The sequence below is a fragment of the Schistocerca americana genome, chromosome 5 (genome assembly GCF_021461395.2).
Source record: "Schistocerca americana isolate TAMUIC-IGC-003095 chromosome 5, iqSchAmer2.1, whole genome shotgun sequence".
Taxonomy (NCBI): Eukaryota; Metazoa; Arthropoda; class Insecta; order Orthoptera; family Acrididae; genus Schistocerca; species Schistocerca americana.
In genome coordinates this window covers 247,972,775-248,225,155 of record NC_060123.1, presented here as the reverse complement: position 1 = coordinate 248,225,155, position 252,381 = coordinate 247,972,775, and the positions used below count along the sequence as shown (strand labels likewise).

General features: G+C 41.0%; 3 protein-coding genes across 6 annotated transcripts; 1 reads left to right on the top strand and 2 right to left on the bottom strand.

The window, feature by feature from the left end:
• Positions 1–21,858: 21,858 nt before the first annotated feature.
• LOC124616295 lies at positions 21,859–23,067 on the bottom strand. Its single transcript, XM_047144598.1, has one exon. It carries the CDS (start codon positions 23,065–23,067, stop codon positions 21,859–21,861), a length of 1,209 nt encoding a protein of 402 aa, XP_047000554.1.
• Positions 23,068–95,478: 72,411 nt separating this feature from the next.
• On the bottom strand, positions 95,479–161,414 carry LOC124615791 (protein tamozhennic). The gene is made up of 5 exons (XM_047143913.1): positions 161,369–161,414; positions 160,986–161,280; positions 138,286–138,485; positions 112,427–112,606; positions 95,479–98,666 (listed from the first exon to the last, which is right to left on the bottom strand). Exons 2-5 carry the CDS (start codon positions 161,107–161,109, stop codon positions 96,651–96,653), a joined length of 2,520 nt encoding a protein of 839 aa, XP_046999869.1. The 5' UTR covers positions 161,110–161,280; positions 161,369–161,414; the 3' UTR covers positions 95,479–96,650.
• Positions 161,415–162,063: 649 nt separating this feature from the next.
• On the top strand, positions 162,064–232,347 carry LOC124615790 (casein kinase II subunit alpha). Of its 4 annotated transcripts, none has more exons than XM_047143911.1 (9): positions 162,064–162,180; positions 162,807–162,984; positions 163,058–163,169; positions 163,491–163,703; positions 178,636–178,830; positions 178,917–179,119; positions 179,201–179,349; positions 192,497–192,574; positions 230,754–232,347. In XM_047143911.1, the coding sequence occupies exons 2-9, from the start codon at positions 162,890–162,892 to the stop codon at positions 230,858–230,860; spliced, it is 1,152 nt and encodes a 383-aa protein (XP_046999867.1). In that variant the 5' UTR covers positions 162,064–162,180; positions 162,807–162,889; the 3' UTR covers positions 230,861–232,347. The 4 variants fall into 4 exon arrangements, with proteins under 4 accessions (XP_046999867.1, XP_046999865.1, XP_046999868.1 ...); XM_047143909.1 differs by having other exon boundaries at positions 162,097–162,308; XM_047143912.1 differs by having other exon boundaries at positions 162,099–162,308; positions 192,497–192,590.
• Positions 232,348–252,381: the final 20,034 nt, after the last annotated feature.

Below are 252,381 nucleotides of genomic sequence, written 5' to 3'. Positions count from 1 at the left end.
GTAGGCATGTGGAGTATTAAGCAAAACTGTCATATTGGAAGCAGAATCAAACACATTTGTTACGTTACTTGATTTTTCAGGAGAAAAAGGCAATGTTGCTTCTTATTAGTATAATACTTTCAGAGTCACAGCTGTGTTTGACCAACCATAACTCATGCTGAATGTGCATGTCGTCATATAATGCGAAGGGCTTATTTCAATAGTGGTACTAGTCCATTACCTCCACTTTTCTGTCTATAATGTTTCTGAAATTAATGATCCAAACAAACATAAATAAAGGTTCATCTCTAGCAAGAAGCCATATGCTTGAATATTTCTGGTATCTCAACTGCAGATTTTTCAGCGCTCATTTAACTGTACGACGCTGTATCTCAAAATGAACAAAAATGGACTTGTACCACTAATGAAATAAGTCCTTCATATGCACACACAGCACACCGATCTCGCGAGGCACAAGGCTCTCATACGAAGTACGTACGTCGGTCAACAGATGGCACTAGGAAAAGAATGTTAACTGCGCTTTTTAGTTGCTACTTGCGACTCGTAGTTGCGATTTGTCACAGAAATCGCAGTTTCTCGGTAGCGAATAGCGTAGTATGAACTTTGCTCAACAGATGGCACTGCTAACTGCGCTTTTTAGTTGCTACTTGCGACTTGTCACGGAAATCGCAGAGATGGACGTAGTACGAACTTTGGCCAACAGATGGCACTGTTAACTGCGCTTTTTAGTTGCTACTTGCGACTCTAGTCGCGACTTCTCACCATGGAGGTAGAATAATTTTTACCTCCATGCTTCTCACGGAAATCGCAGTTGGACTCGACTGCGAATCGCAGAGACGAGCGTAGTACAAACTTTGGCCAACAGATGCCACTGTTAACCGCGCTTTTTAGTTGCTCCTTGCGACTCTTAGTTGCGACTTGTCACTGAAATCGCAGAAAGCAGTGCTAAATTCGACCAATAGTTGCTCACGTCTTTGAATGTGAAATACTACTTGCGACTGCTAACTGTGACTGAAATCGCAGTTAGATTCTGTAAAGTTGTTATTGTGATATCTGCGACTTCTCAGTCACTGTTATTTCTAACAGATACGCGATTTCCTGCCCACCACTACACAGTCAGCTTGGAACTATCACCACAGTCTAACATAACAGTCGCGACACTTCGTCTCGATTTTGTTGCCTACTGCGCCAGCAACGCCCCAAGCGGCCAATGAATTAAACTGGGAGTTCGGCGCGATCATGAAAGCGAATAGTGGTTGTTTATTTTGATTTCTGCAATGGGTTTTACAAGTGGGAGCGTTTGTAGCGCAATAAAATGCAGCAACAACAGGAAGAAGACACAACAGCTGTCTTTTTTTAGGTTTCCTAAGGATCCTGAGAGGTATATACCATCACGTTACTTTTATTTTATTTATTTATTTATCCCTGTAAATCTCTTTTTCAGTACATATATTGTGCACAGGTTATTGGACAGAAAACCTTTTTAGCTATTGGTTTTTCAAACGTCAAAAATACATTATTTTAATTTTTATGGCAAATTGGATCTATACAGTTAATAATTACAAATTTTTGAAATACTGTATATTTATAACTTATTTCCTACATTATTATTATTTTTATTATTATTATTATTACTATTTATTTTATGGCCTTCATTGGACCACTCTGGTCAAAAATACAAAGTTGTAAACAAGTTGTTACACAGGGATACCATTTGGCTCAACAATAACTTTATATGGTATTTAGGTAATGTAATTATTAGAGTCTATTCTTATATGAAAGGTGTTTTGCTCTTCTGTCTGTCCAATATTTCTTCATTCTTTCAGATATTTTCTTTCTTTCTTCATCTGAGACCACTCCTCCTGTACTCCTTTTATTGATTTTCATTTGAAGTCTGGTTTGCGGGTCTTGCAGTATTCTGGTTTTCTCTGTCTTGTTTTTTAGGTCATCTACTGTAATTTGGAGTTCTTTTATATCTTCCTTAATTTCTGTGATCCATTTAATGTCGCTCTTGCTATTCCACAATTTTTTTACTAATTCTGTTTTCTGAAGTTCTCATCAGATATCCAAAGAATGAGATGCATTTCTTCCTGATCGTGCTCATGACTGGTTCTATTTTCTTATATACTGTTTCATTTGATGCTATTCTCCAATGTCCATATATTTTATACAGTTTATTTATACATGTCCTAATTATTCTTCTTTCTATTTTTAGTATTCTGTCAGTTTCTGCTGTATTAGTTGTTTTGAAGATAGTTTCAGCTGCATACGTTATTTCTGGTTGTGTAACTGTTTTATAGTGTTTTAATTTTGCATCTATCGATAGGCTTTTTTTGTTGTATGTAGTTTTGGTAATGTAATTTGCGTAGTTCAGGTCTTTTATTCTATTCTGCCATGATGGCTTCTCATTTTGATTGTATGTTATTATTTCGCCTAAATATTTAAATTTATCAACAATTTTGATTTCCTGTCCTCCTATTGTAATTTTGTTTGCAAGTGGATCAGTTAGCATAATCTCCGTTTTTTCAAATGATGTTCTAAGGCCTACTTTCTCTGCTATTTCTAGTAGTGATTTCACTTGTTGCCTGGCTTCTTGAACGGTGTTGGCTAGGAGAGCAAGATCATCAGCGAATCCCAAGCAGTTTAAGCTAGTTCATCTTTTGCGTAGTTCAGGTCTTTTATTCTATTCTGCCATGATGGCTTCTCATTTTGATTGTATGTTATTATTTCGCCTAAATATTTAAATTTATCAACAATTTTGATTTCCTGTCCTCCTATTGTAATTTTGTTTGCAAGTGGATCAGTTAGCATAATCTCCGTTTTTTCAAATGATATTCTAAGGCCTACTTTCTCTGCTATTTCTAGTAGTGATTTCACTTGTTGCCTGGCTTCTTGAACGGTGTTGGCTAGGAGAGCAAGATCATCAGCGAATCCCAAGCAGTTTAAGCTAGTTCATCTTTTGCACTTCCAATTCTTATCATCTTTGAATTGTCCTTATACCATTCTCTCATTATGTATTCCAGTGTGCAGTTGAACAGTAATGATGATAGGCAGTCACCTTGTCTTAAGCCTGTTTTTATGAGGAATGGTTCCGAAATTTCTCCTCTAAACTTCACTTTTGATTTGGTGTTGGTTAGAGTGAGTTGTATTACTTTCATTAGTTTTGGATGGAGTCCTAGATTCCTTAAAATTTTTAATACTGAGGGTCTGTGGAGACAGTCATATGCCTTCTTAAAATCTACAATGATTTCCTACAATTAAATATACAAATCACATTTTTTTCTTGCATAAGATACTGTGAGCTTGAATAGTAGCAGTTTTTCAGAAGGTAGGTTGTCACAGACGTTATAATGCTTTGTAGTTGAGGAAGAGATTTTATATCTCTTTGTAATCTGTTGTAAAGTTTTGTTCCTGCATGATATACACCTTTTTGGCATAATGTGGTGTTACAATGATTAACATGTATGTCACTGTCTGACCTGGTACTGCAATCATGGACACTATTGTTCCTTTTCTGAGTATGCTTTTTTTGTCATGCATGACTACTCCCAGTATATAAATGCAGGGAAGGGGTAGGATCTTTAGATCTTTAAAGAAAGGTTTGCATGGTTTTCTGCTGCTGACTTGTTTCATTATTCTTATAATTGCCTTTTGTTTCCTGAAAACTGTTATGACCTGGTGTACATTTCCCCAGACACTGATACCGTACTTAAGTACTGAATGTACACGAACAAAGTATACAGCCCTAACTGTTTCAGCACTAGTATTGTTGCAGAGAATTCTTACTACATAGCTCATTTTTGCTAGTTTTGAATTTATGGATGTGATACGAGTGCTCCATTTAAGATTTTCCTGGATATGAATCCCAAGAAATTAATTTCATTGACAGCACTAATGTTTTGGTTATCTATGCATATTACAGGTTGTGCTGGATTTTTATTTTGATCAGTGTGTAAATTCATGAGTACTATTTTTTGGGGATTAACTATTAGCCTGTGTCTGGTAAACCATTCAGACACTCCTTTTGTAATATATTTTCCAGATGCAAAAAGATTTTCTTCTTTATTCCCTTAAATCAACAGACTGGTGTCATCTGCAAACAGTTCTGGTTCAAAATCCCCAACGTGTGATGGGAAATCATTAATGTAGACCAAAAAAAAGAAAGGGACCTAAAATGAAGCCCTGTGGAACACAATGACTTAGTACACATAGTTCTGAAACGTGTACCTGGAGTTCATTTCCTTCCATGTACTTAATTTCAGTTACCTGAGAGCGATATTCCAAATATGATTTAATCCACTGATTTGGCACACCTCTTACACCATACCATTCAAGCTTCCTCAGGAGTATAGAATGATCAATCACATCAAAAGCTTTTGTTAGGTCCAAGAATAAACTGTATCATCAGGATTCACTTGCAAACTACATATGTATTAATGATTAATGTTTCGTTTTGGGAGCAGAAAATGGCTAGTTAATAGCGGACGAGAAGACCTTATGAAAATACACCCAGTTTACCTGTATAATAATATTAGATTTTGTTCGTTACATTCCAAACAAAACCAGTTCATGAAGGCAGACAATAATAAACTCGTGTGGAATGCAGTACCCACACTGTTTGACATCCCAAATAAGCCACCTCAACTGATGACGAAGAGGAAACTGCCACAAAGATTCGACAATCCATCCAAAGCTGTAAAATAGTCCTATGACACAGTCAGTTCAACTCTCCATGTATCAATGCCAGATTCGTGTGAATCGTCAACACAGACCTGCTTTGACGATGAAGTGGTTAGTTAAGTGCAGTTATTCGTAACTTAGAAAAGTGTAATGTTTGGTATGTATTTCATTCACTTCTGTTGTTAGTTGCTTAATTTTACTTGGTTCCTTCATGTGATAACATTATTTTGTTAGCACCTTGTTCACTAACATATTGTTTGAAAATCATTCAAATATTTGGTTTTGCGTGAAATGTAATGTAATCAGCTCATTATAATGTTTTCAACATATTTCTCCCACTATTTGGCAGTTGCTTGTCCCACTTAGAGTAATGTAAAGATGAAGGTCGTACTTGTGGCAACAGGTGACAATCACAAACACAGTAGGCCTACAGAACGATAAATGAGCTGTCGATCGCTTATGCATGTAGAGGTACATATCTGTGCTTCTTACGTGTGAATCTGTGTGGTTATATTCTTTTGATATCAACGTGGTAAGCTGCAATTCTATCCAACGTCACAAGTGTTTCTTCACGAATGTGTTGTAGTTTGCCACTCGATTCATGGTTTTTGTACATACTTGCACTTATTTTAGAATCATTTTTAGACACGTATATGTCTTCTGATACTACACAAACACTTGGAGGCAAGAAAATAACTCAAATATTTCGTAAATTACGTAGGAAATGGATGCCAAACAAACATTATGCTTATGACGCTTCTGACGTTCACCTTACTCGCCGCTTGGAGCGCTAGTGTCGCTCTATCTGTCAAACGCTTACAACTTTTACAGCAGTGAGTGTCACGACTGTTATGTTAGACTGTGCTATCACTTCAATTGTTTTTAACTTTGATACAATCTAGTTGGTGCAAATGCAACCATGTGTCTGGGCAAATATCTTGGCATGTAGTATGCCCGCGCACCACAGACGTAAATTACTATTGCTGTGAACTTTGGATACAATTTTATAGCAAGAACAGCACTTTTAGGGACAAAGAAATTCACACAACACAAAACCAAGCACCACCATAGGAGAGAACAGGAAACACACAGTTCTGATTTATTTGCTGTAACACTTTGCTCCAAAATCCAACTGTTGTCCACTAAACCACTTTTAAATAAGAAATAAGAGGTCAAAACACATTAGTTACCAATCCTATCTTGGTACACATGGCTTTAATTTTTTTTATTTTGTAGGCTTTGTAAACATGTCACCAAGCTAATTTTCAGAACATACATATTCCACATTGATATCCTCATTTAGTCAGTTCCGACGCAAAATAATATTCTATTTCACTGTGCTTAGAGCGTTTGTGGAACTCTGCATTTTTCACTAAATTTATGGCACTCGCATTGTCAGTGATCAATACAGGAGTGTTTCTTTTTCCACTAATCTCCAACAGCAGTCTATTAAGCCATGCTAATTCCTTGGCTCCGTCACTTGCGGCAAAGAACTCCACTTCAGTGGTGGACAGTGCAGCTGATTTCTACAGCTGAGATGTCTATGATACAGTTGTGTCACCAGTCATTGAAACAAAATCATTTGTTGGTCGTTTTGTTTCAGTGTTGCCAGCAGAACTGCCAGATGAAGTATAGCAGAAACGTAAGTCTGAAGTGCCATGCAGATATCTGAAAATGTGTTTTAGAGCGTTCCAGTCAGGAGAAGTGGGCTTAGACACAGATAGAGCCACTTTTGAAACGGCATAAGTGAGATCTGGACGAGTACAGCATGCCAGGCTCATAAATGATCCCACTGACGAACAAGAAGGAACGTTGTTGTCAAGAGTATTGCTATATTCATTGTCTAATTTTTCACTATTACGGGGAGGTTTTAATGGTTTCGAATCAGCTATGTTAAAAAGGATGTAGAATTTTCTGTATGTATACAGGGAGCGAAAGGCTATTTACAATTTGTACAGAAACCAGATGGCAGTTATAAGAGTCGAGGGATATGAAAGGGAAGCAGTGGTTGGGAAGGGAGTAAGACAGGGTTGTAGCCTCTCCCCGATGTTGTTCAATCTGTATATTGAGCAAGCAGTAAAGGAAACAAAAGAAAAATTCGGAGTAGGTATTAAAATCCATAGAGAAGAAATAAAAACTTTGAGGTTCGCCGATGACATTGTAATTCTGTCAGAGACAGCAAAGGACTTGGAAGAGCAGTTGAATGGAATGGACAGTGTCTTGAAAGGAGGATATAAGATGAACATCAACAAAAGCAAAACGAAGATAATGGAATGTAGTCTAATTAAGTCAGGTGATGCTGAGGGAATTAGATTAGGAAATGAGACACTTAAAGTAGTAAAGGAGTTTTGCTATTTGGGGAGCAAAATAACTGATGATGGTCGAAGTAGAGAGGATATAAAATGTAGACTGGCAATGGCAAGGAAAGCTTTTCTGAAGAAGAAAAATTTGTTAACATCGAGTATAGATTTAAGTGTCAGGAAGTCATTTCTGAAAGCATTTGTATGGAGTGTAGCCATGTATGGAAGTGAAACATGGACGATAAATAGTTTGAACAAGAAGAGAATAGAAGCTTTCGAAATGTCGTGCTACAGAAGAATGCTGAAGATTAGATGGGTAGATCACATAACTAATGAGGAAGTATTGAATAGGATTGGGGAGAAGAGAAGTTTGTGGCACAACTTGACCAGAAGACGAGATCGGTTGGTAGGACATGTTCTGAGGCATCAAGGGATCACCAATTTAGTATTGGAGGGCAGCGTGGAGGGTAAAAATCGTAGAGGGAGACCAAGAGATGAATACACTAAGCAGATTCAGAAGGATGTAGATTGCAGTAGGTACTGGGAGATGAAGAAGCTTGCACAGGATAGAGTAGCATGGAGAGCTGCATCAAACCAGTCTCAGGACTGAAGACCACAACAACAACATGCTCGCTGTAAAATAAATGAGCCAGACTTTCGTTACTGAATTTGCATACTTAAAAATGAGACTAAAGATCTCACTGTTATTTTGAATTCTTACTGAAACATATCTAAAAATGAATTCGCTGCACTTTGTGTTGTTCCCTGCAAACGCACTCTCCCTAAATTTTAAGAAAACACAGTATATACAGTTCCATACACTAAATGGCATAACACCATTGATAAATATAGACTTTGAACAGAAATCTGTTGCTAAGACAGAATATTCAAAATTTCTGGGTGTGTGCATCGATGAGAAATTGAACTGAAAGAAACACATCAATGATCTGCTGAAACAGTTAGGATCAGCAACCTATGCTATTAGGGTTATTGCAAATTTTAATGACAAACATGTCAGTAAATTAGCCTATTATATCTATTTTCATTCACTGCTTTCATATGGCATCATATTTTGGGGTAATTCAACACTGAGACAAAAAGTATTCATTGCACAAAAGTGTGTAATGAGAATAATAGCAGGAGCCCACCTAAGGTCAGCTTGCAGACATTTATTTAAGGAATTTGGGATATTCACATTACCTTTGCAAAACATATATTCAGTTATGAAATTTGTTATTAATAACCCATACCAGTTTAAAAATAGCACATAAAGGGCTGTATTATGCTGCCACAAATTAAAAGAATTTCTCAATGACAACTCCTTCTACTAGACAGATGATTATGTTAATGTGTCATGTTCTGCATCATTACGAAATGTCGTATTCATGATCTATGGAACAATTATTAATTTATGTATGCACGCAAGTATGTTCCTGTGATAAGTCCATCATTGACATAAATAGCAATCAGCAATTTTACTGTTTTGCTTCATCGAAAATAAATGCAAGGATCTGGCGTCGAACTAATGAAGCCAACTTTTTTCATGAATGAATAAATTTATTATTGCTTAAATCCATACAATGATTTCTTGATGCGACAAACACGACCTGTCCCATCCTCGAAACCTTCTGCTGAGTCGTGTATATTTGTGTATCCAAGTCACCACATAAAAATGCAGTTCTAACGTCGAATTGACCAAGTTTCAAATGTTCTTCTGTTGCATTCGCTACCACAGCACGAATAGCTTCATAACGAGCAACTGGACTAAAAGTCTCACATGTTGAAACACACTGCGCATCGATCAATCGATCCATCAGGTTTATATTTGATACGAAGTACCCATCGACTATCGATAAGACTTTTCCATTAGGCAGTTCAACCAGGTATCATTTTCTTCAAATGCCTTAATTTCCCTTTCATCGCATTAAACCATTTATTGGAATTACTACTTTCCATAGCTTTTGTTGAAGTTTGTTGGTGCAAGCTCTTTGTGGATTGCTTTTGTTAGGCGAACTAATGCATTTGCTTCTTGAGATTGGTGAGACTCGTATCCTAATTTGTAGTCACTAAATTTTACTGGGGGACGTATTTCACGAACTGGACGTTGATTTGGTAACTCATTTGACTATTCTTGATCACTAGTTTCAATCTGTTCAACAGTAGATTCGCTTTTCTCTCCTGTTTCTTCAGCTATGGCATTAAATTCCAACTCAGTCAGTTTAATATAGCTTTTTGGTTGAAAATCAACATTGTGTGATTTGATCACACGATGTTTTGATAGAATCCACACTTTGTAACCATCTTCGTCACTCACGTAGCCAATGAAATGGCCAGGTATAGCCTTATCATCAAACTTAGAACGAAATTTCTTTGACGAACAAAAAAGCATTTTGATCCAAAAATACATAGATAGCTAAAACTGTTAAACACTTTGCCAGTCCACAATTTGAAAGGTGTTTTACCTTCAACACTTGACTTACCAGTACGATTAAGTAGAAAAACAGCTGTGTCACATGCAAGAGTCCAGAATGATTTAGTTAACTTGCTAGATGTTAGCAATGAGCGAGCTAATTCAACTATATGTTGATTTGCTTGTTCAGCAACACCATTTTAGTCAGGAGTGTCTAGACACATAAGACGAAACTCAATACCACGTTCTAAAAATGGTTCAAATGGCTCTAAGCACTATGGGACTTAACATCTGAGGTCATCAGTCCCCTAGACTTAAATCTAACTAACCTAAGGACGTCACACACATCCATGCCCAATGAAGGATTCGAACCTAGCAGCAGAGCGGTTTCAGACTGAAGTGCCTAGAGCCACTCGACCACAGCGGCCTGCTACCGCGGTCTCATAGCACTGCTGCTGCCATGTTACAATTAAACTCTCCTCCACCACCACACTGAAATGCTTTTACTTGATGACCAACAGCATCAAACTCCTTCATAAATATTTTCAAATTGTCAGCCAATTCAGATTTATTTCGCATGAAATATATCCAAACGAAACGAGAATAATCATCTATGAAAATCACATAGTAACAAAAACCATTTATAGAGTTAACAGACATGGGTCCATTAACGTTTGCATTGATCAACTCACTGACGGTTTGTGGACGATCTCTGCAATGGCTAAATGGTTTGTGGTGGGATTTGCCCAGTACACATCCATCACAAAACGACGTATTATCAGGGCACTTAAGTGATATACCGAAACGAGAGAGCACATCTCGTACATAACGTTTATCTTGATGACCAAGTCTCTCATAGCAGGTTTGATTATTGTCACGGTCATCAGTTGCAGTGGTTAATAAAAAAGAAAAAGAGAAGAAAAGAAAAGGTTGAAAATGTGGGAAGAAATGGTGAATAAAAAGGGGATTTTAAAATCATTAATGACCGTGAAAAAGGGAAAGAATGAAATGCAAATCGGACTTCATATTACCGAAAAGCTATTGGACTTAGTGATTCGGAAAAGCTATTGTTGGGGTGGTCCTTGTGGCGTTTCTGAGCAAAGGTCAAACCAATTTCCACTACAAAATTATTTGAAAGAGAACAGAGAATAACAAAATGTGATTAACAGGGGGAAATGATGTATATAAGAGTTCATTCATTACCAAGTTAATATGTCTTCTCTCGTGCGCCTTCTGCATGAAAAAGTCGTAGCTGCTCCAAAATCTTGCAGTAAATTTCATCGTCATACGAATTAAAACTATCTCGATATTGAATGCAATGTATTTTACGGCTGCTTCCATCCTCCAAATTTCATACAAGCTTCCACAATACAATAAGTCTGCACATCAATAAGTTTTTACGTCTTAATCAGACCAAGACTAACGAATAAGTTTTTACGTCTGAATAATACCAAGACTAGCGAATAAGTGAAGTTAAGCTTCCGCTCTCAAGAGACAAGAGCAGGTAGAAAACAAAAAGAGTTACCTTTTTTTGTACCTTCATTTTCTTATAAATATTTTCTCTGCCGTCGAGCGCTCATACAGCTGCGACGGTATAGTTTATATCTGAGGGAACGAGTGTAGCGCGCCGAAATTCAAAGTCCCGCTACAGGGTTCATTAACGTTTGCATTGATCAACTTACTGACAGTTTGTGGACGATCTCTGCAATGGCTAGATGGTTTGTGGTGGGATTTGCCCAGTACACATCCATCACAAAACGATGTGGTATCAGGGCACTTAAATGATATACCGAAACGAGAGAGAGCGCATCTCGTACAAAATGTTTATCTTAATGACCAAGTCTCTCATGCCAAAATTGTAATTTTACTTCTGAAGTTGCTGAGTTAATCATTACTTCTGAATCCCGTTTATCTTGATGACCGAGTCTCTCATGCCAAAATTGTATTTTTTCTTCTGAAGTTGCTGAGTTAATAATTACTTCTGAATCCAGAGGACAAAATAGCATGTTCATAATGTATACTGAACCAACTAGTCTTCCTGTGGCGACTATTTCACGATGTCGCCGAATGATAATAACTTTGTTATCGCAAGTCACATTACATCCACTTTGAGCAGCTTGACAGGCAGAGAAGAGTTGGTGTCTGACATCAGATATGCACCAGATATTTTCAAGCAAAGCAGGTGTCCACCTTTTGTTTGTGAATATTTCATTGTCAATACTACACAGATCCATGTGCAAAAATAACTTCTTTGCCAGTTGACTGTACACTTTGTGGAAACAGAAACTTTTAGAATGTAGCGAAGTGCTATTTAATTGGTGAAATATGATGTATCATGCTAGAGTCCGAAACATAAGAATCTGCACTATCAAAACTAACAAGAAACAACAAGCTAGTGGTTAGAAATGTATTTGGTTAGCTGCTCACTTTTAAACTGGAACTCGAATTATTACTGTTGTTAAGCTGTCGCTTTTGCTTCTTCTGTGATCATGCGCTTGCGGCAGTTTGCGATAATATGCGCAGATTTCCTGCAATACGGCCATGTACGACTTTCAGTCTCCTTTGACTCACTCCCCTTTGCTGCAAAATTCTTCTGTTTTTGATATTGGTCATCCGATTTTGATTTCGCATAGAAATCACCAGCTGCCTCTGTAACTAGCTAATTCTCAATCGAACGCAAATTCTCAATAAGAAGCTTTGTGCCCCCCCCCCCCAATGAACCATGGACCTTGCCATTGGTGGGGAAGCTTGAGTGCCTCCGCAATACAGATAGCCGTACTATAGGTGCAACCACAACGGAGGGGTATCTGTTGAGATGCCAGACAAACGTGTGGTTCCTGAAGAGGGGCAACAGCCTTTTCAGTAGTTGCAGGGGCAACAGCCTTTTCAGTAGTTGCAGGGGCAACAGTCTGGATGATTGATTGATCTGGCCTTGTAACACTAACCAAAACGGCCTTGCTGTGCTGGTACTACGAACGGCTGAAAGCAAGGGGAAACTACAGCTGCAATTTTTCCTGAAGGCTTGCAGCTTTACTGTATGGTTAAATGATGATGGCACCCTCTTGGATAAAATATTCCGGAGGTAAAATAGTCCCCCATTCAGATCTCCGGGTGGGGACTACTCAGGAGGACATGATTATGAGGAGACAGAAAAGTGGCGTTCTATGGGTCGGAGCGTGGAATGTCAGATCCCTTAACCGGGCTGGTAGGTTAGTAAATTTAAAAAGGGAAATGAATAGCTTAAAGTTAGATATTGAGGGAATATAAGATGAACATCAACAAAAGCAAAACGAGGATAATGGAATGTAGTCGAATTACGTCGGGTGATGCTGAGGGAATTAGATTAGGAAATGAGACACTTAAAGTAGTAAAGGAGTTTTGCTATTTGGGGAGCAAAATAACTGATGATGGTCGAAGTATAGAGGATATCAAATGTAGACTGGCAATGGTAAGGAAAGCGTTTCTGAAGAAGAGAAATTTGTTAACATCGAGTATAGATTTAAGTGTCAGGAAGTCATTTGTGAAAGTATTTGTATGGAGTGTAGCCATGTTTGGAAGTGAAACGTGAACGATAAATAGTTTAGACAAGAAGAGAATAGAAGCTTTCGAAATGTGGTGCTACAGAAGAATGCTGAAATGAGATGGGTAGATGACATAAATAATGAGGAGGTATTGAATAGAATTGGGGAGAAGAGGAGTTTGTGGCGCAACTTGACTACAAGAAGGGATCGGTTTGTAGGACATGTTCTGAGGCATCTAGGGATCACCAATTTAGTATTGGAGGGCGGCGTGGAGGGTAAAATTCGTAGAGGGAGACCAAGAGATGAATAGACTAAGAAGATTCAGATGGCTGTAGGCTGCAATATGTACTGGGAGATGAAGAATCTTGCACAGGATAGAGTGGCATGGAGATCTGCATCAAACCAGTCTTCGAACTGAAGACCCCAACAACAACAACAATGTAACTTCCTGGCAGATTAAAACTGTGTGCCAGACCGAGACTCGAATCGGTCCGGCACTCAGTTTTAATCTGCCAGGAAGTTTCATATCAGAGCACACTCCGCTGCAGAGTGAAAATCTCATTCTGGAAACAACAAGAATGTTTTGAAAATACGATGGTGGAGCAGCGAAAGGGGCAAAGTTACATTTGGATTAATTTTGTTCAGTTCACTGCACAAGTTATCGAAAATGTTTGCCAGTAGCGTCGTGTACTTTGTTACAGACATAATATTATTTTTTGATGTTTCAAAGAAACAATCGAATACTGTGTATAGCGGCTGCAATGAAAATTGTTCATATACTGACGTAAAGATGTCTCAGATTTCTTTTGTGTCAGTCTTCTTTCTTACATGAATAGCAGGTTCCTTATCAAACGCCCTTCCAATTATACGAACTGCCCCAACATTGTCCTGTTGCCAGCGCCGATATGCGTCGGATGGTTCGTCTCCTTCTCCTAATGACGGACACTGACGTGTACCATCTATAATCGAATAAAGAGAATGTTCCTTTAAACAAAGTTTAATCTGCCATTTCCATGTTTTCCACCGATCTACTGTTGACAACTTGAGAATGTTTGTACAGCTACTGTTATCACTCAATTGAAGCACTGTGTCTGTCACTCCACATATTTTTCAGTCTCTCGACTATCCTAGTAAATGGAAAAAACAGTCTAGCGAATGAATACTGTAATTTTCACAACCTGAAGCTTTCAAGTCTGGGCCCATAACCTGTTGTGATGAACCTAGGATATATAATTTTATAGCAGGAACACAACACTTTTAGCAACAAAGAAATTCACACAACACAAAACCAAGCACCACCGTAGGCGAGGACCAGACACACACAGTTCTGATTCATTTACTTTATCAATTACTAGACTAGCAACATTATTGGTATCACTGAAGCCGACACTTAATCATAGTGATATGGCGGTGAACACAAACGACTTGTAAACAGCTGTTTATTAACTGATAAAACACTCGTAAGAAATGGGAATAATCTGATACAACCACGTTACCTTTACAGTTTTGACGTAATGGTCAATACATGTGTCGTGTTTGGCTGTATTTTTTCGTACAGCCGACGGAGATAACTAGGAAAGAAACACGTATCCAATCTTGGGAGCGATGATCTCGTTGTTTGGTCCGTTCCACTAAATCAACCAAACATTAATCCAATCATAACTAGAAACATCTTTCGTATTCTTGCACTGAACGTAAGCCTAAATAATTACATCACAGTTTGCCTTATCCGAAATACCGGCAGTATTGAAATAATTTACTTCTATTTTAGGGGGTTTAATAATTTGGTATTAACAGACACAGCTTAATCATGTGCCTTTAACGAGTTTTGATCAACTTCGGCTTTTCTACGAATGGTATGCTTGTTATGAAAGTGCTCCTACAAGTAGAATTTGCTATTTGTCGTTGATAACAAATATCTTTTTCCATTTGAGTGTTCTTAAGAAAACTACAGTTTGCTTTAAACGTGCACGCACGTAAATTGATTCTATTCTCATATCATGATTCTACATTGAATGTGTTAGACTCAATTAGTACACAAATGTTTGATCAACTCTAGAAATTCTTTAAGCCACCTCGTAAAGCTTACGATGCCACCTCCTATTTTCGTTTCAGAAAAGCGTGTTAGTATCACACACAAACTTCTTGATGCCACCACCTTACCTCCTTAGAGGCTACGTCTTTGCAAATCTAGTCTAGTAATGTATGTCTCTGTAACGTGCAAACAAGTGTCTTTATTTACGTATGCGTCTAAGGCGCGTGCTTTTTTTCTGTTCAACATTCCACACAAGCTTACATTTCTACAGTGCAACTTTGCATGAGGATTTGTGCAAGTGTAGTTTTCTTGAAATGTTGTCCAAGCGTAATTTTTTTGAAATGGGGGCCATGCACAATTACAGATTTCATCCCAGGTTAGGTGAGAATCTCTTGCACTTTTTAACAGACCACAGTTAATAGGGACGTGGGGTTCATGTGTGTTTTGTTGTGCAGTACGCTAAGGATATATTCGAGAACAGGGCCATTCAACAAAGTCCAACGGGATAACGGAGCCACAAGAAGCAAACAGAGTGAAGGCGAGAGCAACAGAAATAATGGGAGCTGTTTCGGACACCAGTTCCACCCGTGAGTGCAGAAGCAGCAAGCAGCTCTAACATCAGGCCCTCAGTACCACCTTGTTTTAATGCTGCAAGGGTGGATCAATCCCTTTTACTGAATATGATGGTCGTGTAAAATGTATAGTGTGTAACAAGGTATTAAACTTATTAAATAAATTCAATTCAAAATTTCATTATGCAGTAAATCATGCAAGGGTGTACGTCAAACATGTCGAGGAAGAACGAAAGATAGTAATCCTTGAATTGAAAGCTGGGTTTTCAAATAAAGTAAAGGGCGACTCTCATTGGCCATCATGTCATGTCATGTCCCATCCCATCAAAACAGTCTGCAATGAATTTCAAATGCTGGCATCCACACTGGCCATCCTATCATGTCAAGTCACGGCACAGCAACATTAAGGTCTCTCTGGAGGAAAGTTCTGATGAGTGACGTCATCCGTAGGGTTGCTTATCACGTGACTCACAATCTCATTACCGCCTCATACATGGTGATGCGCAGATCTTCATATTTCGTTTCGTCGTGTTTTTCGAGGCTGATATCAGCTGTCTATTGTTTGTTATTTGCTATAAATTGTTTCGTTTCGTTACTTATTTTGTTGACATATATAATAAATGACGACAGATTAATTGAAGCAGTGAGACTGCAGTCTGAATTGAATGACATGAGCATACTACATTACTTGCCCTCTACTATATTTATAAAATTTATTTTTATAGATACTTGTACCACATTTAATATTTTACGCTGAAGTAGATTGCAACACACCTGGAACATGAGGAGAAAAAAGTACTGTTGGTAGAATCAGATTCATCAGCATATGGAATTTATATGTATGTTGTCAGGGATTTGTAGTGCTACATAAAAAGTTGTTTGCTTAAACATACATTTGTGGCAGGCTTATTTATTTTTGAATGGCTCTCTGTATGTGAAACAGTTTTGCAAGTATCAGTGGTCAATATTTACATGGTTTCACGAGGTAACCCCAGTACAAATAAGGCACTCGAACTAGTAAAAGCCAAATACAACAGGTAAAGAAAATCTATATATCTTGAAGGGAAAGGTGTTGAGGTAGCCAGGACGATTGCACAAAAATTTGCACTGGACTATCAACTAAACTTAACTTTAAACATACCAAATATTCACAGGATGTTATGGTATCTCGTAAAACTATCTTCCTTTTAGTAATTCTTGGTGTAAGTTGATGTAAAAAATGAAAAACTGATGCTTTCACTTTCCAAACTATAATATACCGGTTCCTCTTCCTTAAGTTCCTTGTATAATGTGTGAAACTCACCTTTTGTACTACATAATTACATTTTTTCGGATCCACGCAATTTGTTTGTATTATTTTGCACTCCTGTCTCCTTTCTCTCACATACAAGCAATCCCTGCAAGCTGCAAATCATTTGCATCCAACAAATGACATTTTCATACGAATGTGGACTCCAGCATCCTCATATATAACCTGCAGAGTTGTGAAGGCGCACTTCACGTGTCAAAAAAATTGAAAATCATCTTGCGAAAATAGTAATTCCCGCGAAAAGAACAGTTGAGGAGACCAATACGAGTTGAGTTCATTTGACATGAATTGACTTGGCGTGCCATGACGTGATGGACAGTGTGAATAGACTGTGATGTGATGGTGCCACAATGTGATGGTGCCGTGGTGGACAGTGTGAATCGACCTTAACTTACCGCTTAATAATACATCTTGTTTGTTTGATGGTGGCAGTAGAAGGAATGAGACAAGATTGCTTCACTTCAACAATTACTATTTCAGTTCTGAGGGCTTGTGATACTGATATAATTTTACAGAAAATTTCATATTATTTGCAAGACGTTGATCATCATGGAAGAGACTCTTCCATGAGAATTATCTATAATATTTCTCATCAGATAGTTGTGCACTTATAGCTGTTTGCTGAATATTAATTTATTAAAGATTGCCTTGTAATAGCTGTGAAAGAGATGTGTCCACAACTGGTTCCTCAGCGACAGTCTGTATCACTTTCTCGAGCCACTGTAACGCCCCAAGTCGAAAAATTAGCAGAAGATTTGGAGGCTCAGCTGACAACGAATACTGAAGACAGTGTTGCATTTCCTTCGTCTTTGGATTACGCTCTTGACTTGTCAGACACAGCAACACTGGCAGTTTTCACTAGGACAGGAAACAGAATGCTGGAGTTTCACGAGGAAATGTTAGATCTCATCCCATTGAGGGTCACAACAATAGGTGAAGGCATGTTCAATGCATTCTAAGTAGTTGTGGAGAAGCTTGGTCTGCTGTGGGAATTACTAACTTCCATAGCAACAGCTGATGCTCCAGGTATGAGTGGCGAAATCGGTGGAGTCCAGAAACAAACGAAGAATCATAATCGCCTGTTTATCCCTATACATTGCCTGAGTCATCAACAACATTTGTTTCTCAAAAGGGTAAAACTGAATACTGTAATGAGCTATTCAAGTAAAAGAATCCAATCATCGCTTGTTCAAAGCGTTTCTGGATGATGTCGGTTGTGAATATGGAGATTTACCTTATCACTGTGAGGTTCTCTGGCTTAGCCATGTTAAAGTTCTGGAGCGCTTCATGGGACTGTGCCAAGAAATATCATTATTCATGGAAATGAAGGGAGAAAGTGTTGCTGAACAGATGATAGATGGATTTGTGATTTAGCCCTTTTAACTTATGTGACAAGGCGTCTTCACAACTTATGTGTATCACTTCAAGAGAAGGATATTCTCATCGTCTGTTTGTGTGAAAAAATAAAGGCATTCAAGACGAAACTGTCGTTCTGGGAAAGGCAGATAGAGGCTAGAAATATCTCTTACTTTCCAAAACTGTCAGTATTAACAAACATTGCCTTTTCTGCAGATGTTTGAAAACATACAGGTGTTTTAAGAAAATTGCATACTGAATTTGTAAAAGTATTTACTGATGTTTTGCGCTTGGAAGCAGGTGAATTTTTGCTTCTCTGTACTGTGTGGACATCTGTAAGCCACCCTCTCTAAATGCAAATCATAGATCCTCGATTCAGAACTAAAAGATAGATCACAGAGCAGAAAGATATTAAGTGACTTTTACAAGCATTTGACACAGAAGTGTTATCCAAAACTTCATAGACTTCCAGCACTGACGCTTAGTCTGTTCAGATCAACACACAATTGTGAGCAGTTCTTTTCCCTAATGAAACTGTAAGACATGACTAAGTTTCTCCATATCAGATTATCATCCGAAATTTGTCTTGAGACTGAGGTGCACTGAATAAATAATTCCAAACACAGAAACTCTTATGCAAAGAAAAGTAAAGAATTGTAGAAAGCAGCAATAGAAAACTGATCTGGATTAATTTAGTATATTTTCTATGTTATTAAGTTTTCTAGTTTTGCCTTCCAGTTTGCCTCCATCCATTAACTTTTGTGATTAGGGTGTATTTACATTTATTTTGTTCTTTATTTACTACCAATGTTTTCTTGAATTCGAAAATCTGTTTGGCATTAAGACCAATTGCTCACCAGAATATTGATTTACTTGTTACTAAACAGTTTAAAGTTCTGTCTTCTGTTTACGAATCCACAGTCTACCATGAAAGGAGAATATGCCAACTTTGGCTGCGCCGCTTGGTTGTCACTATTAAGCAAGCAGTCAACTGCTCTGCGCTATCATTCACGGAGCTCCAACAGAGCCAGAGCAAAGAGTAGTGATGAAAAATATTATTTTAAAGACAAGAAAACATTTTTTTAGCTTTATAATTACACCCTGGATATGAAAAAAACAGATTTACTGAAAGAAAACACAGAAGTTACACAAAAGCCAAGAATAATGGTATTGACAGCAGAGTCATGGAGCACCACATAAGCATAAACCCCAAGGAATTTATTCTTTTCTCTTAACACTTCCTCCAAAAGAAAAAATCATGAAATTATTGCTTTGCTCTCTGCAACTGACTTGTCCATGACACTGCACCACCTGAGTACTTTGCAAGAATTCCAGTTGTTGAGCGCCTTGCCCCGTTATCACATGCGAAATCTGCATCAGTGTAAATCTTTAATTCTTATTTTTCATTATATACAATTCCAAAATTTAAGGTCCCTTTCAAATACCGGAAAATGCGCTTTACTCTATTCCAGTCTTCAGTGGTTGGTTTCTCCGTAGCTCGAGCAGCTTTATTGACTGCAAAAGTGATGTCTGGACGAGTTACTGTTGAAAGGTACATGAGACAACCAATTGCTTCACGGTAGGGTACAGAAGACGAAACATCTTCGTTTTGACTATTGTCCTCACGTCCAATAGGAGTTGAGATTGTATTGCATTCTGCCATTCAAAATCATTGCAAAATTTCTTCTGTGTATTTCTCTTGACTTATCATTATTGCTCCATCTTCATATTGCTTTATTTTTATGTCAACAAAATTGTCAAGACTGCCAGTTGTTATTTCGAATTCATGTTGTAAAACATCCATAAAAACAGCAATTTCTTTCTTGTTACTGCCGACAATCAGGCCATCATCAACGTAGATTGCCACATAAAGGCTATTTCCATTTTGTTTACGATAAAATAGGTATGGATCTGCATCATTGTTTGAAAAACCAGCTTTTTTCATGAACTCAGCAAAACGTTTGTTCCAGCAACGTGGCGCTTGCTTCAACCCATAAAGACTCTTTTTTAAGAAACACATTCGACCTGTACCATCTTCGAAACCTTCTGGTTGTTCCATATACACTTCATCTTCAAGTATTCCATTCAAAAAAGCTGTCTGTACATCGAATTGTTCTAGCAGCATTTTCTTTGAAGCAACTACAGTCAACAGAGTTCGTATGGTGTCATAACGTGCCACAGGACTAAAGACGTCGTCATAATCAATTCCTGCTTTCTGAATACAGCCTTTTGCAACCAATCTGGCTTTAAAGCGAGTACCTCCATTGACTGCGACCTTTCGCCGTAGAACCCAGCGGTTTTGCAATACTTAGGCATTCTTTGGACAGTCAACCAGCACTCAGTTATTGTTTTTCTTTAGTGATTGAAGTTCTTCACTGATAGCTTGCATCCATTCTTCCTTCTCATTTGAATCCAATATTTCTGAAAAACAGTTTGGATCTTTGAGGAGGTAACTTTTGTTGCCATACAAGATTCACCACTTTCCATCCAGGTTGGTTTTATTTGTTGTCTTTTATTCTTCTGTTTGTGTTCATTAGAAGATTCAGCAGCTTCTGCTTTTAGAAATTCTGTTAATCATTTATTTTCATCGGATTCACTTGACTCTTGACTTTCTCTAGGATCGAGAGTGCCAGTTTTTTCTTGAGTTTGACTTCCTCCAGAAGTGTACAGTCTAGGAGATTTACGTTGGTCATCTTCCTGAGGGACTTCAAATTCAACATGATCACTATGTAAGTCACAAACAATTTCTGGCTTAAATTTCACAACGTGACTCAACACCACTTTTCTTTTAGATGGAATCCAAACTCTAAACACATCCTTGTCATTAACACATCCAACAAGTCGTCCAAAAAATGCCTTATCATCAAACTTGGAACGGAATTGTTTGTTAATGTGAACATAGCAGCCTATGCCAAAAATTCTGAGATGATCAAGTCGTCCTACTGGTCGATTAAACCATAGTTCATAAGGGGTTTTGTTTTCAACTGAAGATTTTCCAGTACGATTTATTAGGTAGACTGCTGTGTTACATGCCTCTTCCCACAACCCTTTAGGTAATTTACTCGGATTTAGCATTGACCGGGCAGCTTCAACAATGGTCCTGTTTTCCCATTCAGCCACACCATTTTGTTCAGGAGTGTAAGGAGGAGGAATCAGAAGCTCTATTCCCCTGTCTGCAAGCAGTTCACTGGCATTCTTACTGTTAAATTCATTGCCACCATCACATCTAAGTTGTTTGACAACATGTCCATGAGTTCGTGCTTCATTTAAAAACTGCTTAAGCACAGTACACACTTCACTTTAGTGTCTTAAAAAGAAAATTCGACGAAATTTACCAAAATCGTCTTTGGAACATACATAATAATGCTTACCTCCAAAAGATTTCGTGCTCATTGGTCCATTGACATCTGCGTAGATTAGTTCACCAGTACTGGTAGAGTGTATTGTTCGTGTTTTGAATGGCAGCCTATGCATCTTTCCAACTGCACAGCCATCACAAAATTCACTCTTGGCATCTTCCACATTAAAGTTCATTCCTTTTAAAATATTCTTCACATGTTGTTTATTTTGATGACCAAACCTTTCATGGTACACTTGCAATGTTTCGGATGAAGTCATTAAGTTCACATGATTCATTTTGGCATTTCTAACAACACACATGTTCAACACATAAAGTCAATTTTTCACATAACCTGTCATAACAATATTGCCATTGACTTGTTTTCGAACACAGACATTACTATAACTTAAATTGGTACTGTAGCCTCTGCAGGCAATGGCTCTCACAGAGAACAGATTAGCACCTGCATCAGGCATATACAAGATATTGTCCATTCTAGCATTGTTTCGTCGATTTTGGACGTAAACTGTTCCTTGACTGTACGCACACATTTTGACATCTTGTTTTCCCAATGAAATTACTTGAGGATCATCAAATTCACTATACGAAGCAAAATACTGTTTGTTGGGAGTGATAGGATTTGTAGCGCCACTGTCGCAATACCATTTATTTGGGTCACTGTGATTACTGGTACACACACCCATAGCATATGAAGTAAATGCAGCGTGTTCACTTTCTCGCTTCTTCTCTTTTCTTTTACTGCTGTCACGAGTGTTCTGTGGACACTCTGCTGCCCAGTGGCCTAAATGTTTGCATATGTTACACGGAAACTTCTGTTTTAATTGTGACTTCGTCATCTTTAAAAGCTGATTACTTGTTTGCCGTTTTCTTGTTTTAGAAACGACGAAAGCTGCACTTCCATTAATGTCTTGTTCAAGCAGTTCAGCAGTAAAGAGTTTTTCAACTAATAAATTCAAGCTTTGCTTTTCTGTCGGTATCGTATCCCAGAGATCCTTAAAACTGTCGTAGTCTTTTCCCAGTGTAGACAAAATTCGACCATTTAAGATTCTTTCAGATAGCGTATTTTCTTCATGTTTTGCTAATTCATCGTTCAGGTCCACAAATAACTTTTGCAGTTTGGCCACATGTGCACTAATATCTTCCGTTTCTTTACGTTTAACACGGAAAAATGTTTCAATCAACATATTCAAACGCTGAGAACTGCTACGTTCAAATCGGGCGCGTAATTTGTCCCAGATTTCTTTAGCATTCTTGCATGTTAAGACGAGTTCTGCAACAGGTTTACTTAGCGCACTTGCTATAAGACTTCCTGCCTTTGCGTCGTCCTTGTGCCATTCCACATACGCTTCTTTTTGTGCACTTGTCGCATCTTGCGGCAACTCTACACGTTCACGTGTACCGTTAATAATATCTTCTAGTCGATATGAACACAGAACCATAGAAATATGCCATTTCCATTTGGCCCAGTCCTCAGGTCCTTCAAGCTTATCAATGCTGATCTTATAATCGCCGCTAGCAATCATGTTTCTTTACAGACATGGGCTCATTTAAAATACTGTTTTAATTAAACTATGTTGTTTGCCTTTACACGTGTACTGGGACCATAACCTGATGAAAAATATTATTTTAAAGGCAAGAAAACTTTTTTTAACTTTATAATTATACCCTGGATAAGAAAAAAACGGATTTTCTGAAAGAAAACATAGAAGTTACACAAAAGCCAAAAATAATGGTATTGACAGCAGTCATGGAGCAGCACATAAGCATAAACCTCAAGGATTTTTTTCTTTTCTTTTAACAAGTAGAATCACAGAGTTCCACAGGGCGGAATCTTGAACGGCGCTGTCCTAGGGTAACTGATGTGTAATAATGTCTGTTGACTCCAAAGATAGCACACTGAAATTTATAGAGGATTATAGACAAAGAGAAGTCATATGTAATGCCACTTCCAAATAGTATTTGAATAGAACTTTGAGATTTGTGCACCGAGCGTCAAGTACGTACTAGATAAACAATATCGGATCAAGGAACTGTAACGAATTAGATAAGTCTCGAAGTAGGGAAACAGAGCAGAAGAAGCCCACACATTTATTAGAAGTGTACCTACATGAAAACTGTGGACGACTTTAAGGCGGGTCCACATGCAACGACCTATCTGCGCAAAAGTCTGCGCGTGCAACAGATTGCTGCAAATGTTGAAAATTCACATGATAGAAGTTCCAATCTACTGCTCGACCGCCATCTGCCGGTGTAGAAAAGAAAATTCAGTGGCAGCGACTACACTCTCGTACAGTAACCTCAAAATTTATTTCATTTATTCAGAAATTGAGGAAATTCTATTACGTTCTGTGTTCACAACTTGCGTTGCAAAAAGCAAAAAGCAAACAAAATGCCAGAAACAGAAAAACATGTCAAAATGGTCTACATAGTGGCTACTAAGAAAGGTCAGTTTTCGCACATAAATACATCATGAATTGCATGGCGAACTTGAAAACTGGAGTAATTATTTGAGGAAAGGTTTGGAAATGAAAATTATCTTTTGACCTTCATAATTCCTACTATAACACAGGAAAACCTTGTATGAGGAGAGAAATTTCTCCATTTGAGTGACTGATGGTGACGTTTAGGTCCGTGGCAATAGGATGTAGATTTTGTGCAATTTTGAAACAAGCATTGAGTGAAAACAGACCCAACCCACATGAGCTATTTATACCGCCACGAAGGACCATTTCATAAAGGCAAGTACGTTACTGTACAGGTACCTCCAGTCTGAAAAGTTACAGATGATATTTTTATAATTTTAGACGTGTTTGAGTCATAGTATATTCTTAGAAGTTATATAAATGGGCAATGAGCTATAGTTAATTTTGTTTCTAAGATGATATTTTTAATGCCCTTCTGGAAGTCTAACAGCAACAGTTGCACCAGAATGTAACATTCCATTCTCAATTCTAGATATAGACTCATAATATATCTGGAAAGTGTTCCTTGAAGTATTGTGGTAGTGAATTCTACAGTTCACCTTTAAATCACAATTGTTATGTATTACATATTATATAAACGAAACGTAAATAAGTAATAATAACTAGGTCCCTCATGTCACTGTTCCAAGATCTCCCATTATAAGCTTAACACAATATGTTGACTGCACTCTTCCTTAGAAAAATTAGGACCTACTATTTGTTACTACGCTGTCACAACTCAGTTAATGGCATAGGGCAGCACTGATCGAAAGTATGCTACCAATCCCATAGCACCAGACCGTATAGATTTCGTTACTTCGCTTAGCTCTTTGCAGTAAAGAGTTCGAAACGAATGTTTTAGTATTATTATTATGCATCCTTTCCCTGTTTATCGTTATGTCATCCGCTCGTAATTTCTCTGTTAAACAACTATAAACAGCTGTCTTCTTATTCCTCTCACTGTTTTCCCTCCTTTTATATTTTCCACAACTATGTACGACACCCAAACGATGTGTCTACATCTACATATATACTCCGCTAGCCAGTCCCTCCCCCCCTCTCTCTCTCTCTCTTCCACTAGCGGATCGCACGAGGGAAAAACGACTGTCTGAACGCCTCAGTGCTACCTACATCTAACTTCCCTTATCTTTGAGTGGTGGTCATTGCGCGATTTGAACGTTGCTGGTAATAATACATGCTCTACATCCTCGACGAAGATCGGATTTCGTAATTTCATGAGCAGCCCCTTCCGTTTAGCGCATTGTCTATCTGCAAGTGCATCCCACTTCAAACTTTCTATGACATTTGTAACGCTCTCGCGATGGCTAAATGTACCAGTCATGAATCTTGCTGCTCTTCTTTGGACCTTCTCAATCTCTTGAATGAGACCCAACTGGTAGGGATCCCATACAGACGAACAATACTCTAAGACTGGACGAAGTAACGTATTGAAAGCAATTTCCTTTGTTGAAGGACTGCATCGCTTCAGGATTCTACCAATAAACCGCAATCTAGAGTTCGCCCGTTACTTGTGTAATCTGATCATTCCATTTGAGTTCATTTCGAATAGTGACACCCAGATACTTGAAGGATGTTACTAATATTGAGAGATAACTGCTAGTCATTGCACCACGCATTTATTTTGTACAAATCCTCATTGATTTGTTTACAACTTCCGTGTTTTCGTGTGATACTACTTTCCTGTAGACTACAACATCATCGGCAAACAGTCTAATGCCGCTGTCAATACCCTCAGCCAGATCGTTTATGTGTCTGCACAGATTGTGATGTGCTCAGACAGATGCGCAAACAGATCGTTGCGTGTGAATGGGCCTTTATAGTACAACATCTGAGAAGCCTGACATCTGTATAAAAAAAAAAAAAAAAGATCGGGTATGTCTAGCTCCTCGCTCCTCAACAAAGTACTAGAAATTGAAATGATGGACATTGATATTATTTTAAATTGGGCTAAACTTGTAAATACTTTGACATGTCTTATATCCTTGTAAAAAGAGATCTATGGATGAATAACGCTACTACTACTACTACAAGAAATAAAAAACTAGAAAACGTAATCAGTGTTCTAGTGGTTTCTGAAGTCTGTGACATTCCCGAATTTGTTGAGTCCTAGGACGTTAATCGATAAATAAACTTCTGTGCACAAACAACTTTTTGATAAAATAAAATACAAATGACATAGTGAAAGCCAATTAACGTTCACACAATGACTAAGAACTGGCCCTAAGTATTTCTTAGTTTCTGGAATAATCACAAAACTCCTTTGTCTTGAAATGGAAAATGAATAGCTCATCTGGAATATAAGTCAGCAGTTACTTTCTACGAAATGTTATTTCCAGCTTTATCGCTGCAGTTTCCCAAGCAGAAAATATAAAATCTTGCTATGACCTTGTAACTGCCATAACACAGTATATTTACTGGCGCTAAAACAATGTAGCTTAACAATATGTATAGATAGTTTTCAGTATATGACTACATAGCTAATCACACAAGGTCACTTTTTTTTTTTTAGACATTTTTGTTGTTTTGTTAGTCTTTCCAAATCCATAAAACTAAAATGTTCTGTTCCAGTTTCAATCACTGTGATCTCTATACTATATCCTCGCTATTAACGAAGTTACGAATTAATACATGGTGTTGAAGACAACTCCTTATTAAAGATCAATGTAAGATTCAAACGAAACAAATATAAAGCATACAGGAATGACAAAAAATGGTACAAAATCACTAAGTACAAATGCTACAAATGAGATAATGATATAATTAAAAGAAACTGTTTACAGTGTCTGAAATGATAGTTCATTAATCCTCAACATAGATGAAGTGATCCAAGAATCGAGGTGGAAACCTAAGAGTCTTTCCTGACTTCGATACTCTGATATTTCGAAGAGGTTCCTCTGGAGAATATTTCCTGTTCCCTTTTCCGTAAAGGGATGGACTGGTTTAAGTCTATCCATTGACACATTTATGTGTTTGCATTTCCTCTCAACAGTGAAATATTTTTCATGCATTGCTATGACAGGCAAAGGACCACCATATCTAGATTCTAATGATTTTCTAATCCTATTGCATCTCAGAAAAATGGGGGAGCATGTCCCAGGTTCTTGGGACAAATACCGATCCTGATGTACTTGTAGCTCTATTAGCTCAGATTAACATTTGGCCTTGTAATTCAGATGCAAACGAACCAGGGTCAGTTTTTGTAGTTTCAACTTCAAAAAATTCGCTAGGAAGTCTTATAGGCTTTCCGCATACTATCTGTGAAATAGAATGTTTCGATGTCTCTTGTACTGCAGTGTACAGGCCCAGCAGAACAGTAGCTAGAATTTCTGTCCAGTTAGAAATGTTATGGGTCGTGATTTCAGACCTCAAAATTCTGTATAGTCGCTCAACCTTACCAGTGCATTGAGGCTGATATGGTGTTGTGCATTGAATTTTCGTTCCACAGCCAATGCCCAAATTATTAAACTACTGGAATCTAAACTGTGTTCCTTGGACGGTAATTATCTGAGGTGAAATGCCGAATCCTATGATCCAGTTTTGGTAAAAGGCCTTTCCTATTTTTTCAGCTGTGATATCTTCGAGTGATATGACATCCATTCAGGATGTGAAACGATCAATACAAATCAAGCAGGAAGTCTTGCAATTAGAAGGAAGCGATGATCCGACGATACCAATGGGTAGGAAACTGAAACATTCATCGGGTTCTACAAATATTTCGAATTGCGATATTGTGGGGCGAGTGATCTTGATTTCCTTTCACTAATATAGGATTTAGTCCACTGTTGCACATCACTTCTTACGTTTGACCAAATAACTCAAGTATTTAGTAGTTTCACTATAGTATTTTATGCCAGGATGATGTAAACTATGAAAATGGAGAAATATTTGATAATGAAAAGCTTGAGCAATGTAAGGTCTGATATTTGCAGTTGAAGTGTCACACCACAGTGTTTTTTTCTATTGGAAGCTGAGACTACTTGAAGTTTAAAGCATTGTTTCCCATTCAGTATTGTAGAAATTCTTTATCTTACAGAGGGTTGTCAGCGATTTCATCATTGTCGAATATTGTTACTTCAACAGCTCTGGATAGGGCATCCACTATAATATTGTCATGGCCACTGACATGACGAATATCAATCGAAAATTGTGAAATGTACTGCAGCTGTTTCATCTGTCGAGGAGATGAATTTTCATTGATTGCTTAAAAGTAAATGCGAGTGGATTGTCGTCAGGGAAGATTATGAAGGCCCTTTCTTCTAGTAAATGCTTAAACTTTTTTAGATAAAGATAAACTCCCACCAATTCGCGGTTGTAGGTACTGTAAACCTTCTGAGATTGACTAGGTACTTTGACAAATAATGCACCCAATTTCCAAATCTGATGTGTTTGTACATAGTGCTAAAGGTAACTCCAAGTTAAGAAAAATCAATAATGCAGCAACTGCACTATCATGTTTACATATCTCGAACAATTTTTTCAGTTCCTTGGCCCACTGAATTTCTCTACATCCTTTATTTTCACTTCTTTAAAATAGTCATGCATTTGCACCACATCTTTAAGGTAGCAGCAATAGTAGTTGACAGTATCAAGAAACATATGGGGCTCATGGAGTTTGTCAGGTATTTGTACTCCATAATTGCTTGTACTTTCTCATAAAGTGGAAGGGATCGCTCTGGTGTTGTCCAGTATACCAGAAATTTTATTTGATTTACTCCCAAGACTAATTTTGGGTTGTTAATTTGAAGTCCATAATTACACAATCGCTCGAACACTAGTCTGAGGTGTGCTCCACGTTATTCAGTACTGAAGGAAGTGACCAAAATGTCATCAAGGTAAGCAAACACAAGATCCAGTCCAAACATAACCTCATTACTGAATCACTGGACTGCTAGGGAAGACGCTTTCCACAGTGCAAAACTCATTGCATTAAATTAATACAATCCAAATGATGTGATTATAGCTGTCTTGTGGTAATTTTCTTCAGCAATGGGTATTTGATAACAAATCTTAAGCAGATCAGGTATGTAAAAGATGTTTTTGCCTTGCAGAATCCAGTGGATATCTTTTAGTTGAGGTACAGGACAATGATCAGGACTGTTCTTTCATTTAACTGTCTGTAATATCCAGATGACGTTTCAAGTCATACTCCTTGAGTACTGGTACTCCATGCAGAGGACTAGTTCACATATATTTAGATGTCCTAATGATGTCATTGTCTAACAAGAATTTACGTTCTTGTTTTGCCACTAGGGCATTCCTTTGGGCCTACCTTGCCCTATAAATCATGGGCAGGCCTTCAGGGGTAATGTAGTGTTTCATATTATGCTTATTTTGCTGGGTACCAAATTAGGTTGTGCTATATCTGGATACTGCAACAGTAGGTCTATAAATTTTGTATTTTGAATCATGGCACTTACTACATTTTCCTCTTTTAATCTCTTATTATGGACATCTACTAATAATTGAAATTCATTCAAAAAATCGGCTCCCAATATAGCTTTATTGATTTCTGCAATGATAAATGGCCTTTGAAACTGATGTTACAGCCTGGAAACGATGGTATGAAATTCAGTCCTGAATGTAGGAACTGTGGTACCATTAGCAGCACACAATTTACACATGTGTCAACATTAACCTTTGGAATTACAGAAACATCAGCCCGATTGTCAACTAAAAATTTGCAATCTCGTTTTACTCAGTTACAAATAGGCACAAATAGGCACTTATTCATCTACTGGGTCATGTTTCCCTTTTGAGACTAGCTACATGGAGGTATAGATTTTTCATGTTTTCAGTGCTGTCCAGTAACAGTAAGTAATAACAATACTTGCTCTTGTGGTTGTATTTATTTTGAGATTTATTGTAGCTATCATGAGGTCAGTGGTCGCAGCTTCTATTACGAGACCTGCCTGAGTAAACAGTCGACAATACAGCTATTTGTTGCTCTAACACTGTAATTCTTGTCATTATGTCACTTATTGTTATCAGAACATCGTGTTGGTTGCAAGCATCACTATTCACGATGAACAGTTCGTTACAGAGATTCATTTCTATTATTGTATCAGCCATTAGCGCCACTTTCTCGAGTCCCTCTACAACTACATTTAAAATGTTCGTTTTAGAATCTGAAACCTTTTTCAGTCAGAGCATCTTAAGGCTCTTTTCTAACACACCTACTCCTGCGAAGACTTGCATCTTATTTAATAACTGGCGAGAGGCTTTTGGTCTCCCAAATCGATTCCAGTATCCAGTCTCTTAACGTGCATACCTTCGGTTACTTTGAATATATTATGTAGACATTGCTTAGTCAATGGATATTTATTTATTTCAATTCCAAAAACAATCCGCCAAATATTCACCATGTATTGTTACACTAGATGATTATATTTAGTCTTTTTTGTAACAATTTAGCAAATACTAAACTATGCCTCTACCTGATAGAACCAAATTTCGAGTTTTTCACCCCAGAAAGGCGAATATTGATGCTAACCTTATTTGCTTCCAGTCGATCCTCGGGCATGCTTCCATTTGTCATGATATCTTCTTATCATCATTTCAGGATTACCAATTAAAACTGCATAATGCTGTATATTTAATGGAGCTAAAAAAAGTAGCTTAACAACATTTATTAACAGTTTCCAATATACATGACTAATCACACAATGTCACTTGGTTTTTTCCTTTCAAACATATTTTGCCGTTTTATTGATCCTGCCAACTTCATAAAACTTAAATGTTCCTATTTCTATTCCTGTGATCTTCACAACCACTTTCTGTAATCTACAAACAAAATGTCGCCGACACTTTGCATTTCTCACACGTCTGTTATTTCTAAACTTTTTTTACTGATAGTCAACTTTGTGTTTTTTTCCGTCGCCCTTCCATCATAATAACGCTGCACAAACTCGCAGTCAAAGAAAAGGATGCATAGCGGACTGCTTGAGCAATGAGGCAATGTGAGGGCACAAGAACGCACATGCAGATGTACTTTATTTCCACTAATGTTTGAGTATCGACTTTAAATCCCGTGCACCTGCGACTGCATCCGAAGAAAGAGGCATCATGCGGACAAGAGAGATACTGTGGCTCTACTCCAGCTTTCTGCATTACCTGGGTGTAGATATCTGATCTCACAGCTTGGAAATTTGGCGTGCATACAGAATCTTGTCGTCTGCATAGTCCGCCATGTTGTAGCTGGATAAAAAAATTCCACAGATCTGTACATGATAAAGAACTCTCTACTTACTTTGGCTTTGAACTTTATATCAGTGTGTAATGAATTGGCTGACGTGGTAGCAGAATCGAGAAAAAAAAAGTATTTTTCATTTTCCATTCTTGTGACATTTTGTGGCAGCCATGTTGTCATTAGGCAAGACCCGAAAAATGAACACCTTTGGGCATCATGTTCAGACAGCTGGGATACGACAGCCACATAGTATAGAGATCACTGCTCCACTCTTTTCAAAGATGTACTTTGGCTGAAGCTACTGGAGACACCTTATTGGATTTTGTCAAGTTCGTATTTAGTTTGTTTTATATTATAACTTATGTACTGTGAGCATACTGAGGATCTCATGAAAAGATACAGTTACACTATTCCAAAACCAGTCACATTGAGGCTCTCTCGAAAAGGTACAGTTTGTTGCAATTAAATGTCAGGTAATGAGTTATTGGTGTTTAAAGGCTTTAGGTGACCTGTGACACAGGACAAAGTGATAATTCCTACATGTGGTGCCGTGAATGTAGACATGGAGTTCTGAATTCGAAAACTCTGATTTTCATCCTGCCATCCAAAAAAATTTTATTATTCACCTCTGCATTTTTGAAAGATTCCGAGACCTTTCTTATTACTTCAACAGAGGTGTGTTCTGTAGCACTCCATGTCAAGCACATGTAAGAGGAGTAAGCGGTCATTGTAAATTTTTTACAAATTAAGCTTCAAACACGAAAATGAGAGTAAATATTCGAATCACGTTGGTTATCTGGTAAAACAAACTACCAATCAAATAAAAAACATAGAATAGACCGACATTTGTGGAAAAGAATCAAAGGTAACATAGTCTGAACCATCTCTGAAATGTAAAAGAAAATTTACAGGCTAGTTATCTTAGGAGGCTTCTTTACCGAACAGTAGTGGCTTTAGTTAAAGTACATTTGAGGTGCGTGAGAAAAGTAATGAGACAACGATAGTGTTCCCTTCAAAGTAGGCAGGCATACACCAGGGGTGTAGTTGTTCCCAGTGTTGGTAGCAGCACCGTAAGGATTCAACTGGTAGGGGATTTAACGCGTCGGTCATGTTCTTTTCAATGTTCTCCATTGTCCCGAAACGCCGTCCTTTTACGACATTTTTCAATTTCGGGAAAAGGAAAGAGTCACAAGGACTCAGATCAGGTGAACAGGGGGCCTATGAAAGAGCAGGAACGCCTTTTTAGGTCAAAAATTCCGTGATAGTAGTGGTCGTGTGACAGAGGGCATTGTCATGACGTAGCATCCACTTATCTGAAATGTCTTCTCTTATACAATTCACCCTTTTCCTGAGTCTTCCAAGAACATATTTGTAGAACATTTAGTTCGCAGTTTGTTCTGGAGGAACAACTGTTCGTGCCTTTGCTCTTAGGCAGGTATCCTCTAAGCAGTGGAGAAACAGGCGTGGAGAATTCAAGTGTCCATCAACATGGCCACCACCTTCAATTGGTGGCTGGTACCTTGCATGCACAGGTAATGAACACTTTGCTGAAAGGAGGTTCTGAGTACATTGCAATGGACTATAAGCAATGGCTGTGTGTTCTGTTGCTACGGCTTCTGGCAGCTAGATGTTCACTGCCTCCATTACTGCTGCACAAGATGACAACCGTTTGAACCACTGCAATTCCTGCAGTTGCTCTGGATTTACATACAATGCTGCTGTGATCTTCTCTTCGAGTATCACTGAGCAATTGATCCAAAGGTTAGGCATGATCCACAACTATCTCTACAAGTGATTGCAGACCCTGATGAAAGCCGCCGTTTTCAATTCGTCTTGTGATGGTTGCATATTCGTCACAGTCCTCTACGCAGTATAGACATTTAAACTGCAACAACAAAATTATTGCAACGAATACGAAACGTTCAATTTGTTACTCAACTATCTAATTATATCACTTCGCGATTGGTTACACTGTTTACATATCTTGCTTTTGACAACAATCAGTGTAGCCAACAATACAACACCAAAATATCTCACTGAGCTCATGGGACATCTCGAGAGCAGCGCAGCTTTCGTGCTACGTGTTCTTGGCCACACTGAACGCAGTTACAGCGTTGCCACACCGTTGATCTTTAATTCTTATTTCTATTAAATCTTCTGGTGGGACTAGGTTTCGCTAGATGCACTTTTGTCTTGAAATGAGATGAGGACTCGCATGGCCACAACCGAATGTAGCACTTTTTTCTTCGCACTGTAATCTGGTATTTTCCAGGAATGTTCTTGCTAGTGTATTTTATCATTGTGTCAATTACTTTCAAAGGAAGAAGTTTCCTTTTCTGGCAACAGATTGTAGTTTTTCGCAAAAATTAGGACATACTTCAAACTACTAGCGGAAGTTCCTCCTTAGCTACTTTTCGTAATACATACCACTTTGTAAATAACAAGTATGAAGTTGGCAGGTTTCCACTTTAAAAGAAGAAAGGACAGCAATACCTTCCGAATCCGCAATGAATGGAGCACCTTAACACATTGCACCCTGTTAAGAACAGTGACACGGTTCAAAAATACAATGAGAAAACTCGACTTAAACAGTTCTATAAACTTACATTAAAATAGTATAAGCTTCCTTTAAATTTCAAGTAAGTGTTGTTAATAGTAAAGTCCATTACATTTTTCGATTATGTTGGGGCACTCCACTAGTGTCATTGCCGTTTTTTAACTTGAGTCACTTTTCTTGCTGGGGTACGATATAACGAGCAGTCACGACGATACCTTGACAACTATCTGTGGGTTCGAGAAAGCCAATGTACAAGGGGCATTCAGTAAGTAATCTAACAATTTTTTTCTCGGCCAATTTCGGTTGAAAATGTGGAATTTGTTGTGGGACATTGTGTATGGTGACCAGATGCAATTGTTTAGAAAGGGGGACAAACAGCTTCAAAAAGGAGGACAAAGGAAGAAAAAAAGAGGACACATCAAACGGGTCAACTGCAGATGAGAATAATACCACTCGTCAGCTTTGGACAAGTCACGTGACTGCCGGGAATTACCGGTAAAACTAGTGGTTAATTGTTATTGATGGTCAGGTGGTGGTTAACTGAGTAATACAGAAAAAATTAAAAACATTAATTGTGGTGACAATGTGGCACCAATTGTTTTGTAATGTCAGCAACACGGAATTGTTTACAAACCGAAAAACGTAAGACCATTCACCTCCCTTCATTCGACGCACCCTTACCAACATCTACAATTCAAGCAGCAGCTGACGACATGTAAACTGCACTTTAACCTTCCGAATAAAAATAAATTGAATGACTATTAAACAATGAAATAAAACCATGACAGTTAATCCGTCGAGCTATTTCTTACCTTTATTGGCTACTGAGACGTACGTTCCAGCTCCACATATCTTACTTTCCGCTTCAAATTCATTTCTCCCTTTCTTGAAAGCCGGATATTTGCAGGAAAGGACATCAGAAAATGTATACTTTCGTTTAGGCATAGCCAAATATTTTACGTAACTCACTCGGTTAAAAATACACTCACAAATCACACGTGCACTACAGGAAGCCAAGAGAAGATACGAAACGAAAATTTTAAATAATCGATATTTGCATTCGCTTATAGGTCGATCAACGATAACATCGACAATCCTGGTGCCACCTTCTAACATCGCCTTCGTGCGTGTTTATCACGAAGGTTGTGCCAATAGTTAAAGTATTTAAGAAAACAGCAATAGAACTGGACGAATTGTAAATTTAGCTGTATTACGCTCAACTTTCCGAAAAAGCTGGACACTGTAAAAATCCGCCCGTACCCCGGACAAAGAGCTAAAAATGAGGACATGTCCGGATTAATCCGGACGTCTGGTCACCCTAACATTGTGGAACATTCCCACTTCGGCCCCTATGAAGTTGCAATAGGTGGCAGCGTTATACGTAGCCTTCAAAATGGCATCTGTAACGGAGGTGCGTTCGACGCAGAGAGCTGTCCTTGAGTTTCTTTTGACGGAAAACCAGAACATCGTAGATATTCACAGGAACTTGGAGGATGTCCACGGAGACCTTTCTGTGATTAAAAGCAGTGTGAGTCGTTGGACGAGGCACCTGTTATCTCGCAACAAGGTCGTGCAAACCTGTCCGATCTCCCATGTGCCAGACGGCCGCATACAATTGTGACTCCTGCAGTGTTGGAAAGGGCAGACAGTCTCAATCGAGGTGATCGACGAATCTTATTCCAACACCTCGCTGCACGACTGGATGTTTCTGTTGTCAGTGCTGACACACTCGTCCACCAGTTGTGGTACTCGAAGTTGTGTGCTTACTGGGTTCCTTACCACCTAACAGAAGACCATAAAGAGCAGTGAAGGATCATCTGTGCAGAATTGCTTGCGCTGATAGTGACAGTTTTTTTTTGTTGAACATCATCACAGGCGATTAAACATGGATTCATCACTTCGAACTGGAAACAAAACGTGACCCATGGAGTGGCGCCATCCCATGTCTCCTCCAAAGAAACTTTCATAGCCACACCTTCAGCCCGTAAAGTCGTGGCGACGGTCTTCTAGGAGTATGACGGGGTTATTCTGTTTGATGTCCTCCCTCATGGTGCAACTATACTACTGGCAAGTAAAACTGTTACACCAAGAAGAAATGCAGATGATAAACGGGTATTCATTGGACCAATATATTATACTAGAACTGACATGTCATTACATTTCCACGCAATTTGCATGCATAGTTCCTAAGAAATCAGTACTCAGAACTACCATCTGTGGCCGTAATAACGGCCTTGATACGCCTGGGCATTTAGTCAAACAGAGTTTGGATGGCGTGTACAGGTACAGCTGCCCATGCAGCTTCAACACGATACCACAGTTCATCAAGAGTAGTGACTGGGGTATTGTGACGAGCCAGTTGCTCGGCCACCATTGACCAGGCGTTTTCAACTGGTGAGACATCTGGAGAACATGCTGGCCAGAGCAGCAGTCGAACATTTTCTGTATCCAGAAAGGCCTGTAATGGACCTGCAACATGCGGTCGTGCATTATCCTGCTGAAATGTATTGTTTCGCAGGAGTCGAATGAAGGGTAGAGCCACAAGTTGTAACAAATCTGAAATGTAACGTCCACTGTTCGAAGTGCCGTCAATGCGAACAAGAGGTGACCGAGACGTGTAACCAATGGCACCCCATACCATCACACCGGGTGATACGCCAGTATGGCGATGATGAATGGCTCTGAGAGTAGAGGGACAACCTATGTGTCAAGACACGCTGCATTGTTGCCAAACTTATTCAAGATGGCGGCGATGACGTCATCCAAGATGGCGGCATGTTAACTTGCCAACATCGCATGACGTCATCCAAGATGGCGGCTTTTGGCGGAAAATAGGCCAATTGTGCTACGTCCACTAACCTAACCTTCAGAAAAAATGGTGGGAATTTTGAATTTTGGGGGGAAAATAGCCCAATTGTGCTATGTCCACTAACCTAACCTCAAGAAAAATGGCGGGAAGTTTGAATTCCAACAGGATAACGCATGCAAAGACCGTACTTGTCTTTTTATTATTATTGATTATCATTTATTAACATTCATTATAATTTATTATTATTTATTATAATTTATTATTATTTATTATTATTCATTATTATTGACCTGCCTCCACTAGAAAATTCCCTCCCTGAAAGCAAGGGGAAACTACAGCCGTGATTTTTCCCGAGGGTATGCAGCTTTACTGTATGGTTAAATGATGATGGAGGACTCTTGGGTTAATTATTCCGGAGGTAAAATAGTCCCCCACTCGGATCTCCGGGCAGGGACTACTCAAGAGGATGTCTTTTTTAGGAGAAATAAAACTGGCGTTCTACGGATTGCAGCGTGGAATGTCAGATCCCTTAATTGGGCAGGTAGGTTAGAAAATTTAAAAAGGGGAAATGGATAGGTTAAAGTTAGATATAGTGGGAATTAGTGAAGTTCGGTGGCAGGAGGAACAAGACTTTTGGTCAGGTGAATACAGGGTTATAAATACAAAATCAAATACGGGTAATGCAGGAGTAGGTTTAATAATGAATGAAAAATAGGAGTGTGGGTAAGCTACTACAAACAGCATAGTGAACGCATTATTGTGGCCAAGATAGACATGAAGCCCATGCCTACTACAGTAGTACAAGTTTATATGCCAACTGTCTCTGCAGATGATGAAGAAATTGATGAAATGTATGATGAGATAAAAGAAATTATTCAGGTAGTGAAGGGAGACGAAAATTTAATAGTAATGGGTGACTGGAATTCGAGAGTAGGAAAAGGGAGAGAAGGAAACATAGTGGGTGAATATGGATTGGGGGAGAGAAATGAAAGAGGAAGCCGTCTCGTAGAATGTTGCACAGAGCATAATTTGTCATAGCTGACACTTGGTTCAAGAATCATAAAAGAAGGTTGTATACATGGAAGAATCCTGGAGATACTAAAAGGTATCAGATAGATTATATAATGGTAAGACAGAGATTTAGGAACCAGGTTTTAAATTGTAAGACATTTCCAGGGGCAGATGTGGACTCTGACCACAATCTATTGGTTACGAACTGTACATTAAACCTGAAGATACTGCAAAAAGGTGGGAATTTAAGGAGATGGGACCTGGATTAACTGACAAAACCAGAAGTTGTACAGATTTTCAGGGAGAGCATAAGGGAACAATTGACAGGAATGGGGCAGAGAAATACAGTAGAAGAAGAATGGGTAGCTCTGAGGGATGAAGTAGTGAAGGCAGCAGAGGATCAAGTAGGTAAAAAGACAAGGGCTAGTAGAAATCCTTGGGTAACAGAAGAAATATTGAATTTAATTGATGAAAGGAGAAAATATAAAACCCAGTAAATGAAGCAGGCAAAAGGGAATACAAACGTCTCAAAAATGAGATCGACAGGAAGTGCAAATTGGCTAAGCAGGGATGGCTAGAGGATAAATGTAAGGATGTAGAGGCTTATCTCACTAGGGGTAAGATAGATACTGCCTACAGGAAAATTAAAGAGACCTTTGGGGAAAAGAGAGCCACTTGTATGGATATCAAGAGCTCAAATGGAAACCCAGTTCTAAGCAAAGAAGGGAAAGCAGAAAGGTGGAAGGAGAATATAGAGGGTCTATACAAGGGCGGTGTACTTGAGGTCAATATTATGGAAATGGAAGAGGATGTAGATGAAGATGAAATGGGAGATACGATACTGCGTGAAGAGTTTGACAGAGCACTGAAAGACCTATGTCGAAACAAGGCCCCGGGAGTAGACAGCATTCCATCAGAACTACTGACAGCCTTGGGAGAGCCAGTCCTGACAAAACTCTACCATCTGGTGAGCAAGATGTATGAGACAGGGAAAATACCCTCAGACTTCAAGAAGAATATAATAATTCCAATCCCAAAGAAAGCAGGTGTTGACAGATGTGAAAATTACCGAACTATGAGTTTAATAAGTCACAGCTACTTTTCTAGCATTTGTGGACTTAGAGAAAGCTTTTGACAATGTTGACTGGAATACTCTCTTTCAAATTCTGAAGGTGGGAGGGGTAAAATACAGGGAGCGAAAGGCTATTTACAATTTGTACAGAAACGAGATAGCAGTTAGAAGAGTCGAGGGGCATGAAAGGGAAGCAGCGGTTGGGAAGGGAGTGAGACAGGGTTGTAGCCTCTCCCCAATGTTATTCAATCTGTATATTGAGCAAGCAGTAAAGGAAACATAAGAAAAATTCGGAGTAGGTATTGAAGTCCATGGAGAAGAAATAAAAACGTTGAGGTTCGCCGATGGAATTGTAATTCTGTCAAAGACAGCAAAGGACTTGGAAGAGCAGTTGAACGGAATGGACAGTGTCTTGAAAGAAGGATATAAGATGAACATCAACAAAAGCAAAACGAGGATAATGGAATGTAGTCGAATTAAGTCTGGTGCTGCTGAGGGAATTAGATAAGGAAATGATACACTTAAAGTAGTAAAGGAGTTTTGCTATTTGGGCCGGCCGAAGTGGCCGTGCGGTTAAAGGCGCTGCAGTCTGGAACCGCAAGACCGCTACGGTCGCAGGTTCGAATCCTGCCTCGGGCATGGATGTTTGTGATGTCCTTAGGTTAGTTAGGTTTAACTAGTTCTAAGTTCTAGGGGACTAATGACCTCAGCAGTTGAGTCCCATAGTGCTCAGAGCCATTTTTTTTTGCTATTTGGGGAGCAAAATAACTGATGATGGTCGAAGTAGAGAGGATATAAAATGTAGACTGGCAATGGGAAGGAAAGCGTTTCTGAAGAAGAGAAATTTGTTAACATCTAGTATAGATTTAAGTGTCAGGAAGTCGTTTCTGAAAGTATTTGTATGGAGTGTATCCATGTATGGAAGTGAAACATGGACGATGAATAGTTTGGACAAGAAGAGAATAGAAGCTTTCGAAATGTGGTGCTACAGAAGAATGCTGAAGATTAGATGGGTAGATCACATAACTAATGAGGAGGTATTGAATAGAATTGGAGAGAAGAGGAGTTTGTGGCACAACTTGACAAGAAGAAGGTACCAGTTGGTAGGACATGTTCTGAGGCATCAAGGGATCACAAATTTAGTATTGGAGGGCAGCGTGGAGGGTAAAAATCGTAGAGGGAGACCAAGAGATGAATACACTAAGCAGATTCAGAAGGATGTAGGTTGCAGTAGGTACTGGGAGATGAAGAAGCTTGCACAGGATAGAGTAGCATGGAGAGCTGCATCAAACCAGTCTCAGGACTGAAGACAACAACAACAAAAACCTCCACTAGAAAATTGCGCCAAATTCAAATTCCAACTCGATAATGTCTCAAAAACTGTACTTCTATTTAATATTCTTATTTATTATTTATTCAAGATGGCCGAGTTTCTCGGCGAGAAAGCCATCTTCCTTACATCTATAACAAAAATCTATCACAAGTTCAAATCCCAACACCATAATTGATCACACTTACGAATTTTCTCCGTCACTAATCTTTTTTCACTGGTAGCCTGTCATAATCGCATCAAATAATGAAATGCACTTATAGTAACGTAAGTCATGTCCTGTGATTTTGCAGGGGGGAAGGGACTGAAGACTTTATTTCAAGCAGTACGGTCATCACTTGTTCTCCAACACAGTCAGCACACATATCTTTGATATCGCAATGCAGTCGCCACGACGTCCACGCTCCAACTGAATTCGTTCAAATCCTCGCCACCCCCTGGCCAGCAAGGGGAGACACTGTCGACGCCTGTCTCGTGAGGCGGCCGGCCACTCGTGGTGGACTGGCGGTACGCTGGGAGCGAGCCCAGCGATCGCTCCCACATCATAAACATGTTTTCGCTGGACACTCTGGAACTTGCCGAGTTTGACGTCACAGCGTCCCCTTGTCCGCTTGCCACGTGTATTCGTCGCCTCCGCACGTTTCCCGCCAAAATTGTTTGCCACGGAGCTGAATCACACAACAGTCGGCCGTTTCCCTACAATACTTTCAGCGCCAAAGTTGTTTTTCCTGGGCACGTTCAAACTTGTCGATCCTGACCGCTCACTGTCCACCACATGTCCTTGTGCAAGCGAGAAAGCAGTGCTACACTTTTGGCGGCAAAGTTTGCTCGACAGTGGAATCCGCCATGACCATATAACAGCACGTTTGGTCGGCACTAGAATGCTCGCTAATTGACTCTCTCTCGGGCTCGCGTCATAACTGTATGATCGCTGCTCCGCCGCCCCGCTTACGTCACACACCCTCCATACATGCGACGGACATAGTCTTCTGTAAATACCTATGTACTTAATTCCATTTCGATTTTAATCATATTAAATAATTCAATTTACAATTTCATGTACGTATACAAAGGTGTTCATCTACCTAATATCAACTACTTTTCGAGGACCAGACAGCCACCTCTTCCTAGGAACCAGCGCCGAGTTAGAATTCTGGCAGTAAAGAAAGGGCACTTGTACCAACCTCCTAGGAACCAGCACAAAGTTTGAAATCTGTCAGTATGCAAAGCACACTTGTGTTCCCACTACCACCTAAGAAAGTTGTTGCAAACGAAGCTCATCGCCACTAAACTAAGCCACCAGCACTCAACCTCTTCATACACGTTTTGGCTAAAAGGACTCACGCTGCACTAGGCCCATGCATGGAGGAACCAATTTACTTTATTTAGGAATGGAGTGTATGTATCACAGCGGCATGTTCCACACCATACAGACCTGCAAAACACTCCTACATAATTCATTTATAATGCTCCAGACACACGCTTGCTAGTTGTAAACAGTTAAAAATAACTCATAGCACAGCCTACAGACATGCGAACCCCTCATAAATAATGGAAATCAATTACGTCCAAATAGCCAAACAACTGCTAATTTTCCCCAATAATTCCAGTGCATAGGCTGATGGAAGGAGGAAGGAGTGTACTTTATTTATTTGGGACATATCTTTTTGAAACTTTTGCATCTCATAGGTTTCGATATGTAAGCCTGACATAAGGCAGTTTCTGAACTCCAGTAGTGCACTACACGTGGCAACACATCCACACCCATCAAGATATTCATTCCAATCCAGACCTCTAACTCCTCTACAGATAAAATTTGTCCAGTTATTTGTTGACCCACTCAGAGTCTGACCAGATTGCAGTTTTTGCGCAAAAACCACTCACACTGTGCCGTGCTGCTCGGGGAAGTAGGGAAGGGCTGCACTCTATTTATTTGGAGCCCTTTTATTTAGTCATGGAGTATATTTGTCACAAAACACTCGCACTGATCCGACTGTGGTCATCTGACACAGGCCACAAACACGTAAACAACTCCTAATTTCACCACACAATAGCAAACAGCTCTTAAATAATGCAGTACACAATATCAGCAGACGAGCTCTGTACTGTTAAACTCTCCAAATAAAGCACCGCACAGTGCACAGACATGTTCGCAAAATAAAGCAACAGACGCGCCCAAACACCCCGAGTTGCCAAACCGACCAAAAGTCTCTGCTCGGCCTCCCCCAAACATGACCTCAACACAGTCGCATTCGCACCTATCACCGGAGAAACTGATATCGCCTATGCGCCTTAGATTACGCTCCAAGGCAGGTCGCGCGCGCGTGCGGTCGGCGGGGAAGGGGGTTCCAGAGTCTCCAGCCAAGTTCAGCTTTCTTGCGCTCGTGACAGCCGACACATGTGAAAGCTGCATTGTCCTTCTCATGTATACCGCCGGCGTCTCAGGTCAGGGCCTGCCTTCACGTCTATTGTCGGAATAGCTCATGGCTCGTTGACACACACGATTAACGTAGCCTGGGAAACATCTACTACTCGCATGCAACCGAGATGGTGACCGGAAAACCAATTACTCTGATCTGCGCTGCAGGCGCGTGTAATCATTGAGAACCCTCTATTTATTTTTTCGAACAACTTATTTAACCATACAGTGTCTCTATCACGCTATCACAAAACACCCACCCAGATGTGCCCTGGGCCATGTTGCACAGCCCACAGACACGCACCTAATCATAATTTCAGTACACACCATAGCAAACTGCTACTAAATAATACGCTCAGTACTCGTAAACTATCCTAATAACGCATAGCAGAGCCTGCAGATCCACTCGCAAAATAACTCTGCAGACGTGCGCAGGTATCCCCCACTCCGCACCCTTCCCACAGGATCTTGAAGTCACCCATCCGTCTGATACCTCGCACAGCCCCTGCTCGGCTTCCGCAAGCGTGAGTTGGCGCGGTCAACGCGCTCGTTAGCGGTCAAAGCACACACATACGTCCGTCCAGGACCGCAATCCATCACAACCCCGAGCCGCTACCACCGAACGCGGGTGAAAGTCAACTTTATATTAACGTAGCATAATTATCAAAGCGCAGCCTCCATACCCTAGATACATCATAGAGCACATGTCTTTACCTCCTATGACTCTGTAGCACACTGCGCATTGCTCCTCACACGACATTACACGGCCCTTTAACTAAACATAACTACACATCCCTGCTCTCGCCTCGTCGCGTGACCAGCCATCTAAAACCTTCTCAATATTATTCTTACTTTACAACATTTTAAAAAAAAATAAGATCTAATTTACACCTCCCACCGCACCTAACCTCACACCCGTCCCACAATCAACATACGCAAACGTCCTCAACCCTATCTTGACACTCATATATCACCCCACAAACCATGTCCATCAATAATTTACCATTCTCATCCCCTCTTTTCGAATTACAAACGTAGCCTCTATCTAAACACCAATCAACTCATCTTTCTCGCACTTTCAACAGTAAAATTAATTTTACACACACCCAGAAATACCAAACGCAATTAAAGAGTCAAACTTTTACACAGAGCATCAAGCACATACGACACTCACACCAATATTCAAAGCCTGGTCCATATTTACCACCTCCACCTTGAATTAAATACTATTACCATTGCCGCAACATTCTGCCAGCGCTCGATTTGGACCTATTATTCCGCTCTTAACTGTTGTCACTAGCGGTCGAATATCACTATCTATAGATTGCATAAATTTCCACATAAAAAAAAATCTCGCGCCGCCGTTTGGAGGCTCCTATATCCGAACACATATCATCATTCAACACCTATCACTTCCTCTTATCTAATAACTCATCCATCAGGTCTGGGGGCAAGGTCACCCCTTTCTTTCTTTCTTTCTTTCAGCAGCAGACAGCTATTTTTTACAGTGGTAGCTAAATTGCGCCATCAACTTAACATCACCAATCGCGAAACACATCTTCAAATACATAAACACTCTTACTCAATTACACAGCGGTCCCGCTGAGGACATGACCTTCAATATTACAGTTCTTAATCCAATAACCACCTAAACAAGTACTAAATGCTCAGACTAGTCCCATAGCGCCATACAAAGCGAGCGTCCGAGCGCCGCCGGCGGCATGTCAAAGCGACATATATGTCCATCTAAACAGCCATCCACTCAGCCCCAGGACCAGCATGCTGCAGTGGGCTCTCTCTATATGTCCATCTAAACAGCCATCCACTCAACCCCAGGACCAGCATGCTGCAGTGGGCTCTCTCTATACCTGCTCTCCAGCTATTGTATAACGACATACAGTGCACAAATGGATTCCTGAATAGCACAGATCTCTATCCTCCCCCTTGCATCTCCAGCAGGACATGTAAACAGTTTCTCACCCAGCCAGCAAACACGACGTCATTCACCCTTCGCTGACAATTTCGACTCACAATTCTTAAACACTCGCATATATAAAACCATATTCACTCCTGCCAAAACGGTGAACCCGTCGATCATCAGAGGACGTCCACCTAATGTGTGATGAAAGTTCACACATTCCTCTAAACGCACTTGATGTTGTAACGTCAGAATAATATTGAGAAGGTTTTAGATGGCTGGTCACACGACGAGGCGAGAGCAGGGATGTGTAGTTATGTTTAGTTAAAGGGCCATGTAATGAGGTGTCAGGAGCAATGTGTAGTGTGTCATAGGAGGTAAAGACATGTGCTGCTGGTGCTATGATGTGTCTAGCGTATGGAGGCTGCGATTTGGAATTATGCAACGTTGGTATAAAGTTGACTTTCACCCACGTTAGGTGGTCGCGGCTCGGGGTTGTGATGGATCACGGCCCTGGACGGACGTATGTGTGTGCTTTGACAGCTGAAGACCACACCGACCGCGCCAACTCACGCTTGCAGAGGCCGAGCAGGAGCTGTGGGTGGTCTGTAATCAGATGGATGCGTTACTTCACGATCCTGTGGACAGGGTGCGGAGGGGGTACCTGCGCACATGTGTAGAGTTATTTTGCGAGAGGATCTGCAGGCTCTGCTATGCGTTGTTGGATAGTTTACGAGTACTGAGCGTATCTACACATCTGTGTGAGGAATTATTTAGTAGCAGTTTGCTCTAGTGTGTACTGAAATTATGATTGGGTGCGTGTCTGTGGGCTGTGCAACATGGCCCAGAACACATCTGGGTGGGTGTTTTGTGACAGCATGATAGATATACTGTATGGTTAAATAAGTTGTTCGAAAAAATAAATAGAGTATTCTCAATCATTACGCGCGCCTCCAGCGCTGATCAGAGTGATTCGTTTTCCATCACCATCTCGGTTGCATGCGAGTAGTAAATGTTTTCCCGGCCGCGTTAATCATGTGTGTCAATGAGCTATGAGCTATTCTGACAATAGACGCGAAGGCAGGTCCAGACCTGAGACGTCGGTAGTACACATGAGAAGAACAATGCAGCTTTCACATGTGTCAGAGGAGAGTGCCCGTTCTGGTCGGCTGTCACGAGCGCTCGGAAGCTTAACTTGGCTGGAGGCTCTGAACCCCCTGCCCCGCCGACCGCACGCGCGCTCGGCCTGCCTTGGAGTGTAATCTAAGTCGCATAGGCGATATCAATTTCTCTGGTGTTAGGCGCGAATGCGACTGTGTTGATGACATGGTTGGGGGAGGCCGAGCAGAGACTTTTGGTCGGTTTGGCAGCTCGGGGTGTTTGGGCACGTCTGTTGCACTATTTTGCGAGCATGTCTGTGCACTGTGCTGTGCTTTATTTGGAGAGTTTAAGAGTACAGAGCCCGTCTGCTGATATTGTGTACTGCATTATTTAAGAGCTGTTTGCTATTGTGTGGTGAAATTAGGAGTTGTTTATGTGTTTGTGGCCTTTCTCGGATGATCACAGTCGGATCAGTGTGGGTGTTTTGTGACAAATATACTCCACGACTAAATAAAAGGGCTCCAAATAAATAGAGTGCAGCCCTTCCTTACTTCCCCGAGCAGCACAGCGCAGTCTGAGCGGTTTTTACGCAAAAACTGCTATCTGGTCAGACTGTGAGAGAGTCAACAAATAACTGGACCAATTTATTTTTAGAGGAGTTAGAGGTCTGGATTGGAATGAATATCTTGATGGGTGTGGTTGTGTTGCCTTGTGTAGTGCACTCCTGGAGTTCAGAACCTGTCTTATGTCAGGCTTACATATCGAAACCTATGAGATGCAAAAGTTTCAAAAAGATATGTCCCAAATAAATAAAGTACACTCCTTCCTCCTTCCATCAGCCTATGGACTGAAATTATTTCCGAACATTAGGAGTTGTTTGGCTGTTTTTACGTAAATGATTTCCATTATTTACGAGCGTTTGTAATGTCTGTAGGCTGTGCTATGCGTTATTTTTAACTGTATACAATTAGCAAGCACGTGTCTAGAGCATTATAAATGAGTTATGTAGGAGTGTTTTGCAGGTCTGTATTGTGTGGAACATGTCGCTGTGATACATATTCTCCATTCCTAAATAAAGTAAATTCATTCCTCCATCCATGGGCCTAGTGCAGGGTGATTCCTTTTAGCCAAAACGTGTAGGAAGAGGTTGAGTGCTGGGGGCTTAGTTTAGTGGTTATGAGCTTCGTTTGCAACCACATTCCTAGGTTGGTGGCGGAAGCGCAAGTGAGCTTTGTTTACTGGCAGAATTCAAACTTGGCACTGGTTCCTAGGAGGAACTGGCGGTCGAGTGGCTGAGGTTAGTACAAGTGCCCTTTCTTTGGAACAATTTTGTTAGGTTGGTAGAGAAAGCGGAAGTGACCTTTCTTTAGTGCCAGAATTGAAACTCGGCACTGGTTCCTAGGAAGAGGTGGCTGTCTGGTCCTCAAAAAGTAGTTGAAATTAGGTAGTTGAACACCTTTGCATACGTATATGAAATTGTAAATTGAATTATTTAATATGATTAAAACTGAAATGGAATTAAGTACTTAGGTAATTGATAGGTTAGATGAGCGATGTGGGAGTTAGCATATTTACAGAAGACTATGTCCGTCACGTGTATGGAGGGTGTGTGACTAAAGCCGGGCGGCGGCGCTGCGATTGTCCAGTTATGACGCGAGCCCGAGAGAGAGTCAATTACCGAGCGTTCTAGTGCCGACCAAACGTGCTGTTATATGGTCATGGCGGATTCCACTATTGAGCAAACTTTGGCGCCAAATGTGTAGCACTGCGTTCTCGCTCGCACAAGGACACGTGGTGGATGGTGAGCGGTCGACATCGACAGGTTTGAACGTGTCCAGGAAAACAACTTTGGCGCCAAAAGTGTGGCAGGGAACGGCCGACCGTTGTGTGATTCAGCTCCGAGGCAAACAAATGAAACAATATTGGTGGGAAACGTGCGGGGGCGACGAATACATGTGGTGAGTGGACAAGGGGCCGCTGTGACGTCAAACTCGGCAAGTTCCAGCGTGTCCAGCGAAAACATGTTTACGATGTGGGAGCGATCGCTGGGCTCGCCCCCAGCGCACCGGCAGTCCAGCGCGAGCGGCCGCCTCACGTGACAGGCTCCGCGCGCTGGCCGGCGGGCCCAGGGGGTGGCGAGGATTTGAACTAATTCAGTTGGAGCGTGGACGTCGTGGCGACTGCACTGCGATATCAAAGACGTGTGCTGATTCTGTTGGACAACAAGTGATGACCGTACTGTTTGAAATAAAGTCTTCAGTCCCTTCCCCCCTGCCAAATCAAAGGACGTGACTTAGGTTACTATAAGTGCAGTTTATTATTTGACGCGATTCTGATAGGTTACCAGTGAAAAAAGATAGGTGACGGAGAAAGTTAGTACGTGTGATCGATTATGGTGTTGGGATTTGAACTTGTGATAGATTTTTGTTATGGATGTAAGGAAAATGGCTTTCTCGCCGAGAATATCAGACATCTTGAATAAATAATAAACGATAATAATAAAGAGAAGTTCAGTTTTCGAGACATTATCGTGTTGGAATTTGAATTTGGCGCAATTTTCTAGTGGAGGTAGGCCTACAATAATAAATAATAATAATAATAAATGATAATAAGTGACAATGAATGTTAATAAATGATAATGAATAATGAAACTTCCTGGCAGATTAAAACTGTGTGCCCGACCGAGACTCGAACTCGGGACCTTTGCCTTTCGCGGGCAAGTGCTCTACCAACTGAGCCACCGAAGCACGACTCACGCCTGGTACTCACAGCTTTACTTCTGCCAGTATCTCGTCTCCTACCTTCCAAACTTTACAGAAACATACCCCAGGCTGTGGCTAAGTCATGTCTCGGCTATATCCTTTCTTTGAGGAGTGCTAGTTCTGCAAGGTTCGCAGGAGAGCTTCTGTAAAGTTTGGAAGGTAGGAGATGAGATACTGGCAGAAGTAAAGCTGTGAGTACCAGGCGTGAGTCGTGCTTCGGTAGCTCAGTTGGTAGAGCACTTGCCCGCGAAAGGCAAAGGTCCGGAGTTCGAGTCTCGGTCGGGCACACAGTTTTAATCTGCCAGGAAGTTTCATATCAGCGCACACTCCGCTGCAGAGTGAAAATCTCATTATGGATAATGAATAATAATAAACAAAAGTAAAGTTTTGCAGCCATTATCGTGTTGGAATTTGTATTTGGAGGGAATTTTCTAGTGGATGCAGGTCAATAATAATAAATGATAAGAAATGATAATGAATGATAATAAATGATAATGAATGATAATAAATGGTAATAAATAATAATAAAAGCCAAGTACAATTTTGCATGCATTATCCTTTTGTAATTCAAACTTCCCGCCTATTTTTTCTGGAGGCTTAGGTAAGTGGATGCAACCCATTTACTCTATTTTCCCGACAAAATTCAAAATTCCCGCCATTTTTTCTGGAGGTTAGGTTAGTGGGCATAGCACAATTGACTTATTTTCCCGCCAAAAGCCACCATCTTGGATGAAGTCATGCGCTGTTGCCAAGTCTACATGACGCCATCTTGGATGACGTCATCGCCGCCATCTTGAATAAATTTGGCAACAGTGCAGTGTGTCGTGATGCGTAGGTTGCCCTACGACTGTCAGCTACTGAAGAAGGCCCCTCCCGCAATTCTATTGCCTTATAAGTATGTATGTTTGTGATTGTGTACTAGTGGTAATGAGACTTGTCCGATACAAGTACACATGTTCTTTTACACTGCAGCGGCAGGCTTGAACTTTGTTGCATTGCTTCCAAAGCATAAGAACGGATGAAAGTCGCACTATTGACAGTGTGCATGATGGAATCTGACACAAACCTTGAACACCAAACATAATGATCACTTGAAACGAACTATCAATAGAACCTTGTTCACATGTTACATTAAATTATACATAATGTATAAATGCATTAATGAATAATCTATTACTCCCAAGACACAAGATTATAAGTCTGCAGGAACTCAAGAGTAAAAGAAACTGGCACACCTGCCTAATATATAGGGCCTTCGCAAGCACGCAGATGTGCAGGAACACCACGTGGCAGGGACTCAACTAATGTCTGATGTACTGCTGGAGGGAACTGACACCATGAATCATGCACGGCTGTCCATAAACCCGTAAGAGTACGAGGGGGTGGAGATCTTTTCTGAACAGCGCTTTGCAAGGCATCCCAGATATGTTCATTAATGTTCATGTCTGGAGAGTTTGGTGGCCAGCGGGAGTCTATAAACTGAGAAGAGTGTTCCTGGTGCCACTCTACAGCAAATCTGGACCTGTGGGGTGTCGCATATTTTTGCTGGAACTGCTCAAGTAGGTCAGAATGCACAATCGACATGAATGGATGTAGATGATCAGACAGCATGCTTATGTACGTACGTGTCATCTGTCAGAGTCGTATCCAGACGTATCAGGGGTCCCATATTACTGCAACTGCACACACCCCCATACCATTATAGAGCCTCCACCAACTTGAACAGTCCCCTATTGATATGCAGGGTCCATGGATTCACAATATTGTCTCCATAACCCTACACGTCCAACCGCTCGATACAATTTGAACGAGACCCGTCTGACCAGGCAACGTGTTTCCAGTCGTCAACAGTCCAATGTTGGTGTTGACGGGCCCAGGCGAGGCGTAAAGCTTTGTGTCGTGCAGTCATCAAGGGTACACGGATGAGCCTTCGGCTCCGAAAGCCTATATCGACGATGTTTCGTAGGATGGTTCGCACACTGACACTTTTCGAGGGCCTAGCATTGAAATCTGCAGCAATTTACGGAAGGATTGCACTTCAGTCACGTTGAACGATTCTCTTCAGTCGTCGTTGGTCCTATTCTTGCAGGACCTCTTCCCGGCCTTCCAGCCGCAACAATGTCAGAGATTTGACGTTTCATCGGATCCCTGATATTCACGGTACACTTGTGAAATGGTCGTACAGGGAAATCCCCACTTCATCGCTCCCTCGGGGATGCTGTGCCCATCTTTCGAGCGCCGACTATAACACCACATTCAAACTCACTTAAACCTTTATAATCTCCTATTTTAGCAGCAGTAACAGATCTTACAACTTTGTGTGTGTGTGTGTGTGTGTGTGCGTATGTGTGTGTGTGTGGGAGGGGGGGGGGGAGGGGGGGGGGGGTGTATGTGCGCGCGCGCATATATCAATCCCAATGTTTGCCCTATTTCATAACTTTACTTATTAAGACGAAGGTAGCTAGAAATAGTCTAAATACAACAAATAACTTGATTAATAAGTTTCTTAATCAAGTACTTTCCTATCCTCTCCTCGTGTGTGGTAAAAATGTTTTTGTGTGTATGATTACAGCAATATTCATGATTTTCAGAATCAGCTCGCGGATGTTTTCTCTCTTGTAAAAACAGTTTTTCTTTGTCTGAAAGAAAAAACTGTTGTTGTTGTTGCTGGATTTACTCCAGAGACTGGTTTGATGCAGCTTTCCATGCTACTCTATCCTGTGCAAGCTTCTTTATCTCTCAGTACCTACTGCAACCTACATCCTTCTGAATCTGTTTAGTGTATTCATCTCTTGGTCTCCCTCTACGATTTTTATCCTCCACGATGCCCTCCAATACTAAATTGGTGATCCCTTGATGCCTCAAAACATGTCCTACCCACCAATCCCTTCTTCTAGTCAAGTTGTGCCACAAATTTCTCTTCTCCCCAATTCTATTCAATACCTCCTCATTAGTTATGTGATCTACCAGTCTAATCTTTAGCATTCTTCTGTAGCACCACATTTCGAAAGCTTCTATTCTCTTCTTGTCCAAACTGGTTATCGTCCATGTTTCACTTCTATACATGGATACACTCCATACAAATACTTTCAGAAACGACTGCCTGACGCTTAAATCAATACTAGATGTTAACAAATTTCTCTTCTTTAGAAACGCTTTCCTTGCCATTGCCAGTCTACATTTTATATCCTTTCTACTTCGACCATCATCAGTTATTTTGCTCCCCAAATAGCAAAACTCCTTTACTACTTTAAGTGTCTCATTTCCTAATCTAATTCCCTCAGCATCACCAGACTTAATTCGACTTCATTCCATTATCCTCGTTTTTCTTTTGTTGATGTTCATCTTATATCCTCCTTCCAAGACACTGTCCATTCCGTTCAGCTGCTCTTCCAGGCCTTTTGCTATCCCTGACAGAAGTACAATGTCATCGGCGAATCTCAAAGTTTTTATTTCTTCTCCATAAATTTTAATTTCTACTCCGAATTTTTCTTTTGTTTCCTGTACTGCTTGCTCAATATACAGATTGAATATCATCAGGGATAGGCTACAACCCTGTCTCACTCCCTTCCCAATCACTGCTTCCCTTTCATGCCCCTCGATTCTTATAACTGCCATCTAGTTTCTGTACAAATTGTAAATAGCCTTTCGCTCACTGTATTTTACCCCTGCCAACTTCAGAATTTGAAAGAGATTATTCCAGTCAACATTGTCAAAAGCTTTCTCTAAGTCTACAAAATGCTAGAAACGTAGGTTTGGCTTTCCTTAATCTATTTTCTAAGATAAGTCGTAGGGTCAGTATTGCCTCACGTGTTCCAGTATTTCTACGGAATCCAAACTGATCTTCCCCGAGGTCAGCTTCTACTAGTTTCTCCATTCGTGTGCAAAGAATTCGTGTTAGTATTTTGCAGCTGTGGCTTATAAAAGTGATAGTTCGGTATTTTCACGTCTGTCGACACTCGATTTCTTTGGGATTGGCATTATTATATTCTTCTTGAAGTCTGAGGATATTTCGCCTGTCTCATACTTCTTGCTCACTAGATGGTAGACTTTTGTTAGGCCTGGCTCTCCCAAGGCTGTGAGTAGTTCTAATGGAATGTTGTCTACTCCTGGGGCCTTATTTCGACTCAGGTCTTTCAGTGCTCTGACAAATTATTCACGCAGTATCATATCTCCCTTATTATCTTCATCTATCTCCTCTTCCATTTCTATAATGTTGTCCTCAAGAACATCCCCCTTGTATAGATTCTCTATATACTCCTTCCAGTGGTCGAGCGGTTCTAGGCGCTTCAGTCTAGAACCGCGCTGCTGCTGCGGTCGCAGGTTCGAATCCTGCCTCGGGCATGGATGTGTGTGATGTCCTTAGGTTAGTTAGGTTTAACTAGTTCTAAGTCTAGGGGACTGATGACCTCAGATGTTAAGTCCCATAGTGCTTAGAGCCATTTGAACCATATTCCTTCCACCTTTCTGCTTTCCCCTCTTTGCTTAGAACTGGGTTTCCATCTGAGCTCTTGATATTCATACAAATGGTTCTCTTTTCTCCAAAGGTCTCTCTAATTTTCCTGTAGGAAGTATCTATCTTACCCCTAGTTGTATGCGCCTCTACATCCTTACATTTGTCCTCTAGCCATCCCTGCTTAGCCATTTTGCACTTCCTGTCGATCTCATTTTTGAGACGTTTGTATTCCTTTTTGCCTGCGTCATTTACTGCATTTTTATATTTTCTCCTTTCATCAATTAAATTCAATATCTCTTCTGTTACCCAAGGAATTCTATTGGCCCTCGTCTTTTTACCTACTTGATCCTTTGCTACCTTCACTATTTCGTCTCTCAAAGCTACCCATTCTTCTTCTGCTATATTTCTTTCCCCCATTTTTGTCAATCGTTCCCTAATGCCTTCCCTGAAGGTCTCTACAACCTCTGGTTCTTTTAGTTTATCCAGATCACATCTTCTCAAATTCCCACCTTTTTGGAGTTTCTTCAGTTTTAATCTACAGTTCATAATCAATAGATTTTGATCAGAGACCGCATCTGCCCATGGAAATGTCTTATAGTTTAAAAACTGGTTCCTGAATCTCTGTCTTACCATTATATAATCTATCTGATACCTTCTAGTATCTCCTGGCTTCTTCCATGTATACAACCTTCTTTTATGATTCTTGAACCAAGTGTTAGCTATGATTAAGCTATGCTCTGTGCAAAATTCTACCAGGTGGCTTCCTCTTTCATTCCTTACTCCCATTCCATATTCACCTACTACGTTTCCTTCTCTTCCTTTTCCTACTACGAGTTCCGGTCACCCATGACTATTAAATTTTCGTCTCCCTTCACTATCTGAATAATTTCTTTTATCTCATCATACATTTCATCAATCTCTTCGTCATCTGCTGAGCTAGTTGGCATATAAACTTGTACTACTGTAGTAGACATGGGCTTCGTGTCTATCTTGACCACAATAATGCGTTCACTAAGCTGTCTGTAGTAGCTTACCCGCATTCCTATTTTCCTATTCATTATTAAACCTACTCCTGCATTACCCCTATTTGATTTTGTATTTATAACCCTGTAGTCGCCTGACCAAAACTCTTGTTCTTCCTGCCATCGAACTTCACTAATTCCCACTATATCTAACTTCAACCTATCCATTTCCCTTTTCTAATTTTCTTACCTACCTGCCCGATTAAGGGATCTGAGATTCCACACTCCGATCTGTAGAACGCCAGTTTTCTTTCGCCTGATAACATCGACCTCCTGATTAGTCCCCGCCCGGAGATACGGATGGGGGACTGTTTTACCTCCGGAGTATTTTACCCAAGAGGACGCCATCATCATTTAACCATACAGTAAAGCTGCATGCCCTCGGGAAAAGTTACGGCTGTAGTTTCCCCTTGCTTTCAGCTGTTCGCAGTACCAGCACAGTAAGGCCGTTTTGGTTAGTGTTGCAAGGCCAGATCAGTCAATAATCCAGACTGTTGCCCCTGCTGCTTCTGAAAAGGCTGCTTCCCCTCTTCAGAAACCACATGTTTGGCCTCTCAACAGATACCCCTCCGTTGCGGTTGCACCTACAGTACGGCTATCTGTGTTGCAGAGGCACGCAAGCCTCCCCACCAACGGCGAGGTCCATGGCTCAGGGAAAAGAAAAAAACTTTACTAATAAAAGGAAAAAAATGATGGTTTCTAACAAGGAAGTTTACCTCAAAACATCTCATTTAAATGTAAAAAATGCGTAAGATTTAAAAAGTACTTCTTCATAAAAATGTCTGTATGTAAAGTTTGTTTGCATCAATTTTGTAATTAGATTTAATGGTATATGACATGCAAATATTCTACGTGAAAGTTCAAACATGTCACATCCAAACATGTGAATCAGAAAAGAACATGACGCAGTCAATGATCCGTCCCAAAGATGTTATGATGAAGTGGTAAAGTAATTTTAATGTGCTGTGCATCGTTGAAAGTACGCTCTTCGAGTGCACAAATTTTACATCTACATCTACATTTACATGATTACTCTGCAATTCACATTTAAGTGCTTGGCAGAGGGTTCGTCGAACCACAATCATACTATCTCTCTACCATTCCACTCCCGAACAGCGCGCGGGAAAAATGAACACCTAAACCTTTCTGTTCGAGCTCTGATTTCTCTTATTTTATTTTGATGATCATTCCTACCTATGTAGGTTTGGCTCAACAAAATATTTTCGCATTCGGAAGAGAAAGTTGGTGACTGCAATTTCGTAAATAGATCTCGCCGCGACGAAAAACGTCTTTGCTTTAATGACTTCCATCCCAACTCGCGTATCATATCTGCCACACTCTCTCCCCTATTACGTGATAATACAAAACGAGCTGCCCTTTTTTGCACCCTTTCGATGTCCTCCGTCAATCCCACCTGGTAAGGATCCCACACCGCGCAGCAATATTCTAACAGAGGACAAACGAGTGTAGTGTAAGCTGTCTCTTTAGTGGACTTGTTGCATCTTCTACGTGTCCTGCCCGCAACCTTTGGCTCGCCTTCCCCACAATATTATCTATGTGGTCTTTCCAATTGAAGTTGTTCGTAATTTTAACACCCAGGTACTTGAGAATTGTACTATTTATCGAGTAATCGAATTCCAACGGATTTCTTTTGGAACTCATGTGGATCACCTCACACTTTTCGTTATTTAGCGTCAAGTGCCACCTGCCACACCATACAGCAATCTTTTCAAAATCGCTTTGCAACAGATGACCTTACTAGACATTAAATTACAGCATCATCTGCGAACAACCTAACAGAACTGCTCAGATTGTCACCCAGGTCATTTATATAGATCAGGAACAGCAGATGTCCCAGGACGCTTCCCTGGGGAATACCTGATATTACTTCAGTTTTACTCAATGATTTGCCATCTATTACTACGAACTGCGACCTTCCTTACAGGAAATCACGAATCCAGTCGCACAACTGAGACGATACCCCATAGGCCCGCAGCTTGATGAGAAGTCGCTTGTGAGGAACATTGTCAAAAGCTTTCCGGAAATCTAGAAATACGGAATCAACTTGAGATCCCCTGTCGATAGCGGCCATTACTTCGTGCGAATAAAGAGCTAGCTGCAATGTTTTCTGAAACCATGCTGATTACGTATCAATAGATCTTTCCCTTCTAGGTGATTCATAATGTTTGAATACAGTATATGCTCCAAAACCCTACTGCAAACCGACGTCAATGATATAGGTCTGTAGTTCGATGGATTACTCCTACTACCCTTCTTAAACACTGGTGCGACTTGGCAATTTTCAAATCTGTAGGTACAGATCTATCGGTGAGCGAGCGGTTGTACATGATTGCTAAGTAGGGAGCTATTGTATCAGCGTAATCTGAAAGGAACCTAATCGGTATACAATCTGGACCTGAAGAATTGCCCGTATCTAGCGATTTGAGTTGCTTCGCAACCCCTAAGGTATCTACTTCTAAGAAACTCATGCTAGCAGCTGTTCGTGTTTCAAATTCTGGAATATTCCATTCGTCTTCCCTGGTGAAGGAATTTCGGAAAACTGCGTTCAATAACTCCACTTTAAGGTACGTTGTCCAACACGCGACGCACACTAGCGACTGCGACGTGTCGCTACGTGACGTCAGAAGTTGTCTGCTGGCGCATGCGAAGTTCGAGTTTGGGATGCGACGCGCGACTGTTGCGGCAGCTGCCGCAGCACTGCACAAGTGAGCAGTGTTGCGATGGAAGTCGGACGACACAAAGACGTACGGCTGCCAGAAAGATGTCGAGCCAGTCAAGGAAAAGTGAAATGAGCCACTCACAGGATGTGATGCTCTGTGAGCTGGTCTCGCAACATCCTTGCCTTTGCGATTTGAAGAACTCTAAATATAACGACACTTTGTTCAGAGACAGAATTTGGGAAGAAATTGTTGCACAGTTGAAACTGGCAGGTGAGTTAAGTATATATATACTAGTGAAATATGCAAGAACAGACGGAACATTTCTGGAACTTGCGTGGAGCAATAAAAGAAATAATAAGGCTTGGAAAAGGACCAGTTTTTTGCTAATGTGGTGTTTGGGATAATAATTGAAGCCTGTGGTTGATAATTTTTTGTTAAGATGACCATGTACATGTGTAATGAAATGCATAACAGTGTTTCCTGAAATAATTTCATTCATTCCAATTCAGTCGGTTTTGTGGTGCACCATAAAAATTAGCTTAGGTCATATGGACGAAGGTAAATATTGTGATGCTCCTTGTAGACTCATCTGTTTCATGTATGATATAGATGACATGTGTGATAAGTAAAAGAGTATTCCAGAATGAGATTTTCACTCTGCAGCGGAGTGTGCGCTGATATGAAACATCCTGGCAGATTAAAACTGTGTGCCCGACCGAGACTCGAACTCGGGACCTTTGCCTTTCGCGGGCAAGTGCTCTACCATCTGAGCTACTTTTTTTTATTTTTTTAAATTTTTTTTTTAGCCTCCTTCCTCCCCTACAGCCCGTCCTTCCGCTCGCCATTTGTGCCTTCTTCGGCTAGCTTCTGTGCTATGTCTGGTCCATACGAGACAGTTGACTGACGAAGTAAATGTATACAAGTAAACAAAATCCCTTCTTTTGGGGTTGTGGAAATAAAATAGGTCCAATACATTCTTCCATCATTGTGCGGGAGCGATTTTTATAGGAGAGCCAGGCGTACTTCAGTCTGCTGGCGTCTCATGTTTGTGTCAGCAACCTATTAGTGCTGCTACACGAGGGCAAAGGGTAAACGAAATAGCCACCTTGTTGGCGTAAAATGAATGAGAAACTTAATAGATAATTTCATAAAGAAAAACAAAAAGGAATCCTGAGATTGAACAAAATGTCGTTCGATCGTTCTTCAGCTCTGTCGGTAAGACAATGTTCGGCTCAAGAAACTTGCGTAATTTTCTTTGTATTTCTTTTGTCGTTCGAGCTTTTGATGTTCTGTCATCAGGTACATCCAATAATCTGCTTCACTCTTCGTCATAGCCGTTGAGATGTAATGGACTGTCAGTCCTTTGAGCCAGTTGGCTGACCTTCTTTTAGTGTTAGGATATGGCACGTCATCAGGCAGAAGGACGTGTGTCGGTGTAATCGTGTTAGGTGACGTGCGGAGCACATGTGCTAGCTTTTGCCTGAAGAGATTCCACACGTCTTTCACATCGTCACAACGGAAGCGATGTTCTTCAGTGTCGACGACATTGCAGCTGGAACAGTTTGGTGTATGTGCCAGACGTATCGCGTGCAATTTGGAGTGGGTGGGATTTTTCTATTGACTGCGAGGTACCACGTCGATCGCACATTGGATGGTAAATGGGGGTCAGATATGTTGTCCCATATGTTTTTCCAGTTATAATGTCGAAACTTGTTTTCTATTCGATTGTGCAATTTTCCTACCAGCAAGGTGTTGTAAACCTCCTTAACTCGATATATGTGCTTCTCCAGTATTCTGTGGCGTACATAGCTGTATTCCACAAGAAAATGTTTATAGTGGTACAGCTCGTGGGAGATGTGATGCACATCGATTGGTGGATCTCTGCTGACTGGGGTGATTTCACGTAAGAGATGAGCCACTAAGGTCCGCGGTGATCGTTGCCACTGTTGATAAGTTTTGCTAACGTATAGCGCTTGCGCTTTAAGGTAGATGTCTGTCAGATGTAGCCCTCCATTGCGTGTCGGTAGCGTCAAGGTATCATATGAAACCTTAAATATCTGACCTCTGCTGACAAAATAACCAAGCGCTGCTTGCATTTGGTGTGCTATGGTTCGTGGCAGAGGCAGCACTTGAGCAACATAGTTGACTTTGGAAGTGATATATGTATTGGCCAGTTGCACTTTTTGTATTACGTTTAAATTACGCAAGCTGTGTTGTTTTATGCTTGCCCGTAATGTGGCAAGTAATTTTCTATAATTGAGAGCGGCCGTGCGGCGGATATTACTCGTATATTCTATTTCAAGGCATTTTATTTTTTCCACAGTGTTGATACGTCCAGCGGCTCTGATCTCTATACCCCGACCAAGATTCATAATACCAGATTTATTGCGGTTGAGTTTAGCTCCTGACGCCAGTTCGTAGGTCGCCACAACTTCAAGTGCTGTTTCCACCTCGCTTTCGCCAGTCACAAGTACCCCTACATCGTCCGCGTAGGCTTGACATATGATCTTCTGTCCGTGTATATGTAGTCCACGGAGTTGGCGAGTCAGGGATACTAAGAGAGGTTCAAGCGCAATCGCGAAAAGCGTCATGGACATGGGGCAACCTTGTCTTAACGAACTCTGAATATTGATCGGGTGACTGAGTTGTCCGTTGACACTGATTCTTGACGTGCTATTCGTCAGTATGTTTTTCACGGAGGCTATAATTTTCTGGGGGAAGTGCATGGATGTCATACACCGGAACAGGTACGAATGATTAACTTTATCAAAAGCTTTTTCAAAGTCGAGCGACATCAGAGCACAGCGAATGCTGCAGGCTTCCGATATCGCTATAATGTCTCTGTAGTCGCATAAGGTCTGAAATAACGTTCTATCCTTTCCCACACTTGTCTGGTAAGCTCCTGTCACTGTACGAATAACTGAATTGAACCTTTGCATCATGATACGGGCGAAGATTTTATAATCACTATTGAGAAGTGTTATAGGTCGAAGATTCTCCACGGTTTTGCCCCCTGGTGTTTTGGGGACTAAGAAGACTGTACCTTCACAGAATTTCTTCGGAAGGTCAGAGTCGGCATTTAGTATTTCATTGCAGACGAGTGTCAATTTAGCAATTATCTGTTCGCGAAAAGTTTGATAAAATTCAGCGGGTAGCCCATCTGGTCCAGGTGATTTATTCTTTGGGCTCCTCGAGATGGCATCTTCGACGTCTTCGTCCGTTATTCTTGCTGCGAGCACATCAGCTTCTTCTGGAGTGAGTCGCTCTGTCGTCCTAGCAATGAGAGCTTGCTGCGCTGTTTCATCTGTGTGTGTATTGGCCAGCAATTCACTAAAGTGTCGATGGATCTCGTCGCGTATTGCAGCTTGATCTGTCAAGAGTCTCCCGTCTGAAGTTTTGAGTTCCGTCAGAATTTTCCGTTTTTGTCTTTTGTTCGCTTGGAGGATGTGGTACATCGATGTTGTTTCTTCTCGTGTACCGTTCTGCAAACGCGTTCGTATTTTACAGCCTTCGAGATGGTGTCTCTGCAGGGTGAGCAATTTTGCTTTTATTCTGTTGATTTGCCCATAATTTGTTATGACTGTAGCATCCCGAACGCACAAGTCTCTCAGACAGCTGAAGTAAAAGTCTAATGTCCGCCTCCGCCAGGCGACTTTTTCACGGGAGTAAGTTTTCATTGTCTTTATTATTGTGGGCTTCGCGCGGTTTAGCCACTAATACAGCGCCGTACCGTACAAGTGGAACTTCCTTTCACATTCTGCCCAAGTGGTGTGGAAGGCGGCGTGACATCCAGGATCCGAAAGATGAGCAACGTTGAGCTTCCACTGACCTCTCGCCCTGTAAGTTCCTTGTTTCTCCAAATTAACCGTACATATGTACGCGATATGATCAGAGAAAATAGTGGGCCACGGCTCGGACTGTAAAACGTGTCTCCTTAAATTGGATGTTGCGTAAATCCTGTCGATACGGTACTGGCAGAAGTAAAGATGTGAGTACCGGGCGTGAGTCGTGCTTCGGTAGCTCAGATGGTGGAGCAGTTGCCCGCGAAAGGCAAAGGTCCCAAGTTCGAGTCTCGGTCGGGCACACAGTTTTAATCTGCCAGCAAGTTTCATATCAGCGCACACTCCGCTGCAGGGTGAAAATCTCATTCTGGAAACATCCCCCAGGCTGTGGCTAAGCCATGTCTCCGCAATATCCTTTCTTTCAGGAGTGCTAGTTCTGCAAGGTTCGCAGGAGAGCTTCTGTAAAGGTTGGAAGGTAGGAGACGAGGTACTGGCAGAAGTAAGGCTGTGAGTACCGGGAGTGAGTCGTGCTTCGGTAGCTCAGATGGTAGAGCACTTGCCCGCGAAAGGCAAAGGTCCCGAGTTCGAGTCTCGGTCGGGCACCCAGTTTTAATCTGCCAGGAAGTTTCGTATCAGCGCACACTCCGCTGCAGGGTGAAAATCTCATTCTGGAAACATCCCCCAGGCTGTGGCTAAGCCATGTCTCCGCAATATCCTTTCTTTCAGGAGTGCTAGTTCTGCAAGGTTCGCAGGAGAGCTTCTGTAAAGGTTGGAAGGTAGGAGACGAGGTACTGGCAGAAGTAGATCAGTGAGTACCGGGAGTAAGTCGTGCTTCTGTAGCTCAGATGGTAGATCGCTTGCCCGCGAAAGGCAAAGGTCCCGAGTTCGAGTCTCGGTCGGGCACACAGTTTTAATCTGCCAGCAAGTTTCATATCAGCGCACACTCCGCTGCAGGGTGAAAATCTCATTCTGGAAACATCCCCCAGGCTGTGGCTAAGTCATGTCTCCGCAATATCCTTTCTTTCAGGAGTGCTAGTTCTGCAAGGTTCGCTGGAGAGCTTCTGTAAAGTTTGGAAGGTAGGAGACGAGGTACTGGCAGAAGTAAGGCTGTGAGTACCGGGAGTGAGTCGTGCTTCGGTAGCTCAGATGGTAGAGCACTTGCCCGCGAAAGGCAAAGGTCCCAAGTTCGAGTCTCGGTCGGACACACAGTTTTAATCTGCCAGCAAGTTTCATATCAGCGCACACTCCGCTGCAGGGTGAAAATCTCATTCTGGAAACATCCCCCAGGCTGTGGCTAAGCCATGTCTCCGCAATATCCTTTCTTTCAGGAGTGCTAGTTCTGCAAGGTTCGCAGGAGAGCTTCTGTAAAGTTTGGAAGGTAGGAGACGAGGTACTGGCAGAAGTAGAGCAGTGAGTACCGGGCGTGAGTCGTGCTTCTGTAGCTCAGATGGTAGAGCACTTGCCCGCGAAAGGCAAAGGTCCCAAGTTCGAGTCTCGGTCGGACACACAGTTTTAATCTGCCAAGAAGTTTCATATCAGCGCACACTCCGCTGCAGGGTGAAAATCTCATTCTGGAAACATCCCCCAGGCTGTGTCTAAGCCATGTCTCCGCAATATCCTTTCTTTCAGGAGTGCTAGTTCTGCAAAGTTCGCAGGAGAGCTTCTGTAAAGTTTGGAAGGTAGGAGACGAGGTACTGGCAGAAGTAGAGCAGTGAGTACCGGGAGTAAGTCGTGCTTCTGTAGCTCAGATGGTAGAGCGCTTGCCCGCGAAAGGCAAAGGTCCCAAGTTCGAGTCTCGGTCGGACACACAGTTTTAATCTGCCAGCAAGTTTCATATCAGCGCACACTCCGCTGCAGGGTGAAAATCTCATTCTGGAAACACCCCCCAGGCTGTGGCTAAGCCATGTCTCCGCAATATCCTTTCTTTCAGGAGTGCTAGTTCTGCAAGGTTCGCAGGAGAGCTTCTGTAAAGTTTGGAAGGTAGGAGACGAGGTACTGGCAGAAGTAGAGCAGTGAGTACCGGGCGTGAGTCGTGCTTCTGTAGCTCAGATGGTAGAGCGCTTGCCCGCGAAAGGCAAAGGTCCCAAGTTCGAGTCTCGGTCGGACACACAGTTTTAATCTGCCAAGAAGTTTCATATCAGCGCACACTCCGCTGCAGGGTGAAAATCTCATTCTGGAAACATCCCCCAGGCTGTGGCTAAGCCATGTCTCCGCAATATCCTTTCTTTCAGGAGTGCTAGTTCTGCAAGGTTCGCAGGAGAGCTTCTGTAAAGTTTGGAAGGTAGGAGACGAGGTACTGGCAGAAGTAGAGCAGTGAGTACCGGGAGTGAGTCGTGCCTCGGTAGCTCAGATGGTAGAGCACTTGCCCGCGAAAGGCAAAGGTCCCAAGTTCGAGTCTCGGTCGGACACACAGTTTTAATCTGCCAGCAAGTTTCATATCAGCGCACACTCCGCTGCAGGGTGAAAATCTCATTCTGGAAACATCCCCCAGGCTGTGGCTAAGCCATGTCTCCGCAATATCCTTTCTTTCAGGAGTGCTAGTTCTGCAAGGTTCGCAGGAGAGCTTCTGTAAAGTTTGGAAGGTAGGAGACGAGGTACTGGCAGAAGTAGAGCAGTGAGTACCGGGCGTGAGTCGTGCTTCTGTAGCTCAGATGGTAGAGCGCTTGCCCGCGAAAGGCAAAGGTCCCAAGTTCGAGTCTCGGTCGGGCACACAGTTTTAATCTGCCAGCAAGTTTCATATGAGCGCACACTCCGCTGCAGGGTGAAAATCTCATTCTGGAAACATCCCCCAGGCTGTGGCTAAGCCATGTCTCCGCAATATCCTTTCTTTCAGGAGTGCTAGTTCTGCAAGGTTTGCAGGAGAGCTTATGTAAAGTTTGGAAGGTAGGAGACGAGGTACTGGCAGAAGTAAGGCTGTGAGTACCGGGAGTGAGTCGTGCTTCGGTAGCTCAGATGGTAGAGCACTTGCCCGCGAAAGGCAAAGGTCCCGAGTTCGAGTCTCGGTCGGGCACCCAGTTTTAATCTGCCAGGAAGTTTCATATCAGCGCACACTCCGCTGCAGGGTGAAAATCTCATTCTGGAAACATCCCCCAGGCTGTGGCTAAGCCATGTCTCCGCAATATCCTTTCTTTCAGGAGTGCTAGTTCTGCAAGGTTCGCAGGAGAGCTTCTGTAAAGTTTGGAAGGTAGGAGACGAGGTACTGGCAGAAGTAAGGCTGTGAGTACCGGGAGTGAGTCGTGCTTCGGTAGCTCAGATGGTAGAGCACTTGCCCGCGAAAGGCAAAGGTCCCGAGTTCGAGTGTCGGTCGGGCACACAGTTTTAATCTGCCAGGAAGTTTCATACCAGCGCACACTCCGCTGCAGGGTGAAAATCTCATTCTGGAAACATCCCCCAGGCTGTGGCTAAGCCATGTCTCCGCAATATCCTTTCTTTCAGGAGTGCTAGTTCTGCAAGGTTCGCAGGAGAGCTTCTGTAAATTTTGGAAGGTAGGAGACGAGGTACTGGCAGAAGTAAGGCTGTGAGTACCGGGCGTGAGTCGTGCTTCGGTAGCTCAGATGGTAGAGCACTTGCCCGCGAAAGGCAAAGGTCCCGAGTTCGAGTCTTGGTCGGGCACCCAGTTTAATCTGCCAGGAAGTTTCATATCAGCGCACACTCCGCTGCAGGGTGAAAATCTCATTCTGGAAACATCCCCCAGGCTGTGGCTAAGCCATGTCTCCGCAATATCCTTTCTTTCAGGAGTGCTCGTTCTGCAAGGTTCGCAGGAGAGCTTCTGTAAAGTTTGGAAGGTAGGAGACGAGGTACTGGCAGAAGTAAAGCTGTGAGTACCGGGCGTGAGTCGTGCTTCGGTAGCTCAGATGGTAGAGGACTTGCCCGCGAAAGGCAAAGGTCCCGAGTTCGAGTCTCGGTCGGGCACCCAGTTTTAATCTGCCAGGAAGTTTCTTAAAAGAGTATTGTTTTCCATATTGCCTGGAATGCGGTTTATGACCGAATCTGATGAATTTACGTAAATGCAAATATTGTAGGACACATTCTCATGAATTTCCGTACAACTTTTGTTGATACATTTAACGAGCTATAACAAAAGAGACTTTGTTCCAGATACGTCTGCAATATTTTGCTCTCTGTTGAATGAAATGATAGACAATACGGTTTCCATCACTGGGACTGATTTCAAAGACAATACGAGAGTTGAATCCATATCAATAATCTGATTAAAGCCTGAGACGAAAGAAATACAAGCTGCATCAAAAGTTCCAGATGAACAAACAATTGTTCTGATCCCAGCGCCGCAAATATACATACGATAATAAAACTACACGTACCTTAGCGTCACTGCGAGTTTTTCAGCTGCACTGATAGGTTTCTTGACCCGGTTGCACGATTTTCTCTGTATGTCACTTTCTATAAGTTCCAAAACATGAGCAAACTGTCTGACACTTAATCTGATATAATGTCTGAATTTCGTATCGTCATTTAAAAGGTGCCTGTTAATCAAAATGTTGTAACAGCCTTCATCGCCACGTGTCGCAAAAAGACAATGAACCGTCTTTTCTTCCCTTTTGTTGTGGAGCCACAACAACGTAACTGCGTCATCGTCTTCTTCTTGCTGTAAAATATCTAAGTACTTTAAAGTGAAATCGAATGTGGCTCTACTTCTCTCCATCATGCCAATGACAGACCGCAGCTTGGGAAACACGCGCCGCTACTGACAAGTGAAGGTCAAATACAGCTGAGCGACAAATGATATTCCCATCCGTACTCATCGCACGATGTACTGTGAAGCGACAATACGATACTCACGGGAAGTAATACTCAAACCCAGTGTCGCTATTATTCACCTATCACATCATATAAAAAATATAATTGATGGCAGGGCGATATTAAACTAATTTGAACGTTTTTCGCTCTGTTGAAAAACGTAAATTTTTGACATTTGTTGGTTTTGTTAGGACGTATGCTTCTACTTGGTTATCCTCGTCCAGGTTCAGAAGAAAATACTAGAGGTGAGTAATTTATCCTCTGCCCAAGAATGAGAAGAAAATATATTGAAGGCAGCATGTCTTTACTTTTAAGAAACGTATATTTCGTGGCATTTTAAACGAAATTGTCAAGAGCCGGCCGGAGTGGCCGTGCGGTTCTAGGCGCCCATATGGCCTTACTAATGAGGACGCACTGACTCCCCCTTTATATTTGTATATGTAAATTTTTTGTGATAACCAAAATCTTTATGTAAAGCCAATAATCAGTTATCTGTAAGTACTGTGTGTTGTATATCTTTATAAACGTCACACAAGAGGGGGCAGATGTGGCGGTCATTTTTAAGTCGATTAAAAGACGCACTCTCTCACCGCTATATCGGGATACCATCTGTGACAACGATGAAAGATAGCGTCGCCAGAGATGTTTATTAATGAAAAACCCAGTGTGCACTAATTAATTAGTAGCTGTTTGTGTGTGTTGGGATCTCAAAGAGACTAGACGCATGTGTACACCTGCCAGGTATGAGTAACATGTGAATGTATTACGAAAAGGTGGTGTGTTCATATATTCTGAACAGCTACAAAGAGGTTGCTTGAATATTTATTTATCAGTCCACAAAAATCAACCGTAACAATTTTTGACGATCGTGAGAACCTGCTAGGACATCAGCAATAATGGACGGAAACACCAACGTGGCACAGCAGCGTTGAAGAAGTATAAACAGAAAATTATTTCAAGAAGGGACATACGAGAATTTTTAATTTTTATTGCTAAGAAATTATTCAGATAGTGAAGGGAGACGAAAATTTAACAGTTATGGGTGACTGTAATTCGATAGTAGGAAAAGGGAGAGAAGGAAACGTAGTAGGTGAATATGGATTGGGGATAAGAAAGGAAAGAGGAAGTCGCCTGGTAGAATTTTGCACAGAGCATAACTTAATCATAGCTAACACTTGGTTCAAGAATCATGAAAGAAGTTTTTATACATGGAAGAAGCCTGGAGATACTAGAAGGTATCAGATAGATTACATAATGGCAAGACAGAGATTTAGGAACCAGGATTTAAATTGTGAGAAATTTCCAGGGGCAGATGTGGACTCTGACCATAATCTATTGGTTATGAACTGTAGATTAAAACTGAAGAAACTGCAAAAATGTAGGAATTTGAGGAGATGGGACCTGGATATACTGACTAAACCAGAGGTTGTACAGATTTTCAGGGAGAGCATAAGGGAACAATTGACAGGAATCTACATCTACATCCATACTCCGCAAACCACCTGACGGTGTGTGGCGGAGGGTACCTTGAGTACCTCTATCGGTTCTCCCTTCTATTCCAGTCTCGTATTGTTCGTGGAAAGAAGGATTGTCGGTATGCCTCTGTGTGGGCTCTAATCTCTCTGATTTTATCCTCATGGTCTCTTCGTGAGATATACGTAGGAGGGAGTAATATACTGCTTGACTCCTCGGTGAAGGTAAGTTCTCGAAACTTCAACAAAAGCCCGTACCGAGCTACTGAGCGTCTCTCCTGCAGAGTCTCCCACTGGAGTTTATCTATCATCTCCGTAACGCTTTCGCGATTACTAAATGATGCTATAACTAAGCGTACTGCTTAGCAGTATTCAAGCAGTGGGCGAACAAGCGTACTGTAACCTACTTCCTTTGTTTTCGGATTGCATTTCCTTAGGATTCTTCCCAATGAATCTCAGTCTGGCAACTGCTTTACCGACGATCAACTTTATATGATCACTCCATGCGTACCCCAGATAATTTATGGAATTAGGTGGGTAGATCACGTAACTAATGAGGGGTGTTGAATAGGACTGGGGAGAAGAGAAGTTTGTGGCACAACTTGACTAGAAGAAGGGATCGGTTGGTAGGACATGTTCTGAGGCATCAAGGGATCACAAATATAGCATTGGAGGGCACCGTGGAGAGTAAAAATCGTAGAGGGAGACCAAGAGATGAATACACTAAGCAGATTCAGAAGGATGTGGGTTGCAGTAGGTACTGGGAGATGAAGAAGCTTGCACAGGATAGATTAGCATGGAGAACTGCATCCAACCAGTCTCAGGACTGAAGACCACAACAACAACAACAACAACTGCTTCCAGCTGCTGACCTGCTATATTGTAGCTAAATGATAAGGGACCTTTCTTTCTATGTATTCGCAGCACATTACACTTGTCTACATTGAGATTCAGTAGCCATTCCCTGCACCATGCGTCAATTCGCTGCAGATCCTCCTGCATTTCAGTACTATTTTCCATTGTTAAAACCTCTCGATATACCACAGCATCATCCGCAAAAAGCCTCAGTGAACTTCCGTTGTCATCCACAAGGTCATTTATGTATATTGTGAATAGCAACGGTCCTACGACACTCCCCTGTGGCACATCTGAAATCACTCTTACTTCGGAAGACTTCTCTCCATTGAGAATGACATGCTGCATTCTGCTATCTAGGAACCCTTCAATTCAATCACACAATTGGTCTGATAGTCCATATGCTCTTACTTTGTTCATGGGGGAAAGAAAAACAGTAGAAGGAGAATGGGTAGCTTTGAGAAATGAAGTAGTGAAGGCAGCAGAGGTAGGTAAAAACACGAGGGCTAGTAGAAATCCTTGGGTACGAGAAGAAATATTGAATTTAACTGATGAAAGGAGAAAATATAAAAATGCAGCAAATGAAGCAGGCAAAAAGGAACACAAACGTCTCAAAAATGAGATCGACAGGAAGTGCAAAATGGCTAAGCAGGGATGGATAGAGGACAAATGTAAGGGTGTAGAGGCTTATCTCACTAGGAAAATTAAAGAGACCTTTGGAGAAAAGAGAACCACTTATATGAATATCAAGAGTTTAGATAGAAACCCAGTTCTAAGCACAGAAGGGAAAGCAGAAAGGTGGAAGGAGTATATAGAGTGTCTATACAAGAGCGATGTACTGGAGGACAATATTATGGAAATGGAAGAGAATGTAGATGAAAATGAAACGGGAGATATGACACTGCGTGAAGAGTTTGACAGAGCACTGAAAGACGTATGTCGAAACAAGGCCCCGGGAGTAGACAGCATTCCGTCAGAACTACTGACAGCCTTGGGAGAGCCAGTCCTGACAAAACTATAACATCTGATAAGCAAGATATATGATACAGGCGAAACACCCTCAGACTTCAAGAAGAATATAACAATGCCAATCCCAAAGAAAGCAGGTGTTGACAGATGTGAAAATTACCAAACTATCAGTTTAATAACTCACGGATGCAAAATACTAACACGAATTCTTTACAGACAAATGGAAAAACTGGTAGAAGCTAACCTCGGAGAAGATCAGTTTGGATTCCGTAAAAATACTGGAACACGTGAGGCAATACTGACCCTACGACTTATCTTAGAAAATAAATTAAGGAAAGGCAAACCTACGTTTCTAGCATTTGTAGACTTAGAGAAAGCTTCTGGCAATGTTGACTGGAATACTCTCTTTCAAGGTGGCACGGATAAAATACAGGGAGCGAAAGGCTATTTACAATTTGTTCAGAAACCAGATGGCAGTTGTAAGAGTCGAGGGGCATAAAATGGAAGCAGTGGTTGGGAAGGGAGTGAGACAGGGTTGTAGCCTGTCCCCGATGTTACTCAGTCTGTATATTGAGCAAGCAGTAAAGGAAACAAAAGAAAAATTCGAAGTAGGTATTAAAATCCATGGAACAGAAATAAAAAGTTAGAGGTTCGCCGATGATATTGTACTTCTGTCAGGGACAGCAAAGGGCCTGGAAGAGCAGCTGAACGGAATGGACAGTGTCTTGAAAGGAGGATATAAGATGAATATCGACAAAAGCTAAACGAGGATAATGGTATGTAGTCGAATTAAATCGGGTGATGCTGAGGGAATTAGATTAGGAAGTGAGCCGCTTAAAGTAGTAAATAAGTTTTGCTATTTGGGGAGCAAAATAACTGATGATGGTCGAAGTAGAGAGGATATAAAATGTAGACCGGCAATGGCAAGGAAAGCGTTTCTGAAGAAGAGAAATTTGTTAACATCGAGTGTAGATTTAAGCGCCAGGCAGTCGTTTCTGAAAGTATTTGTATGGAGTGTAGCTATGTATGGAAGTGAGACATGGACGATAAATAGTTTGGACAAGAAGAGAATAGAAGCTTTCGAAATGAGGTCCTACAGAAGAATGCAAAAGATTAGACTGGTAGATCACATAACTAATGAGGAGGTATTGAATAGAATTGGGGAGAAGAGAAATTTGTGGCACAACTTGACTAGAAGAAGGAACCGGTTGGTAGGGCATATTCTGAAGCATCAAGGGATCACCAATTTAGTATTGGAGGGCATCGTGGAGGATAAAAATCGTAGAGGGAGACCAAGAGATGAATACACTAAACAGATTCGGAAGGATGTAGGTTCCAGTAGGTACTGGGAGATGAAGAAGCTTGCACAGGATAGAGTAGCATGGAGAGCTGCATGAAACCAGTCTCAGGCCTCAAGACCACAACAACATCAACAACAACATGTTTTCTTAACGAAATGTTCAACCTTTTCTGCATTAGCTACAGTGACTGTTCAGATAGCTCGACCCCTCCCTTGTCTGATAATGTATTTCAGAATAATTTTAAAAAACCATTTACTCATTTAAATAATATCTTCCTGTACCTTTCCAAATACTTTTTCCACAAATAATACCCCACACTCTACATCTCAGAGTAGCACTTGCCACCTACATCCTCAAGTATTTGCTGTTTGTTTTCCAATCTCTGTCACCGTCTACAGTTTGTATCCTCTACAGCTTCCTCTATTACCATAGAAATTATTCCCTTAAGTCTTAACAGACATCCTATTATCCTGTTCCCTATTCTTGTCAGTGTTTTCCATATATTCCATTCCTCTCTGCTTCTGTGCAGAACCTCCTCATTTCTTACCTTATCAGTCCACCTAATTTTTAACATTGGTCTGTAGCACAACATCTCAAATGCTTCAATTTTCTGTACTGGTTTTCCCATAGTCCATGTTTCACTACCATACAGTGTTGTGCTCCAAATGTAAATTCTCAGAAATTTCTTCCTCAAATTAAAGCCTATGTTTGATACTAGAAGACTTCTGTTGGCCAGGAATGCCTTTTTTTGCCGGTGGTAGTCTGCTTTTGATGTCCTCACTGCATCGTGTGTCATGGGTTTTCTGCTACCTAGGTAGCAGAATTCCTTCATTTACATCACGACCATCAATCCTGATGTTAAGTTTCTCACTGTTCTCATTTCCGCTACTTCTCATTAATTTCGTCTTTCTTCGATTTATTCTCAGTCCAATTCTGTACCCATTAGACTGTTCATGCCATTTACCAGATCCTGTAATTCTACTTCACTTTCACTGAGGATAGCAATGTCATCAGCAAATCGTATCATTGAAATCTTTTCACCTTGAATTTAAATTTCGCTCTTGAACCTTTCATTTATTTCCATCAATGATTTTTCGATGTACAGGCTGAAAGGTAGGGGCGAAGACTACACCCCTGTCTTGCTCCCTTTTTAATCTGAGCACTTAGTTCTTGGTCTTAAACTCTTGTAATTTCCTCTTGGCTCTTGTACATGTTGTATACTACCTGTCTCTTGCTATAGCTTACCCCTCATTTTTCACAGAATTTCGAACATCTTGTACAACTTGACTTTGTCGAAGACTTTTTCTAGGTCGACAAATCCTATGATCGTGTCTTGCTCCCATTATTAACTGCAACGTCAGAACAGCCTTTACCTGTCCTAAAGTCAAACTGATCATCGTCTAATACATCCTCAATTTTCTTTTCCATTCTCCTCTATATCATACTTGTTAGTAACTTGGACGCACGGGCTGTTAAGCTGATTGTGTGATACCTTTTGTACTTGTCATCTCTTACAGTCTTCGGAATTGTGTGGATGATGTTTCTCCGAAAGCTGGATGGTACATCGTCAGACTCACACATTATACCCACCAACATGAATAGTCGTTTTGTTGCCACTTGAAATGATTTTAAAAATTCTGTTTGAGTGTTGTCTATCCCTTCTGCCTTATTTGATCTTAAGTCTCCCGAAGTTCTTTTAAATTCTAACACTGGGTTTCCTGTCTCTTCTATATCGACTCCTGTTTCTTCTTCTATCTTGTCCCCCACTCTCTTCACTTATCTGCTCTCTCCTTTGCATTTAACTGTGGAATGCTCAACGTACTCTTAATGTTACCACCGTTGCTTCTAATTTCGTCCAAGGTTGTTTGACTTCTCTGCGTGGTGAGTGAGTCCTGACAATCACTTCCGTTCCGATTTCTTCACAGTTTTCGTGTAACTTCCCTGCACTTCCTACTTATTTCAGTCCTAAGCGACTTGTGTTTTCGTATTCCTGAGTTTCCCTGAACATTTCTGAACTTCCTCCTTTCATCGATTAACTGAAGCACTTCTTTTACCCACAGTTTCTTTGCAGTTACCTTATTTGTACCTAGGGCTTTTCTTTCCAACTTGTGTGATTGCCCTTTTTGAAGATGTCCATCCCTCTTCAACTCGGAGAACTTCAAGTTAACATCTTCATTCCTTAGTACTTCTGTATCCCCCTTCTTTGCATATTGATTCCTGCAGACTTGTCTCTTAAACTTCAGTGTACTGTTCATCATTACTAAATTGTGATCTTAGTCTATACCTGCACCTGGGAACACCTTACAATCCGCTATCTGATTTCGGAATCTCTGCCTCACCATGATGTAATCTAACTGAAATCTTCCAATATCTCCTGGCATTTTCCAAGTACACCTCCTCCTCTTGTGATTCTTGAACAGAGACTTCGCTATTACCAGCTGGAATTTATCACGGCACTCAATTAGTCTTCCTCTCTCATTCCTAGTACCAAACCCATATTTTCCAATAACCCTTTCTTCTATTCCTTACCCTACAACTATGTAACAGTCCCCCATGACTTTTAGATTTTCGTCTCCCTTTATGTACTGAATTACCCATTCAGTATCCTCATATAGCCTCTTTCTCTCTCCCTTCATCTTCAACTTGTGATGTTGGCATGTATACCTGAATTATCGTTGTCAGTGTTGGTTTGCTGTCGATTCTGCTGAGAACAACCTTGTTACCGAACTATTCACAGTAACACACTCTCTGCCCTACCTTCCTATTCATAACGAATCCTACTGCTGTTTTACCATTTTCTGCTGCTGCTAGTATTACCCTATACTCATCTGATCAGAAATACTTATCATCTTTCCATTTAACTTCACTGACACTCCCAACTACGAATATCTCGATTGAGTCTTTGCATTTCCCATTTCAGATTTTCTAGCTTTCCTACCACATTCAAACTTATGACATTCGTCGCCCCGACTCATAGAACGTTATCCTTTTGTTGATTATTCAGTCTTTTTCTCATGATCACCTCCCACTTGGCAGTCCCCTTCTGGAGATGCGAATGGGGCAGTGTTACGGCGTAAAGTCAAGCGGCGGCACGCCAGTTGGGAATGACAGAGCAGAGAGGGCTGTGAAGAAGACGTCAGCCAGCTGCACGTTGACCGACCCCTCTCCAAGACGACAAAGCGACAGCAGCGGCCTCTATGCTAAGAGAACATAAGCGCCGCGCCGGCTAGCCGCGGCTCACTTCTACAGCAGCATCAAGATTAGGCACTTGTAAAGGGGCGACTTAGAAATTGTATGTACTGAAGAAGGTTGTTTATTTCGGATGTTGCCCTTGGCTTGTGACACATCTATGTAATTCTTAAGGTAAAGTATTGTCATTCATTTTTCGTAATAAAACTCATTGACACGATTTGTTTGAAGTGTTTGTCTAGCAATCCGAGAAAGCAGGTTTACTAGACACGCCATTTTCGACAACTAGGCAGTATTCAGCAGGGACTATTCTGGAATCTTTTTCCAATGGAGATATCATCATGACATTTTTACAATTACAGGCCACATGTCCTTGGATACACATTATGTGTCTTTGAGTTTTCTACTGCCTTTTGTATTCTCGTGCCATTGATCATTGCTAATTATTCCGCCTTTACGGACAGTTTCCCACTCCAAGGTCAGGAGAGTGCCCTGAACCTCTGTCCGCTCCTCTGCCTTCTTTGAGAAAGCAGTTGGCAGAATGAGGGTAATTTCTTATGCTGGAAGTCTGAAACATATTATGGTGATATGGAAAAGTTAATGTTCAGTAGTCTGAAGAAAGAAAGATTATGCAAATAAAAGAACAGTGTGCCTTTAATAGACTGTATTTAGAATTTTATATACATATAAGGCATGTCCTCATATAAATATTTTTGTCTGGTCGATTTCTAGCGGATTTTGAAAGTGGTTTAGCCGAAATACGTGTGACAGTTGGCAACACTGTGTGAAGTCTTTGCTAACAATATTTGTATTGTTTAACACAACAGGCGGAGGTAAAGACTGAGATGTATCTATTCCTCCAACACAGGAGGTGGGTGTAATATTTAATTTAGGGGGCATTATTGATTATTACAGATGTGATATCAGGCTAGCACACTAATGTGCGTAAATCATTTATTTTCTGAGTTTTATAGCAATATTTTTAGTATTTATTTAGTTTTTTTATTTACCTAAGGCTCTATAGCCTCATTAACTATGAAGGAAATGGGCGTTAAAGATAAAGCAGAAGTTGTGATCTATGTGGTGAATGCAATAAGCAGTGTCTACAGTTGTTAAGAATCAGCTGTTGGGTTAAGAAAACTAAAGACGATTACTAGAGCTATGGGCATAACGCTGTAATTGCTGGACTTTATTGCTTAAATTGTATTATTATAACTTAAATATAAAGGAAGAAAGAAGCCAATTTTGCCACACCACAGGAGATGCTTCAAGGTGCTGCATGTAGCTCATCCAAAAGCCGTATTCCTTGTAAACCCCAGAGACGAGTCAAGGAAAGAGATTATACAATGGAATTGAAATGACCGTGTGGCATTGTTGGCCGGGAAGCCCCGTTCGGTCCTCTTTAGCTGACGCCACTTCTGTGATAAATGACCGTATGGCATTGTTGGCCGGGAAGCCCCGTTCGGTCCTCTTTAGCTGACGCCACTTCTGCGATTTGCGAGTCAATGATGATGAAAATGATGATGAAGAACACACAACACCTAGTCCCCTGCGGGGAATCGAACCTTTTTTTTTTAACCATATATATTTATTTAAATATTTTAACAACGATACATTTAAAAAAAGACATTTTATTCTATTAATCTATTATCCTAGTGATGGTTAATATTATTGTCATTTTATATGTTTTCGTTTTTATATTTTCCTTTTTCGTTTTTCTCTTATTGTTTGTTCCTTAAACCCTTTTACATGGCCATTTGTCGTCTTTTTTTTGAGGGGGGTAGACATTGCAGGACAGGCATAACAGTTTATATTTGGCATCGTTGCATTGATTTATGTTTCTGTATGTGATGCACTTGTGATGACACAGGCACATTGTGTATTCTGGTTTGATCTCTTCCTCTAGTTACACTGTTTAGTGAGACAGTATGAAGGAACGTCACCATGATAGGTGGAGCAGAAGTGGAAGAAACTTTTTTTTTATTTACATATACTACAGAATATACCTAATTGAAGAAGAGAGAAAATTTTGTCATATTACATAAGAGAAGCAGAAAGGATAGTGTGAGTAATCAATAGAATTTTATAGGCACAAAGTAAAGGAAATCAAAATATCTAATAATAATGAGTAGTTGGCACTTTCCACTAAGGAGCACTTTGTGTCACTGATTCCACTAGGAAGAAACACTTTATACTACTATACTTCACTATTTGATGCGAGAAGAGAAGCTCTTTATCTTTTGTGTTGCACTTGTTCACTATCACTGCACACGTTATTCTTGTGGTGAGTGTGGTGAGGTGGCTGGTGGCGGTGCTGAGGGTCACAGGCTGGGGAGGACTCTGGCGATTGCTGTCTGCAGTGGAATCTGCAGGAAGTTTTTGAAGTTCTCGTGGTATCGCCTGTGCTGCTGGGCCGTCTTGTTCTCCTCCCAGAGGTCCATCAGGAAGGCCAGCCGGTCGGTCTGCCTCCGCGCTACGATGGCGTGTGCCGTCATGGCGAGGATCCAGAGAGTCGCCAGTCGCTTGGGTCGTGGAAATGGGTTGCAGTCTGGGGCGGTGATTGCTTCCACTGTGATGCTTCCCGGCGCCGTTCTGTTGATGTGGGCCACCATCTGCTGGCACGCTTCCCAGATGTTGATGGCATTCCCGCACGTGAATCGGTGCTCGAGGGTGTCGGTCATGCCACATACGTCACACTTGTCACTTGCGACGAGTTTTATCTCCGCCAGTCTTTGGTTGGTTGGTACCGTTCTGTTAATTATTTTGTACCATGTCTCCTTCGCATGTTTAGGTAACACGTTTTCTGAGACGTTCCCCCATATTTGTTTCCAATTGTATTGCGGGAGTTTTTGTTCAATTTTGTTTTTTGCCGGCTTCCCCCTGAGGGCTCAGTATATTCTCTTGGCTGTTCTGTGGCTGGGGTTCGCCACGGTGTCCAGAACGTAACTTTTGTTGGCGTAGTGCAGCCTGACGTGTCGCATTCTGCAGGGAATGTGTCTCGTGTCGACCGGCGCTTCTTGTGATGCAGGCTTGTATCTTCAAATTATCTTGGCTGTGACGCTGTCAGGGTTTTTGTCCTGGATGGCGAGCGTTCGTTTCACTAGAAGGGCTGCACATTTGGTCTTTATATCAACTAGACCTAGTCCCCCTTCTTTTGTTGGCAGCGAGCACGTTGTTTGCGCCACTTTGAATATACACTCCTGGAAATTGAAATAAGAACACCGTGAATTCATTGTCCCAGGAAGGGGAAACTTTATTGACACATTCCTGGGGTCAGATACATCACATGATCACACTGACAGAACCACAGGCACATAGACACAGGCAACAGAGCATGCACAATGTCGGCACTAGTACAGTGTATATCCACCTTTCGCAGCAATGCAGGCTGCTATTCTCCCATGGAGACGATCGTAGAGATGCTGGATGTAGTCCTGTGGAACGGCTTGCCATGCCATTTCCACCTGGCGCCTCAGTTGGACCAGCGTTCGTGCTGGACGTGCAGACCGCGTGAGACGACGCTTCATCCAGTCCCAAACATGCTCAATGGGGGACAGATCCGGAGATCTTGCTGGCCAGGGTAGTTGACTTACACCTTCTAGAGCACGTTGGGTGGCACGGGATACATGCGGACGTGCATTGTCCTGTTGGAACAGCAAGTTCCCTTGCCAGTCTAGGAATGGTAGAACGATGGGTTCGATGACGGTTTGGATGTACCGTGCACTATTCAGTGCCCCCTCGACGATCACCAGTGGTGTACGGCCAGTGTAGGAGATCGCTCCCCACACCATGATGCCGGGTGTTGGCCCTGTGTGCCTCGGTCGTATGCAGTCCTGATTGTGGCGCTCACCTGCACGGCGCCAAACACGCATACGACCATCATTGGCACCAAGGCAGAAGCAACTCTCATCGCTGAAGACGACACGTCTCCATTCGTCCCTCCATTCACGCCTGTCGCGACACCACTGGAGGCGGGCTGCACGATGTTGGGGCGTGAGCGGAAGACGGCCTAACGGTGTGCGGGACCGTAGCCCAGCTTCATGGAGACGGTTGCGAATGGTCCTCGCCGATACCCCAGGAGCAACAGTGTCCCTAATTTGCTGGGAAGTGGCGGTGCGGTCCCCTACGGCACTGCGTAGGATCCTACGGTCTTGGCGTGCATCCGTGCGTCGCTGCGGTCCGGTCCCAGGTCGACGGGCACGTGCACCTTCCGCCGACCACTGGCGACAACATCGATGTACTGTGGAGACCTCACGCCCCACGTGTTGATCAATTCGGCGGTACGTCCACCCGGCCTCCCGCTTGCCCACTATACGCCCTCGCTCAAAGTCCGTCAACTGCACATACGGTTCACGTCCACGCTGTCGCGGCATGCTACCAGTGTTAAAGACTGCGATGGAGCTCCGTATGACACGGCAAACTGGCTGACACTGACGGCGGCGGTGCACAAATGCTGCGCAGCTAGCGCCATTCGACGGCCAATACCGCGGTTCCTGGTGTGTCCGCTGTGCCGTGCGTGTGATCATTGCTTGTACAGCCCTCTCGCAGTGTCCGGAGCAAGTATGGTGGGTCTGACACACCGGTGTCAATGTGTTCTTTTTTCCATTTCCAGGAGTGTATTTCGACGCCACAACAGGTAGTACACTGCGCTGGTTAGTGCTCGCGCAATTTCTGTCAACCCGGGCCCCCTGCGTGGTAGGCGGTAACGCTACAGCTATGCTACGGAGGCGTACATAGCTTATACATCACTGACACAGCAAGTTAATCCATATCCTCAGGAGAATTTGCGATCTTTGTAAATTAGGAGAATGGGTATCTTGAGTTAACTGTTTTGTTTTCTCTGGAGGTTTTTTCTGCTCCTTCTATCCTGCAATCTTTAACTTAAATCTGTCTTCCAATATTTTATACGTGTTTCAGTCATAGAACAAAACTGGAATGTTCGCTCCTATTAAAGAGAGAGTTACAGTAGTTCTCTCGTAGAAATAAGAAATGGATATGGAAATACGCGCTGACAATGATTGAACTTTATGAAAGAAACGTAAATTAGTTACAAATTATGGCGTACACACACTTTGTTCAACATGTAAACGTCACTTCAAGTTTAGGTTATGACACGTTCGATACTCCTACCATCATTGGTGATGATGCGGCGCAGATAAATAGCGAAAGTTTGCATGACCTGCTTAAGTGTCGGAACATCGATGCTGTCGGTGACCTCCTGAATGCTTGTTTTCAGCTCAGCAATTGCTGTACACCTTGTCTTTAATATAGACCCACAAAAAGGAGTCGCATGTGTTCGGATCCGGAGAATCTGGCGGCCAATCGAGGCCCATGACAGTAGCCTCTGGGTACCACAGAGCCAGAATTCGGTCCCCAAAGTGCTCCTCCAGGACTCAAACACTCTCCTGCTTCGATGGGATGAAGCTCCGTCTTGTCGAAATCAGGGTCACTTTTTTTTTATACACAGGAGGTTACATATCATAGGCCAGTAGCAGCTTCTAGAGATGGTAACAACAGACTGATTTACTTGTAATCAGGGCCGTCTTTAGGCAGGTGCAACATGTGCAACTGCAGAGGGCGGCAAAATTTTGGGGGTGGCAAAATCTTGCCATCAGTTTTTTTTAAGTATAATTTTAATGTTCACTGCATCAGCAATCAGGCATTCAAAAATTTATTGGCAAAGTATTGACAAATATTTGTACCTGTCATTGAAGTCGTATTTTACTTTCCGCTTGTCAAGATCTTCAATGTATGAAGGCATTGCGACTCCGTCAAACAGGGAGCGCACAAACTGGACCGCGGTACCTCTCTCTGTGTTGCACGCGACGCCGTGGCAATGTCCCGGCCAAACAGGAGACGCGCTCCCGCATTAGGCCGCCATTGTCTGCGTTGTGTAGCTGGCACGCAGTGATTTTCTACACAGTGCGTGGCGAGCAAGTGTGCGCAAGATGGCAGTACAAACAGAAATGCTGATTGAACTGGTGCTTACAAACGTATTTCTTTACGATATCAGACACTGTTATTATGAAAATGTGATGGAAAAGGCGCGGCAATAAGGAAGTGTGTATCAATCAGGCATTTTCTTTGTAAATAAATCCGCAGTTGCATGATATAGTACCAGATGAATATTGCAGGGTGCAATACAGTTCAATTCTAGATAATTATGTTCTTGCACAAATTAGTGGTGCCATTGTCTAACAATTTAAGCTACAAATAAGCCGCTTTGACAACAGCTTCTGCAGTATCGATTGTTAAGTGTATAGGACTGAAAAATACTCGTCACTCTTGAACGAGTGTACCGATGGCTTGTTCCACAATATGATGGTCCCTGCATATTTGTTTACTGAAACCTGCTTTTGACGGATCTTCCAAGGCCACTGATTTGGAGAAAGGGGTCATCAGACACAAACGGGGTCTTCAAGAATTGTCAGCACAAGAGGGACGGACATGTTTGTCCCTGGTAATGATTTCCCTCGCATGAATTCGCGGAAAAATCGAGATTTCAAAACTAGTGCTGTCACAGAGTCCGTCATAGCTGGCCATGTCGATTGCCATGGAGTTGTACTCATGATCCCTAACTCCAAGCAGGGTACTGAAACCAAATTTTTGTAACAACAATAATTTGAGCCACTGTTTTTACGGCATTTCATCCTAAAATGCTTCCCGTCTATGCTGCCAGTGCAGTTAAAAAATTACCACCGTTCCATCAATTCTCTACTGGTTCAGTAAACAGAATAGTTGTAAAACGTTGTACAGTTCTTGACACACATATTTGACTTTGCCGGAGACAGCTGTCCTTCCCGTGCGGAATTAAAACGTGATGGTGTGCTGTGAATCACCAGTGGCCAAATATCAGTAACAAAATGTGCTATTTGTTAGTAACACAAGCACCATTTGAAATAAAACAATTTGCAAATGGCTTGACTGACAGGTGAGGCTGTATGAGCACAACGGAAAAATGTACAAAACTCCTACAGCATATACCTAAAATTCATAAAGGTAGGCATAATTGAATCCGGCGGAAATGCCGAAACGGAAAGAGATAAATAAAGATGTAGCTGCAGCCACAGATTATCGAGATAGAAGCACGAACTCCACCATTATGCCGGCACTATATGGCAACTTATTTTTGAGTTACACACACTTGTTGAAGACATTCCCAGCTCCAACACAAACTAATTTAAAAATGCAGCTGGCACAGCATTTTGAGAAATTGAACTTGCTATACTAAACGATGACACACCACCAGATCTGTCTCCTGCAGTCCTTGCATCACCCAGCTCACTGGAGGCACAACGTATTGCAAATGCTTAAGTCACTGTCGCAATTTAGGAACCAGGTAAATCTTCCAATGACTTATCCAGCACCAGAGAAATGTATGAGAAGGCAAAAGTTCGTTTCAGTATAGACGACTGACCTGTAGCTCGCACTTACTTGTACACAGTGTTGACAATATTTTTCAGCTTTAATTTTATTTATTTTCCATGTTTTACGGTTATTACTATTTTTGAAAATATATAATTACAGTAAATAATAAAATAAAGTCAATGCTTTCTAGCATAAAAATAATCGGCTTCTTCTAGCTCGTTTCAGTTTTTGGGATTTTCAGTTAAATGAGCTTGTGTAACGTTTCCAGTTGTTTGCTAGACATTCGAAAAAACTGGCTTCACAAGACCACAATTTCATGCAAAGACGAGAAATTCCTCATCTTGTCGTTTCACATTTCCACTTTCTCCATTTTCTCGTAGAGAGTGCAAATAGAGGTAACAGTTCATCGTTGTGATAACTGCTGTTTCGGCCTATGTTTACTGGACAGCAGCTGACTCGCTCGTCACCAGCTCCATTCCGCAACTGGGTAGCTGCGTCCTGCTCGCGCTTTTTGACCCTGCCTATGGGATCTCGCGTATAGCGGGCAAGAGCTCAAGAACCAAAACACTAAAATTTTTTTCATTCCATGTTCGGCTTACTCGCTGAGTTTACTTAGCTGTTAGTTTAGTTAGTTGTTCAAATCTTCATCGACTCATTGTTATGCTACCGTTACACCTGAAACGTTTCACGTGGTTCTCATTGTAACGTTAAGGTATGTAATTCGTGTACTAACTGGTCTTAGTGAAGTTTGTTCCACTGTACTTAATGTAATCAGATTGAAGTTGATTCTCGACTATCCGACTTACTTAATCAATATCATCTCTGTAGTAAATGAGCATTAATTTATTGTTTGTACTATATTTTTCCAAAGCTTTAGCTAGCAGACGCCTGCTACATGGACCTTCAAAATGTTTTATACATATTTTGTGCTCCTAACACATCCGGCTCCCCCCATGAACCATGGACCTTGCCGTTGGTGGGGGGGCTTGCGTGCCTCAGCGATATAGATGGCCGTACCGTAGGTGCAACCACAACGGAGGGGTATCTGTTGAGAGGCCAGACAAACGTGTGGTTCCTGAAGAGGGGCAGCAGCCTTTTCAGTAGTTGCAGGGGCAACCGTCTGGATGATTAACTTATCTGGCCTTGTAACACTAACCAAAACGGCCTTGCTGTGCTGGTACTGCGAACGGCTGAAAGCAAGGGGAAACTACAGCCGTAATTTTTCCCGAGGACATGCAGCTTTACTGTATGATTAAATGATGATGGCGTCCTCTTGGGTAAAATATTCCGGAGGTAAAATAGTCCCCCATTCGGATCTCCGGGCGGGGACTACTCAGGAGGACGTCGTTATCAGGAGAAAGAAAACTGGTGTTCTACGGATCGGAGCGTGGAATGTCAGATCCCTTAATCGGGCAGGTAGGTTAGAAAATTTAAAAAGGGAAATGGATAGGATAAAGTTAGATATAGTGGGAAGTAGTGAAGTTCGGTGGCAGGAGGTACAAGACTTTTGGTCAGGTGATTACAGGGTTATAAATACAAAATCAAATAGGGGTAATGCAGGAGTAGGTTTAATAATGAATAAAAAAATAGGAGTGCGGGTTAGCTACTACAAACAGCATAGTGAACGCATTATTGTGGCCAAGATAGACACAAAGCCCATGCCTACTACAGTAGTACAAGTTTATATGCCAACTAGCTCTGCAGATGATGAAGAAATAGATGAAATGTATGACGAGATAAAAGAAATTATTCAGGTAGTGAAGGGAGACGAAAATTTAATAATCATGGGTGACTGGAATTCGTCAGTAGGAAAAGGGAGAGAAGGAAACATAGTAGGTGAATATGGATTGGGGGGAAGGAATTAAAGAGGAAGCCGCCTTGTAGAATTTTGCACAGAGCATAACTTAATCATAGCTAACACTTGGTTCAAGAATCATAAAAGAAGGTTGTATACCTGGAAGAATCCTGGAGATACTAAAAGGTATCAGATAGATTATATAATGGTAAGACAGAGATTTAGGAACCAGGTTTTAAATTGTAAGACATTTCCTGGGGCAGATGTGGATTCTGACCACAATCTATTGGTTATGAACTGCAGATTGAAACTGAAGAAACTGCAAAAAGGTGGGAATTTAAGGAGATGGGACCTGGATAAACTGAAAGAACCAGAGGTTGTAGAGAGTTTCAGGGAGAGCATAAGGGAACAATTGACAGGAATGGGAAAAAAGAAATACAGTAGAAGAAGAATGGGTAGCTCTGAGGGATGAAGTAGTGAAGGCAGCAGACGATCAAGTAGGTAAAAAGACGAGGGCTAATAGAAATCCTTGGGTAACAGAAGAAATATTGAATTTAATTGATGAAAGGAGAAAATATAAAAATGCAGTAAATGAAGTAGGCAAAAAGGAATACAAACGTCTCAAAAATGAGATCGACAGGAAGTGCAGAATGGCTAAGCAGGGATGGCTAGAGGACAAATGTAAGGATGTAGAGGCTTAGCTCACTAGGGGTAAGATAGATACTGCCTACAGGAAAATCAAAGAGACCTTTGGAGAGAAGAGAACCACTTTTATGAATATCAAGAGCTCAGATGGCAACCCAGTTCTAAGCAAAAAAGGGAAGGCAGAAAGGTGGAAGGAGTATATAGAGGGTTTATACAAGGGCGATGTACTTGAGGACAATATTATAGAAATGGAAGAGGATGTAGATGAAGACGAAATGGGAGATAAGATACTGTGTGAAGAGTTTGACAGAGCACTGAAAGACCTGAGTCGAAACAAGGCCCCGGGAGTAGACAACATTCCATTAGAACTACTGATGGCCTCGGGAGAGCCAGTCGTGACAAAACTCTACCATCTGGTGAGCACGATGTATGAGACAGGCGAAATACCCACAGACTTCAAGAAGAATATAATAATTCCAATCCCAAAGAAAGCAAGTGTTGACAGGTGTGAAAATTACCGAACTATCAGTTTAATAAGTCACAGCTGCAAAATACCAACGCGAATTATTTACAGACGAATGGAAAAACTGGTAGAAGCCAACCTCGGGGAAGATCAGTTTGGATTCCGTAGAAATGTTGGAACACGTGAGGCAATACTAACCTTACGACTTATCTTAGAAGAATGATTAAGAAAAGGCAAACCTACGTTTCTAGCATTTGTAGACTTAGAGAAAGCTTTTGACAATGTTAACTGGAATACTCTCTTTCAAATTCTGAAGGTGGCAGGGGTAAAATACAGGGAGTGAAAGGCTATTTACAATTTGTACAGAAACCAGATGGCAGTTATAAGAGTCGAGGGGGATGAAGGGGAAGCAGTGGTTGGGAAAGGAGTGAGACAGGGTTGTAGCCTCTCCTCGGTGTTATTCAATCTGTATATTGAGCAAGCAGTAAAGGAAACAAAAGAAAAATTCGGAGTAGGTATTAAAATTCATGGAGAAGAAGTAAAAACTTTGAGGTTCGGCGATGACATTGTAATTCTGTCAGAGACAGCAAAGGACTTGGAAGAGCAGTTGAACGGAATGGACAGTGTCTTGAAAGGAGGATATAAGATGAACATCAACAAAAGCAAAAGAGGATAATGGAATGTAGTCAAATCAAGTCGGGTGATGCTGAAGGAATTAGATTAGGAAATGAGACACTTAAAGTAGTAAAGGAGTTTTGCTATTTAGGGAGTAAAATAACTGATGATGGTCGAAGTAGAGAGGATATAAAATGTAAACTGGCAATGGCAAGGAAAGCGTTTCTGAAGAAGAGAAATTTGTTAACATCGAGTATAGATTTAAGTGTCAGGAAGTCGTTTCTGAAAGTATTTGTATGGAGTGTATCCATGTATGGAAGTGAAACATGGACGATAAATAGTTTGGACAAGAAGAGAATAGAAGCTTTCGAAATGTGGTGCTACAGAAGAATGCTGAAGATAAGGTGGGTAGATCACGTAACTAATGAGGAGGTATTGAGTAGGATTGGGGAGAAGAGAAGTTTGTGGCACTACTTGACTAGAAGAAGGGATTGGTGGGTAGGACATGTTTTGAGGCATCAAGGGATCACAAATTTAGCATTGGAGGGCACCGTGGAGGGTAAAATCGTAGAGGGAGACCAAGAGATGAATACATTAAGCAGATTCAGAAGGATGTAGGTTGCAGTAGGTACTGGGAGATGAAGAAGCTTGCACAGGATAGAGTAGAATGGAAAGCTGCATCAAACCAGTCTCAGGACTGAAGACCACAACAACAACACACCCGGAGACACAATATAATATAGAATAAATTATGGAAGCCACTCTTCAAAAAACTATATTTGGAAGAGCTCACAAACAACAATAAACACACGCTGAGAGCGCTCTCTTGGCAGCTGGGAATCAAACCCGCGCCCTTACGATTGACATTCTGTCGTGCTGACCACTCAGCTACCAGGGCGGATGGTTTAATACTGATTAAGAACTATGCATGGACAACAGAAAACCAAGACTGACGGGTCAATCTTGGAGTACAAGCCATAGAATCAGCCATGACAGTCAGTCTGGATTTTCAGGAAGTGATGAATGAATTCACAAATACGACAGTGAGAAGGAAATCATTTCTCTAAGTTAGCAACAGTATGGAAAAGGTCAGTTAAACGGTGTTGTATTATGTATTTGGACTGACTAAATTTCACATTTAAGTGAAGTAATTTTGGTATAAGGTACTAAACTATGCTGATTTTCTTTGTATTTTTACTGTATATCATGTCCAAGTCTGAAATTTCTGTGGTAATATTTCAGTATCTATATCTACATGGCTACTCTGAAAATCATAGTAAATGCCTGACAGAGGTTTCATCGAATCACCTTTACACTAATTCTCTATTATTCCACTCTCAAACAACACTCACAAAAAAAGAACATTAATATCATTCCATGCGAACTGCAGTAGTTCTTTTATTATATTTAATATTTAACTTTCATATGTGCTTTGTGATGACTGCTTGATTAATTACAAGTGTATTGTTACTCCATACCTACATGCTTATCATAGGGGTACGTTAAGATCAACTTTCGGGGCCTGTATGGGTGAAACTGAAAAGTCAGTTCTGCAGGGTATGCTGACCACACTTCATCCTCCAATGTCTCGGAGAAGAACCCATCAGGGAGGGTATCCTGAGGTGAGGGGTGGCAGGGGATTCTGCCTTTGGGGCTCTTATCTTCTTTCTTTCTTCCTTCTCTCCTAGCAAACTCATTCATAATTTTCATTTTCTTACTTCTCCGATAGCAATACCTATTTTATCATCCATCTTTCCACATTTATATGTTTATATTGCTGAAACCCTTTTTTTCTGCACACCATATCATGGTAATTACATTCTACTAACTTAGGATAGCATGGGGCAATAACACATACACACAACGATAAAAAAAATACACAGTAAATTGGCACAGATGCCATGTTTGGTGGAAATATACATGTTATCCACTTCACGAAAACGGAGCAAATGAATGGGAATGGAATCCATTCCTCGATGGCGAATGCACGTCTCCTCCTGCTGTAGAGACCCTTGTTGAGGCTCACTTATGCTTTGGCATCACAGCTTGGTGGTGCTGTGGAAGTCAAGGAGAAAAGGGGCTCTGGCAAGAATGTAAATGACGAAACAATTGAAGAATCGTAATAACTGTCATTTACCATCTAATGTAAAACCATCACACGTACATATTAAGCTCTATTAGGAGCTACAAATTATGATCGATCTGCATCACTCGCAATTGTTAAAGTAAGTAATTGTACAGTGTAAATCTTGCTGTTATAGTACAGAAGAGTTAACACAAACCTGATTACATCATTTCGGTTGCTTAAATAGCTCAGAGTTCTCTTTCAGCACACACCCCAACTGCAAAGGAGAAGAAATCACAGGCCAAAGTTTAGTGGCTGCATAGTATGTCCACTACAACAATTAACTTCAAGAATGGCAACATAAAATAATTTGGAAGGTAAAGTTGACACACATGCGACTGGGTGACAAGATTGTACATGGAGTGCATTACACCATAACTAACCAACCAACCACATGGTTACATATCCTTGCACAACACCATAGACTAGTGACTTTATACTGTTTGTGACTGAGAAGTCTGTGAGTTCATGTCCCAAGAACACAATATAAAACTGAATGCATATAATTATCATGAAATGTGTGTGGAAATAATCACACATGGACTGTATAGTGGAATAACTTTAAGTAACCACAAGACATGGAACATTGTGGCAAATTGTACTTTACTTAGATAACTGCTGAGTTATCATAAATGAAAATATAAAAAGGCAGAGGCATTGGGGGAAGGGCCAACAGGCATCAGTGCAGAATAGCATGGAAAAATTAAATATACGATAATGTTTATGTAAAAAATGCCATTTGTGTCTACTGCTCAACTGCTAATACTACAGAGTTCCTCCTACAGGGCTACATTGGTCCACACAGCTGTGAAAATGATTAGCTGTGTCTCACATCAGAATTTTTAAGTTAGGCATTGATACAATGTAAATCCAGTGCTATTAATGTACTTTCTTGTTAACTTTTTGCCAGTGGCCTTGCCCCAGTGGTAACACTGGTTCCCGCCAGATCAGCAAAGTTAAGAGCTGTTGGGCTTGGCTATAGCACTTGGATAGGTCACCATCCGGGTCTGTCGAGCAGTGTTGGCAAGTAGGGTGCATTCAGCACTTGTGGGGCCAAATGTGGAGCAACTGGATTGAGAAGTAGCAGCTCTGGTCACAAAAACTGACAATGGCCAGGAGAACAGTGTGCTGACCACATACCCCTCCAATCTGCACCCAATGACGTCTAGGGGCTGAGGATGACATTGCGGTTGGTCGGTACCTACTTCAGGGTGTGTTCGGACTGAGTTTGTTCACTTTTTCTTTTGTTACAGCTCAACTACACAGCTTCATGATTTCTTACATACATATTAATTTGTTAACTTTTGGTTTCTGTTCTATTACGACTTCTTGAATTTGTCAAAATGAATGTAGTTTGCATGAAATGAAACTAAATCACTTGACACTCAAAAAACATACTGCATATACAGGGTGTTACAAAAAGATACAGCCAAACTTTCAGTGAACATTCCTCACACACAAATAAAGAAAAGATGTTATGTGGACATGTGTCTGGAAACACTTAATTTCCATGTTAGAGCTCATTTTAGTTTCGTCAGTATGTACTGTACTTCCTTGATTCACCGCCAGTTGGCCTAATTGAAGGAAGGTAATGTTGACTTCGGTGCTTGTGTTGACATGCGACTCATTGCTCTACAGTACTAGCATCAAGCACATCAGTACGTAGCATCAACAGGTTAGTGTTCATCACGAACGTGGTTTTGCAGTCAGTGCAATGTTTACAAATGCGGAGTTGGCAGATGCCCATTTGATGTACAAATTAGCACGGGGCAATAGCCGTGGCGCGGTACATTTGTATCGAGTCAGATTTCCAGAACGAAGGTGTCTCGACAGGAAGACGTTTGAAGCAATTGATCGGCGTCTTAGGGAGCACGGAACATTCCAGCCTATGTCTCGTGACTGGGGAAGACCTAGAACGACGAGGACACCTGCAATGGATGAGGCAATTCTTCGTGCAGTTGACGATAACCCTAATGTCAGCGTCTGAGAAGTTGCTGCTGTACACGGTAACGTTGACCACGTCACTGTATGGAGAGTGCTACGGGAGAACCAGTTGTTGCCGTACCATGTAAAGCGTGTGCAGGCACTATCAGCAGCTGATTGGCCTCCATGGGTAGACTTCTGCGAATGGTTCACCCAACAATGTGTCAATCCTCATTTCAGTGCAAATGTTCTCTTTACAGATGAGGCTTTATTCCAACGTCATCACATTGTAAATTTTCACAATCAACATGTGTGGGCTGACGAGAATCCGCATGCAATTGTGCAAACACGTCATCAACACAGATTTTCTGTGAACGTTTGGGCAGGCATTGTTGGTGATGTCTTGATTGGGCCCCATGTTCTTCCACCTACGCTCAATGGAGCACGTTATCATGATTTCATACGGGATACTCTACCTGTGCTGCTAGAACATGTGCCTTTACAGGTACGACACAACATGTGGTTCATGCATGATGGAGCTGCTGCACATTTCAGTCGAAGTGTTCGTACGCTTCTCAACAACAGATTCGGTGACCGATGGATTGGTAGAGGCGGACCAATTCCATGGCCTCCACACTCTCCTGACCTCAACCCTCTTGACTTTCATTTATGGGGGCATCTGAAAGCTCTTGTCTACGCAACCCCGGTACCAAATGTAGAGACTCTTCGTGCTCGTATTGTGGACGGCTGTGATACAATACGCCATTCTCCAGGGCTGCATCAGCGCATCAGGGATTCCATGCGACGGAGGGTGGATGCATGTATCCTCGCTAACGGAGGACATTTTGAACATTTCCTGTAACAAAGTGTTTGAAGTCACGCTGATATGTTCTGTTGCTGTGTGTTTCCATTCCATGATTAATGTGATCTGAAGAGAAGTAATAAAATGAGCTCTAACATGGAAAGTAAGCGTTTCTGGACACATGTCCACATAACATATTTTCTTTCTTTGTGTGTGAGGAATGTTTCCTGAAAGTTTGGCTGTACCTTCTTGTAACACCCGGTATATCTCCTTGCTTTCATGCTTTGCAGGTAACAGTAACAAACCAACTATTCTATATATTTTTAGATACTTTGTGAGATTCATATTGGATACTCTGTAGCGTTAGGTAACCTTAGAAATTCAACAAGATCCTGTAATGCTTATGAGGGTCACACTTAAGTAACAGATTGCTACAAATATAAATTTAACTGATTTAATCAGCTCATGGTGAAATTTTTAATATGTTACAAAATCCACGTATATTAACTTACAATACGAACTTTTTGCCATTTTCAGTATATGAGAGTGGTTTGATAAGGATGGTAAATTTCCATGAAAGAACGGAACATTTTTGTTGTGCCTTCATGGTTGGTGAGCTACATTATTCCAAAGATTGTATAAAGAATTTCAGCAATGTACACTCTACTGTTTCTTACTGATAGCCATCTGTATTGACCACTGTGTCAACTTTGACTGAAAATTGAGAAAACTGAGTTTTATGCTGTCACAAAACATTTTCATTTGAAAGGCTGAAGACCGTTTACTTTTGGATTAATGAATTCTTCTGGTCAGACAAAAACCGAAGATGAAGCGTGGTCTGCCTATCTAACTGATGTCACTGCAAAGGGAATCATGGCAAAATCCGTGATATGGTAATGCAAGACTGCTGATTAAAACTTTGTGAGATTGCTGAGACAGCAGGCATCTCAGCTAGTGAATGCTGGCCTGAGAATAGGCTATAAAGAAGCTGTGTGTGAGGTGGGTGCCACATTGCTCACTATTGACCAAAAGTGCATCCGACACAACATTCCAGCATAGTGTCCGCAATGTTTAGTCACTATTTGCAACACTTTTTGCACAGATCTGTGACTTTTCTGGTATCAGTTGCACAGAAGTTGAATGCCTACTGGAGCAAATGGACCTCAATGGACAATAGAGGACAGGGTCACCGCAGCTGCACCCGCCTAGTGGCTGTGCCACCGTTTTGCCACGTGAATACACCAGCCAATAGTGTCCCTCATGGCCAGCAAAAATACTGCCACACCTCAACCTTTCGGTCAGTCGTGTACTTCGTATGATAGCATTTGTTACTATCTCTGCCGTACTACTGACTACTTGTTGGTGACTTTGCTTTGATATTGGTTTTCCTCTTTGAACTCAATTTGGATTGTAGCTTTTACTTGACCAGTTGAAAGCATTATGTTGAAAGTTGCAAAGGTTGCTATTGATTTACTCTTGTTGTGTCGGGTCTGCCAATCGGTCAGCCCTGTTGCTCGACTTCAGTGTGGGCTTGAGTCCCGTTCACAGGCGGTCTTCCTGCCTTGTGTTGTCACCATTTCTCTCCTGTTTTTCTGATGGCTACTCATGGATATAGCATTCATCATTACATATAAAAGTCAAAATGGTAGTCAAAAGAATGGACAAAGGCTGGTGAAAGCGCACCGAAAAAGGCCATTTTGTCAGCTGGTAAGGTGACGGCCACTGTTTTTTGGGATTTCAAGGAATAATCCTTATAGATTACTCGGAAAAAGACAGAAACATAACTGTAGCCTACCCTATTATGCTTGACTGTTAGATTGTTTGAAACTTGCATTGGTTGAAAGGAGACAAAGCTTAGCATGCAAAAAAGTGCTCTTTCACAAGGATAATACACCATACCACACATCAGGGATAACAATGGTGAAAGTGTCTGAATTGGGCTTTGAACTGGTTCCTAATCCACCTTATTCACCAGACTTCGCCCAAGTAACTTTTCATTTTCTCTAATTGGAAACTTGGGCTTACTGGGGGGAAAAAAATCATCAAATGAGGAAGTGATTATTGCAGTCAACAAGTATTTCGCAGTCTGACAGAACCAATTTTTCCGATGTGATGAAAAAACTGGACCACATTTATGTACCTCAAATGAGACTATGTCATGGAGTGAGGTGAGCTGGTTATGAAACAATTTTTTTCTTGCTTTTTCCCCATACTTGTCAAACCACTCACATAGTCTCCATTTATTTACACAAAATGTTTTTGCTGTATAAATTTATTTGTGGTAGAAGTCTGTTCCACTGTTCCTAGAGACTGACATGCTGCATTGTGAATGCCCTCCAGTGTCTTACCATTGGTCTGATAGTTGTTATTTCCCAAAACCAAAAAGACTGTAGCTGGATGATTTCATGTTGGTTGTACAGAGAGAGTACAGAAGACTTGCCCACCCAAACATCCCACTTTTCTCCACAATGGCAAAATGTGTGTGAGGCTGCACTTTATCCTGCTGCAGGATGATCTATTCCCCAGGGAGTTTATCAAACAATGCACAATAGACCTTCAAAAGAGTCTGTATGTGGTAGATAGCACTTATGGTCTGACCAGGTCAAGAAATTCAACCAAACTACGACCCTCTATATTCCAAAAGATGTCTTCCCAAACAGTTTGCACTGATCTTGCTCTCTTCCTTTGTGGCAAATACAAAGGGTGTAATTCCATACTCTCGTGTTTTGTTTTAGGCTGACCAAGATGTCATCAGACTTTGTCAACTGTCACAATACTCATAAAAAATGATTTACTTAATTTTTTTAAATCTCTGAGGAAATTTTGTGAAAATTGTGGTCTTCAATTAGTAAACTTTTAAATCCAATGGGCACACTCCTTGGAATGATTTCTTACACTGTGCTATGTCCTACAGCAAGTTACGTTGTGATGTATTTCACAGATACATGTCACTCTTCTCTGATGGACTCATCAATTATGTTTTTGTGGACCATGGAGTTTTTGGATGACTGATATTAGCCTCATCTACCATGGTCATTTTCCCACGTTTAGAGTGCTTCACACATCTCATAATGCTGCAGGCACCCATGCATATGTCTCCTTATACACAATGAAGTTCAAAATGCAACATATTTTACTCCTCTTTAACAAGGAATTCAACAACAGCATGCTGTAAAAAAGAAACATCAATGTCGATCATACAGTAAATAACCTTTAGTTAGGTGGCAGAAGTTAAAAAACTCAAAAATGTGAACAAACAGTGTATAGTCAGCACATTAAAATAATGCTGTCGTTTTTATTAAACTGTTGGAATTACAGTTGAACCTGTTCATGGCATTCGGTACAGCCATTTAAAAATCCTTTAAATGTAAGCTCTTCACTCCAGATGGACTACCAACCAGAACAACAGCTGAGCAAGGAACTCACGACACAGTTTAATTCGTTAGCTTTTTGAAAAGTGATTTTATACACTGTGAAAGAACATCAACATCACTCTCATAAATATATAATGTGCAGAACAGTGCCAGCAAAATATCAACATATCCACCACAGTCACTATGTTATGCTACACTGTCTGCAGACAGAGGGGTGCACAGATTCCTCCCTAAAGGGGAGGACAGGGGAGCTGCGGATCTGGTACTAGCTTTAAAATGCCTTTGGGAGTGGAGACCCCATTGGAATAACTGCCTATATAAGGGAGTGGTTGGTTCTCTGTGTCACAGAATGGCAGTACCAGTCTTGACCCAGACTTGGCTGAAAAAAGGGCATCAGAAAGGAAGGAAAGGTTAAACATGGGCATCTCATTCCATGTCATTACTGAAGTGGCTTTTAAAGGAGATATCCTACCAAATACAGTGAACAAATTGATGAAAATGGATCCATTCAAAGCAATATCCGAAAGGAAATCTCCACTTTCTGAAAATGGGATGCAAATGTTACACTGCAGTTCAAGAGAAGGATTTGGTGAAATGAACCTTCCCAACAAAAAATTCTCAACCCCTGAGTATTGTTGGTAAGCCACAATAAATCTGCATATCAATAGAAATAATTAAAATACAAAGAGGAGCCACATGATTTGCAATCAGTGTAAATGTTTAATGCCACAGTACAACAGATATGCAATAATGAAAAAGAGACTACATGTAAACCACTTTCTTCAAACCAATGGTTTTCTTGAACTATTCCAAAAACTTGTCTCCACAGAGCATCAAATGACATACAGAGACTTGCAGATTCTAACTCTATACGCAGATGCTTTTAACTATATTTCAGCTTACAATTGGTGTAATGACATTCTTTTATTTTACTTTAGATGGACACTGTAAATCACTGACAAACTGTATTTGTTTCAGGTCCGCAGACAACAGCACCACAAAGAAAATGTCTTCAAGTGGATAAATGTAACAATAAAGATTGCACACCTGAAGTATTTGTCAAGATTAAGTTGTGTTATACAAATGTATTCAGTTATCGGATGATGTCTACAGAATTAAATGCTGAAAAAAGTGACTTTTGATGACAGAGCTCTATCAAATTAGAAGATGGAGCTCTAAACAGTTTCAAATTAAGAAGATAAAGAGAACAATTTAAAACAACTGAAATTGATATCTAATGTTTAAAATATCAACAATGTAGGAAAACATATATTGCTAATTACCGTAAAGAAGACATGTTAAGTTGCTGACAGGCATAATTAAAAGACACTTACATAAAGCTTTCAAAGTAACTGTAACGTGGGATGCAAGCAGTAATCTGGAAGGGATGGGAAAGGGGTAGTAGTGTATGGGTGGGGAGAGAGATGAACGCTGATGGGTGGAGTGGGGAGAGAGACGAACACAGTCTGGTGAAGTGTGCAGGGACTAGAATGCTTGTGGGCGGAGTGTCAGGAGGTTGTGGGGCAGGGAGGAGGGGAAAAAAGAGTAAAAGGAAAGGAGCACAGAAAGACAGGTGGATGCATTGGCAGAGGATAAAAAATAAACAGGGGAGAGATGGGAATGGGGAGGAGATGATAGGACATAGGGGGTGGAAACTGTTGGGTCGAGGGTGTAGGGACAGCAGTTACCGGAGGTTGAGGCCGGGATAATTATGGGAGATTATTATTATTTTTTCGTGTGACTAGGGCCTCCCGTCGGGTGGTGCAAGTCTTTCGATTTGGCGCCACTTCGGCGGCTTGCACGTCGATGGGGATGAAATGATGATGTTTAGGACAACACAACACCCAGTCCCTGAGCGGAGAAAATCGCCGACCCAGCCGGGAATTGAACCCGGGCCCTTAGAATTGAAATTCTGTCATGCTGACCACTCAGCTACCGGGGGCGGACATTATGGGAGATACTTACCTATCATCATTCCCCGAAATGAGGGATATCCTAGCTGAGATACTTCCCACCCCTCCTAAAGTGGTGTTCTGTCACCTATCCCTATCCTAGTTCATCCTTATTTCACTACCAATCCCAACCACTTGCCAGGAGGATCATATCCCTATGGAAGACCCAGGTGCAAAACCTGCCCAATCCACCCACCCAGCACTTCCTATGCCAGTCTTGTCACTGATTTATCCCACCCCATCATGGGTCTGATCACCTGAGAAAGCAGCCATGTTATTTATCAGCTCTACTGCAAACACTGCGCAGCTTTTATTAGCATTGGTCTGACTGCCAACCCCGCCGCTTGCAGTGCAAGGATGAATGGCCACCGCCAAACTGTGGCCAAGAGCAAAGTAGAACACACTGTGACACAACATACAACTGAACATAATGCTTGGTTTCAATGGCTGTTTCACTACCCAAGCCATCTGGATCCTTCGCTCTACCACCAGCTTTTCTGAAATGTGCAGGTGGGAGTTATCCTCACAACACATTCTCTGCTCCCATAATTATCTCAGCCCTAACGCACATAACTACTGTCCCCACATCATCCATCCAACAATTTTCACCCCCTCTGTACTATAACCTCCTCTCCACTCCCATTCTATTTATTTGCCGCTTTCTGCCAACGCACCTGCCCATCTTTCCCTGCCCCTCTCCTTTTATCGCCACACTTCCCTGCTCCACAACCTTCTGACACTGCACCTGTTGGCATTCTAGTCCCTGCACACTCCACCAGACAGCGTTCGTCTCTCTGCCCAGCTGAAAACTACTATCCCTTACCCTTCCCCATACCTGCCCCCTCCAGATTACTGCTTGCACATTTCGGCCTGAGATGCTGGAGTTGGCAGTCATGTGAGTGAGGTGTACTTGCTTGTGTGTATGAATGGTGTGTGTGTGTCTCTCTATTACTGATGAAGGCTGCAGCTGAAAGTGTTACGTAAATGCCTTTTAATTATGCCTGTCTGCAACTTGACGCATCTTCTTTACGGCAAGTAGTTCAAAAATGGTTCAAATGGCTCTGAGCATTGACTTAACATCTGAGGTCATCAGTCCCCTAGAACTTAGCACTACTTAAACCTAACTAACCTAAGGACATCACACACATCCATGCCCGAGGAAGGATTCGAACCTGCGACCATAGCAGTTGAGTGGTTCCGGACTGAAGTGCCTAGAACCGCTCGGCCACGGCGGCCGGTGGCAAGTAGTAATCTATCTTTTTCCACTTTGTTTATATTCCTACCTGGTGTTTCCATTGTTTGATTTAATGTTTAAAATACATCTATATATTCATTTTGGGCATCTTTACAGCTACAGTAGAGGATAGTTTACTATAATGTTGTGATTTTTAATTTATATTCATGAAAAAATAAAAGTTGTGATGCAGTTGCATTCCAGTGACATATACGAAGTTCCTTTTTTTTTCGTACCAGTTGCCTAAGCAAACAGTTTGTGACTGAAGAAATTATCTTCATTTGGCATTCAGCTACAAGGTTTTCTTCTTTCATAGTTCACATCTTGAATGTCTTACAGTGAAAAGAAATAGATCTTTATCATAAAGTTTATCTTGTATATTTCTGCTGAAACAAACTTTGACTTGTATAATGCAGCATGTAGAACCTACCATTTTTCCATGCAAATTATTAAAATATATGTGATAACAAAACACAAGGAACATAAAACACAAACAAGCAATGAATAAAGGAAATTACACTGTTTTTATTCCACAAAAAACTTTTACTTGAGCAGTAAAAATGTTAAAGCATTAACTGTATTGCTTCCTGTCAAATCAACATCACATAACTGCAGTAGATAATGAAGAGTGGGGGTGGGAGGATTAATAGGCTTCATCATCTCTCAAAATTCTTTTGAAAGACATAGGACGAAGATGCAGCTATTTTAACAATAACTTGGTTACAGTACCTTGTTGTGCTTGAAACACCACATTTTTCTGGCCAATTCAAAAGAACTGACATGTTTTCACTCTTTTAAAAAACTGTCCCAATTGACAAATGATTCTGAACCTTACAATCCTGCCAGATTTACACATTTCTGCAGATATAATTAACACTGTTAGAACATTTACGAAACTACTTTTCTAAAAAAATGTACATAATGTTTCTTCGATGACATTTCCTTATATTTCTTGGCGAACAAAACATTTCCCTTCACTTAATTAAGCAAAGAGGTATTTCTCAAGTAATAACAAAGTTTCATTTTCTTAAGCAACACATGTGGCTGCATGCTGTTAACACAATATGCTCGATACCCTAACAGTTATTTCCATCTGGTACAACACCTGCTTTATATAAGATATTTCTGTCGTGAGATTATGTAAGAAATTGTAGCCTGAAACTGATGTTCAAATTATCAACAATAGTAAATATCTTTACCATAAATGTAGAGTCCAGACTAGCATACTTAACAAAGGCTTACTGAATAAATCAATCAATTAAAAATACAACGTAAATGCAGAAAATAAAATTTTTCTCTTACTGTGAAAATATATAAAGAAATTTCATTCCTAGAAATATATCTGGGAAAATTTCCCACAGAAGTACAGCATTGTGTGTTTAGAATACAAAACCATTAAAAAGAATTATTACAGAAAAATGAACACATGAAGAAAGGTTTGTGAACATATGTCAAAGGGAACACTATTATGTTCAATGGTTTGTGTATATAAAACATTAATGCAAATTCATTATAAAAGTATTATTAAGTAGAAAACAGAAAGGGGTTGGGTGATCACACAAGAAGAAATTGTGAATAACAAGCAATAAAATTTTATAAATATACAGACCTGTGAACCAGGTCAGTCTAACATTTTCAGATAGCTGGACTGTTACTTGCAGTCTGGTCACAATACTGCTAAATGTATGTTGGGGAGTCTTTCAGACTGCAGTCACATGCAATACACGTATCTACACCTTTTTCATTCACCAGTGTGCACTGCGGACATTCTCGGCCTCCACTGGCAAGGGGTTTGATTTCTGATCCTCTGACTTTCGATTTACCACACATCTCACAAACTTCACGTGTGGGATTATTTAAAAAAGTGCATGTACTACATTCCCACTTATCAGACTCATGTTCAGAGAAATTGCTTACTTCTGTACAGTCTTTCTGCTTCAGTTCTTTCTCATTTGACCTAGGTACATCACCAGAGGGATTGACACGATTAGTGTGATCAGAAATCCTTCTTGGGTCCAAAGTTGCAGACGAATACTGCACACTAGACTGCACATTCTTTTTACTATGTTTCTTTGGTTCTCTAGGTAATGTTTTTGTTGAGCTCTTGTTTACTTGAACATTTGATTTGCTTGTTTCTGTAACAACAGATACTGGTCTCTCTCTGGATGGAACACTAGCTGCAGAATAATAATCATTTGGACTCTCAATTGCATCAGCTCCAAGAGACGTTTTCGAAGTATGTGGTTTCACATAAATGTCGTTATCTTCTTTCATACCTTTTTTACTCACATTCTTTTTTGATTCCTTGGGAAACGTCTTAGACATTTTTGCAACGTCTGAACTGCCACCAACATTCAACCTACTTACTTCAGAGTACATTACTTCCTTAGGGGGTGACGACATGTTGTCATACACACTACCACGGCCATCTAGATTTTCATTCACTGCTGTTTTCTTTGAATTTCTTGATCCCTCACCATCACATTCCAATTTCATCCTATGCAGAGCTTCATTTATTTTCATTGGTCTTCTCTCTGGTGGACTAGATATCTTTTTATGATATTCTTCAAGCCTCAATTCCATTAAGGTGTTTTCAAGACTTGACATTTCGATAGCCTGTTGCTTTGACGGCTTCGGTTCCTTATGATTAGATTTACTGTGTTTTTCTGGGGAGAGAACATTTGGCCTATCTGCTAAATCTTTACTGTAACCTTGGCTCTCGAGGCTTTTGAAAACATAGTTCCAAGCATCAAATGTTCCTTTACCATCTTCTTTTGCCTTGCTTAATGAAGGATGGTCTTCAATGCTATCTATATCATCCAAATATGACAAGTGATCCTGAGAATTTACAGGTGCAACAAACCTGCCACTACTATCAACTTGTCGTTCACAATTCTTTTTCAGCTGTGCTTGGGAACTATGCTGCTTCACTACTCTTGGTATCAATATGGAAGAATCTGGTCCTGGAAATGACTGCTGGTGATTGACACTAGTACTCTGTGCAGGATTCGTATTTTCTAATTCTATTAACTGTCCTGTAGGAACAGTATAACCATAGTTCTGCATCACAGTCGGGTTTTCCAATAACTGTCCTGACGGAGGATAGCCATTTTGTACTGCTTGAGGTGGGATGTGATTCACTGCCAATGGACCAGGAAATTGATGTATGTGGCTACTGTTAGGATAAAGATCTTGAGATTTTAATACGGGATGTGGAGCAGGTGGTACCTGATAGGCAGTGTGCACAGGAGCAGGTACTGCAACCTGGTAAGGTACTGATTGTGGCACACTTGTAACACCTGCATATCTCGATTGTGATGGTAGAGTGTACGCAGCATGAGTGTTGCCCAAAGCGTAAGTGGGTGAATAGTAGTTATATCCTAAATGTGGAACATGGTGTTGAATTTGTCCATATACACAACCAGCCGCTGGAGAATGATAATGGGGTGAAGTGCCATATGTGTCAAATGCTGGAGGTGGGTGGTGATAAGGAGCTGAAATCAGCTGCTGCTTTTGCTGCTGTTGCTGTTGTTGCACCTGCTGCTGTTCTTGATAATGGCGCTGATGAAGTCTATATATCAAACCTCTGGTAGCATTTTCTGGAGAACCAGCATGATTCTCACGGTATTCCAGAACATCCAGCCATGTACAATGAAACCGGCTTGACACTTCTTCCCAAATGTGTTTCAGCAACTGCAAACAATACTGAAGATATAGCTCTGGAACTTGCAGGAACGTACACAACACCTGGTGAGTATTAACAAGTCACCAAGACAAAAAGAATATTACAAAGTGCAGTTTATATACAAATTCACTACATTCTTTAACAGTCACTTTATAAGAAGGGAACCATCTACTCAGCAACTATTGAAACAGGAAGAAATGGTTAAGGGATAATAGACACACAAATTTCTAGCTTTTAGGATTAATTACACTTTTAATGGGAGAAGCAAATAATGTAAAAAGCTGTAAAGGTGATGAGTGGAAGAAACACCACCTCAAACCTTGAATCAAGAGACACACAAAATACAGGAAACATGTGAAAAATCCTTCTGTACAAAAATAGGCTAAAATACAAATCTCTAGCTTTTAGGATTAATTACACTTTTACTGGGAGAAGCAAATAATTTAAAAAGCTGTAAAGGTGCTGAGTGGAAGAAACACCTCCTCAAACCTTGAATCAAGAGACACACAAAATACAGGAAACATGTGAAAAATCCTCCTGTACAAAAATAGGCTAAAATACTGGAGTGGGGCTTAATGCAGTGTGACATCACATTTTCTCAGAAAATAAACAAAAATCTCCTTGTTGTGCAGCCTCCAGTACTGATACTGTGGTAAAACATAAAAACATAAATACTGTTGTGTGAGCACTTTAACTCCAGAGCTCATTTTCTTACTTAACGCTATTGCTCTGATAATGTCTCTTCTTCTCTCTGGGTCACAAATGTTCTGAGCTTCCAGTATGGTTGGGATTGTATAAACAGGATAAAGATGCTACATTTAAAGTCACGAGAGCCTGCAGACATCATGGGAAAATGTAACGTGCTAAATACAGTTGCTGAAGAAAAAAATAAACTTACTGATATGAGACAGGAGGACATAAAAGATGACTGTTGCCTCTAAAGAACTATCATCATCATCATCATCATCATCACCATCAGGAAGTTCTTCCAGCTTCCGAACATTTTGTCTGCATCTGTTTCTGTTTTGGTAGATTTCCTTCCTCACTACAGCATCCCACGATCCAGCTACCTTTTTCTTGGATTTCCACGTGGTCTCTGTCTTGTCATGTTCCTTTACAAGTACCGATTGGCAATTTGGTTAAGCTTCATCCATATCACATGAGCAAACCACTCCAGTCTAACTGCACTCAGCCTTCCTTCCATGGGCACTTCTGCTTGCAGGTCTCTCCTTAGTGTTCTACCACTGTTCCACCTGGTGTAATAATGGCTCTTGTGAGAGACTAAGCAAAACAATGTCATAAGGGGAAGGGGGGGGGGGGTACAAAGGCCGTCTCAGTAATAAGGCATCCTGGTGCAGGAACACATATTCAGCTAGCTGATAAAGCAGAAGACGCCATCCAGCGTCTCTGAAACAAAGAATTGCTACATATTACAGCACTGAAGGGATTTCTGGAGGCACTGATCTGACTGATATACTAGGGCAAATGAGATCATGATTGCCTGGGCCCGGTGCCTCAGACCTGTTATGATTTAGCGTACTGGACTGCTGCTGTTTCAGAGACACTACCTGACCCGGCTTGCACTTACACTATGAATTCAGAGACACGTCATGAATTATGCAATCATCACCAAAAGAGGAGAGGTCTACGCCCGCCTATCATCTGAGATGATTCAGCAAGGCTGGCACAGTCACCCCTGTCAACAGCTGCAGGCTGCTACCTGTGCTGAGTCTGGATGCTGCTGGCTTCGTATCTCCTCACTGTTGGGCCATCTGCTGGTTGACTACCACCTGCTGATGGACACCGTTCTGGTGGGCCTTGGGCTCAAGTCTGGGTCACCTAAGCACTCAGTCATCACCATGCAATCGAGCAAATGTTGTTTCCGTACATCGTCCTGGTGAGCATATGCTGTCACTGTCTGCCAGCATTCAGTGCGGGCACATTCCACTGTTACTATCGATGCTGGAGGTCGCAGTTTAATTCCACCTGGCCCGATACATGCTGTGCTGAGCAACTCAGTCAAGCCATCTGCTTCTGGCCACTTGCCATCCGTCAATTGTGTGCCGCATGGCACCACTCCTGAGTCAGCACCAGTGCCACTGTGCTGACAGGAGCATGTTGCCAGCTGCTGCCTTTGTCTGAAGGAACACGCAGTGCACCATCCTTCTGAAGGGTTTATGTTGAAACTGACATGCTTCAGCAGCTGAACCGCCTACAACATGGAGGCATTGGCCACCTTCCCGGATCCGTCTCCACCGCTGTAACTGTTAAGGAACAAAGGACTAATTCAACCAGCACTGTTTCCGACTCCTGCCACCAATCCGCTGCAACCACGACCTGGGAAGTGCCAGCTGCAATATGTTCTGAACCATCAAACAGCCAGCTTCATGTGCCACTAGGTTAGTACATCCTGACCTCCACAAGTGGTGTCAGAAGTTATCGGCTGCTATGGAAGGGTGGATTGTGAATGTGATCACCAGCTCTGGCTAGCAGCTTTGATGAAGCAGTATGTGAGTGGACTTACTGTTTATTCTACCATTTTCCTGGTCTCGTGCAAGCATATGGTTAGGAGAACCAATTGCTACAGAAATTTAATGATGGAGTTTATGATGATTGAAGAACCTGCCAATCTTTCACAATTCTGAAGAAATGATAGGGAATATTATGCTGGTATGCAGCCAGCAAGATGCACACAGTGCAATCTGTTGGGCTACAGTGCACCATGTGCACAGTCAGCATCTGACACTATCGTCAGTTTGCCAAGCAGTGTGAAGAGTTAAGAACATCAGATGAAAAGACTAAAATCAGCGTGTCATTACCACAATGTGTCTCTGTTATCATTATCTTTGTTTGTTCTCTGTTACTGTGTTATTTTTAATTTTGGTGGGAAAAGGTTGTGCAGTGCAGAGCCAAGATTCACAGTGTGTTTCCTCAGAAGAGGCATTTCAAAAGCTTTGGTAGATCAAACAGAGGTTCTAAAAGGCAAGCAACATGCAGATACACAAGGAATTAGCTGAAATGAGGGAGCTTCATCCAATGTAACAGCACCTTAACTAAACTTAGCTACCATCAGTCTGATTACCACTTCTTCATGCAATACAATGGAAGATGCGTTGACATTCAAAGGTGACCTAGAATTAGCCATGAAGCTGGGCCTCTGAACTGATGAATGCCCATCACAGGTGGCCTAGTTACTCTTAATAGGTGAAGCAAAGCTATACATGATGTATGCTGAAGACTTGAAAATTGTGCATGCATTTGAGCAGCTTAAGGTATGTTGATTTGGGGGAGGGGACCAAACAGCAAGGTCATTGGTCCCATCAGATTAGGGAAGGGTGGTGGAGGAAGTCGGCTGTTTCCTTTCACATGAACCATCCCATCATTTATGTGAAATGATTTAAGAAACTCATACAAAACCTAAATCAGGATGGCCAGACGTGGGTTTGAACCCTTGTCTTCCCAAATGCGAGTCCAGTGTGTTAACCACTTTGTCACCTCGCTCAGTACAGCTTAAGGAAGGGCTCGTGTAGTGCTATTGGAAACAGAGCAGTATGAGCTTCATTTGAGAGCAGCTGAGTGCAGTATCTCAAAAGTAGACTGAATCAGCAGACTAAAGCAGTGAAAAGTTTTCTGGACATGGCAGGATTCCGAATGGGGGCAAATCTACTCTAAAAATCCCTAGGTCCACTGTTCCCGAAGTGATACCGAAGTGGAAATGTGAAGGGACACTTACAGCACAAAAGTGTACAGGCCGACCTTGTCTGTTGACTGACAGAGACCACCGACAGTTGAAGAGGGTCGTAATGGGTAATAGCCAAACACCTCCCCAGACCATCACACAGGAATTCCAAACTACATCAGGATATCCACTGCAAGTACTATGACAGTAAGGTGGGAGGGGAGAAAACTCGATTTCATCATCGAGCAGCTGCTCATAAGCCACACATCTTGCCAGTAAATGCCCCACTATGCCTCGCTTGGTGTAATGAGAGTAAACATTGGACAACTGAAGAGTGGAAAAACGCTGCGTGGAGTAACGAATTACGGTACACAATGTGGTGAACCAATGGCAGGGTGTGGGTATGGCAAATGCCCAGTGAACGACATCTTCCAGCGTGTGTAATGCCAACAGTAAAATTCAGAGGCGGTGGTGTTATGGTGTAGTCATGTTTTTCACGGAGGGGGGCTTGCACCCCTTGTTGTTTCACATGGCACTATCACAGCACAGGCCTACATTAATGTTTTAAGCACATTCTTGGTTCCCAACATTGAAGAGCAATTCGGTGATGGCAATTGCATCTTTCAACACAATCGAGAACCTGCTCATAATGTACGGCCTGTGGCAGAGTGGTTACACGACAATAACATCCCTGTAGTGGACTGGCCTGCACGGAGTCCTGACCTTAATCCTATAGAATACCTTTGGGATGTTTTGGAACGCCGACTTTGTGTCAGGCCTCACCAACCGACATCGATACCTCTCCTCAGTGCAGCACTCCGTGAAGAATGTACTGTCACTCCCATAGAAACATTCCACCACCTGACTGAACGTATGCCTGCGAGTGGAAGCTGTCATCAAGGCTAAGGGTGGGCCAACACCATATTGATTTCCATCATTACCACTGGAGGGTGCTACGAACTTGTAAGTCATTTTCAGCCAGGTGTCCGGACCCTTTTGATCACATAGTGTACCTAAGACATGTGCTTAGTTAGGATGGTGTAAACACCAACCTGAGACTGATACATGTAGTGCATCGTTTGCAACACACATGACTAAAGAGCTGCAGTCATTATTGCGATTAGCTTATTGCTATAGATAATTTGTGATGGGATTTGTGGTTATTGAAAGACCACTGATACAATTGTTAAAGAAGGGTGTAAAGTTCTGGTGGATGGCTGAATGTCGGGTGTTATCTGTAAGATTTAAAGTATTAACGGACCACACAGTGTTAAAATGGTTGTTGGGTTTAAAAGATACTTGAAGTAGGCTGACATGGTGAGAGATGAAATTAAGTGAATTAGTCTTTGAAGTGATTCACAAACTGGAAAGTAGGCATGGAAATGCAGTCAGTCAGAGCAAGAAGATTGGTGAAATATGAGCACGCGGTTGCAGCCTTGCAGAATGGCAAAATACACTGATGGTGCTAGTTAGCCAAAACGCAGCCACAGTTTGCTATCCACAATGGGTTGTTCAGCAGGGTAGAGAGTAGGCTGACCAGATTTCAAAGAGAAACACTTGTGTTTATACTCAACTTCATTACTACACTTATGCTTTCCTTCCTTCTTAGTTATAGTGATATTTTGAAATCGATAGTAGGCCAGTGATGATGCAGCAGCAGCTTGGGCCACATATCATAGTGCCTGCTGTACTGTGAGAAAAAGAGTTCAAAGGAATAAGTACATGACCACATGCTATCTGGATGCAGAGGATGCAGAACAGATCACAGATTGGCTGAATGTTACTGGTGGTGGACATGGAAACTGGATGCGGTCCAGTATATGAGAAATTTGGTGCCATGTGCACAGCATGTGTACTTTTGAGTCATCAGCTTCAGAAGTTACCAGAGCCAACCAACCCACCTGAGATGGCTGAAGTACACATCATAGGTCCATTCGGCCAGACAACAGAGGGGAATAGCCACTTATTATATATCATTTTTCATGATATGTCACAATGATCACCATTCCAAATCAAAAGGCAAGTACAGTAACACAGGCAATACTAAACAACTGGTCGATGAAATTCGGTGTCCCTGATATGATAATCACAGATTGTGGCACCAACTTCATGTCAGTGCTCAAGAAACAACTGTGTCGTCTGTTATGTATCCGAAAACTAAGAACTACACCATACCATGTGCATGCTAACACCGAATGACTGGGAAGATGCTGAGCAATTACTTCAGTATTCACCATAATGACTGGGGGTATTTACCTACCACATGTTGTGGCTGTGTATAGTTCAAAGATGCATCACAGCATTTGGTCTTGCACTTCATTACGTAGTGTTGGAAGAAAGATGCCATCACTGTGAAGGTTACTACAGACTAAGGTAGGGAAAAATGTGGAACCTATACAGAATTCTACTAGAGCATTAAATGATGTGTGCAGAAGGTGAACACTAAGGCACTTGAGCAGTAGGAGAAAATGGGATGGCATGGTGGCAAATTGCCAGATTATAAATTTGGCCAATGTGTAATGTTAACTAACCCATATACATCGAAGGGCGAGATGAAGAAATTTATTATGTGATACTTGGAGCCGTACCAAGTTGCAGAACTGACATCACTAGTAAATGTTAAATTACAATTTCCAACATGGGCAATCGTTGTCCACATAGGATGCATTCACCCTTTTAAAGTACTCCGCAGAAACCAGTGTCACTACCTGGGAAGAAGGTTGGTGGCAAAAAGGAGAGTAGGGATACAGAAACTCATGGTCTGGCCTTGCGCAAGATCTCAAACAGTCAGGCTTTGCTAACATATAGGAAAGTTACCATGTTAATTTTAGACATTTATTTTTTATGATTAATTATATAGGAAATTAGGAGACCAGGGAAAACATTGAGCAAGGTTCTGTTTTGTCCATTTTTTTTTGTTTTGGTTGGATATTGTTTGTTAACATAGGCAGATTTATTTCTAATATTATGAAAAGTATAGATTGCTACTCATCACAAAGTGGAGATGCCAAGTCACAGACAGACACAACAAAAAGACTGCTAACAACTTAAGCTTGCAGCCAAAAGGCCTTTCGGCCGAAAGCTTAACTTGTTAGCAGTCCTTTTTGTTGTGCCTGTCAGCGACTTGGCATCTGCACTTTATGGCGAGTAGCAATTTATCCTTTTGATAATACTGTCACTATTTCATTATGGATTTTCCACTGGCTGATTTATTTTTGTATATTTTGTAGCTATAGGCATGGTAGGGAGCTAATTGTGTAAAGAATTGGGTAAGATGATGGTGTGTTGGTGTAACAGAAGGATTTATATCATTCATGCTGTGCAGAGATGAGTCGTGAGCATTTGGTACTTTCAAGAGGGGGAGGGAGAGCAACTGTGGCTCTTTCACCATGTGATGTTACCGCCAAGCATGAGCATTGTGAGGGTACAGAATTGTTATACAGTTAAATGTGGAATTTCTCCTTTTAAAGCCAGAGATCGCAAGATTTCTGCATCGTCATTGTCTCATATAAATGAACAATAGTGTAGCATATTAATGGTAGCATGTAGGGGAACATTTCAAGGGAAACACAGGTCCACATTTTTGAATATGACATTGTATGTTGGAACAAAAAATTGTTTGTGTTTTCCTGTTACCTGTCTGAGATACTTTTCAGGTAGCATGTGGCATTTGAAGTTTGTCAGCAGATCCCTTTACATCACAGCAAGGATGGCACAGAAATACCAACTCCATATGGACATTGTAAGAAGTGTCTCGGAATAAGAGATGTCAAGGATCACAAATGAAACTATATACAAGAATGCTCGTGAAAAAACTTATACAGAAAAGCTTCAAATTTGTTTTAAGTATTGAAAGTTGTACTCAGATATCAACACAGACAGCATGTTATTAAGTTCATGCAACAAATGTACACTATTTAATCCTTGGGATAACTATTTTCAGTACAAGGAAGAGTATAGTAATAATAAGTAATATATTTAAAAGGAAGGTACTTCAAGAACAATAATTTTATGATTTTGCTGCCCAGTGAACCCTTGTCTCATGGTGACCCAAGAGGTAAATACAAATCTGGAATGCAAGAAGTTCAAATTGAAGAATACAACAGAGGATGAAAACAACTACAAAGAATTTTGCATCAAGAATTTATTATGCTTTTGCACCTGGACTTTGATCCTGTTACAAGTTTACGCGGACTTATTTTATTAAGTGTGGAAGATAATGAGTGCAGACATCATTATGCATGTGTAGTGGATATGTGAATATTTAGAGGCAGAGTCAGTTTGTCAAACACTGTTCAGTCAAAAAGAAAACTAATTGAGGAAATATAGTTCATAACAAAAGATACAAACAAGATTGAACTAAATAATTCATCATTATTTAGTTTAAAACAATGATTCTACTACATTATTACTCGTTAGGAAATTCACATATGGCTGTCATAGGGGAAAATATTTCTTTAGAATCGATTATGTAAATGATTGCACAGCAAACAAAAAATTTAATGCAAGCAATTTCACAGCAATCACCACAAGTGGACGAAACATTTTCTCAGATGAAATGAAAAATGCAGGATTAATCAACAGATACAAATGAAAAATATGGTCAAATAGATAACACATTTTCTAAAACAGATAAAAAACTGATCAAGACGAGTTCTCAATTAGCTGGAAGAATGAACAGACTAGATAATTAGAAAAAAAAACAAGGTAAAAATTTTTTTATGAAGGTTTAGATTTAGTTGAATGTAACACTGACAACGCTGCTGAACATTCTGATATTTTTAGTTTGGTATGGGATGTTCCAGTTATTATAGTGATTACAAATGAAAGTGAACCACAACTGGAAAAACTGCGAGTGTTGCAGTACCCTTTGGTAGGGTTGATGAAACAGGTCATAATGAATAGATAAGCCATAACGGTTTTACATACCAATATCGCTCTTTCTACCGCTGTACTGGCAACACATCATACTAAAAAAAGACACACCATTGAGAGGTCTTTAATGTGGTGTTACATTTTAACTGCATATGTTTGTAATATGCAGGCATAAATACAAAATCTACCAAATTCGGTATAAGACTCTTTCTGTTGCTGGCACTGGCAGAAGGTGAGGAAGGGTAGTTACATGGTCAATATGTTCAGTGCATACTGAAACTGAGTGCCCTGATCAGTATCTGATTCACTAATTCACGAATGGTGATCAGAAAAATCTCTGATATCTGTGCTACGGGGTTTTCCACTTGTCATTGAAAGATGGAGAAACTCACCAAAAATTTTGGCTTCTCAAAGTGTATGGTGAATGACTAGTCTTCCTTTTGCCATGAAGTGCATATCAAGGGGGCGATTCATGATTCACAACAGTTAAGGGGATCAGGAGTCATCACTGAAAAAGACGAGGAGAAAATTGGGGGAAAAAAAACATGGCAGGGGTCATAAAATTGTCAGAAATTGTGTGTTTGGTGGAATTCAGTGAGGGTCGAAAAAATACTTCCTTGAAGCCATTGAATTTTGAACCCAGGAAATCTCGATCATAATAATAAAGAGAAGATCCTCACTGGTGTGAGAACTGTTAGTGACTGCTTCAGTTCATACGATACTCTAGACCTTACGAATGAATCATAGTGTGAACTTTGTAGATCCAAATGATCGTTCCGTTCACACACAGTATGTCGAAAGAACGTGACGAGATGCTAGAGGTGCCATCTCATGACATGGCAGAGAGATTGAACATTTTGTGCATTAGCTACCTGAGTACCTGTTCTATAGAGCATATCACTCGAAAGAAATATTAAATCACTTTTTCACTGAGGCTGGTAAACTTTAACCATCCAATGGAACAGCGGTGCAATAACTCTTTCAGAAGAATGCTGTATGCACGACTAGCAACTACAATTCTGTGCCTTTTGGGGAAACTGGTGCCTTCACTTTTCCTCACCATTAAAGGAATTTGATAACATTGCTTTGCTGATTCCTGTGCATTTTGCATATTACTGTGAGACATTAACCATACCTATTTTAGTCCTTTGTGTGTTCGTGTAGCAAACATTCATGCAGTGACTGGCCAATGAGGTCATGTGTCCTGTGCCCTGATTGGCTGACAAAAGCAAATTGCACAGTGCTATCATGATTTCATAGTTTTCGAACCTATGACAGTGTATTTTGTGGATTTCATATTTATACTTCCGCATTATGAAAATATGCAGTTTAAATGAAATAATGGATTGAAGATCTCTCCAAAATGTGTTGCTTTTGGCACTTTCTTTTTTTTTCCAGCGCTGCAGGTAACACGATACTAGTATAGTATAGTATAGTGTTGTCATATAGTGCCTGTTTGAATGAATACTGGCTAAGAAAGGTTTGAATAAAATTATTGACGAAAACTGAGCATTTTAGGTTGCCAACAGCTGTAGTAGAAGTAGTAAATCTCATCCAACCTCAAGCATTTGCATGTCTCAATAAATTATAAAGTAAACAATGATTTCAGTGTTTTAAATTGATGATTTGCTTTGATAGTTATCTGCAGAATTAGGAGATTGAAGTCAGTCTCTGAAATTTCTGGATATATAACTAAATTCTCTAAGCTAGACTTTAGTCTTTTTTTGCAAATTAAAAAAAAATAGATATTTTTGCAGTAGATTTCAATTTGTACGTGTTAGATGAAAGCACAGAGTCTACCCAGTTTCATGACTTAATTCAGAAATCTTATTTTATCTTGAACCTTTTACAAATGCCCTTAGGAACACAAATATAATAATCAACAACTTGTTTAGGTCTAAGGAGATGTATAATTTAGCTCTTTTTTTAACTTCCAGAAACAGAAAAACTATGGTCTAAAATGTGTATAAAAAGAAATTTTACTAAATTTAAATTTACTGTGGTTAACTGAAGACGATTAGCCAGCCTTTGACAACTTCAAAGACCAAAAAATTTTGATAGGTTCTATACAAGGTTGTATGTACAACCGTATTTAATCACTCCTTTTCTCCCTGTAATTTTGCAGAAGAAAGCACAGAATAATTTGCTCTCTCTTTCTCTCTCTCTCCCCCCCCCCCCTCTCTCTCTCTAAAAAACAGGTAGAAACATAGTGATATAAAAGTTAACAGGAATTTTGGATTTGTAACACGAGTTAAATGTGATAAAGCTACATTCGGAAAAGTTGTATTGACAGCAAAATGCCTGGTAAAACATACAAATAAAACAATGTTAGTATTGGGTATTCTCAAATTGTAATTCGGAGCTAATGTTAAAAGTCAAGAAACGTAGCAAATTAATTTAAAACATTATTGTACTGTTAACCTTTTTCACATGTCAAATATTTCAATGAAATAATTATATATGGAGTAAAATTTGATGTAGATATGACAGCCCATCAAAATAAGGTTAACCTGAAGTTGAGTAAGACAGAATACCAACCATTCTGACCAAAGTTGCATGTACCACAATACCATTTTATATCCATCAATTACCTTATCAACCAGTCCTTGAAACAAAGGTGCTCCCCAAATGTGTTAAAATGCAGTGTGTTTCCTGTTTAAACATATAATAATATATATATATATATATATGGTAACCTGAGACATAACTGAAGGTTTATTGGTGGTCTGCTTCTACACATATGATAACTCAAAATGTTTCTGTGATTGCTTGCTGCAGCTGGTACTGCAGGTGCATGCACTTAACTGCTTTGCTCACGTAAACATGCATCAGTAACAACATGGACTCCTTAGCAGACTGTGTTCTGTGTGCTTTCTCTTGCAGGGATAAAGTCTGTTATGCTAGTATGATGATGTTTCTGGCATGAGTATGGACTGGAATCAACTGACGATGTTATCACTTACATAAAAATCAAGAATTGGGACAAGCGGCTTTGGGTAACTGGGAGTTTGCTTTCAACGTAAGGCCCCCACAGCAATCACACCATTCTAGAGGCTACTGTTGAATTAATCCATACATCCTTCCAACTGAAACCTCATAAGTCAATCCAACAAGCAAGTAGGTAGTTACAGTTAACTCATTTGACACTAGACAATGTTTCCCATAAAAGCTTGTGCCTACAGGTGTACAAACTGTGGCTTCATCAGAAAATTAAGCCTGAGGGTAGGCCATGATGGAAGGCAATCGCAGGGAGAATTCTGGCAAAAATGATAATGCGTCATTCCTCGATTTTGTCTGTTTCTCGGACAAGGCCACATTCCACACTACTGGGCATGGTAAACATGCTCAGCTGCCACATACAGTTAAACCCCATCACATAGTGATAAAAGTGCAAATGTGACTCTCCAAAAATGAATGTGTAGTGTGGATTGCTGAAGGAGACAGTTATAGGCCCATTCTTCTTTGCAGAGCCTACAGTAACAACATACATGGACATGTTGGACCTGTATGCTGTGCCACAACTTCCTCACGACATGAACTTCCAACAAGATGGTGCACCATGTCCTTTTGCAAATAATGTTTGGAATTTCTTGGACCATGAGTTTTCCCAGATAGCTGGTCTGGGATAGGTATAGTAGTTCAATTGCTTGTGCCTCCTAGGTGCCCAGACATATTACAACTGGTTTTCTTTCTGTGGGAGTTTATCACGAATCAAGTGCACCAGACAGTGTTTGTGATCCACCAGACCTGTGCTGTCACATTTGTGCAGCTTTCGCTAAGGTCATGCCTGCAATGTTGCAAAACACTTGGAGAGAAGCAGAATACCAATTAAGGTCATGCCTGCAATGTTGCAAAACACCTGGAGAGAAGCAGAATACCAATTAGATGTCTGTCATGCCACGTATTGTGTGTATATTGAGGTGTGTAAACAAACATTCTGAGTTACCATACTTGTAGAAACATACTGTCAATCAATACTTCAATTACTTATCCAGTTATTACATTTTGTATTATTATATGTTTAATCCAGACACTCTGTATACTGAAATAAAACCAGTATTCAAAAGAGGATCAGCATATGGTATGGAAGATTACTGACCATCTCACTTCGTAGTTTTATTTAAATAAATTGATAAAATTGTGGGAAAAATAAAAAAAGCCTTACAGAACACATTATTTTTCAAAATCTGTTTGACTTCCAGAAAAGGAAAAGCATTATAAAAGTTTTGCCACTGAAATGTGTATGTGATGAGGTACCTCTTATATCCATACCAGAACAACAGCACGTCATTGTTACTTCAAGTTGAGTTATTCAGTATGGCACAATTTTCTGGGGAACTTCATCCGATAAAAAATGTTGCACAGCAAAAATATTCATGATGTCCATAATTTAAAAATATTTATCTTTGATTTTCTTGTATAATAAATTCATCACATCCTATTTTAATCATCATGCCTAGGTACCACATAACATGGAACTAAAAATTTGTAATAAATAAAATGCACTTAATCTATTTGCCTCAAAATATTTTTACACAAGTAATTGCCTTAACTACTTTGGCTATCTGAGCATGCTTCATATCCAACCCAAATTCTTAACTTGTTGCACGCTATTTCAACAGCGCCTGCTGTCCATTTCTCTCATTGCTCACAGCATCTTGCGTGAATCCCAGAAGAGGTTGGCCCTAGGGTGCATTCACGTTGAATATAATGAAATGCTGTCAAGGCTTACAAATTATTATCATACGTGTGATATCTGTTCTTTCTGACAACTTTCACTTACCTACACTGAATTATTTCAATGAGATCGGTATTTCTCATGTCTGAAAGAAAATACATCACACATATAACAGTGATGTCTTCATGGCATTTCACAATACCATACCTTCAGTGTGGATGTGCTCTAGGTCTGACCTCTTGCGAGAGTCATGTGTAATTTTGCAGTCAATGAGGAAAATGGACAGGATGTGCTACAGAAGTAGTTTATGACAAGTTGAGAATTTGGGTTGGACATGAAGTGTGCTCTGACAGCTCAAGCAGTTAAGGTGCCCTCTTGCATAAAGTGAGAAACTGTGCAGCTCAGTCTGAGTTCAGCAAATGTGCAACAATAAACACAAATCAACAGTTCTTTTGTCAGGGGGTAACTGAGACAGCTCTCTCTCTCTCTCTCTCTCTCTCTCTCTCTCTCTCCCTCTCTCTCTCTTTTGCGCTTACCTGACATTCAACAAATGCCACAAGTGAGTCACGAGAAACATTAGAAACTCTGTCAGGGTCAATAGGACCATCTAGGACCATTATACTTGACCCTGTATGTTTATATCCCATTGCCTCAAGCATCAATTCAGCTCCGATAAGATTGGCTTCTACTTCATGTTTGTAGAATCCGCAGTACATCTACAAGAAACAAGAACTTGTAATTAACTTTTGTTAAAGTACATATTTTTTTAAAAGTGGCAAGATAAAATTACATTTGATAAAATAAGATAGTTTCTGTCAGCAAGTCATTTATAAATAATAGTCTCTCTTACTAAATATGGATCAGTATCACATAAGTGTCTGTATTAAATATAGAAGTACATTACATTTCACTGGTTAGATGCAATTTACACTATGGTCAACACAATCAAGCTCATGTATATTTGTGATTATGCTTTCATGTTTTCATTCCATGGTATTGTGAATGTATATCTGTCAACTGTTTTTCAGAGGAAGGGGAAATCTTTGATATTAAGTTTTGTACAGGTAGAACATTATGTAACTATTCAAATCTGTACATATTATCAAGTCACGCCCAATAACATTTGGAAAAACAAATGCACAAATTGCCAAAAGAATGCAGTGAGAGCAGCCTTTTAAACCTGAACACCATTCTTGTGGAGTTCACAAACTTACACATGCCTCAAAAGGTAACTTAAAGCATGAAGTTTGGCAGTAAAGAAAGTTCGTTAAAGTTAACACCAAAATGACCAATCAGACTACACTTACCTAATATGGAATCCTAGAATCATGTATTAAATTTAGACTAGTGTATACACACAAAGGGGGAAGGGGATGAGGTGAAAGGAAACAAACACTTGCATGAATGACAGATTGTGCAGTGGTACACACACAGTTACAGTAAGTCCCTTGCGCTCGACCTTTTCTGATCTCATTTTAACCCTTTTTTTGGTCTCCTGTCCCAGCATTGTACCCCCCCCCCCCCCCCACACACACACAGAGGGGGAGGGGGAGTGTGAGGGAGAGTTATGGGGCTGGGGGTGGGGTGCCAACACGGACAGGAAACAACGAAACAATCAAAATGACATTAGGAAAGGTTGACGGGATTTGCTGTAACGTGAACACATCCTTTCAGAAGCATAACATTAACATTACCTGTGAAGCGACCCAACTAATATAAAGATCTCATGCTACCAACTGAGTGAAGATGTCAAATACGTATGACGTTTTAAAGAGATTTACTTCTGTCATGTCCTGGTGATGTATTGACATGGTGCCTGTTTCCTCAATACATATGTGTCATAATGTAAACTGTCATCCTTTCTTCTGCCACCAGGCTTAACTTGTATAACGGTGGGCTGGGTGATGGTGGAAAAGAGTTCGGGTGAGAACAGACAGGGCATCGCAGAACACGGCCTACACAAAGCACTATCGTTCAACTTCAAAGTGAGTGAGCATGCTACGCAAAGCAAATGGGTTTCAGGGGAGTATGCTGAAAGTGTCAATAGGAAAAAGAATTTGGCATTATGTCAAGAGTGGATCCTTCTGAGACACATACAACTGCGCCAGAGACCAAAACCAGAATGATGACATCAGGACTGAAATGTGGCCTCTTCCCTCACCAACACTGCTAGTGAGAGCATGGTGACAGGAGAAGGGTTGCCTAAATACACATCTATAGTTATATAAGGAGGAATCATATGTGACATTAACACTGTCAGAATAGAATGGGAGAGAATGTAATCGACAGATATTGCCTACTTGAAGAAATTACTTAGTTGTATATCCAAGAGCTTTATATTAGTTCAGGTTTCATGGGGGTATCGAACATGATTAGACATTATCCAATACACAGGAAAATTAACCTTCTGTAAGAGAAACTCCAAGCTGGAATATAAATGGCATAAGGAAAATACAGATTGCTCCTTACCATAAAGATGGCTTATTAAGTTGCAGGCAAACTCAACTAAAAGCACTTACACATTAGCTTTAGGCCACAGTCTTTGTTGGAAAAGGAAACACATACATTCATTCACACACGCAGTGGCTCAGACTGGAATGCAACTGTCACACAGAATGTAAGCAGCAATCTGGAGGTGTCAGAGGAAGGGAAGGGATAGCAGTGTATGGATGGCAGAAGAGAAGAGCACTGTCTCGTAGAGCGTACAAGGACTAGACTGCCAACAGGCACAGCATCGGGTGGCTGTTGGGCAGCAAGTTGGGGAGGGGATAACAGAGAATGAATAAAGGGAAGAGCAGGGAAGGGGAAAGATGGGCAGGTGCGTTGGCAGAGGGCAGCATACAAAGAGGATGGGAAACAAGAACAGAGAGGAGGTAACAGGGCAGAGGGGGTTGAAATGTTAAATGGAGGGTGTGGGGACAGAATGTTACCTTAGGTTGAGACCAGAATAATTTCGGAAGGTGGGGAATGGGTTTTAAGGATAAGTCTCATTTGCACAGTTCAGAAAAACTGATGGTGCAGAGGATCCGGTTAGCTTGGTTAGTGAAGCAGTCATTGAACTCAAGCATGTTATGTTCAGCTGAATGTCATGCCACAGGGTGGTTTACATTGGTCTTAGCCACAGTTTGGCTGTAGCTGTTCATCCTGGTGGACAACTGGTTGGCAGTCATACCAATATAAAAAGCTGTGCGATGATTGTAGCAGAGCTGGTATATGACATGGCGGCTTCCACAGGTAGCCCGACCTCTGTTGGGTAGGACAAGCCTGTGAAGGACTGGAATTGTATGAACTGGGTGGAATGGACAGGTCTTGCACCTGGGTCTTCCACAGGGATATGATCCCTGTGGCAAGGGGTGGGATTTGGAGGGTGTAGAGATGGACTAGGATATTGTGGAGGTTGGGTGGGTGATAAAACACCACTTTAGGAGGGGTGGGAAGGCTCTTGCGTTGGATGTCCCTCATTTTAGGGCATGATGATAGGTAATCAAAGCCGAGGGTGAAGGATGTGGTACTGGGTGACGAAAGGGACAGTTCTTTGGGGCAGTGAGAGAGGATTGGGCATGTGTGTGTGTGTGGGGGGGGGGGGGGAATGGCCCAGGAGATCTGTTTGCAGGCTAGGTCTTGGAGTAGTCCCTGTCTGTGAAGACCTTTGTGAGATCGTCAGCATACTGGGCAAGGGAGTTCTTGTCACTGCGGATACTCCATCCCTGGGTGACCAGGCTGTATGGGTGGGATTTATTGGTGTGGAAGGGAGGACAGAGGTTGAAATGTAGGTACTGTTCATGGTTTGTGGGTTTAATGTCGACAGAGGTGTGGGTGGAGCCATCAGAGAAAAGGTGGTCAACATCCAGGAAGGTGGCACACTGGGTTGAGGAGTACCAGGTGAAGTAGATGGGAGTTGTGGTGTTGAGGTTGTGAAGGAATGATGATAGGGTGTCTTGGTCCTAAGTCCAGATCATGCAGATATCATCAATGAAACAAAACCAGACTAGGGGTTCAGCATTTTGTGAGGCTAGCAACGTCTCCTCTGGAAGCTCCATTAACAGGTTGGCATAGAATGGCGCCATGCAGGTGCCCACAGCTGTGCGGCAGATTGTTTGTATAGCTTCTCTTCAAAGAAAAATTAGTTGTGAGTTAGGATAATGTTTGCAAGTTGTGAGTTAGGCTAACATTAGTAAGGTGTAAGAGAAATATGGCAGTGAGTCTGGAATCTGAATGGTGTTGAGATAGGTAGTGTTCAATAGCGGTAATATCATGGGCATGCTGTTGGTGTATAGGGAGGTGGCGTCAACTGTGACAAGTAGGGATCCAGGAGATAAAAGACTGGAGGTGGCAGGGTGTCGGTGAAGGAAGTAGTCGGTACCTTTGAATTTTAAGGGCAATTGATTGGATGTGTTGGTCAATGTGGGGCACAATACCAGCCACAATGGGGCATTCTGGATTGTCGAGTTAGTGGATTTTGGGGAGCATGTAGAATGTGTGGGTTCGGGGTGTCATAGGGGTGAGGAGGGAAATGGGTTTAGGGGAGAGGTTCTGGGAAGGTCCTTAAGCTTTAAGCAGGGATTTCCGGGATGGGGTCACTCTGGCGGAGTTTATAGATGGAGAAGTCAGACACTTGGTAGAGGCCTTCTGCCAGGTAGTCACTGCAATTCATAACAATAGTGGTGGAACTATTGTCTGCAGATAGCATGATTAGGTCAGGAACTGTTTTGAGGTAGTGTATGGCTGTCCTTTCTTCTGCTGATAAATTGTTGTTCTGAGGAAGAGATCTGGGGAAGGTTGGTGAGACCAAGTTGGAGGTTAGGGAACTCCTGGAAGGGTACAAGCAGGTGGTTAGGAGGGAGGGGGAAAGATTCATAGTTGGATGATGGTATGAACTGGGAGAGGCAGGATTCAATGTTTGAGGCAGGGTTCAATGTTTGTAGTAGGTTGGCTTTCCCCCCATGAACCATGGGCCTTGCCGTTGGTGGGGAGGCTTGCGTGCCTCAGCGATACAGATAGCCGTACCGTAGGTGCAACCACAACGGAGGGGTACCTGTTGAGAGGCCAGACAAACGTGTGGTTCCTGAAGAGGGGCAGCAGCCTTTTCAGTAGTTGCAAGGGCAACAGTCTGGATGATTGACTGATCTGGCCTTGTAACAATAACCAAATCGGCCTTGCTGAGCTGGTACTGCGAACGGCTGAAAGCAAGGGGAAACTACAGCCGTAATTTTTCCCGAGGACATGCAGCTTTACTGTATGATTAAATGGTGATGGCGTCCTCTTGGGTAAAATATTCCGGAGGTAAAATAGTCCCCCATTCGGATCTCCGGGCGGGGACTACTCAAGAGGATGTCGTTATCAGGAGAAAGAAAACTGGCGTTCTACGGATCGGAGTGTGGAATGTCAGATCCCTTAATCGGGAAGGTAGGTTAGAAAATTTAAAAAGGGAAATGGATAGGTTGAAGTTAGATATAGTGGGAATTAGTGAAGTTCAGTGGCAGGAGGAACAAGACTTCTGGTCAGGTGACTACAGGGTTATAAACACAAAATCAAATAGGGGTAATGCAGGAGTAGGTTTAATAATGAATAGGAAAATAGGAATGCGGGTAAGCTACTACAAACAGCATAGTGAACGCATTATTGTGGCCAAGATAGACACGAAGCCCACACCTACTACAGTAGTACAAGTTTATATGCCAACTGGCTCTGCAGATGACGAAGAAATTGAAGAAATGTATGATGAAATAAAAGAAATTATTCAGATTGTGAAGGGAGACGAAAATTTAATAGTCATGGGTGACTGGAATTCGAGTGTAGGAAAAGGGAGAGAAGGAAACATAGTAGGTGAATATGGATTGGGGCTAAGAAATGAAAGAGGAAACCGCCTGGTAGAATTTTGCACAGAGCACAACATAATCATAACTAACACTTGGTTTAAGAATCATAAAAGAAGGTTGTATACATGGAAGAACCGTGGAGATACTAAAAGGTATCAGATAGATTATATAATCGTAAGACAGAGATTTAGGAACCAGGTTTTAAATTGTAAGACATTTCCAGGGGCAGATGTGGACTCTGACCACAATCTATTGGTTATGACCTGTAGATTAAAACTGAAGAAACTGCAAAAAGGTGGGAATTTAAGGAGATGGGACCTGGATAAACTGAAACAACCAGAGGTTGTACAGAGTTTCAGGGACAGTATAAGGGAACAATTGACAGGAATGGGGGAAAGAAATACAGTAGAAGAAGAATGGGTAGCTTTGAGGGATGAAGTAGCGAAGGCAGCAGAGGATCAAGTAGGTAAAAAGACGAGGGCTAGTAGAAATCCTTGGGTAACAGAAGAAATATTGAATTTAATTGATGAAAGGAGAAAATATAAAAATGCAGTAAATGAAGCAGGCAAAAAGGAATACAAACGTCTCAAAAATGAGATCGACAGGAAGTGCAAAATGGCTAAGCAGGGATGGCTAGAGGACAAATGTAAGGATGTAGAGGCCTATCTCACTAGGGGTAAGATAGATACTGCCTACAGGAAAATTAAAGAGACCTTTGGAGATAAGAGAACGACTTGTATGAATATCAAGAGCTCAGATGGAAACCCAGTTCTAAGCAAAGAAGGGAAAGCGGAAAGGTGGAAGGAGTATATAGAGGGTCTATACAAGGGCGATGTACTTGAGGACAATATTATTGAAATGGAAGAGCATGTAGATGAAGATGAAATGGGAGATAAGATACTGCGTGAAGAGTTTGACAGAGCACTGAAAGAGCTGAGTCGAAACAAGGCCCCCGGAGTAGACAACATTCCATTGGAACTACTGACGGCCTTGGGAGAGTCAGTCCTGACAAAACTCTACCATCTGGTGAGGAAGATGTATGAAACAGGCGAAATACCCTCAGACTTCAAGAAGAATATAATAATTCCAATCCCAAAGAAAGCAGGTGTTGACAGATGTGAAAATTACCGAACTATCAGTTTAATAAGTCACAGCTGCAAAATACTAACACGAATTCTTTACAGACGAATGGAAAAACTAGTAGAAGCCAACCTCGGGGAAGATCAGTTTGGATTCCGTAGAAACACTGGAACACGTGAGGCAATACTGACCTTACGACTTATCTTAGAAGAAAGATTAAGGAAAGGCAAACCTACGTTTCTAGTATTTGTAGAGAAAGCTTTTGACAATGTTGACTGGAATACTCTCTTTCAAATTCTAAAGGTGGCAGGGGTAAAATACAGGGAGCGAAGGGCTATTTACAATTTGTACAGAAACCAGATGGCAGTTATAAGAGTCGAGGGACATGAAAGGGAAGCAGTGGTTGGGAAGGGAGTAAGACAGGGTTGTAGCCTCTCCCCGATGTTGTTCAATCTGTATATTGAGCAAGCAGTAAAGGAAACAAAAGAAAAATTCGGAGTAGGTATTACAATCCATGGAGCAGAAACAAAAACTTTGAGGTTCGCCGATGACATTGTAATTCTGTCAGAGACAGCAAAGGACTTGGAAGAGCAGTTGAATGGAATGGACAGTGTCTTGAAAGGAGGATATAAGATGAACATCAACAAAAGCAAAACAAGGATAATGGAATGTAGTCTAATTAAGTCGGGTGATGCTGAGGGAATTAGATTAGGAAATGAGGCACTTAAAGTAGTAAAGGAGTTTTGCTATTTGGGGAGCAAAATAACTGATGATGGTCGAAGTAGAGAGGATATAAAATGTAGGCTGGCAATGGCAAGGAAAGCGTTTCTGAAGAAGAGAAACATCCAGTATTGATTTAAGTGTCAGGAAGTCATTTCTGAAAGTATTCGTATGGAGTGTAGCCATGTATGGAAGTGAAACATGGACGATAAATAGTTTGGACAAGAAGAGAATAGAAGCTTTCGAAATGTGGTGCTACAGAAGAATGCTGAAGATTAGATGGGTAGATCACATAACTAATGAGGAAGTATTGAATAGGATTGGGGAGAAGAGAAGTTTGTGGCACAACTTGACCAGAAGAAGGGATCGGTTGGTAGGACATGTTCTGAGGCATCAAGGGATCACCAATTTAGTATTGGAGGGCAGCGTGGAGGGTTAAAATCGTAGAGGGAGACCAAGAGATGAATACTCTAAGCAGATTCAGAAGGATGTAGGTTGCAGTAGGTACTGGGAGATGAAAAAGCTTGCACAGGATAGAGTAGCATGGAGAGCTGCATCAAACCAGTCTCAGGACTGAAGACCACAACAACAACAACAACAACAACAACAACAACAGGTTGGCTTTGGTTGGAGGGATTGGTGACAAAGATGTGTTTCCACTGCAGGGATAAGGAGAGCAAGAGTAGGTCTTTGAGGAATCCAGAATTATTAAAGTTGGGTGTACAGTTACATGTGAGACCTTTGGTCAGAACTGAAACTTCTGCGGGGCAGAAGGTTTTTGTGGAAAGGATAACAACTGTGTTATGGAATGCTTCGGCGCTGGATCTGGTGGAGTGTTGGTAGGCAGTGCATGTTTATGGGGGTCTTCATGTACTTTTATGTGTCTTTTTTCTTACCCAGCTCCTCTCATGACCATGTAACACCTCCTTTTGCCCATTTCCCCACCCATCCCTGCCACAATGGGTCCCTGCTCTACCTTTCTGCACTAGTTCAGAAAAGCATCCCTTTCCCTGACTAAAATCCAGTCCCACATCCTGTTTCTTAAAAATGCTGCCTAAATCAAGGAATTACCCCGCCTCCCCCCCCCCCCCCCCCCCCCCTCCAACAGCCTAGCCATAAAAATTCCTTTATCAGGAGCCCACCTCCTCCTTCTATGATGACAGAATCTTTTCATATTCCTTCAATCCCTGGCTCTAACAAAGCTGGTACTGCTAAATCACATCTCCTTGGCACATGCATCCCAGATCCACCTCTGCTCCCTCCACAAGACACTGCTACTTTGCAGTACCTGCTACATACATCACATCTCTGAAATTGAATCCCTGGCTCTCCAGCATCTGGAGGAGTACTCCACACACAACCTCCATTAAGTTATCCAACCTGCTGACATCCTGTTGCTGCTTCGGGGCACCACTATACAACACCTATCCTACCCACAGTGTTCCTCGTCATCAACCCTTCATAGCATCCAAACGCTGCTTAGCAGACCTTTTCAACTTTCTACATCCCCCAAAACTTGCTACCAACACTGCACCAAATCCATAGGCAAAACTTTCCCATAGTACTGTTGTTAACTTTTCCACCAAACACCTCAGCCCACAGAAGTTTCTGTTCATCCAAAGCCCCCTACCACTTAGCCCTACACGGAAATTTAACCATGCTGGAATTAACAAAGACCAACTATTCTTCTCCTTACTCTTGCAATGGAAACACTTCTTTGGCACCAATGCTTACAACCAAAGCCAACCTAATCCCAACATTGAACCCTGCCTCTCCCATTTCATGCCACCACCCAACCATGAACCTGCCCCCTCCCCCTGACTCCTCTGGTCACCTTCTAGGAATCCATTTCACCCAACTTGGCTTAAGCAACCTTCCCCAGATCTCTTCCTCAGAATAACAACCTTTCAGCAGAGGTAAGGACAGCCATACACTAGCTCAAAACAAATCATGACCTAATGATCCTACCTGCAGACAAAGATTTCACACTGTTGTTATGAATTACCTGGTGGAAGTTTTCTGCAAATTATCTGACTCCTCCACTCTGCCAGAGTGGTCCCATCGCAGAGTCCAATATAACTTCCAGTTCCCGCTTAAAGCATTAGGCCCTTTCCAGAACCTCTCCCCTGTATCCATTTCCCTCTTCACAACTACAACATCCTGCACAGCACCTCAAACCAAATCACCTTGATCTAGCCTTCCATGTTATAGGTACCAACTACTTCCTTCACCAAAACTCTACCATCACCAGCCCTTTACCTCCTGGATCCCTACTTAAAGTGTTGCCATCACCTCCCTATACACCAGCAGCCCTCATGCCCATGTTATTACTGCTACTGAACACTAACTTTTCCAAAACACTTCCAACTCAAGACCCACTATCTCATTCCACATACACCTTACTAGCTTTATCCTAACACACAACTAATTCTCCTTTGAAGCAAAGGTACACAAACAACTCTGTGGCGCAGCCATGGACACATGTATGGCACCCTCCTATGCAACCTTCTTAATGGTCCATCTAGAGGAGACCTTCCTAGCCTTCCAAAATACCAAACCACTAGTCTGGTTCTGGTTCATTGATGATATTTTCATAATCTGTACTCAGGGCCAAGACGCCCTATTTTCAACCCTCCACAACCTCAACACCGCATCTCCCAACGGATCCACCTGCTCCACCTCAACTCAGCTTGCCACCTTCCTGGACACTGACCATCTCCTGTCTGATGGCTCCATAGACACCTCTGTCTACATTAAATCCACCAACCATGAACAGAACCTGCATTTCAACAGCTGTCATCCTTTCCACCAAAAAATCCAACCCACACATCCTGGCCCTCCGGGGGATGATGTATCTGCAGTGCTCCCTGTCCCATACGCTGAAGATCTCACCAATGCCTTCTTGGACAAGCACTACTCACAGACCTAGCCTGCACACAGATCTCCCTTGCCATTCCCCCTTCAAACCCCAAATCCTCCCACCACCCCCAAGAAACAGCAACAAAGGACTGACCCCTTTGTCACCCAGTACCACCCAACTGGAACAACTAAACCACATCTTTCACCGGGGCTTTGATTACCTATCATCAAGCCCTGAAGCGAGGGACATCCTACCCAAGATCCTTACCAGCCCTCCTAAAGTGGTGCTCCATAGCCCAACCAACCTCCACAACATTCTATGCCATTCCACAACATTCTAGTCCATCCCGATGATACAACAAATCACAAACCCTTGCCACAGGATCATATCCCTGTGGAAGACCCAGGTGCAAGGCCTGCCCAATCCATTCACCCAGCTTTTCAAATTCCAGTCCTGTCACAGGCTTATCCCCTATATCATCAGGGACCGGGCCACCAGCGAAAGCAGCCATGTCGTGTAACAGCTCTGCAGCAATCATAGCACAGCTTTTTATATTGGTATGACTATCAACCAGCTGTCCACCAGGATGAATGGCCACAGCCAAACTAAGGCTAAGAGCAAAGTAGACCACCCTGTGGCACGACATGCAACTCAACATAACATGCGTGACTTCAATGGCTGCTTCACTACCTGAGCCAGCTGGATCCTCTCCTCCACTGCTAGCTTTTCTGAACTGCGCAGATGGGAATTATCCTTACAACATATTCTCCATTTCCCTATTATCCTGGCCTCAACCTACGGAAACATACTGTCACCACATCCTCCACTCAACAGTTTCAACCCCCTCTGCCCATTACCAGCTACCTATTCTTGTCTCCTACCATTTTTGTGTGCTGGCCTCTGCTAATGTAGCTGCCCATCTTTAGGTTTCACTGCTCCTCTCCATTTTCACTCCCTGTCCCCCCTCCCCATCCCCACCTGCCTGCCCAACAGTCTCCTGATGCAGTTCATGTTGGCAGTCTAGTCCTGCACGTTCTGCCACACAGCACTCTTCTCTCTCCCCACCCGTACTCTGCTATTCCTTCCCCTCCCCTACCACCTACAGACTGCTGCTTATGTTCTACACAACAGTTGCATTTTAGTCCGAGATGCCACAGATGGCAGCCATGTGTGCATTAGGTGTGCTTGCTTATGTGAGTGAGTGAATGTATGTGTGTTTCCTTTCCTGACAAAGGCTGTAGCCGAAATCTACTGTGTAAATGTCTTTTAGTTGTGCCTGTCTGCAAATTAATGTGTCGTATTTACAATAAGTAGCAATCTAGCTCTCCAATAATCTCTCTTATCTTCAATAAGAGTGTCACTTAAAGAACAAAAATATCTGTGTGGTAACAAGAACTGCCTATCCACGAAAAAACAATGACTTCTATAATGTTAAATGAAGTGACACTTAGGAACATATTTATGCTGAAAAATGGGGTTGCTGGTGTATGAACAGGGGAGGGAGGGGCAACAAAGAAGTACAACTCAAACTTTCACCAATAACATAACAGTTTCAAAGCTGACTGTCACGATAATTTATTTTAAGATATTAACTTTAGTGATCCATATTTTATGTTAGGAACAAATTTTAATAAAATTAGGGTTTTTAAAATACAATTTATTAAATTCAAGTGCCACAGTGTAACATGTGCTGTAGCTGCGGCAGTGAAAGGTCATATCTTTATAGAAATATTGTACAAGAAAAGAGAGAAAAAGGTTTCCACAGCCAGAAAGGATTAAATATACATTAATTGCAATGACAGATGTGCAAACACTGGCACACAGGAGGGAGATACAATGTATTTTTAATCTGCTGACATCAACCTAATCTATATACGCTGAAGTGCCAAAGAAACTATATAGGCATGTGTATTCAAATACAGAGATATGTAAACAGGCAGAATACGGTGCTCTGGTCGGCAACGCCTATATAAGACAACAAGTGTCTGGCGGTGTTATTAAATTGGTTACTGCTGCTACAATGCCAGGTTATCAAGATTTAAGCAAGTTTGAATGTGGTGTTATAGTATGCACACGAGCAATGGGACACAGCATCTCCAAGGTAGCGAAGGAGTGGGGATTTTCCCATACAATCATTTCACGAGTGTACTGTGAATATGAGGAATCCAGTACAACATCAAATCTCTGACATTGCTGCAGCCAGAAAAAGATCCTGCAAGAACAGGACCAATGACAACTGAAGAGAATCGTTCAATGTGACAGAAGTGCAACCCTTCCGCAAATTGCTGTAGATTTCAATGCTGGACATCAACAAGTGTCAGTGTGTGAACGAGTCAACAGAACATCATCGATATGAGCTTTCAGAGCCCAAGGGCAACTCATGTACCCTTGATGACAGTGTGACACAAAGCTTTACAAATCACCTGGGCCCGTCAACACCGACACTGGACTGATGATGATTGGAAACATGTTGCCTGATCAGATGAGTATCGTTTCAAATTGTATTGTATCAGGCAGCAGTAGCCGACCAAGACAGAAGCAGCAACAGGAAAGTAGCCGCTTTTCTGACATTTACGAGTTCCTAACCAGGAGCAAATTTTATTGTATCATCTGTGTGCCTTAATATTTTAGTTTCTTGAATTTCTGCATGTAAATTTAATATCTAATAGCCACAGTTGTCGCGTTATTGTTTGCGTCGGAAAGTAAACCGATTTTGCGACATATTACAAGTTCCTAATCAGGGGCAAATTATTTAGTTTCACCTGAGTGCTTCGGTAGTTAGGTTTTTGAATACCTACATATTACTAGACGCAGTTCGTGCGTTTCTGTCAGGGTGTACAGTAGAGTTGCACAGCACATGCCGTTGGTCTGTTTATCTGCATAGTTTAGTTTTCCATGGTCTTTAGTATGGACAGGGACTGCGATTGTTGAGTGCGGATGTGAGCCGAGTTGGTAACACTTCGCTCTCAGCTTCAGGCTGTGATGGCTTCGGTTACACAGCTTGAGGCTGAAGTGGATGGACATCACTGTTGTGACCCGGATGTGAGGATCCAACAGATGTCCAGCATGTCAGAGTCCTCCGATCAGTCCTCACCAGTGGCCAACCCAGATACTGCTCGCACTGAGGCTGACGCCTCACCTGTGGTCGAGTTGGAGGTTGCCCCGGGGTGAAGCAGGCGGCGAAAGACTTCCCAGATGGCCGCATGTAAGGCCTCCCCGGTTTGTCTGACAAGCAGGTTCCAGGTGCTGTCTGTGGCTGACACTGTCGCTGACCCAGATGCTGTTGACTGTCCTGTTTCAGAGGAAACCACTCAGCCTGCAAGATCCGGGCAATCGCAGAGGGTGGGATTATTGGTAGTGGGGAGCTCCAGCGTTAGGTGCGTTATGGGGACCCTTAGGGACTTGGCTGACAAGAGGGGTAAAAACCAATGTGCACTCCATGTACATACCGGGTGGAGTTATTCCAGATGTGGAAAGGGTCCTCCCAGATTTCATGAAGAACACAGGGTGCAGCCAACTGCTGGTGGTTGCTCACGTCGGTACCAATGATGTCTATCACTTTGGATCAGAAGAGGTTCTCTCTAGTTTTGAGCAGCTAAGAGAAGTGGTAAAGGCTGCCAGTCATGGTTACAAGATCAAAGCAGAGCTGACCATTTGCAGCATAGTCAACAGGACCGATTGCGGACCTCTGATACAGAGCCGAGTGGAGGGTCTGAATCAGAGGCTCAGACGGTTCTGCGACCATGTAGGCTGCAGATTCCTCGACTTGCACCAAAGTGTGGTTGGGTTTCGGGTTCCGCTGAATAGGTCAGGTGTCAACTATGTGCAGGAGGCGGCTACACATTTAGCAGGGGCTGTGTGACATGGACTGGGCGGTTTTTTAGGTTAGAGGGTCTCGGGAAAACACAAGAATGGCTTCAATCACAAAGGATGCAGGCTGAACACAGGAATAACATAGATACAAGAACCATTGGTATAACAGTTGTAAATTGATGTAGCTGTGTTGGAAAAGTACCACAGCTCCAAGTGCTAACAGAAAGCACTGATGCTCAAATCGTTATAGGCACTGAAACCTGGCTAAAGCTGGATATAAGCTCAGAGCCGAATTTTTTGCAAAAAAATCTAACGGCGTTCCGAAAGGATAGGCTAAACACGGTTGGTGGTGGCATGTTTGTTGTTGCCAGAAGTAGTTTAACTTGTCGCGAAATTGAAGTAGATACTTCCTGTGAGTTAGTATGGGCAGAGGTCATTGTTGGCAACCGGAATAAAATAATAATTCGATCCTTTTACCAACCTCCTAATTCAGATGATACAGTTGCTGAAAGGTTCAATGAAAACTTGAGTTTGATTTCAAACACATACCCAAGTCATATGGTAATAGTTGGTGGTGACTTTAATTTACCCCCGATATGTTGGCGAAAATACATGTTTAATTCCGGTGGTACGCATAAAATATCATCCGAAATTGTGCTAAACACATTCTCCGAAAATTATTTTGATCAGTCGATCAGTTAGTTCATGAGCCCACGCGAATAGTAAATGGTTGTGAAAACACACTTGACCTCTTAACAACAAATAATCCCGAGTTAATAATGAGCATCAAAACCGATTCAGGGATTAGTGTACAAAGGGTTGTCGTAGCGAGACTGAATATTGTAATTCCCAAATCCTCGAAAAATAAGCGAAAAATTCACCTACTCAAAAAAGCAGATAAAAATTCACTTGATGTCTTCCTGAGAGACAATCTCCACTCATTCCAAATTAATAATATAAGTGTAGACCAGATATGGCTTAAATTCAGAGAAATAGTATCAGCAGCAACTGAGAGATTTATACCAAATAAATTGACAAACGATGGAGCTCATCCTCCTTGGTACACAAAACGGGTTAGAACACTGTTGCAGAAACAATGAAACAAACATGCCAAATTTAAACAGATGCAAAATCCCCAAGATTGGCGATCTTTTACCGAAGCTTGAAATGTAGCCCGAACTTAATGGGAGATGCTTGTCACAGTTTCCACAGCAAAACTTTGTCTCGAAACCTGGCAGAAAATCCAAAGAGATTCTGGTCCTATGTGAAGTATGTTAGCGACAAGAAACAATCAATGCCTTCTCTGTGTGATAGCAATGGAGATACTATCGAAAACAGTACTACCAAAGCAGAGTTACTAAACACAATCTTCCGAAATGCCTTCACAAAAGAAGACAAAGTAAATATTCCAGAATTCGAATTGAGAACAGCTGCCAACATGAGTAACGTAGAAGTAAATATCCTTGGACTAGTGAAGCAACTTAGATCACTTAATAAAAGCAAGTTTTCTGGGCCAGACTTATACCAATTAGGTTTCTTTCGGAGTGTGCTGATGGATTAGCTCCATGCTTAACAATCATAAACAACTGTTCGCTCGACAAAAGATCCACACCAAAAGATTGGAAAGTTGCACAGATCACACCAATATTGAAGAAAGGTAGTAGGAGTAATCCACTAAATTACAGGCCCATATCGTTAACGTCGATATGCAGCACGATTTTAGAACATATATTGTCTTCGAACATTATGAATTACCTTGAAGAAAACAGTCTAGTGACACACAGTCAACATAGTTTAGAAAACATCATTCCTGTGAAACACAACTAGCTCTTTATTCACATTAAGTGTTGAGTGCTACTGACAAGGGATTTCAAATCAATTTCATATTTCTGGTATTTCCGGAAGGCTTTTGACACTGTACCACACAAGCGGCTTGTAGTGAAATTGTGTGCTTATGGAATATCGTCTCAGTTATGTGACTAGATTTGTGATTTCCTGTCAGAGAAGTCACAGTTCGTAATAACTGACGGTAAGTCTTCGAGTAAAATAGAAGTGATTTCTGGCATTCCCCAAAGTAGTGTTACAGGCCCTTTGCTGTTCCTTATCTATATAAACGATTTGGGAGACAATATGAGCATCCGTCTTTGGTTGTTTGCAGATAACGCTGTCGTTTATTGACTAATAAAGTCATCAGAAGATCAAAACAAACTGCAAAACGATTTAGAAGAAATATCTGAATGGTGCGAAAACTGGCAGTTGAACCTAAATAACGAAAAGTGTGAGGTCAGCCACATGAGTGTTAAAAGGAACTCGTTAAACTTCGGTTACATGATAAATCAGTATAATCTAAAAGCTGTAAATTCAACTAAATACCTAGGTATTACAATTACAAACAACTTAAATTGGAAGGAACACATAGAAAATGTTGTGGGGAGGGCTAACCAAAGACTGCATTTTACTGGCAGGGCACTTAGAAAATGTGACAGACCTACTAAGGAGACTGCCTACACTATGCTTGTCCATCCTCTTACAGAATACTGCTGCGCGGTGTGGGATCCTTACCATATAGGACTGACAGAGTACATTGAAAAAGTTCAAAGAAAGGCAGCACGTTTTGTATTATCGCGAAATATGGGGGAGTGTGTTACAGAAACGATACAGGATTTAGACTGGAAATCATTAAAAGAAAGGCATTTTTCGTAGCGATGGAATCTTCTCACGAAATTCCAATCACTAATGTTCTCCTCCGAATGTGAAAATATTTTGTTGATACCGACATACATAGGGAGGAATGATCATCACAATAAAATAAGGGAAATAAAAGCTCGTACGGACGGATATAGGTGTTCATTCTTTCTGCGTACTATATGGCCTTGGGAGAGCCAGTCCTGACAAAAGTCTACCATCTGGTGAGCAAGATGTATGAGACAGGCGAAATACCCACAGACTTCAAGAAGAATATAATAATTCCAATCCCAAAGAAAGCAGGTGTTGACAGATGTGAAAATTACCGAACTATCAGTTTAATAAGTCACAGCTGCAAAATACTAACGCGAATTCTTTACAGACAAATGGAAAAACTGGTAGAAGCGGACCTCGGGGAAGATCAGTTTGGATTCCGTAGAAATGTTGGGACATGTGAGGCAATACTAACCTTACGACTTATCTTAGAAGAAAGATTAAGAAAAGGCAAACCTACATTTCTAGCATTTGTAGACTTAGAGAAAGCTTTTGACAACGTTAACTGGAATACTCTCTTTCAAATTCTGAAGGTGGCAGGGGTAAAATACAGGGAGCGAAAGGCTATTTACAATTTGTACAGAAACCAGATGGCAGTTATAAGAGTCGAGGGGCATGAAAGGGAAGCAGTGGTTGGGAAAGGAGTGAGACAGGGTTGTAGCCTCTCCCCGATGTTATTCAATCTGTATATTGAGCAAGCAGTAAAGGAAACAAAAGAAAAATTCGGAGTAGGTATTAAAATCCATGGAGAAGAAATAAAAACTTTGAGGTTCGCCGACGACATTGTAATTCTGTCAGAGACAGCAAAGGACTTGGAAGAGCAGTTGAACGGAATAGACAGTGTCTTGAAAGGAGGATATAAGATGAACATCAACAAAAGCAAAACGAGGATAATGGAATGTAGTCAAATTAAATCGGGTGATGCTGAGGGGATTAGATTAGGAAATGAGACACTTAAAGTAGTAAAGGAGTTTTGCTATTTAGGGAGTAAAATAACTGATGATGGTCGAAGTAGAGAGGATATAAAATGTAGACTGGCAATGGCAAGGAAATCGTTTCTGAAGAAGAGAAATTTGTTAACATCGAGTATAGATTTAAGTGTCAGGAAGTCGTTTCTGAAAGTATTTGTATGGAGTGTAGCCATGTATGGAAGTGAAACATGGACGATAACCAGTTTGGACAAGAAGAGAATAGAAGCTTTCGAAATGTGGTGCTACAGAAGAATGCTGAAGATAAGGTGGGTAGATCACGTAACTAATGAGGAGGTATTGAATAGGATTGGGGAGAAGAGAAGTTTGTGGCACAACTTGACTAGAAGAAGCGAGCGGTTGGTAGGACATGTTTTGAGGCATCAAGGGATCACAAATTTAGCATTGGAGGGCAGCGTGGAGGGTAAAAATCGTAGAGGGAGACCAAGAGATCAATACACTAAGCAGATTGAGAAGGATGTAGGTTGCAGTAGGTACTGGGAGATGAAGAAGCTTGCACAGGATAGAGTAGCATGGAGAGCTGCATCAAACCAGTCTCAGGACTGAAGACCACAACAACAACAACAACAACAACAACTATACAAGATTGGAATAATAGAGGATTGTGAAGATGGTTCGATTAACCCTCTGCCAGGTACTTAAATGTGATTTTCAGAGCATCCATGTAGATGTAGAGTGCATGGACATATACGGCTATGGAGACAATCTCGTGAATCCATGGACCCTGCATGTCAGCAGGGGACTGTTCAAGCTGGTGGAGGCTCTGTAATGGTGTTGGACACGTGCAGTTGGAGTTATATGGGACCCCTGATACATCCAGATACAACTCTGACAGGTGACACATACGTCACCTGCATCCATTCATGTCCATTGTGCATTCTGACTGACTTGAGCAAGTCCAGCAGGACAATGCAACATCCCACATGTCCAGAATTGCCACAGAATGGCACCAGGAACATTCTTCTGAGTTTAAACACTTCCACTGGCTGCCAAACTCACCAGACATGAACATTATGGAGCATATTTTGGATGCCTTGCAACGTGCTGTTCAGAAGAGATCTGCGACCTGTCATACTCTTACCAATTTATGGACAGCCCTCAGGGTTCATGGTGTCAATTCCTCGAGCACTACTGCAGAAATTAGTCGAATCTATGCCACATTGTGTTGCGGCACTTCTGCGTGCTTGCAGGGGCCCTACACGTGATTAGGCAGCTGTACCAGTTTCTTTGGCTCTTTAGTGTATTATTACAAAAAAAAGTCATGTGGGTTGTATAGTTTTTAGCAAATGTAAATGTAACTAGAGCACTTACAAATCAGTAAGTTTAAAGAATTTCCTCAAACATCATTTAGACACAATACGCATTATGTATAAAGCATACTCATTCAGACTGACATGTGTCATGCTTTTTTCTTTGCTTTAGTACATATACAATTAGCCAATTTTAGCAGCTTAACTTCAGATAGCTGCAAATTTCCAGCAACACAAGCAACATGTTCCACTCATGTTATGTGCTCAGTTCTCAGTAATTTTTCAGGTGAGCGGATCAAATGTAAACATAATGAAAGTTACAGTAGGAACAGTATAAACTATCTATTGTATTCATTTCCACATAGTGTCACATAAGAAATTTGCCTCAAACCACAGCTCAAAGTGACAGGCCACACTAAACGAAGATATTGTTGCCTGCAGAAGTTGAAGCAATAATAAGGCCATGTTAGCTTTTTTCCTCTGGCTCTAGAAGCACTAATGACTGTTGACTAAATAATACTGCCATGAGGTGACATACTGCTTATTGCTAGGTTCTGCTAATATTAAAAACAAAAAATGACATCACTAGGCCCATTTCAGTCAGTTAAGTCCCCTATATATTTTACTGTGTTGTTTTCTTTTTTTTTCAGTAATTCACTGAATGAGAAAATATATGGATTGCAGCCATTTGATCTGAAAACTATTGTAATAGGAAAGTTCTGGTAGACTGTACAGACTTCCACCCACCAAAAACACACATGCCTGTGCTACTACAAGGTGCCGGCGCATCCAGGCGGCCCAATAGGAGGGCACCAGCATGCAGATGGAGCATCAGACAAAATATGTGACTACACTGAGAGGTTTCTTGGTAAGGAGGACGCAGGATATTATATTGGATGTACTCCAGGGAAGTGTGTTGGTTCCCTTGTTGTTCATGAAGTATATTAATGATCTTGCAGACAATATTAATAGTAAACTCAGGCTTTTTGCAGATGATGTGGTTATCTATAACGAAGTACAGCCTGACAAATCTGTATAAATATTCAGTCAGACCTTGTTAAGATTTCAAACTGGTGTAGATGGCTGTAAATGTTCAAAAATAAAAACACAACTTGGTATCCTATGAATACAAAAAATTTGAGGGTCACAGTGTAATGTCGCAAGTCAATATGCAATAGCATTTATTGCACTACTTTGCAGTATGGCTCGTAGCTTTGGAGCTGTTGGTGGTGATAGCAACAGCCGCTTGTATCTTAGCATGACTCATTCACACCTGTAGCTATCCTAGCCGTGGGAAGCGGTACCTGTGTCAATTCGAGCGACAGAATATTCATGCCCCTAAGAATCTAAATAAACTATATTTGATATTATTCAATTTAGTTAAAAGTCAATACACTGCCCTTTGTTATTAAAAAGAAGATTGTGTAAAAATCTCAGCTTTCTAGCTGGCATACTTCCAGAGTTAGGGAAAATTACCTAAACCACCTCAAGCTGACACTTGTAAGATTAAAGTCAGTTAGGATTCATAACAGTTTGTCTTTTAGTATCATTTGGAATCATTACTGAAGTTCAAAAAATGGCAGAACAATTTATTTAGATTTTCATTACTAAAAAACATTAACTACTTTTCATTTTTTGTAATATAAAATTCAGAAAAGATAATTATTTAGTTAATATGCTGTTGTGTGAGTAAATGAGAATGAGTGAGTGTGTATGTGGGACATACATAAAGATTCAATATTATATGATGTACAGCATTATGTAACTGTGTCATGGTAAAGCTGTGTTTTCCCCATCTTGCTGATGACATATATCCAAGGGTACTTGCTTTTGTAAGAAGGCAGCCAGAATAGTCGTTCGTAGAGTAATAGTTTTCTAAAGTTATTTCAAGATTAGTTTTCTTTTCATTTGGTTTTGTTAAACATTTTATTAATATTTGCATAATGAAGTGACGTAAATGCATCTGCGAATAATGATTGGCACAGGACAGTTTTAGCGCGAAAATGATCTCGAAGGATTGTTTTGATTGGCTGGTCATTTTGAACAACCAATCAGAGTTAAGCTTTTCCCATGCATTGGAAATAGGTATAGGCTCTGGAAGGAACAGCACTGGTTAGTCGCTAGTCAGCTATCGGGCGTGCAGATCATGTTTAATGCTTCCGTCTTTATTATGCGTAAAATTCTTGTGTCCAGATTGTGTGGCCAAAATAGCAGTTGCATTTATGAACAGTTTTGTGAAGTTTGGACGTTTTTGGATTGTTTTGTTGGAAGGAGAACCGCGTGTGAACTTTCCGCCTTTGTAAAATTCCGCGTGGAATGTTTCATATTCGTCTATGGAATATTTGGTGCTCAATTTCTTTATTAGATATCCACTGAAAAAGGACCGAATGTGAAACTTGTATATTGCAGCAGAGAGAGTAATGACTGTAAATCACGTGATAATTTGGGTTGGACTCAAGTACATTCCTGGCTGCCTTGTGTGTATACTGGGTTGTCTGAACTGTGAGCTGAGGATAGTGATATTATTCGTTAATTAAATATGGGCTGATGGCAAGTTTTATTTTGAACCTAAAGAAATAAAAGAACTTGTTGCAGAGTTTTGACATTTTTCTAAAGAGATGAAGCAATCGCCCTCCACCTGAAAATTGTTGTAAGATATTACAGGATAGTTTGCTACCAGAGTTTACGCAGACTTTGCAAACGTAAGTATTGACAGTGTTTTCCTTCAACGCTGCTTTTAACGCCGTCTGAACAGTATCTAAGTATGCAGAGAAACGGGCTGGTAATCAGATGCCGTACTGAGGTAGGTGGAACTTGTGTAGTGCACAGTACGATGAGAGACAGTGGTCAAACAATTACGCAACAATCCAAACTCGCCCTGTCGCAACAGTTGGAATCTGTAAACTGATACAAATACTTGAGTGTAACACTTAGTAGGCACATGAAGTGGAATGATCACATAGCCTCAGTCATGGGTAAAGCAGGTAGCAGACTTCAGTTTACTGGTAGAATAACAGGGAAATGCAAACATTTTACGAAGGAGATGCTTACCAATCACCCATGCGACCCATCCTAGAATATTGCTCAAGCATGTGGTACATGTATCAAACAGCAAGAGCAGGTGATATTGAATGTATGCAGAGAAGGGCAGCATGAATGGTCACAACTTTGTTTGACCGTGGTAGAGTGTCAGTGAGATGTTGAAAAAACTGAATTGCCAGAGTCTTGAAGATAGACAGAGAAAGTCTACTAACAAAGTTCCATCAAGAACTGGCTTTAAATGATGATTTAAGAATAAACAACAAACCCCTGTACATCACTTCCATAGGAGTCATTAGAGTAAGATTGGATTAATTACAGAGGCATTTAAACAATCCTTTTCCCCACACTATATATGTTAATGGCACAGGAAGAAGCCTTAATAACTGATATCGTGGGACGTACTCTCTGAAATGCACTTCACAGTGGTTAGCGCGCACGCCCACCCACCCACCCACACACAGATATACCTCTGCCATAACATGGTGCTGCATGTCAAGCCAAAAGCTTGCAAGTTTCCTTTCTTTTTTGTGTGCACCTGCTAACAATTCACTACTACTGCTTTACAGTGAGTGGCCTCCTTTACTCCTAAAGTATTTATATTCATCTGAAAACAACATTCACAAGCTTATTGTCAAATATTTCCTCTTAAACATTAACCTGCCTCTGCTTTTAAAGTGTAATTTTATATTGTTTTAGTTTTTTCCTTAAAAATATTTTAACGTTTTTTCTAAATTTATTAGATATTACTTCTATCTTCTTTCCAAAATTATATCAGCTACTAGGCAAAATCAAACAATGGAAAATCCATGATGGAATATGACAATACTATGGAAAGGGTAGTTGCTACTCACCATATAGCGAAGATGCTGAGTCGCAGATAGGCACAACAAAAAGACTTGCAGAAGAAAGTAAGCTTCTGGTCAACAAAGCCTTCACTTTAAATAGACCACACCAATACACCCGATTCCCCTCACCCCCCGCACACAAACACAACTCACACACACATGACCAGTCTCTGGCTGCTGAGGCCACCCTGTGATAAGGAGCACATGATGGGAGAAGCAACAGGTGGTGGGAGTCGGAGGATGCTGGGGCATGGAGGGGAAGGGATAGCAGGTAGGGGTGGGGGATGGTAAAGTGCTACTTGTGGGAGCACACAGTGACGAGGTGGAGAGAGACTAGGGGTGTTAAGCACCATGGTTATATGGAGGGCAGGGGGATGGGTGGAGGGGTATCGGGAAAGAGAGATGTTAAAAGGCTGTGGGTGCCTTGATGGAACAGAGGGCTCTTTAGTGCTGGAATGGGAACATGAAAGGGTCTAGATGATTAAAGACAATGACTAATGATGGTTGGGGCCAGGAAGGTTATGGGAATGTAGGTTATATTGCACGGACAGTTCCCACCTGTGATTCAGAAAAGCTGATGTTGGTGGGAAGCAGCCAACCACTGTGCTGCATTCTATATGGGTAGACAACCAACAACCAAAAAGATGACTGTTGACACGAATAGCCACCGACAAACTGTGGCCAAGAAACAGTCGGGCCACCCAGCTGCTGAACACACCACCCAACATGATGTTTTTCATTTCAATGACTGCTTCACAGACAACATTTTATAACAGGGAAACTAATTACCGTGCAAGGACCAAACTTGGTTGCAATAATGTCAAGCCCATAGGGAAGAGAAATAATGCACAAGGAATTCAATTCGAACACTTTTAACGTGTTGCTACGGTACATCATACCATACATAATACATACGGTACATCATATACAAAGGGGCTCAATATGGCACCATCAGTATCCAGAGGAGTCTGAAAGCGCAGGGTTGCATTCTGCACAGCAAAACTAAGCATGTCCATAGGTATGCTGGTACCTCTCTTGACATGCTGCACTTCAGATCAGCACATGAGTGAGTGTTCCCCTGGTAAACCTGTCCTTCATAAGATAGCCCCACAACCACAAACCACTGGGAGTGATATCAGGTGGTCATGCTGGCAAAGCATTTTAAAACAAACAGATTATAATTCCATCATTTCCAAATATGTTTTGGAGAAGCAGATGAACTTCACGAGCAATGTGCGGTGGGATCCCATCTTGCATGAAAACTGTTGAGTTCAATGCGTCTCTCTTCTGTAGGGTGGGTGAAGCGTATCGCAGTAATGCTGGCCTCTCACACTGCATGTCTTTGGTCCTTGAGCGCCAACCTGTTCGAAACAGAATGGCCCAATGATGAACGTAGCTGTGAAGCCACACCATACGGTGACACGTTCGCCATACACGGGAACACCACACACAGTGACTGGAGGTGAAGATCCCCACACTCAGCAATTCTGTATGTTCACCTCACCTGTCAGTGAAAAATGAGCTTCGTCTGTCCACAAGACGGTCCAGAGCCAGCCCTCGTCAACTTCAATCCTTGCGAGAAAGTGGACAGCGAAGTCAACACATAGTTGTGTCTCCTGTGGCGCAAGTTGTTGTATGATATGGATCTTGCACGGATACACCGCCGGAGAATGGTTCGAAGCACAGCACCCCCCCCCCCCCCCCGTACAGCTGACCATGGGATGTTTAACTGTCGTGACACAGCACGTGTACTGCCTGACGACCAGGAAAGTGGCAATTGACCCTGAATAAGGAAAAGTGTGAAGTTATTCACATGAGCACTAAAAGAAATCAGCTAAATTTCGATTACGCAATAAGTCACACAAATATGAAGGCTGTAAAATCAACTAAAAACTTAGGGATTACAATTACAAATAGGCCTAACCTAAATTGGAACGATCAAATAGATAATATTGTGGACAGAGCAAACCAAAGACTGTGATTCATTGGCAGAACACTTAGAAGGTGCAACAGGTCTACTAAAGAGACAGCTTACACCACGCTTGTTCGCCCTATTCTGGAGTATTGCTGTGCACTGTGGGATCCGCATCAGGTGCAACTGATGGATGACATCGAAAAAGTACAAAGAAGAGCAGCTCTTCTTGTATTATCACGAAATAGGTGAGATAGTGTCACAGACATGAGACGTAAATTGGAGTGGCAATTATTAAAACAAAGGCGTTTATTCGTTGTGACGGGATCTTCTCATGAAATTTCAATCACCAGTTTTATCCTCTGATTGCGAAAACATTCTGTTGGCATCCACCTACATAGGGAGAAATGATCATCATGATAAAATAAGAGAAATCAGGCTTGCACAGAAAAAATTAAGTGCTCGTTTTTCCCACCTGCCATTCGAGAGTGGAACGGTAGAGAGACAGCTTGAAGGTGGTTCACTGAACTCTCTGCCAGGTGCTTTACTGTGAATAGTAGAGTAATCATGTAGATGTAGAATTGCACACAGTGTTGTCTGCCATAGCAACAGCAATTTCATCAACCACTTGTGGTGCAACTGGTAGTCAGCCTCTTCCCGGAGCAACACCCAGTTCTCCAGTTGATTCAAACTTCTTCATCAAGCTCCGAACAGCAGGAGGAGAAAGAGGATCTTTCCATAACCATTTCAGCCAGTGATATTCTCAAAGTGCAGCTGCGGCATTACTCCTGTTTTGATAATAAAGCTCCACAAATAATGCCCTGTTCCTTTTGTCAAAGCTCATGTTGACGCAACATGTGCACTGCAACTAGTCAGATGTGAGACTATGGATCACAATAACTGATCACAGCACCTGGTCACCACAGTTACAAATGGGCTGTGGCGCTGTAACACACAGAAAACATGCACCCCATACTCTGGACATTAATGCTACCAAGTCTGGTACTCATACGGTAATCAGTTTCCATGTTATAAAATGTTAAATAAGGAAAGTTTAATTGTAATCACCCAGTATATGGTAACAACTATCCTTTTCACAATATTGTTATATCAGCTACTTATTAACAATGACTAAGAAAGAAAATTGTGTACTATATCTGCATTCCAACATATCACTTCTAATGTCAAACTATTACTGTTTTTCAATTATTGCTCTTAACAGTTTAGTGGACAGTTGCTTTACAAGAAGTATTATTGTATTTCAAAACTTCATTTCAGAAAAAATAAAACTTGTTCTATGAAAGAGAAAAAAAATTGTACAAAAACCTTCATCTCACGATACTCTTTCCTCCATGGTTGTGAAAGTAGATTAGCGGCATATAAACCAATTGCATTCCATGCTGATGCTGCTCTATAGCCACTAAAGTCTTCTTTTGTGATGGCACTTCTATGCAGCACATCTGCTGTTTCTCGGAAGCAGAATTTTTGGTCATGTGGAACGAGACACAAGTACTCTCGTATGTAGCCTGAAATGGGAAATTGGTACATACCATTTATTTACTAAATATCCTTTTACATCTTAATATTAGTCTGTCATGTCATGAGTAAAATAATCATGATTTATTTATAGGCAGATATAAAATATTTTACAGATTCTTGAAATGTAAAGCTAAATAAAAAAGTGTTTTTTGTGAAACCTACATAAAAAAAGTGTTGTTTGTGACACATTAGGAGTCCCAAGACAAACATTGAAGGTAAATGGGATACCCTTACTGATGGATCAAAACACTGCAACAGTGATGAGCTGTGTATACATAAAACAAACATAGGCAGTTCATATTCAAATGAAACTGAACAGTTTTCAATAGTGTACAAAAATATACATCACCCAACATCACATTTGGAACAATTACCAAAGGGGTCTACATCAACTGGACCACATACAAAGGCTACCACACAATTCTGTCAGATAATAAGTAACAACAAGAATATAATCCTCATTAGAGCACAGCTTCTGTTAGATAAAATTTCTATTATTGTTAATTGTAAGAAGTTACAATGAATACAATCGTAGAAGTGTGGCTAAATGGGAACAATCCAAAATTAAATTTATGCAGTTTCCACTGGGGTAACTATTTACATTGTCAATTTAATTTTGTTCACAAACACAATGTTGGCAGTTATGTAAATGAACAGAATTGGAAATCTCCGTGAGAGGAAAAATGGCCAGCAAGGTGCATGCATGTTGTTCATGTTTAGTGTTGTTACCAGGGCTGGGAGTGTACAGAAAAGGTGTAATATGCTTCAGACATTGAGTGATCACTGTGAATGGCCTGGAGATGCCACTTATATATGTGAGACAGCATTCCTGGCACAAGGAGCCTCATTGTGGGTCTCCCATTGGCTGGCCGGTTGAATTGTGCAATACCCAGATTTGTATGGCATTGAGCTGTGCCAGTGGCCCGATGTTGGGCTGAATGGGAATGTGAGGGCAGGAAAACTCACCGTCAAGGTTCCGCTCAACATTTGATCACCACAAGGGAATATCGCAGGTATGGTGCACCAAGCAAATTGTTACCCGCTCACATCCCTCTCTGCCATCTGAAAACAGGTAATGGACTCTCTGCATCATTCTGCAACTCTGAATGGAAACTAGTAGCAACCGGACTGTGAAATTAATGTCCCATGTATATGCTGCCATTAGCACTACAACACAAATGGCTGCATTTGGAGTGGTACCATGACCGGAAAGAATGGACTGCTCATGAATACCACCACATTGTGTTCAATGATGAATCACAGTTTTGCACCACCCTGGAAGACCGGTGAGTATAGTGGCGATCTCGGGAGAAGTGCTTTTCTTCCAATGTTTTGATGATGCATAACAGTGTTACTCCTGGAATTATGGTGTGAGGATCAATTAGGTGTTACTTCAGCTCACAGCTGGTAGTGGTTGAGAGAATTCTGACAGCACAATGGTATGTCATGGACGTCCTGTGTCCGCATGTATTATCTCAAATATGACAGTATCATTTTGCCAATTTTCAACAAGACAATGCTCATGCATACATGGCATTTGCCTCATGAACTGTGTGCATTATGTTGAGGAAATCCAGTGGCCAGTATGATCCCCAGACCCGTCCCCAATAAGAACATGTGTGGGACCAGCATGTACGTCAAATACGTCTGACTGAGAGTTGTGGGTCCAGCATGTACGTCAATTCCGTCTGACTGACAGTATGTGGGATATCATGACCAATAACAACAGTTGTGGGCTTACCTCAGAAGAGGATACAATGGCTTTATGATGCCCTTCCCAATCAAATCAGTTTATGCATTGAGGCCAGAAGGAATGCAGTGTCATACTAATAAGAGGGCTCATACTGCCAAGTTCTTTGTAAGTTGACTTGATTTTGTAACCACTGCAATAACATCACATACCCTCTCAACCCCCGAGGTTTCATTTTATTGCCTCTCCATTTCTGGGTGCTTCACTTTAATTGTCAGGCAGTGTATTTTTATCTTTAATTACCAACCTGCCCAAAAATTTTTGTAGTTAAGTTCTTGACATATTCCAATCAACTGGTTTTGTGATACATGTGAGTAATTTTTAATATTTGTAGCTGCAAATTTTTGTAACAGTACTTTTAGTATTCGACAGTGATTCAGATTTGCCACCCAGCCAGAGTACTGATGGAGGAAAGCTCAGAAATACTCAGGCTTTGCATCGAGAGTTGCCACGGAGGTTGCTGCCACAGCTAGGGGCATCTCACATTGAACTGTCCACTGATGTAAGAATACCTGTAAATACCACAGTCCACAGCAGTCAGGTAGTTCTGACTATTTTCTGAAGCTTTCAATACACACCAATGTAATGGAGTGATTGACCTCGCCTGTGTTTTTCATTCGGATTGCTCCCCTGGCTGTTTGTGTATGCTTCTAATGACTGTTGTTACACTCTGGACTTTGGCTTTGGGCTAGTCATCACTTCATAAACTCAGCTGTCATTGACCACAGGAAGCACCTGTTTGTTGCGTCGATCTCTGCATCACCAGTAGTGTGAGTGACGTACATTATGTTCTACCTACTCAAGAGTAGGCCGGAGAAGTGGAGACAAGGACTGTCCCATTGTGCAACTATTCAGTGTGAGCCATGAACCCTGAGTTTCTAAAGTTGTGGCAGCAGTCATTGCAGTAGCAACATCAATGGGAATACCACCAGCAAAATCAGAAATTGGTGTTACAGCTACTGAAAAATCAACAATAGTCTACAACTGCAGCATAATCACCTACTCATCCATCATTCTCTTGTCTCCATGTGGTAAATAAGAGGTGGTCTATTTACACTGTTTTGTTCCTCATTGCAAGGCAAGTCGAATAATTGATCCTAAACATTGCAGTGCACTATTACTGCTGTCTAGTAGTAAACTGCACAAAATGGTGCAAAAACTACACCCACTATCGGACCTCTAAAATTTGAGTTTTGTTGATGTTTGTGGTTTGCTGACTGCCTATTATGGCCACCAAACCCGAGAAGCTGCAACTAGGCTCAAATTTAAACAATGTGTGAAGCAATGTAAGCAAACATACACACCATGTGATGTTGATTTGCAAGGCTTAGTAATCAAGCATGATTTTTTCCTGTAAATAGTGTGGCACATTATAAGTAGAGTCAATAATCCACAATATTATTATATGTTTAGCTCCTGATAAAGGAGGTAGCATGAAGGCTTTAGAGTTGTCTGATCCAATTCTGACTGAGGTGCTAAGAATTGCCAAAGTTCACTAAGTAACAGCATCAGTGTGAGCTACAGTTCACAGTACTTCTGGTGTTGACTTTCTTGGTAGTAGAAGTCACTGTTGCCCACTAAACTGATGACAACGAATCATTGCAAATCATCCAATTTACCGAACAACCAATTTTCTGGTGAAGCTTTGTTCACTAGTAACAGATGCAGATAACGGTTCACAGTCCTTATTGTTGGTAGAGGCACAGCACTTCATTTGTTGTCGACATGTCCCAAAGCAAGCCCCAGAGTAATCAAAGACTCACAGGAAAGTTAGTGCAATCAAATCATGCCCAGACTGCAGGCTAAGGCATTCACAATGCCACTGTCCACTATGTGATGTCACCTGTTTTGCATGAAACAAATGGGGGCATTTAGCACATGTCTACCTCAGCTAGAGAGCAACAACAACCACAAAACCATCTGCCAGTGCACTGCATGCTATCTTGCTAGTGCCAGTAGCAGCAGCAGCAGCAGCAGAAGCATGTGCTGCAGCTGGAAATTAATGGAGCAGTGGCAGAATTCTAGTTGGACACGAAACAGCTGTGTCTCTTATTAACACGGGCACATACCGGTGCTTTGAGTTCCCACAGCTGCAGTATCCTCAGCAAAGAGTGAACAGTCAATCCCATCGCAGGGGCAGATCGTAGTCGATGCTAAGTATAAATATGTAGCTTGGCCAATAACCCTATTGGTAGCAAATTCTTGAACAACTACAAAAATTTTTGGTTTAGGCTCTTTTGTGCTTTTTGGATTATATTTTTTTTAAGAAAAAAAGAAGTGAATCTAGTTTCAACTACAATTGTTGACAGTAAAGTCCTGGGAATATGGAAAGAAAACTGCGGCTGCATTTTAGGAGATTGGCAAAGCCTATGATAATGTTTCTCGAAACAAGATCTGGGAATGCCTGGAAGATCTCATGGCGCCAAAATACTTAATAGTACATAAGTTACACCAGAATTGCCACAGCTGTGTCCAGATAGGCAATGGATGACTGAAATGGTTTGAGACAAAGAAAGGTGTCCAACAAGGAATTGCCCTATCACTGCTCTTGTTGACAATACAATAGTGTGCAAAACTTTTAAGTACGAAAGTAACTTTCACATGATGTGTCACTGCCAAGCAACATAGCTTGATGAAACCACTGAAGTCACTGTGATTCATGATTGTCCCCTGGACTCTACAAATGGCAGACTATGGTGCTCAATAGGACGTGTGATCACCATGGACGGCAGTGCATGTTCTGCAACATTCTCCCATGCTGGCCACAATATTTGTAAGGATCTTGGGGAAGGGTGTTCCATTCCTGGACCAGTGAGGTTGCTGGCAGTCATTGGTGAATGTGGACATGCTGCTATACATCTCTCCAACACATCTCACAGCTCAATGGGATTTAACTGGGGGGAACAGACTGGTCAGTCCATTTGTCACATATACTCTTGTTCCAAGAGCTCCGCCATCTGTGCTGTTCGATGTGGTTGCACACTGTCATCCATAAAATTGAATTTACCCCCAACAAGACACTCATGAGGAAGGAGTAAAGTGTCAAAATAATGTCGACTGGAGTGTACTGTGTTCAAAGATTTGGAAGTCAGTACACAGATGCAACATTATGTCTCTCCACACCATAACACCTGGACCACCAAAACAATCATATTCAATGATGCTAGACATATCCTCATATGGAGAGAGCTGGGAGCACAAAATACATCTGGAAACATCGTCGAACATCATCGTTTGGGGGTCCAGCAATTGTCAACTACGCTGGTGGAGGAATGGAATGCCCTACCACTAGGATTCCTTACCAACCTTGTGGTGATCCCTGGAGCACACTGTACAGCATGCATTGCCATATGTCATCATCGCACACTCTATTAAGAACTATTTGACACCATTTATAATGTCCAGGGGACCATCATGAAGTGCCTTAACTTCAGTGTAATTATTGTCTTTGAATAAAACCACATTTTCTGTTTGTCTCATTACAGATATCTTTCAGTTACCTTCTGTACTATACTGAAGCAGTTCTGCCTGTGTGTGTGGTCCAAGGTTCATTGAGCTAACTTACTTGGCAGTGACATATCATGCAAAAGTTACTTTTGTTCTTCAGTTTTGCACACTAGTGTAGTAATGGACAAGATTACAAAATCCATCAAGGAAATGGATAATGAATCCAACATCCACCTTTGATGTTCCACTGAGGGGAGGAACAGCAGCTGACATGCAGAAAAAGCTAACAGAATGGAACAGCATGTTTAAAAATTTTGGACTGAAGTTAAGCAACACCAAGACTGTAGAAATGGTCATAAACAGGAAAGGAACAACTACAAAGGGATAAAATTAGAATCAGTTCCCCATTCCAAATACCTCCAAAGCACATCTTCCAAAGACACCACTCTTAACCAGGAAATACTCAGCAGGACACAGAGAGCATCAAGTTTTTACAATCAAGACAGAAACCTTGTGTTGGACAACAGAAAGCAAAAACCAACCATGCACCACACATATTTTGTGCCAATTCTCACTTATGGTATAGACACACATACCCTATTGAAAAAGACTACAGCAGAATTCAATGAAAGAATGAGATTCATAAAAACTATGAATCAAACACTAGAAAGGACAGGAATGTAGCCCGCACCAAAGTCCCTGTTATTGGTGTAATCAAACAATGGAAAATCCAGGATGGGATGTAACAATATTATGAAGAGGAAAGTTGCTACTCTCCGTGTAGTGGAGATGATGAGTCACAGATAGGCACAATAAAAAGACTGTCACAAATAAATAAAGCTTTCGGCCATTAAGGCCTTTGCCAACAATAGCTGTAGACAAATGTAACAAAGAAATGCAAACTGCAGTAGTATGGGCACATTACGAAAGGGTGACAGCACACAGTGGGGATGATGATGATGATGATAACATGGAGGAGAGAGGATTCCAGAGATATGATGTCCAGGAACAGTAATCTATGGAAGACAGAAGGAGATGGTGAGCACTTTTACAACATTTCTGGAAAACTGGTACCGGAAAATGATAACTGATTTGCCCTTTTGTTTACTTGTCCTGCCGATTTAGTTATATTTATGCACTTTTCAACTTATTCCTGATTTAGCTCATGCAGAAAACTGTAAGAAAACAAAATTGAGAATGCAGTGGCTGCTTCATCAACTTTATCTTTTATTTATTAATTTTTTTAACCTGACAGTATTCTGTATGAATGCCACATCAACACAGGGACTCTGAAGTGCTATATAGATGCTGATCATAGTGGTAATCTTGGTACTGGACGATCAACATCTAGGATGCTCTGTGTTTTTTTTCTGATGTACCTAATAGCTGGTTAGTTGATAAACAGACTAAAGCCGCAATACCCACAACAGAAGTTGAGACTGTTTCACTTCATGAAGCTGCTGTTGAAATTATCTGGATTAAAAAGTATCCTCACTGACCTCAATCAGCTGCTCCTTCCTCTCTTTCTGGTGACCTTTATCCATCCTATGCCACATCAGGAATGGTGTGCAATTCTGCAGACAACCAACCACACCCGTAAATACGCTACTCTTACTGGCACCCAAGGTGTATCAAGTGCTTGCCTACCTGAAAACACGTTGCACTGCTTTGAAGGTTTTCTCTGTAGAGGCACATTTTTAAAATTCTCAATAAATGGAGATGGGTACCACCAAGGTTATTGCCAAACTGAGTGGGGGAGTGTCTTAGAGGCACTCTTTGCCATTTAACTCACACATATGACAACGTTACGCCCCTCTGTCGTGATCATGAGACATGAGGATGTGAAACAGGAGCAATTCAGAAGCATAAGAACCGTCTGCTGTTTCAGATCACGTTCAAATTTTGTTGAATGGTTTTGAACAGTCCCTAGTGGTCCACTGTGTATACCAGAGCAAAAATTGTGATCGCACTCCACTCCAAACGGGTGAGATCATGTTCTATGTGGTTGGTAGCCCATGATGTCCTTGGAGAAAGGTTGGTGCACCAGGGAGATGCCAGCAGTATCAAAGATTGTAAAAACATCTTCCTGTTGCTCACTGCACTGAGAACTGTCGTTTTCAGTTATGAAATATGTGGGAATCAATGTCCCAAACAAAGGAGTGGTTTCATTGACATTCTTTATGCCATCTCCTGAGGCCTTTTTGTATCAATTCTGAGTGGCAGTCTGCCTGAAATGTTTACCTTGGCCACTCGTAAGAAAACTGCACGACTTCAAAGATGGGTTTTGGGGTTATGACCTACATCAGAGCTGTCAAATGAAGGGGTAGAATGTGGTTACGAAGGGATGTGACAACCTTCCCTTCTTGTGACACATCCATGCTGGTGTTGGGAAGAATTGTGGTGAAATTTGGTACTAATGAGACATCTTTAACGCACTTTACATGCCATATGAAGTTCTGAGCTCTGGCCTTTTTTTCACATGTGTTGACACCTTGCAGTCTGAAGCAACTTCGATCTTGATGGTGACGACACAGGGCACCTGCTTTTGCATCATTACAGAGGAAGAGTGTAGACTTTTTTGGGCCAAATTTCAAACTTATGCACCACAATGGGAGACAATTATGAGGTTTCAAAAAAGTGATCCTTTAATTCTGTTGCATAGTGTATATGCCTGCACTGAAATGAACACTGCATGTGATGCATTGTCACTATGAGAATACATCTACATGTCACTATGTTGGGGCAAACCCTGCGAATCTTTATTTACATGCTGTCCATTTTTTTTTTTTTTTTTGGTAGGGTTTAAGGGCGCTCAACTGCTGAGGTCATTAGCGCCCAGTCACTGGTGTTAGAGCACAAGGAACCTGCTAAAACTCAAGGGGATTGGGGGACATCAAAAGGACCTGACAAAGATGCAGATGAAATAAGTAAAAGGTTAAATGTCTTTGGTCAAGCCAGTTAAAGTTATAAAACGCAGAAGACGAGCAGTTGCTCGAGCGTCATCAGCTAAAACATCCGGTAAGGTAGATGGCAGGGACAGGACAACACGAAATTGACTAAAACGGGGACACGACAATAATACATGGCGCACCGTTAATGCCTGACCACAAGGGCACTGCGGGGCTGGGTCACCAGAGAGCAGGTAGCGGTGGCTAAACCGGCAATGCCCAATCCGCAACCTGGTCAGAAGGACCTCCTCGCGCCGAGATGGTCGGGAGGAAGTTGTCCAAGCAGTTGGGAGCGGTTTTACTGCCCGGAGCTTGTTTCCTTGGAGGGATGACCAAGCATCCCACCACAAGGACACAAGCCTCTTACATACATCCCCACAAACGTCAGATGACGGGACACAATGGGAGGCTGGCCGAGGCTGGAGGACTGCAGCCTTGGCTGCAGCATCCGCAGCCTCATTCCCAGGCACTCCTACATGTCCGGGGACCCACAGAAAGCTGACAGAACCGCCATTATCAGCGAAACAATGGAGGGACTGCTGTATTCGTTGAATCAAGGGATGGACCGGATAGGGAGCCCCAAGGCTCTGAAGAGCACTGAGTGAGTCAGTGCAGAGGACATACGATGAATGGCGGTGGCGGCGGGCATACTGAATGGCCTGATGGAGAGCAAAAAGCTCGGCCGTAAAGCTGGAACATTGGTCAAGGAGCCGGTATTTAAAGGTGGCGGTCCCGACGACAAAGGCACAGCCGACACCATCGTCAGTTTTGGAGCCATCGGTGTAAATAAAGGTGTGACCAGCAAGTCGAGCACGAAGTTCGACGAACCGTGAGCAATACACTGCAGCCGGAGTACCCTCCTTCGGGAGTGCGCTGAGGTCGAGATAAATACGAACCGGAGCCTGGAGCCAAGGTGGTGTCGGGCTCTCACCCTCTCTGAAGGTGGTAGGGAGGGCAAAATCCAATTGTCGAAGCAGGCGACGGAAGCGGACTCCGGGGGGCAGCAGGGCAGACACATATAACCCGTACTGACGGTCGAGAGAATCAGCGAAGAAGGACTTGTAAGAGGGGTGTTCGGGCATAGACAACAGCCGGCAGGCATACCGACACAGCAGTATGTCGCGCCGGTAGGTCAACGGTAACTCGGCAGCTTCAGCGTAAAGACTCTCGACAGGACTAGTGTAGAAGGCTCCGGTCGCAAGACGTATCCCCCGATGGTGGATGGAGTTGAGCCGGCGTAAGAGGGATGGCCGAGCGGACGAGTAGACGAAGCTCCCATAATCCAGCTTCGATCGGACTATGGACCGATACAAGCGAAGCAGGACAGTGCGATCCGCTCCCCAAGATGAACCGCTAAGAACTCTGAGGACATTAAGGGAACGTGTACAACGGGCCGCTAAATAAGAGACATGTGGAGACCAACACAGTTTCCGGTCCAACGTGAGCCCTAGAAACTTAGTTGTGTCCACGAATGGGAGAACAACGGGACCGAGATGTAAGGATGGCGGAAGGAACGCTTTATATCTCCAAAAGTTGATACAAACCGTCTTCTCTTCAGAGAACCGGAAGCCATTTGCCACGCTCCATGAGTAGAGGCTGTCTAGACAACGCTGGAGGCAGCGCTCCAGGAGGCATGTTCTCTGGGCACTGCAGTAGATCGCGAAGTCATCGACAAAGAGAGAGCCTGAGACATTAGGTGGAATGCAATCCATAATTGGATTGATCGCGATGGCAAAAAGGGCTACGCTCAAGACGGAGCCCTGAGGCACTCCGTTCTCCTGGAGGAAGACGTCGGACAATACGGAACCCACACGTACCCTAAACTTTCGATCCGTTAAAAAGGAATCAATAAAAAGGGGCAGACGACCGCGTAGGCCCCACTTGTGCATAGTGCGGAGGATACCTCCTCTCCAACAGGTATCATAAGCCTTCTCCAAGTCGAAGAACACGGCTACCGTTTGGCGCCTTCGCAAAAAGTTGTTCATGATGAATGTCGACAAGGTCACAAGGTGGTCAACAGCGGAGCGGCGGCGACGAAAGCCGCATTGGACATTAGTAAGTAGTCGTCGAGATTCAAGAATCCAAACTAACCGAGCATTAACCATGCGCTCCATCACCTTACAGACACAGCTTGTAAGGGAAATGGGGCGGTAACTAGAAGGAAGGTGTCTATCCTTCCCGGGTTTGGGTATAGGAACAACAACAGCGTCACGCCAACACATGGGGACCTGACCTTCGGTCCATGCTGTCCAACAAGAGAGAAATATATTAAAGGAACAAATAGGTGACACTTGAGTCTGTCTGGTTTTGTAGTTACAAAGTGAAGTTGCATGATGTGTTGACTTGCATCAAATACTACACTTTAAGTGTAATTTTGTCATTCATAAACAGAAATCATAAAAAATTGGTCTTTTCCGGCAGTGGACTGGGGAAGATTCCAATTTCACAACCGACAGCAGAGTAATTTTTTGCCAAGCATTTCAAAAACAAGTACACAAGAACAGGTTATTTTTATCATTCATTTTATCTACAAGTCTTCTTACTAGTCTTTTCCCTCAGATTTTGGAATCGGAATTTAAAATTACTTCATTGACATGCATTTATGATTCAATTGATGTTGATATTTTACATGATCATGTTCTTATTTTTTTTTAGTTACTGCCATTTTCTTTTGTTTCAATTTTAGCTAAGCCATGATAAAAAGTCACATTTCTTTCAACATAAAGATTTCACGGCTCATGGTATGAGCATCACTAGGAAGAAGAACAAACAACAGATTCAATCTTTAATTTCCTTTATGACTAGTTCAGTGGCAGCTAATGTGCAACAGAATATACTAAATAATCCTACTTTTATGGGGTTCCTGCAGAGTGTCAGAGGTTGCATTTACCACATCAGTCGACACTGCATAAAAATTATTCGAAACAGCTGTATGGAAGGGGTACTGCTGATATTCAAAAAGGCATTGATACCACTATATTTGGCTTTCAGTCAACAAGACAACTGGAAGTCGTGGCAGATTTATAGCTAATGCTGTGGTGGGGAAATTATATTTCTCAGCACCAAGTCACAGTACTGTGGTTGGCATAGTGAGTGATATCCTACACATTCTATGGCCAGAAGATAGGGATGACAAATTTTTGCTGTTGGTGACAGCAGAAGCAACACTGAAAGAATTCTATCCCAGTGTGGTCCACTGCACCTGCCTTACCCATGTCCTGCACTGTCTGGCACAGGAAATCAAAAGTACTCATAATTTTCCTGAGTTAACAGTATGATTTCTTTTGTTAATAAAGTATACTGACTGGCACGAAAAATGCAACACCCAATAAATGATGCATGTCATTGCATAATTATTTACTTAATCAAAGAGAAGAATTTCAACCAATTTTTTGAGATGGGGTATGTTACTGGCATTGCTTTGCGAGCAAACAATGAAGTGTTGATTGTTTATTGCACTAACCTCAATTGCTGCTTCCTGTGCAGCTTGGAAAACACATCACTGAATGTGAGCGAATAATGTTTTTCCACTCTTGTAGCACTTACTGTTGTACCCTGAATTCTTCTCCTTTCAGGATCTTTCGTGACTGTCATAATCAGCTTTCTGGAGTAAACATGCTGTTAAGCCCTGAACAAGATGCAAAAGAAGTTGCTTTGGTGGAAAATGGCCATGGCAGGCATTACATTGCAGAAGTGTTGAGGACTATACCTTCCACGATTTCCACAACTGTACAAAGGTACAGGGAAACTGTAGACACTGCAAGGAGATGAGGCCCGAGAAGAGCAACATCAGAGAGAGATGACCGCTTCTCACTTCAAGTTTTCTGTAACTATCAAACCACCACTACTGAAGCATGAAATCGACTCCATCAAGTTTGAGGGGTCAATGTTAGTGAGAGAACCATTTGAAGAAGACAGGAGGAAGTGAATCTTCAGTCCATTGGACCTGCCACAGGTCTGGAACACACCAGAGAGCATTGCACAGCTCAACTACATTTTGCAAGGGAACATCTTGGCTGGACGGTACAACAATGGGATCAAGTGTTGTTCACCGATGAGTCACGACTTGGCCTCTGATCATTTTAGAGAGGAGAAAGGGTCTGGAGAAGGCCACGGGAAGGTATTCCCCTTGCACTTTCTCATCCAGGATGCCTTTACAGGGTGGTTCTGTGATGGTGTGGGCAGGAATCAATACAGCAGCGAGGACAGATCTGGTCTTCGTGGAGCATGAGAGCTTTACTGCACATCACTATGTGGAAGAAATCCTTCTGGAGCATGTTGTGCCTTTTGCTCCATTCATTGGTAATGATTTACACTAATGCATGACAATGCACTCCCACCTTGTGAGAATTGTGCATGAGTTCTTGGATGAAAGAAGGATTCATACTACGGGTTGGCCTGGTCAAGGCCCTGATTTGAATCCTATTGAGCATGTTTGGGACCGGCTGGGGAGAAGAGCCCGTCAGCACTATCCAGATCTATGGAATGCCCTCCTGGAAGAATGGGATGTGAATCATCAACAGGACATTACTGCATTAATCAGGAGCATGCCTGAAAGGTTGAATGCCATCACTTGTACAAGAGGTGCCAATAAAAGCTTATGAAGATGTAAATAGAGGTCTCAGAGGTCATCTCCGAGGTCTGTGAAGTAAAGTGCAAAGTGTATAACATCAAAACAGGCACGCAATACCTTCCTAGGCTTACTCAAAATTTCCTTGAAGTGTGCATCTCTGGCTTAATTTGTTACATTTGTTTATGATCGTCGTCCTTTTCTCATTGTTGGACACTTAAGTGGGACTGTACCAAAATATTCCATCATAAGTTAGTGGATTAGTGTCATAAATTTAAAATAAATTTCAGTTTTTGTAAGAAATTGAAGTCTTGCATTTTTCATGCCGGTCAGCGTATTTCTCAAAGCTCCCACCCACATTCATTCCTTAAAGAAAATAGCTCCAAACATTCCCCTCCTACCTGAACCTATACCTTTACGTTGGTGCACTTGGCTCTTGATAGCCTTATATTATGCCAAACACTACCAAGAAGTCAAAGAGGTAGTAGACACACTTGACTCTACTGAAACAGCTCTTATTGAAAAAGTCAAAGCATACCTTGAGAATAATAAGCATGTTGCATCGTTGTCATTTTTTAGAGCTCACTTTCAACATCTACCTGTCACAATTTCGGCTCCTAGAGTCCATATCTCTACCACTGAAAGAGCTGTACGCATTAGCTCAGACATGCAAATCTATCTGGAGGAAATACATGGTTCAGTGGGCACAGCATGTGTCATTAAATTAAGGAATATTCTTCTGAGTAATTCCGGATATGAATAAAGTGGGGAGAAGTTCGAAGGTGAAGTGTGTTGGGAGCCACGAGAAATTGCATCGATGAACTATGCGCCATTGACCTATTGTACTGCGAAGAGATCTGTCTCAGTCTACAAAAATGTACTGAGAGACAAGAGAAAAAGTTTCACTTTACAAAACATAAAATGTGGTTAACTGTGTACTGCAATACCAAAATGAAATTTCTTGTTGGTTGTAGAATTAGGCCAGGGATTGTGATCATACACAGGTATACATCTGATGTGCGTGTTTTTATGTGAGTGACACATGAAAAGAATTTTTCAGTAAAACAGTTTTTATTACCATATTATAAAAAAAGAAAAGAAAATAGTTTCAGTATGGGTAAATATCTCGATTGTCGCTGATTTTTTTCTGAGTGCCAATATAAGGAATAGTTAATTACTTATTTGCCACATAGAACTAAAATAACTTTGTCAAAATTGTAATAAAATTTTCTATGTTAATATTTGTTTTCACTCCAAATTGTCCAGTCACATTAATGTGACCAACATATCTGCATTTGACATCAACATGCAATAACCACTCACGGACGGCACATGGCAGCACTTGCAGTGGATGGTATGTAAAGCATGTCAGGGGGATGTGGAAAACAATGTAACCATTGACCCAATGTGCAAACCAAGTGATTTATCTGATGTCTACAAGGGCATGACCATTGTCTTTCAGGCCAAGGGGGAAAGCATTTGTGAAACGGCCAAGTTTGTAAACTGTTCGCATGGCACTGCGGTTAAAGTATACCACGCATGGCAACATGATGCAGCCTAAACTGGCGCTGAGGCACCTGTGATGTACCATTGGCCATAGATGACAGAGGTGAATGATGGCTGTGGAGACGTGTATGGGTGAATAGACATGCAACAGTTGAGCGACTGACCACTCAGATGAACAAAGGGAAAATCAACAGTGTCTTCTCATTAATCATTAAGAGAATCTTGCTACCCGTAGGACTCCACAGCTAGAGCCTGGTTCAAGCACTCACGCCAACTTTGCATGCCAATACTACAACCAGATGTATACTGAGTGGCAACAGGTGGTCTTTCCTGATGAATCACATTTTATGCTCCACTGGGCAGATGGCCATTTGCGTGTACAGCGTGAAATGTCTGAAAGCAAACACCCCTCTAACAATGGTTGGAAGGGCCCAGGCCAAAGGAGGAAGCATTACTGTCTGTGGACTGTTCCCACGGCATTCGCTGGGTGATCTCATCATTTCTGGACTAACACAAATATGCATCTATTCTTGGGGACCATGTCAACCTCTACATTCAGTTTGTTTTTCTTTGGCACACTGCATCCACTGCCAGGACAATTTACCATACTCCCCTGGCCACCAAACTTCCCGGATTTAAACCCAATCAAGAATCTGTGGGACCACCTCGAACAAGCTGTTCGTGCCACGGATCCTCGACTGAGGAACCTAGTGCAGCTGACCGTGGCACTGGAGTTGGCATGGCTCCACATCTCTGTCAGTATGTCACAGAACACCACTGACCTCATCAATAAAGCCACAGCTTGTAAGGGGAAGGCACACTGAACTGAGGCTCACGCCATATCTCCTTGCCTTCTACATCTGCCAGTTTGTTGCCCTGGCACCCAGCATAAAGTCACCTCCTACCCCAGCCTCTCTAAGTGGAGAAGGGAATCCCGGTTATCTTGGACTACCTTATCTGCTAGGTACCAGTGTGAAGGGTGCTCAGGTAGTCTGAACATGTGAGGAATTTAGCAGCTGCACAAAATCTCACCTCCTCCAGGGCCTGTAATATTGCATATTATTTCACATCAACAACAGTGATGTCTTGGGGCAACAGGATCTTCAGGACACAATCAGGGAAAACAACAAAGCAATCAATGGAGACCCCTCTTTAACTCATCTTTGAATACAGCTATACAGTTTTGGTGATCATTTAAAATGTCATAAAATATGGCATTAAAAACAGACGCACGAGTGCAGCCTCCCCTATACTGCATTAAATCTAAAATTATTCTGGGCCTCTGCAGTAACCACGGAGGAAATTTGCTAAAATGCTGGATTTGGGTTTGTATTAGCTCCACACCAAGTGACTGCAGAACATACTTCATGCATATCTCGTACGGCCTTGTTGCTAATTGACAATAGGAGAAAAGGTGTTCCATAGCTGGACGAACAACAGTATGGTATCCTGGTGAATTGGAAGCAGAAAAAAAAACTTTTATGCTTGATGCATCACAAGGAATGCCACTGGATGATGAATGACAGTTCCCCAGCCTCATCACAAAGTCTGGCTGTTGAGTTGGTCCTGTTAGCACTCATAGCTAGTAGCCTGATCCCCTCATGGTGTATAGCTTCAATGACCTTCAGTAAGGTCTTGCTGATTTGTGCACTATGCACCCAAAGTCAAGTCGCAATCACACAAAAGCTCTTTAAATTTCGGCAGAAGTGCCCTGTATACTCCCCAAGACATGGGGCTAAGGCACTTTTAAGTGTTTTCTGGACCCTTGCCTTCAAGTCTTTTAGATGTGGTACCCATGACAGTTCGAAATGAAAAGTGAGGTCCAGAAACCAGAGGTAGAACAATAAATGGCAAAACTGTCCACAAATAACGAGCACTGCACAGAACATGTTACTATGTATGGTATGCTGTTTATAGGTATGGCAAAGAGGTTACCAATTCCCTCGGGAACATCAATCTCCTGCTCAAAACTACTTGACAGCACATCGCCAACTCAGTACCTAAAAAAGTGCTTAGATAAGAAGGAATGAATTAATATGGGGAGGGGCCACAAAAGCCCCACTGGAGGACCTGTCCCAGAGATTTCTTTTGATGTTGTTGGCAAGTTTAGCATCATGCTGTACCAGATGAGCCTCAGACAGAGCCAAAACCAGCTCCCACATGGAGAAAGGGCAGTCGCATGACTCAAAATTGGCGTACCTGAAGTCCAACTCACCCCTCTCCTTGGTAGTGTCAGAACGCTGGATCCTGGTTGGCAATGCCAGTAGTCATCCCAAAATGTTCTGCTGATGCATGGGTGATGTCTTCAGGTGTAGTTAGGAGACGACTCTGCTTCAACACTGGTGCTATAGGTAAGAAACCGCTTTTACCATAACTGGTGGCTTCCTATTCTTTCATAGTACATGTGAACCAAACACATGCCATGCCTTTTTCTTTCCCTCCTTGATTATGCAAAGAGCTTTGACTTTAAAAAGCTGGGAGGTTTTATGCTATTTGGAGGCACTTAAAAACTGTCACAGAGCAGCACACCAGACCCAAATTGCTCAGCAGTACTTGTCAGTTCACCAAGGCATAGGCTGCCTTCGAAGATGACCTGAGGACTACAGGGTGGATAAGCCAGAGGTGTGGTGAAACCGATGTGTGATGCAGTTCCCTGCTTCCTGAATACTGTCTCTTTGTTCAAACAGACCTAGATGGCTGAACAACTTCCCATTAGCTGGAGGTATAGCCTTGTAACACAGGGGCGTCAGTAACTTTAAAACATATTTTCTGTAAACACAAGCACTGAGGATGTCCCTGCATTAGGAGTTTCAGTTCTTCCGCAAGTGTCCTGAACTCATTGATGTTCTACTGTAGTACGGAGGCCATTTCATTGGTGATGTTTTTCTTTCACCCTGTACCTCTACTGAGGTGGAAATCCTACAATGGATGGAAGCTTAGTCTGGAAGCTAAATGGTTGCTCTTGGAAGGCTTTGTATTCCACCCTGTCGGCAAAGCTTGATCATCGGAAATGTCAGATTCACATGGTCTGGTTGATGCTTCCCTTTAGGTTAGGAGAAGACATTGGAAAAACATTAATGGCAGTGCTAGTGGTAGTGCTGAACTATTTGCTGCAGTCTGCCTTTTCATGCAGCTTAAGCTCTATAATGTCGGAAAGTATGGCTTTTTCTGATTTTGTGTCTAAGGCTAAGCACCTTCACAACTGCATTGACAAATACAGTGTGCTGACACTAGTTACATTCCTTTGTGTAAAGGAATAGGCTTCGTAAGAGCTGAAGCAAATGAAGTACTAAAAGTGGGAAGTTGCATAGACTTAAAGTTCTTTCTGGCCTCACAGTAAGGGATATGCTTTGTTTTCTTGAGCTCCTGTATCTCCCTTTCTTCAAGATTAAACACTGCAGCCTCTATTACAGACAGTGTGATCCCCAGCACAATTTACACACTTCGTAGGAGATGTAAGGATTAAGGACACTGATACGACCAGTTTGTTATCCACCTGGTTCATTATATTTTGCACATACACCACACCTTCTTGAGCCCACTCATCTTTCAGTTCCTCTTTAGAAATATCCACAATATCTCCGCAGAACACAACACCTTTGCTGTAGCTCAACATGTTGTATAACTTTGTTTCAGTTGCATATTCCTATGCATTTAGCTCTCTTGAGGGTGGAGTGTTGTTGTTTGTTGGGAGCTAGAAGTTTTATCCAACAGTGTACAATTTCGCAATCACTTCGAATATTTTAAAGTTCCAGCAATACTCTGTAAAATTCTTTTGAATGCAGAAAAGGCAAACTTTTTCAAATCTGCTCTCTTTCCTTTTAACTATTAAAAGCACATGCTGTCTAGTAGCATACATTCTATTATTAGAAACATAAGAATTTGAATTAATTCCTGTATCTAGAGAACTGGCAACACCAGCCCTCTTGTTAGTTTGGCTGTTGATACGCATTCCACTGGAAGCTGAGAGGGGCAAGTCTGACAGTTTCATCTCAGACCCACGAGCACCTAGGGAAACAGAGATCCACCCAAACAGAGCCCCATTTGCCAGGATATGCCTTATATTCCCCAGTCCGCAGCTCGTGGTCTCGTTCTCGCTTCTCAAGCACGGGGTCCTGGGTTCGATTCCCGCCAGGGTCAGGGATTTTCACCTGCCTTGAGACGACTGAGTGTTTGTGTCGTCCGCGTCAATTCATCATCATTCATGAAAGTGGCGAGACTGGACTGAGCAAAGGTTGGGAATTTGTACGGGCGCTGATAACCGTGCAGTTGAGTGCCCCACAAACCAAATATCATCATCATTATTTTATATTCCCCAGAGGTTGCCCACTAATGACTGTTCCACTTCAACCATTATGCACCTCATCTGTGCACAGCACACCTTCAGATATGTAGTTTTTACCATTCAGGTGGTAAAGCCAAACGTCCATTCCAATGTTCCACGGCTGCACTGTATGGTGGCCACTGAAGCGTGCCCAGAGCTTACAGCTGACTGACAGAGTCTGGCTCCAGCTGCCAAAAGCTAACTTTGCGACAGTCTTTTTGTTGTGCCTTTCTGCAACTCAGGATCTCCGCGATATGGTGAGCAGCAAATATCCTTTTCATAATATTGTTACATCCCATCCTGGATTTGCCCATTGTTTGATTTTACAGGAAGACTGAGAGAGAGATGGACACTGGGACAGAGTAGAGATGGAAGAATGGCGGGAGAACCATAAAATATGGAGATGCTTATGTTCCCTAGCACACTCGATCGGGGGTTGGAAACTGTAAAAGAAGATGATGAAGATAATGATGATGAAAATTTTAATAGGATTATTAAAATCTAAGAGTGTTGCATGCCATTCACTAATATTACAAATGAAGGAACACACAACCAAAGCTAAACACAACACTTTCAAATATTACACGGAAGGATAGCAACATATTATGTTATGACAGTTCAAATAACACATAACCAGCTTTCAGGTACCAGTTTCTTGTTCCTGCATCACACAAATGTCAACTGATTATAAACAACTAACATCTGTATAGTTGCATGTAGAAATTATGGAAGAGTAATATGCCATATCCTAATTTTTGCCAGGTGAAATGGGATAAGCTGCTGTGTCTAGCGGGTTGGCTAGAGGGAGAAAGAAGCGGGAAGAGGAGAGGAACGGGGAGGGGTAGCTGGCAGTTCAGAGGACGGCAGCAGGAGTACAGGATACAAATGCAACACACAGGTACTGGAGCTGGTGAGTTTATGCAATGCACGATGACCTGAAGGCATGGCTGAGACGTGGGTCACATGGCAGAGGAAGCGGAAGCTGCTGGATAAGTGTGGGTGCAGTTGGTTGACAGAGATTGAGTGCCGGAGGATTACAGGAGTGAAGGATGTGTTGTAAGGATAACTCCCATCTGCAATGTTGAGAAAAGCTGGTGCTGGAGGGATGAGCTTAGATTGCACTGGTTGTAAAGCAGCCATTAAGCTCTACTGTATTGTGCTCAGCTGGTCTACTCTGCCTTGGCCAGTGTTTGGAAGTGGGCATTCATCCTGGTGGGCAGGTGAATGGCCACCATGCCCATAGAAATTTCATCAGAGCTATATATGATGTGGGAGCTTTCACAGGTGGCTCTGCTTCACATGGGATAGGACACACCTGTGGCAGGATAGGAGTAGGATATGCTGGGTGAGTGAATTGGGCTGCACCTGCGTCTTCCACAGGGACATGACCCCTTTGGAAGGGGATTGGAGTGGGAGGGGCATAAAGTTGGACCAAGAAGTTGTGCAGGTTGAACTGGAAGCAGAATAAAACTTTAGGCAGGTGGGATCCGGAGTATGATGTCCTTTATTTCTGGGCATGATGTTTGAGAGTCGAGGTCCTGGTGAAGGTTGCTATGGTTTGGGCTGATATTGGATGATGGGGGGCACTTCTTTGCAGTTGGTTTTTGGTAGTGCTGGGAGGATTATGGATGTGTGAAGACGTGGTGCAGGACATCTGTTTGCAGACTGGTTTGGTGGGCAGTGCCTGACTGTAAAGTCCTTGGTGAGGCCTTCAGTATACTGGGCAAGGAAATTCGTGACACTGAAGGTATGCAGTTCACAGCTGGCCAAGGGAAATGGCTGCAATATTTTTGTGTGGAAGGGGTGACAGCTGTGAAAATTTAGGCACTGTTAGTGATTAGTCGACTTGACACTGACAGATGTAACGATGGAGCCATCAGAGAGTTGGAGACTAACATCCAGCAAAGTGTCATGTTGATATGAGGACCAGGTGAAGCAGACGGGACTATTTAGAGCATGCTTCTACAATTCGGTCTCCTTTACTTCTATATAAATTTTAGTGTCATTGGGAATTCACATTCCTGTGTTTAAGTATTCTGATAAACTGCAAGAGAAGCCAATGAGGTACCCTTTAACTTTGTTTCTAAATATTGTAAATTTCAATACCTGAGTAGTTCAAGATAGCTGTGCACTGATAGATAATGTATTTATACAACAAACAGAAATTAAACAAATAGACCCCTATCCTGTGGTAAATGGAATATCAGATCATTATGGACAATTAAGTAATATTCCATAACTTAACTACATGTACAATGCACAAACACTCAATGAAAATGATGAGAGTGATTAACAGCAAAACAACTACAAAGTTTTACAGGAAAACTCAAAAGAATGTTGACTAGGTTAATGTCTACAATGAGGCTAGTGCCAGTTCTAAATGAAAAATTTCTTAATAAGGTTTTGGCTATTTCTAAAAATAAATTAAGTACAATACTAGGAGGTCTTTCAGGAAACATTAGACCACTATATGTATCGAAGTACCTCCATAACAAAAAACGAATTCTACAAAATACAGGCCAAATGAACCTACTGACACTGCATATTGACTTCATCCTGTAACATCATGATGGTGTGGCATGTAACACCACATCTACTCAAAAAGAATGAGAATGGAATACTGACAATATTTATTTTGCATCTATATTATTTTTTTATAATGTACATGTGGTAACATATTAGGTATAGTGTCAATGTCATGTTAAAAGCTGCCATTATGTTTGTGAGTTGTTGAAGAGGTATTAAATGTTTTTGTGAATCATCAGAGAAAGGTACGATCTCAAAGCACTTTCATACTACAAACAGTATTACATTTTATGAACTCTCAGAAGTAAAAGTTTGTATGAAGTTGCAAAATATTCATTGAGAGACTGAAAAATAAAGGTCCTATAATTTATATTCTCAGTCACATTATTAATATGGTATTTTCCCCAGACATATTGAAATACACAACATTCCGATAACTCCCTAAGAAAGATGTTTCCACAGATGTCATCAGCTACAGCTCTTCTAACATAATGTTCCAAATTTTTTGAGAAGGCAATGTACATAAGCGTTGTCACCCACCTGAGTATTAATGGGATACTTAAGTCAATCACAATTTGGATTAAAACTGCTTTTCTACTAAAAACACCATTTATACCTGTTCAGCCAGATATTTACTATCCAATATATCCCACCTATTAGGATTTAGTTTACATAAAGAGGTAAAATGTTTCAAGTTCTTTCGTATGTATATCAATGAATACTTATAGGAAAAACCATGGAGTTGACACACAAATCTCTGAGTTAATACATTCCGCATATTTTCATTCACTGACACCCTAGGGGATGATATTGTGGGATAATTCCTCACAAAGGCAACATGTATTCATTGAACAAAATAAAATATTAGAATGGTATGCGGAGTTCACGAACATAACTCTTGCAGGTGTCTTTTTAAACAGCTGTAAAATAAACCACAGCTTTGCAGTACATTTATTAACTCATGAAATCCTCTTCAATTTGAGAGTAACTGAGATATTCACCAACACACTGCTAGAAGGAAAAATTATCTACACTTCCCTCTTGTGGGGTGGGGTGAGAGGAAACAGGTTATTGCATACATACATTTATTAGTAATATGTTCCACTTTTCTGTGCTCTGTTAAAAGATGTTAACACACCAGTGATATTTTCTGCCTGTTCTGTGTTTCCTCCCTTTCAATGGGCTGAATTGTAAAGTGTTAGTGCGCGTTACAGTGGGATCTGGCATATGACTACACATGTTTTTTACTATCCAGCCTAGCACAAAACGTGCAGCGAGTGAGATATTGTGCGGAATGCGTGTAACGGGTAATTTTCTTTGGGTTTCTAAATCATTAAAGAAGCCAGACTATCATCTCCTCATTTCAGTTGGATTAATACAAAAACTTATTAAGGCGGGTGGCTTATTAAATATTACCTTCGAGTTTCTCTCGTTGCTCTAACTTATACAAGCTTTCATCCGTTTGAAGATAACTGAGGTGTAACTGATCAATCTGCATCCACAGCTCCCTCACACGATCATGAAGTAAAAAATCTGCCATTATCAGGAAATAAAACCGGCTCCACAGAGAAAGTGGGAGGATCTTCTAACATTTTCCAAAAGCATCTACTGCGACCATACGCAGCCAGAAGGAATTTGCAACCACGCATAAAATAAATTCCATTTCTTAATAGACACACCACCAAAATAGTCTCTCCTTTTGAGGCATTTACTGCAATAAAACAATAATCAAGGTTCAATTCACTACCACTGACATACAGAAACATCGCCTCTCCAAATAAAAACAAAAACATTATTACCAAATTCATTGTTATACACCCTTACACCTGTAAATGTATATTTACCTTAGCAGTGCTGCCAACACAAAGTCCACCATCTAAAAAACTTTGTCATAATTTTTATGTCATGTCAAGAATCAGTAAAATCAGGACAGAGCCCTTCAATTCAGATTATATAACCTGAACGAAGTGGTAAATAAAAATTTAGAACCGTTTACAATTTGCTTTCGCAATATCACTGTACTTAACAAAAACAAAAGGCTATGCGAGTGGAAATCCAAACTAATTTAGGAAGAACATCTTTGCATTTATACTAGCACATTTTCAGTTTCTTCGACCTGACCTGTAGAATTCATTCGGTTTACTCGCGAGTCCTAACTTATCTTAAACCTAGAACTATGAACACATGATTACAGGTAGCAGACGTTTGTGTTTCCGGCGAACTGATTTGTAACGTAAATAATAACTACCTTCAACAGTCGTGTTGGTGAGTAAACAATCAAATTTCTGAGTTGTACTAGAATGCTAACATAATTTATAAAACGCCTCTTTGCTTATCGAAGTAAAAATATCGGTGAAGAGACAAAATAGAACTCTATCTCTTTGAGCATCGTTGATTATGGACATCTTTGTAATTATTTTGTGTAAGGACTGCGAGGAATATCTTTATGGATAGATTTGCAAAGGTGCTATTAGAGTGACATCTACCGGTTAATTCTGTAAGTAAGAGAACTTGGGCGAGACGTAAGGATATGTGTGCACCGAACCTCGTTTCCCAGTTTTCCGTGGCGGGATGTGAGGAGCCATCTTGGATTTTACTCTTTGAGAAGCCGGTTCGTCTTTAAATACGGGACTGTGCCCTGGACACACGATAATTTTCTTGGGTTATTTTGTAACTGTTGAGCTGTGTAGTGTCTCCACATTAATAAGTGCACCAAGATTTTGATCCGGAATGTTTTAGGTAGGAAGTTAAGGTGTACTGGATATTGTATGGTACCACCGAATACGAGATACGGCGCAAGTAATGGCGTTTGATGGTATGGGAGGGCAGTGGCTGCTTCAGTTAACAAATGGGTTTGTCTCTTAATTGTGGGCTATCGACCAAAGTAGTTCTACTGCAAAATGTTAATGAGTGACTTCGATAACTGCTGTAAATGAGAAATAGGAATTACTGTTGTATCACGGAGTGATTGCGTCTGGAATCTGTCAGATAAGAGTAATTTTTGGTTAGGTAAGAGCGAAGACGATCAGATGCGCATTTCAGTTAAGATGAGGCGGAAAGCTCTGTTGTTAACGCTTCGTTTACACACTGCAAGAGATTAACTTAACCTTAGATAAATTTCTGTTTAGAGGAATCATGTAGCGCAGAATATACACTGTATACATTAAATGAAATGAATTGGCTTACCCCAAATCTTCGACGCTATTTCACTTTGGTATTCACATGCATATGTTGCAGGAACATTATTGCATTCATATGTTGCGGATAGCGTTGTAAAAGGTGTAAGCTGTTCGAGAGCCCAAATCCATTGGGTCCCAACAATGTCTCTCCCTAGTCGGGCACGTGTGTATGCTGATGTAAATTCTCATAAACCACGAGAGTATTGGGACTATGAATCATATGTAGTGGATTGGGGGTAAGTTTTTTGTTTACTGCGCGCGATACCGGTCTGTTTCGCTCATTATTACCTGATATTTTTAATGTTTTAGGCAGCAGGATGACTATCAGTTAGTACGGAAGCTTGGCCGTGGAAAATACAGTGAAGTGTTTGAAGCCATCAATGTAACAAACAGTGAAAAGTGTGTCGTGAAAATCCTGAAAGTAAGTGGATTATATGTAATAATTTTGAATTAGGTTAAATGTTATTGCTCCAATTGGAGGAACATCATTAACTTGTAACAGTGTCGTAAATCCCAAGTTTGTAAATCACGTAGTATGTTCATCGTCTTTTCTCATGAGTACACTATTCCTGTATCTCCCATTCATTTCTTAGTGTTTATAGATTTTGTGTACGCTAGCTATTGTCCATTTCCTAAACTTTATTACTTTACTGCTAGCTGTACGCAAGAAGTATAATAGTAATTTAGAAAATATTCTTGCCAGTTGCGTGTTCATTTTGTGGATGTTTGTTTACTTTTTCAGCCAGTGAAAAAGAAGAAAATAAAACGAGAGATAAAGATTTTAGAGAATCTGAGAGGTGGAACGAATATCATCACCTTACAAGCTGTTGTGAAAGATCCAGTTTCAAGAACGCCTGCCCTCATATTTGAACATGTTAATAACACGGACTTCAAACAGTTATATCAGACATTAACAGACTATGACATCAGATACTACTTATACGAGTTACTGAAGGTAAGAAATTAGGATGTGTACACTTCTCATTGGAAACATCAAGTCTTAGTGGTGAGGAAATTGAGCACTGCAGGAAATGTGTTGTGCAGCAGACATTCATAATACTTGAGGCTCAGTGAACGAAACATTTTAGATTGTGATTATTTTGCATTTGATTCCATGGAACTTCAGCAGTGGTTTGATTCTCTGAAGGTGTGTATGTAGTTGGTAGTTGCATCTATGAGCATTTTCATATGTAGCTTCTGCAGTGAAGTGGAAATGATTGGGGAGTTTGAAGGTTACACCTGTATTGTGGCTTTTGTTTATTGTGGGATGTGAAAATGCTGAACAGTTTGGCTGTATTTGGTGATTTCACTGGCTTGTGTAATTGTGGAGGGATTGCAATAGTTATGGGAGATGTAGCTTGCGCTAGACTAATATTTTTGTGTGTGTTTGGCTTTCATGTCAAGTTTAGCCAGTGTGACCGAAGAGTACAACATAATGTAACTCGTAATGCAAGAAAGTTCGTTGTTGATTGATGTGGTTTTCTAAAGAGCAATGCACACTGAAATTGTTAATATTAAAATTTATAGTCATTCTAAATTGCATAATAGGCCACAACGAAACTTGTAATCATAAATTTTATGCATGTGATTACTGTTCAATGATCCTGTAGATTGTTCTTGTTTTACTGCCTAAGGCCTTTTTCATTGACAGATAGCATCCCACTAGACTGTGGAAATATTGAGGATGAGACCTAGATACCGTGTTAAACTGGGTGTATCACACTATTTGAGTATTATTAATGGGATACTGAGAATTTAGGATGTAATTTTGTAACCATTTGCGGCTGTGGACGTTTTCATCTAAGAGGATTTTTTGTCAGGGATCATTGGTGCTGTAGACTTTATCAGAATGATTAATTTTTCATCAGTGAGTTTGATTGTAAGGGAAGAGCTATGAATATTAACAGTTGATACTTTGAATTATATTTCTTATATTAATGTAAAAAGGTTACTCAGATATTTTTCATCCTTAATTTGTAATTTAATCCTATAATCTGTCACCCTTGTGATGAATGTTCCTGTGTTCCATTCAACTGTTGTTGTATAGAGATTTGGCCACTTTTGTGAATGCATTTGTAGAAAAAACATTGTTGCATTGGTTGTGTGAGATATTCCATCTCTCTGCATACCATTGTTTCAATTATTGCGAGCATGTAAATTGCTGGATTATAAACATAGCTTTTTACATACAGGTTGTCACAGTATCCAGTTTGAAAGATACTGGTATTCAGATTTTGATGAAGGGCTGAAGTTCTAAAAATAATTCGTATGTAAATTTGTTTTCCAATGTGGGTAATTAATTGGGGCACTACTTGATCTGAGAAAAAGATTTACTGACAAAATGATTTGTCTGGTAGTTGTATTATTTTAGATATAGTGTCCTGTATAATCAGTATTTCTTTATCATCTCTGCATTGACAATTGTCATTTAGCAATTGTCTTAGTGCTTGTAAATAATGAGATGAGGCATTTACTTACTGAACACAGTTTTACATGCCTCGTTTTCTTACTTTTAACAGTTTCATTTCATCTGTTCCCAGTTAGTGTAATCCCAGTTTTTTGCTTCCTTATTATTTCACTATGGGACTTAAAATTGGGATGACAGTTGAAACAAAGTTATTGTGTCAGCAATAAATTTATAAATTTGGCAATTGCATAGAATGTTGGGTTAAAGTGTGATACTGGAACATCCCTCCCCTACTGCTCCCTGAATATTGATTGTGGTGACAGATTAATCTGTATCGCAGTCTGAGTTAGGTCTCAGCTACATTGAAAAGTGGTAATTTGGTAGAGTATGTGAAACAATGTTAACTGTGAATACCAAATGAATTTTGTGGTAGCAAATTGATTAGTAATATAGCCAGATATTTTCGTCCATGCAATATTGGAAAGCGCAATTGGCTTTCTAAAATATAACTTTAATCGAACATTATGGCACAGTAGAAACTACATCTTGGGTCTGTAGAAGTACAAAACTGTTCTAAATGACTTGTCTGAGAAAGTTAAACAAATATTTTTTTTCATGTGTTTCACGAATGCCTTTATTATTGGGGATAGTAACTTAGCCTAATCAGTGGTGTGATTACTGTTAATACTTAGTTTCTAATATTGAGAAGAAACGTTTGTCAGTGCTGGTTTTTCATAATCATTTACTTGCATTTTAAAGATTTTTGACCACAGTGTCATGTTTTTCATATTCTTCTTCACTTCATATTGTATTGCAGAGCAAATACTGGCATGTGTGTGTGTGTGTGTGTGTGTGTGTGTGTGAGTGCGAGAGAGAGAGAGAGAGAGAGAGAGAGAGATCATTGGAATATGCCATGTTTGTATCTAGAAGTAGGAAGGCAAATTTTTGTGAGAAGCCACCTATAATCAAGGAAGTTGGTTAATTTGTTCACTAAATTGGTTGCTGTTGAAGTGTTATGAAATAAATTGTCAAAGTCTACAAGCACTTGTCCACCATTTAGGTATTTAAATGGAACAATTAGAGTAGTTCTCATTTTCCCTGGTTAACAGGAGGATTGAATAGTAAAACATGGACTAGTTACAGGAACAGTTACTTTTGACATTATTGCATGAGCTCCTCCCCTAATTTTCTAATTGTTAGTGAAATTCCACTCTTGTTAGGAATTAAGAAAGAAATGTCTTGAAAATGGCACCTAGAGTAAATTTTCAAGGAAGTGTGGGTGTGTAAAGCCTACAAATATATTTTGGTAATGCATTACTGTTTGAATACTGAGATGCAATAATTTTTAATTGTGCTCTTTGTAAAAGTGGAATAGCAGCTCTTTGTCCATGCGCTGCATTGATACAAAATTGTAAACATAAACATTGAGAGAAATATTCAACTAGTATCTGTTCTTTCCTCCCACACCCCTTCCCTCCCTTGGCTTACATATACACAACTTGCGTGCATTAATTCACATTCAATATTTTGAGCTCTCTGCAGCGACATAATTATACGTTTCAGTGGCTTTTTGGGCACTCATGACCTTAGTTGGTTTTGTGCCCCAAAGCAAAACAAAAAGGAAAAATCAATGGCTGTTATGTTTTGTGCATTTGACATGTATTCTTTTTAGTGAAATATAATAAAATGCAGGTTCATGTTTTACATTACACTATAGGTATATGCAACTGTGTAGCACTGTAGTCATCCCGCACACCACGAGCCAATTATTTTACATTAAAAAGACATAATTGGAGCATATAAAGAAAATTTAAATATGTTAAGTGTGAGAAAAGAGCTGTTCACCTACGAAGTGACAAGACAGGCAAAATATTGAGAAAAGGCAACACAAATGTTACTTTGGAAAGTTTCTCCCATTCCTTTCACAAGTTGAAGCAACATTTGGTAAACACAATTTTTTAAATATGTTGCTTCTGTTTGCTCGCTTCAATTAGCAATTTTTTTCTTCTATACTTATTTTGTTCTGAAAGTTTGCTACGTAGTTTTGATTTTAGTTGTTGTTTCAATGTGACAAACGATTGTCAGCCAATTTTTGTTGGGGGTACATTTGCAAGTCAGACTTGAAGAGTACATACCTGCAAAGTGGCAAGTTACATATTTAGATCTTACTATGTGTTCTTAGTATACTTCTCAATTTTTTTTGCATATTTTTCTGTTTGAGGTGTAATCATGAATTTTTGAAGTTGTAGTAAAGTGTAGAGTCGGGCAGTCTGTAGCGCAGTTGATATTTCTTCTGAACGGCTGGCTACACAGAGGCGTCAGCCACCATTGGTGATAATGGCAGGAGGGTAGCAAGTTGCACTTCCGGGTTTTATCTGCTTTTATAGTCAATTCTCAAGCTACTTTTACTAGGATGGGTAAGGTGTGTGCCTGTTGTGTGAAGACACAAGAGGTGGTGGCCACAATTCGTGAACAGCTGAATGTGATTTTGGTTTTGCCTTTATCTGTTGTCTTCAGGCGACTGCCTAAGGATGTGTTGCTTGTTTTGCCCGTGGTTCTACTTCCGAAGTGCCTCCTAGTGTCCCTGATACGCTAGATCTGCCCTCGCAGCAGAATGAATGGCGGGCGGTAATGCATTTGTGTTGCTAGAGACGGAGGGCGAATGTGAAGGCTGGTCATCTGGCCTCACCTGTTTGGTCTGTGAGTGAAGATGGCCATTCCTTTAGCAGGATTCAAGCGGGCACATGGGGGCTGAGGTTTGCTGATACTGGGAGCTCCAATGCCAGGTGTGTTATGGTGCCTCCTTAGGGAAATATCATTCAGGGCCAGAACGAAAATCAATGTGCACTCATGTCTGGCAGGGGAGGGGGCGGGGGCACTCTTATCAGAGATGTGGAGACCTTTGTCTGCGGCTATCAAGCATGCAGGGTGCAGTTGTCTGAAGCTGTGGCTCATGTCGACACCGACAGTGCATGTCACTTCGGTTCTGGTGCCAACCTCAGGTTGTACAGGCTGCTGGTGCAAGTGGCAAAGGCTGCTGGGCTCTTGCGCTGGGTGCAAGCAGAGTTTGCAGTTTGCGGAACTGTTCTCAGAGTTCATTGGGGGCCTTCGGTTTGGAGCAGTTTGTGGGTCTCAGCCAAAAGCTCTGTGAACTCAGTTATGATCCTGACTGCAGATATCTGGTTCTGCATTGTTATATGAGGAATCTAGGACATCCCTCAATAGATGAGTGCACTACTCAAAGGAAGCAGCTCCTTGGGTGGCAGAGCACATGTGGAGTGCATGTTGAAACCAAACCATGTTCAGAGTGATGATACTTACTGTCAAAATTTGCTTAGTAAATTGTTGAAGTGTTCATAACAAAATTTTTTAATTTACTGCCCTCCATGAAATTTCTTGCAACTAAATAATTCTCAGGACCAAGAGCTGGGTGAAACCTGAAGTAGAAAGCTCAATGATATTAGTGATTCATAGGACATATATTGAAGAGACAGATTAGAAGCCAAGGAGGGGTAGTGTTCATTGCATTTGACAATATTTTTGTCTATTGAGGTTGAATTTGAATGTGGCAGGGAAGTTACCTGCTAATGTATAACAGATCTAGCTGAAATAAAATTGTTGTATGTTTTTACCAACCATCCAATTCTGCTGTGACAGTTTAATCATTCTTTGAAAGTCTGCGGTCAGTAGCTCAGGAATACCCAGCCAGTGCCTTATTGTTTGGAGGTGACATTAACCTACAGTGTATTGACTGGATCAGGAATACCCAGAAATTGCACTGTTGGTTGGAAGTGACTTGAACCTACCGAGTACGATGGGGACGTCAGTTGATTCATAGCCCACATGCAACTGGAATACTTTAGACCTGATAGCTACAAACAGGCATAGCCTTATTGACAGCGTCAATGCAGATAGGGATTAGTGACGATGATTCATCCCAGTGACTAAGGTTACTAAAGCTAATGAATCAGTCAAGAAAGCTAGAAGAGTATTTCTGCTAGAAAGAACAGATAAGCAGTTGTTAGACCCCACTTAGACAACATTTGGTTCCACTATGGTGGACATAGAGCAATTACGGACAACATTTAAACAGATTGTAAATTGTATTTGCCGAGTAAGTGGATTAGACTGAAAAAGTCCACCATGGTTTAACAACAATGTTGGTAAAATGCTGAGGAAGCAAAGGTTGTTGCACCCTTTATTCAAAAGAGTGTGCAAACGACAGTAGCAAAAAGTGAGCAGAAGTTAATGCAGCTGTAAAAAGATCAATGCCTGAAATACCTCCATGCGTTAGTGGCAGATCCTGTCTATAACCCAAGAAAATTCTGGTCCAATCTAATATTGTTTAGTGGTTCTAAGGTCTCTATCCAGTCACTTGTTCGCCAGTCTGGTGTTGTAGCAGATGGTAGCAAAACAAAAACTGAAGTTTTAAATTTTACATTTAAGAAATTGTTCATGCAGGAGAATCAGACAGACATGCCAAACGTCTGGCTGGAATGGCATGTCAGTATTACTAAGAGTACTTTGTAGAATTGGCCCCTTACTTAGCTTGCATTTATTGTGAATCTCACCCACCCTGCGCAGTCTCAAGCGACTGGAAAAAAAGCGCAGATGATTCTTGCATATGAGAAGGGTAAAAGAACAGACCTGCAAAATTACTGACAAATATCCTTAATATTGATTTTCTGTGAAAATCTTGAACATATTCAGACTGGCCATTCATCAGCATGGATTTGGAAAACAGTAATGTGAAATTGAGGTCTCTTTTTCTCACATTATATCCTGCAAACCATGGATGAAGGGCAGTAGGCAGATTCCATATTTCTAGATTTTCGAAAGGCATTGGACACACAGCCCCATTGCAGATTTGTAACGAAAGTATGAGCATATGGAACAGGTACCCAGATGTCATTGGCTCATGAGCATTCTTAACTAACGAAACCTGGTTTGGTGCGTAGACAGTGAGTGTTTATCAGAGATACAAGAGTGCACCACTTAAGTGTGATAGGACTGCTGTCATTTTCTGTATGTCTGAATGACGGATATGGTGAGTAGCAATTTGTGGCTGTTTGCTGTTGGTGCTGCGTTAACGGGAAGGTGTCATTGTTGAGCAACTTTAGGGTGATACAGGATGACAATACAAGCAGTGGGATATTTTTTTTAAGTCACCCATCAGTATTGTAGGTTAAGACATTAGATGTGTCACCCTGCAGCCATTCACTTTAGTGGACTCTCATTTGTGAGCAATTGATGAGACAAAAATTCAGAATTTTGCATCTTGTTAGATAGCATTTTAAAAAAGTGGCATCATATTAACTGGTTGTGTAGTGCAACACATAGGGTAAGCCTTTCTGGTGCAAAAGGCTGTAGGTTTGAATGTAGTCAGATATTACAGTGTTTATTTTTAAATTATTATTGAAATGACTTGATCATTATTTTTATTCAATTAGTTGGTTTCAGTTCATTTTTTTATTTCTATTCTTTTGTCACATAATTTTGATCATTATAATAGCTTCTTTTTGTTATTATTTTTCATGTGTAAATATCCATGGTGATATTAGTTAGTTTTGTGTGTTTCAGTTTTATTTCTTTTGTTTTGTCATCATATTTTTCCATGATGTCCATTTCTCATTTTGCTTGAATTTCGTGTTGCGTATAGTCCCTTCTTTCGTTTAAATCTTTATCTGTGTTATTTTGTCCAAAGTGCAGTAGGAATTTAGGCTATGTTTTAATTGTCTGTATCATAATTAACATAAAAAATGCAAATCTTGTAATGGAAGAATAGTTCTTGACATGATTGCACAATCAATGTAGATTATTTTGTCTTTTGTTTTTTAACCAGTAGATCAGCATTTCAAATACTTAATATTACAGGAGATAAATATAATTAGTCATTCACAAAGATTCTGAGTGGAAAGAGGATGATATAAAGATAAAAAAGAAACTAGTAATAAAAATCATACGATTAAAATTATGTGATAGGGATAGAAATTAAATGAAATTTTTTATCTAAATAATTGATTTAAAAAATTATCAAAGACATTTCGATAATGATTTGGAAATCAAAAATGTAAAGTGCTCAACAAGTTTTGAACCCACGACCTGCACATGAAGGCCTCACCGTACCCATTACACCACGCTACGACTCTCTAACCTAATGCTTTTTTTACTGCTATTGAGTATCATGTCAAATTCTGTTTTTCTCCTCTCTTCTCAGTTGTAAATTAGGGTCCACCAGGGTAAATGGCTGAATGGTGTGATACTTGGTCTCTCAGTCTACATCACCATCAAAATGGTTTTGCTCCCCACCACTAGGACCTCTCCTTGTTAGACAAAATTTCTAGTTGGTGTGAATAATGGCAGCTAGCTCTAAATGTAGAAAACTGTAATTTAGTGCACAGCAGTAGGAAAAGCAAGCCCTGAATGATTGAATACAGCATTAGTAGTGTGCTCCTTAGCACAGTTAAATTTATCAAATACCTAGGTGTAATGTTCCAGGGTGATATGAAGTGGACTGAGCATATAGGATTGTAGTAGGAAAGGTGAAGGTCAACTTCTGTTTATTGGGAAAATTTTGGGAAAGTGTGGTTCACCTTTAAGGGAGATAGCATATAGGACACCAGTGCAACCCATTCTTTAGTACTGCTAGAGTGTTTGTGGTCCACACCATGTCAGATTGAAGGAAGACATCAAAGCAATTCAGAAGTGTGCTGCTAGGTTTGTTACCTGTAGATTTGAACAAGTATTATGGAGGTGCTTCAGGAACCCAAATGGGAATCCATGGAAGGAAGGTGATGTAATTTTTGAGTAACACAATTGATGAAATGTGGGTAACCTGTTTTTTGGGGCTGGCTGCGGAATGAGTCTACTGTAACCAATGTACATTTCACGTGAGATCCAGGAAGATAAGAGAAATTAAGGCTCGTACCGAGGCATATAGACGGTTGTTTTTCCCTCATTCTGTGAGAGTGGAATGGGAAAGGACATGGCTAGTAGTGGTAAAGTGTACCCTCTGCCACTCACAATACTGGCTTGTGGAGTATGTATGTAGATGTAATTCAGCAGTTAGGTTGTCTGTATTAAAGTGCATTCTCCAAAATCTAGGCAAAACTAAATGTTGCGGTACCAACTGTCAGCTTTGACCAATGATTAATCAGGATGGCAGACACCCCGTTTCATGCTTATACAATACATGACCATGGCGTCACTTATTAGACCTGAACAGACACAAATAATATGAAGAATATTATATTGCAGAAACACTGTGAAGCTAAAGAGACAATTGTGAGAATTAGGGTGGTACAGACTAAATAGTGTCCTAATAATGAACACACATCAAAGCAAGTACCAACCCGTAAATCAAGCAATCAACAAAATGCAATGAAAAAGTTGAAATAACTGGTATTGGAAGTTTCACTAGACCTATATAGATCAGTCCACAAAACCACTCAAAAAAATACAGTATTAACACTTCACCTGACCTGTATAGCTAAAACTTAAGTCCACAGTACTGCAATACTAGAATTTGCCGATACAACTAATATCGAAAACCTAACCTTACCAATGTAGGTAAAACAAACTCCATGATTTAACGCGACCCAAAATTTCAATAAAAATTTAGATTTATCAAACACAATTATGCAAATAAACATGCCTACCATACATACTGCAATAAAAAAACCATAAAAATATACTAACTAATCACTCAGCCAACACACAAATTTACCGATAGCAAAATTATGTCGACACACACAATCTTCAGAGGCCTAGACTTAGCAATCCAGGAACAGTTCTATATAGAATGCCATGTGTTGCCCTGCCGATGCCACCACACAATGGACAATGATCCAAGATGCAGTAGCTTTGATCACTCTCATACCTTCTCCACAAATGTAACACTTCACATATTTGGCAGTTAAACCAAATAACAGTAGAAAGTTAATTGTGGTCAACATGTCATCACTCTCTGTGGCATAAAGAGCACTACTTACGAACTTAGTTGTCATATCCATAACTAACAAAATGAGACATAAAACTATATCTCCAGACTTTACAACATACTGCACTAATGATACCCAATCCGAAAATGAGTGTATTGCATGTAACTGCCAACATCAAAATAACACTCTAACAAATCGGCACTAACTCTTCCAATATTCTCACAAACATCACTAAAGAAGTTCAGTGAAACACTAACAGCACTCACACACAATTTACAAACATAAACCTCTCACATTTGAGCATGCCACCATGTGCTCCAACATATCCTCTGCAAACACAATGCGTTTCCAATATGCCGTGCCAACACACAACAATTACGTTAAGAGTCAAAGCGGGCAAGTGGTACTGCAAATTTTGATGTTCAGATTAATACTCGTTATGGGGAGAGGGGATTGAGAGCATATTATGTTGCATTGAACTGTCATTGTGAAAAGAGCCTCTGTATTTTTGCAGTTTCCATAAATCATTGCAAATTAATTTTATGATAATTTCAACTAGGTCCCAGTTGATTTCCTTGTGGCAGTCGTACCCAGGTGTAGTGTACTTAGAGGGTTACTTATGTACAGCTGAACAATTATTGTGTCTGAACAATGTATTATTGCCACTTGTTTGTGTCATTTAGGCTCTTTCTTTGTGGGTTTATGAATCTGTTCTAACAACCATGAAAACTACTACTTAAGAGCTGGCCATCAATACAGAAATTGAAATGGCAAGCTGTGCGTAGTATCACTGTGATTGAGATAGATTAAACTGTTCTGAGAACTTGTCTTTTGACTATTTTTTGAGAATATGAGAAATCAACATAATTTATTGGTTGTCGATGACTGTGCAGTTGCGTGCCCAGCAAAACAAAACATCAACAGCAACATAATTTGTTTTCATATGTTCTTGAATCTGTCTCCATTGCGTAGTATGCTGCTATTGCACTCCATGAAGTACATACGAGGTCTGTTTAAAAAATGCTGAAACTTTGCCCACAAAATTTTTCTGTGCTTACCTTTCACTTATTGTGCATGGTCGCCTTCGAATGACTCTCCTCCACAATGGATACACTGCTCCCAATGCCGTTTCCACTTCTGGAAACAGTCTTCATATACTTTGTGTTGGATCGCATGAAGTACGAAGTGCTGTCTGAGAATTCTTTTATCTTGTGTATTATTGCAAATCTTCATCCTTTAAACAGGGTTTCTAACCTTAGAAATAAAAAAGATGTCCGCAGGGGCCAGGTCTAGAGGCACAAGGCAGCACAGTGATTTTGTTTTTAGTGCAGTGGTCATGCACCAATGAGATTAATGTGTGCGTGCATTATCGTGATGCAAGAGCCAGGAATTTTATCACCCCTTTTCAGGCCGTTTCCTTCTCACATTTTCTCGCAGACGTCGCAACAGGTCCCAGTAGTACCATCGATTAACAGTTTGTACTTGTAGCACGATTTCGTGATGAACTAATTCTTCTAAGTCAAAGAAAGCTTATCAGCATGGCTTTGACTTTTGACCTGTCCTGACGTGACGAGCTTTTTTTTGGTCTTTGAGAACCTTTCCTGATCCATTGTCTGTCTTGCATGACGACGGTATCTTCTGTAAGGCATCTTGGCAGCATTCAATGCAGTTGCCTGTGCAGCAGCAGCAGCGCGAATGATCCGCTCCGCGGGCTGCGCTCGCTTTTATAGCCGCGCACTGGCGCGGCGCCAAATAAGTGACTTAGAATATTTCACAGTGCCAGCCGCGAGTTATCCCGGACGGGCGCACTAGACGTACTAGGTGCGCCCGTCCGCTGTGCGTTAAGTCCGCGGCTGGCGCGCTGCCAAGATGACGTAGCGCCGCCTTATCGGCGGGGTCAAAGGTCAAGCGCTCGGAGAGCTGACGTAACATGCTGTTGCATACTCTGTCGACAGATTCTAGATGTACCCTTGTCCAATTTTAAGCTGCGCTACAGTTCAGTTTATTTGTGAAAATACATTGTACAATCTCCAACAAATTTAACATATTCACAAGTACCTTTACCTTTAATCCAAATAAATACAGTTTCATTAACAGATATCTTACGTCTATTACGTGTATATAAGGAGAAGGGTGAGGGAGACATATATGATGATTTACCAAAATCTTTATTTGCATTTTCAACAACATGATGTGTGCGGTAGGCTCAACATCTTAACTGTACACCCACATCTCATTACCAGTTATGATTCTCTTTAGCATCATCTCATTCTCATTTGTGCAATACAAAAGCTCTTCACAGATTACGAGGCAAAGATCTTTCTGGCCTTGACTTTTGATGTGAGTCTAACTTGCCAGCAACATGATGCATTCCAAGATGCTGTCAGAATTTCATGACATGATCCAGCGTAAATGTTATATTCTTCTTCAATCATCGGACAGTCAGTCTTCAAATGGCTTGCACAATTTCATTGACATTCCTGGACACGAGTGTTGTTTGTAGATGTCAGAGGGCGTCCTGAATGAGGGTCGTCATTGACTTCCGTCCAGTTATTTTTAAACTGTGTGAACCATTCATAACAGAGTCTATAGGCTTCCCGCATTATTTGGCGTGTCTCTGTAAAGGTTTTCTTGAGGTCCACGCAAAATTTAATGCAAACACATTGCTCCTCTCACTCCACCATCTCGAAGTTCACAAACAGTGCGACACAACTTTCTACTCAATGCACCACTGAACAATAACTGACATACAGCAATGAAACTTTCAGCAGTTACATATTAAACACAGGCATGTTCAGGTACGCCAACCTCATCTCGCTCCATGCACCATTGGCTCGAAATTGAGTGGTCCGGAATTTTTTGAACGGACATTGTATTTAATCAGATTACATTTGATGGCCTCTTAACTTTCCTCTTGCTGTTTATTGTATGATATGGAATTTTAAGCACATTGTTTGAAAATTTGTACCTCAACTGGCTCCATTAGCACTGAGCTTTCATGACAACTGGTTCTCTTATATGTATTATGTGAGACAGCATGTATACATAGCTAGACACCTGTGCCGAGAATAAACTGTGGTAACTCCTTGAAATAGATGCCCATTTTTTTTTTACTAACAGATAATGCTATATAGTTTCATGCTAACTATTTTGATACATGGAATACCTAATGGATGTTAGTGTGAATAGATTTTTCACTGAATCACTTTTTGTGGTCTTCTTGCTTTGCTAACAGTGGTAGCCACCATACATTGCTGGCTGTCTTGCTTTTATGAGTTGTATATTTTTAGTAAAAAAATGTTGCTCAAGGTTCTTTATAAACTATTTATTTTCTTATTTACGTTTTTGTAAAGTGTGACACATTTCAAAACAGTCATTAGATCTAAATTTTTTATGCCTGTCTGGTGTTTTCTGTTGGGTGCATGTAAAATATTTTGTTTTGTCAAGGAAGACAACTACTGTTACATCCTTTTGTTAGCCTTTCTTCGCTGTCTGTAGATAATACATTCGTACGTCTTCTGTGTACATTACTGTGAACTTTACCAACAACTTATTTCATTAGTATTACCTGCGGATATGAATACCCCTCTCTCTCTCTCTCTCTCTCTCTCTCTCTCTCTCTCTCTCTCTCTCTCTCTGTCTCTCATATATACAGATGATGTGACTTACCATACGAAAACGCTGGCAGGTCGATAGAAACACAAACACAAACATACATACACACAAAATTCAAGCTTTCGCAACAAACTGTTGCCTCATCAGGAAGGAGGGAAGGGGAGGGAAAGACGAAAGGATGTGGGTTTTAAGGGAGAGGGTAAGGAGTCATTCCAATCCCGGGAGCGGAAAGACTTACCTTAGGGGGAAAAAAAGGACAGGTATACACTTGCGCGGGACAGGTATACACACACACATCCATCCACACATATACAGACACAAGCAGACATTTGTAAAGGCAAAGAGTTTCAGCAGAGATGTCAGTCGGGCGGAAGTAAAGAGGCAAAGATGTTGTTGAAAGACAGGTGAGGTATGAGCGGCGGCAAATTGAAATTAGCGGAGATTGAGGCCTGGCGGATAACGAGAAGAGAGGATATACTGAAGGGCAAGTTCCCATCTCCGGAGTTCTGACGGGTTGGTGTTAGTGGGAAGTATCCAGATAACCCGGACGGCGTAGCACTGTGCCAAGATGTGCTGGCCGTGCTCCAAGGCATGTTTAGCCACAGGGTGATCCTCATTACCAACCCGTCAGAACTCCGGAGATGGGAACTTGCCCTTCAGTATATCCTCTCTTCTCGTTATCTGCCAGGCCTCAATCTCCGCTAATTTCAATTTGCCGCCGCTCATACCTCACCTGTTATTCAACAACGTCTTTATATGGTTTTTTTTTCTACAGACACTTCAAGCATCCACAACGTACTTTTTCCAACACTTCAGTGTTTCTTGTTACAAAACCATAACTGTCAATGTGATGATACCTACCTGCTTTTTACTTTTGTGCATGTTGGGAGAGCAGTTGATTGTGGACTTGTTTCATAGCCACAGCATATTCTCTAACACTCATCGACATTGTGGCAAGGACTCAGCATCAGCACTTCTCTTTTATCTTGCAACACTCCCATTAGTACTATGTAGTCTTTCAGAGAAATGCATACATTTCATTTTTCTTGTGAAGTACCCCTCCTCTGTGTATTAATTTACCAGAGCAATACTTGTGCAGATTTGAGTTCTGTAAGAGATCATTTTTCAGTGGCGGTAGGATTCATGTTGTGAAGAAGTCTGATCTCAATCTCGTCCTTGCCTTGGTGGTAGAATTGTCATAATGTGATAAAAAATGGCCAATGTAACTTGTTCCCCAACAGCAAGTTTGTAAACATGTGAGCTCCATTTCACTTTTTTTTCTTTTTGTCATACATTTAGAAGTTGATGTATGTTAACATGTATGTGGATTTGGTGATAGGAACTTCAGATCAGTATCAAACTTTCTTCTCGTATACAATACAATGGGTTATATCTTGAAAGAATTTGTGGTCTTTGATGTAAAATCAAAAAGATTTGAATGAATCTATGTACTTATTTAACAGAAATAATTAATTATTAATAATGTGAATTGGACAGATAAAAAAACTACTCAACAAGCGGTGGCAGGGTGCAGGCACTGGATGAGTGGTGGTATGTATGGGCAGTGGGCTTAAAGTTAAAATTGATTTTTAAAATTCTGTGAAGTTTGGTTAAATATATCATTAATTCTGCCTCTTCTCTGTTCCTCTCTGACCGTCACCCACTTTCTTTCATTACATATGGCTTTCTGAAAGACGAGTGGTAGTTTAGTTCAATAAGAGATATTGTAAACTTGCTATAAAATTTTAGTTTGTGGAAAGTAATGTAAACATATTTGTTTCTTAATCATATTTATAATCATGTAATTAAGTCTTAGATTGCGGAGTTATAACTACTGCCCTGGGGATTTTAAAATTTGTGTGACTGCAGTTTTGTATTATATACTCTACTGTGCTTATCTTTACAACTGCGCAATTTCATTTTAGGCTCTGGATTACTGCCACAGTATGGGCATCATGCACCGCGACGTAAAGCCTCATAATGTTATGATTGATCACGAAAATCGTAAACTACGCTTGATTGACTGGGGACTGGCAGAATTTTATCATCCAGGACAAGAGTACAATGTCAGGGTGGCTTCACGATACTTCAAAGGCCCGGAGTTACTAGTAGATTATCAGGTATATTCTGCATAGATTACATAAATGTCAGTTTTTGTATAATGTGTATGTGTGGGCGTGTATTCACAAGTGATTTTTCATTGTAGATGTATGACTATTCATTGGATATGTGGTCTTTGGGCTGCATGCTAGCAAGTATGATATTCAGAAAGGAACCTTTTTTTCATGGTCATGATAATTATGATCAGCTTGTACGAATTGCTAAAGTTCTTGGAACTGAAGAACTGTCTGAGTATTTAGAAAAATATCACATAGAACTGGATCCTAGGTTTCACGATATCTTAGGCAGGTATGTGAATGGTTTATTCTTCATAGAATGTGAAAGTGTAGATTTTATTTGATAGTAACTCTTAACTGACTTTCCTGACAGGCATTCTCGGAAGAGATGGGAAAGATTTGTGCACAGTGAAAACCAGCATTTGGTGTCTCCAGAAGCTTTGGACTTCTTAGACAAACTGCTACGATATGATCATTATGAACGGCTAACAGCACGAGAAGCTATGGAGCATCCTTATTTCTGTAAGTTATAATCTTGAATCATCTTCTCCTCCTCCTCCTCCTCCTCCTCCCTCGCTCCCTCCCTCCTCCCCCCCCCCCCCCCCCAATCCCCTCCCCTCTTATCTATATAGATCACTTCATTTTTTTAAATCAGTGTTAAAGAGTAAGGTGGCTTTCAGTTATTTGTGTCATTCACTACGTAATACAAAATTTTCCTTGTAATTGGAGACTGTAGTGTGTGTGAAATTGGCTACAATTTTTGACCTTTGGCTCTCTGGAGGGGCTTTGATGCTGTTGTCCAGGTAACACCAACAGTGGGTTGGTTTTTCGTACTGTGCCGCCAGTTATTTGGTTGGTAAAGTGCCCTTGTTGCCGTGCTGTGGATAAATAATACCTTGTGGTTTTGTGCAGTAGACGTATCTGTGTCGGTTGGATTTTGTTGTAAAATGGTACTTTTTGATGTTGAAGTGTTCTGCAGTCATCAGGTATCGTGAACAAGTGTTTTGTGTTGGGATTACTAGTAATAGAGTAGCATGTCTGAACAAAAGAGGTACAGGGAAAGTGGTTGTCCAAGGACATGTTCCCTAGCTGTGAAGAAAATGTTCTACTGCAAAATACTCTTCCAGATGACAGTGCACCATACCACTCTGTTGTGATGGGGGCTACTGCAAAATACTCTTCCAGATGACAGTGCACCATACCACTCTGTTGTGATGGGGGGGGGGGGGGTAAAGCTCCAACAGTGCAATAGAGAAAAGCAGATATTTTGCTCTGGGTGCAAAGAAATGTTCCATTGGACAAAGTTGAGCCTAGTGTGTATGAGGCAGAGTTAAAGAAACTTGTAGTGCTATACTAGCCCAAAACTCCATACTACTTGGTGAACTGGCTGATGCTCCGGTTGGGAATATATGGGCCCAGGTGAAAAGTAGTGTGGCAAAAAGACTAGTAGTAGTTTACGCTCAGTGATTTTGAAATGGCTTCTTCCAAATGTGGTGTAACATTTGGAAGAAGCCATTTCAAATGTTACACCACAGGACTGGCTATGAGCTGTTAGCCATACCAAGATGGAAGCTGAGAAGACAGGAATTCATAAAGGACTGTGAAGAGTGTTGAGTAATACATAACTTCTTTTATTTCCATGTTAAAAATCTGCTTAGTTTGCCAAAACACAGCAGAGTTTACAAATGTTAATATCACTGACATTCTAATAATTGAAATTGTGACGGAATCATGAAGTATTGTTGTTAAACTAGCAAATGAGGACAAGAATTGTTGAAAAAGTTCATTCTTAGAGTAAAAATAGATGTTAAGCTTCTTTACTTACATTGTTGCAAACTCCACAGCAATTCTTGTTTCGATGACCCTTAAAAATTACATAATTTAATTGAAAAGTTCTGTAGTTCTTGAATATTGCAGTGGATATGAAAGTTTTGCCTTTTGCCAAGTCTGTCTGTAATCTCTCAAACAATTTGAGGTACAAAATATTTATGAATAATCGTTATGGAGCACTTTAGATGCATTGTTTCCTCGAGATTGGAAACTGATAGTTATGTTCTTCAAAGTTTAAAGAACATTGCATTATGTCATCTACATTTCGTATACAGCAAATTGATGTAACACAGGCAAATTCATAACGATCCATATTTTTCGCTGCAAACTTTAAGACGTCCTTGCATAGCTTACATAATCTCGAAATATCATGATAACTATGACCATTAATGAAATAATAATCTCATAATGAAGCTGGCGAATTAAACTATAAGCTGTGTGAGAATCAGTTTTTTTAAAAAAGACTGCAGATCAGTCGGATTGTGTGCCTTGCAGTTCACATAGATAAGCAAGCCTGAGAGCTTCTGCGCCAAGTAGACATGTCGTTGTCGTTGCCAACTCGCACACTCAGCACACCCTGGCAACTACACTTCCCTCCATTCACTCAGTACCCAACTATCAAAAGTCTCAAATAATTTTCAGTGCACTATAACTGTTAACTTTGCAATTTGCGTGTTGCACGAATATTTTGTAATTGCCTTATTTTAAAATTTATCTTGGTTTATTTCTGACAGTATTTGCTCTAGTCTTTTGCTCATTACAAATTTACACTGAAAGTAATGTTTTGGTTTGTCCTCTACACTTTCTTTCTATAATTAAATTTGTATTATTTGGCATGACATCTTCCACTGCCAGAATGAGTTTCTCGCTCTGCAGCAGCATGTGCACAGATACGAAACTTCCTGGCAGATTAAAACTGTGAACTGAAATTCGAACTTGGGACCTTTGTCTTTTGCGGCCAAGTACTCTACTGACTGAGCTGCCCAAGCACGACACACGACCTGTCCTCTCAGCTTTACTTCTGTCAGTACCTCATCTGGAATCTTCACAGGGGGACTTTGGAAGATAGGAGATGAGGTACTGGCGGAAGTAAAGTCATGTGGCTGGGTCGTGCATGAATAGCTCGGTTGGTAGAACACTTTATCTGTGAAAGGTAAAGATTCTGAGTTAGAATCTCGGTCTGTTGCACTGTTTTAATCTTCCAGGTAGTTTCATCTTAAATTGCCTTTATGCAGATGAACTTCACATATTCTATTATGTCATAAACCACCTTATTGTAGGTTAATTTTTATTTGGGTGCCCATATTCTTCTTTTGAGTTGCAACAGAAGCTTATTTTCATTAATTATAGAACACTAAAGGGGAGTGGATGTTCCATTGCTATTAAACAATTGCAAAGTTTACTACACCATATTTTATTCGGTGGAACACACAATTTATAGGTCATGCATTTAGTTAATTACCATTATTATATTTGCAGTGATATGTTAGATACCAAATTAAGTACAAAATGTGCTGTTCTATACTGTACAGCACTCATAAATATTATGAGGGTATTGTAATCTAGAGTCAATTCTCTTATCTTTCTTGCGTTTTATTTTGTATGTATGTGTGTGTGTGTGTGTGTGTGTGTGTGTGTGTGTGTGTGTGTGTGTGTGTGTGTGTGTGTGTGTGTGTGAGAGAGAGAGAGAGAGAGAGAGAGAGAGAGAGAGAGAGAGAGAGAGAGATTTGACAGCTCAGTCAGCACATTCGATCCACCTTGGTTAGATTTTGATTGATGGCACTCTGTATTTGTTTGCTGGCAAGCAATTCTATAGGTTGTTATGATGAACACATTGTGATAAGTGTTCTTGTTTTGTGTGCATTACTTTGTGTTGTGTGTCACATGCTTTATTTGGTTTTGCATATTATAGGATTATTCACGAAGTGAAGGTATTTCAACAGAAACAAGGGTGATTGCAGCGACAAACCAGATATATAATAACTGTGTTACTGTAACTCTGTGACGAGCCTCTGAAAGTTTGTCAGAGTTCTTGTTTGCCCTGTACACCTACCCCGTTAAGTACCAGTGGTGTGGTCACAGGGCACATGTATGTAAGGGATTGACAGTTCATGAAGTAGTTGTCTTGTGGACAGCTTATTATAAGGGATTGGAAGCTCATGAAGTAGGTCTCTTGTGGACAGGTGTACCAGTCTGTCACATGCAACATGGTGCTGTAACTTCTTGTATTCCTGGGAGTAAAGAAGGTACAGGCAATTTAATTAAAGACTGTGCTTTTAATGAAGTGAAGGCAGTACTTTGTTCATTATAGCAGCTTACCTCCATTCCTCATGTCCACAGTATAAAAGTACTTCAGTAATGAATGGCAAACACATTGAGATCATTGCTTCTGCCCCAGTGACCACTGTGTCAGCTGTGAAAAGCTCAGGCAACACCATAAAGCAGTGTGCAATGAAACTTAAAAAAGGTCAGTAGTGTATTAAGTAGTCCAACCTCTTTACCACTGCCACTGGATTAAAACAAATCAACAAACACCTAGAAACGAGAAGGATGTCTGAAGTTGCCTGATCTTGTTTTCGGAATGTTGCCATAGAATTCCAAGAAACAAAGGTGCAGGAACAGTTAACTACACAGATTCGCTTCTTTAAGCCCCTAACTCCTGACTGCTTGCATTCTTAGCAGCAAAATGCTCTGAATCCTTTTTGATAAATTGCTTGCATACAGCAGTGGAACATAAACAGATTCAGGATTCATGTAGAGGAACTGAGTTGTAGCCCAGATAAAGCCAGTTGGTATCTGCGACTTGTATCAGGCACCAAGACCCCTTCAATAAGTGGCTGTGGTCTTCATAAAAGGAAAGACTCGGTGGAGAGAGGACAAAACATTGTATGGCCAAGTGGTCCACTGTTTGGATACAAATAGCAGATTAAGGATTCAACTAATAGAAAGCAAGCCACCAAAATTGTTATTTCGAAAGGCTGATTGGATGCTGTATAGCCAACTGGTTATTTCTTAACCTTCTGACAGGCAGGAATGAATGTATCTACATCTATACTGTGCATGGAAAGAGGGTATGTCCCATTGTACCAGTTATTAGGGTATCTCCCTGTATGGATGATCAAACTGCAAACGTCAGGCTACTGATGTGTACACACCGAAATCTAATGGCTGTAATGAGGATCTATTTTTCATTGGTCGGGTAAAGGGTTCCACTTTACAGGGGATCAACAAAAATATGGAAACACCAAAATCACAATTCACTTGTGTGCCATAATGTGGTGTAGGTAAACCGTCTCTATCCAAAATAGCTTGCAGCCGTCTCAGAAAAGATAAAAAAGTACTGTATGATTCTTGGAGGGAATTTCATAGCTTTCTTCCTGCAAAATGGTGGCATGTTCAGGTAATGATGATAGAGGTGGATAGCAATAACATGCCAACTCTGCAAAGTAGACCACAAAGACTCGGTAATATTGAGATCTAGTGACTGGTGGCCAGGGGAGATGTGACAATTCGTCCTCGTGCACACAACACCCATCCTGGATAATGTGAACTGTGTGAATAGGTCCCTATCCTCGGAACACTGCATCACCATTGGGGAACAAACATTTTACCATGGGATAGGCCTGATCAGCCAAAATTGTCACATAATTGTTAAGAGCAATGCAGTCTTGCAAAGTAACCATGAGGACCATGAAATACTACAAAACGCCTGCTGAAATCATCACTGAATCCCTGCCATGTTCCAATCTTGAGAAGTAAGATTGTCCATAAGTTGGAAACAGCGTGCATCAAGACTTATATGACCAAATGGCTCTCTTCCACTGGTCCATAGTCCATGTTATGGTTTCAGTACCACATTTTCCTGTTCCTACCATTTGCATCACTTGCACTTGGTTTTGGAATGCCAGCTCGCCCTGGCAGTTTCCAATGTATGAAGCTACCTTTGTGTTTTGATGCTGACAGTGTTGGCGAGTGCAAATTCAGTTAGGCAGTGACTTTTGTTGCTGTCGTCCTTGTATTTTTCATCACAATCCTTTTCAGTGACCATTTGCCATGATCACTCACTCTCTTCCATCCACATTGTGTCTTAATAGATATTTTTCTGCTTTCCCTTTATGCAATGTAATCTTGAAACACCACACACTTCGGCTTTTTGATATTAGATCTCTTATTTGAATTCACTTGGCTCTGACATCATGCACTCACAACTACACAGGACATTGTTCAGGTGCCGTTTGTGGTCTAACACCACAACCTGCTGGCTTGTCTAGCTTCTGCATTTTATGTTCAAGCTTGCATTTCTTGCAGTATTTCCATGTTTTTGTCCAATCCCTGTATATTATATGTTGCTGTGCAGGCCTGTGCTGACTCAACTTCTAAGAACCTTGTAACATCTTTTCATAATGAGTGCCAAATGCTATGAAATTAGAGACCAAGCTGAAATTATGATATGAAATTGTGAACACCATGTACCCTTTCATGAAGTCCACAATGTAATGTACTGTGAGATGTCTTTCTCCTGACCAATGAACCATGCAAAGACTGAATAACAGAGGAACATTTCAACAAAGTGATAAGTCATTGTTGGGCAAAACCCTTCCTTTCACCATCTCACCCGAGAACCTGCCTTTCATCTCAACCATTGCCAAGAGGGGCAATTGTGACTTCTGATCCAATGACAAATAACTTTAAAAGGTGGATCCAACACACTCTGTGGCTTATGACATGGCACAGTCAGGATGAAGCGTAATAAGCCATTTTGTAGCACCTCAGAGAGACAACTTTAAAGAATCCTTCTTCGCCTTGTACAGTGTGTGTAAATGGAGCTTGTAGGGAAGTGTTGTTTATTTTATATAATCCTTCCTGTATACTAGTGTTTTAGACAATTTTGAGCCATCCTGTCAAGACACATTTGAACTAGAGAATGACGTTCCTCATTAAAATTATCTAAGTATTCCCATCTTCGTTGCACTATTGTGTAGTGTAACCTCTACAAGAAGGAAGCCAGTGTGGTGCTCCTTATTTGTGGAGGAGTTTATTGTAGTTTGCTTCTCTTCAAATACTGCCACTGCAAGTTCAGTTCCAATTAACGTGTAAGAGAGTGGAGGCACAGAGAGCATATTCAGACTTGCAAGTTCCTTGCAGAGGTGACTATGCATAAAATTCCACCATTCTGGATGCTTATGTAATCTGCCTGCATGTATAGTGAGGTACACTATTCTGCACATCAAAGAGCTTTTAGCAACATAAATCCAAGGTCCTGCAAGTCACTCAACTTCTTGATTTGCTGGATTTGCAAATGCTGGGAAGTAGACAGCACATGTGCTCGAGTTTAGCTTGGCTCTCTTGCTGATTTACCTGGATTATAATGTCCAGGTGTATAGTTCAACAAGACCAAAATGGATGAAGGTTATGGTTGCTATCCACCATGCCTTTGCACTGGTTAGCCCGCAACTGTTCATTCAGTAGCCACTCATGATGCATTAGGCTAAGGCTCTTGTCTGACTCTTGGATAATTTGTGTGCCACCTGGTTGGTTGCCCAATGGGGGAAATTTCTCACAAGTGACAAAGCAAATGCACACCAGTTTACACTGATAAGTCTAAGGAGGAGGATTAGCTTAATTCGTCTGTAAAGCGTGATCAAATGAAGCGAATGAGACGTAGTATGTAATTTCTCTCTGCGTAGTTTCTCTTGGTGCACTGCAAGTCAGCCAGAGCATGTACTTGTAGAAAATTCAGTCTGATCCTTCGTGGACAGTCTCCTATGCTTCAGAGGTCTAGGGAAGGATGTGATACTGTACTAGGTCCAATGTGTGTGTGTGAAATCAGAGGAATGAGCTGGCAGTTACAGCAGTCATTGTTGCACACTACCCAATGTTGCAGTGTGAAGTCTTCCTATGTGAAATGACACTGTTGACACAGGTCTGTTTTTTGACAGGATATGTGGTTGAAAGTGTGAATTGATAAGCTGTGTTTGGTAATATCTACTATTGGCATGACCTACATCCTTGCTGACGGAAAAACAACAGTCCTCACATTACTCCAGACTGGACATAGCCTCCTGACTAATTATTCCCACCTACGATGAGAGAAACCACCAGTGTGTGGTGCTATTGGATTGCAAGCATTGTTAACAAGTAATGTTGAGAGATGTGTAATCTGAAGACAGTCTGTATTGCCTGTCTATTTATCTTTAAATATATAAATTTAAGTCACATGCTGCAATTACTATTTGTGTGTTTGGACTAATATCAGGAACTACTGTAAAGATTTTGATCTGGTGTTGACTGATTCATGAGGACCATTTGTATTGTGTATGTAATTTATAAATATTTCTATGTAATTTATAAATATTTCATGAAAATTGACTGAGTTATGCTGAATGAGCCCCCCCCCCCCCTTGTGCTGTGAAAATGGGAAAATGATGCCATTGCCCCATAGCGGCACAGCTGCTGCAGAAATTGCATTCCTGGAAACCGAAAGGTTGTGGATTGAGTCCTGAGTTGTTCATTGATATTTTAACTCTGCTTTTTAACCATGCATTCATCTCACAGTGCTCTGGAGATTCACCAGAAACAAGATGTGATTTCCGTTGCACTTTGAGCATAGGTCCCATTTCCCCAGTTGGATAGTTGGTTAGTGACATAATAGTCATTGAAGTTGTGTCAAAATGAAAGACTGGCACAAGGCCATTGAGCCACACGCTATTGTTACTACCAGAATCTATACATCTGTGCAAATATTCCTCTTTTAAACACATTATAAATTAGTCTCCCATGTTTTTGTGGGGGAAGTTTTTGTGGGGGAAGTTTTTGTGGGGCATGAATGTAATCTGTTCCATATTTGACATTTGGAGTGACATCTCGTGGCAATGATGGTAGCTATGAGCTAACACATCACCTGTGGCAATGCAACACCTTTGATGCCTGACTCGCGTTGTTAGGTGCTCTGCGGTAACCTATATTACAGTTGCAATATTCACTTACCTAATGTTGTTCTCAGAAATTTAATCATAACTCCAAGCACTGGCATGTAAACAAAATTACCGCTATGCTAGACAAGTCATCTGGCTGGGGAGCGGGCTTGGTTACTAGTTGTAGCGTATTTACTGTATTTGGCTTGGTGTTAAACTGCCACACTGTGGGCCCAAAGGTCTAGAGTTCAGTACCTGGTAAGTCATAGTATCTTTGTCATTCCCACTTGTTTCGCCTCTGGCAGTGTTTGTTAATGTGAAAATAGCAAATTGCATTGTCTCAGAATCAGTGTTAATGGTAGGTGCTTCCTATAACTGGTCACTTCAAAGGTTAAAAGAAGGCAGTTGCAGATCACCTGTGACAGCACCATTCCTTAGTAAAGCACTGTAGTGTTCAAACCAACTTTCAGGTTGATGAGAGATTTGCTTTTATATTCATAAGAGCATAGTTTGTTTTTAAGTGAAATTCTGTTTGCTATTTACAATATGTTGACTGTTCATCTGAAAGAAGTTGACAGGTTCTGCTTCTTGTTCTGTTTCTCAGGTTTCTTTGTGGTCATAGGTGCCATGAATACAAATTCCATATACCTAATTTTATAACCAATTTTTGTGCTGTTGCACAGAAGCAAGTAATTCAGTGACTGTGCCAATGAGAACATTATTATGTTTATGTGATTTTGTTTCAGGTCAAAAATATTAAGTCTCTTAAGTCTCTGAAGGCTCCAATAATTTTCATTTCCACTTCATTTTAGTATTATTCAATAACAAAACCAAAGATCTGTCATTATTCTGAAATCAAAATAACTTTAAAATATTGTTAATTATGCAGTAATGTGAACATCAGCAAGTCAAGAAGACTAGTGGAATATGTTGTGTTACTGCAAATGACACTGTGGTGGTGGTGGTGGTGGTCCTTTAAGTTAAAAGGTTTTTTAACTTTTGTGACTGTTGTGTCACTGTGCCAACAGGGAAGATCCACAGGCGAGTTGGCTAACATGAGCTATGGTGAGGTTATGCGTGTGTAAGTTTTCAGTATCTTTAGAAATGTTGTTTAAGGCTATCTTGTATGCCACATTTTGAAAGAGTGCATTTCTTAACTTTCCCGTAATGTGTACTCTATTTCTGTTGACAGTCAATTGCCTAGTAAGTTTCTGATATTTTCCAGTTTTTTAACGAATTATTGAAAATAAATACTACTTGTTTGTTAATTTAACCACATATCCCTTGTACATTGTGTCCTATAGTGTGTTTAAAATAAGTTGCGACTTTTGACAGTTCCGCACAGGACAAGTAGAGGGAAGCATGTGCTGAGCACATCAACGGGCAGCACTAAAGTCACTCCTACCTTAGGTAGCGAATATTAGCGGACTCCAGACAAACATTCTTTTACGGTAAAGAAATGACTGTAGTGAAAAGACCATTTAAATCGTGATACTTTATACATGCTCACAGTTATGGTGTAAGTGGAGCGATCCCAAGGGAAGAACAATCACTGTCCTCTTAACTGGTACAAATGCCAACTGAAATTACTCTCTCTTCAATCTGCTTTTCCAGCACTCCTCCACAAATCCAGGTCCCCTAAACTACCTCTTTCGTATGACTGACAACTCGAGACCAGTCTTCTGGGGTAACACTTGCAATGGCTTATTTTGTCAGTGTTTCAACCTCACTGAGTGTAAACTACTTGTTATTTTCTGCCACACTACCTTTCACGTGGGTCCATATGTTCTCAATCGGTTTTAAATGAGTGTGGTAGGTAGGAAGCCTGATTACATTATGCCCTTTATTGGTAGCCAATTCATCGACCTGATAATGTGGAGTTTTTTACTTGTAAAGCGCTATATGTTCCATTAACTTGGCCTTATTCATGCCAGGTTCAAGTTACTCGAGGGAACATCTATTTGCACCCAGATCAAAATATCTGCTTTCCTCCACTGCATTTTCTGAGCTTTGTCTATCACAACAGAGTGGTATGGTGGATGGTCCATTACTAATGTTGTATTTGGAGGAATATTCAGCAGCAGAACATCAGCAAACCACTCCTTGGAAACTTTGACATTCATTTCCTCGCGGTAGTCACCTTGCTTCCTGGAAGAGAACAACAAACAGTTGAAATGAAGCGACGAGCAGATCCAGTGTGGACGACAATTGTCCTGCCACCCTTGCCCAGTGGTGCTTTCATTGTTCCTCGTGCTGAGAGATCTGTCCATGCCTTTGTCAATGTGTGACGCGATGTCTCTTCTGTCAATGATAAATGTCCAAGACGGAAACTTTTCATGCTGGAAGCCAAGCTCGTGTAAACAATTTTGAAGTGATGACCTACTCCCGTTGAACCAGCTCTGCTTCTTTGAGGCTGAAAAGAAGTTTGTTTAAAGTAGGATATTCCTTGCACTGACAACTAGTGTACACAAGTCTGCTAATTGCATCCAGCTGGAATGCATCCATCTTCGTTACTCGTCTATCATAATGTCTTTCCTTGCCTAGAGTTTCTAATGACTCGGTGTTGCTTCTTCATTCGTGTCTTCCTTTCTTTCCTTCTCCTTGCCAGTTCTCAGCACTGTAGATTAGTGAATGTTAAGTGCAGCAGCTATTCTGTCCACCGCTCTTGTAACCTCAAAAATTGGACTGCCATTGCACTAGAGTTCAAAATAACTGTGCACAGAGCGGAGCACAGCACACACATTGATGACCTTGGCCATGGATTGGAATTCCCCTTCCACAGCTCATTATCTTTGCAGCCTCTAATAGTGAATCTCATGTTCAGACATGCTGCGCTGTTGTTATCAACGCAACGCCAATACAGAAACACTTGTTCACAACACCTGACCATTGCGGAATACTTGTACGACAAAAAACAAGACTTCACAAAGAGCTGACGAAAACAGAAGCATCTAAAACATGACACCACGTGGTGCTGTTTATCCGCGGGGTGGCAACAGGGGCACTTTACCAACCAAACTGCTGGCAGCATGGTGGGGAAAACCGGCTCGCCATTGTTGTTACCTGGGTGACGGCATTATATCCTCTCCGGTCAACCAAACATAAAAAGCTGCAACTAGTTTCAAACACACTATAGAGGTTCTCATTCTAGATCAAAACAATATATTTTATATTGGAGTATGTACGTATAATACCTATGTATCTAGTGGATCTGTGTGGGCACCATTGTGCCTAATGCAGAGATCTGCATATCTTTTTGACATATTGCAGATCATCTTAAGTTGGTTATGCGTCAAAAGACTTAAAACACTGTAACAATTTTGTGCAGCTCTTTGTAAGTCTTGTATCTATGTTCAGATATGAACTTTGATTATTCCTCATAATGAATTGTCTGCCAGTTGAGAGATCTGGGCTTCACAGTGGTCATTTAAATGGAACTGGAGTTGTTGAACTGTGCACAATCCATTGGCCTTAAAATTGTTCATCAAGGAACTCCTGCATCTGAGTAGCAAAGTATGCTGGAGCCATGATTTCCTTGTCTGTATAAACATCACGTTCAAAAGACCTCCAAATAAGAATTTCCATTCATATGCTCTTAAAAAGTTATAAAACTGATCTGAAACAGGCATTATGACAACAGTGCCCCTCATACCATAACATAAAATACGTTTTTTCTAACATAATGGTGATTGTCCTTAGAGCCGAAAACCGTGTTCCTCCTGTGTTAACTATGGTACATCACACATCCATCAGAAAATAACTCTCTTGAACAAACATTGGTTTCAAAACTTTCATTTGCAAGTGTTTCTTGATGCATTGTTGATTGCGGCTCTTGCGGTTCAGCTGCTGTTTTGCAAGTGGATTTGGTTGATTAATGCTGAATTGCTTTAGTGGTGGTGGAGGTCACCGTTTTCTCTCATGTTTCCTTCTCTCTTCTGTGGCTTCTCTTTGATACTGCCTGAAACTAAAGCAAGTTTCTCCCAATCAAGCAAGACACTTGTGTACCCACACATATGCTTTTAATAATGCCACAGCAATGTAACTGTGTCCACACACATTAGCCATGGCTACACAACTGAAACCTTGCTTTTCCTCGGCTTTGAAGTAGGGATATCAAATTAAACAACTGTTTTCTCCAATTGCACAAAGTTGAGTTGTGTGTGAACTGTATATGTAATTTGAGTTGATATGTTTTACCTTTTAATGGGCTGCTTTTTCTCAACATTTGTATGAGTTATTTTCTACTCCTCTTTTGCTCTGATGTAGTGGGTGTACACACACCCCTGATCCAAAGAAAAACAAGAATCCACCTAATTTATTCCTCTGGATTACCGTCTGTATAGCCTTCCCCATAATTCCACCCACCACCTACTGCAGTCCAATTAGACATTCCCTAACCAATCTACAGTTTTAGCCACATGTAGAGGCAGGCAAGCTGCTGTGCTGCAATTAATGTGCAGCATTCTGTGTGGCAGCAAGCTCCTACACCCAGCCACTAATGTGCTGCATCCCATAACATTGTCTTCAATACACAGGTCCAGCTCTTGTGTGTAGTAGTTCAGTCTTTACAATTTCCTTAAACCTCTGCTGGTCTCTATCTTCTGTCAATGACACTTACTGTCACCATTTCTTGTCATTTCTCTCTGATTTTTCCTCCCGAATTGTAACACTCCACCTCCATATCACTCCTCTTTCTTACTGCTCACCGCCACCACCACTATCATTCCTTATAACTGGCTTAGTTAGTTAGTCCAGAAGTTGGAGGAAGGCAAGTCCATACCACCTCCAACAATAGTTGCTTGCTAAAGCAAGCCAACCTTCAAGTTAATAACAGATTTACCTTTATATGAAACAGTAATGTGTTATATACTAATGACCAAAATCAGTTGTTTGGTAATATATTGTGTGTTGACTTTTTCTTCCAGACCCTATTGTCAAGGAACAAGGTCGTCTGAATATGGTTTCATCTTCACCTACTCCCATAGCAGGCTCAGGGCCTGTAGGTGAGTAGCATGGCAGGTAATGAACCCTTTTAACATTCTTTGTAGTATTAACTAATTTAGTGTTCACTTTTAACTTTTCCAAGACATCCTTGCTTTGCAATAATGCTTGTAAATATTGCTGCAATACCTTAAGTGATTAATAATGTTAATGATTATTAACACTTTGAGTGCCATGTCTGTAATGTTACATGCACATCTTAGTGAGGGTTTGGCAGTCCACACTAAGATGGTCAATAATAGTGTGGGCATGGCATTCTTTCGAACGTTGAAGAAGATATTAAGGCTATGGACTCAGTGTTAACTAAATGTACTACTATTTATTGTAAATAAATTTGTCTCTGTTGTCTATATTTGACATCTCAGGTTTCATTGGCAGGGTGTGAGATTGACAATCCAGGTTTCTTCTGCCGACACTGTGTAATCATAAGCTCCGTGCATGTAAAGCTACTGCTCTGTGATGTGACATAGGAATATTGTGTGGCCAAGGGACTGGGGTCTTGTCTTAAATGCCTGGGTCAGGAGGGTGGTACGAGCTTCTATGTTAAAAAAGAAGTCCTTCAACCTCAAGTTGTGCTACTTGCTGGTGGGACGGACACCTGATGACGTGAAATAATTGTTAGTGGGAACCCGCTGCACCTCATTGTCTAACACCCAGGCAAATGGGTTGCTCTCTGAGTGGACTTTCCTATCCCTTGCTATTTTTGGAAACACCATGGAAAAGTCAGTACACAAACACCCATTTCCAGTGAGTTGGGTATGCTGTCAGCAAGCAAGAACACCCACTCAACAAAGGGCTATAGGTAGTGTACAGAGAGCTTCTGCTCAAACACTAAGCCATTATGAACAGGACACACATTGTGCGTCAAAGTGTGTCAGATCATTAAGAGAAATGAGGGAAGTTTTTTAAAATGTATGTAATAGTTTGAATGTACAACAAGTGCACTAAAATCAGACAGTTGCTTGAGGGATGGCGCACTATTGGTATAAACTGTGACAACACTTAAACCTAAACTATTACAGAAAGTGAAAATCTTAGGGAATACTAAATTGTGACTGAATTACACAACACTCTTAATTCCACAAAGTGTGCAGAGGCTTAATATATACACTCACTATGTGATCAGTATTATGTGGATGGACACGTATTAGCTGATGTTGATACAGGAGGTGTACACCATTTGTATTCATGACAGCTTGAACTCTGCTGGGGACACATCCAGTGAAGTGTCTGAACATCTGTGGAGGAATGGCTGCACATTTTTCCTCAAGAGCCAAAATCCAAGAAGGTAATGGTCTTGGCTGCTATGGTCTGGAACTGTCAACTGTTTCATTGAGTTCCAAATGGGACACTGACAAGGCCAGTCAATTTCAGGAATGTTATTGTCCACAAACCATTGCCTCACAGATGCTGCTTCATGGCAGGGTGTATTGTCCTGCTAATACAATCATCGTCACTGAACTGCTCTGATGTAGACAGTACACAATGCTGTAAAACATGATCATATCATTCAGCATTTACTGTTTCGTAAGCACAGTAAGGGGACCACACCCTAATCATAAAAAATCACCCATACCATAACATGACCATCTTCTCACTCCTGTTGTCTCTAAACACGATCAAAAGTTAAGTTCTACAACCATTTGCCAAATTCAAACCCTTCCATTGGACTGCCACAGTGTATAACATGATTAATCACACCAATGTATCCAGTCAACCACTGTCCAATGGTATTGCTTTTCACCCCATCTCAGGCTTTGCTTAATGTTGACTACAGAAATATGTTGCTTACAAGGAGCAACTGCTAGACAGTTATACCCCATTATTTTTTTAATCCCAATGTATGGTCATCATGTTCAGGTACTGGATTGCTGGTAGCATTTTGCAACTCAGGGGTGATTACTGAAGCTGATTTCATGTGCCTTCTTACAACCACCCTCCTCAACACTTCGTTTTCTGTCCATCTATGCATGAGGTCTACCTGGTCTCAGATTAGGCAAGGTTGTTCCTTCACATTTCCACTTCACAATCACACCAACAGTAGGCATGGTCAGTTTTAGAAGGGTTAAAATGTCTCCTGGAGGAAGTCATTGAAAGCTCGAGCACTTTATTCGAAGTGGAGCAACTTGCAGACCGATAGGATTTTATTGAACAGTCATATTGTTATTATTCCAACCTGGATTTTTCTTTGTTTGATTTTGCGTAGTGGCTTCTCTTCCACCCTACAACCCAGAGCTTTTTCCTTTATTAATATTCTCCCTCACATTACATTGTGCCTGTCCTTTCTTTCTCTGCATTCCTACATTTCTTTTTGCCTTCCAAACTGCACATGCTTTCTGCCAGTAAACACCCAATGCTTTGAAGAATCAAACTTCTGTGTATAAAACAGCTTTGAACTTCTGACTTACAAATGTGTTAATGTGTTCGAATATTTGGTGTTAAGCATGTAAGTGACAAAGAGTTTAGAAAATGTTGAAATAATGTTTAAGTTTCAATATAATAGAGGGAAACATTCCACGCGGGAAAAATATATTTAAAAACAAAGATGATGTGACTTACCATAAGAAAGCGCTGGCAGGTCGATAGAAACACAAACAGACACATACATGCACACAAAATTCAAGCTTTCGCAACAAACTGTTGCCTCATTAGGAAAGAGGGAAGGAGAGGGAAAGACGAAAGGAAGTGGGTGTTAAGGGAGAGGGTAAGGAGTCATTCCAATCCCGGGAGCGAAAGACTTAACTCAGGGGGAAAAAAGGACGGGTATACACTAGCGCGCGCACACACACACACACACATATCCATCCACACATATACAGACACAAGTAGACATATTTAAAGACAAAGAGTTTGGGCTGAGATGTCAGTCTAGGCGGAAGTGCAGAGGCAAAGATGATGTTGAATGACAGGTGAGGTATGAGTGACGGCAACTTGAAATTAGCGGAGATTGAGGCCTGGTGGCTAACGGGAAGAATCCTTCACCTACACATCAACTCAGCCAATGAACACACCCGCCAACTCCTATCCTTAATAAAAGTCCTTAATCTTTCCTCTCCCACATCCACACCGGCTGTTCAGAGCATCCTCCTACAGGCCACCCGTAAATTAGAACAGCGTGCCACCCTCCACCTCAAAAAACTATCCAATCTCCTGGTTTCCCACCTCCGGAAAGGCAACTCACTCACCCTTCACAACCTTTCCAGCAAACGTCAACCTCCTCTCATTGCACACAAACCCACTCTCTCCCATCTACTCAATCTCCCACTTCCAGCTCCACTCCCTCCAAAACCTCAAAATTCCAATCAACACAATCTGGAACCACAACACCCCAATTCAGTAGTTAACCTTTCCTCCAAACCTCTCTCCCAATCCGAAACCTCTGTCCTATCCAAAGGCCTCACCTTCAGCCCCACTCCCAGATTCAACCAAACAGCCCTCGTCAAAGATTTACTGTCCTACACTTGTACTCTCTGCTGGAAATATCACTTTGCCACGAAGAAAAATGATCCTAATCCTACTCCTAATGATCAAACTCCCCAAGACACCATCCAAATTGAACCATGGCTGGAACAGTTCCGTCCTCCGTCGCAGCGGGACCCACCTCCTCTTCCTCAAAATCACCCTCTCCAAACTTCCAGGAATTTCTGACTTCCAGCCTTGCATCTCAACCTTCTTAAAAAACCTTAATCCTACTCCCAACATCACCACTGCTGAAGCCCAGGCTATCCGTGATCTGAAGGCTGACCGATCCATCGTCATTCTTCCGGCAGACAAGGGTTCCACGACTGTGGTACTTGATTGTCGGGAGTATGTGGCTGAGGGACTGCGTCAGCTTTCAGACAACACCATATACAAAGTTTGCCAAGGTAACCCCATTCCCGATGTCCAGGCGAAGCTTCAAGGAATCCTCAGAACCTTAGGCCCCTGCAAAACCTTTCACCTGACTCCATCAACCTCCTGACCCCACCGACACCCCGCACCCCTACCTTCTACCTTCTTCCTAAAATCCACAAACCCAATCATCCCGGCCGCCCCATTGTAGCTGGTTACCAAGCCCCCACAGAACGTATCTCTGCCTACGTAGATCAACACCTTCAACCCATTACATGCAGTCTCCCATCCTTCATCAAAGGCACCAACCACTTTCTCGAATGCCTGGAATCCTTACCCAATGTGTTACCCCCGGAAACCATCCTTGTAACCATTGATGCCACTTCCTTATACACAAATATTCCGCACGTCCAGGGCCTCGCTGCGATGGAGCATTTCCTTTCACGCCGATCACCTGCCACCCTACCTAAAACCTCTTTCCTCATCACCTTAGCCAGCTTCATCCTGACCCACAACTTCTTCACTTTTGAAGGCCAGACCTACCAACAACTAAAGGGAACAGCCATGGGTACCAGGATGGCCCCCTCGTATGCCAACCTATTCATAGGTCGCTTAGAGGAAGCCTTCTTGGTTACCCAGGCCTGCCAACCCAAAGTTTGGTACAGATTTATTGATGACATCTTCATGATCTGGACTCACAGTGAAGAAGAACTCCAGAATTTCCTCTCCAACCTCAACTCCTTTGGTTCCATCAGATTCACCTGGTCCTACTCCAAATCCCATGCCACTTTCCTTGACGTTGACCTCCACCTGTCCAATGGCCAGCTTCACACGTCCGTCCACAACAAACCCACCAACAAGCAACAGTACCTCCATTATGACAGCTGCCACCCATTCCACATCAAACGGTCCCTTCCCTACAGCCTAGGTCTTCGTGGCAAACGAATCTGCTCCAGTCCGGAATCCCTGAACCATTACACCAACAACCTAACAACAGCTTTCGCATCCCGCAACTACCCTCACGACCTGGTACAGAAGCAAATAACCAGAGCCACTTCCTCATCCCCTCAAACCCAGAATCCCCCACAGAAGAACCACAAAAGTGCCCCACTTGTGACAGGATACTTTCCGGGACTGGACCAGACTCTGAATGTGCCTCTCCAGCAGGGATACGACTTCCTCAAATCCTGCCCTGAAATGAGATCCATCCTTCATGAAATCCTCCCCACTCCTCCAAGAGTGTCTTTCCGCCGTCCACCTAACCTTCGTAACCTGTTAGTTCATCCCTATGATATCCCCAAACCACCTTCCCTACCCTCTGGCTCCTATCCTTGTAACTGCCCCCCGGTGTAAAACCTGTCCCATGCACCCTCCCACCACCACCTACTCCAGTCCTGAAGCCCGGAAGGTGTACACAATCAAAGGCAGAGCCACATGTGAAAGCACCCACGTGATTTACCAACTGACCTGCCTACACTGTGATGCGTTCTATGTGGGAATGACCAGCAACAAACTGTCCATTCGCATGAATGGACACAGGCAGACAGTGTTTGTTGGTAATGAGGATCACCCTGTGGCTAAACATGCCTTGGTGCACGGCCAGCACATCTTGGCACAGTGTTACACCGTCCGGGTTATCTGGGTACTTCCCACCAACACCAACCTATCCGAACTCCGGAGATGGGAACTTGCTCTTCAATATATCCTCTCTTCCCGTTACCCACCAGGCCTCAATCTCCGCTAATTTCAAGTTGCTGCCACTCATACCTCACCTGTCATTCAACATCATCTTTGTCTCTGCACTTCCGCCTAGACTGACATCTCAGCCCAAACTCTTTGTCTTTAAATATGTCTGCTTGTGTCTGTATATGTGTGGATGGATACGTGTGTGTGTGTGCCCGTCCTTTTTTCCCGCTAAGGTAAGTCTTTCCACTCACGGGATTGGAATGACTCCTTACCCTCTCCCTTAACACCCACTTCCTTTCATCTTTCCCTCTCCTTCCCTCTTTCCTGATGAGGCAACAGTTTGTTGCGAAAGCTTGAATTTTGTGTGTATGTTTGTGTTTGTTTGTGTGTCTATCGACCTGCCAGCACTTTCTTATGGTAAGTCACATCATCTTTGTTTTTAAATATATAATGTTTAAGTTTGTTAGAAGTCTGTGAGTGTAGTATCTCAGCAACTGTGTTAGTATATATCGAAATAATCAGCAACCAGTTTCAAAAAAGAAATTTAATTTTGTAATGGGCACTTGGTACCATTCTTCAGAAGATCCTGTCACGATTTCCAGCTCCTTGATGCACTTCACGCTTCATTGTTGCCGACAAAAACAAAGTGTGAAGTGTGTCATGGGGCTGAAATTTGTGACTGGATCTTCTGGAGAATGGCACTAAATGCCCTAAACCGGTTAAAAAAATTCTTTTATGCAACTGGTTGCTGATTAGTTTGGTATAGTCTCTTCAGTGCTTTCATTATCAAACACTGGGTGGAGAATATCTAGGTAATGTTCATTCCGTTTCAAATAAAAGCTAGTTTTTCACGCATCTCGGTGTTTGACGTAGTATCCTGTGAACTACGTGTCATACAGTGATAGTTGACACTGTCTATAAAATGTGTTGTGAATAGTTAGTAGTAAAGTAGTAGTAAATTAAAATATTTGCCTTAGCTGTAGTAAGTGATAAACTTCTTTCCTTTCATAATTTTGTGGGGGACTTTAGCAAGAAATATTTCTGCGAAGGTTTGAAATTCTGTGTAAAGTTTGTTGAAGTCAGTCAGTGCTCTCATTTTTAATAAACACTGGATGAGTATGATTTGGGTATTTGCATGCAGTGGGTTATGCTATCTTAAGACCTGTACACTGTCTCTACCTGTAATTCTTGTCTTAATTGTGTTAAGCCTTTGACATATGACTATTCTTCGTAATGAATGGATAATGACAGCATTTTAAATTTTCAAATTCTGTCAATAATTATGCGAAATATTGGAAATCTGATTTTTGTTACCCCGGAAGCCATAAGATAGGCGATTTGCTACTAAACAGTAAACCATGAACTGGCATAACCATTTACTAAATACAGATTACTTGTCTGTTGAAGTGTTTTGCTGCTGTTGTGGAATGAACTGTGCTGCAACAGCAAAACAGGGCATTTTGTATTGTTAGTATAAACTAAACTATAAGACAGCTTTATGTTCTTGTCAGTATTGTAATCTGAAAGTGATTGCAGATTAACTGGCAGTGTAGTGTCACTCCTCTTACTGCAGGCTTTTTCTTTGAGAGGTAGGTTGTCCCATTCAGAAATAAGGGTAGGATCTTATTAGAGAACTAGAGGTAAAGGAAACTTACAAATTATGCACCAATTGTGATGAGTGAGAACCAATCTTTGCTGGGATTTTTCAGTTAGGTCCTGGTTATAAATAGCTCATGAGGGCGAAAGTAGCTGAATATTTTGGTAGGATATACAACATTTTTCGGCATGTTGTTAACTGTTAGGTCTGATGGACAAACTGGTTAGTGAAAATCTTAATCATCCTATATTATAATAAGTGTCATTCAGAAGTAACTTTTGTGTTACACGAATGGACTTGAGGTGTTGCGAATCAGCTGGGTAGGTTGACAAAAGAATTGAAATAAAGGTTGTGAAGGATAATGTGTGTTTTTTAATAGGCTGCACATATACTTTAGCAAGAATTTGCAATATATCCATGCTATATATCAAGAGAAGATCAAATTTAGTTCTGTTTAAGAAAATATGCTGAAGTTCTAAAATAAAATGTTGTCATTAAGGTCCAATAAGTGTTTGGAAATTGCAACTAATAATGTAAGAGTAGCCTTCTCACAGTAAAAAGTTCACAAACAGATATCCTGTGCTATGTTAGACAATTCTTGCCCTTATTAACTGTCTCAGTATATTCCACTGTTCCCCTTGTACGATAGAATATTCTCTTGGTTTCGATTTTATTATTACACATTTCTGCCATTATGAATATCTGAAAATCATTACCTTAGGTGAACAATGTAAGATGATTCCTAACAGCTCGCAGCACTGTTGCCAGTTTTAGCTGGAAAGTGCTGATGACTGTAGCCATCTACAGAGCTATGGTAACTCTGGGGCATTACCATTGAGACGTTTACAAGTTCGCATTACATTATTGGTAGAGATATGCCGGCGAAGCTGTCGCACCTATCCCGCTGCAACTTTCAGGGATCAGTTTATGCCGACTCAACTATAGTGTCCTATACAATATTCAGGCTACACCACTCATCCCCACTTGTGCCCTATTGCCAAGACCACCGCTTAGTCTGTCAATAGGGAGACCTGCTTCATTGAAGGAGACTCACCTGTGAGAAAATTGATGTTGTCAATTTCAGTGCATATAGTGCTTAACTTTTTATGTTAGCTTAACAGTGAAGGGACAGCTACTTCAGAATATACATCATCTTAATAATCCAGTTTTTACATGACGAGATTAGTAACCAATCAAATTTTGTTGTTGTGTGGAGCATGTGTCAGACTGACTACCATGTTGTTTACAAAATGCTATGATCTGGCTGTGACAGTACACATCAAATCCTGAAGTCTTCACTAGCAGATGTGCTTGCTCAGAGATATTTGATCGCTGCTTGCTCTACTGCATTGCAAACAATCTTGAGGAACTTTACTAGTTCTCATAATCTATGCCTTCCTGTTTCAAAGAAGCAGCTGAAGAGTTCAGTTATATAAATTCTGATAACATTTCAGAGTATTGAGTGGTGTAGAAACAGTAATTGTTGGTTAATATTGATATCCTTTGTATACATATGTGGATTACTTTAGTAAATCCCAATTTAAGCACTGAAGAAATTGTAGTACATAACCGCATTGCAGTGCATATACTTTGATGTGGTGTGACACTTTATTGCAGTCCGCAGCCTGTGGTCTTGCTTCCCGAGCACAGGTCCGGGGTTCGATTCCTGGCAGGGTCAGGGATTTTTACCTGCCTCGAGATGACTGGGTATTCATGTTGTCCTCATCATTTCATCATCATTCATCAAAGTGGCGACATTGGGCTGAGCAAAGGTTGGGAATTTGTACGGGCGCTGATAACTGCGCAGTTGAGTGCCCCACAAACCAAACCATCACCACCACCACCACACTTTATTGCAGTTTCTGCAGTGGACTGAATCTAAATGTGAAATCATTGGCATATAATTGTGAGTTTGAGGTGCGTACAATAGCAAAGACCTTAATGTATGCTACTGATTAGAGTTCACTGCCCAGCACCAGTAGCTCATAGCATCACAAACAGGAACTCATTTCTAAAGTAGATACTAGCTCCTGTATGTTACTACCACCAACACCACCACCACCACCACCACCACCACATCTTATATCAACATGTGACATCAAATATGATGAAACTCTGAACTTCTGTACTTTATAGTTTATTTCCATGTATCTCCAGTTTCTACCGTTCTCTATGTTCTTGTAAACGTTTCCCCACTTCTTTTTTCACTTTTATTGTAATTTATTTTTTAATCATTGTTTTCATATGGTTTCTTCCTCTTTTGTTACCATTGGCTTTAGTTATGTTCATAGTGTTACGCTTTGTTTGCCATAATTAAATTTACAAGAGAGTGTGTTTGAGATTTTTTTTGTTTTCATTATTTCATTTTTGACTAATCTTATGTAGATTGCGTATTGTAAGCACTTTGGTTTTTGTTACTTCAATCTTAAAATATTGAGCTTAAGTAAATATCTATGTATCAGGGTGCTTCTTTAAAGAACTCAGTGCTAGTGATTATAATGATATGTATAAAAAGAAGTACAAATCACTCTTCAGTAATTGAAGTGAATCTGCAAACCTTATTAAGTATTGTGTTGAAGAATTGTGATATTCTCCATGTGCTGTTAACAAGTTTGAGAAGGAGAGAAATATCATGTTCTAAAACAATGAAAAGACCAAAATAACTTCAAGACTTTGGTTTTTAAATTTTTGGTAAGGGCAGCGCGGAAATTTCCTTAATGTCTATGCCTTATTTTCCCGATTATGAGAAGATTTTTTTCCATATTCATCATTCTAAAAATACAGGGTCATCTTATATTCACAGATTAAACTATTGCTACTGAGGTAAACATTTTTACTGTAAGAGTATATAGGGGTTGTCTTACACGCACATATGAAGCTTTGGCTGTTCAGGTCACTTGAAGATTTATGTTGAATTGAGAAGGAAGGTCTGGGAAAATAATACTCTCATTTGAACTGGCTAGAAATTTCCTGGGAATGCTGAAGTGCTTGATACAGTATCAGTGTTGCACAAAGAAGTGTAGGAAATTGTTTTGCGCAACACTAGTGCGAGGGATATACGAGAAACCATGACCTATCCATTAGAACAATCTATTGCTCTTTTAAAAATTTGCCAGTTTTTGAAAAGGGAAATTGTGTGAAATTGTGTCATCTTACAAATTCTTGTTGTATTTGAACAGGTTTGCTGAAAGTTCTCATACATGTATGAATACCATGTACAAACATTAATGCTGCTTTTTAAGTAGAGGTAATATTCAAAAGCGAAAATGTTGTACTTCAAAAAACATTAGTTGATTTTGAATCCAGATCAACATTTTATTTGGCTGTGGGAGGCTGTGATGATATACAAAGAAGTGGTTGCTGCTCACATATTGGAACATCAGGTAAAATGTTATCAGCTTTTAATCAGCTTCAGAACACAATGACATTTAGATGAAACAAGACGGAAAATTAATCCAGAATGAAATTTCTAACAAACGAAAGAATTGTGACTATAATTGTGATCACAAGACTACAGTGGCAAGACCCATTGTGAAGATAGGCTTATGTACAAGGTCAGAAAAAGAAATTTCGCAACACCATGGAGTAGTTGTGTGAAATAAACAAAAGTTGGTATATGTGTTTCTACATCTGAAAAATTAAGTATATACAAATTTTACCCAGTCACATTAGATGGTTTCTAGTAGCACCACTATGAGCATGCAATTCAGGTTTGCTTTCAATACATGCCTTAACAACTTTGAACATTAGTGACCTTTGAGATTAGACATGGTAAGTTGATTTTAGTCAATCATGCCTTTAAGGCAACAAATATGCTATTATCAGGACCTCACTAAAAGAGGTCATGTAATAGGGTTACAAGAAACTGGGTGTTCTTTCTGCAGTATTGCAGAAAGACGTGGCAGGAACATAGCTATGGACATGATTGGTGGCAGTAGTGGTCACGGCAATGTACGGTTGCAAGAAGACTGTCCTCTGGACAGCCATGTTGCACTGCCAAGATAGATTGCAGTTGGCACCACAATGACACAATGAACTTTTAAGAATCAGTTATTTCAAAGACATCTGTGAGCCAGATGACCTGTGAATTGCATTCCACTGACCCCAAACTTCCGCCATTTGCAACTTCTGGTGTGTCAAGTGGGAGATGATTGGAAGGTAGGGTGGATGTCTGTTGTATTTCCTGATGAAATCTGGCTCTGCTTCGGTCCCTGTGATGCCATGTGTTTGTTAGGAGGCAGCTAGTTGATAGCCTGCAACCTGTATGCATGCTAACCACACTCTACATATTCCTGGAGCTATGGTCTGGGGTGTGATTCCGTATGACAGCAGGAGCACCCTCGTAGTTACCCCACGCACCTTGACTGTAAATTTGCGTGGTGATTTGAACTGTTGTGCTGCCATTTGTGAATAGCATTCCAGAGGATGTTTCCAACAGGATAATACTCCCCCACATACCACTGTTGTAACCTAATGTGCTCTACAGTGTGTCAAAATTTTGCTTTGGCCTGTTTGATTAGCATATCTGTCTCCAATTGAGCACATACAGGATGTTATCGGATGTCTACGCCAGCATTCTCCACAACCAGCATTAACCGTCCCTGTACTGACCGATGAACTGCACAGGCATGGAACTCCATCCCACAAATTGATGTCTGGCACCTGTACAGAAAAATGCGTGCACATTTGCATGCTTGCATTCAACATTTTGGCAGTTAAACCTGTTGTTAATGTACCAGCATTTCACATTCGCAATGGCTTATCTCACTCTAAAATTAGCGTTAATTACTTAAATATGTTACCTAGACAAATGTATTCCTGAAATTTTGTTACTCTACATTATAAGGGTTTTGACGTTATCTAACCCCCCCCCATTTAACGTAGATGCTGTTAGGTACAGCTTGGACCCAAGGAGATATTGCAGTCAGCATTTCACAGTTGCTCAATCACAGCACTGTGAAAATAGTCAGAGGGAGTCAGTGAAATTGGCTTGGCTGAAAACTAGGATGAGTGGAGAGAGGGGAGTAGTGAGCAGGCAGCAAATTACACCGTGTTGCTGACCATGGAAATCTGTACTATGTGTTTTGGCCTTTTATGAACATCTACCATTTTTAAACTGCAGTTTGCCTGAATCCATTTGTAGTTGAAGTTGGATTCACTTCAAAATTGGACAACTACTCAACAATAGTATACATTTTTGCAGAGGACGGGAGGTCAGTGGTGTACTTAGGTGTCTCATGCTGCAGTGTTGTTAACACTCAACATGACATGATGGGAACGAAAGGGTATGTGTCAGTTGCTGGTTCTATGCAGCCAATGAGAATGGTGGGCAGACAGTATGTTTAGAAGCAAGGTACATATAACATTCTCACGTCAGCATAGAAGTGAAATCTGGTATGCTCTGGAAAAGAAGGCTGTGTTCTTAGATCCCACTGCAGCCACAGCCCCAGAAATCACAAAATATTCGAAAGAAACAGCCAAATATTTGTGCCAATGAAGATAGCAGTTTCACAGCTGTGCTGTTTGGCAGATGATGATGATGATGATGATGATGATGATGATGATTAAAAATACTGATACCACATACAAGGGTAGTGAGCAAAACAGGCAGAAAAGAAAATGGTCCAGAAATTAATGTAAACCAGTTCTCTTAATTTTATTTTTCCTAACCTTGTTAAAATGTTGACAGTCAGTAAATGGCATAAGTTTAGAATAGGTATAATGTTGTCAAAAAATCAGTTCGTAATTTTATCAGAATACATTTAAAATAAATTTCTGTCAAGGAGTCTTTTAAAAAAAGGAATCATCTTGTAGTAAAGGTTCTCTTATACTCGGGTAACTATGGTATACTACATAATTTTGTATTGCATGTCTATTAACTGAGGCAATAACTGCAGCAGCGAGATGTCAGGTTTGTACATTGTAATTAAAACATTAAATAACCTTTTGAGTCTTATGTGGAACATACAACTTATGTTTTCCTTACCTCCATCTATCTGTTGTGTATTGCAAGCTGCATATTTTTAATCATTGCAACAATAGAAAACTGTGAAATTGATGAAAGTGAAGCATAATTTTTGTTAATCATTATTTAATGCAATCTGTGGTATTCTGGTAGCCAATCATCAGTGACTATACTGGACTTCAAAATGCAAAATTCATTGTAAAAATTAATATACGTAGACAAAATGTCCAACAGTACACAATGGAGGAACAAATGGCAGATGATAGTCACTTTGCGTCGTTTTCCTGACAGTTGTGTGCAGAGCAGATGTCAAAATTAGCTGAGCATTGCTTTTCACTCACTGACAAGACTTCATATACAGACAGTTGATTTCAGTACATGTTAATTGTACTATATGGTTGCTGTGATTCAGACTTTTGAGTTCTCTAAGACAAATTTTGATGATTGCCTTTGCAAATGTTATTAGACGAATTTATTTACTGTGGCAATTTTTCTTGTACGGAAAGTCCTATAAATGTGAAAGTTACAAATTCATAACTGATGTTGATGCTCATGCATATCTATCGTTGCTGAGGCAGTTATTTTGAAACATTTTATTGGTTCTGCGTGCCATAGTAACAGCAGTAGTTGGTAGGATAAATATTTTAATCCAGCACTTGAATTTAATGATTTTTTTTCATGGAGCTTTGGAGTCTGAAATGTTTTGTGCTCAAATGTGAATTTCTTAGAAGTCACATTTTTTACCACTACATCTTCTAGAAATTGGTTTTAAGAGGCCCAACTCAGCTTCTTTTCTTTAATTTGGTACATACGGCTTTAGAAAGAAGCATTAAATTGTGTACATGACTAGAGAAGCAGTCAGTGTGTCATGTAACTAACAGAATATTACATGGAAAGGACTAAATTATAATTGAACTGGAGACTATAAAGTCATCGATTGTTTGGAAAATAATTTGTCTGAATCAGTCACATAATTAGTGTGATTGTGTCACACAGTGAATTATTTTCAGAATAGTGTGTACAAAGTGTAGATTGATTGTCTTGGCCTACAGAACTCAGTTTTAAAGATTTTGTATCTGTATTCTTCTGCAACCATTGAAAAGATTAGTCTTATTGGTTATATTTCTTTATTAAATAACCAAAGTGCCGTCAGTGTCTCATGGTGGGGCGACATAGAATTCGAAGCTAGACAATAATGAATGTTAAAAGGAACAAATATTCATAACACTAAACTCATTTTTCATGGTTATTGTTAATGCATTCAGTGTCATCTTCCTGAATTAAAATTCTCACATCCTGAAGAAAAGGCAGATTGCTACATACTGTAAAGCTGACACTTTAGTTGCAGACAGGCAAAACTAAGACACTTACACATTGCCTTTTGGCCACAGCCTTCACCAGCAAAGCGCGCGCACACACACACACGCACACACACCTCTGGCAGCACGACGGAGATGGCAGCCGTTTCTCTCTCTCTCTCTCTCTCTCTCTCTCTCTCTCTCTCTCTCTCTCTCTCTCTCGTGTGTGCGTGGGTGGGTGTGCGTGTGCGTGCGTGCGTGCGTGCCCGCACTTTCCTAAGAAAGGCTGTGGCTGAAAGGCAATGTGTAAGTGTCTTTCATTTGTGCCTGTCTGGAACTTAAAATGACATCTTTACGGTAAGCCACATCCTATTGTTTCTTTATATTCGTTATCTGCATACGCAGCACAAATCTGTTCAAATTATTTCAAAATTTAAGTAATTCCATTTTCTTATATAGTCGGAAGTAAACTGTTCAAAGCATGAGAGGTGTTTTGCCACTTGATTCATTACCCAAACTTCTCTGTCCATGCTGGAAGAGTGCGCACCACGTAACTGCTTTGTGACACAGTGGTGAGTTGTTGCCATGCACTGCTACAAACTTGGCATGAACTGTAGCCATGCTGTTTCCATTTTAAAGCAGAAAATAGATTATCACCTGATACTCCATCCCCCCCCCCCCCCCCCTTCCCACCACCACCACCACCACCACCACCAAAGCCTTTGCCGTTGGTGGGGAGGCTTGCGTGCAACCACAACGGAGGGGTATCTGTTGAGAGGCCAGACAAACGTGTGGTTCCTGAAGAGGGGCAGCAGCCTTTCAGTAGTTGCATGGGCAACGGTCTGGATGATTGACTGATCTGGCCTTTTAACACTAACCGAAACAGCCTTGTTGTGCTGGTACTGCGAACGGCTGAAAGCAAGGGCAAGGGGAAACTACAGCCGTAATTTTTCCCGAGGACATGCAGCTTTACTGTATGGTTTAATGATGATGGCGTCCTCTTGGGTAAAATATTCCGGAGGTAAAATAGTCCCCCATTCGGATCTGCGGGCGGGTACTACTCCAGAGGACGTCGTTATCTGGAGAAAGAAAACTGGCGTTCTACGGATCGGAACATGGAATGTCGGATCCCTTAATCAGGCAGGTACGTTAGAAAATTTAAAAAGGGAAATGGATAGGTTAAAGTTAGATATGGTGGGAATTAGTGAAGTTTGGTGGCAGGAGGAACAAGACTTTTGGTCAGGTGAATACAGGGTTAAAAATACAAAATCAAATAGGGGTAATGCATGAGTAGGTTCAATAATGAATAGGAAAATAGAAATGAGGGTAAGCTACTACAAACAGCATAATGAACGCATTACTGTGGCCGAGATAGACATGAAGCCTACGCCTACTACAGTAGGAAAAATTAAGGAGATGGGACCTGGATAACCTGACTAAACCAAAGGTTGTAATGAGTTTCAGGGAGAGCATAATGGAACAATTGACAAGAATGGGGGAAAGAAATATAGTAGAAGAAGAAAGGGTAGTTTTGAGGGATGAAGTAGTGCTGGCAGCAGAGCATCAAGTAGGTAAAAAGACAAGGGCTAGTAGAAATCCTTGGGTGACATAAGAAATATTGAATTTAATTGATGAAAGGAGAAAATACAAAAATGCAGTAAATGAAGTAGGCAAAAAGAATTACAAATGTCTTGAAAGTGAGGTCGACAGGAAGTGCAAAATGGCTAAGCAGGCATGGCTAGCGGACAAATATAAGGATGTAGAGGCTTCTCTCAATAGGGGTAAGATCGATACTGCCTACAGGAAAATCAGAGACACATTTGGAGAAAAGAGAACCACTTGTATGAATATCAAGAGCTCAAATGGAAACCCAGTTCTAAGCAAAGAAGGGAAAGCAGAAAGGTGGAAGGAGTATATAGAGGGTCTATACAAGGGTGATGTACTTGAGGACAACATTACGGAAATGGAAGAGAATGTAGATGAAGATGAAATGGGAGGTATGATACTGCGTAAAGAGTTTAACAGAGCACTGAAAGACCTAAGGCCCTGGGAGTAGACAACATTCCAATAGAACTACTGACAGCCTTGGGAGAGCCAGTTCTGACAAAACTCTACCATCTGGTGAGTAAAATGTATGAGACAGGCGAAATATCGTCAGACTTCAAGAAGAATATAATTATTCCAATCCCAAAGAAGGCAGGTGTTGACAGATGTGAAAATTACCGAACTATCAGTTCAATAAGTCACGGCTGCAAAATACTAACTGAAATTCTTTACAGGCGAATGGAAAAACTGGTAGAAGCCGACCTTGGGGAAGATCAGTTTGGATTCCGTAGAAATCTTGGAACACGTGAGGCAATATTGACCCTACGACTTATCTTAGAAGAAAGATTAATGAAAGGCAGATCTATGTTTCTAGCGTTTGTAGACTTAGAGAAAGCTTTCAACAATGTTGACTGGAATACTCTCTTTCAAATGCTGAAGGTGGCACGGGTAAAATACAGGGAGCGAAAGGCTATTTACAATTTGTACAGAAACCAGATGGCAGTTTTAAGAGTCGATGGACATCAAAGGGAAGCAGTGGTTGGGAAGGGAGTGAGACAGGGTTGTAGCCTCTCCTCGATGTTATTCAATCTGTATATTGAGCAAGCAGTAAAGGAAACATAAGAAAAATTCGGAGTAGGTATTAAAATTCATGGAGAAGAAGTAAAAACTTTGAGGTTCGGCGATGACATTGTAATTCTGTCAGAGACAGCAAAGGACTTGGAAGAGCAGCTGAACAGAATGGACAGTGTCTTGAAAGGAGGCTATAAGATGAACATCAACAAAAGCAAAACGAGGATAATGGAATGTAGTCGAACTAAGTCGGTTGATGCTGAGGGAATTAGATTGGGAAATGAGACACTTAAAGTAGTAAAGGAGTTTTGCTATTTGGGGAGCAAAATAATTGATGATGGTCGAAGTACAGAGGATACAAAATGTATACTGGCAATGGCAAGGAAAGTGTTTCTGAAGAGAAATTTGTTAACATCGAGTATAGATTTAAGTGTCAGAAAGTAGTTTCTGAAAGTATTTGTACGGAGTGTAGCCATGTATGGAAGTGAAACAGGGACGATAAATAGTTCGGACAAGAAGAGAATAGAAGCTTTCGCAATGTGGTGCCACAGAAGAATGCTGAAGATTAGATGGGTAGATCAGATAACTAATGAGGAGGTATTGAATATAATTGGGGAGAAGAGGAGTTTGTGGCACAACTTGACTACAAGAAATGATCGGTTGGTAGGACATGTTCTGAGGCATCAAGGGATCACAAATTTAGCATTTGAGGGCAGCGTGGAGGGTAAAAATTGTAGAGGAAGACCAAGAGATGAATACACTAAGAAGATTCAGAAGGCTGTAGGCTGCAGTATGTACTGGGAGATGAAGCAGCTTGCACAGGATAGGGTAGCATGGAGAGCTTCATCAAACCAGTCTCAGGACTGAAGACGACAACAACAACAACAACAACAACAACAACTACTACTACTACTACTACTACTACTCCACTGTATCAGTTGTCTACATCTGGCAGAGTGCTACAGTACTGTAGCATAGGGATTTCAATGTGTGCAAGAACTTCAGACATGTAACTAAAAACAAACAAAAAATTAGTGGTAATACAGGAACACAATGTGCCGACATTCGTGAACATCTTCCACTACGAGACAGAGATTGCTGAATGGTATGGCCTTTGATATGTTGGCATTAACCCAATTCAGTGTACTTGAGACAATTTGAAACTTGCAGTGTGGTACCACAGGAACTCTCCTCGTGCACTGAATGAACTTGGGAACGTCTTGGTTGAAAAATGCAACAGGCTTTTGCAGCAGGATATCCACCACATTGTGGACTACAAAGTATGAATGTTACTAGACAAGAGATTTGATTATATAATGTAAAAGGACAGATAATAAAATGTACTCAACAAGTGGTGGCAGGGGAACACACACACACACACACACACACACACACACACACACACACACACACACACAAGTATTTAACTTTCACAAGCTTTTGGAGCTAGTGGCTCCTTCTTCTGATGGAAGAATTGAAGGGGAAAGGAGAGGGGTGAAGGGGAAGGACTGGAGAGGTTTAGGGAAAGGAGTGCAGTTTAGAAAAGTCAACCAGAACCCTGGGTCAGAGGAGACTTACCGGATGGAATGAGAAAGAAAGACTGATTGTTCGGGACTGCACTGGATGAGATTTGAAAACCTGAGAGCTTAAAGGTGGAAGACAGGGTAATGTGCAAGACAGAGATCACTACTAAAACACTGTGCATGAGTTAGAGTGAAAAGATAAATGCATTGTATGTAACAGAGGTGGGAGGGGGATGGTGAAAAATAGACAGATCAGTCCTTCTCATCTTCATACTTACCAACAATTACTTCAGTTTTTGGGGGCAGACACACAAACAGATATGGGGTACAACCATGGGAAGCAGGATGGCTCCTTCCTATGCCAACCTTCCCATGAGTCACTTGGAGGGGACTTTCCTGGGATCCCCAAGTCTTCATCCCCTGGTTTGGTTTAGATATATTTATGATATCTTTGCTGTATGGAGTCATGGTGAGGCTGACCTGTTAAAATTCGTGAAATCTCTGAATACCTTCTACCATTTCACCTGGTCCTATTCAGTTTCCCCTGCCATTTCCTTCGTGTTGTCATCCTCACAGAAGGTCAGCTACACATTTCTACCCACATCAGACCTACTAACAAACAACAGCACTCACATTTTGACAATTGCCATCCTTTCCATGCCAAACGTTCTCTCCCATACAGCCTCGGGATTCGAGGCAGACGTATTTGTTGGGATGCACACTGTTTACAGAAATACACCACCATTCTCCCTTCAGTCTTCACCGGACATAATTATCCCAACAGCCTAGTTCAAAAGCAAATTTCCCGGGCCATCACACCCAATCCTGGTACTGCTGATCTCTCCAAAACACAAGTTAGAGCACACCACTTGTCACCCAGTATTATCCTGGTCTTGAATATATCAATCAGCTACTCCAACAAGGCCATGATTTCCTGAAATCATGCCATGAAATGAGATCCATTCTGTCTGAGATTTTGCAAACCACACCCAGAATATCTTTTTGTTGCCCTCCCAATCTTCACAATATACTTTTCGGACCTATGCCCCTTGGGTGCAGACTCATCTCTCTACCCTATGACTCTTACCCCTGTGACCATCCCCTGTGTAAGACTTGCCCTACGCACCCTCCTACCACCATCTATCCCTGCCCTGTAACTGGCAAAACATATACTATCAAAGGGAGAGCCACATCTGAAATGACACGCCATATAGCAGCTGTTATGTAAACACTGTTCAGCCTTTTACATCGGCATTACTACTACTCAGTTATGTCAGGATGAATGGGTATAGGCAGAGGGTGTATACAAGCAACACACAATATCCTGTTGCAGAGCTTGCTATACAACATGGCAGTTGGTACCTCAGTGCCTGTTTCACCACACATGCTATCTGGATTCCCCCAGACACCAGTTTCTCAGAACTCCACAGGTGGGAACGTGCACAAAATGTCCTTGGTTCTCGCCTCCCACCTGATGTCAATTTGCATTAATTTCCTCCGTCTCAGCATTTATTCACAGTAACAGCTCCTTTCTGCACTCCACATTTTACTTTTCTACATCTTTCATTTGCTGACTTGTCTATTTTTCAGTCACCCGTCCCACCTTTGTTACATACAATGAACTTAGCTTTTCACACTTTTCACTCCTAACTCGTGCACGATGTTTTAGTAGTAATCTGTCTTGCATGTTACCCTGTCTTCCACCTTTAAAGCTCCCAGGTTTTCAAATCTTGTCTGGTGCAGTCTCCAACAGTCAATCTTTCCTTCTCATCCTGTCTGGCAAGCCTCCCCTGACTTGGGGTTCTGGGTGATTTTTCTAAACTGTATCCTTTTCCCTAAACCTCTCCAGTCCTTTTCCTGAACCCCTCTTCCTTCCTCTTCAACTCTTCGATCAGAAGGAGCCACTGGCTCCGAAAGTTTGTAAAAGTTAAATCCGTGTGTGTGTGTGTGTGTGTGTGTGTGTGTGTGTGTGTGTGTGTGTTTGTTTGTGTTTTCTCCTGCTGTGACTTGGTGAGTAGATTTTATCTGTCCATTTACATTATAGACATAAAATTTTGGTTTCACAGGTAAACCATGATCTGTAATTTCAGAATGCCTTTATATTAGTTACTGTTTAATTTTTATTTTACAGTTAAGATTTTTTACTGTAAGCCTTAGTCTCATTCCCTGCTCATCTTGAATCTAAGCCCACATTAATTTCCAGGTAGGTTTAATTTTTTTGAGCATTTTGTTTCATGATAGTTTATTGTGTAATATATACCATGAAGCACTTGATTAGTTGAGGTACTACATTACATCTACTCTATTCAGTTTTTTTTCCCCTCCCTTTCTCCATATTACCTGGATTGTACCAGGGTTTACATATTCTAGAGGATCCTTAAAGTGCTGTTTTGCTTAGGTCATTGGAAATTTTAACTTTATCCTGTTTGTTTTTGCGTTTAGTAATATGCAGTAGTCTGCAAATTAATTGGGACAAGACATGTAAATGTTACTGTGCACATTTATTACCATATATATAATACAGTTAGTAACTTACTGAATATTATACCTAATGTATTCCCATTTTGCTTTAATGAGCTTATGAAAGCATTGTGGCATAGATTTGAGCAGGTTACAGCAAATGTTTTGTAGTTTGTTGTCATGAAACCAATCTTTTACCCCATTTACTAACATGCGTTCCTTTGTGTCTAGTTCACCAAGATGTCTTTTCGCAGTACTCCACAAATTCTTGATAGGATTTAAGTCTGGTTAATTACAAGGCCACCAAAGCACATTAACATTGTTTTCTTCCATGAATGTCTTGGCTGCTTTAGAAGTGTGACACAGGGTCAGCTCACATTGAAATCTTCCTCCACCATCTGCAAAGGTCTGGCACACTTCTGCACCTAAGGATTTCCGTGTATTTGGTTGAATTCATCTCGACACTTACAGTAAAGAAATGTCAAAAAAATCAGCTGTTCTAATTAATTTGCAAGCTACTTTATGTTGCATGTCAATTGTATTCTGCATTTGTATATGTGGCAGGTATGTCTGTTGAAACTTTTCACCATATGTCATCCATGTCAGTTCCACCTATCATTCATTGTAATGTATTCAACAATTTTGTTTTGAACTTTGTTTTCCCACTTTTATTTGCCTTCATATACTCATGTTTGTTGTCAAAAGAAAGAATGTTGTCGACTTTTACAAGTCTCAGATGCACTTCTCTGCATTTCAATTGTTTGTTTGGTCATATTTTTCCTGTTTGTCTTAAACCATTAACTGGAATTGATATTTTGATGACCATAACTGGAATCACAGGTCCAAATGGACACTTGAATAAAAATTCTACATAATCCCCATAAAAGATATAATTCATATGTAGATGTGTAATGATTGTAGTAAAATAAGTTTTATTTCAAATATAAATCAACTTTTATTGAGCAAAAATTTTAAATTGTTATTTTTTAACTTTAAGTCCTATGTCTCATATTTTACAAGAATTTTTAGTACCTTACTTTGGAATGCTACATGATTACAAATAAAGCTTAGATTAAAAAACCTAAATATGCTATGCAGTTTCTCATACCTTCCCCTTAACATAAATAGGGACTCTTAATGCCATCAGTCAGAAACGAAAATAATGAAAACGAAACATGGAAGTGTCTAGATGTTACCTATATCAGTATCTGAACTAAGAATGGCACTTAAAACACAGCTTTTTCATTTTTTTCTGCATGTCGTTTACAGATGAATTTAAATCATCTGTCACATTTTTGTGATTGTTTACTGTCAGTTTTAGGACCACATAAATAACATCTTCCTCTTTTTTGTGAGCCACTTTGATTACAATGTGAATTTGCTAGTCATAGGTCATTTTGTGGTTGATCAGCTGCCTCTAGAAAATTGTCTATTCTATTTTTCATATCCACAGGAAATGAATAATACTCCATCTTTCTTTCTGTGATAAATGCCCTTATCAAATTTAGTCAAATTTCTTTTATGTTAATGATTGTTTCATACATTTTCTACCATTTGATACCTTCCATAATAAGAATCCATTTGCACATGCAACATTCAATTTTGCTGAAAGAATTACACATGGCCATTGTTGAGTTCTTCTAGAGACTGAATAATTGGCGCATTTCTGATGTAATGTATCAACACCACTTTTTGTTTTGTTGTAAAATTCAATTATGTAATGCTTTCATCTGTTTTCATTCACTGAATTGTCATGGTGCATTGATGAGATCATCACTACACTTAGATTCTTTTTTGGTACATAAGATGCCAATGATTTATCCCTCACGAAACCAAATAAAGTAGAGCCTACTATCCATTGTTTATTGGCTAAAGATTCTGGTGGCATTTCCCTTTTATTTTTGCACATCGTCCCAATGTAAGTCAAACCATTTTGAATCAGATTGTCAACTAGCTCCACAGAAGTGAACAGTTATCGGCAGTTATATTTCTGTTTGTTCCAAATAAAGGTTCTGCAAGCTGCAGTACATTCTGTGTTGGAATTGAAAGTTGGCTTGTTTTATTAGTGATTTCTTTGCCAGTATATATAAAAGCATTGTGTAAACAGTGTGTTTTAGTGTCACAAAGGCATGTAATGCATATCTTCATGGCCAGATTTTGAATACACCTGATAATAGCAACAACCCAAACGTGACTTCTGACTCTGGACCTAGCTGGTGGATGAGTAGACCACTTGAATTGATTTTTAGTTCGAAAATTTGCACTGCTTGACAGGTGGCTCTCCCTCTCTTCATCAGACGATGAATTACTTGAATCAGAAGAAATGTCTTGTTGTGTATTGTCATTGTCACTTCTCATTGCCACTTATGTTCTCTTAATCACAAGGTTGACAGTCACTCAAAAGATTCTGTATCTGAATAATTTTCGTCTAATAATAGTTCAGATTTCTTTTTCAATGAGACTCCACTGCATTGTGGGAATAAAGTGAGTGAAACACCACAAAATGTCAGTATACATTGACTAAATATCCCGTCTCTGGAATCACGGGTCAAATTGGACCCAGGGATGGTACTTACCTCCACTTCCAGTAATTTTCAAGCAGCAAGCTCCCGGTCCCTGGTACACCTAACAATATACTGAGATTACACTGGCATGCGTAACTGAAACTCCATGCGCTTCCATTGTTAGACGGTTTTATCGTTGTTGGTGGGTTCTAAATGACCTAAGATTCCGGTTAAGGGTTAACATTCGTAACAGCATTATCTTTGCTATTTACCAGTTCTCTGAACTTTGACTATGTAAATATGTCGTGACACAAAAGAAATGAAACTGCAGATGTTATTAAGGAACTGTTGGGTGTGGCATATTAGTGTATAACTGTACTTGACCTTAATCTTTCTGCTTACGCTGTGACCAGTTTCTCCGAAGTATCAACTCTCAGAATTCATAAATATCTCTCAACTCAGTCTTGTCCTAAAATTCCTTCAGACTCCATTAAAGCTAAAATTTTTTATCTGTAACATCCTTTGAACGTGCTCAGCAGTTATGAAACAATTGTACCTTTAGTGCCACAGTTAACCAAGATTATGAGGAATCAGTAGAAAATTGTAAATACCCACTAATGGATTTACATCATGGCACCAGTGTTAGGCCTAGATTATTTTTCTCTTTTAACTCTCCAACTCCCCCCGCTCTCCAACTCCCCCCGCTCTCCAACTCCCCCCGCTCTCCAACTCCCCCCGCTCTCCAACTCCCCCCGCTCTCCAACTCCCCCCGCTCTCCAACTCCCCCCGCTCTCCAGCTCCCCCCGCTCTCCAGCTCCCCCCGCTCTCCAGCTCCCCCCGCTCTCCAGCTCCCCCCGCTCTCCAGCTCCCCCCGCTCTCCAGCTCCCCCCGCTCTCCAGCTCCCCCCGCTCTCCAGCTCCCCCCGCTCTCCAGCTCCCCCCGCTCTCCAGCTCCCCCCGCTCTCCAGCTCCCCCCCGCTCTCCAGCTCCCCCCCGCTCTCCAGCTCCCCCCCGCTCTCCAGCTCTCCAACTCCCCCCCCCCCCCCCTGCTCTGTTGGTTTTATATGGATCAAACATTTTGAATCTCATAAAGCTTCGGCTAAAATAGGTTATCCTTGAATTATCATCTCTCTTATACAAACTTAACTCAGCTGTCATCTATTGTTCAGTAGCAGTCAGCTTCATTACTTACAAACTATATTGAGTCTTTATACTGCTGTTTTCTGTAACTGTCATTGTATTGCAACAAACTGAAATTGCAAAGATTGCATTCAAACAGATTATAGTCAGCATGGAATATTTATACTTTTTAGTATTAAAATTTTTAGTATATCATGCAGTTCTTTTAAAAGTACCTTTGTGATTGACAAATGGCTGTTACAGCGGGGCTGTTTTACTGGTCTGCATACAGGATGTCATGTGCTCAGGATAATATACATGTAGTTGGTGGAAATACAGTCAAAATGTATTCTTACACGTTGTTGTGGTCTTTGTTGGTTGCTGGGTATGGTATTTATGGAGGTGATTATGAGCTGCACAGTTAAGGACTTTGAAATGTACACATTGGGAATCTGGTGGTTAAAACTGAATTAACTTTCATGGGAAAAGTTTTCAGTCATATAAAGTGAATGTTGCAAAGCAACAGGTCAACTCTTCTCAAACTAATGCAAGAAATATTAAGAGATGTAACACTTACAACACTACCAACAGGTGTGTGCAACTTGTTTTAGGCAATGAGTGTTAGCACTTAGTTTCTGGATGTATCACAACAAATTTTCACACTTAAAACATCTTGGGATGATTGGCATGTACATAAATGTGCTGTTGGATTTGCAGTGTCCTCTACTTTGAAACAAAATAAAAACTGTGAATTTAGAAAAAACAAAACAAGACAGTAACATGAACATGAATAAATTCTGAATGAGCAGCTAGACGAGGAGTACTTCTGCTCCAAATGGTTTTACTCCATATTAGGGAGGCTTACCTTTCTGCTTAGCTTCAGAAGCAATATTGATATTTGAAAATCATTTTGAGTAATGCATACATTCCGCAACTAATATAATGTGAAGTACCCAGCAACAGCATTTTCACCACAATTTGAAATTAGTATGACCAGTTACATGACTTTGTAGTGTCACAATAATTATAAAAAATGGTGTGTGCATAATCAAGCTACAAAATGACTGTAAAAATGTGAAACAATGGAATTATTAACTGTGTACTTCCTTAAAATTAGATTGTGTAGAGAAGAAACAATGTTTTTAAATATTTTGTTCAAAATATGAAATGACTACCAGAAATTTCAGAAATAGATGTAGTGTTGCTTTATTTACATAATATATTTTGTCATATAGGGTCAGTATGACAAAATAGACTTTTACCACCTTTATGGACAACTGAAGACATTTGCATTCAGGATAGTGGTTAGAATTTTTCATCCAGCTTTGTTTCCTGCAGTTTCCCTTAATCACGTAAGGCAAAGATAGTTCCATTGACAAGGTCAAGGTAAATTTCCTTGTTTGTAATTATTTGAACTAAATAAAGTAGAAGCCTAATTTTGCTGTCTATAGATAAGTATAGATATCCCCCCCCCCCCCCATTTCCTTCCTCCTAAATACAGACTGTACTGTTGTAGTTGTGCCCTCAGGGAGACAGAAATACTGTTTAATGTGATGTCAAGATTTATGGGTTGTTTCATTGTTACTTATAAGTTCAAGGAAGTGTATCTGCAAATAGATTTGATAACATTCCTATTTCTGTACAGGGTGAGTTTTGTCAATTGTCAAAAAAGTTTACTGCAGTAGTACTAAACAGAAAAAAAGAGAAATTTATTGTCAAAAAGAAATACCTACAGAAGATGCTCAAAGTGGTTTCAGTGCCGTTCTAAGCAAACATGGCATCTTTTCAAGACTGATTTACATATTTTGTTGCATATGTTCTGGGGTTGTGTTTTCAAATTCTGATTGGAGTCATTCCTTCAGACGCTCAACATCATGAATCCTGATTGACGAAACATTTTTTTATATTCTCCCAGACTGAAAAATCCATGGGTGTGATATCTGGGGACTGTGATCCCATCTTCCAATCCATTCATCAATGTTTTCTTGTATAAGGTCTCTTACAGTAAATCCGTAATGTGGGTGGTGCTCCATCTTGTTGCCATATCAGCTTTCCCTTGACTGACTGTAGATATTCAAAAAGTGGACAATTTTCCTGTTCCAACAGCTAAGTAAGGATTAGCCCACTGCTGAAAATCCCTGCCCTACATTCACAGCAGGAGACTTTAACTCTGTCACCATCACCACATGGGGATTCGTAGAATCCCAGTGGACACCGTTGTCTGTAAACTCCAAAGAATGCTTTCGAACAACTTGGTATTAGAATCTTGTGGGATTGTGTACAACCTGCAGAATTCTGTATGTCTCTTCATTTAGACCTTGAAGTACAGTAGGCCTATATGGTCTCAATTTCAGCTTTTTCTAATCTTTCATAGACTTATTCTTGCTGTTCATCTCTTTTTAGACCTTTACTTTGAGTGTGTCAGTGATTGCCCCAAACATTGCACAACAACATTAAAATCCTCATGTGTAGTAACAGACTTTGGCTTACATGAACAACAAAGCTCTGCTACCAACCTAGGCTCTCAAAATCTAATTTGCAAACACTTTCTTGAGGCTGGATGTTCTGAAAATTTTTCATAAACGAAACGCAAACGTCTTTGTGATTGTTGCCATGTCTCCACTTTTCAAAACTTAACATACACTGTTCTGTGTCTGTTTCCTGATCATTGTTTTTTAGGTAACAAAAAACAACATAACCTCAAACTAGTAGTGTCAATTGACTTATAGGTACCGTGCACTAATCTAGCTCGCAGCTGACGACCACCATGCAAAGCAAAGTAGTCTGTAGATTGCTAGTTACTACTGACTTCCGGTACATCAAGTGTAAAACATTAAGAAGTTATTAGCTGAGTGATAGAATGGAAGTGGAAAGAGTCTTCCTTTTTTGTATGTGACTTCTGCACAGCGAACTCTTCTGCAGATCATTTTAATAACCATTACATGAGTGACTAATGTGTAGACATCCTTTGTATAACTGACCTCCAAGTCCTTGAATGTTACAGGTATACTGTCCCCTTGGCTGGCATGCAAAGGTTTTCACTGGGCTGTGAAACAGTGCCACCATTAAATTAAAGAGTAATAATAAAGTCCATGAAATATTTCAGAAAATAGATACAGATAAACGGCCGAGAATAATGTGTCAAATGATACAGTATGTAAAAGGCAAACTCAGTTTGTTTACAATGTTTATAAATGTTCTGTGGTCCACTCTTTGTAAGATAGTACACATATAATTAGTAGTCCATTTCTATCCATTCTTGATACAGCATAACAGGAATGACAGTAAGAACAGCTTTTACAATGCGATGTCATAAGTCTGTGAGTTTCTGTGGTGGAGGTGGGACTATAAACAATATCCTCGATATAACGTCACAAGAAGAAATTGCAAGGAGTCGAGTCCAGCGACCTTGGTGCCAGATCAGTAGCCGTGACATAGCATGTACAGCAATGTGGCAATATATTATTCAGGTAATCTCGTACACAGTTGTGGAAATGTGGAGGGGCACCAGCTTGTTGAAAGGTGAAATCTGTTACCAGTGCCAAGTTGACATGAGCCACTGTTACAGCATGTCAAGAAAAGGTATACATTGACAGTTCTTTCAGTGAAGAAGGGTCCATAGACTGTCTTGTTGGACTTAGCACAGAACGTACTGAGGGATGCAGATTGAATTTTCACTCTGCAGGTGTGTGTGTGTGTGTGTGTGTGTGTGTGTGTGTGTGTGTGTGTGTGTGTGTGTGTGTGTGTGTGTGTGTGTGTGAGAGAGAGAGAGAGAGAGAGAGAGAGAGAGAGAGAGAGAGAGAATCTGGCAGATTAAAACTGTGTGCTAGACTGAACTCGAACCTGAGATCTTTGCCTTTCACAGGCAAGTACTCCATTAGTGGAGCTATTGAAGCATGATCCATCATCACAGTTTTACTTTTGTACATTTCGTGAGAAAAGTAAATGCCCCAGGTTCAAGTCCCAGGCTGGCACACAGCTTTAATGTGCCAGGAAGTGTGAAATCAGTGCACACTCTGCTGCAGAGTGAACATTCAGTGTGGAAACACTCTCGAGCTGTGGGTAAGCCGTGTGTCTGTTACATCCTTTATTCCGAGGGTTTATTCCATCCTTTATTCCAAGCTCAGTCTGAAGAGCACATCATCTATTATCTGATCTGACACATCCAGTGGACCCGAATGCCACGCATTGCACAACCGAACATCCTCCTAGAATTTCTTGTACCACTTCACTATGCTGTTGTAGGTCAGTGGTGTCGTGTGAAACAGACATTAAAAGCTCTTAGCACACTCACTAATTTTGGCAACGGGCAAATTCTAACACACAAAATGCTTCCTTTGCCTTGTTTGCTGCAGTTTCCAGCAACAGTGGTCGGTGCCGCCACTGTTAAGTCTTTCAAACCAGTTTGCTGGCATTACATTAAAAAAAATTATCATATTTTGTATTGTGTAAGTTGTATTTAGCCATTTACCTATAGGGATTTTTAAAATGTTTTATGGACTTTGTAATTACCCTATATAGTTACTTCTACAGTAACCGTAAAAGCAGTACCTGGGGAAGTCTCTATTATAAGCTACTACTTGAAATCGATGAATGCTCCAATACATAAACGCACTGAAATTTCATCACCACCAAATATATACCAGGAGGCGAAGGTCACACGTGTTGATGGGACTTCAGTAACATAAATAGAAATTATTCTCTGTGTCCCCCCCCCCCCCCCCCTCCTCCTCCTCCTCCCCCTCTTGTCCTAAGTCACTGCTAGTCCAGTAGTTGACTGCCTTCATCCCCTTTCTTGCTTTCTTGTTATCACTGTATTTCACTGTCCTGTGTCTGTGTCAGCCCCTCATTCCCCATTTGTTATTCCACCTAACTCACCCTTAGTAATATTTTATTACTGTGCCTCTGGTTAGGAAAGCATGTAAGTTACTAATGATGGCTATTCTTGAACACTTCTCTAGTCAGGAATTCAAAGGTGCTCTGTTAGGGTTGTGACAAGTCAGAATATTCAGTTTGAAAGTGTGGCAGATCTAGAGCTTTTTATGGGAGATTCTAGAAGAAAGATAGCATTCTTACAGACCCATGTTAGGAAAATGTAGGTAACGGTATTAAAAGTAGACTGTGCTACAATTTGTCTTGCAAATGGGTTGTAATAGTAAGATGAGAGAGATTAGTTTGTTGTGGACACTTTGTTCTTCTGCATAGGAATTGTATAGTATGTGGAGGGGATAGTAATGATACAAAGTGGTCCCAGCTATATAAAGCATGTACGAAGATATGAATTGAAAATGAGGAATGGAATAGTTAAATTATAGGCATCTTGGTAATGTTCTTGTGGGTTTCACAGGTCTCCCGGGTTTTATGTCTGTTTCTTTTTAAAAATTTGCAGATTACAGTTTCCTTAACATGTCTGGTTCTATTGATGTTGTCTAAATAAACGTGCTGCCATATGGGAAATACGTTGTACTTAGCTACTGCTTACAATTAATTGCATCTCATTTACTTGAAAGGGTGTGGTTGATTCCTGCTAAACTATATAGAAACTTATTGGTTGCATGTACATTCGGTAGTGAATGTTATTTATTGCAGTTCTGCATTTTGATAATTGTTCTTTAAACTGGTGGTGACTGAATCAATATGCACTCCGCAGCTGTAAGTTATAATACATGGAGGACTGTTCATTAGTACTCCAGAACTGACAGTAACTTCGACTCTTATCTAAAGTTTGTTTTGGCGGATTGCAAATGACTAGAAATGTGTAACCCTTGTTGAACAATATAATTTCTTACACCATAGTGTAGCTGTCATTGGCATGAATTCAGGTGTCATGTAGCATGTTTGGAAAATCCAGTCAGTCAATAATTTGCACAAAGAATGAACAGAAATAGTGTCTCAGATGCTTTTACTCATCTTCCCGGTGGATCTCTCACAGAAGATAGATGCTGCTATTCCCCTTGGCAATGTCAGACTGTGTATATATGTCAGTTGTTTGTTCCTCACAGTGTGTCCAGCACTTTCTGTTGAGATTGTATTCACTGTCTCACATATTGCTAGGAGTTGAGGTAGATCATCTTATCTTCCAAGGAAATTCTTTACATTTTTGCTCTCAGAAATGTTTCATATCCATTCTGCTTCCTCGGAACTTGACAGCAATGGCTAGTAAAAAATAATTGCCAGAAAGTTGTTAGTTTTCTTTTGCTCAGGAAGTTGTTAGTTTTCTTTTGCTCAACAACATACTTTCATTAGGTGTTGCAGCTTTTTAGCTATTAAGCTTCAGAGTTGTTGTGGCTTTCAAATAGCTTCATTTGATGCTGATACTCAAGTATACACTAATTGTATTCTCCATTTATGCTTTGACTGCTCGTACGAACTGCTATATTAAATTTGCTCTCAATAGTCCTGTTTCATTCGTGATTTCTGTAATTTATAATTTGTTGCTATAATGAAATAAAATCATTTTAGAGATGATGTTCGAGTACATATTTCGCATTGTCTGTGGTGTCAGTGCACTATTTTCATATAGTACAAGTAAATTGTGTTGACACAGGCTGTAGTGTGTTGTTTTTGTATGGTGATTGGAACTTGAAAAGATAAAAATTTTACCGTGCAATACAATGGAGGTGCACACTTCCCATGTAGCAGATACATTTTTGTTCATTATGCTTGTAAATAATTTTTTATCTGTGTTTGAGACTTTACGCGACAAATGTGCTACAAATTTCATCTGTTGCCCGCTAAACAAGTTAAGTTTCTGATGTGGCATTAAAAGAAAGGCACAGCTTCTCCTTGTCATGTGTAAAACGAATTGGAACAAGCTGTGCTTCACTGTGGCAGCCATATTGTTCCTTGTTTGTATGTATGTTACTTCAACCTTTAGAATGCTTAGCAAGCAGCATCCTTAATTTTAAATGTTTTTAGCATCTGTAGCATGACGACTGTCTTATGTCCGGAGACATTTGGACAACAAAATAAATATGCTTGCATCTTTTGTTTCCAATGATGATGATGGCACCGATGCTTGGCAGTGTGTAAACATACTAAATAATTTTCATATGTTCCTTATTGTACTAACATGGAAATCAGCTTAATGTGATGTTATCAAGTTGCAAGAAATTGTAGTTTGGTGTTAACACTCTGGTGCAAACCAGTTGGTAGTGATTGCTGTGTGGTGAGAACTTTGAATAGATGAAAGTGTAAATCTCTGTATAACATTATTGTAAATAATCTTTGAGATTGCTGTTGGGCCACTCACTGTCTGTGCATTTTTTAGGGTGTGCATTGTTCATGTTGCTGTTGTGGTCTTCAGTCCAGAGACCAATTCGATGCAGCTCTCCATGCTACTCTATCCTGCACTAGCTGCTTCACCTCCAAGTAACTATTGCAACCTACAACCCTCTGAATCAGCTTAGTGATCATCTCGTGGTCTCCCTCTATTATTTTTACCCTCCACACTGCCCTCCAGTACTAAATCGGTGATCCCTTGATACATCAGGACATGCCCTATCAACCAATCCCTTCTTCTAGTCAAGTTGTGTCACAAATTTCTCTTCTCCCCAATTATATTCAGTACCATCTCATTAGTTACGTGATCTACCCGTCTAATCTTCAGCATTCTTCTGTAGCACCGCATTTTGAAAGCTTCCATTCTCTTCTTGTCTAAACTAGTTATAGTCCATGTTTCACTTCCATTCATGGCTACACTCCATACAAATACTTTCAGAAAGGACTTCCTGGCACTTAAATCTATACTTGATATCAACAAATTTCTCATCTTCAGTAACATTTTCCTTGTCATAGCTAGTCTACATTTTATATACTCTCTACTTCAACATTCAGCAGTTACTTTGCTTCCCAGATAGCAATAATCATCTACTACTTTAGGTGTCTCGTTTCATAATCAAATTCCCTCAGCATCACCTGATTCCATTATCATTTTTTTGCTTTTGTTGAGGTTCATCTTATATATCCTCCTTTCAAGACACTGTCTATTTCGTTCAGCTGCTCTTTCAAGTCCTTCGCTGTCTCCGACAGAATTACTATGTAATCGGCAAAACTGTTTTTATACATTGTTTTTAATTCGTACTCAAAATTTTTCTTTTGTTTTCTTTACTGCTTGCTCAATATACATACTGAATATCATCGGGGATAGGCTACGATACTGTCTTGCTCCCTTTCCAACCACTGCTTCCCTTTCATGCCCCCCTCGGCTCGTATAACTGCCATCTGGTTTCTGTACAAACTGTATATAGCCTATCATTATGCCCACATATTTAAATGACTTGACTGTGTCAAGCTGGACACAAGTAGTAATGTATCCAAACATTACTGGTTTGTTCTTACTATTGATCCACATTAACTTACATTTTTCCACATTTAGGGCTAGCTGCCATTCATCAAAACAACTCGAAATTTTGTCTAAGCCGTCTTGTATCTTCCTAGTCACTCAACTTTGACACCTTACCATACACGACAGCACCATCAGCAAACAACAGCAGACTGCTGCCCACCCTGTCAACCAAATCATTTATGTATATAGAGAACAATAGCGGTCCTGTCACACTTCCGTAGAGCACTCCTGAAGGTAAGTTAGCCTTGTCTGCTGAGCACTTATTGGGCATTTGGGGGGGGGGGGGGGGGCGGGGGCGGCGGCAATCATTGATGTAGTGTAGCAGAAATGTGATTCACTTGAAGAGCTGACACATTTCCATCGATCAACGGTTGAACGCCATTGGTCTCAACCCACTGCAATTGTAGTTGATGATATTATTTGGTCAACATGTGAACACGTAGGGGTGGTCTGCTGCGGAGCTCAACATTCAACAATGTAAAATGAATGGTGTTCTCTGAAACATGTGCATACATCAGCATTGTGCTCTTTTGGCAGAGATGCCACAGATCACCATCTATCCTACGTTACAGAGTAGACAAGCCTCCTAATCCCATGTTCTGCGAAGAGCCGTGGATGTCCAACTGTTTAACTCCTAGTCGTGTGTTCGCTGTCCTATCTCTTTCCATCTCTTTCCGTATGTGTTCACTACAGTAGCATGTGAACATTTGACCAGCTTTGCTGTTTTCGAGATACTACTTCACAGGCACTGTGTAATAGTAATCTGCCCTTTTTCAAAGTCACTTATCTCAATGAATTTCCCTATTTGTAGCCCTAATCTTCACTAGGGTGATCCCCGATGTGTTTCTGCTCTACTTACATTGGTATGTTAGCACGTCACATGCCTGCTGTACTTGCATAGTTAAGTTTGCACATCATGTGCCTGCAACACCACCAGGCGGCATCCAGTATCGCAGTGGGCAGTGGTTGTAATGTTTTGGTTTATCAGTGTGATATGTAAACTGATGTTCATAAGAAATATTTTCTTCAGTAACAATTCAGCATATTCTTTCATCTGATTTGTTCATAAAGTACATGTCAATATTTTGAACTTGATAGTTAAAGTTTTTCATGCGTGGGAACATCTACCTGTGTGTTTACGTGTTCTGCACAATATGAAGTTCCCTGCATGCAGTTAACTTGCTAATGAGGCACATATCCACATGTTGTTGCGAGGAATGGTTGGAAGTGTCACCTGCATGTGGTATAGCTTTTAGCTAATCTCTGGATTGGGCATGACCTATCAACACTTTTCTTCCCTCTGAGAGGACAACTTGACAGTGTAAAATGCCCATTATGTAACATCAGTGTGTTATCCAGAATGACTTTTCAAGGTATGAGTCCTTGTCTGGTGTGAGGTGTGTTGCTTTAACAATTTTTTACTTTATCTCATAACTCAATTGCCATATTTGTTCTTGATTGAACCCAACATTTTTTATGGGTGTCTTCTCTTTGTTGTCTCCAAATCTTCTAATGCTGTTTTGAATCCAGATAGTTGTTGACGTGCGTTCTTGGCTATTTTCTTCAAAAGTTGTACTTTCTTTTGCATTTCCTGAGGGTCCATGTATTATTGTTTGCAAAGGCGAAACAATTTATTTCTTCTTTCCATCCACTCAACTTCGTGTGGTTATTAACTTTTTCTTTGTCTATTTTCAGTTCTGTTTTATCTTTTTCCAGCATACAATTGAATAATAATTTTACAAGACAGTCCCCTGCTGTGACTAATATTATTTGAAAGGTACTAGAAGTTGTTTCAGTAAATTTAACTTCCAGGTGCAGCATTTGTTTAGTTTTCAGAATTTTCCTATCCACTGAAAATTCCTTCAGGGTTTTGAATCAAATGCCTTTTTAATTAAAAAAAAGACTGCATCATATTTCCCTAATAATAGGGCATTGATGTGATTGGTGACATGCTATCTTACTTTAGATGGTGATTCTTCATGTAATATCCAAGTTTTTGTGTATATTGCCAAGTCATACATAATGGAAAATAAGTTGTTCTAGGCTGTGCTATACACAATTTAAATTCTTCTTGCTTTGTAGCTTGTAATTTTGACAATCTTTGTGTACTTTATCTTTTATATAATCTTCATAATTGAGACAAACAGTTTTGATTATTCAGTGACAAACATGCACTATTTTCCACCACATGTGGACATTTGTGTGATTGCTCTGAGAACTTTCTAATTATAACCGAAGAATTCTTGATCTTGGTGACTTGTTTGTAGTGTTGTCTTCGAACTTATTGCTGTGTGGAAATTTTGAAAAATAGAAAAACTGAGTTACATGATACAGAAATAAGTTACATGATACAGAAATAAGTTACATGATACAGAAATAAGTTACATGATACAGAAATAAGTTACATGATACAGAAATAAGTTACATGATACAGAAATAAGTTACACGATACAGAAATAAGTTACACGATACAGAAATAAGTTACACGATACAGAAATAAGTTACACGATACAGAAATAAGTTACACGATACAGAAATAAGTTACACGATACAGAAATAAGTTACACGATACAGAAATAAGTTACACGATACAGAAATAAGTTACACGATACAGAAATAAGTTACACGATACAGAAATAAGTTACACGATACAGAAATAAGTTACACGATACAGAAATAAGTTACACGATACAGAAATAAGTTACACGATACAGAAATAAGTTACACGATACAGAAATAAGTTACACGATACAGAAATAAGTTACATGATACAGAAATAAGTTACATGATACAGAACTAAGTTACATGATACAGAACTAAGTTACATGATACAGAACTAAGTTACATGATACAGAACTAAGTTACATGATACAGAACTAAGTTACATGATACAGAACTAAGTTAGGTTTGGAAACGCCTCTCTCTGTGTGTGTGTGTGTGTGTGTGTGTGTGTGTGTGTGTGTGTGTGTGTGTGTGTGTGTGTGTGTGCTCTCTCTCTCTCTGGCTATATGTGGGTAGCTGTTATAATAAAAAATGCTTGTTTGTGTTGAAGCAGCAGTATATTCCTGTATATGAACAGAGTGCTTCTTTGAAAGGTATTTCTCAACTTTTTCTTTTCCCACCAAATTCAATAATTACAGAATCAGCAGAATATTGATTTATATCTTTCACAGGTATTCGTAGCCCTGTGTCTTACAATTAACACTACAGATAGAAGCAGGAAGGTATTTGAGTCAAAATAAAATTGAAAATAAACCTATTCATGCATTAGGGGAAGGCTTTCAAAATAAGTTGGCAAGTATTGTTTTTTTAATCATTATAGTGCAGGGTCTGATTGCTATAAACTGACAATGGCCACCAATGTAAACAAACTAGAATTTTTGACCACCAGAGGAGTGAGGAGCTGTGTGGGGAAACAAGCCTGTGGTGTGCGTACTGTAAGACCTTCGGTACACACACCATCAGATTATTTGACTTGTTGCTCTAACGAAGTAGGCGAGTGTCAGCAATATGTCTCGTGGTCTTATCGTGGCGTGTTTATCTTCTGCTGTTAGGTCAGACGATAGAAATGCCACTTGCACGCTTATAGTAGCAGATTGACGGTGACCAACCTTAAACATAACTTGATTAATTTTCACACACATTTATTAAAATAATAACAAGCATAAAAAGAACTGAACTTGGTTCTGGATGCTATTTACAATGGACAATCTGAAGTTCCTTTGGTCTTGGTACGTTAATCTTATTCTCACATATCTCTGATACTTGACAAAGTGTCTATACATTTCTCTTCATGGCAATGTACGGGAATATGGTGATCTTGTTAGGTGCAAACTGAAACTCGATTATAGACTGGTACAGACAAATGCAGACTAATGCAGACTCGTACAGACTGACTAATCGGAGGTCTGTACACTCGTTATAATACCTCGCGCGTTCAGGTATCACTGCGCGAGTGTGATCCGCAAGGAGAAAAGGTTCTAAGTTAGCAGCAATCTCATTGGCTGCGTTATATATTAATATGCGAATCGGTGGAAGCAGAATTTGGTCCGTCTCTAAGACAGCGCCATCTCGTAGTGCGGAGACGGGCGAGCAATGCGCCTCCGCTGTGGTGCTTAGCGGGGCGCGCTCTATTGGGAAAGTTGTGTACGTGCTGACTACGCGGAACTGTGTACACAACAAAGCCCCTCCTACATTTTGCAGAGCAGACAGCCTACATTGGTGTTCTGTGTGTCTGTGAAAACAGGGATGACACGTGATCATAGGGTTGTAATCCAACTCTGTGATGGACAATTAGTCTCTTCACTCTTTCAAAACAAGAAAATCAATCGAGCAACACACACCACAAAACACTCGGTTGTGACTATCACAGTAGCTTGCTGATGCTGGCCTTTCCATAAACTAGGAAGTTACAACCCAACATCTATTGGATGCAGCCACAGTTTAAAACAGCCATGTTAAAATGTCCACTTCATACCAACTTTAAACTTCAGTTAGCAGGCAAAGATAAGAATTTCTTTGCTTGAAGATGGTAGGTCCCATGGCTAAGTTCCATGTGGCAGTAAGCAGTGTGCATCTCATACAGACTCTTTGTCTGCAGTTGGTGTAGTGTCAGAGCATCAAATGCACTGATATGTTGTTCAATTTGTGCAATTTTGCAAACACATTCTTATGCACATTACATTTCCAAATTGGGCTTCGCCGGATGGTGTGCAATGCCAGTAAAAGAAAATTGGTTAAATTTTCGATATATATGTGCAGAAATCAGTCATTTCAAACTAGGGCCTATCTGGATAACACCTGCTAAGAAATAGTGTTTATTAGGCATTTTTGCATTTTGAGGCAGATTTCGCTTCTGTTTTTGCACTTACCACAAAATTAGAGTTTTTCAGGTCCCTGTCATCATCCTAAATAATAAATAAGAAGCCAGTTTGCCAGCATGACCTACAGAAAGTTTCATATAATACTGTAATATTCTGTATAATTCGGTTTCTGTTTAAGTGCTAAATATCATCCATTTTAATTATGTATTGTTAATTTACTTAAAATATGTATGCATGAGCACTTTACTGCTGTATTGTATGGCCTCAGTCCAAAATACAACATTAATAAACAGGTGGTGAAATAGTTGCTACAGTTTCACAATAAATCTGTTTGGGAATTGTCCAGTGTTACTCACTTGATTGTTGCGATTGTCATGTATTTATTTTAATATCTGTGTTTTTCTGATTTACAGTTGGTCCTCCTATGACTGGCAATTCAGTGGTGAGTGGACTAGTGCCGAGTTCCCCAATCATTTCTCCAGGAGCCGTTCCATTGCCAAGTGGGGCACTGCAGCCATAAAGTACATTCTAGTGCTCATGAAATCAGTTGTTTTCAGATCGAGTGCACTTCTGAGTAACAGCAACTACTCAATAGACACAAAAGATCAAACTCCCTTCGTGTGGTATTATCCACAGCCTTTCCTCCCACTTATTACTTCATTAAGAATTTTATGGAAGTAAATTTCAGTGTTACTTCAGTTACTCGATGTTGGCTGATTGAAATTAATCAGAAATAAAATCTGAACAGTTGATTTTGTTTCATATTTTATTGGAGGTATTGAGAACAGTCTAATTTATTGTAATTTTTTTAAGTTCTGTGTTACGTTGGTGAAGAGATGTGTGAATGTTTAAAAACAATGTTAACTGATTTCTATGTGAGATTTGCTTTAAAATGATAATACAAGTATACAAATAAATAATTTGGCTTCTGCAGCGCACCTGTAATGAGTGGTAAAGTGCTACTGTGGAAAAAGAAGACTGGAACATTAAAACAGGCAATAAGTTCTTTGTTAGCTGTAAATTTTTCCAATTGAAAGGAGGCATGATTTCTTTGTGGTTTTGTCTCAGTTGTATAGGAAAGATGGAATAAAGTTTCTGTAAGAATGGAATGCAGCTACATTGTGTTACTGTAACTTAATGGGCCACTTTTCCATCGAGTTATGATAACTCTTAGAGTATTCTACAGTGCATGACGCGTAAAAAAATACTTCAAAGATTAATGCTCATTCCATTTTATAATTTGCATTCCTTATCTTTCCTTTACTGTTGTAACACTTTTCATTTCTTTGAAGTCACTTATTTACACAGAGAAAAAGTAATGAGGTGTTGTATTTAGTGATCAAATGTTGCACCTGACCTCATTGCTTGAAAATAAATGAAACCTGCCATTAGTTTCCATACTGTGACATTTTGCAAATGTGTCCTCTTGGTACAGAAATAGTTATAGACATTGTTGAGGTAATGTGTAATTTATTATTTGCTCGACCCCAAAAATGATTTCCATTGAGAAAAGCTGTCTTACAAACGTAGTCCATATTTTATGTTTGAGAGACTGCTTTGAGCTCTGTTCACAAAGTTTTCATTTTTTATGTACAAATTATGAAGTTACTGAAAACTGTATTTTCTTTTTGTAAGTGTCTGGAAATCCACAGAACATTACTTTTACGTCCTACTCGTCTCAATATGTTACTACCTTCATAAAATTGGAATAAAGTAGACAGTATTGTTAGCTGCAAAAACAATTTGTAATCTTTAAATGACTGTTTTGTGATCCAAAACATCTAAAGCTAATATCAAAGTAATTTGGTTACAGAATACTAATAAATGTCATAAATCACTGGAATGCGAGTATAAATTTCAGAGATGTTTTTGCAGCTTACTACCGTGACTGCACTGGAACAATTTTGACCTATCATTTGGCTTTTACTGTTTCATTTTAGAAGTGGTTAACTTCACTGTGTATGGCAGCAGTTGTAATATTTGTAATAAAGTTTTTCATGTACAGTATTTCTCATGGTATTATATTTATGCCAGTTTCCAATAAATTAATCTATTCTTATTACTAATACCAGTTTTATTTTGATTGATAATATGAAACAGGATTCTCCAATATCCTTAAGTGTGCTTGGTGCTTTAAACAATTTGGCAGACAATGTTCTTAAAAGTTCTGATCAGAGAGATTGATAGATCACATTGTTTTGAGAAATGGAAATGGCACACCCAATGCTAGAGACTACAGAAGTATTGATCTCCCAGCCAATAAAAAATTGGTTATTAGGCCTGTTGTAGTTTTATACCACTGATAATATCTAATCCTGGATATTATTATTTTGTTTCCTTGCTGAATTCCTTGTGCGCAAGTCTTAAGTTCTTGCTATATAACAGTTACGAAGTGTTGTACTGTATTGACAGATGAAGATAAACTGCGAAATAAACTAGGAGTAAAAGTTTAATTACTGGAAAATTGCTACTTCTATAAAAGATAATTGTTAAAAGTGTAGTTGAAGAGCTGCCTGCTGAAGAAAATACAGACAGTACTTAATGAGGCCGCAGCATTTAAATTTTTAGCATTTTGATGCATTTCTAAACAATGTTTCTAGTGTTTGGGAGGCTTTAACTGGAAAACCATTTTATTAAGTGGACTGTTATACTTACAAATATTTATCATGGTTTGGGTTCTTCATTATATGGAAGATCCCCTTTAACACTGGCTGAGTTATTTGGGTCACGAATCAAAGAAAGACATGGCTATGTGACTGTACACACTTAACGTGAATGTCTAGTGAACAATTGTGTCCAGATATCTTTCTGTTAACTGCTTTCAGGACATTGGCCTCCCATGCATGTTAGCAGCCAGATAGTGGATTAAAAAGCCCAAATTGAACATAATTCAAATTACAGAGGATGAAATGTTTGGTTTTGCTGTCTTATAGGTAATTATGTTAATGCCCGCGAATTTGCTAATATGTTTTCAGATTATTTTCCTTCTCCATATAATTTGTGGCACACATTTCAACTGGAAGATCTGCTTTTTCTCATTATTAGTTTCCAAAACAAAACACCGTTGTCCTGCAGTTTATTTTATAATTTGTACGACTGTCTTTTTTTCAGACAGCTTAGTGTTTGTATCTCACAAACAGATTTACATGTCTCATCTCTTTCCCATATGTTCATGTTGACAGCAAAGATATGGAAATAAAACATCTAGCATCCGTTCAATATTTTGATCACACTGTTCTCTAACTTGTATGGTGTCCTTGCAGTTTACCACTGCAGTGTAATTTCTGCTGAGTGGGTTCGATATTGGTTAAGATTTTGGCTTTATAATAGATAAGTGTAAACTTCCTCTGGGCACCCTGTTTCCTGTAAATGAATGCAAATATTTCCTTCAATAGGATCGATGATTACTTTTCATCTATACTGAATAATTACAATTAACAATCCACATGTTGTCAGGACACTGGCTTCTAATTTAGAACAAGATTATCCAATAAAGGGCTGTGCCCAGTTATTCTGTAATACCATTTACACCTCCTTGGTTGTAAAGATCCACATTATTGCAATCAAGATTGGCAATAATAAACAGTTTTGAGTCCTGACCTAGAGGTCTGCCTGCAAAACTTTTGCCATTTCTTGAGTTTTTATATGTGATTTCATTCTGATTACAGCATCTTTTATTATTTAAAAAGAGCCACAGCTCTTGGCATTCCCTTTCAGGGCAGGCTCTCTTCTCACCAGTTTCCTTTAAGTCCAGGTGTAATTATAAAATTATCATCATCCTCTACTTAGGTCCTTCAATGCATTTTCTGCTAATGTAGATAAAGACTTACAAACTGCACATATGATTAGTCACTCCGAATAATGTTAAGAGGTAGAATGAATAATATGTCATGTAGTGCATCTCTCAGATTGTTATATATTCCTAATGTTTTTCACACACACACACACACACACACACACACACACGAGAACATGAGTTGTGAAAAGTTTGCACACATTTTTAATTGTTTTGTGAAGGGAAAATGATTGGTTTACTGATTCCAATATTAAGCAGAACATTATTTTAAAGAGGAATATAAATGTCAGGCTTTCAGGGAAAGCTAAAGATCCACAAAATACTCGAGCGTTTTATTCAATTGTTAAATAATTTCGGATACCTCAAGTGCGCTTTGTCTAAATCATAGTGACCTTTCCTTCTACACCCAGTTTTACTTCTTTTTTGGTGCTTCCCATCCCCCTCCCCCCCTCCTTTCCCCATCACCACCATTTTACAGAGGAACTAAAAAAATCACTTTAATGATTTTTTAGCCATCTTGCAACCTGTATAAGTTTACAAAGTAGTGTTAGTTCTTCATCTATCACAAATGTTTCACTTGATAGTGCTAAACCATTCAAGTGTAAGCTCGTGGTGGCACAAAGCTACATGCCTCAGAAGTTTTATAGATAGTGGGCTCAATCGATAGTATATCGTCTACTCTGGGCTTGTAACATGTTGGCAGGTACATGTGGAACCATCTGTGGACATGAAGGTACTGTCTTTGTTTCATTTTAATCTGGAACATGTGTATAATACATTCTAGTTGACACGTTTAATTTTTGTTGTCAAGCCAGAGAATAAAGTTTTAATTTTGAGTTCTAACTTTTAATACAAGCATTTGCTTTTTGTCTCCATCAACGTCTACCGTAGTAAGTAAATCTGTGAAACAGTGATTTATTTTATAATGCTGTAGCTGTGCAGTTATTTTATATTTAATCTCGCAGTTGATAAAGAAGCGATTGAGAGTTTAGATCTACACGTCATGCATGAACCTGAAGTTGAATAAGTTAAGATTAGCAATGAAGGAGCACGGTACTTTAGAATGATATTAATATCCGAACATGTCCATTGTAAACAACTGTTTTGATATTTAAGGTATTTGCAAAGAGAAATTTCACATCTACCATATACACTCATATGGGGTATTAATTATCAGGTTCAAATGTATGATTAAATTTTGCCAGAAACCAGAACACAAACTAGGCCAGACGTTTCTCTTTTGGGAACTTAACACTGACCCAAACTTATGTCATTCAGCAATGACTCAAAAGAAGAAAGAATGTCATAATCCTTAGTACAAGGCTGTGTTTGACCCACTGTGACCAAGTTGTTACAGTTGTGAATGAATAAGTTTCATTACTCGAATAAAAAGAAAAACAGCACTTCAAACACAGACTCAATGGATTCCATTGATAGTGGTAATAAGACAAAAAGTATGCAAATGAATAAAAGATCATGTCTGGCTTGGAAGTGGCAACAATACAAAAACATCAGACACATTAAGATATTGTCCATCTGCATATACATGTCAAGACTGTCAACGCAGCAAGCCATAAAATGTAACACTCTAGTTTGCTGATTTTAAAGGCACAGTTGATAATGATCTATAGTTAGTTTGGAACTTTTAGTTGGCAAGTGCCTTTGTAACATATCTGCTAAGTATTCTTGTGACTTGACATAAGGATACAAGAATAATACTACCATTTATCTTTTCATGAAGGTAATGAAATGTCTATATTTTTAGTACTTCTGTGGTGCTCATCATCAACAAGAATAGCTAAAATCACTCTTGGCCATCAACTGGGGGACAAAATATTGTTACTTGAATAAAGCTGTTTGAGATTTTAAAAATGCTAACATTGAGGAAACTGCTTCATTCCATAATGGCTCTTCTTTAATTGGCAGACTATGATTGATTATCATTAATGAAAACTTCAGGCTGTTTCATGAAAATACCTTCTTGCAAATTACCATTGAGAAAGGCAGTTCTCACATCAAATTGCTTCATGTCCATATTGTACATTCCAGCCAAAGCTAAAATAATACAAAATGATTAATATGTAACAATAGGTGAAAAAATTCCCCCATAATCAAGTCAGAGCTTCCGGGAATATCCTTTAGTACAGAATCTAGCTGTACATCTTACTATACTATTATGTGGTTTAATTTTGTAAATCAAATTACAACTGGTAGCCTGATTTAGAAGCCCCAAGCGATATTTGTTGCCAGTGTGAGTACATTTCATCTTTCATTGCTTCATACCACTTCTCAGAGTTTGTAAATGCCATCACCTCCATGACAGTTTGTGTAATTTTGGAAATGAACAGGAGTGTGAAGTTCATCATTCACACTCATTTCAAGGTCAGCAGCTATCTCAGTGGTGCAGGGTCCTTAATTTTGTTCAACAGCTTCTCCATTTTTCACAGTCTGTTGAATTTTTATCTTTTGCTTCTGCTAGGGAGTGGTAATCATATTTATTCCAGGGTCCTTTAGGAAATACGTGGTCTTTTCGTTGAAAACCACATCTCGTGAAACAGTTATTACCTTCGCTATAGAATCATACATTGTGAAGTTGTTACTTTAGTCACTTATCAAAAATTAGCATCTTTGATTTGCTTTGGCATTTGGATCAAAACTGTTTTATAGTATCCATGAAACATTCAGCTCCAAACTTATTCATATGCCTTAATGATGTTTTCTTCCAAACCATTTCTCATCAGGTATCTTTTCGCAGGTAGACATACAGGAAAAACGATTTAATGTATAGACTGCCTTGTTGACAGCTTGTGCCCAAGGTGTGTCTGGAAGACCAGAATTGAGAAGTATTCTGCGAATACTTTCCACTACTTGTTTGATATCACATCAGCTTTACCATTCTGCCTATTGCGCATGGTGAATTGGTTTCATGGCTAGTGCCAGTCTTCTTGAGGTGATAATGAAGTTGATCATTAGCAAACTTTGTCCCATTGTCAGTTCAGATAACTTCAAGCTTATTGCCTCTCTGCCTTTCCATGAACTGTTGAAAAACTAAGAATACAGAAGTACCATCAGTTTTGTTGTTAACTAAATATACAGCTCTGTATGATGCAAAATCATCTCTAAAAAGAACAAAATAGTTGGCTAGATGTAATGATGTGAGTAGCATCTTTCCAAATGCGTCAGTGTAAACAAATTTTGCAGTTCATGCAGGAGGAGTTGATAAATTTGATCTAAATACCTTCCTATGGAATATTAACGATGTAGAAAGAGACAGATTGCTACTTACCATTAAGAAGACACAAGAAGTTGCAGACAGGCACAATTAATGAAACACTCACACAAAGATTTCAGCTACAGCCTTCATCAGTAAAAGACACACACATGAGCAACCACACCTTACGCTAACACCATTATCTTGGGCTCGAATGCAACATCACGTGAGATGAAAGCAGCAATCTGGGTGGGTGGGGAAGTGGAAGGGTGTACGGGTGGGGGGAGAGACGAACACTGTTTGATGGAATTTGCAGGGACTAGAATGCCAACAGATACCGTGTCAGGAGGTTGAGGGGCAGGAAGGTAGAGAAAAAGGAACAAAAAAAGAGAGGAGTGGGGAAAGACAGGTGGATGCATTGGCAGAGGACTGGAAATAAACAGGGTGGGAGTTGAGAATGGGGAGGAAATTATAGGACAGAGGGGGTAGAAACTGTTGGGTGGAGTGTGTGGGGACAGTATGTTACTGTAGGTTGAGGCCAGGATAATTATGAGGAGGGAAGGATCCAGATGGCTTGGACAGTGAAACAGCAATTGATATCAAGTGTGTTACGTTGTGCCACAGTTTGGCAGGATCCATTCATCCTGTTGGATGGCTGGTTGGTAGTCATACCAATATAAAAAGCTGTGCAATGATTGTAGTAGAGCTTGTAAATGATATGGCTGCTTTCACAGGTGGCCTGGCCATGATGGGATATGATAAACCTGTGACAGGAGTGGAACAGGCAAGTGCTGGGTGGGTGGATTGGGCAGGTTTTTCACTCAAATCTTCCACAGAGAGATGATCTTTGTGGCAAGGGGTTGGGATTGGGAGTGGCATAGGAGTGGACTAGGATGTAGTGGAGGTTGGGTGGGCAAAAGAGCAGCACTTTAGGAGGGGTGAGAAATATCTTGGGTAGGATGCCCCTAATTCCAGGGTAGAATGATAGGTAATCAAAGCCCTGGCGAAGGATGTGGTTCAGTTGTTCCCATCTGGGGAGGTACTGAGTGATGATTGGGACACTCCTTTTCTGCCTGTTTCTTGGAGGTGGTGGGAGGATTGGGGGTGTGAGAGGAAATGGCACAAGAGATCTGTTTGCAAATTAGGTCTGGGGGATAGTGCCTGTCTGCGAAGGTCTTGGCGGGACCCTCAGCATATTGAGCAAGGGAGTTTTTGTCATTGCAGATATGCCATCTCTGGGTGCCCAGGCTGCATGGGACGGATTTTTTTAGTGTGAAAGGAATGACAACTGTCAAAATGCAGATGTGGTTGGTGGGTTTAATGTGGGCAGAAGTGCGGATGGAGCCATCGGAGAGGAGGTCAGTAGCTTGGAAGATGGCATGCTGGGTTGAGGAGTACCATGTGAAGCATGAGGTTGTGAAGGAACAAAGATAGGGTGTCTTGGTCCTAAGTCCAGGTCATGAGGATATCATCAATGAACTTAAACCAGACTATGGGTTTATTGTTTTGGGAGGCTAGGAAGATGTTTTCTAGATGGCCCACAAAAAGGTTGTCATAGGAGGGTGCCATGTGGGTGCCTGTGGCTGTGCTGCAGATTTATTTATATATCTTCACTTCAAATATGAAGTAGTTGTGAGTTACGATAAAGCTAGTAAGATGTACGAGGAATGAGGTAGTGAATTTGGAGTCTGCAGTATGTTGGGAAATATAGTGTTCAAAAGTGCTAAGACCATGGGCATGAGGGATGTTGGTTTATAGGGAGGTGGCGTCAACAGTGATGAGTAGAGATCCAGGAGGTAACGAGGTGGGGGTGGTGGGGAGTTGGTGAAGGAAGTGGTTGGTCCTTTGATGTGGCAGGTTAGATTATGGGCAATTGGTTCGAGGTGTTGGTCAATAAGGGCCGAAATTGTTTCAGTTGGGGCACAATAACCAGACACTATGGGTCATCCAGGTTCGTTGGGTTTTAAGATTTTGGGGAGAATGTAGAAAGTGTGTGTGCAGGGTGAGGAGGGAAATGGATCCAGGAGAGATGATCTGGGAAGGGCTTTAAGCAGGGATTGGAGTTTATGTTGGACTTCTGGGATGGGATCATTCTGGCAGAGTTTATAGGTGCAGGAGTCAGACAATTGATGGAAGCGTTCTGCCAAGTAGCTACTGTGATTCATAACAACATTGGTGTAACCTTTGTCCACAGATAGGATGATTAGGTCATGATTTGTTTTGAGGTTCTTTATGGCTGTTCTTTCTTCTACTGAAAGGTTGGTGCTCTGAGGAAAGGACTAGGGGAAGGATGGTGTGGCTAAGTTGGAGATAAGGAATTCCTGAAGGTGACCAGTGGTTGGTGGTTAGGTGGGGGGGGGGGGAGATCACGATTGGATGGTGGTATCAACTGGAAGAGGCAGGGTTCAGTGTTGGAATTTGGGTGGTTTTGGTTGGAGTAGGTCTTTGACAAGTCCAGCATGGTTAAATTTGGGTGTAAGGCTAAAGGTAAGGCCTTTGGAGAGCACTTAAACTTCTGTGAGGGTTTTGGTGGAAAGGTTAACAACAGTGTTAAGGGAATGTTTAGATTCTGAATTTGGTAGGGAGTTGGTAGCGAGTTTTGGGGGATGTGGTAAATTGAAAATCTCAGCTATGCAGGGTTTACCTGCTACGAGGGATGGACGAGGAGCAACACTGTGGATATGATAGGGGTTGGATAGTGGTACCCCAAGGCAGCAGTAGGATGTCAGCAGGTCAGGTAACGTATTGAGGTTGTGTCTGGAATGCTCCTGCAGGTGCAGGAGAGCAAGAGATTCAATTTCAGAAGTGTTATGTATAGAGTAGAGCAGTATTATCTTGTGGAGGGAGCAGAGGTGGTTCTGAGATGTCTGTGCCATGGAGACATGTTGTTGCAATACCAGGTTAGTGAGAGCCAGGGACTGGCAGAAACTGAAAAGGTATAGGTTATTCTGAAAGGAGGGGTAGGATTCAGAGAATGGAATCTTTACAGTTCGGCCGTTTGGGGAATTCCGTGGTTTAGGCAGCATTTGAGAAACAGGATGTGAGACTGGGTTTTAGACAGGGAAAGGGGCATTTTTCTGAACTGGTGGAGAAAGATTGAGCGAGAGTCCATTGTCGCAGGAATGGTGTAAAAGAAACGTGACTGACGCAGAAATCGTGAAAATAGGTGTTGATGGTTGTGTGAGGAGCTGGATAAGTGAAAAGATGCGTAAAAACTTCGTAAAGACAAGCAGAAACACACAAAAATACGCACATATACATAAATATACGCACAAATACGTAAAACTACGTGAAATGCGTCAAACCACGTAAAAATACATTAAAAACGCACAGAAACGTGGGAGAAAAGGAACGAAGAGATGAGTGTGTGTGTGTGTGTGTGTGTGTGTGTGTGTGTGTGTGTGTGTGTGTTGCGATACACAAAGAGAGGAGGAGGAGGGATGGGTTAGGTCGAGGATCAAACGTTCATGTGGCACGGGCAGGTGTGAAAATAAAACACTAAAGTACGTCAGGATGAGGGATGAAGTGGGATCAATAGGAGTAAATATAATTATAGCTATCTGAGGAAAGAATCTGGGGCTTTAGATGCTGCAGGGTCATGAATACCTATCATCATGCCATGGTACCCAAGGTACTTCTCACCCCTCCTACCGAGCGAGGTGGCGCAGTGGTTGCACACTGGACTCGCATTCGGGAGGACGACGGTTCAATCCCGCCTCTGACCATCCTGATTTAGGTGTTCCGTGATTTCCATAAATTGCTCTAGACAAATGCTGGGGTGGTTCCTTTGAAAGGGCATGTCCAACTTCCTTCTCCATCCGTCCCTAATCCTATGAGACTGATGACTTCGCTGTTTGGTCTCTTCCCCCAAACAACCCAACCCACCCCTCACCCGTCCTAAAGTGCTGTTCTGTCGCCCACCCAACCTCCACTACATGCTAGTCCATCCCTATGCCACTCCCAATCCCAATCCCTTGCCACAAGGATCATATCCCTGTGAAAGACCCAGGTGAAAAACCTGCCCAACCCACCCACCCAGCACTTCCTATTCCAGTCCTGTCACAGATTTATTCTACCCCATCAGGGGCCATACCACCTGTGAAATCAGCCATGTCATTTAACCAGCTCTGCTGCAATCATTACACAGCTTTTTATATTGTTATGACTACCAACTAGCTGTCCACCAGGATGAATGGCCACTGCCAAAACTGTGGCCAAGAGCAAAGGGGACCACCCTTTGGCACAGCACGTAGTTGAACACAACACCTTGATTTTAATGGCTTCTTTACTACCCTAGCTATCTGGATCCTTCCCTCCAGCACCAGCTTTTCTGAACTGCACAAATAGGAGTTATCCTTGCAGCACATTCTCCCCTCTCGTAATTATCCTGGCCTCAACCTTCGGTAACATACTGTCCCCACACACTCTATCCAACAGTGTCCACTCCCTCTGTCCAATCATCTCCTCCCCATTCTCCCCTGTTTATTTGCAGCCCTCTGCCAATGCTTCCACCCATCTTTCCCTGTTCCTCTCCTTTTTTTCACCACCTTCTGCCACATAGTATCCTGATACTTCACCTGTTGGCAGTCTAATCCCTGTGCACTCCACCAGACAGCATTTGCCTCCTTCCCTACTTGTACAGTACTATTCCTTCCCCTTCCTCGCCCCCTCCAGATTGCTGCTTACACCCCACAGGATTTCCACCCCCTCCCCCCCCTCCACCCCTTCCCCGGAGATGTTGGAGTTGATGGTCATGTGTGCGTAAAGTGTGCTTGCTTGTGTGTGTGCGAAAGGTGTGTGTGTGTGTGTGTGTGTGTGTGTGTGTTACTGGTGAAGACTGTGGCTGAAAGCTTTGTGTGAGTGTCTTTTAATTGAGCCCATCTGCAACTCGATGTATCTTCTTTATGGTAAGTAGCAATCAGTCTTTCCCTACATTGTTGATATTCCTACCTGCAGTTTCCATTGTTTGATTTTTACCTTCCTGTGGAGTTAATCGTACTGATATGATTCACGAAAGAATTCTTGAAGTGTACATGCCCCAATCTCTTGCGCCTTAACAGAACTATGGCGTATGATTCGTCTGTTCAGTATTTTTCGTAGAAAACAACGTCCTGTAACACTGATTTTTTATTCATATACCAGTTGCCACTGGACTCTCACTAAGTGTCTTGTTGTTATTGTTGTTGTCATCACTGAATATGATTTTTAAACTTTTATTGTCTGTTGGTCCCACTGAAAAAAGACTTTTCTTTCAACCAGGTACACATAATGGATCCTCTATTGTACAGGGTTCCCATACACCATTTATTAGTGCATTTAACTTGACTGATCCAATACTTTCAGCGTAGACAGATGAATTCTGTCTTGATTGGGCCTTTGTACTTCCCTGGTACTTTAAATGTTGAAAACCGTTTCTGGTGTGAAGTAACGTATTTCGATGCAGTACTATTAGCAAGCTAAACAATATCACAATTAGTAGCCAAAATCCCTGGCAGTACCAGGAATCGAACCCAGATCCTCCACGTAGCAATTAGACATGCTGACCATTGAGCTATGGAGGCAGACTGTTGTATCCTCATCACTACTCCGTGTCCTCGTCAACACTGTAGAGTCTTGTACCACAGGAACTGAGGGAGAGGATGTTGTTTGGTGGCTGTTACCCTCTTTCTATAACACAACTGCACACATGCATTAACAGGATTCTTTATTTACATGAACAGAAAGCTATTTACCTTTAAGAGAGTCCATGCGTTGTGGTACAAGCTCTTCCGCAATAATCCACATTAGCCTCACTGTTGGTGAACTACAAGTCCTGCTGTGCAATGAATGACAGACGCCAAACTGGAGTGCAAGTTGGTGCATCAGTGACTGAGCTAGTGACTGACCGACTGCACTAGAGACTGAGACTAAGACTCGTAACTGAGAGACTGAGCCTAGTGGCTGAGACAGTGAGCGACTGAGACTGTGGCCCTCTGGTCAGAGACATAGATCTAAATACATGCTCTTGGGAGGGCGTTGGTGGTATGTTTCTTGTGAGTTTCTTTGGCCTCTCTCCTGATAGGCACGCTTGATCCAGCGCCTAATGTCGATGTTCTTGCTACATCTTTGTGCTGGCGACAGCTTATGCCATCACATCCCCCCCCCCCCCTCCCCTGTAATGCCACACCATTGTCGAGTAGGGTGGATGCGAGCGACAACAGGGAGGGAGGCAGGACGCTGGACATAGAGATGAATCGGGAGCTGTGACTGCGGAGGATGGCATACTCCTGACCGTACCCCGCCATCTGGCTTGCGAGGCAGCAGAAACATCCTCTGGAAGGCTGCTGCCAGGGCACATGTCCAGGCCTCAGGGCGTGTCCTGGGGCGTTGAAGGTGACGGCGGCAGCGATGGCGGGTCCAGGTCCACTGGGTCGGCGAGTGGGGATGGGGGGGGGGGGGGGGGTTGCGGGCGAGGGCGCCTCGTCCATCCTCTCCTCCTGGGTGCCCTAGTGGCACCAGCGGGCGACTGCGAAGGCCGTGCGGTCCCAAGAGGCCGTGAATCTGGGGAAAGAAAGGCAGAAGAGCCACGGGGCAAATGACACGCGCGAATTCGGTTCTGTGGCGGCGCTGCAAACCATCGGGACCTGCAATTAAGCACATAAAAGAGCCAATGCGTTCCTGAATCACGCCTTTTTCCCAGCGCCCACCATTGCCATAAACCCTGAAAAGAACATGATCATGGGGCACAAAGCGATACTTGCGGACCATTGGCTGCGCTGGAAGCTGCAGTGGGTGTGGCAAGTGTAGCAGCGTCCGATGGCGGCGGCTATGCAGAAGTTCCGCCGGTAACCGTCCGTCTCATGGGTGGGGGCGATCGGAGGCGAGAAAGAGTTGCACCGCCTGTTCCCGTGTGTAGGTGGTGCACCGATTGGCCATCTGTACTGAAAAGTGCGTACGAATCGTTCTGCTTCTCCATTGGACTTGGGGTGAAATGGAACCCTTGTTAGATGACGAATGCCATTTCTTTCACAAAACTGTTCAAAATCACATGAAGTGAACTGTGGTCCGTTGTCTGACACAAGTACTTCTGACAGGGGAACCTCTCCATCGAACCCCCCTCAGTTTTAGTTATAAGTTGGCACAGTGGATATGCCTTGAAAAACTGAACACAGATCAATCGAGAAAACAGGAAGAAGTTGTGTGGAACTATGAAAAAAAATAAGCAAAATATACAAACTGAGTAGTCCATGCGCAAGATAGGCAATATCAAGGAGAGTGTGAGCTCAGGAGCGCCGTGGCCCCGTGGTTAGCGTGAGCAGCTGCGGAATGGGAGGTCCTTGGTTCAAGTCTACCCTCGAGTGAAAAGTTTAATTTTTTATTTTCAGACGATTATTATCTGTCCGTCCGTTGTTTTCATCACTTTTTTGGGAGTGATCATCACATCCACAAGAAAACCTAAATCTGGCAAGGTAGAAGAATCTTTTTACCCATTCGCCAAGTGTAGAAGTTAGGTGCGTCGAACACATATTCCTGTCATGTGACGCACATGCCGTCACCAATATCGTATAGAATATATCAGACGTATTTTCCTGTGGAGGAATAGGTTGACCTATGACCTTGCGATCAAATGTTTTCGGTTCCCACTGGAGAGGCACGTCCTTTCGTCTACTAATCGCATGGTTTTGCGGTGCGGTCGCAAAACACAGACACTAAAGTTACTACAGTGAACAGAGACGTCAATGAACTAACGGACAGATCATAACTTTGCGAAAATAAAGAAAGTAAACTTTTCACTCGAGGGAAGACTTGAACCAAGGACCTCTTGTTCCGCAGCTGCTCACGCTAGCCACGGGACCACGGCGCTCCTGAGCTCATTTTATCCTTGATGATTCCTATCTTGAGTATGGACTACTCAGTTTGTATATTTTGCTTATTTTTTTCATAGTTCCCCACAACTTCTACCTGTTTTCTCTATTGATCTGTGTTCCGTTTTTCAAGGCCTATCCACTGTGCCAACTTATAACTAAATCTGAGGGGGGTGCGATGGGGAGGTTCCCTTGTGAGAAAGCTTCTATGCAAAATATGAAGAACAACACTTGAATGATGCCATGTGATGTGGTGAAATTCATAGCCACTATGAGCCAACAAGTGTTCCAAAATGGTCCTTCAAAGTCTATATGCACTTGTTGCCATGAGGATTGTGTCTTAGGCCAAATTGATGTCTGTGACGGAGCGGATTGGTTTTCTGCACATGCGCGGCACAGTGACGTCATCTTTTCAATACAGGCGTCCATACGCTGCCAGGTACAGTCCAGTCGCGCTAACTGATTAGTGCGAACAATTCCCCAATGTCCTTGATGGAGCATTCGCAACACATCCTTTTGCAACGCTTTGGGAATAAGTGCAGTCGACTGTCCACTGGCATTTTGAACGAGAATCACACCCTGTTAAACTGAAAGGTGATGCCGACGTGCAAAATATCGGCGAACTATTGAGTTCTGGATACTGTTCAATGAACGAGGCCAAGATGTGCGGATGAAATGCAACAACATCTCGAGATCTGAGTCTGTTTTCGTGGCCTGTGTAATTCTTCTATAGTGCAAGGGAAAAGATTCCAGCAATTCATAGTCCTGCGCATCGATTTGTCAACAAGATGCGGCAGATGCATCAAAATCAGAGTCTAGGCCAATCTGAATCCGAGATAGGGCGTCTGTGTTGTCATGCTTTGCCATAGGTTTTTACACAATTTCATACTGATACTGCGAAAGCGACAAAGCCCAGCGTTGCAGTTTTTGAGTAGTGCGTGAAGAAACCGGCTCTGACTGATGAAACAAGGACTGCAAAGGCTTGTGATCTGTCACTAAAAAGAACTTGTGACCATGTAAATAGTGATGAATTCGGTCACACCATACACAATAGCGAGAGCTTCTTTTCCAGTCTGAGGATAATTGCACTGAGTTTGAGTTAACACCTTTGAGGTAAAAGCAATCGGTCTGTCTTGTGCACCAATTCTGTGCGAAAGCACAGCGCCGATTCCGTAGGTAGAAGTGTCAGCTTGCAAAACTACTGGCTTGGCAGGGTCAAAATGCATGAAACATCTGTCACTAAGCAACGCATTTTTGAGTTTCTGAAATGCGTCTTGACTCTCTTTGGTCCACACGAAAGGTTCATTTTTCCGACGCAAGCGATGCAATGGAGCCGCGATCGGAGCGGCATTCGGTATGAACCGAATGTAGTATGTCATCTTGCCTAGTACTGACTGCAGTTCAGACACATTGCGAGGATCAGACAGGTCACGGATTGCAAGCAAATGAGATTGGAGGGGGTGTGCACCCAGACTATTTATCACGTGACCTAAGTACTGGAGTTCGGTCTGAAAAATGTCACACTTTTCGAGGCGAAACTTGAGTCCTGCTTCTGACAACACTCGAAAAAGAATGCACAGATTGGCAATATGTTCCTCTGGTGCACGACATGAGACGACAATATCGTCAAGGTAGTTTGAACAAAATGGCACTTTTACAGTAAGCTGTTCCAAGTAATATTGAAAAATGGCGGCTGCGGGAGCACTACCGAAAGGCAAACCGAAATGCTTAAACAGGCCTAAAGCATGACACAAATCTATCTTAGAAATGTAACGTCCTGCACCAAGCTTGTCCATGAGTTCCTCCAGGTGAGGTAATGGGTTAGTGTCAACTACTGTCTGTGGGTTGACTTTAGACTTGAAGTTAACACAAATGGTTATGCGACCACAAGGCTTAGGCAACATAACTAGAGGACTTGCCCATTAACTAGCTTGAATGGGAGCAATACACCATTATCTTGCAATTCTTTCAATTCACTGGCTGCTTTGTCTCTTAAAGGAACTGGAACGGGGCCGGCCCGGGAAAACTTAGGCTGTGCATTTTCTTTCAATGAAAGATGCGTAACAAAGCTTTAGCTTTTCCTATTCCTTCTGAAAATAGTTCAGGAAATTCTTTAAGCAAGTTAGCTACATTGTCTTTTGGTGTCAGAGCAGACACTGAAAGTACATTGTCTTGGATACTAAGTCCAAACAAATCAAAGGCGTCTAAACCGAATACGTTCTCACTATCTCTTTATTTCAATACAGTAAAATTCACTGTCCTAGTGTGAGATTCGTGGCAAGCAAATTACACTGTCCAAGCACTGGAATTTCCTGTCCTGGATCTAGAAAGGCGTGGTGAACCGAACTGTTCGTACATGGCACGATTAAGCAAAGTTACTGAGGCATCTGTGTCTAACTGAAAGTTGACTCGACGGCCAGCAATCCGTAATGAGATAGTTTGTCAGAACGTCGTTGCACAGTTCTAGGGCGAGAAGGAGCCACAACCTTAATCTTACTTTTGTCAGAATCTATTGTAGTTTTGGAAAACACTGCCTTCACTGCATGTGCACGAGCCTGTTTATTCTGGGAGCGGGCAAAATTGGCGTTTTTGTGCCGTTGCAAAGAATCTGCTTGGCCATGGCCTTTTTTCCACACGTGTAACACGTTGCGTTACGTTATGAGTAATCCTGTCTTTTATATGGCGAGCAAAACATCTAGGCCAAGGCTTCACTAAATTCACAGGTCTGTTTATCTGTCTACGTGGCTGTCCGCTCGGCTGTGTACGCGCTCGATGTTGTGGCTCCTTGGGGCGGTCGCGAGCTTAGGGTGACACGACCCTACAGCCTGGTGAAACCTATCAAGCACTGTGGCACCCGAATCATATGACTCTAAGACTTGCAATACTTGGGGAAGTGATGGATCAGAGTACTTAAGAATCTTTTCCCGTATTCTGCTATCTGGGACATTAAATGTTATAGCATCACGTATCATGAGGTCACTGTAAAAGTTGCCACAACTACCCTTAAATTTACACTTCCTGTTCATGCCTGTTAATTATTTGTAACACTGTCGGTACGTCTGTTCCGGCTTTTTCTGTAAGCGAAGAAACTGATATCTGCATGCAGCTACTTGAACTTGCTGGTCATAGTACTGAGTTAATGCAGCAGTTACTTCTTCACAGCTGAGTTCGTCGAAATAGTTTTTGGATTAACCTGAACTGTGGGGACCCCGCTATCGAAAGAAAGTATCTTTACAGTACCTTGAACACGATGAACTTGACAATGTGCTTGGAACTTAGTCAGGTACTCGAGCCATTCCTCTTCTGCGTTGTTAAATTGCCGGAACGGTGATATGCTGGTCTGCCGGTTGGTTGGTTGTGGTCGTGTGGCCAACGCAGCTTGTGCAGCCAGTAGTTGTTGTACCGTCGTCAGTAGGGTAGCAATTTGTTGGTTCTGAAACTTGTGTTAGATCCATCACATTGGCTGTCTGCGGCTGAGGTGCGGGTGTCGGGGGTGGAGGGGGCAGGGTAGCCATGATTTGCACAAATATGTTTCAGCAAAAAGCATGCAAAGCCTCTGAAAAGAGAAATTTGATCAGTTCTGCGGCTACCCTCCTGAAATACATGCAAGAACACAACAACAAATTATCAATCACATGAACAGGATCACCCTTCCAACTAAATTGATTAACTTGGATAGCCACTGAATTATCCTCGTCGCCACTGTTGTATCCTCGTCTTGTACCACAGGAATCAAGGAAGAGGATGTTGCTTGGTGACCGGAATCAAATGGTTCAAATGGCTCTGAGCACTATGGGACTTAACATCTATGGTCATCAGTCCCCTAGAACTTAGAACTACTTAAACCTAACTAACCTATGGACATCACACAACACCCAGTCATCACGAGGCAGAGAAAATCCCTGACCCCGCCGGGATGACCGGAATCCTCATCCTACAACGCAACTGCACACGTGTATTAACAGGGTTCTTTATTTACATGAACAGGAAGCTACGAGTACTTGTCTTTAAGAGAGTCCATGTGTTGTGGTACAAGCTCTTCCGTAATAGTCCACGTTAGCCTCACTGCTGGTGTAGAACGAGTCCCACTATGCAATGAATAAACAACTCCAAAATGGAGTGTGAGTTGGTGCATCAGCGACTGAGCTAGTGACTGGACGACTGCGCTAGTGACAGTGACTGAGCCTACTGACTGAGACAGTGCGCTAGTAACTGAGCGACTGACAAGAAATCACGGATTTTGATGCGCTTCAAATATGTTGTAGAGGCACTTTCCCTGCGTACCTGGCTATCCGGTTTTTTAGCGACAGGCCTTGGTTTTTGAGAAAATCGATTTTGAAATGTATTGCGCACTTTGTATATCCGTAACATTACGTATATTCCGAGCAAGTTAGCGTAGCACAGTGGTAAAGGTTCACAGCTACCACACTGGATGTAACGTGTTCGAATCCTGCTCCCGGAGTAGATTTTAGGCCTATTTAACGGCGTTTGTGATTTCACCTTTTGATTCTTCGTTCAGCTCCTCTACTTGCGGATCTTCTTCTGGCTGCGCTACTGCAGAGGCACTTGGCTCTTTCATTTCACAGAATTTTTCTGACACACGGCAATAGAGACGCTTTGCGAGCAACTGACGCTGTAGTTGCCGGCCGAAGTGGCCGTGCGGTTAAAGGCGCTGTAGTCTGGAACCGCAAGACCACTACGGTCGCAGGTTCGAATCCTGCCTCGGGCATGGATGTTTGTGATGTCCTTAGGTTAGTTAGGTTTAACTAGTTCTAAGTTCTAGGGGACTAATGACCTCAGCAGTTGAGTCCCATAGTGCTCAGAGCCATTTGAACCATTTTTGACGCTGTAGTTAGATGCGAACGTAAAGGAATGCAACTCGCATCCTCATTGGCCGCAACTAGGAGCTGAGATTCCCATTACGGCTAACAGTATTCACGGGAGAGGGGACGATAACGGGCGGAGATCGATTTCAGGTAATAGAAGAAGCAACCGTTGTACGAACATTTGGATCTCCAACTGCGAACCACAAACGGAATGAATATTTGAAAAAAATTAATAACTGAATATATCTTTATAATTTAGCGCACATTGCACTGTTTGTTGATATTCTTTGAAATAAAACTGAAAAATATGGTCGATTAAAAAAAAAAAAGTAGACGAGCAGGATTCGAACACAGTATCTTCAGCATGGTAGACTTGTATCTTTACCGCTGCGCTACGCCATCTCGCTTGAAATGAACGTAATGTTACGGATATATAAGCGCGCAATAAACTTCAAAATCGATTTTTTCAAAAACCAAGGCCCGTCGCTAAAAAACCGGATAGCCAGGTACTCAGGGTAAGTGCGTCTACAACATATTTGAAGCACATCAAAATCTGTGATTTACAGTGTGGAGGGTCCCCTTGTGAGACTGAGGCCCTCCAGTCAGCGATGGCGATTTAAATATTTGTAGTCAAGAGGGTGTTGGCCGTGTGTTGCTTGCGAGTCTGTCTTTGGCCTCTCTCCTGAGAGGTGTGCTTGATCCATCATCTACTACAGATCTTCTTGCTACATTTTTGCCGACCGGTGTGCTGGCGACAGCTTACACCAGCACACAGACAAGAAGCTAGAGTGGTAATGTGGTAATTATCATTTGCAGTTTCAGTTCCTGACCTCATTTTGATCTACGATGTTTTAGTTTGCTCATGTCTCCTACTGACAACATACTCATGCTAGTGCCAGCACCAACACACTGAACACAGATTTGATTATAATGCTTTAAACACTTGTCAAGTATAAATGATATTTGCTAGTTTTTCTCATATGAGGCCAGTATTTTCTGTGTGATCGTAATAATTATCTTAATTATGGGCAAAGTTTAAACTAGTTGTAAATTGTGCTCTGGGGACATTTGCACGAAGTAAGTGGGCCGGCCGGGCCGGCTGAGCGGTTCTAGGCGCTACGGTCTGGAACCGCGCGACCGCTACGGTCGCAAGTTCGAATCCTGACTCGGTCATGGATGTGTGTGATGTCCTTAGGTTAGTTAGGTTTAAGCAGTTCTAAGTTCTAGGAGACTGATGACCTCAGCAGTTAAGTCCCATAGTGCTCAGAGACATTTGAACCATTTGAACGAAGTAAGTGGATTGATGATGGAACAGACCGACTGTGATAAATTTGGAAAATGCTGAGGGAGCAGAAATTGTTGCACTCGTGGTTCAAAAAAGAACACGCAAATGTTGTCAGGCGAAAGTTAGTGGAAATTCGTGAGTCAGTAAGAAGATCGATGTGCGAAGCATACAGCAACTTCCACCATCATATCTTAGTGAAAGATCTTGCTAAGAACCCAAGAAAATTCTGGTCGTATGTAAAATGACTAAGTGGGTTGAAGGCTTCTATCGAGTCACTCATTGACCAGTCTGGGACGGCAATAGAAGACACCAAAAGGAAAACTGAAGTTTTCAATTTCATGTTTAAGAAATCATTCATGTAGGAGGTTCATGCAAACATATTGTTTTCTCACAGGCCCCCACACAGAAGATATAGGAATAGAGATCCCTTGCATAGAGAAGCAACTGAAAGAGTTGAAAAGAAACAAGTTGCCAGATCGAGATGGAATCCCTGTTCAGTTTTACAGAGGATACTCTGTGCCATTGACCCCTCACTTAGCTTGCATTTATCCCAAATTTCTCATCTAGCGCAAAAGTACCAACTGACTGGAAAAAAGCGCAGGTAACTCTTGTTCATAAGAAAGGTGAATGAACGGTCCTGCATAATTACAGACCATTATTCTTAACAGTGGTTTGCACTATAATTCTTTAACGCAGTCTAAGTTCGAATGTAATAAATTTCCTTGAGACAGAAAAGCTTCTGTCCACAAATCAACACGGATTTAGAAAGCACCACTCTTGCAGCTCTCGGCTTGTCCTTTTCACACAAAATCCTGCGAATCGTGGACAAATGACAACAGGCAGATTCCATATACTACGATTTCCGGAAAGCGTTTGATGCTGTGCACCACTGCTGTACACTGCACTCTGTCATCAGGCTACAAGTGGCCCATCGGGACCATCCGACCGCCGTTTCATCCTCAGCTGAGGATGCAGATAGAAGGGGCGTGTGGTCAGCACACCACTCTCCCGGTCGTTATGATGGTTTTCTTTGACCTGAGGTGCTACTATTAGGTCGAGTAGCTCCTCAATTGGCATCA

Coding starts and splice junctions, on each gene's coding strand:
- LOC124616295 (XM_047144598.1), bottom strand. CDS start 23,067: ATGATTGCTAGCGGCGATTATAAGATCAGCATTGATAAGCTTGAAGGA.
- LOC124615791 (XM_047143913.1), bottom strand. CDS start 161,109: ATGGCAGATTTTTTACTTCATGATCGTGTGAGGGAGCTGTGGATGCAG. Junction 138,486..160,985: donor GCAACGAGAGAAACTCGAAG/GTAATATTTAAT, acceptor TTCCCATTTCAG/GCTACATACGAGAGTACTTG. Junction 98,667..112,426: donor TGGCATTTGTTGAATGTCAG/GTAAGCGCAAAA, acceptor TATTGTTTGCAG/TTGCTGAAACACATTTGGGA.
- LOC124615790 (XM_047143911.1), top strand. CDS start 162,890: ATGTCTCTCCCTAGTCGGGCACGTGTGTATGCTGATGTAAATTCTCAT. Junction 163,704..178,635: donor ACTTATACGAGTTACTGAAG/GTAAGAAATTAG, acceptor ATTTCATTTTAG/GCTCTGGATTACTGCCACAG. Junction 178,831..178,916: donor AGTTACTAGTAGATTATCAG/GTATATTCTGCA, acceptor TTTTCATTGTAG/ATGTATGACTATTCATTGGA.